The 273,605-nt window shown below is 43.4% G+C and overlaps 8 protein-coding genes and 2 long non-coding RNA genes across 13 annotated transcripts; 5 read left to right on the forward strand and 5 right to left on the reverse strand.

Annotated features, from left to right (window-relative positions):
- Nucleotides 1-4,742: 4,742 nt before the first annotated feature.
- LOC139547604 (myeloid leukemia factor 1-like) lies at nt 4,743-49,495 on the forward strand. Of its 4 annotated transcripts, none has more exons than XM_071356552.1 (8): nt 4,770-4,901; nt 19,974-20,136; nt 34,101-34,145; nt 35,295-35,381; nt 40,363-40,503; nt 41,756-41,915; nt 42,517-42,664; nt 42,867-49,495. In XM_071356552.1, exons 2-8 carry the CDS (start codon nt 20,011-20,013, stop codon nt 42,949-42,951), a joined length of 792 nt encoding a protein of 263 aa, XP_071212653.1. In that variant the 5' UTR covers nt 4,770-4,901; nt 19,974-20,010; the 3' UTR covers nt 42,952-49,495. The 4 variants fall into 4 exon arrangements, with proteins under 4 accessions (XP_071212654.1, XP_071212653.1, XP_071212652.1 ...); XM_071356550.1 differs by lacking the exon at nt 4,770-4,901 and adding an exon at nt 13,293-13,470; XM_071356553.1 differs by lacking the exon at nt 34,101-34,145 and having other exon boundaries at nt 4,743-4,901.
- A 14,101-nt stretch (nt 49,496-63,596) lies between these two features.
- Nucleotides 63,597-66,240, reverse strand: LOC139547606 (mediator of RNA polymerase II transcription subunit 29-like). Its single transcript, XM_071356554.1, has 4 exons — nt 66,016-66,240; nt 64,302-64,360; nt 64,117-64,201; nt 63,597-63,921 (listed from the first exon to the last, which is right to left on the reverse strand). The coding sequence occupies exons 1-4, from the start codon at nt 66,220-66,222 to the stop codon at nt 63,694-63,696; spliced, it is 579 nt and encodes a 192-aa protein (XP_071212655.1). The 5' UTR covers nt 66,223-66,240; the 3' UTR covers nt 63,597-63,693.
- A 5,083-nt stretch (nt 66,241-71,323) lies between these two features.
- On the forward strand, nt 71,324-92,162 carry ppp2r1bb (protein phosphatase 2, regulatory subunit A, beta b). Its single transcript, XM_071356555.1, has 15 exons — nt 71,324-71,463; nt 72,390-72,480; nt 72,729-72,829; nt 73,008-73,240; nt 73,519-73,666; nt 73,957-74,112; nt 75,093-75,207; nt 75,334-75,404; nt 77,668-77,802; nt 80,432-80,605; nt 80,980-81,040; nt 88,597-88,751; nt 89,823-89,965; nt 90,296-90,387; nt 90,655-92,162. The coding sequence occupies exons 1-15, from the start codon at nt 71,368-71,370 to the stop codon at nt 90,669-90,671; spliced, it is 1,788 nt and encodes a 595-aa protein (XP_071212656.1). The 5' UTR covers nt 71,324-71,367; the 3' UTR covers nt 90,672-92,162.
- Nucleotides 92,163-102,719: 10,557 nt separating this feature from the next.
- LOC139547641 (uncharacterized) lies at nt 102,720-115,584 on the forward strand. The gene is made up of 2 exons (XR_011669569.1): nt 102,720-103,306; nt 114,614-115,584. It is a non-coding gene; the product is annotated as an uncharacterized lncRNA (long non-coding RNA).
- sik2b (salt-inducible kinase 2b) lies at nt 112,299-171,184 on the reverse strand. Its single transcript, XM_071356608.1, has 15 exons — nt 170,999-171,184; nt 159,146-159,262; nt 157,359-157,422; nt 141,002-141,163; nt 132,992-133,116; nt 132,024-132,147; nt 126,530-126,744; nt 124,977-125,129; nt 124,246-124,416; nt 120,734-120,965; nt 119,369-119,668; nt 118,173-118,339; nt 115,612-115,722; nt 115,277-115,371; nt 112,299-115,189 (listed from the first exon to the last, which is right to left on the reverse strand). The coding sequence occupies exons 1-15, from the start codon at nt 171,134-171,136 to the stop codon at nt 114,625-114,627; spliced, it is 2,739 nt and encodes a 912-aa protein (XP_071212709.1). The 5' UTR covers nt 171,137-171,184; the 3' UTR covers nt 112,299-114,624.
- A 634-nt stretch (nt 171,185-171,818) lies between these two features.
- laynb (layilin b) lies at nt 171,819-178,990 on the reverse strand. Its single transcript, XM_071356609.1, has 7 exons — nt 178,600-178,990; nt 177,459-177,756; nt 176,465-176,622; nt 175,865-175,909; nt 175,217-175,303; nt 174,514-174,628; nt 171,819-174,188 (listed from the first exon to the last, which is right to left on the reverse strand). Exons 1-7 carry the CDS (start codon nt 178,673-178,675, stop codon nt 173,858-173,860), a joined length of 1,110 nt encoding a protein of 369 aa, XP_071212710.1. The 5' UTR covers nt 178,676-178,990; the 3' UTR covers nt 171,819-173,857.
- Nucleotides 178,991-186,255: 7,265 nt separating this feature from the next.
- On the forward strand, nt 186,256-197,095 carry LOC139547608 (zona pellucida-like domain-containing protein 1). The gene is made up of 11 exons (XM_071356556.1): nt 186,256-186,351; nt 192,934-193,041; nt 193,460-193,686; nt 194,141-194,331; nt 194,536-194,608; nt 194,874-194,971; nt 195,190-195,273; nt 195,404-195,575; nt 195,829-195,928; nt 196,116-196,142; nt 196,264-197,095. The coding sequence occupies exons 2-11, from the start codon at nt 192,942-192,944 to the stop codon at nt 196,422-196,424; spliced, it is 1,233 nt and encodes a 410-aa protein (XP_071212657.1). The 5' UTR covers nt 186,256-186,351; nt 192,934-192,941; the 3' UTR covers nt 196,425-197,095.
- A 74-nt stretch (nt 197,096-197,169) lies between these two features.
- Nucleotides 197,170-198,923, reverse strand: LOC139547609 (apolipoprotein A-IV). The gene is made up of 3 exons (XM_071356557.1): nt 198,720-198,923; nt 198,459-198,558; nt 197,170-198,229 (listed from the first exon to the last, which is right to left on the reverse strand). The coding sequence occupies exons 1-3, from the start codon at nt 198,766-198,768 to the stop codon at nt 197,416-197,418; spliced, it is 963 nt and encodes a 320-aa protein (XP_071212658.1). The 5' UTR covers nt 198,769-198,923; the 3' UTR covers nt 197,170-197,415.
- Nucleotides 198,924-210,661: 11,738 nt separating this feature from the next.
- On the forward strand, nt 210,662-270,734 carry LOC139547481 (uncharacterized). Its single transcript, XM_071356365.1, has 31 exons — nt 210,662-210,691; nt 211,395-211,574; nt 212,282-212,402; nt 212,513-212,602; nt 213,671-213,848; nt 214,122-214,284; nt 214,488-214,676; nt 216,029-216,203; nt 222,039-222,178; nt 223,486-223,596; nt 223,879-224,084; nt 227,327-227,484; nt 228,001-228,228; nt 228,458-228,793; nt 242,256-242,654; nt 243,396-243,566; nt 243,690-243,847; nt 244,078-244,218; nt 248,044-248,191; nt 248,449-248,600; nt 248,889-249,014; nt 250,721-250,910; nt 251,007-251,081; nt 251,307-251,468; nt 251,576-251,635; nt 252,071-252,187; nt 254,815-254,966; nt 255,156-255,242; nt 255,510-255,656; nt 269,187-269,348; nt 269,601-270,734. Exons 1-31 carry the CDS (start codon nt 210,662-210,664, stop codon nt 269,688-269,690), a joined length of 4,842 nt encoding a protein of 1,613 aa, XP_071212466.1. The 3' UTR covers nt 269,691-270,734.
- Nucleotides 238,439-241,490, reverse strand: LOC139547642 (uncharacterized). The gene is made up of 2 exons (XR_011669570.1): nt 240,975-241,490; nt 238,439-239,002 (listed from the first exon to the last, which is right to left on the reverse strand). It is a non-coding gene; the product is annotated as an uncharacterized lncRNA (long non-coding RNA).
- Nucleotides 270,735-273,605: the final 2,871 nt, after the last annotated feature.

Consider the following 273,605-nt stretch of genomic DNA (forward strand, 5'->3'; position numbering starts at 1 on the left):
CTGAATAGCCACCACTAGTCAACTACCTGCTCCCCCCCCTCCCCCCAGGTTGCTGAATAGCCACCACTAGTCAACTACCTGCTCCCCCCAGGTTGCTGAATAGCCACCACTAGTCAACTACCTGCTCCCCCCAGGTTGCTGAATAGCCACCACTAGTCAACTACCTGCTCCCCCCAGGTTGCTGAATAGCCACCACTAGTCAACTACCTGCTCCCCCCTCCCCCCAGGTTGCTGAATAGCCACCACTAGTCAGCTACCTGCTCCCCCCTCCCCCCAGGTTGCTGAATAGCCACCACTAGTCAGCTACCTGCTCCCCCCTCCCCCCCCAGGTTGCTGAATAGCCACCACTAGTCAGCTACATGCTCCCCCCTCCCCCCAGGTTGCTGAATAGCCACCACTAGTCAGCTACCTGCTCCCCCCTCCCCCCCCAGGTTGCTGAATAGCCACCACTAGTCAACTACATGCTCCCCCCTCCCCCCAGGTTGCTGAATAGCCACCACTAGTCAGCTACCTGCTCCCCCCAGGTTGCTGAATAGCCACCACTAGTCAACTACCTGCTCCCCCCAGGTTGCTGAATAGCCACCACTAGTCAACTACCTGCTCCCCCCAGGTTGCTGAATAGCCACCACTAGTCAACTACCTGCTCCCCCCTCCCCCCAGGTTGCTGAATAGCCACCACTAGTCAGCTACCTGCTCCCCCCTCCCCCCAGGTTGCTGAATAGCCACCACTAGTCAGCTACCTGCTCCCCCCTCCCCCCCCAGGTTGCTGAATAGCCACCACTAGTCAGCTACATGCTCCCCCCTCCCCCCAGGTTGCTGAATAGCCACCACTAGTCAGCTACATGCTCCCCCCTCCCCCCAGCTACTCCCCCTATGGACATTTCCCCTCTGCTACTCCCCCTATGGACTTTCCCCCCCCCACACCCTCTCAACAGTCACTTACCTACACATGCTGCTCCCCCTATGGACATCCCCACCCCCCCAACTGACTTTTACTCTGACTCCACCTCAACGACATTCATCACTGTTGCAGTTGTTAATATGTATATTATAGATTTTTTTAAATAATAATTTGTATTGTTTTTATTTCACTTGTTCCCCACTCCCCCTCAATGGTCATGCTGCTCCCTTTATGGTCATTCCCCCACACCCCCTAAACAGTCTTTACCTCCACCCCAATGGACATTTATTTATTCATCACTGCTACAGTTATAATATATAGTGCTATTTCTATTTTATTTCACTGTACCCTGCAATCACACCTGCAACCCTGTACATGTGACTAAACTCTGAAATCTGAATCTCGGATACCACATTCTGCTTACTTTTTTATATGTTTATAAATTATAGTTTTGTAATTGACTAAAACAAGCAGACAACAAGAAAATTGGGTTTAAAAAAGGTGAAGTTTTTGCTGTGACCTAAGTAACAACAGGTTGTTTTCCCCACAGGCAGTTAGGGTTGCGACCAATGACCTATATAAAGCCTGGATTGCTAATGCTATGTATTGAGAGCCTTTGAAGCCACCGGTTGGCGATACTGGCACTCCCTAGGAAAATTACATAACAATAACGAAGCTATATACAGGGGGTACCGGTACAATGTGCGGGGGTAGAGGTTAGTCGAGGTAATTTGTAAAGTGACTGTACATGGATAATAAACAGCGAGTAGCAGAAGTGTAAAAACAAATGGGGGGTCAATGTAAATAGTCCGGGTGGATTAATTCTTCAGCAGTCTTATGACTTGGGGGTAGAAGCTGTTAAGGAGCCTTTTGGTCCTAGACTTGACTCTCCGGTACCGCTTTCCGTGCGGTAGCAGAGAGAACAGTCTATGACTTGGGTGACTGGAGTGTCTGGTCTTTGATAATTTTTTGGCCTTCCTCTGACACTGCCTGTATATAGGTCCTGGATGTCAGGAAGCTTGGCCCCAGTGATGTACTGGGCCGTACGCACTACCCTCTGTAGCGTCTTACGGTCAGATGCTGAGCAGTTGCCATACCAGGCGGTGATGCAACCGGGCAGGATGCTCTCGATGGTGCAGCTGTAGAACATTAGTGAGGATCTGGGGACCCATGACAAATCTTTTCAGTCTCCTGAGGAGGAAAATGTGTTGTTTTGGTGTGTTTGGACCATGATAGTTTGTTGGTAATGTGGACACCAAGGAACTTGAAACCCTCGACCCGCTCGACTTCAGCCCCGTCAATATTAATGGGGGCCTGTTCAGCCCTCCTTTTTGTAGTCCACGATCAGCACTTTTGTCTTGCTCACATTGAGGGAGAGGTTGTTGTCCTGGCACCACACGGCCAGGTCTCTGACCTCCTCCCTATAGGCTGTCTCATCGTTGTAGGTGATCAGGCCTACCAATGTTGTGTCGTCAGCCATCTTAATGATGGTGTTGGAGTTGTGCTTGGCCACGCAGTCGTGGGTGAACAGGGAGTACAGGAAGGTACTAAGCATGCATTCCTGAGGGGCCCCAGTGTTGAGGATCAGCGTGGCAGATGTGTTGTTGCCTACCCTTACCACCTGGGCGGCCCGTCAGGAAGTCCAGAATCCAGTTGTAGAGGAAGGTGTTTAGTCCCAGGGTCATTAACTTAGTGATGAGCTTTATGGGCATTATGGTGTTGAACGTTGAGCTGTAGTCAATGAACAGCATTCTCACATAGGTGTTCCTTTTGTCCAGGTGGGAAAGGACAGTGTGGAGTGAGATTGAGATTGCGTCATCTGTGAATCTGTTGGCGCGGTATGCGAATTGGAGTGGGTCTAGGGTTTCCGGCATGATGGTGTTAATATAAGCCATGACCAGCCTTTCAAAGCACTTCATGCCTACAGACGTGAGTGCTACGAGGAGGTAATCATTTAGGCAGGTTACCTTCGCTTTCTTGGGCACAGGGACTATGGTAGTCTGTTTGAAACATGTATGTATTACAGACTCAGTCAGGGAGAGGTTGAAAATGTCAGTGAAGACACTTGCCAGTTGGTCCGCACATACTTTGAGTACAAGTCCTGGTAATTGGTCTGGCCCAGCAGCTTTGTGAATGCTGACCTGTTTAAAGGTCTTGCTCACATCGGCTATGGAGAGCATGATCACACAGTCTTAGTCCTGTATTGACGCTTTGCCTGTTTGATGGTTCATCTAAGGGCATAGCGGGATTTCTTATAAGCATCCGGATTAGTGTCCCGCTCCTTGAAAGCGGCAGCTCTAGCCTTTAGCTCGGTGCGGATGTTGCTTGTAATCCATGGCTTCTGGTTGGGAAATGTACATACAGTCACTGTGGGAACGACGTCGTCGATGCACTTGTTGATGAAGCCGGTGACTGAGGTGGTATACTCCTCAATGCCATTGGATGAATCCCAGAACATATTCCAGTCTGTGCTAGCAAAACAGTCCTGTAGCGTAGCATCTGCATCATCTGACCACTTCCGTATTGAGCAAGTCACTGGTACTTCCTGCTTTAGTTTTTGCTTGTAAGCAGGAATCAGGTAGAATTATGGTCATATTTGTGAAATGGAGGGCGAGGGAGGGCTTTGTATGTGTCTCTGTGTGTGGAGTAAAGCTGGTCTAGAGTTTTTTTTTCTCCTTTGGTTGCACATGTGACATACTGGTAGAAATTATGTTAAATGGATATAAATTTGCCTGCAATAAAATCCCTGGCCACTAGGAGCGCCGCTTCTGGATGAGCATTTTCTTGTTTGCTTATGGCCTTATACAGCTCGTTGAGTGCAGTCTAAGTGCCAGCATCGGTTTGTGGTGGTAAATAGACGGATACGAATAATATAGATAACTCTCTTGGTAGATAGTGTGGTCTATATAGTATTCTACCTCAGGCAAGCAATACCTTGAGACTTCTTTAATATTAGACATTGCGCACCAGCAGTTATTGACAAATAGGCACACACCCCCGCCCTCGTCTTACCAGACGTAGCTTCTCTGTCCTGCCGATGCTTGGAAAATCCCACCAGCTCTATATGATCCGTGTCGTCGTTCAGCCACGTCTCAGTGAAACATAAGATATTATTGTTTTTAAGGTCCTGTTGGTAGGATAGTCTTAATCGTAGATCGTCCAGTTTGTTTTCCAATGATTGCACGTTGTCCAATAGTACAGAGGGAAGTGGTGGTTTACCTTCTTGTCTGCGAATTCTTACTAGGCACCCTGCCCTCCTCCCCCTTTTCTGATGACGGGGATTTGGGCCTTGTCTTGACAAAGCAGTCAACCATGCAGGGTTTATACACATCATTGGTTACGACATTCTATTTAATACCGACTGGATCTATTAGAAACATTCTAACGTTGGGCATTCTGATGTAATACATTTCATTGTAAACATAAACATTGAGCGCGAGGAGAACAGAGGATTCACGTTTATTGCATTTTTACCACCAGCCAATGTGATCCCGTCACACCAGAGAAGCTCTCGCCATTCAAACTTCCACACAAGTAAATTGTGAACACTGTAGTCTATTTTATATTTATCAAGCAAGAGCAAGATAGGGCCTTCCCTATATATCGTAGCGGTTTCAGGGGTTATGTGGTGGAGAGACGGTATGTGCCTGCGAGGTTTCTTTCTTTTCTGGCTGCCAAGACCACAGACAGCAATGAGAAGTATTCCCCAGAGGCAGGACCATGGACAGCTCAGGGGAAACCTAGACCGCAGCAGAACAGCCACACCTGTCTCCAGTTGTAATCAGAGCCAAACTGCAGACAGGTGAAACCAATCAGGGCCTCTACTTAACTGCGCCCTGGGTTTTCTTTTTTTGTATTTGCTTTGACCCCGGCAGGTGACGGAGTAGGAGGTTTTTGGGGAGACCGAATGTACGGTGGAGGATGTGGTTTACCGGAATAAGGGAACTGATGATTTCAACAAGGATTGAACCAAAGACCAAGATTGGAGGACCTTCCACAGGTGATGAAGTGTTTACTCTGTTTGTTTTGAGTTTTGTGAAACCTGATAATAAACAGGTTTAACCCTTCACTTGGACTGGTGGTGTGTTTGTATGTGTAAATCCTGCTTTACAACGATCTTTGCGCCGAAACCGCCAGAATATTTATTTTTGTTGCTCAAAATAAGTTTGGTAACTATTTTTGCTACTTCTAGGACACACGTTGGGCTAGGCTACTGGTTCAAGAGCAATAAGTGGAATACAGAGAAGATTTAAGAGAGTGGAGATGCCAGCTGAGATGCATCAAGCATGAATTGCACAAGAAGATAACATTGAAGACAGATGTGTAAATTAGAAGTTAATTCATAGGCTGGGCTATTAATCCACCATTCCTATGCTAGCCTATATATTAGGCATAGCCACAGGAAGTAGGGTTGCTGAGGGTTCTGTAGTACCCCTTGATAAATCGAAATAAAAACCACAATAATACAAATACAAAAATTGGGGATTTGTTTTTCTTACAATTAATGGCCAAAATATAGAGGTTTGCAGCAGGGCAACAAAAAAAGGTAGTTGTATAATTAAGAACAGTGTCGTGCAGGATTCAATAGTTGGAATTTTTAGAGTAATGTCCCTGTCCCTTTCTCTATGATTGTCATTCTAATAGAATCCAGAAAGAACAAAACCCGTCCTCAAACATTTACAACAAAAGGTGCAAAGTCATGGGCAAAGACACAAAACATCCACATCAAATTAAATATTTTTCTTGAACAAATAACATGGAAAACAGACACTTTTTGTGCAATATGAATGTACCATCCTTACAAGCCACTTAATGTAAATGTACATTACTGTATTGTACATAGGCTGGTCATCTAGGTTTGTACCTGTAGACTTTCCATCACTATGAAGAAAAACAATGCACAATACAGTAACTTGGTACATTGAGACATCAAGTGGTTTGTGATGATGTTGCTCAGTTGGTAGAGCATGGCACTTGTTGGTTTGATTCCCACGGGGTACCAGTACAAAAAGTATAAAAACGTATGCACTCACTAGTGTAAATTTCTCTGGATAAGAGCGTCTACTAAAATGGAAAAGGAATGAATAAACCATTTCAGTTTTCAAATAGAAATAAGTTGCATTTGCGAAGTATTTCAAGAAACTGGAAAATATATCAAGCAAGTATTTTTATACTCCACAAGCATTATTAGAATAACTATTTTGTACATTGAAAATTGAATTGATATGTTTAAATTAATGATTAGAATATTCCACCCTGAAACCATATAATTGTATGAAATTGATTAGCATCATAAATGTATTATTAATGATGTGTGTAGTTTTAGTCAGAATTAGGGTAAAACAATATATCTGTACAATATGTCTTTATAGAATCTTAAACACAGACTGTCTGAGCAAAATTCGGTGCTGACCTGGCTAGGGGCCTCTGAGAGATTTGGGAGAGGGCAGGGAGTACTTCTCACGGTCCCCCTAATCTTTGTCGGCTGGGTAGTGATACAGTATGTGCGTAGGATACCTGCTGTTTGTGTGTGAAGGTATGTGCTTCAGGAGCCAGTATAAAATGGATGGTTTTGTACAACGGAATGGGACGTCCTCGTGAATATTTTAGCTATTGTAGCTGGCACTCTGTCTGTTTCATTCAACCATAATCTTACAAATTCTGGGTTGCAGACTGAGCAGTTTAATTGAAGTTCAGTTTATGAACATTGATAACATAATTCACGTAACATACATATAATTATCAGAATCAAGCTACACATGCTGGTAAACACTCAAATACATTTAGTTTAAAACAAATGCACAATATTAGTGTACTGAGCCTTTACTAGTAGTAGCTGACCGATAAAGAAGTCTTCAGCTCGGGCCAAAAAAATCGCGGCCCCCTGACAAAAAAAGTTTTGTCTTACGCTTGTTTTGTGCCAATGAATTGAAATTGAACATCGCTAAATGCGTCAGCTTAATTAAATGTGCAATAAAAAAAAGTACAGTGCCTAGGCATATTTAATGAAATCCTGGCTGTTGACGTAGGCAACAGATCAGATCGCAAAGCAGGGAATCCCCATTACCCACTGAGTTCATTTTTGGAAATGGCAAGTTCCCTATCTCATCCATAAACGCATATCAAGTGCAAGTGTGCTGTCCAGCAGCTCACATCAGCAGGATGCTGGCCCTTTTAATTAGGAGGGACGTAACGTGGATTACTAAAATAGTGATTATGATCACATTTCCTCAATTTAAATATTAGACCTATAGGGGCACCTATATCTTCATGCCTAGAATAAAACCACCAGGTTTCCGTCATGGACTCAATTGAATGAAGAAAAAAAATAATGACAGTGGGCAGTTTGGAAAAACGATTCCAGTGCAAACCTTAAGGCACATGCTGGGATATAGCTGTCTCACCCCATTCAAACTTTCCTTATCAATTAATCTGATAGGCAATATTATTTTAGCATTAGGCAATGCTAGAATGTAGCCTATGCCTACTTTCTGATGGACTATAGCCAATATTTGAAGGTGAGGAAAATTCATTCTGGCTCTCTAGAGCACTCTCTGCAGAATACCTGATGAATTTACAAGTGAGCAACACCCTTTGAATATGACAGGTGTTAGTAAATGTCGGCATTTGAAATTGTTGCCAGCAGCACAATTGCAGTCACCAACGCTCTAGATAACATGAAAACACCCTAACCAGCTCTGCTAGGGCGAGTAAAATGGGCAGAGTGATGTATTCTCTAATTTGTCTGGAAGTAGCTAGCAAGCTAGCCAACTTTAGCCAATTAGCTTGGTTGCTTGAGTACGTTGTGAGGTCAGAAGGCTTGGATCAACTCTACTCCTTTGTCAGAGCGTCCAGTGTGCAGTCTGAATGCTAGAGCGAAATGATCTGTGTTTACCAATGGGCAATCTAACAACTCTCTGAATTTACAAATGCTCAGAGCGCATTTTGGCACTCCAGAGTGAATTTACGAGCACACCTTTACGAGCACACTGGAGTGGCGCAGTGGTCTAAGGCACTGCATTGCAGTGCTAGCTGTGCCACTAGAGATTCTGGGTTCGATTCCATGTAGCAGCCGGCCGCGACTGGGAGACCAATGGGGCGGTGCACAATTGGCCCAGCGTCCTCCGGGTTAGGGGAGGGATGTCCTTGTCTCATCGTGTACTAGAAACTCCTGTTTCGGGACGGGCGCAGTGCACGCTGACATGGTCGCCAGGTGTACGGAAAGGTGTTTCCTCTGACACATTGGTGCGGCTGGCTTCCGGGTTAATTGGGCCTTGTGTCAAGAAGCAGTGCGGCTTGTTTGGGTTGGGTTGTGTATTGGAGGACGCACGGCTCTCGACCTTCGCCTCTCCCAAGTCCGTACGGGAGTTACAGTGATGAGACAAGACTGTAACTACCAATTGGATAGCATGAAATTGGGGAGAAAAATAGGTAATAAAATAAAAATTAAGAGAGGAGGGACAAATAACATGACTGCATAAAAAATTGCAAAAATGTAAGCAAGTCATGATGATCAGCATATGTGCAAGTAATGAGACAGGTGCCAGTTTTGCGTTTCTTTCCTCTCATTAATGAGATGCAACTTAAGGAATGTAGCTCGATTGAATCTTGTAGGCTAATATTTTCCGTATGATGGATTCGACTTCCGCTTTACTTCCCTACTGCATGGCAAACTTGCCAGAGAAAATTATTTGAAAGAGACACTTTATAGAGTATAAAAGTCAAGTGTAAGGGTATACGTGTAATTGTATATGTATTTCATTCAAGTTCGCTAACGTTAGATAGACTTACTAGTAGGCTAGTTCTGTTGCGATAATAATGTTGTGTTGTGTCGGAGCCATCCACCCAGCCGATTACTATAATGATAAATTATAGGCTACATAACTATAACACGTTGGTGAGCATCCACACTAGAGGGAAGTGTATCGTTCTATAGTCCTGTCAATCAACAAATTACGCATCCTACTGCACATTGCCTATTAATAAGATGGTAGCATAAGTGGAGGTCTTTTCTGAAAGCATTGTAAATAATGCTCTCCCTCCCAGTTTGACTCAAGGTCTGATTACATTAATCCCTAAGCCCAAGAAATACTTGCTTCTACTCGATAATTGGCGTCCAATCTGTCTGCTCAATAATGACTACAAAATATTAGCCTCTATATTTGCAAAAGAATGAAGGCAGTATTGGACTCAATTATAGAAGAGACCCAATCTGGCTTCAGGGGGAATAGACATACAGTGGGGAGAACAAGTATTTGATACACTGCCGATTTTGCAGGTTTTCCTACTTACAAAGCATGTAGAGGTCTGTAATTTTTATCATAGGTACACTTCAACTATGAGAGACGGAATCTAAAACAAAAATCCAGAAAATCACATTGTATGATTTTTAAGTAATTAATTTGCATTTTATTGCATGACATAAGTATTTGATACATCAGAAAAGCAGAACTTAATATTTGGTACAGAAACCTTTGTTTGCAATTACAGAGATCATACGTTTCCTGTAGTTCTTGACTAGGTTTGCACACACTGCAGCAGGGATTTTGGCCCACTCCTCCCTACAGATCTTCTCCAGATCCTTCAGGTTTCGGGGCTGTCGCTGGGCAATACGGACTTTCAGCTCCCTCCAAAGATTTTCTATTGGGTTCAGGTCTGGAGACTGGCTAGGCCACTCCAGGACCTTGAGATGCTTCTTACGGAGCCACTCCTTAGTTGCCATGGCTGTGTGCTTCGTGTCGTTGTCATGCTGGAAGACCCAGCCACGACCCATCTTCAATGCTCTTACTGAGGGAAGGAGGTTGTTGGCCAAGATCTCGCGATACATGGCCCCATCCATCCTCCCCTCAATACGGTGCAGTCGTCCTGTCCCCTTTGCAGAAAAGCATCCCCAAAGAATGATGTTTCCACCTCCATGCTTCACGGTTGGGATGGTGTTCTTGGGGTTGTACTCATACTTCTTCTTCCTCCAAACACGGCGAGTGGAGTTAGACCAAAAGGCTCTATTTTTGTCTCATCAGACCACATGACCTTCTCCCATTCCTCCTCTGGATCATCCAGATGGTCATTGGCAAACTTCAGACGGGCCTGGACATGCACTGGCTTAAGCAGGGGGACCTTGCGTGCGCTGCAGGATTTTAATCCATGACGGCGTAGTGTGTTACTAATGGTTTTCTTTGAGACTGTGGTCCCAGCTCTCTTCAGGTCATTGACCAGGTCCTGCCGTGTAGTTCTGGGCTGATCCCTCACCTTCCTCATGATCATTGATGCCCCACGAGGTGAAATCTTGCATGGAGCCCCAGACCGAGGGTGATTGACCGTCATCTTGAACTTCTTCCATTTTCTAATAATTGCGCCAACAGTTGTTTCCTTCTCACCAAGCTGCTTGCCTATTGTCCTGTAGCCCATCCCAGCCTTGTGCAGGTCTACAATTTTATCCCTGATGTCCTTACACAGCTCTCTGGTCTTGGCCATTGTGGAGAGGTTGGAATCTGTTTGATTGAGTGTGTGGACAGGTGTCTTTTATACAGGTAACGAGTTCAAACAGGTGCAGTTAATACAGGTAATGAGTGGAGAACAGGAGGGCTTCTTAAAGAAAAACTAACAGGTCTGTGAGAGCCGGAATTCTTACTGGTTGGTAGGTGATCAAATACTTATGTCATGCAATAAAATGCAAATTAATTATTTAAAAATCATACAATGTGATTTTCTGGATTTTTGTTTTAGATTCCGTCTCTCATAGTTGAAGTGTACCTATGATAAAAATGACAGACCTCTACATGCTTTGTAAGTAGGAAAACCTGCAAAATCGGCAGTGTATCAAATACTTGTTCTCCCCACTGTATATCTAATAATATCCGACTGGTGTTAGACCTTATTGACCAATACTGATTTAATCTTCGAAGATAGTTTTATTGTCTTCTTAGACTTTTATAAAGCCTTCGATACAGTGGAACATGAGTTTCTATTTCTCTCCCTTGAGAAATTTGGTTTTGGGAAATTATTTTGTAGTACTATTAAAACTCTTTATATGAATGGGAACAGTTCAATTAAATGAAAGCATGGCACGTCTCCTAGATTTGGTTTGAAAAGAGGATTTAGGCAAGGTTGCCCAATTTCGCCTTACCTCTTCCTGCTTGCAACCCAACTTCTTACAAGTTTTGTTAAATCCAGTGATATAAAAGGGATCTCAATTGCGGACCGAGATGTTATCATAAGTCAACTTGCAGATGACACAACCCTCTTTTTGAAAGATGCTGACCAGATTCCTAGAGCAGTCGATGTGATAAATATATTTTCCAAAGCATCTGGTCATTGCCTAAACCTTAATAAGTGTGAATTGTTTGCTGTTAAAGACTGTGTGATACCCTCAATATGCAATATTCCAGTCAAGGAAAAATTAACATACCTTGGGATTACCATATCTAAGGATCAACAGGAAAGATGCTCATTAAATTTTATACCTATTATTGAAAAAAACAAAAAGTTGAACCATTGGTTGCAGAGGGATTTATCCTTGAAAGGTCGAGTATTGCTTTCTAAAGCTGAAGGTATCTCCAGAATTACTTATGCAGCCCAGTCCCTATATCTTGACAACTAAATAGGTAAAGCGGTTGACCAGGTGCTTTTCAAATTAATCTGGAAAAATCGTACACATTATATTAGGAAATCTGTCATTATGAACTCATATGAATATGGTGGACTCAATTTTTTAGATTTTCCTACTTTGAATAATACTTTTAAGATAAATTGGGCTAAACATTTTTTAAAGAATCCTACTTCAATTTGGAATTTCATCCCTCTCCCGTTTTGGTGGCCTCAATTTTATGTTACTTTGTAACTATAACATTGATAAGATTCCTGCAAAATTATCTGCTTTTCACAGACAAGTATTCTTAGCGTGGTCGTTAATATATAAACATAATTTTTCCCCGCATAGGTATTGCATTTGGAACAATAAGAACATTTTGTATAGAAACAAGTCTTTATTTTTTAAGAACTGGTTCAATAATCATATCCTACTGGTGAGTCAACTTTTTAATGTAGAATGATTGTTACTCAATTATGAGGAATTTTTATCTCGTTACAATATCCCTGTAACACCTAGAGAGTTCGCCATAGTCTTTGATGCTAGTCCATCTGGAACTCTCATGTTATTTAGAGGTGTAGCCAGACCTCACTTTCTTGACCTACCCTCACTTAATCCAGTTGACTCTCCAACAGAGAAAATATGTTTCTCCTAGCTCCCTCAGAACAATAGGTCTATACATGCTTTATTTCAACGGGATATTGTATCCATTCCTTATGTCACAAGTTACTGGAATACATTGGTCACTAATATCTGTTGGAAAAAAGTCTGGTCATTACCACACAAATACTTGCTTGTTAACAAGGTCAAAGAGGTCTCTTTCAGAATGATCCATAAGTATTACCCTGCGAATCATTACCTGAAGAAACTTAAAAAAGACATTAACATTGATTGTACTTTTTGTGTTGGGCATCCAGAAACAGTTTCACATTTATTTTGGCATTGTCTACATGTAAAACAATTATGGAAAGATATTCACAGTTTTATAATTGTTAATATTCTTGATGATTTTTGTTTTTTTATGGGAGAATGTGCTGCTCGGTTTCCTTAACCATAATAAAGATAAAGAAAAACGATTTTACCTTATAAATCTAATTGTGCTAATGGCAAAATGTCATATTCATAAATGTAAATTCACTAATAAAAAAACACTCTTCTGTGTTTTCTATAAGGAATTCGAGCAGTTCATTAAGACCATTATACATTCTTCTAATAAGAAAGCTGTTAAAACAATCAACATGTGTGCATCTTTTAAGGTCTTTGTACAATCTGTCATTTGTTGTACCCCCTAGCATATGTTATCATTGTCTGTTTGTATACTTCTTATATGTATACTGATTTTTCTCCAATAAATTAAAAAAATAAAAATAAAAAAAAGATGGTAGCATAAGACCATTCATGAGGTCGCTAACGCACAGATACTGGTTCAGACCATTCAGTGCTTTCAGGGTGTGTTCATTGTCATAGTGACAACTGCAAATAAAACTATGTACAGTACATGTAGGCCCAATGAAAAGTAATATAGTACATCGTATTTAAATGGATAAATTCAACAATAAACGCTATTTAGCCTACACATCTTTTACAGCATTGCCTCGTTGCTTAAGTGGCACACGCTTGTAAAATATGGCAAAACATCGAATATCTTTCTCTGGAGCGAGCTGCGTTGTCATGACAGCTTCTGACAACATAACGTTCTTCTGATAGATCCTGCTCGAGCTGTGAATAGCCAGCCAATCAGATGGCTCGATGGAGGTCATGTGGCTCCTGGTTCATAAAGCCCAACGTTCTGAAGTGTAGCAAGGTTCCATAGTAACTTCATTGACACCGTGCGCGCTTGGCTGTCGTACACTGGGGTAGGAGACGCCGCTTCATAGCGCGAAACAGAAAATAGATATTTCATACTTCACTTTTCCTCTCCAACACCCGTGGAAATGTTTAACAGTCTTCTCAGGGAATTTGACGAGGACCCTTTCTTCTCGTAAGTAGTATCAATATTGTATTCAGCCTCTCATTAATTCGACAGGATGAAGATTTTTCTCGAAAAATTATGTTTATTTTAAATACCAGTCAACACCACTTTCAACGACACGTTGTTTCAGATAATGGACAATAACGACTGTATGCTACCCACCCCTTGTCTACAACGACAGTCTGTAGGCTATTGTCATATTTTAAGAGCCACATTCACAATTAATAGTTTGCAGATATTATTGTGGGGCAATTGTGTTCCCAATTTCAATGCTTTGTTATCAGCATAGCCTATTCCCTTATATTATATCAGCTGTTCCAGATTTAAAAACAGCTTCTATCTCCAGGCCATCAGACTGTTGAACAGCCATCACTTGCTGGCTACCTGCACGGTACTCTGCCCTGCACCTTGAGACTTATGCCCCATGTATATATAGTCACCTCATATTCTGTTAATATACTGTTGTTTACTCCCTGTGTATGTATATACTGTATTCTAGAAATAGCTCATCCTAATATACCTAGCTACTACTGAACATACAATTTTCCTTCCAAATTATATACTGTCAGTGTCTATATTTATATTCTGGATTTTTAATATGTCTACCCCTGGATTGTTAATTGGACTCGTTCTGTCATTTCTTGATTTGTTGTTTACATTTTTTAGTATTTGTGTATTTGTGTTGAATTTGCTAGACATTCTACTGCACTGTTGGAGCTAGTAACATAAGCATTTCGCTGCACCTGTTTAAACACATGCACAACTTTGATTTGAGATATTACTACATTTAAATGACAACTAACGCACACTGAAATCCATGTTTGATGTGTGTTAATAGCTACTGGTTGACATGTAGGCTACAGTAATAGCATGGTACTTACTACTCAAGGAATAGAGTTACTGGTGTCAGCAAAATATTGGTTAATGTTTTTCATTAGTGAATATATGCTTTGAGTAAGTGTAGCCATTCCCCAGGAAAACTTTGAGAATGTAATATATATTAATCACCTGGCTTAGACCCTTGTCATACACTATATGGCTAAAAGTATGTGGACACCTGCTCATCGAACATCTCATTCCAAAATCATGGTCATTAATATGGAGTTGGTCCCACCTTTGCTGCTATAACAGCCTCCACTCTTCTTGGAAGGCTTTCCACTAAATGTTGGAATATTGCTGCGGGGACTTGCTTCCATTCAGCCACAAGAGCATTAGTGAGGTCAATGTTGGGTGATTAGACCTGGCTCGTAGTCTGCGTTCCAATTCATCCCAAAACTGTTCGGTAGGGTTGAGGTCAGGGCTCTCTGCAGGCCAGTCAAGTTCTTCCACACCGATCTCGACAAACCATTTCTGTATGGACCTCGCTTTGTGCATGGGGGCATTGTCATGCAGAAACAGGAAAGGACCTTCCCCAAACTGTTGCCACAAAGTTGGATGCACATAATCGTCGAGAATGTCATTGTATGTTGTAGCGTTAAGATTTCCCTTCACTGGAACTAAGGGGCCTAGCCCGAACCATGAAAAACAGCCCTAAACCATTATTCTTATTCCACCAAATTTTACAGTTGGCACTACGTATTGGGGCAGGTAGCATTCTCCTGGCATCCGCTAAATCCCGATTTGTTTGTGGTGACGAGTGATTCATCACTCCAGAGAACGCATTTCCACTGAGAACGCATTTCCACTGCTCCAGAGTCCAAAGGTGGCGTGCTTTCCACCACTCCAGCCGACGCTTGATATTGGGCATGGTGATCTTAGGCTTATGTGCGGCTCCTTGGCTATGGAAACACATTTCATGAAGCTCCCGACAAACAGTTATTGTGCCGACGTTGCTTCCAGAGGGAGTTTGGAACTCAGTAGTGAGTTTTGCAACCGAGGACAGACTATTTTTACGCCCTACGTGCTTCAGCACTCAGCGGTCCCATTCTGTTAGCTTGTGTGACCTACCATTTTTTTTAAATGTATTTTATTTCATCTTTATTTAACCAGGTAGGCCAGTTGAGAACAAGTTCTCATTTACAACTGCGACCTGAGCAAGATAAAGCAAAGCGACAAAAACAAAAACATAGAGTTACACATGGGATAAACAAACGTACAGTCAATAACACAATAGAAAAATCTATATACAATGTGTGCATATGTAGTAAGATTAGGGATGTAAGGCAATAAATAGGCCATAGAGGCGAAATAATTACAATTTAGCATTAACACTGGAGTGATAGATGTGCAGATGATGATGTGCTAGTAGATATACTGGGGTGCAAAAGAGCAAAACAATAAATAACAATATGGGGATGAGGTAGTTGGGTGTGCTATTTACAGATGGGCTGTGTACAGGTACAGTGATCGGTAAGCTGCTCTGACAGCTGATGCTTAAAGTTAGAGCGAGAGATATTAGTTTCCAGCTTCAGTGATGTTTGCAGTTCGTTCCAGTCATTGACAGCAGAGAACTGGAAGGAAAGGCGGCCAAAGGAAGTTTTGGCTTTGGGGGTGACCAGTGAAATATACCTGCTAGAGCGCGTGCTACGGGTAGGTGTTGCTATGGTGACCAGTGAGCTGAGATAAGGCTGGGTTTTACCTAGCAAAGACTTATAGATGACCTGGAGCCAGTGGGTTTGGCGACAAATATGAAGCGAGGGCCAGCCAACGAGAGAATACAGGTCACAGTGGTGAGTAGTATATGGGGCTTTGGTGACAAAACAGATGGCACTGTGATAGACTGCATCTAATTTGCTGAGTAGAGTGTTGGAGGCTATTTTGTAAATGACATCGCCGAAGTCAAGGATCGGTAGGATAGTAAGTTTTATGAGGGTATGTTTGGCAGCATGAGTGAAGGATGCTTTGTTGCGAAATGGGAAGCCGATTCTAGATTTAATTTTGGATTGGAGATGCTTAATGTGAGTCTGGAAGGATAGTTTACAGTCTATCCAGACACCTAGGTATTTGTAGTTGTCCACATATTCTAAGTCAGAACCGTCCAGAGTAGTGATGCTAGTCGGGTGGCCGGGTGCGGGCAGCAATCGGTTGAAGAGCATGCATTTAGTTTTACTAGCATTTAAAAGCAGTTGGAGGCCACGGAAGAAGTGTTGTATGGCATTGAAGCTAATTTGAAGGTTTGTTAACACAGTGTCCAAAGAAGGGCCAGATGTATACAGAAGGTTGTCGTCTGTGTAGAGGTGGTGTCAGGATTTGGCCAGGATTGTTCAGGTTTTTGGTCACTAGATGCCCCCATTGCGCCTTTTTTGAACCTTTTGTTTTTTCCCTTGTTCTAATTATTATTTGCACCTGTGTGTCATTTCCTTGTAGGTATTTAATCCCTTTGTGTTCCTCAGTTCTTTGCGCTGTGTTTGTATGTTAGCACCCAGCCCCAGCCATGCTGTGAACATATATTTCTCTTGTTGGATTTTCCAGAGGTTCTCTGGTTTTGTTCTTGTTCATTTTTTATTCGTCTTTTAAGGTTTGTTTTTTTCCCTGCTGTTCTTACCACTTTGTGGATTTTCTTTGTATTTTGGAGGATATTTTTAGGTCACCTAACAGTACGAACTCTGAAGATAGATGGGGGGCAATCAATTCACATATGGTGTCCAGGGCACAGCTGGGGGCTAAGGGGGATCTATATCAAGCGGCAACGGTGAGAGACTTATTTCTGGAAAGGTGGATTTTTAACTTCTACCGCCTCAGAAACCCGGATCCGGGAGCACCCCCCACCCCCCCATCAGTAAAAAAGCTGAATAGCATAGCTAGCATAGCGTCACAAGTAAATACTAGCATCTAAATATCATTCAATCACAAGTCCAAGACACCAGATGAAAGATCCACTTCTTGTGAATCCAGCAATCATTTCTGATTTGTAAAATGTTTTACAGGGAAGACACAATATGTAAATCTATTAGCTAACCACGTTAGCAAAAGACACCATTTTTCTTTGTCCACCATTTTTTCTCTCCACCAGTAGCTATCACCAATTCGGCCAAATAAAGATATTGATAGCCACTAACCAAGAAAAAACCTCATCAGATGACAGTCTGATAACATATTTATTGTATAGGATAGGTTTTGTTAGAAAAATGTGCATATTTCAGGTAGAAATCATAGTTTACAATTGCACCCACCATCACAACTCGACTAGAATAAATACAGAGAGCAACGTGTATTACCAATTTACTCATCATAAAACACTTCTTAAAAATATACAGCGCACAGCAATGGAAAGACACAGATCTTGTGAATTCAGACAATATTTCAGATTTTCTAAGTGTTTTACAGCGAAAACACAATAAATCGTTATATTAGCATACCACATGTGCAAACGTTACCCGAGCATTGATTGAAGGCAAAAAGAGCGTTAGCGTTATCATCACCAAAATATATTAATTTTTTCACTAACCTTCTCAGAATTCTTCCGATGACACTCCTGTAACATCATATTACACAATCCATATAGAGTTTGATCGAACATGTGCATATTTAGCGGCACAAATCGTGCTTACACAATGGAAATAGTGTCCAACTACTCAAGCAATCTGCCCGGCGCCATGTTGGAAAGACACCTATTTTTATCAAAAGCTATTCATAAACTTGACTAAAAAAATAAAAGTTGGATATCAATTGAAAGACAAATTAGTTCTTAATGCAATCGCTGAATTACATTTTTTAAATTATCCTTACTGTGCAATACCGGGTGCGCCAAAGCGAAGCTACCCCAAAGAAAATGGCGGAATATGCGTTTAACATTTTTCTACAGAACAACGATTTATCATCATAAATAGTTCTTACTATGAGCTGATCTTCCATCAGAATCTTGGGCAATGTATCCTTTCTCCGGTCTAATCGTCTTTTGGTCGAAAGATGTCCTCTTGTCCCGTCGAAATGGCCACTAACGTTCGGCATGTACTAGAAAAGTACCCAGCTCTTGGAAGTGCATCACAAAGAAATGCCAGAATATCGCACTAAACGGATATAAATTGCTATAAAACGGTTTAAATTAACTACCTTATGATGTTTTTAACACCTATAACGAGTAAAAACATGACCGGCGATATATTACTGGCTAAACCAAAGCTTGGAAAGAGGCCAGTCCGACGTCCATCGTGCGTCAAGCGCAGGGGACAAAAGAAAGATACTTCCGGTCTTTGGCGTTTTATACAGGCCCTGATTGCGCAATCGACTCCATTCAAATTGTCACCACTTACTGACATCTGTTAAAACAGATCTCTTCAACAAGTTCTCTGCTGTCTCTGCTGTCAACTGTTGACCTCTACACCACCAGAGGAACAGAGGAGGAGTAGGATAAGGGTACAGCTAAAGGCTATAAGAACTGGTTGTCTAGTGCGTTGGGGACAGAGAATAAAAGGAGCAGATTTCTTGGCGTGGTAGAATAGATTTAGGGCATAATGTACAGACAAGGGTATGGTAGGATGTGAGTACAGTGGAGGTAAACCTAGGTATTGAGTGACGATGAGAGCGGTTGTGTCTCTGGAGGCACCAGTTAAGCCAGGTGAGGTCTCCGCATGTTTGGAGGGTGCGACAAAAGAGATATCTAAGGCATTTAGGGCGGGGCTGGGGGCTCTACAGTGAAATAAAACAATAATAACTAACCTGAACAGCAGTAGGCATATTGACATTAGGGAGAGGCATGTGTAGCGGAGTGATCATAGGGTCCAATGAGCAGCAATGGGTGAGTCAGGGAGCCGTTCGGTATTCGCTATTACGCTAGGCAAGCTGGAGCTAGCAGGCCGTGGCCAGCAGATGGGTCTTCGGCGACGTCGTAACGGAAAAGCCTGTTGAAACGACCTCGGACGATTATGTCGGCAGACCAGTCGTGATGGATCGGCGGAGCTCCGTGTCGGCAATAAAGGGTCCAGGCCAATTGGCAAAAGAGGTATTGTAGCGCTATGTAGCGCTATGATGAAACTGTCTCTCATGAGGACCGCCACAGAAAAGGAAGACCCAGAGTTACCTCTGCTGCAGAAGATAATTTCATTAGAGTTACTAGCCTCAGATTGCAGTCCAAATAAATGTTTCACAGATTTCAAGTAACAGACACATCTCAACATCAACTGTTCAGAGGAGGCTGCGTTCATCAAGGCAAAGGGTGGCAACTTTGAAGAATCTCAAATATAAAAAATATATACACTTTTTTGGTTACTACATGATTCCATATGTGTTATTTCATAGTTTTGTTGTCTTCATTATTATTCTACAATGTAGAAAATAGTAGAAATAAAGAAAAACCATTGAATGACTGGTACTGTATATTCCAGTCAAAATATATATTTATTTATTTTAGATTTTAAAACATACATTGTACACCGAAGTGAAGCCGCTCCAAACACCCCATACCCTCCTGTTGTCCCCGGAGCTCCACCCATCCACCCTACATTTAGCTATGACTATTTTGACTATTTACTCATCAGCACAGTCATAAATTCTGCAAAGAATTCAGTGTCTCTGGGAACATTGAGGCTGATTCAATCTCTTCTTCCTCTTCCTCCTCTTCCTCTTCTCCACAGGGATCCATTCCAGGCACACAACACACATGTACAACAGATGATGCGGAGTTTATCAGAGCCCTTCGGTCGGGACTTCATGCCCAGTCTGACAGGCGGGTGTGACAGGGGCCGCGTAGCCGGGGGCCAACCCAACACTAGCATGGCGCTACAGGAGGACCACAGGGTGAGGACCGATGCTCTGACTGTGACTCACTGACTGGGGTAGGGTGACTAGGGCTAATGTGTTGTTATGGTGACCCAGGTTTGGTCCCACACAATAATATTTAATTTGTAAAGCGCATTTCCCACGCTCAATTAGCATGACTCAAGTAGCCTTGGAGTATTGATATCGGCTAAACACATACAGATCCTGACCAGGATATGTCAGGTCAGGAGAGGGTTGTTGGTTTGAATCTCAAACAGGTGACTGCCTCAGTGCCTCTAGTTCATACCCTATCCTTAAGATGGTCTTCTCACTTGGAGAGCATTTCCCTTTGGATTTTTTCTCCTTAGACTGCTACCAGACATGCTTGTTCTATCATGTCAATCCAAACATTTGTCTGCACAAACAGATCTGGGACCAGGCTATGTTCTCTTGGCTTGAGAAACAGAAACTGGCAACCATACCTCCCCAGTGCATTGTAGATTGTCCCAATTCACTCGTACTCTCTTGGTGAATGTAACGATGTACACTGAGAGTCGAGAAGCAAGTTCAGGGAGGGAATAAATTTGATAAATAATCGAACATAAACAAAACAAGAAACACGAACAGCGCCCCGACATGAAACCGAAACAATAACGCCTGGGGAAGAAACCAAAGGGAGTGACATGAATAAAAGCAGGTAATCGAGGAAGTGATGGAGTCCAGGTGAGTGTCAACAAGCGCTGGTGCGCGTGATGATGGTGACAGGTGTGCGTAATAATCAGCAGTCTGGTGACCTAGAGGCCAGAGAGGGAGTATACGGTGTGGAATCATATCCCTGTCCCAGGGGTTGGTCAGTTCCTTGTACTGACCTACACACTGTCCTCTTCATCTGTGTCAGTGAGTGAAAGAACATAAACACCTGCACCACAACTCACCCCCTCCACCCACCCCTGTCATTTCAGCGGCCAGCATTCAAACAAACAAGAACGCTGGCCAGCCGAAAGAGAGAAAAAAAGGAAAGGGCTTAGGTTTACTGGGGTCGTGATGGAAAATGGCCATGGACGTGTAACCGGATCCCCCCTGCTGCCGGGTCAGGCCAGCGATGCTGTACTGCTTATTGAACCTCTGCTGCTGCTCTGCTGGGGCACTGGAGAGTGTGTTGGGTTGTAGAAGAACAACCCCCTCACCTTTCTGGACAGCTATCTTTGGCCTGAGGAGGGTATATTTAGAGCATTGTTCCACTGACACACTGCTTTCTCACTCAAACACACCAATGCCCCGAGCTGTTGAAAAGACAAAACAGACATGTTTGGTTTCATAGCTGTTTGGCCCGTGGTCAAATGAAGCAAATCTGAAAGGACAAACTTCACGTTTCTCATGACATTGGTTATGAGTTTATCACAATATAGTTATGTTTTCACGTAGGCTTGAATCCTGACTTGATATCCTCGTACATAACGTTTTCGTGCAATTCATGCATTGACAAAGTTAGGATTCAGTGTCTTGTGTGTAGTTCATTTTCTCTGTAATTAAGAACAGTCCTGTTCCACTCCTGAATGACAGTTTCATGACAGTTAAACACTAGTCTATTTGCTCAGCTTTGCAATGCAGTTAGATACATTTTCTAGACAATGTAGGCTAATGGGAAGGCACACCCCCAAAATGTTTTATACCCCTACCCTAGGTAGAAGAAAATACAACCATGTTTAAAAAAAATCCCTAATGTCTCCCATTTATGAAATGGATGGTTGGTGTAAAAATATTTTTCTGCAAAAGTGGTTAGAAATGTTCATACACCCCCTAGCTTGGCTGGAGGGGGGTGGGCCACAGGCTCATGTAACCCAATATTGCAGGCTCTGATATTGCAAAATGTGGAATACAAGTAGTCAGTTGTCTGCCCTACGTACACAAACAAACAGCATTAGGATATCATAATGCATCTTGGAAATATAGACCTGTAAACACAGAGATACAATAGGCAGAAATGTAAACTATAAATATTTATGATGAATGTAAGCTTGACTTTTTGCTAGCTGATTCAATTATAATTTTCCATGTCAAATGTACTCTCATTCAGTTCTGTATCATTCTGCCGGACACAAATACATACAGTTACACATGTTTTTTGATGTTATGGCTAGTGTAATCTGCTCTAAGGAAAGCAAGTGGGCTCCGACATCGGAATTAGATTTTTTTCATAATTGTGTACAACCCTCATGCACTATGCATTGGGGCAGGTAGCGTTCTCCTGGCATCTGCCAAACAGATTCGTCCGTCGGACTGACAGATGGTCAAGAGTGATTCTACACACCAGAAAACGTGTTTCCACTGCTCCAGAGTCCAATGGCGGTGAGCTTTACATCATTCCAGCCTAAGCTTGTCATTGCACATGGTGATCTTAGGCTTGTTTGCGGCTGCTCGGCCATGGAAACCTATTTCATGAAGCTACCAACGAACAGGAGAACACTACCTGCCCCAATGGATAGTGCCAATTGTAAAGGTTGGTGGAGGAGGAATATTGGTCTGGGGCTGTTTTTCATTGTTTGGACTTGGCCCCTTAGTTCCAGTGAATGGACATCTTAATGCAACAGCATACTATGACATTCTAGATGATTCTGTTCTTCCAACTTTGTGACAACAGTTTGGGGAAGGCCCTTTCCTGTTTCAGCATGACAATGCCCCTATGCACAAAGCCAGGTCCATACAGAAATGGTTTGAGGAGATTGGTGTGGAAGGCCTGCACAGAGCCCTGACCTCAACCCCATCGAACACCTTTGGGATGAATTGGAACGCCGACTACGAGCCAGGCCTAAGTGCCCGAGCTCACTAATGCTGTTGTGGCTGAATGGAAGCAAGCCCCGCAGCAATGTTCCAACATCTAGTGGAAAGCCTGTCCAGGCTGTTATAGCAGAAAAGGGGGGACCAACTCCATATTAATGCCCATGATTTTGGAATGAGATGTTCGCCGAGCAGGTGTCCACATACCTTTGGTCATGTAGTGTATTGATGGCATTGCACGCCAGCTCTTTTCAGGTGGCATTTTGGCTGTTGAATGGCCTACTGACATGTGGCAGTCCAATTCCATGGTGTCTCTGTCTGTAGTAACTGCCAGAGGGGGGACTGATGGTGGAGTGGAGCTATCGTGGACAGTTCTGGGAGATTCAGGATGGCATTGACATTGAAGAGGTGCAAATCCTATCATATGTGAAAGCCCAGTAAGTTGATGGCATTTTTTGTCAGTGAGTGTCAGGTTGTGTTGGTTCAATGTGGTGAACACCTGCCTTATGAGCTTGTCATCATATGTGGTTACATCCTCCCCATACCCCATAATGTCACCATGGAAACTCCAGGGCAGACTGGGCATTTCAAGCAAGTTGATGCCCCCCCCCCCCCCCCCCCAAAAAAAAAAACATAGTACAACCTGTGTTGTGATAATTGTGTTGTTTGCTCTATACCCTGTTAATTCATATGCCTTGCGACTGTAATATATAGGCCTAAAGGCCGAGACAATAAGAAGACACAGTGGCAGAATAAATTCAGCCATTCCTTTGTTTTATCACAAAACCGGATAGCAACCTCTGTCCAGTGAAGTTCACAAAGCATATTGCATATACATTAACAGACAGTTACATGACCTACAGCATGGTCAAGCAAGTTAATGTTTCCGACATTTTCGGACGACTAAACAACAATTGATTTGGAACCACAGAGAGTTACCACAAGTCGCAAAGAATACAGGAGCTGCCTCCACTAGCACCATTTCAACTTAAACATTTTCAAATCACCTCTGCTTAGTCTAATACAGTGACAACTAAAAGATACCAAAAACAATTTAGTCCAACTTAAGCTAATTATGATGTGGTTGTGCATGGTTCTGATTTCTGTGTGCATGCGCGTGTGTGTGCGTGCGTATTCGTGCAAGTAGAAAAACATGTTGACTCACCCTGTTTGTAGAGAAACGCCAATGCCATTCTCCTCTCTTTCATGTTGACGAAACGGCCTATCACTCTGTTATCCAGTACACTTTTATTTTTTGTTGTCCTAGGCTACCTGGCTAAAATGCTTGCTCGCTAGCCTAACTTCCATTCATGGTCAATGTTAGCTAGTTAAAATTTGCCTTCTACATCTAGCTACATATTGAACTTCCATACTCTTAGGCCAGGGGCACCACAATGTATGAATTAATGGGTGGATCAGAATTGCCGTTATAATCATTGGCCAGTACGAAGAATTAAGTAAAACCACAAGTCCAAATCCCTATCTCCATCCATGACTAATTTAGGAAAGGGACCATTTTAGCTAGCTAGCTAGCCTCTGGAAGACAACAACACATCGAGATGCAACAATTCAAGTTTGTCTGTTAATGACGTATGCTCTCAATGGGATTTGATAGTAGTTACGCCAAATCCAAGCTGGCTTCCCTCGACTCTTTTTTTTGGTGCGCCAGGACCATTCACAGTTGAGCTCGCTTAGTTTAGCTCACTGATTGGCACATTTTTTATACTTTTTTTTATCAAGGGAGGCCAAATGCTCTCTGGCTTCCTTTGCCTTCAATGCTACGGGCAGCTAACAATGTCATACTCGTTTGGACAAGACAGCATCAGATAGATGGCCTACACGTAAAGAGACAGAGGAGTGCTGTTTTGGTCGCTCGGATGCTTTCACTTGTGAGTTACATTCAGCCTCTTGCGAATTGAAGGACAATGATGAAACACAGAGAGATGAAAGATAGATTATTTTATATTTTTGTATATTTTCTTGGTCAATTTTTGGGGGAAGCCTGTATCCATGAATACATGCCACTGCTGGATTGTACAATATTTCACCATTATTATGCTCTGTTAACCTCTCTGGGGTACGTGAGACGGTAGCGTCCCACCTCTTCAACAGCCAATGAAACTGCAGGGCGCCAAATTCAAAACAACAGAAATCCCATATGAGGGCCATATGAGTTCTGTTATACTCACAGACATCATTCAAACAGTTTTAGAAACTTCAGAGTGTTTTCTATCCAAATCTACTAATAATATGCATATTCGAGCTTTTATGGCTTTGTAGCAGGCCGTTTACTCTGGGCATGCTTTTCATCCGGACGTGAAAATACTGCCCCCTACCCCAAAGAGGTTAAATTGGTTGTTGATCATTGGTAGATAACCATTTTCAAGTCATGCCATAGATTTCTAAGCAGATTTAAGTCAAAACTGTAACTCGGCCACTTAGGAACATTCACTGTCTTCTTGGTAAGCAACTCCAGTGTAGATTTGGCCTTGTGTTTTAGGTTATTGTCCTGCTGAAAGGTGAATTCATCTCCCAGTGTCTGGTGGAAAGCAGACTGAACCAGGTTTTCCTCTAGGATTTTCCCTGTCCTTAGCTCCATTCCGTTTTGTTTTTATCCTGAAAAACCAGTCCTTAACGATTACAAGCATACTCATAACATGATGCAGCCACCACCATGCTTGAAAATATGGAGAGTGGTACTCAGTAATGAGTTGTATTGGATTTGCCCCAAACTTAACACTTTCTATTCAGGACAAAAAGTGAATTGCTTTGCCACATTGTTTGCAGTATTACTTTAGTGCCTTGTTGCAAACAATGCATGTTTTGGAAAAACAGTTTTCTCCTATCACAGCCATTCAACCATGTAACTGTTTTAAAGTCATTGGCCTCATGGTAAAATCTCTGAGCGGTTTCCTTCCTCTCTGGCAACTGAGTTAGGAAGGACGCATGTGTCTTTGTAGTGACTGGGTGTCTTGATACACCATCCAAAGTGTAATTAATAACTTCGCCATACTCAAAGGGATATTCAATGTCGACTTTTTTTTTAACCGAAAATTGTCTAATAGAACTCCTGTTTTAGTTGCAAAACGGATCAATCAATCAATTGTATTTATAAAACTCTTTTTACATCAGCAGTTGTCACAAAGTGCTTATACAGAAACCCAGCCTAAACCCCCAGAGAGCAAGCAATGCAGATGTAGAAGCACATGGTGGCTAGGAAAAACTCCCTAGAAAGGCTGGAATCTAGGAAGAAACTTAGAGAGGAACCAGGCTCTGAGGGGTGGCCAGTCCTCTTCTAGCTGTGCCGGGTGAAGATTATAAGAGTACATGGTCATTAAGGCCAGATCGTTCTTCAAGATGTTCAAACATTCATAGATGACCAGCCGTGTCAAATAATAATCACAGTGGTTATAAAGAGTGCAACAGGTCAGTACCTCAGGAGGTGCAACTGTTTGGACTAATGATTACACACCCCAGATCAGCTAGATGGAGGCAAGAGTGTGTAAGGAGGTATTGAATGTGTCTGTCACCTTGATTTACTTAAATTTGTCTCTCGGCCTGTGCACCTACGTTATAAACTTACATTTTTAGGCTAGGTTGTAGCAACCTCATGATGGGTGTAGGGCAAATTCGAGTATCATGTAGTGGGCTACTAGCCTAAACCTATCGATGTTACATTGAGTTGGGTGAATGGAATATGAATGACAGTCATCCATGATGCATCCATGATGCTGAAAAATGTGTCCTCCCTAATCTTAAACGGCACTAGGGTTGCAAAGCTACCCATAGTTTACCAAAGTTACCGGAATCTTCAGTAATTTTGGTCTATGGCAATCTATCATAACTTTGGTAATTTAGACTTGAATAACTTGAATACTATATATGAATATATAATTTTTTATGTTTTATATCTGTGCCATATTGTCCATGAGTTTCTAGTAGATAGACCATATGGTACAAGAGAAAATAGCCTATTTAATGATAAAAGCATCTCATCAACAATGGCATTATTTTCAATTAACTCTGCAACTCTTCCAATATTGACTTTTTTCACACATTGACAACAAAATGAATGCATGCTGACGTAGTAAAATAAAATAAACTGTGTAAAACAAATACAAAGGATATTTTACTGAAACCCTCATGAAACACCAATGGTATTCACTAAGTTGATAGTTCATATTAAGGATAATGTTAACAGCTTTGTGATTCCCTTTCTTATTTGAAAATCATCTATGTTTTACATGTGATAAAACCAGAGAGAGGGCCAGAGATAATTACAGACACCTGTTAAAATCTGAAGTACCCAAAAGGGCCACTAGATGTCTTGTGATATATTACATAAAATCCTTGAACGATACCAAAATTATGGTAGTTTATTGGTAGACTTAGAAAGTTTCCAGTAATATAACCTCCCTTTGCAACCTCAAACGGCACCGACCGCCACTGCTCAAAATCTCAAGCCCTTTTTGAGGATTGGCCACTACTAGTCTAATGGTCATATTCATTAGGACATGAAACTGTTTTAAAATGTTTTGCAACAGATTCCAAAAATGAGTCCAAGTTGTCTTTCCCTTTTTCAATCCCTTTTCTTCCGTTTTGTGCCTAATGGACATGACCCAGATCGGTCTAACGGGCCTTTGCTCCAATTTCCCCCTGAAGACACCTTCTCTCTCCCAGTATGAAGGTCTCATGATGACCGGGCAGCTGCCCTGCTCTAGAAGACCTGAGGTGCTAAACTTAGTCCCCGTGTCCCTAGCTAATCCTGCACCCCTCCCCGTGTGCCCAGTATATTTATCCCTGGTAATTACTTTCAACGGATGCCAGCCTCAGCTCTGTCTCGCTGCTCGCGATCCTGTTCCTTAATATTGTTTCTCTCCTCTCTCCTCACAGAGGCAAGCACGCCAAGTGGCCTCTCGTTGAGTGTGCTCCCAAATGGCACGCTATTCCCTAAAGTAGTGCACTACATAGGTCATAAGCACTAGATTAGGATAGGGTGCTATTTGGGACGCAGCCACTGTTTTAGAGAGCTTTAAAGAGCGCTACTGTAGCTAGCTAGCTCACAGTCAAAGCTGTCATTAGTAAGATAGTGTGTGTGTGTGTGGTGCACTGTGCACAGCGGTGGTTAGTTCTGTAGCAGTGGGCTGTCGTAGTGATCTTTGAAAAGCTACTGGTAGATGCAGTGCCGGATTAGGATTAGTTTTTTTTCTTCTATTGATTCTACAGACAGATTAGTCTTGTCTTTTCAGCAGTAGGCATTTGCTTTCTAAACTGTACGTTTTTCCCCCGATTGTATTTCAAAATCTGCAAAAGGCAAAGCGACAGCCGCAACCAACCATAGAATAATAATCCATAAATGGCAATTCCCATTAAAATACGACTGGCATCCATTGCTAGTGTACCGATGAGTTTAACAGTCAAATTGCCAGGGTAAGAGGTTACAAAATCTTTTTATGGATGATATGTCTATAGCCACAACATAACAAGCTGTATATTTGGCGCGCATGCTGCCCAAACTGTGGTCTTCCCGACTGTTGGCATACATGTAACTGCCAAAATAAAGGAAACACTTGAGTAAATGAGGGTGCGGGGTGCATTTTCCTGGCACGTTTTAGGTCCACTTACAGAATCTATGCCAAGGCGCATTGGAGCTGTTCTGGCAGCTCGTTGTGGCCCAACACCCTTTTAAGACACTTTATGTTGGTGTTTCCTTTATTTTGGCAGATACCTGTATGCGCTTGTGATAAAACTTAATCCATAGTTATTTGTTTATAAACTATTGATCCTCTGTGGCTAAATTATGCTCTCTGGTGTGAGAGCGGGCTACTGTGGTTTGATAAAAATTATTATAATTCTTTTTTTTTTTTTTATGTTATTTATTTTTTGTAATTTATTTTTACTCTTGGTCCAGCCCCTGACTCACACAATCGATCAGTCACATTTATTTAATATGCTGTTTATTTTTATTAATCATTAACCAAATCAAGGCAGGGCCCCCCAGTTACCTACGTGGGCCCCCTACCTCCTCTACTCCCCCCATCTGATGATGAGCAGAGCGGCAGCAGCAGGCTGTCTACACTCATTGAGAGCGGGCTCCGAAGTCCTCCTGTGGTTGGCAGTTGCAGTAAAAATATATATATACAGTATCAGTCAAAAGTTTGGACACAGCTACTCATTCAAGGGTTTTTATTTATATTACAATTTTCTACATTGTAGAATAATAGTGAAGACATCAAACTATGAAATAACACATATGGAATCATGTAGTAACCAAAAAAGTGTTAAACAAAGAGATTTGAAGAGATTCTTCAAAGTAGTCACCCTTTGCCTTGATGACAGCTTTGCACACTCTTGGCATTCTCTCAACCAGCTTCACCTGAAATGCTTTTCCAACAGTCTTGAAGGAGTTCCCACATATGCTGAGCACTTGTTGGCTACTTTTCCAGGTCGGGTGATTGGTGAGGCCAGGTCATCTGATGCAGCACTCCATCACTCTCCTTCTTGGTCAAATAGCCCTTACACAGCCTGGAGGTGTGTTGGGTCATTGTCCTGTTGAAAAACAAATTATAGTATTGCTGCAGAATGCTGTGGTAGCCATGCTGGTTAAGTGTGCCTTGAATTCTAAATAAATCACAGACAGTGTCACCAGCAAAGCTCCCCACACCATAACACCACCTCCTCCATGCTTAACGGTGGGAAATACACATGAGGAGATCATCCGTTCACACACACCGCGTCTCACAGACACGGCGGTTGGAACCAGAAATCTCAAATTTGGACTCATCAAATCAAAGGAGAGATTTCCACTGGTCTGATGTCCATTGCTCGTGTTTCTTGGCCCAAGCAAGTCTCTTCTTCTTATTGGTGTCCTTTAGTAGTGGTTTCTTTGCAACAATTCAACCATGAATGCCTGATTCATGCAGTCTCCTCTGAACAGTTAATGTTGAGATGTGTCTGTTACCTGAACGCTGTGAAGCATTAATTTGGGCTGCAATCTGAAGCTGGTAACTCTAATGAAAGTATCCTCTGCAGCAGAGGTAACTCTGGGCCTTCCTTTCCTGTGGGGGTCCTCATGAGAGCCAGTTTCATCATAGCGCTTGATGGTTTTTGCGACTGCACTTGAAGAAACGTTCAAAGTTCTTGAAATTGTCTGGATTGACTGACCTTCATGTCTCAAAGTAATGATGGACTGTTGTTTCTCTTTGCTTATTTGAGCTGTTCTTGCCATAATATGGATTTAGTATTTTACCAAATAGGGCTATCTTCTGTATACCACCCCTACCTCAAACGCATTAAGAAGGAAAGAAATTCCACAAATTAACTTTTAACAAGGCACACTTGTTAATTGAAATGCATTCCAGATGACTACCTCATGAAGCTGTTTGAGAGAATGCCAAGAGTGTGCAAAGCTGTCATCATGGCAAAGGGTGGCTACTTTGAAGAATCACAAATATAAAATCTATTTTGATTTGTTTAACACGTTTTTGGTTCCTACATGATTCCATATGTGTTATTTCATAGTGTTGATGTCTTCACTATTATTCTACAATGTAGAAAATAGTAAAAATAAAGAAAAAACATTGAATGAGAAGGTGTGTCCAATCCTTTGACTGGTACTGTGTATATATACATATATATATATTACATATATAATATACACTACCGTTCAAATTTTTGGGGTAACTTAGAAAATGTCCTTGTTTTTGAAAGAAAAGCAAAAAAAATTGTCCATTAAAATAACATCAAATTGATCAGAAACACAGTTTATTTATGCCTTCTGAAACCTGGCTCAAAAAAAATCTATTACAGAAAAAAATATTGGCATAAATGGTTACAATGTTTTTCATACAGATCGTAAATCTAAGGGTGGTGGTGTTGCTGTATACGTAAAAGACAAGTTCTCGGCGGTTGTTCTGACTTCCGTTACTAAACCTCAGCAATTTAAATATCTGTCTTTGAATCTAAACCTTGGCTCATTTTAAATATTGTTGTATCTTGTTGTTATAGACCTCCATCTGCTACTGCTGGCTCCCTGGATTGTATTTTCAAATTGTTATCACAGCATGTCATTTCTGAGTTTGTCCTGATGGGTGATCTGAATCAGGACTGGCTAACATCTAGCTCTGATCAACTCTAAATTCTATGCAATACCTATAATCTCACTCAGATTGTCAACAGTGTAACTAGGTTGAATATAAAATATCCTCTGAAATCCTCTTTGATATATTTGATCTTATCCAATACTCATCGTTTTAATGTTTCTGGTATTTTTGCAAATGACGTAAGTGATCACTGTGCTATTGCCTGTGTGAGAGATGGTTAAATTCCTAAGCAATTTTGATATTCAAGGTTTTTTACATTATGTATCTAGCATTGAATGAAATAGAATGGAATTAATCCCTGATGTTGAACTAGTCTTTTCTTACTTCCACAACGCATTCCAGGATCACAAGTCCTCAACTGGCAGCTTCATTAAATAGTACCCGCAAAACACCAGTCTCAACGTCAACAGTGAAGAGGCGACTCCGGGATGCTGGCCTTCTAGGCAGAGTTGCAAAGAAAAAGCCATATCTCAGACTGGCCAATAAAAATAAAAGGTTAAGATGGGCAAAAGAACACACACTGGACAGAGGAACTCTGCCTAGAAGGCCAGCATCCCGGAGTCGCCTCTTCACTGTTGACGTTGAGACTGGTGTTTTGCGGGTACTATTTAATGAAGCTGCCAGTTGAGGACTTGTGAGATGTCTGTTTCTCAAACTAGACACTCTAATGTTCTTGTCCTCTTGCTCAGTTGTGCACCGGTGCCTCCCACTCCTCTTTCTATTCTGGTTAGAGCCAGTTTGCGCTGTTCTGTGAAGGAAGTAATACACAGCGTTGTACGAGATCTTCAGTTTCTTGGAAATTTCTCACATGGAGGAATAGCCTTAATTTCTCAGAACAAGAATAGACTGACGAGTTTCAGAAGAAAGTTATTTGTTTCTGACCATTTTGAGCCTGTAATCGAACCCACAAATGCTGATGCTCCAGATAGTCAACTAGTCTAAAGGCCCGTTGTATTGCTTCTTTAATCAGAACAACAGTTTTCAGCTGTGCTAACATGATTGCAAAAGGGTTTTCTAATGACCAATTAACCTTTTTAAATGATAAACTTGGATTAGCTAACACAACGTGCCATTGGAACACAGGAGTGATGGTTGCTGATAATGGGCCTCTGTACGCCTATGTAGATATTCTATTAAAAATCACCCGTTTCCAGCTACAATAGTAATTTACAATATGAACAATGTCTACACTTTATTTCTGTTATTTTAATGGACAAAAATGTTGCTTTTCTTTCAAAAACAAGGACATTTCTAAGTGACCCCAAGCTTTTGACCGGTAGTGTATATAATCTTTTTTTGAAAAAACATTATTCTTGGGCCCCCATGGGCCTGGGCCCAGGGGCTTCAGCCCCGGTAATACCCTGCCTTAATCCGGCCCTGGGTGGATATGGTTGTGAGTGCTGTGTTTTGTGTAGTTACTTTTGCGCTTCCATCTGCTTGGCAAGTGTGCTCTGGCACCCACTGCAGAAGGCTTATCAGCTATGACAGATATTATGGCTCTCCTACCGATCTCAAGTATCACGCATGCTTTAGAGAATCCGCCCCCTGTATCAGATACACGAACACACACACACACACACACACACACACACATACACATACACATACACATACACATACACATACACATACACATACACATACACACACACACAGAGACATCAGCACACGCAGGGATGCATTCACGCACGCAAACACACACACAAGCAACACACAAGCAACACACACACACATGACCACACACACATTCACGGCATCGTTGAAGGAAAGCTGCTGCTTCTCTTGGCGGTTTGCTGAGCATTCGATCCCCCCAGCCTGTGAATATGTGCTGTCTTCCCTCTCAAAGGCTGTTTGGGTCATCACATTTCCTTCCCTTCCATCATACTCAACTATTTGCTTACTTAATATCACCTTTCATAAAATACATTGAATTCAAAGGAGTTTGTTTCATCTAAATTCACTTTATTTTTGTGTTTTGATTATAAAAGGAAATGGCCACATTGTCACTAAAGTTAGACCTGCTCTCTGTATCATTAATCTGCTGACCAGTTTACATTTTTTGGGGGTGGCATCTTTAGCCTCCCCAGTGGTCACTAACAGTTCCTAGAACCCATGCCTTCCCAGCTCGCTTATCCCTCCCATCCCTGAGAGCTGAAATAAAAGCCCTATGCCCTGGCCTCAGTGTGACTCATAGCTTCCCTTTGAACAGCGAGAGGGGGGAATAGTGTAAGATGCGATGCCATGACAGGCAGGGAGGGGGAAAAAGGGACCATAAGCTCAAATAATCGAGCAGTAGCACAGCCGTCCCCAAAATAATGTGTTAAAGCCCCTCCGAGTCCATGACTTACATTTTGCACTCTCAACCTCTGCGGCCTTCTAAAAATATGCCCGCCACGGGAGTGTAACGGATATTTATTTGTTCATAGATGCCATTCAGAGATATAATTGGCCGTCGTGCTACGTACACGCCTGTCAGGGGCAGCGATGAGCGTTTTACATCACCGTGACCTTTGGAAAAGAGCTGAGCGAGCAGCCGAGATAGACCCAGACTCTTCTTCCCCCGCCCGCCCATTGGGTCCTTGCAGGGTTTCTCAGAACGAGGATCTGTTTTCAGTGTTAAACCCCCTGTAATCCATGGCAACAGGTCCCAATTACACAGAGAGCAGAGCTCTCTCAACACTCTCCAGGCTGAGCTCCAGCCTTTAGCCCAACCTCTCCCCCTCTCTCTGGTGTCTGTGTCCACATACGGTGCCCCTTGCCTGGGTTGGGGTGTTTGGGATGCCTGCCCAGGCCTCCAGGCATCCAGGGGTTATAAACACCCTGGGGTAGAGAGTCAAGGGAGCAGCGGCTAGGACTGAAAGAGTCTTTCTCCTAATTTGTACATTCAGCAGGTTCAAGGCCCTGTGGAAATGTGGGAAGGGCCCAGGTTCAGATTCACAGTGTAATATAACAAGAGAAGAAAGCTAAAGAGACCATAGACTACATACTGAGAACAAACTGAATACATTTGTAAGGACGGACACTATTTTGTGTTCATGAGCCTGCCTGCCTCAGTGGTGCTTTGTGCTTTCTCAGGCTTCTTTGTGTGCTTGTGTGTTCATTCTGTATTGTACCGCTTTTCAGGGGATGAGCCAGTCGCTTTCGCCTTTCGGCAGTATTGATAGCACGGTTAGTAGGGCAGACTGCTCAAATGCTATGATGCAGCACGATTTCTTGTTTCATTCCCAAACTAACCATTGGCACGTACTAACCCCCCTCACTTACACTATGTCTTTATAGACACACACACACAGCCAGTTTGAAACTAGCTGAATTTATCGTAATACCATAATATCTGTTTGATTGTGAATCTGAACAAAGGCCACATTCACAGTGCCATGTCAAATTGGTTAGATGTGAGAGTATGCATGTGTTCACCCCATACCAGGTGTATTTGTAGGCTTACTAGGCTACATGTGTGTATGTTTGCATGCGATCAGTATCAGTGGCCTGGTTGTTTTACGAGCTGGTTGACCCCTCCCGTCGAGGGTGTTGGGTCGAATATTACCCCAGCCAGCTGGCACCCACAGCGGGCCAGATCAACTCTGCTGGCTGGCTGGTACCCATGGTGGCTCAGCCTAGCACTCTAGCTCACTCTAGCCGTCCTAGGAGACCTGTGGTTAGTTACTGGAACTTACACTCCACTACAAGAGAGACTAGGATCATGTGGTTCGGTCGAGTCTTGTAAACAGTCAAAGAGCTCCATTTAGACATTGACATGCACAGGATGTTGATTTAAAGCCCTATTGGGCCTGGTAAAATGTTCTGCACTATAAAGGGAATAGGGTGCCCTTAAGGACGCAGCCTAAAGCTATGTTAACGTATCAGTGTGATTTTTGCTGTTGTGATGTTTTTTTCCACATCACAAAGGTTGCAAATGCCCAACTAATGCATGTTACTTAAACATATCTGTCCACTGAAGTGACAACATGTCAATGGGAAGTAAACAGGGAGAATTTTGAGTTTAGTGTATCTCTGCAGAATGGACTTTTAAAGATTTCCAATACAGTTAGCCTACATTTCATCTAGATTATGATATGATTGATATGCTAGTGCAGCATGGGGTGAATCCTTACTTTAGCTTAAGTCAAGCTTTCACCCAGTCATGCGTTGATGTCAATGGGAAAATATGTGAAAATTCAACTTAAATGGAAGTTTTGCCCCTATGATGGTACAGTGTGGATGGAGGTTTCGTATAGTATATGGATGTCTGTTGTAATGATGGTATGGACCATAAAGTTAGTTCTGAATGGCCAATTGTTCTTGTTCTTTCTGCAGGACATGGAGTCGAGGAGCCCTTTCGGTATGTTGGACAGTATGATGTTCGGCGTGAGGAACAGGATGGGGAACATGCACAGAAACTTTGTGAGTCACGTTGTGTCTCTTCTAATACCCCACACAGCCCATACAAATATAATTACTAGAAGGGGCATAGTATTAATTAATAATATTTCTATGACCGACTTTGTTCATCATTGTTTTAGCATGTGTGTTCTACATGTGTTACGTTTCCAATGGTGAATGAAGGAGTCAGGCGCAGAGAGCAGGGTAGCTTCGAGCAAGTGGATATACTTTAATATTCCAAAATAGAATATAAACGAGACGGCTACGCCACATAACAAAAGGGCGCGTCAACATCCAGTCCACAAATAAACAAGGACAAAATCCACACGAATACAAACACCACAAACAGAATAACAAGCCCGCACAAAAGCCAGCGGGCCTACTGCCCTTAAATAGCCTACCCACAAAACTAAACTCAAAACAGGTGCACCCAATCATTCCAAACTAACAGAAACAAAAGGAAGAGAATCGATGGCAGCTAGTAGGCCGGTGACGACGACCGCCGAGCACCGCCCGCAGAGGAAGAGGCACCATCTTCGGCGGGATTCGTGATAGTACCCCCCCTCTGACGCGCGGCTCCCGCAGCGCGCCGCCCCCGGCCTCGAGGACGACCCGGAGGGCGAGGCGCAGGGCAATCCGGGTGGCGGCGGTGGAAATCAACCAAGAGGGAAGGATCTAAAATGTCCCCTCTCGGTACCCAGCACCTCTCCTCCGGACCGTACCCCTCCCAGTCAACGAGGTACTGCAGGCCCCTCACCCGGCGTCTCGAGTCCAGAATAGCTTGTACTGTGTACGCCGGGGACCCCTCGATGTCCAGAGGGGGCGGAGGGACCTCCGGTACCTCACCTTCCTGAAGGGGACCAGCTACCACCGGCCTGAGGAGAGACACATGAAACGAGGGGTTAATACGATAGTACGAAGGGAGTTGCAATCTATAACACACCTCGTTTATCCTCCTCAGGACTTTAAATGGCCCCACACACTGCGGCCCCAGCTTCCGGCAGGGCAGGCGGAGGGGCAGGTTTCGGGTCGAGAGCCAGACCCTGTCCCCTGGTGCGAACACAGGGGCCTCACTGCGGTGGCGGTCAGCGCTCTTCTTCTGCCGTTCACTGGCCTGCCTGAGAGAGTCCTGGACTGTCCGCCAGGTCTCTCTAGAGCGCTGTACCCACTCCTCCACCGCAGGAGCCTCGGTCTGGCTCTGATGCCACGGAGCCAGGACCGGCTGGTACCCCAGTACGCATTCAAATGGCGACATGTTAGTTGAGGAGTGGCGGAGTGAGTTCTGGGCCAACTCTGCCCACGGGACGTACCTCGCCCATTCTCCTGGCCGGTCCTGGCAATACGACCTCAGAAACCTACCCACTTCCTGGTTCACTCTTTCCACCTGCCCATTACTTTCGGGGTGATACCCAGAGGTAAGGCTGACCGAGACCCCCAGACGCTCCATAAACGCATACCGAGCAGGAGGAGACATAGAGTCTCACGTCCTTAGCCAAGGTGGGCCACCAGTATTTCCCCCTAAGACCACGCACTGTCCTCTCAATCCCCGGATGACCCGAAGAAGGTAGTGTGTGAGCCCACCGAATCAATCGATCACGGACACCAAGCGGTACGTACCTAAGGCCAGTCGGACACTGGGAAGGCGCAGGTTCTACCCTCAACGCCCGCTCGATGTCCGCGTCCACCTCCCATACCACCGGGGCCACCAGACAAGAGGCTGGAAGGATGGGAGTCGGATCGATGGGCCGGTCATCCGTGTCATAGAGACGGGACAGCGCGTCGGCCCTAGTGTTGAGGGAACCTGGACGATAAGAGATCGTGAATCTAAAGCGGGTAAAGAACATGGCCCACCTAGCTTGACGCGGATTCAGTCTCTTCGCCGCTCGGATATACTCCAGATTGCGGTGGTCAGTCCAGATGAGGAAAGGGTATTTAGCCCCCTCAAGCCAGTGTCTCCACACCTTCAGGGCTTTTACCATAGCTAGTAACTCCCGGTCCCCCACATCATAGTTCCGCTCCGCCGGACCCAGCTTCTTAGAAAAGAAAGCACAGGGACGGAGCTTCGGTGGCGTGCCCGAGCGCTGTGATAGCACGGCTCCAACACCAGCCTCGGACGCATCCACCTCCACTATGAACGCTAACGAAGGGTCCGGATGCGCCAACACGGGAGCCTCAGTAAACCTTGCCTTCAACTGGTTGAAGGCTCCATCTGCCTCGGCCGACCACCATAGACGCACCGGCCCCCCCTTCAGCAGTGAGGTAATGGGCGCCGCCACTTGACCAAAGCCCCGGATAAACCTCCGGTAGTAATTGGCAAACCCTAAAAACCGCTGCACCTCCTTTACCGTGGTCGGAGTCGGCCAATTACGCACGGCGTTAACGCGGTCACACTCCATCACCACCCCCGAGGTGGAAATGCGATAACCCAGGAAGGAAACGGCTGGTTTGGAGAACACACATTTCTCAGCCTTGACGTATAGGTCATGCTCCAGCAGTCGCCCAAGCACCCTGCGCACCAGGGAGACATGCGCGGCGCGTGTGGCAGAATAGATCAAGATGTCATCAATATATACTACCACACCCTGCCCCTGCATGTCCCTGAGAATCTCATCTACAAAGGATTGGAAGACGGCTGGAGCATTCTTCAACCCATACGGCATGACGAGGTACTCATAGTGGCCTGATGTGGTACTAAACGCTGTTTTCCACTCGTCTCCTCCCCGAATACGCACCAGATTATACGCGCTCCTGAGGTCCAGTTTTGTGAAAAAACGCGCTCCGTGAAATGATTCCATCGCCGTAGCGATGAGAGGTAGCGGATAACTAAATCCCACTGTGATTGAATTTAGACCTCGATAATCAATGCACGGACGCAGTCCTCCCTCCTTTTTTCTCACAAAAAAGAAACTCGAGGAGGCGGGTGACATGGAGGGCCGAATGAACCCTTGTCTCAGAGCTTCCGTGACATATGTCTCCATAGCCAACGTCTCCTCCTGGGACAATGGGTACACGTGACTCCTGGGAAGTGCAGCGTTCTCTTGGAGGTTTATCACGCAATCCCACCGTCGATGAGGTGGTAATTTGGTCGCTTTTTTCTTACTAAAAGCGATAGCCAAATCGGCATATTCTGGGGGAATGCGCACAGTGGAAACCTGGTCTGGACTCTCCACCGACGTGGCACCGATGGAAACTCCCACACACCTACCTGAACACTCATCTGACCACCCCTGAAGAGCTCCCTGTCTCCAGGAAATGAGAGGATTGTGAATGGCTAGCCAGGGAACCCCCAATACCACTGGAAACCCAGGTGAATCAATAAGGTAAAAACTGATCTGTTCCCTATGATCCCCCTGTGTTACCATGTCCAGCGGAATCGTGGCCTCCCTGACCAGCCCTGACCCTAACGGTCGGCTATCTAAGGAGTGCACGGGGAAAGGTAGGTCTATCTGCACTAGCGGAATACCCAACTTACGGGCGAGTCCGCGATCCATAAAACTCCCAGCTGCGCCTGAGTCGACTAGCGCCTTATGCTGAAGAGAGGGGAAAAACGCAGGGAAAAAAATAACCAAAAACATGTGACCAACAGGGAGCTCTGGGTGAGTCTTGTGCCTACTCACCTGGGGTGGCCGAGGAGTATTCCGCCTGCCATCTCGACTCCCAGATGGACTCCTCCAGCACCGGTCCGAAGTGTGTCCTCTCCGGCCACAGTAGGTGCAAGAGGAGCCACCTCCTCTGGCCCCCCTAGATGCAGCTCCTCCCAACTCCATCGGAGTTGGAGCGGGAGGGCTGGGAGGTGGAATTAACAGGGCCCCCTCTGAACGCCCGCGGGCAGCTAGCAGGTTATCTAGTCGGATCGACATGTCGATCAGTTCATCGAGGGAGAGTGTGGTGTCCCTACAAGCTAGCTCCCGACGGACGTCCTCTCTGAGGCTGCAACGGTAATGGTCTATTAAAGCCCTGTCATTCCACCCCGCACCAGCAGCCAAGGTCCGGAACTCCAACGCGAAGTCTTGCGCCCTCCTCGTCCCTGTCTGAGGTGGAACAGTCGCTCACCCACCGCACGGCCCTCCTGAGGGTGGTCGAATACGGCCCGAAAGCGGCGGGTGAACTCTGGGTAGTGGTCCCGAACCGAGTCTGGGCCGTTCCAGACCGCGTTGGCCCATTCCAGGGCTCTACCCGTCAGACAGGAGATGAGGAGGCTAACACTCTCCTCTCCCGAGGGAGTCGGATGAACGGTAGCCAAGTAGAGCTCCAACTGGAGCAAAAAACCCTGGCACCCAGCCACCGCGCCGTCGTACTCCCTCGGGAGCGCGAGACGCAACGCGCCGGAACCCGACGCTGACGTGGATGGAGTAGGTTGTGACATCTGTGAAGGAGCTGGGGTAGACGTCGGGAAACCACTCCTCTCCCATCGCTCCATCCTCTCCATCATCATGTCCATCGCCGAACCAATCCTATGGAGAACGGCGGTGTGATGGAGGACACGCTCCTCCATCGATGGAAGAGGGGTGGTCGCTGCTTCTGCTGACTCCATGGTTGGTGCGGGCTTCTGTTACGTTTCCAATGGTGAATGAAGGAGTCAGGCGCAGAGAGCAGGGTAGCTTCGAGCAAGTGGATATACTTTAATATTCCAAAATAGAATATAAACGAGACGGCTACGCCACATAACAAAAGGGCGCGTCAACATCCAGTCCACAAATAAACAAGGACAAAATCCACACGAATACAAACACCACAAACAGAATAACAAGCCCGCACAAAAGCCAGCGGGCCTACTGCCCTTAAATAGCCTACCCACAAAACTAAACTCAAAACAGGTGCACCCAATCAGCCCAAACTAACAGAAACAAAAGGAAGAGAATCGATGGCAGCTAGTAGGCCGGTGACGACGACCGCCGAGCACCGCCCGCCGAGGAAGAGGCACCATCTTCGGCGGGATTCGTGACAACATGGCTTTATACTCAACGTCAATCTGTATGTGTGTGTGTGTGTTGTTTTCCAGGAGAACCTGTCCACAGACTTGAACGCCAACACCACCGCCCACTCATTCAGCTCCTCCTCAGTGATGACCTACTCCAAGGTTGGAGACGAACCCCCCAAAGTGTTCCAGGCCTCCTCCCAGACACGGCGCGCTCCCGGCGGGGTACGTACACTCAAGTATGGCCAGAGATAATGCTGAGAGGCTGGGGGAGGTCTCTTCAAGCTGATACTGCACTGAACACTAAGGGAGAGGTCGTTTACGAGAACTGCAAGAGCTCAGAGCAATATAGAGCTTATATGAAGAGTTTTATTCCAAAACACTGTACACTGTATCCATTTTCAGAAATGTTGGTAAATTAGCTTATATTGTTTAAAAGAAATTGTGTGTTTTTTCACTATCTAATCATGGCATGGGGTTGTTCAATAACAGACATGTATTTGTTTAAAATCTAGCACTTGATGGTTTCATTTCAGAGAATTTGCTAAATATTTTTCTCAGTGAAATAAGTAGTACTGCTAGGCTTTACACAGTCAAATGTAACAAATGTGTTTTCTTTATAAAGAACTGTACACCTTTGAAATTTGTGACGTACATATTTTTACAAACTATTAAATATAGTAATATGAGATCTTTATGTAAAACATTTACATTTTAGTCATTTAACAGATGCGGTTATCCAGAGCAACTTAAAAGTAAGTGCATTCATCTTAAGATAGTTAGGTGAGACAACCACATATCACAGTCATATATACAGGATATGAGCATTCCGTTCCAGCTGAGTGTACAAAACCATTAAGAACCTCTTCCTAATATGTAATACTGTTGAGCGTGAAAAACCCAGCAGCTTTGCAGTTCTTGACACACTCAAACTGTTGCGCCTGGCACCTACTACCATACCCCATTCAAAGGCACTTAAATCCTTTGTCTTGCCCATTCACCCTCTGAATGGCACACATAGACAATCCATGTCTCAATTGTCTCAAGGCTTGAGTCATTCTTGAAAGTCATTCTTCTTGTCTCCTCCCCTTCATCTACAATGATTGAAGTGGATTTAACACGTGACATCAATAAGGGATCATAGCTTTCACCTGGTCAGTCTATGTCATGGAAAGTGCAGGTGTCATAATGTCATTGAGATCTAAAATCTATTAATTAAAAATCTGTATAATATTGTACATACACATTGTACGCACACATTGTACGCACACATAAGCAATCATTTCTGATGTGTTTTGGAAATAAACTGTTCATATAGAGTTAGGCCTTTTGGTTTCAGTTTTCTTTAAGCATTTACACTAAAATAACATCTGGCCAACTGTCTGACACAGCAAGAGTTTCCGACGCTTGCATTCTCAGTTCTTATTGGCCGTTGCCTCTTTGGTAACTTATTCTGATTGTCTGTCCCCGTGTCTAGATTAAGGAGACTCGGCAGTCCCTGAAGGACTCAGAGAGCGGCCTGGAGAAGATGTCCATTGGACACCATATCCAGGACCGGGGACACGTGCTGGAGAAAAAACACAACAAGAAGACAGGGGAACGGGAGCTCAACCAGGACTTCCAGAATCTGGATGAATGTAAGTCAGTTGTAGTGTAAGGGAGCCAGCATCCCCCCCCCAACAAAACTAAAGGGTAACACTTTACTTTAACCCTGCAGATAATATGCATTATGATGTGGTTATAATGAATTGTAAGAATGTATTACCCCCTTATGTCTTATTATCATCTCATAATGATCCTTACTTCAGTTGAAAATAAAGAGACATAACATATTATAAGCATTATAATAAAACATTACAAAGGCGCATAAATGCTAATATCAAGTAATAACACATTATTATACTTGCAGTCTTTAAGTAAAGTGTTTACCAAAAATGTATTAAGTGTTTTTTATGATGCTTTGATCATTCTTTTAAGGCATGTAGGCTATAATCCGTGTTCGATGAATAGTCATAAACAAAGACATAGAATTTACTATCAGAGGACTCTCCTCTCCCAGCTCTGTTTGGGGTTTGAAGCCTGAGACATTCCATAGACCACAGTTATGTCCCTATCTCAGAAAAAATAAGGTATTCAGGTTCTAAGAAACTGCTCCTCGCCAGGTTCATCACAAAGTGACTGTTCCTAACCCCTAATCCCTAATCCCTAATCCCTGACCTCTGCCCTTTACCCTCATAGCCGAGGCGCAGTCCTTTGACAAAGAGTGGCAGCAAGAGGTGTCTAAATTCCGACCATTTGTCCCCATGTCCCGTCTGGAGGCCTCCAAGCCCAGGGCAGTGCACCGGGCAGCCCTCACCGCCGCCACCGGCCCCGACCAGGGACGAAGGTCAGTCATGTGGTCATATAATGATAGTTCCGCTCAAGGAGGAGTGGCCGTAAACCAAAACTAACCATTTCTCGATTCTACATCACTTTGAATTTAGGTTATGATTGGAATGTCAAGTATTATACTATGGTTGATCAAAAGTTTATTGACTTTAGGTTGATGGATGAATGATTTATGTCTGCTTTGTAATTTTCCCCCTCAGGGACAAACGAAACCCAAAACCTGAAGGAAGGAAAATACACATCGACGATCTCAACGTCAAAGGCTCAGGCATGACGAAGCAGTAGAAATGTCTAGCGAATAAAGCTATGTCAGGCAACGACTCTTTGATGCTTTAACCTTTCTCCAAGATAAGCTTGGTTTCCAGGTATTTTGTCTCACAGAAAATCAGAATGACCCAGTTGTTGATATGCTTTTTACCCATTAATTTTCACACTACCAAGTAAAGAACACTTGTTAATGAAGTCAGGCACTTATTTTGTCAGAGTAGATCCACACAAGTTTCTTCCAAAAAGCTCAGGACTCCTGTGGAAGTAGCATTAAGACAGGGACACCATAAGCTACTAGCAAGTGATATATGATACACAATTAGATAAAACAGTATATAGGTCTATCATTGGGCATCAGATCAATGTCGTCTCAGAAATACTGTCCTGCTTTTGGAAATGTCATATTCACATTGTATAGATTGCATCAAAAGGAAACAAACATATATATTTATGCAGTTTGAAGTCCATAAGTGCACTTAGATATCAAAATGGTGTACTTTTTTGTGTAATGGCCACCTGCTGTAATCTTTGTAAAAAATGATAATACCCTTTTTATATTGTTATTTGATGTGGGTTTCTCTTGTTTTTCACCATGCTATTAATTTATCCCATAAAACACAGAATTTATGGTTGGGATGAAAGTGTCCGGTTAATTCTGAAATATTCTTATCATGGGATTCTTGTCGATTGACCTCATAAGATCCTCAATTTGAAAATAAATATTTCATATCAGAAGCGAATGGTAGCATAGACTATTCTTAAACTGAGTGTGTATTTTGAAGGTTCCAAAATGTCCTTTTTTTGAAGGTACCAAAATGTATTTGACTCGTCATCAAGCAATGTGTTAATCACTGTTCAGAGTGTCTGATACTGTATGGGAGAGCTGCTGGCTGTGGCTGTGGCAAATACATCTAGCAGGGTATTTTTGGAACAGACCTGTCAGTGACTCAGAGATGTCTGAGCGGTCGCACACAGCTGTTATGAAAACAGCGCTCTCTCGCGTCATGTGCCCCATCATGTGCTGCTGATTTAGTTGAACTTGTATTTATTTATGTCTCGTCGCATTTATATCAAGTGTGAAATATACAGTTGAAGTTGGAAGTTTGCATACACCTTAGTCAAATACATTTAAACTCAGTTTTTCACAATTCCTGACATTTAATCCTAGTAAAAAATCCCTGTATTAGGTCAGTTAGGATCACCACTTTATTTTAAGAATGTGAAATGTCAGAATAATAGTAGAGAGAATGATTTATTTCAGCTTTTATTTATTTTATCACATTCCCAGTGGGTAACAAGTTTACATTCACTCAATTAGTATTTGGTAGCATTGCCTTTAGCTTCTTATTGGCAGGTGGGACGGTAGCGTCCCACCTGGCCAACATCCAGTGAAATTGCAGAGCGCGAAATTCAAACTACAGAATTATAAATATTTCACTTTCATAAAATCACAAGTGTAATACATCAAAATAAAGCTTAACTTGTTAATCCTGCCGCTGTGTTAGATTTCAAAAAGGCTTTACGGCGAAAGCACACCATACGATTATCTGAGGACAGCGCCCCGCATACAAAACCATGAAAACCATATTTCAACCAGGCAGGTGCGACACGAAATTCGAAATAGCGATATAATAAATGCCTTACCTTTGATGATCTTCTGTTGCCACTCCAAAAGGTCCCAGTTACATCACAAATGGTCCTTTTGTTCGATAATGTCCTTCTTTATATCCATAAAAACTCAGTTTAGCTGGCGCACTTCAGTCAATAATCCACCCAGTTTCCCTCCATCAAAATGCATACAACAATAATCCCAAACGTTACTAATAAACTTTTCCAAACAAGTCAAACAACGTTTATAATCAAACCTTAGGTACCCTAATATGTAAATAAACAATAAAATTTAAGACAGAGAATCGTAATTGTCTTTACCGGAGAAAAATACCAAAGAACGCGCTCTCATTCGCGCGCTTGGAAACACTACAGCCAAAATGGGAGCCACCTTTTTTTCCAAAAACCAGGCTGGAACTCTTTCTAAAGACTGTTGACATCTAGTGGAAGCCTTAGGAACTGCAATCTTTTTTTTTTATATATATATTTTTTTTTACCCCCTTTTCTCCCTAATTTTCGTGGTATCCAATCGCTAGTAATTACTATATTGTCTCATCGCTACAACTCCCGTACGGGCTCGGGAGAGACGAAGGTCGAAAGTCATGCGTCCTCCGAAGCACAACCCAACCAAGCCGCACTGCTTCTTAACACAGCGCGCCTCCAACTCGGAAGCCAGCCGCACCAATGTGTCGGAGGAAACACCGTGCACCCGCCCCCCTTGGTTAGCGCGCACCGAGCCCGGCCCGCCACAGGAGTCGCTGGAGCGCGATGAGACAAGGATATCCCTACCGGCCAAACCCTCCCTAACCCGGACGACGCTAGGCCAATTGTGCGTCGCCCCACGGACCCCCCGGTCGCGGCCGGCTGCGACAGAGCCTGGGCGCGAACCCAGAGACTCTGGTGGCACAGCTAGCGCTGCGATGCAGTGCCCTAGACCACTGCGCCACCCGGGAGGCCCAGGAACTGCAATCTTGGAGGACTTTGCCTTATAATAAAAGTGACAGCCATTGAAAATAGTGGTAGGCTGAATTTTTTTTGGGGGGGGATGGTTTGTCCTCGGGGTTTCGCCTGCCATATCAGTTCTGTTATACTCACAGACATTATTTTAACAGTTTTAGAAACTTTAGAGTGTTAGAGTGTGTCCTATCCAAATCTACCAATTATATGCATATCCTAGCTTCTGGGCCTGAGTAACAGGCAGTTTACTTTGGGCACGCTTTTCATCCGGACGTGAAAATACTGCCCCCTACCCAAGAGAGGTTAAACATTTCGGGTAGCCTTCCATAAGCTTCCCACAATAAGTTGGGTGAATTTTGGCCCATTCCTCCTGAAAGAGTTGGTGTAACTGAGTCAGGTTTGTAGGCCTCCTTGCTCACACACGCTTTTTCAGTTCTGCCCACAAATTTTCTATAGGATTGAGGTCAGAGCTTTGTGATGGCCACTCCAATCCCTTATCTTTGTTGTCCTTAAGCCATTTTGCCACAACTTTGGAAGTATGCTTGGGGTCATTGTCCATTTGGAAGACCCAATTGCAACCAAGCTTTAACTTCCTGACTGATGTCTTGAGATGTTGCTTCAATATATCCAAATAATGTTCCTTTCTCATGATACCATCTATTTTGTGAAGTGCACCAGTCCCTCCTGCAGCAAAGCACCCCCACAACATGATGCTGCCACCCCCGTACTTCACGGTTGGGATGGTGTTCTTCGGATTGCAAGCCTCCCCCTTTTTCCTCCAAACATAACGATGATCATTATGGCCAAACAGTTCTATTTTTGTTTCATCAGACGTGAGGACATTTCTCCAAAAAGTATGATCTTTGTCCCCATACGCAGTTGAAAACCGTAGTCTGGATTTTTTTATGGCAGTTTTGGAGCAGTGGCTTCTTCCTTGCTTAAGGCGTTTGGAAATTGCTCCCAAGGATGAACCAGACTTGTGGAGATCTACAATTTATTTTCTTAGGTCTTGGCTGATTTCTTTAGATTTTCCCATGATGTCAAGCAAAGAGGCACTTGGTTTGAAGGTAGTCCAATTGACTCAAATGATGTCAATTAGACTAGCAGAAGCTTCTAAAGCCATGACATCATTTTCTGGAATTTTCCAAGCTGTTTAAAGGCACAGTCAACTTAGCATATGTAAACTTCTGACCCACTGGAATTGTGATACAGTGAATTATAAGTGAAATAATCTGTCTGTAAACAATTGTTGGAAAAATTACTTGTGTCATGCACAAAGTAGATGTCCTAACCGACTTGCCAAAACTATAGTTTTTTAACAAGAAATTTGTGGAGTGGTTGAAAAACGAGTTTTTAATGACTCCAATCTAAGTGTATGTAAACTTCTGACTTCAACTCTATTAAGGAATCACCTATAATGTTAAATCAACAAATATTCATATATGCAGGCTTCTCAATTAGAAGTTAAGAGGCAGGGGAGGATGGGAGCGGTTGGGTCTCAGGTTTCACAGGACAAAGTGGCATGACTCTTCAGTGTGTTTATGTAACAAGGTAAATGGCCCATCTAGCTTAAGAGGGATGCATAAATTAGCCAAGTCAGTAATAACATCTGGGTGTTATGATTCAGAGGGAATGTGTGAAGTGGCTTCCGCTCCTCGATCTGACTGTGACAATACATGATGGTTAAGAGACTCAAATGATGGCTAATGGATGAATACCAGGAATTTGATTTCCCCTGACCAGTTCCATCACATCAGGGCAGATGAAGGAAAGGAGACACCTGGGTTTCGCTGGGCCATCCTTTCATATCTCATCGAAACCTGGGTGTCTGAGGCTACCTTACCTCAAACATCTTCATTTGTTCTTCTGTGACCCCTTCAATTTTTCCCACATTTTGTTAGGTTACAGCCTTATTCTAAAATGTATTCAATTGTTTTTTCCCCTCATCAATCTACACACAAAACTGCATAATGACAAAGCAAAAACAGGTTTAGAAATGTTTGCAAATGTATAAAAAAGAAAAAACGGAAATATGACATTTACATAAGTACTCCGACCCTTTACTCAGTACTTTGTTGAAGCACTTTTGGCGATTAGAGCCTTGAATCTTCTTGAGTATGACGCTACAAGCTTGGTACACCTGTATTTGGGGAGTTTCTCCCATTCTTCTCTGAAGATCCTCTCAAGCTCTGTCAGGTTGGATGGGGAGCCACAGCTATTTTCAGGTCTCTCCCGAGATGTTCGATCGGGTTCAAGTCCGGGCTCTGGCTGGGCCACTCAAGAACATTCAGAGACTTGTCCCGAAGCCACTCCTGCGTTGTCTTGGCGGTGTGCTTAGGGTTGTTGTCATGTTGGAAGGTGAACCTTCGCCACAGTCTGAGGTCCTGGGTGCTCTAGAACAGGTTTTCATCAAGGATCTCTCTGTACTTTGCTCCATTCATCTTTGCCTCTCCTGACTAGTCTCCCAGTCCCTGCTGCTGAAAAACATCCCCACAACATGATACTGCCACCACCATGCTTCATGGTAGGGATGGTGCCAGGTTTCCTCCAGACGTGACGCTTGGCATTCAGGCCAAAGAGTTCAATCTTGGTTTCATCAGACCAGAGAATATTGTTTCTCATGGTCTGATAGTCTTTAGGTGTCTTTTGGCAAACTGTCATATGCCTTTTACCGAGGAGTGGCTTCCGTCTGGTCACTCTGTCATAAAGGCCTGATTGGTGGAGTGCTGCAGAAATGGTTGTCTTTCTGGAAGGTTCCCTCATTTCCACAGAGGAACTTAAGAGCTCTCTCAGAGTGACCATCGGGTTCTTGGTCACCTCCCTGACCAATTACCTTCTCCCCCGATTGCTCAGTTTAGCCAGGCGGCCAGCTCTAGGAAGAGTCTTGGTGGTTCCAAACTTCTTCCATCGTAGCTGTAATCGCTGGCAAAGATGCTTCAACAAATTGATGAGTAAAGGGTCTGAATACTTATGTAAATGTGATTTCATTTTTTTAAAATATAAATTAGCAGAAATGTCTAATACCAGTTTTTTACTTTGTCATTGTGGGGTATTGTGTGTAGATTAATGGGCGGGGGAAAACTATTTAATACATTTTAGAAAAAGGCTGTAACGTAACAAAATGTGGAAAATATAAAGGGATCTGAACACTTTTCGAAGGGACAGTATATACTGTACCAGTCAAAGGATTGGACACACCTACTCATTCAAGGGTTTTTCATAATTTTTTTCTATTTTCTACATTGTAAAATAATAGTGAAGACATCAAAACTATGAAATAACACATATGGAATCATGCACTAACCAAAAAAGTGTTAAACAAATCAAAATATATTTTATATTTGAGATTCTTCAAAGTAGCCACCCTTTGCCTTGATGACAGCTTTGCACACGCTTGGCATTCTCTCAACCAGCTTCATGAGGAAGTCACCTGGAATGCATTTCATTGAACAGGTGTGCCTTGTTAAAAGTTAATTTGTGGAATTTCTTTCCTTTTTAACATGTTTTAGCCAATCAGTTGTGTTGTAACAAAGTAGTGGTGGTATACAGAAGATAGCCCTATTTGTTAAAAGACTGTGATGGAAAATGTTATATTGGTGCTTTTCTATTTTATACATTTCTGTGTTTTATGTTTGTGCTTTTCTAATAACTGCTTTCTGTGTTCATGCAAGTGACTGATTGAATGAACCCTCACTATCAGTATTTGCAGTTTGCCCAGACCCTTGTTTTGATATCTGTTTCAAGGTCTCAGCTTAGAGAAGAAATGTTGTAAGGTATGGGTCTGTCACAATCATGACCTAGTATTGGTCGGTCACATGAAGGAAGCAAACTTTAATGATGAATTAATTATAAGCTAAAACATGCAAATATGACTTGTCTGCAGTATATAAGAGAACTAACAAGACTGCCCCATTAGAGCTTCTGACAGATGTTCCCTATGGTGCATTAAGTTTGTTGGAACCTCCAGCTCGCTGAAAATAAACAATGATTCATTTAAGATTGACTTTGAGTGTCCCTCTGTAAGAATTTACACAACAATTTGGCATCAACGAACAGGATGATTGATTCTGCCTGCAGAGCTTTCCAGTGGGGGTCAGCGAGGAAAACAGGTGGCTTATTTTATGAAGCGTGAGGGAAATTCCTGTCTGACCAAAAGACAATGAGACTCGCCCAGACCAGACCCTTACTGTGAGCTGCCCAAGAGGAAATACGCATAAAAAGCAGAGGTGGAAAAAGTACTAAATTCTGATGCTTGAGTAGAAGTAAAGATTCCTTAATATAAAAGGACTCAAGTAACAGTGAATGTCACCCAGTAAAATACTACTTGAGTGAAAAAGTATTTGGTTTAAAATATAGTTAAGTATCAAAAGTAAATGTAGTTGCTTAAATATACTTAACTATTAAAAGTAAAAGTATGAATCATTTAAAATTCCTTATATTAAGCAAACCAGATGGCACAATTTTCTTTATTTATTTATGGATAGCCAGGGTCACACTCCAACACTCAGACATCATTTAAAAACAAAGCATTTGTGTTTAGTGACTCCGCCCGATCAGAGGCAGTAGGGATGACCAGGGATATTCTCTTGTTAAGTGTGCGAATTGGACCCTTTTCTGTCTTGCTAAGCATTCAAAATCTAACAAGTACTTTTGGGTGTCAGGAAAAATGTATGGAGTAAAAAGTAAATCATTTTCTTTTGGAATGTAGGGAAGTAAAAGTTGTCAAAAATTGTAAAGTACAGATACCCCAAAAAACTACTTAAGTAGTACTTTAAAGTATTTTTACTTAAGTACTTTACACCACTGATAAAAAAGGTACCCATAGTCTTACAGAGAAGACTATTCACTAGTTTTATGAGAAGACTAGAGAGAGGGCGTAATGGTACAATGAAAAGCCCTGCTGACAGCTGTCTGTAGGCATTTACAAGAAACGTCTACGTGGTCTGCAGCCACTATAAAACAACACAAGGTAGTTTTGAATATGGGGTGTTATTTATATGTATAGCAAGTAGCGGCAAGAGAACCGTTGAAGATACATATGGTGCATAGCAAGTAACAACAAGGGGATCGTTGAAGATGCACATGGGGTAATGAGGAAGATTACCAAGTGTGTTTGGGAATAGTACTGAGTGAATGTGGATGTGAGAAATGACATATTAAGCTGATTGAAATTTGGAATGATTGAAATGTGGATAATAAATGGATTGAAATGATTACTATTAAGATTGGAATTTGGATAATCAGATTGAATTTTGGATATTAAGCTGATTGAAATTTGGATAACAAGATTGAGATTCAAATGTACCTATAAATAATTGGGTGAATGAGAGCTGTCAGGAGACTTGCTCACGTATGATTGCTGATTGAAGTTCAGCTATAAATTACAGAGTGAATGAGAGCTGTCTGGCGACTAGCACACCTGTGAAAGAGGTGAATGAATGCCCCAACCAGTTCTGTGGGTTGAGTTTTTCAATCTGTGACATTATCTAGGGTTCTGTCCACCACCGCCGTTGGATCGAGAGGTAGAGGATGTCTCAGAAATGTCTACGAAATCTCCTACGTAACATGTCTCAGAGGATAACATGTCTTGTTAGTGACGAGGATAACATGATAACATGTCTCATTAGTAACGAGGATAACATGTCTCTAAGGTTAACATGACTTTCGATTACATGAGGATAACGTGAATCATCAGTGGAGTTTGATGGTATAACGTTATTATGTAAGTGGAGATATGAAAGGAGTAAGTACAATTCCCGAATATGCTGATAAACAGAACACTAGAGGGAATATTCAAATCCCTGTATGAATAGAACACTGGGGTTGAGGAGGAATTTGTGATGTAACACAAGTGTATAATGGGTTACTAGAGATAAAGTAACATAATATTGAGAATAATGGGTTACTGGAGATCTGATGAAGTAACAATATGAAGAATTATAATATTATACAACTTGCACACCCACACGTAGACGTACGTAAGTGGTGTAAATAGTATTCTGAGAAATGTTCAGAGTGGTCCCTTTATGGATAATGTGAGGTATGATAAGGTGAAAACATTGTACGGGACTTGACTTTCCCCTAACCAATAGGATTTTTATTTTTGTATTGCTTGTAACTGTTTCAGATGCAAGTTCTTGTGCTGTTAGGGGAATAACCTATGTGTAAATGTAATCTGCTGCTGTATTTTTTTTCTGTTATCGGTGATCATTTTGTTTGTCTTGTGTAGTTTCTTAATCAGTGTACCTAAACTGTATGTGCAAACATGTATACGCAGAGCCCAGCTGTAAAAGAGACCTTGGTCTCAGTCTGTGTTTCTTGTTGAAATAAAGGTATAACAATAATAAAACGATAAATAGTACCAATGAACGTTGAACATGATTTTCTGTTAACTAAACTTAAGGCTACAATTTATTGTACTCCCAATGGAGTTTTCATTGATATCCCAAACAATGAGATATTAAAACAATGAGTAAGCAGGCAAATTGAACCACTCGTCTGACACTGCCTCCCAGTCTGTTTTGTCTCAGGTGCCAGAAACCTTATGGATAGAACATTCCAATGAAAGTGGACTGATAGGCAGGGCTAGCCCAGTTATATGTCACGGCCGATGCTGGAAGAAGCGGACAAAGGTGCAGCGTGGTAAGCGTATATTACTTTTATTTTGGAATGACGCCAACAAAAACAATAAACAATACAAAAACGACCATGAAGCTTAAGGGCTATAGTGCCACAAACAAAGACAACTACCCACAACGAAAGGAGGGAAAAAATAGTTACCTAAGTATGGTTCCCAATCAGAGACAACGATAGACAGCTGTCCCTGATTGAGAACCATACCCGGCCAAAACATAGAAACACAAAATCATAGAAAACAAAACATAGAATGCCCACCCCAAATCACACCCTGACCAAACCAAATAGAGACATAAAAAGGCTCTCTAAGGTCAGGGCGTGACATTATAATAACTGTTTATCTCTCCCCTTCGGCACTAAATATGAATCTTAAAATAATATACATTTAATTAGTGCGAAGCAGAAAGTGAATAATTCCATAGAAACTTGAAATAAATATTAAGAGTAACATTGTTAGGGTAGACTAAAATGAAAACAAGACCTTACAATATGGAGGATGTTTGTTTTGTTTTAAACATTGCAATAGGGGGAAAAGCAGAATGTTGTTTGAGAGTGATCTGTATGTATTAGTAGTAGTAGATTGAGATGGTCTTCCGATTGGGAAGAAGGGAGGCCTAGTTGAAGGAAATTGATATGGAGACTAGTGAACGTAACAAAGTGAATAGTAATTGGCTTTCAGATAGCATTCTAATAATGCAATATTTGAGTAATTTGAAGAAGATTGAGCTTTGGGACTGATATTAAATTAGAGGCAACTCACTCTTACAGGCCTGGTCCACTGCTTTCATGTTTAAAGTCATCTGTTGTTTGGGTTGGAGATAACCTTCTTGTGAAACAATAGATAGCCGCCAGTAAACACTGAACTCAAACAGGCTCTAAGAGAGACAGTGGGGAAATTAGGTACAGTTTGTACAGAATTGTATGTCAATGCAACAGATCAAAATGACAATGATTACAAGAGAGGGGCTCTGGGATTGTTTACTTTAGAAGGTGCCTATTCAATGTGTCTGAAGTATAATTCCCTATACAACTGATGGAATGTCCGCTACCAAGTTTTTTAAAATGTTTATCAATGAATCTGTATCTCTCCCTTTGAAAGGCTTCCTACGGCAAGTGCCTTGGGAAAGCAGTTAAAGGCACTCAGATCCAGCTGGTAAGGGAGCTCCCAAATTAAGTAAGGCCTGGCCATTTTATTTGTTTTTACCCTACAATATTTACTATATACACGCCAGCACCCACACACAACCCACCTTTTAATGACAATGTGTTAGTGGTTTATACTCTGTTTGATTTCTTGTGTGGGGTCTTTTTATTTTGGTTTTAGGATGCTGTACAAAAATGAAATTTTCTGAAGTTTCTATTGGCAGAGTTCTCTTGATTAGAAGAAATATAGTGGAAAAACCCAATGTAAACCTGATACACAAAATGTTTGAAATATCTTTAAATAATCTTTGAGGGACATGAAAACAAACACTCACTTAATAGGGCTGACTGACCTCTGACCTCTGTTCTGACTTCCTAGTGAGGTCTGACCACCCTCACTAGAAAGACTGGCGATATTGGGTGAGATTTAAATGGGCTATGTAAACACTAATAATTAGAAGAAGTTTATAATTTATCAATAGTCCCATGTGTGATTCGGCCCACGAGAAGACAGAGAGAGAGAGCTGCCCCTGAATGAGGGACACCTGTCTTTAGTCTATTTTACCATTACCATTACCTTGTAGGATACAAGGATACAATTATTTCCTTATGGAGTTATCAAGAGTGCAATTCTAATTTCATTTGTTATTCCAATTGGTTTATTTTCGATTTAACAGGCAGTGTTGTTATTGTTATTGTGGACGCAATCATGATGTAAAAGGAAAAAAATATGTTGGTAATGATTGACAGCTACTCCAAATGAATTGAAGTTTTCCCCACCTCGAGTGACATATGTTTATTGCTGTTGTTTTCTTTTCTTTGTTTTTGTCCTGCTTCAATAACAAATCTCACCAGATTGGGTGTGCTGGATGGTCGGGATATGTCAGAGTCGTGTGTATAGGTGGCAGGAAAGTCAGGCGCAGGAGAGTCAAATGGAGTGTAATGGAGTCACTTTAATAGCAGTCCACTAAACATACTCCAAACACTAAATGTACATCAAATACAAAAGTGGGTACGAGGACCCGTCGCACACCTATACAGACATATATACAACACTGACATAAAAACAATCTGTGACAAAGACATGAGGAGAAACAGAGGGTTAAATACACAACAGGTAATGAATGGGATTGAAACCAGGTGTGTAGGAAGACAAGACAAAACGGAAGATGAAAAATAGATCAATGATGGCTAGAAGACCGGTGACATCAACCGCCGAACACCGCCCGAACAAGGAGAGGCAACAACTTCGGCAGAAGTCGTGACAGGATATCTCCCTAAGAATTAGCCCTCTAACTCCCTGAACTGTAACTCTGTTTTAGAAATCTGTATTAAGAATATTGGTAGTAGTAATAATTTGTCAATCAGTAAATCATTTGTCTGGATTTCCTGAATCAGAAATGCCCTAAACTAAACTATTGTTCTGATCTGTCCTCTCTCGAGGTTATGGTGAAGGTGACCACAGATGTGTCTAGATGCATGGAAGGGATAATTTGACCATGAACAGTGTGAACCTCAACACCCCTAACTGGCTGAAGCAATGGCTAAAATGTCATTCAGTATGGTCCTTTACCACTTCTACCGTGAGATCTGAGTCAGAGCCAGCAACCTGTACCCAGAATCCAGTCGAAGCTATCAACTACATTTTCTCTCATGCCTTTTCTCTCAGGAGTGTGAGCTGAGTCCACGTGGAGTGAGCATGGCGAGAGATCCCATCCAAACATCTCTCATACTGCTGGTGTGAAAATGGACACGGACAGTGTTGGCTCAGGTGAGACATTATCAAGGGCCATCCACTTTGAACGTGCCATTGGGAGGACGAACTGAAACACTATATGAAGAAGAACATGAAGAAACGCCAGCAGGATGAGTGCCGTAAGGGAGGGGGGGTGGTCAACCGTGCCCATAATTGATTTATGCTTATCCAAAATTGTTTATTTGGGGTATCAAGTTGATTTTGGAGGTCTGCACACTGAAATGTATAGGTCATTTAGACTAAGAATGCTTTGAGATACCAATCTGTCATTACCAAGAGAATAGTTAACGTTAGAAATATAAGATGAATGTATTGTATGTCAATGGAAATGTACATTCTGACAATAAATGGTGTGTGCTAAGTTGAGGGTCTTAAATTAAAGTTATAGAACCAATGTGAAGCACTAAAGACTGTCATTCTACATTTGGGTTGGATAATTTAAATCAACAGTTATAATTATGATTTGGAAAAGCGAGGCTTCTAGAGACAGAGCTATGCACCTAAAGTGTGAGGAGAGCCACTAGATTGTAAATTGGTCTAACCTTGCCCCAATCAAGGTTGGCGTCAAATTGTTATAATACGTGCTCTCTCTCTCTTCCCTGTGAAAGTCAATATGCATGTGCCCTAGACCAAATTTAGGAGATCTCTAGAGACGTAGAGAAAATAGGAAATGCTAAAAGAATTACGTAAATTGTCTCTGCAGGTCAAGGGGGCACTTGTGCAATCATTGGCGATGAATGTTGTACTTTTGTCCCAGATCACTCTTCTAATGTGACGGATCTTGCCACTGTTTAAAAAAATGTTTTTAATTTAACATTTTTTTTAACTAGGCAAGTCAGTTAAGAACAAATTCTTATTTACAATGACGGCCTAGGAACAGTGGGTTCCTAATATGTTGTTCTGCCTTGTTCAGGGGCAGAACAACATATTTTTACCTTGTCAGCTTGGGGATTCGATCCACCAACCTTTCGGTTACTGACCCAACGCTCTAACCACTAGGCCCCTGTTTCTAAGAGTCCTTCCCCAAAAAAACAGAGTGGGCGCTTGCAACTTAGTTGGAATCCTTGTTTGGAAGTTGGAGATCCCAAATTGGGATGGGCTGCAGCATGTGTTTTTTGTTTAGTTTGCTTAATTGTGTAATTAACATGCTGTAAGGCAATCTGTGCCTCCATGGCTGGTAAGATTTCAGCAGCTATCATGTTTTCTGCTCCTCCAGACGATGATGAAACTAAAATGAGCTGCTAACTCTGGATGAGCTCCCATGTCTCCCTGTAGATTACAGATGATGAGTAATGATTGAAGGTTGTTTTCGTTGAACAAGTTGAGGGTAAGGTAATCTAAACCCTTAACCTGTTTCCATTATGTGGAACACTGAGCTGAAGAGCCAGCACCAACTTTTTGAAGTTCTTAGCAGAATTGTTAAACAAGGTTTTTTATTTTGACGTCCCAGTTGATGTCGCACTTAGTGAAAAACATAGGTCAATGCAACCCTATTGTGGTAAGATATAGAAACAATGGTTGAGATTTATTCACCTCTGAATTTACAGATCCCTTATGTGTGTGTATTTTTGATACTCACTCCCGCTGATTATAACCTTTTGATTGTAGATTATAATATTATAATGATGTAGTTACTAGAAGTATAACCTTTATGTTTTATTATAATGATGTACTTTGATAGAACCTCCTTTTGATAGAAGCTCAAATCTAATGCTTTCTTCACCTGCTGCACTGCACCCCGGCTGCCTGGATCTGTCTCTCCCAGTCTGGTACAGGTGCCCTCGCCACTCTCTCTCCCCCCGCAGCTTTGCTTGCCTACATCGCTGACTTTTTATTAATCTGCTGTTGGACTATTTGAATAGTGATTCTTAGGGCAATAAACAAACATGTTGCTGTTGTTCATTTTGCTGTTGTCTACCCTTGGCTTCGACAATTTTGGTGATACTTTTAGAGCCCGTTGCTCTGTGAATGAAGATATATGACTGTTTCTCCCTCGAGTTTTGTGAGAAACCACACGCTTGCTTTGTAAATACATGTGAGAACTATGCACATTTCTCCCAAACAACATGGGAGAAATCGGACTCTTGCGCTTACATGTCAGGGCTGTCTCTCTGGACTTTACACATCTCCTCAAATATGTGGCATTAAAGACTCTGGTGACTATGGATTGTCGTTCAAGTGCTGTCTGTAAATCCAAATGTTGTAACCCCCGATCTAGACTTGCCATTATCTTGCTGCTTCTACTGTCTGGAAATGTGCAATCTAATCCAGGTCCTGACATTCTTACCCCTGCTGAATTAAGTAGTCAGAGTGGCCTGAAGTTTCTGCATATGAATGTAAGAAGACTTCTTCCGAAGCTTGATTTTGTGAATGTATGGATAAAAACTGCTAACCATTTATGCTTTCTGAAACCTGGCTCAAAAAAATCTATTACAAACAAAAATATTGGCATAAATGGTTACAATGTTTTTCATACAGATCGTAAATCTAAGGGTGGTGGTGTTGCTGTATACGTAAAAGACAAGTTCTCGGTGGTCGTTCTGACTTCTGTTACTAAACCTCAGCAATTTTAATATCTGTCTTTTAGCAATTTAGCAGTACGCCCAGACCCCTGTTTTAATATATATCCGTTTCAAGGTCTCAGCTTAGAGAAGAAGCCTCATGAGGTATTGGTCTGTCACATGCATGACCCAGTACTGGTTAGTCACATGAATGAAGCAAATGTTAATGATGAATAAGAAAAAAACATGCAAATATGACTTGTCTGCAGTATATAAAGAGAACAAACGGGACTGCCCCATTAGAGCTTCTGACAGACTATGGTGCATTAAGTTTGTTGGAACCTCTCCAGCGCGCTGACAATAAACAATGATTCATTTAAGATTGACTTTGAGTGTCCCTCTGTACGAATTTCCACAACAAGACCAAGTCTATATTATGGCAAGAACAGCTCAATAAGCAAAGCGAAATGACAGTTCATCATTACTTTAAGACATGAAGGTCAGTTAATCCGGAGAATTTCAAGAACTTTCTTCAAGCGCAGTCGCAAAACCATCTAAGCGCTATGATGAAACTGGCTCTCATGAGGACCGCCACAGGAAAGGAAGACCCAGAGTTACCTCTGCTGCAGAGGATCATTTCATTAGTTAACTGCACCACAGATTGCAGCCGAAATAAATGCATCAGAGTTCAAGTAACAGACATCAACATTAACTGTTCAGAGGATACTGCGTGAATCAGGCATTCATGGTCGAATTGCTGCAAAGAAACAAGTACTAAAGGAAACCAATAAGAAGAAGAGACCTGCTTGGGCCAAGAAACACAAGCAAGGGACATCAGAGCGGTGGAATCTGTCCTTTGGTCTGATGAGTCCAAATTTTTGATTTTTGGTTCCAACCGCTGTGTCTTTGTGAGACGCAGAGTACGTGAACGGATGATGATCTCTGCATGTCTGGTTCCGTGAAGCATGGAGGAGGTGTGATGGTGTTTTGTTGGTGACACTGTCAGTGATTAATTTAGAATTCAAGGCACACTTACCCAGCATGGCTACCACAGCATTCTGCAGCGACACGCCATCCCATCTGGTTTGTGCTTAGTGTGACAATAATTGGTTTTTCAACAGGACAATGACCCAACACACCTCCAGGCTGTGTAAGGGCATTTTGACCAAGAAGGAGAGTGATGGAGTGCTGCATCAGATGACCTGGCCTCCACAATCACCCGACCTGTCACGATCTGTCACAAGGATGACGCTGGAGAGACGAAGCAGGTACGGGGAGTAACATTTAATAAATAACGGACATGGAACGAGACATAAACAGCTTAGCAAACAGAAAAACAATCAATGCAGAAGCGGGGAACAGAGCTGGGGAACTGACACATATAGGGGAGGAAATGAACAGGTGATAAGAGAGTCCAGGTGAGTCCAATAACGCTGATGCGCGTGACGAGGAAAGGCAGGTGTACGTGATGGATGGCAGGAGTGAGTGATGCAAGGCATTCTGGCACCCTCAAGCGCCAGGGGGAGGGGAAGAGCGGGAGCAGACGTGACAGTACCCCCCCACTAGGGGCGCCACCCGGCGTCCCACCTGGGCAAACCGGCCGAGACATGGGCGCTGGGCAAGCCGGTTGAGGCGTGGAAGCCCGACGAACCGGCTGGAGCGTGAGAGCCTGGCGAGCCGGCTGAGGCATGGGACCCTGACGATCCGGCTGAGTCCAGACGCCTGTCGATCCCGCTGAGGAAACCCGATGATCCGGTGGATTGTGACGTGGGATGGGAAGCCACCGAGCCAACCGAGGCAATGAAACCTCTCGAGCCAGCCAGGGCATGAAAGCTCGACGGGCTGGCTTAGGCACCCCCGGTTCCATCGGCGGCAGAATCCACCCCCGACGTCACCGACAAAACAAAAAACAAACAAACAAAAAACTCCTGGACAGGCTGGGCAGACAAGAACTGACGATCCAGCTGAGGCCCGACGTGGGATGGGCGCCCTCCGAACCAACCGGGGCAAGGAAACCTCTCGAGCATGCTAGGGCGTGGAAGCCCGACGAGCAGGCTAGGCACCCCCGGTTCCATCGGTGTTGACCCAGAGCCGATGCCACTATACCAACCAGAACGCCAGTACTCCCCGATGCTTCGTGTGATGGCTTCTGCATTCTGTCACGATCTGTCACAAGGATGACGCTGGAGAGACGAAGCAGGTACGGGGAGTAACATTTAATAAATAACGGACATGGAACGAGACATAAACAGCTTAGCAAACAGAAAAACAATCAATGCAGAAGCGGGGAACAGAGCTGGGGAACTGACACATATAGGGGAGGAAATGAACAGGTGATAAGAGAGTCCAGGTGAGTCCAATAACGCTGATGCGCGTGACGAGGAAAGGCAGGTGTACGTGATGGATGGCAGGAGTGAGTGATGCAAGGCATTCTGGCGCCCTCAAGCGCCAGGGGGAGGGGAAGAGCGGGAGCAGACGTGACACGACCTCAACTCAACTGAGATGGTTTGGGATGAGTTGGAAAGCAGAGTGAAGGAAAAGCAGCCAACATGTGCTCAGCATATGTGGGAACTCCTTCAAGAGTGTTGGAAAAGCATTCCAGGTGAAGCTGGTTGAGAGAATGCCAAGTGTGTGCAAAGCTGTCGTCAAGGCAAAGGGTGGCTACTTTGAAGAATCTCAAATATATTTTGATTTGTTTAAAGCTTTTTGGGGTACTACATGATTCCATGTGTGTTATTTCATAGTTTTGATGTCTTCACTATTATTCAACAATGTAGAGAATAGTAAAAATAAAAACCCGAAATATACACATACATATATACATACAGTGCACTCAGAAAGTATTCGAACCCTTTCACAATTTTCACATTTTGTTTCGTTACAGTCTTATTCTAAAATTGATTAAATACTTTCCCCCCAGAAATCCACAAACCATACCCTATAATGACAAAGCGAAAACAGGTTTAGACATTTTTGAAAATGTATTAAAAAGACAGAAATACCTTTACATAAGTATTCAGACCCTTTGCTATGAGACTCGAAGTTGAGCTCAGCTGCATCTTGTTTCCATCGATCATCCTTGAGATGTTTCAACAACTTAATTGGAGTCCACCTGTGTTAAATTAAATTGATTGGACAGGATTTGGAAAGGTACACACCTGTCAATATAAAGGTCCCACAGTTGACAGTGCATGTCAGAGCAAAAACCAAGCCATGACGTTGAAGGAATTGTCCGTTGAGCACCGAGACAGGATTGTGTCGAGGCACAGATCTGGGAAAGGGCACCAAAAAAATATATATCTGCAGAATTGAATGTACCCACGATCACAGTGGCCTCCATCATTCTTAAATGGAAGAAGTTTGTGACCACCAGGACTCTTCCTAGAGCTGGCCGCCCAGCCAAACTGAGCATTCGGGGGAGAAGGGCCTTATTCAGGGAGGTGACCAAGAACCCAATGGTCACTCTGACAGAGCTCCAGAGTTCCTCTGTGGAGATGGGAGAACCTTCCAGAAGGACAACCATCTCTGCAGCACTCTACCAAATCAGGTCTTTATGGTAGAGTGGCCAGACGGAAGCCACTCCTCAGTAAAAAGGCACATGACAGCCCGCTTGTAGTTCGCCAAATGGCAACTAAAGGTCTCTCAGACCATGAGAAACAAGACTCTCTGGTCTGATGAAACCAAGATTGAACTCTTTGGCCTGAATGCCAAGTGTCTTGTTTGGAGGAAACCTGGCACCATCCCTACAGTGAAACATGGTGGTGGCAGCATCATGCTGGGGGGGATATTTTTCAGCGGCAGGGACTGGGAGACCTGTCAGGATCAAGGGAAAGATGAACAGAGTAAAGTAGAGAGATGAAAACCTGCTCCAGAGTGCTCAGGACCTCAGACTGTGGCAAAGGTTCACCTAACAGGACAACGACCCTAAGCACACAGCGAAGACAACGCAGGAGTGGCTTCGGGACAGTCTCTGAATGTCCTTGAGTGGCCCAGTGCCCGGACTTGAACAAATAGAACACCTCTGGAGAGACCTGAAAAAAGCTATGCAGCGACGCTCCCATCCAACCTGACAAAGCTTGAAAGGATTTGCAGAGAAGAATGGGAAAAACTCTCCAAATACTGGTGTGCCAAGCTTGTTGCTTTCATACCCAAGAAAACTCTAGGCTGTAATCGCTGCCAAATATGCTTCAACAAGGATCTCAATACTTGTTTATTTTTTAAAATAAATTTGCAAAAATTAGTAAACCTGTTGTCATAGGATATTCTATGTAGATTGACTGAAAAAAAACACTATTTAATCAATTCTAGAAAAAGGCTGTAACGTAACAAAATGTGGAAAAAGTGAATGGGTCTGAATACTTTCCAAATGGACTGTGTGTGTGTGTGTGTGTGTATATAGAAAATGTATGTAAAAGTAAGAGAAATTAAAGTGAGTAAAAAAGGTTTATTATAATTAAGACAAAGCTACTCTGCCACACAGAGGTTTTGCAGTTTGGTTGAATAGTAGCTGGTTTTGGACAGCTTTGGTACAGAATTCCCAACACATGACTCGGTCACTTCTCTGGTGGTCATATTAGGTAATGTGACAAAACAAATATTTACACCTTGGGGCATACAAACTTGATTAAAGCTGAACTCACAGCAGCGGTAGTCAAAATGATCAGACTTGTTCATTTCTCTCTTGAATTCGGAACAGTGCTGTGCCAGAATGTGGACCACCAGAGCCCGGCACAGTATATGGCCAAAAAGATCATCAAGGCCATCAACCACCCGAGCCACTGCCTGTTCACACCGCTACCATCCAGAAGGCGAGGTCAGTACAGGTGCATCAAAGCTAGGACCGAGAAACTGAAAAACAGCTTCTATCACTAACTCAGAGAGGCTGCTGCCTACATTGAGACCCAATCACTGGCCACTTTAATAAATGGGTCACTTTATAACATGCACTCTAAATAATGCCACTTTAATAATGTTTACATATCTTACTCATATCACGTATATACTGCATTTTATACTATCTATTGCACCTTGCCTATGTCGCTCATCCATATACTTCCATGTACATATTCTCATTCACTGCTTTACATTTGTGTGTATTAGGTAGTTGTTGGCAAATTGTTAGATATTACTGCACTGTCGGAACTAGAAGCGCAAGCATTTCGCTACACTCGCATTAACATCTGCTAACCATGTGAATGTGACAAATAAAATTGCCAAAAAATTGCTTGGAAAACGTACTTCAAGCCAGAGATGAAATTTTTCGCTGTACTCCTAATCATCCCGAAATGATGAATCGAAAAGATCGAAATACTGAGTTTTTAATTAAACAGCCCTTTGTCAGCATGCTAGGTTAGCTAATGATACAGCAACCCATTCGATTCAACAACACTTTTGTTGTGTTGTTGAATTCCCCCCAACGCTAACAGTTATTTTTTCATGGAATCCAATGGGCTCCTATAGCATTGGCTAGCCTAGCATGCTGACAAACGGTCCACATTCTGGCAAAGCACCATTCTGAATCAAGACAGAGAAATTAACGAGAATTTGATCATTTTGGTTACAGTAGCGGGAAACGGTGCCACAGATGTCCCACCTCTTATTTAATTTTGTGGCCGAGCTCAGGAGCGTGGAGCAGCATGGTTAAAAACAATGGCAGTATTAATTATGTGCTTTTCTGTCACGCATGCAATGATGTCGAGGGGAAGAAAACGTCTGTCAGTAACTTCGTTGTCGTAATATCGCAAACGAACATCACTGTTTCACCACTGGGCATTGCAGCTTTAAGTGTTTAACAGATTTTATTTTTGTGAAGCGAGCGAGCGAAATAAAAAAAGGGCATTGGCTTGTAAAAATACTATAGCAACCTTAGTGACGTCGTCAAGACCCCATTGGTGTCAAAAGTGGGATAGCGTTGTTGAAATTATGACTGGCTGGATCTGAGGCACAGTTGGTTTTCCATAATCTGAGGAAGTTGTAAATCTCATTACGTGATGCTCGAGGACATTATTTTTGCTACTTTTCAGATTTTTTGGGGGAAGAAAAGTGAAGAGGGGCATCCGTTAAACAGTTAAATCAACTTTGTATGTCTTTATCAATCATTACAACAACAAAAAATACAAATAACTGTAGAAAAATAATAATATAATGAAATGCCCATTTCTACAGGACTCCTGGTGGCTGGCCCTTTCCTGCGATTTTCTTGGAGCACTCCAATAGAGCGTTATGAATGTCTTTGGCGCAGGAGATCTGCGACTTGATCATGCTGAGGTACTGTGAGTAGGACAGGGACTCTGTCTGTACGGTGTCAGGCTTGGTGGCTGTTGGGACCAGGTTAGGAGAGTGCTTGGCACTGTCAATGCTCTGGGATAAGCACTCGTAGGCAAGCCGCTATGGGGGGAAACAGAGGAGTAATAGTGAGAGGATGACCAGGCTGCCAGCTTTATCGATTCATAAACTATATGTTATGGTGAATGATGCTTGGCAGTCTAAAAGCCAAATAGAAAGACATTTGTGTAGTAACAGGAGGTGGTGAACTATTTCACTGGAGCATGGAAATACAAGCAGGTTGTGTGTGTGACTCACTAAGCAGAGTTCCAGCTGATCACATAGGGCATAAAACTCTTCCAGACTCTTGTCAAACCGCTGTACACTGGCATCACTGCTCTTTCTGAAACACAAAGGAAAGTTGTGCATCTCCAGGTCCAGAAAATACACACTTTTAGGCTGTGTATGTACCATTGAGAGTTAGGGGGGAAAAGGGTACTTACATGCCATTGTCAATTGATGTATTATGTCCCAAATTTAAAGAGGCAATCTTCATGACATTCTAGACAGAAAATAATGCTTAGTTATCCTATATTTGGTGTAGCTACATTTTGCAACCCTGTACATAGGCAAATACAATATTTTGTTACTATGCATACATATTATATTGCATTAAAAAGCATTATCACCATACTCACTTTCTCTGACCACTATTTGCAGTTCAACTAAAAAGGGTAAGCATTAAAAATATTGCCTAGTCTGACCATTACTACTGTTCCAGCAGGCTGATGGGCGTTATTATTTAGGTAGTGTAAAGCGTAGCACAGAGAATTTTCAAACAACTTGTCTATACGTCCTCAATTCCCAACATGGAAGACAACGCATTGGCTAGTTGCAGATGGTTCATTTTAACTTAGAAAATTCTCTGTTATTAAATTAAATCAATTTTTTTGCTCCATTAGGTAATCCGACAATGTGTACGCTGCCATCTCGTCTACTTCAAATCTTCTTGAGACAGGTGGGTGTTATGCATGTCATGAGTGCGACTCAGAAATCTTGAATGGGTTGAATTGGGCTGAGTCCCAAACCCTTCCACTATGATCCAAATTAGAGCCAGGTGTGGCACCGGCACCGGCACCTTTGGTAATGCTAATTTTGAATGATATAATGGAAAATTGTCCACATTTAATATTTCCTCAGTCAACAACAGTAGACAACCCCATAGTAGAATAGTTTACCTATCCAAGCTTGTCGCATTCTATGGGAGAAAATACTCCTCCTCTGGGCGCTTTCAAATTGCGAGTGGCACAGGGGGGAAAACATGCATGCCCAGTCATTACACAGGTGAACTACTAGCCCTTCTCATTACACCAATTGATGCATTTGGAGTCATTTAATTTCCGTTATGATTAGCTAAGGGGCAATGCAACGACCGCTGACGGAGCGCCGAAACTCTCTAAACTCACATAGGCCTATAGGGCCCGGCCTACACCTCACATGCGATAGAGATTTGGAAATATTTGGAATTTAACTTTCATATAAGCAATAAATAATTGTAAAAATACAACAGATACTTACTGTACGTAGTTTAGCAAAGTTGCTTTCTGTTTACACCCGGCAATTTTATTTTCAACACCGACTACACTTCCTCCTCTCATCACCGGGAGTTTAACTGGGGAGGATGTTTCTTACCTTTGTTCACCCAGTGTTGTCACATTCTGCCGGGCACAACTTTGCTAAACTGCCTACAGTAAGTTTACCTTATGTATTTGCAAGATTTTTTTCTCACTAATGTGAATGTTAAAGTTCCAAAAGGTTTCCAAACCCGTATCACAAGCAGTAACGTTACAACAGTGCGTCAGTATTGTAGTTCATTGATCCAGCTGTTATATGCCGGATTGATTGAGAACTCTAACGCTGGTTAAGGCTAGAGTTCTAGAGCTAGTCAGCTGGCTACAACCTTGGCTGAGTGCCCCCGAACTAAAAGACGCCCCCCACCTCACCTCCCAATTTAACTACTGGTTGAATGACACTCACCCGTCTCAATCAATGAGAATATTTGAAATAGACAGATGGCAGCGTACACATTGTTGGATTACTGGAAGGAACGCCAAGTAAAGGTTGGTCGAAAATTCGCCTTTTCCCCTCTGTGTGGCAGTGAAGAGACCAGACTGACCAGCCATTGTTACCAGCTCATGTAAACAAAACGTGGAGTACCTGGAGGCTCTCTTTTAATTGTGGAATAAGCATTTTGAATCGATGAACAGGGTCGAAATCTTGCTGTTGACTCAACTGCTGTTGTTGAAGTGTAGCAGCTTGCTGCATTCCAACTTGGGGAATCGGTCCACCGGGTTGTTGCTGTGCAGCCATTTTTTTGTGAACTTCTTCTTCGGGGAAGTTTTGCAGGGGACTACATTCTTTCATGGTTTGTTGCCACCACCTACTGGGTGGGGTGAAAAATGAATGGCGTTTTTGTAGGGTTTTGGGATAAACGTCGAAAATAAGGTCTGTGGTAAACACGGCTTGGGATATGTTATACGTTTTGCTCTATGATATTATCATCAGCTAACTTTACATTGTGAATTTAGAAGAATTTGTGTAATAATAAAACACAAATTGCAAAGGCTTCATAATTCACAAAGGTCATATTATCTCATAGAACAAAGCGTATAAGATCTCCTAAACCTGTGTTAACCTCAAACCTTATTTTCAGTGTTTATTCCAAAACCATATTCTTTCGCCATTCATTTTTCACATATGGTTGGCTGAACAAACCAGATAACTTATTTCCTGGTTTTAGGACTAAATATATTTGCTACAGTGAAAAACATATCACAGCTTATGCATTGTAGTGACCAGATACTCAAGTAGCTGCTCTAACAATGAAAATACACGTCTTTAAAAATAGGAGGTAAGAGCAGGTGTCACCAGTGTGTGACCAACTCAGATATAAAGTGTTTTTTTTCTCAAAGTTGCCTGGATGTCAAACTTATGTCAGTACACTCTTACCCTAAGCATTATGTAGCAAATAAGTCATCCCATTTTTTGTTAACCAAATACAGTAACAGTATGAGTCATAATACCCATAAAACCCAGCAGTCAAACTGGGAAATGGTTCTAATTGTTTTTCCACCATTCATTTTTTTCCATATGGGATATTAGAAACACTTAAAATAAGTGCTGTGTTTCGTGATGGTTTACCCTGGCGTGACGTTTTGATAACTGTAAATCTCTATTGGACAAGGTGATTTATCAATATACTTGCCTGTATTTACCCCCAACAAATGAAATGCTAATATGGCTATCATAAAGAACTACAGATGCCATGATAATCTGGATGAGAATGCTGAATCGAGGCAAAGGTAAGAATCTCTGGATTAACTATCTAATGCTAGGTAAATGTAGTAATGAATAAATTGTCTAAATGTACACTACTGTTCAAAAGTTTGGGGTCACTTAGAAATGTTCTTGTTTTTGAACGAAAAGTGATTTTTTGTGTGCATTAAAATAACATCTAATTGATCAGAAATACAGTGTAGACATTGTTAATGTTGTGAATGACTATTGTAGCTGGAAACGGCAGATTTTTATGGAATCTACATAGGCGTACAGAGGCCCATTATCAGAAACCATCACTCCTGTGTTCCAATGGCATGTTGTGTTAGCTAATCCAAGTTTAGCAGGCTAAAAGGCTAATTGACCATTAGAAAACCCTTTTGCAATTATGTTATGACAGCTGTTGTGCTGATTAAAGCAGCAATAAAACTGGCCTTCTTTAGACTAATTGAGTATCTGGAGCATCAGCATTTGTGGGTTCGATTACAGGCTCAAAATGTCCAGAAACAAAGAACTTTCTTCTGTAACTCGTCAGACTATTCTTGTTCTGAGAAATGAAGGCTATTCCATGCAAGAAATTGCCAAGAAACTGAAGAACTCGTACAACGCTGCGTACTACTCCCTTCACAGAACAGCGCAAACTGGCCCTAACCAGAATAGAAAGAGGAGTGGGAGGCCCCGGTGCACAACTGAGCAAGAGGACAAGAATATTAGTGTTGAGTTTGAGAAACAGATGCCTCACAAGTCAACTGGCAGCTTCATTAAATAGTACCCGCAAGACACCACTCTTCACGTTTGACGTTGAGACGCGACTCCAGGATACTGGCCTTCTGTACACCTATGTAGATATTCCAAATCCAATTGTATTTGTCACATACACATGGTAAGTAGATGTTAATGCGAGTGTAGCGAAATGCTTGTGCTTCTAGTTCCAACAGTGCAGTAATATCTAACAAGTAATCTAACAATTCCCCAACAACTACCTAATACACACAAATTTAAAGGGGTGAATGAGAATATGTACATGTAAGTATATGGATGAGCAATGGCAGAGCAGCATAGGCAAGGTGCAATAGATGGTATAAAATACAGTATATACATGTGATATGAGTAATGTAAGATATGTAAACATTATTAAAGTGGCATTATTTAGAGTGCATTGTATGACGTGACCCATTTATTAAAGTGACCAGTGATTGGGTCTCAATGTAGGCAGCAGCCTCTCTGAGTTAGTGATTGCTGTTTAGCAGTCTGATGGCCTTGAGATAGAAGCTGTTTTTCAGTCTCACGGTCCTAGCTTTGATGCACGTGTACTGACCTCGCCTTCTGGATGGTAGCAGTGTGATGGCGATTGCGTTGTCTGTGGACCTATTGGGGCGGTATGCAAACTGAAGTGGGTCTAGGGTGGCTGGTACGGTGGAGGTGACATGATCCTTGACTATCTCTCAAAGCACTTCATGATGACAGAAGTGAGTGCTACGGGGCGGTAGTCATTTAGTTCAATTATCTTTGCCTTCTTGGGTACAGGAACAATGGTAGCCATATTGAAGCATGTGGGGACAACAGACTGGGATAGGGAGCGATTTGAATATGTCCGTAAACACACCAGCCAGCTGGTCTGCACATGCTTTGGGCCAGCAGCCTTGCGAGGGTTAACACGTTTAAATGTTTTACACACGTCAGCCACAGAGAAGGAGGGGGCACAGTCCTTGTTAGCGGGCCGCGACGGTGACACTATTATCCTCAAAGCGGCCAAAGAAGGTGTTTAGTTTGTCTGGAAGCGTGACGTCAGTGTCCGTGACGTGGCTGGTTTTCTTTTTGTAGTCCGTGATTTCCTTTAGACTCTGCCACATATGTCTCATGTCTGAGCCGTTGAATTGCAACTCCACCTTGTCCCTGTACTGGCATTTCGCTTGATGATTGCCTTGCGGAGGAAATAGCTACACTGTGTATATTCTGACATATTCCCAGACCTCTTTCCATGGTTAATTGCGGTGGATCGCGCTTTCAGTTCTGTGCGAATTCCGCTATCCATCCATGGTTTCTGGTTAGGGTAGGTTTTAATAGTCACAGTGGGTACAACATCTCCAATGCACTTCTTTATAAACGCACTCACCGAGTCAGCGTATAGGTCGATGTTGTTCTCTGAGGCTGACCGGAACATATTCCAGTCCGCATGATCAAAACAATCTTGAAGCATGGTCAGTGTTGAATGGTTCTCGTCACTGGTACATCCCGTTTGAGTTTCTGCCTATAAGACGGAAGGAGCAAGATGGCGTCGTGGTCGGATTTGCCAAAGGGAGGGCTTTGTATGCATTGCGGAAGTTAGAGTAGCAGTGGTTGAGGGTTTTGAGCATGGGCGTAGCGCAATCAATATGCTGGAAGAATTTAGGTAGACTTGTTCTCAAATTTGCTTTGTTAATCCCCAGCTACAATAAATGCAGCCTCAGGATATATGGTTTCCAGTTTGCATATAGTCCAGTGAGGTTCCTTGATGGCGGTCTTGGTGTCTGCTTGAGGGGGAATGTACACAGCTATGACTATAACTGATGAGAATTCTCTTGGTAGGTAAAATGGCCGGCACTTGATTGTAAGGAATTCTAGATCGGGTGGGGACTTGAGTTCCTGTATGTTGTTATGACTACACCATGAGTTGTTAATCATAAAGCATACACCCCACCCTTCCTTTTCCCAGAAAGTTGTTTATCTCTGTCGGCGGGATGCATGGAGAAGCCCGTTTGCTGAACCGATTCCGACAATATATCCCGAGAGAGCCATATTCCATAAAGAAATCAGCTGTTTCCAGCTACAATATTAATTTACAACATTAACAGTGCCTACACTGTATTTCTGATAAATTTGATGTTATTTTAATGGACAAAAAAAAGCTTTTCTTTCAAAAGACAAGGACATTTCTAAGTGACCCCAAACTTTATGAACGGTAGTGTATTTAAATTGACAATTCTGTGAACTGTTTGGGCAAGTTTTAAATTGACACAATACCTGTTAGTAAAGGTGTCAGCTAGAGATGACGTGCAGGAGCTTGCAGGGATTTGCAGTCTTGCATGATGTCTACTTTGATGCTAATTAGCATTTTCGAATCTGAGTAAATAGAGCTGAATATATTGATAAGTCACCGTGTCTGAAAGAGATTTAAATGGTTATCAAAACATCATGCCATGGTTAAATCAAATCAAATCTTATTTGTCACATACACATGGTTAGCAGATGTTAATGCGAGTGTATTGAAATGCTTGTGCATCTAGTTCCGACCATGCAGTAATATCTAACAAGTATCTAACCTAACAATTTCACAACAATGAATAAGAATATGTACATAAAAATATATGAATGAGTGATGGCCGAACGGCATAGGCAAGATATCCAATAGTTCCTCCTGACTGTATGTAATAAAACCTAAGATTTCCTGGGGTAACAATGTAAAAAATAACACATAAAAAAACAAAATACTGCAGTTTCCTAGGAACGCGAAGCGAGGCAGCCATCTCTGTCGGCGCCGGAAGTAGCCTACATGAAACACAGTTCTTATTTTAATTGTTTCTAAAATCCCCTATAGGAAAAATGAATGGTGGAAAAAAGATTGGAACCGTTTTCCTGTTTGACCGCTAGGTGTTATGGGTATTATGACACTCCCACCGTAGGGATCTATTAAACGCTCTCTCATTGACCTACAAACAAAAACTCCTGGCTAGGTATTCGGAAAAAACGCCACCTGCTGGAGAATATAGATTTTCGCAATCATCCCAATTGCCTCGCCTCTTGCCTCTTGCTATCTGAATATGCTCATAATACGTAAACTAAGAAACTCAACAAAATGCCCAGTCTTATTCAAATTACTTCTCAGATCCATACACAGGTTCTGGTGCCTTTGTGGTGAACTTGCAAATCCAGCGAGAACATCAACTATCGATATAGTCTCGCGCATTCCAAACCACAGTCAAGATTGTCTATATCATAAAAATTCATGAAAATAAAGTGTTTTTTGTGCTTAATTTAAGTTTAGGGTCAGCCATAAGGTTAACAGTGTGGTTAGGTTTAAAATTTTAAGAAGAGGAATGGTAGAAACTTGCCTAGTAAAATAAAAAAGAAATAGGCGGGGTTTATGAATTTGTAACTGTGGTAACTTGTGACGACGATACAAGTCCGTGGAGAAAGGAGGCCCCTGGTGGTGGTTGTTTATAAGAAACCCCGTAGTGAATCGCTTTTCGCTTAATGCAACATAAATCCAAAATGGCAGGAGCTGATGGAGACGATTCTCTCTACCCCATCGCGGTGCTCATTGACGAGCTTCGTAATGAGGATGTGCAGGTAATCACCGATGCTCTGATCACAAGACGTTTGTTTGGGATATTATATTGGTGGTATTTATTTTACTTAAACATGTCTGATTTCAAAAAGGATCGTTAGCTAACGTTAGGCCTCTTGGCCTGTTCATGAAATCTCAGCCCGGCGCACCCAGTCTGGCTAACGTTAGCTGGCTATAAGCGTGTTACATGGTGTGATAAATATCAAACGGAATAACTGCATGTCGTATTTAGTTACTGTCAAAAATGTATAGCTAGTTAACTAACTAGTTATTTGCGGTGTGTGTAAAAGTAACTGGTGCTAGCTAACGTTAGCTAGTTACTACTGGGTCACTTGTTTAGCTAGCTAGTGTGCCAGGCTATCTATGCTACAGTCAGTAAGTTAACGTTAGTTAACAGCGAACGAACTAATTAACGTTAGCTATCTAGCTCCAATTCGCATGTTAACTTGTAAATTAACCTAGCTACTTGTTTGTTATTGAAGTATTAAAATGCACACAACGTTACTGTATGCCGATTAGCAAGCTCATATATAGCTGCTAACTACATAGCTTCCTTCCTTCATGTACCCAACAGTCATCCAGCTCCACCCTGGTAATGGTAGTGAGATGATCATTATTTTCATGTTGTAACTAACTAATTAACGTTAGTTAGGTAACTACTGACATGTTTGGTTATGTAATATATCTGCATCTTACTTTGGTGTCTGAAAGCATTACAAAACACACACATTATCTATACTCTAGAAAAAAGTTATGTTTGTAGGAAGGCACCTAAAAGGGAATACATTTCTCTTCTCTGAAATGCTCATATCTGAAATAGTCTTCATAGTTGGCCTCACTGAAATGTGAATAATCTTTTTATGGCTAATGGTGGCATCTCTTGTAAGTTTCATGTAATAACATCATCTGGCATTGTTTACTTTCCAAGCTGCGACTGAACAGTATCAAAAAGCTGTCTACCATCGCATTGGCCCTTGGAGTGGAGAGGACCCGCACTGAACTCCTCCCCTTCCTCACAGGTATGTCCTCACCTTAAGTCCCCAGTTACAGCCATCATCATGAGTCAAGACGTGTGAAAGGCCAATAATTCTGAGTCAACACTCTTTAAAGAGATTCACAGGGACATTGCACAACCAGCATTAACATTGGCACTTTGCTGGAAATTGTTCTGAGATAGGATGTAGAATTCATCTATCTAATTGTGTTGTCATGCCAATCCCCCGTGCCCCCACTCTTTCAATTATGTTTAACACCTGACCTCTTGTAGACACCATCTATGATGAGGATGAGGTGCTTCTTGCCTTGGCTGAGCAGCTGGGCAACTTCACCATGCTGGTGGGAGGCCCTGAATATGTTCACTGTCTGCTGGTACGTATCTGTTAATAACAACATTTGTCATTGAGCATATAAGATGCATACAGATATTCAACATATAGACCTTACAACACAATTTTACAGAGTTAACCCATGCATATACACCTATCTCAACATATCCAGTCAGCTATGCTACATACACATTCTTATGTCCCTGTGTCTTTCTCCGCAGCCGCCGCTGGAGAGCCTGGCTACCGTGGAGGAAACGGTTGTGCGAGACAAGGCGGTAGAGTCTCTGCGTAAGATCTCCCAGGAGCACTCTCCTGTGGACCTGGAGGTGCACTTTGAGCCCCTGGTGAAGAGGCTGGCCAGTGGTGACTGGTTCACCTCCCGCACCTCTGCCTGTGGCTTGTTCAGCGTCTGCTACCCCCGCGTGTCCAGCACCGTCAAGGCTGAAATTCGCCAGTGAGTAGCTATATCAGGAGAGCTATAGCTAGGCCTGATTAGCGATTGAAATATGGTCTGTTATGTGTGTCCCCCAATAATCACTAGGAGCATAATATTAGAATTGCGGACATTACTTTGTCTCATATCAGGAGTCCCCATGCCCCCATCTCCTGCAGTCACACATACTAGCCTTCCAGTCCCAAGTCAATCAGATCGGGATGTTTAGCTACTCTTTTTCTGTAGAGGAGATACAATGGAGTTATGGTCTGATGGTGGGTGGCATGTTCTCTCCACAGGCATTTCCGCACTCTGTGCTCAGATGACACTCCCATGGTGCGCCGTGCCGCAGCCTCCAAGCTTGGGGAATTTGCCAAGGTTCTGGAGCTGGACTATGTCAAGAGTGACATCATCTCCCTCTTCACCGCACTGGCCTCTGATGAGCAGGTACATACATGTACTCTACAAGCGCACGGGACGTTCTGTGTCATTGCGGTGGGAAGTGCCTGGAGTTCTACCACACAATTCCTAAAATGACTGGCCAGTAGAAATAACATGGCCATACATATTAGCTGTTTTTGAATGGGGATGGATGAATATTTCAGCGAATTCAGTAGGTAGCCCCACCTGGGACTCAACTGAGTCTAGCTATTGTTAACCCCAACGCCTCCGCAGTTACACCATTTTATTAAATTGGCACAGAATGAGAAATAATCCCATTGTCCCCCTGCCTGTAGGACTCAGTGCGCCTGCTGGCTGTGGAAGCCTGTGTGAGCATCGCCACGCTGCTGCCCCAGGAGGACCTGGAGACGCTGGTGATGCCCACCCTGCGCCAGGCCGCTGAGGACAAGTCCTGGAGGGTCCGCTACATGGTGGCTGACAAGTTTTCTGAGGTGAGCATGTGGAAACATTGATATGCGCCATGTAGCCATAATGCCTCGAAAATATTTGCTGCTTTACCCAACCTGGAACGGAAGCAATGGGGGACGACATTCAATGCTTCACAAGTGTTCACTTTGAAATTGTTATTTTAGTAGTTTTTAGTATGCCCATTTGTAGAAAGAAAAGGTGCGTTTTGAAAGAATTTTCTAATTTGTCAGAAGTATTTGCATTATTTTTGCTGTCATTTTAGTCTAGGCGTTTATATTTTCCGTTGCTTTACTGTATTGAACTTAAGTAATACAATGCTGCAAGTGGAAAGTAGTGTGGACATGGATAGCAGGACAGTTATGGGGGCCTGTAATGTTCTTAGTCCCCCCCCCAGTGTAGAACATTCTTAATGTCCTCATTGCCGCTTAACTTCATTACACTAACACATTGATTGCTAACCCATATGACCTTCTGTTGTCATTTTAGTGTAAAATGGGACATATTGCCACTGTTCAATATTATGTTGTAGAAGTTCAGTCAATGTAAAAGCTTTCAGGATACCTCTCACACATTTTTTGTGCACCACACTTACTGAAAGGTTTTCTACCACTTTCCCCCTCACCACCATGGTCTTTGGTAGCCTGTGTTCCTGACCTGAAATCCCATTAGTTTAGTGTGTTGATCAGCAAATCTCAGAGCAAGGTTTGAAGGTGGGATCATGTCAGAGCTGTAGATGGAGATGTCTGCTGGATGTTAATAGCTATGTCTATAGTCTGTGGTAGGATTAGAAGTTCCCTCATCCAATTTAACAGTTTGCAGGATACTTCCACACAGATTTAGGGCTGGCAATGGCAAATAGTTTTGTGCACTTTCCCCCTTGCCACCATGGACTTTGTAGCCTATGTGTTCCCAACCCGAATCCCATCAGTTGAGTGTGTTGGTCATGGAGTCTCACACAAAGGTTTAGTGGTGGATGTTAATTGCCATGTCACTGATTCCACAGCTCCAGAAAGCGGTGGGCCCAGAGATCACCAAGAACGACCTGGTCCCAGCCTTCCAGAATCTGCTGAAGGACTGCGAGGCTGAGGTCCGAGCCGCCGCTGCCAACAAGGTCAAGGGTGAGTGTATGGACTATATCCGCCAGTCAAAGAAAGCCTCTGTCGAAATTAGAAATAACTGTTTGAATGAGAAGCTTTTAACGTCTAATAGACCACAGTATTTATAAACCCCATTTCTTTCCTCAGAGTTCTGCGAGAACCTTCCAGAAGACAGCAGAGAGACCATTATCATGACTCACATTCTGCCCTGTGTCAAGGTATATAAAAAAAAACAGCCACGGTTCACTTTTTATCCCTCTTTTATTCTGCTAGCTTGTCCTGGTTTCTTTGACCTGTCAATTTCTCACTTGATGGAAGTAACTCCTAGCACCCATGACTTACGAAGGGGCAATTAAAAAAGCATTTATATTTAAAAAAAAATAGGCGAACATGTGTTCTGAAGTCTCGACAATAACACGGAGTTAAGCAAATTATCTTGTTCAGAAGTGCAAATGCGCAGGCAGTGGATATTTTTAGACACCCACAAATCATTTTCTGTGTTAAACTGATTAACCTGTTTTTGACTGTACTTTCTATATGTGAACTGGGAGGATATTATGCGTTGTATGTTGAGGGATTGTGAAGAGATGAGGACTTGAGCTCAGTATAGCCTTTGGACAGCAGGGGGCAATGTTGTATTTCAAATGTCTACCAAATCACCACAAAATTCCTATTCACTGTCTGTGTTGGAACGCACTGGTTGGTTCCTGAGTTTAAATGACATCCCTTTTGTTTAGGAAATATATATTTTTGGGAAATAACAGCTCTTCTAGGAACAACTCCAGCACAAAATACAAAAGTACAATTTTAGCCTATACCATCTTTAGTCAAATCCCAAGTCCTTATTATCTATGTTAATTAAAGCTGGTCCAAATATGACTGAAATACAGTATATGAGCTAGGTGCAGCTATTAACCCATGTCGGATAAATGACAAACTGTTTTCATTAACGCAATTGAGAAAATAAGAACCTGCGGAAAAACACTAAATGACCAAAAGTATATGGACACTGCTCGTCAAATATCTCATTCTAAAATCATGGGCATTAATATGAAGTTGCCCTCTCCCCTTTGCTGCTATAACCGCCTCCACTCTTCTGGGAAGGCTTTCCACTAGGTGTTGGAACACCTGCTGTGGGGACTTGCTTTTATTCAGCTTTTATTCAGCATTAGTGAGGTTGGGCACTGATATTGTGCGATTATGCCTGGCTCGCGGTCGTGGTTACAATTAATCCCAAAGGTGTTTGATGGGGTTGAGGTCAGGGCTCTGTGCTCTGTGCAGGCTAGTCAAGTTCTTCCACACTGATCTAGACAAACCATTTCTGTATGGGCCTGGCCTTGTACACAGGGGCATTGTCATGCTGAAACAGGCAAGGGCCTTCCCCAAACTGTTGCCACAAAGTTGGAGGCACAGAATGCTGTAGCGTTAAGCTTTCCCTTCACTAGAACTAATGTGCCTAGCCCGAACCATGAAACAGCCCTAAACCATTGTTCCTCCTCCACCAAACTTTACAGTTGGCACTGTGCATTTGGGCAGGTAGCGTTCTCTTGGCATCCTCCAAAACCAGACATCGGACTGCCAGATGGTGAAGCTTAATTCATCACTCCAGAGAACGAGTTTCCACTGCTCCAGAGTCCAATAGCGGAGAGCTTTACACCACTCCACGCCGATGCTTGGCTTTGCGTATGGTGGGCTTAGGCTTGTGTGTGGCTGCTCGGCCATGGAAACCCATTTCATGAAGCTCCCGACGAACAGAGGCAGTTTGCAACTCTGTAGTGAGTGTTGCAACCGAGGACAGACCATTTTTATGAGCTTCAGCACTCTGCAGTCCCATTCTGTGAGCTTGTGTGGCCTACCACTTTGGCTGAGCTGTTGTTCCTAGACATTTCCACTTCACAATAACAGCACTTACGGTTGACCGGGCAGCTCAAGTAGGGCAGACATTTGACGAATAGACTGGCTGGAAAGGTGGAATCCTGTGACGGTGCCACGTTGAAAGTCACTGAGCTCTTCAGTCGGGCCATTCTACTGTTAGTGTTTGTCTATGGAGACTGCATGGCTGTGTGGTTGATTTTATACACCTGTCAGCAACGGGTGTGGCTGAAATGGCCAAATCCACTAATTTTGAAGGGGTGTCCACACACAGCAGTTTTGTGTGTGTATACAGTGTAAATGCCTGGTCTGTAGAGCACAGTACGCTTCACAGCGCTGGGTCAGCTTGCGTAAACAGATGATTCATTTCAACACAGAGGCTAGTTTGCACTTACCTTGTCCACAACGGCACCGTATTCTATGGGCAGGATGTTGACTTTATACGCCTCTTGAGGAACATTGTCATAGTGCTTTTCTAACTTTTTCCCCCGATGCCACTTTTCTCCTGAGGGAAATATCAAGGTAGCAGTAATATATTGCCCTATTTGAAAATACTTGATTTGCTGTCCCTGTCCACTGAAATGTCTGACTCTTTCTCTCCCTTGACAGGAACTGGTGTCTGACACCAACCAGCATGTGAAGTCTGCCCTGGCCTCTGTCATCATGGGCCTGTCCACCATCCTGGGCAAAGACAACACAGTGGAGCACCTGCTGCCTCTGTTCCTGGCCCAGCTCAAGGACGAGGTAAACACCAGTCACTACTTCTCCTATTCGTTCTATTCATTAGGCACCAAATGGCAGAAAATAGGCTGGAACTGGTAGGGACTGGTTGGACTTGGAGTCTGATCTGATCACCCTCTTAATATCCCCTAATGCTATTGGCCTTGTTCAGGATCAGATGTACCTGGCTGGCTCCATACCGGAGTATAAACCAAGGGATGATAGGGTTTGAATCTTTTTCCTGGTGACAGTTGTTGTAGTGGTGGTAGGCTGTTTGAGGTTTTCATTCTGTGTGGTTTCATTCTGACATATCCTTCCTAACTGTGGCCTGTATCGCAGCCAAAATCCAGATGACGTAAGACTAGGGAGCTAGCCGACTACATTTACATACAGTTCCTTTGGAAAGTATTCAGACCCCTTGGCCTTTTCCGCAGCTTGTTACGTTGCAGCCTTATTCTAAAATTGATTAAGTTGTTTGTTTTTCTCATCAATCTACACACAATACCCCATAATGACAAAGCAAAAAGTTTTTTAGTAATGTTTCCAAATATATTCAAATTAAAACACTGTTCACATTTACGTAAGTATTCAGACCCTTTATTCACTAGTTTGAAGCACCTTTGGCAGCGATTACAGCCTCAAGTCTTCTTGGGTATGATGCTACTAGCTTGACACACCTGTATTTAGGGAGTTTCTCCCATTCTTCTCTGCAGATCCCCTCAAGCTCTGTCAGGTTGGATGGGGAGCGTCGCTGCACAGCTATTTTCAGGTCTCTTCAGAGATGTTAGATCAGGGTCAAGTCTGGGCTCTGGCTGGGCCATTCAAGGACAATCAGAGACTTGTCCCAAAGTCACTCCTGCTTTGTCTTGGCTGTGTGCTTAGGGTCATTGTCCTCTTGGAAGGTGAACCTTCACCCCGTTTGGAGGTCTTGAGTGCTCTGGTGCAGGTTTTCGTCAAGGATCTCTGTACTTTGCTCCGTTCATCTTTTCCTCGATCCTGACTATTCTCCCAGTCCCTGCTGCCACCACCATGCTTCACCGTAGACATGGTGCCAGGTTTCTTCCAGGCGTGACGCTTGGCATTCAAGCCAAAGAGTTTATTCTTGGTTTCATCAAACCATAGAATCTTGTTTCTCATGGTCTGAGTATTTAGGTGCCTTTTGGCAAACTCCAAGTAGGCTGTCATGTGCCTTTTACTGAAGAGTGGCTTCCGTCTGGCCACTACCATCAAGGTCTGATTTGGTGGAGTGTTGCAGAGATGGTTGTCCTTCTGGAAGGTTGTCCCATCTCCACAGAGTAATGCTAAAGCTCTGTCAGTGACAATCGGGTTCTTGGTCACCTCCCTGACCAAGAACCTTCTCCCCCGATTGCTCAATTTGCCCAGGTGGCCAGCTCTAGGAAGAGTCTTGGTGGTTCCAAACTTCCGTTTAAGAATGGTGGAGGCCACTGTGTTCTTTGGGACCTTCAATGCTGCAGATATTTTTTTCTAAATGTATTGGAGCTCTATGGGGGGAGGCAGTTTCAACCTCATGGCTTGGTTTTTGCTCTGACATGCACTGTCAACTCTGGAACCTTTTATATAGACACGTGTGTGCCTTTCCAAATCATGTTCAATTAATTGAATTTGGCACAGGTGGACTCCAATCAAGGATGATCAATGGAAACTGGATGCATCTGAGCACAATTTCAAGTCTCATAGCAAAGGCAAATTTAATGTCTCATAGCAAAGCATTTACATGAATGCTTATGTAAATAAGGTATTTCTGTTTTTTCTTTTGACATTTTTAAAGATTTCTAGCCTGTTTTCGCTTTGTCGTTATGGGGTATTGTGTGTAGATTGAGGATTTTTATTAATTTAATCCATTTTAGAATACGGCTGTAATGTAACTATGGAAAAAGTCAAGGGGTATATATGTAAGGCACTGTGTTTCTGGTGGCTTATTGATACTGGAGTGGAAAGGTTTGGGCAGATGACGCAAACTGCCCTGCAAAAAAAATAAAGGTGCACAAATACACAGACACGATTGGCTGTCATCTATGGCAGCCTTACTATTAAAAGATGTTCTAGTTTGCCTTGCAGCCAACGCTGAGTTGACAGGGTTTGTGTCATAAAGGATTACAGTCAAAACGGACAACTGAGGTGCAAAACAGCCTGAATGACTCACGGATATAAAAATAATCTGTTTTCTTCAATATTTCTACTCCAAATATTTAGTTATTGGATTTTGTACTGTCCCTCAGCTGGCTGCCAACTCTGTCGTATCCTATTTGGTTCACAAAAAGCTTGATGTGAAATTTGTCTGCACATTCGGAGGCTAAGAATCAAGTGCCTGGGACTGGCAGCATGAGTTGGGAACGAGCGGAATGTCTTTGGCAATTCTTTTAGCCGTTGTTGCTAATGTCATGTTGCGATTGGAGCCAAGAAAGGCGTCATTACAAGCAGACGGGGAAGCATAAGCAATAGCTCAGATTTTCTGTCGCAAAGATTTTTGCCACTTAAGAACACTTGAAATAAAATGGCTTTCATTCTTGAAGGACATATGTCATGTTCCCTAATGTAATTATCCCCAGCGACTTATACAAGAGATCCCTCTCACTGCTCTCTCCCTCTCTTTCTTGCTCTTTTTCCTCCATCCCCCTCTTTCTCCCTGCAGTGCCCCGAGGTGCGCCTCAACATCATCTCCAACCTGGACTGTGTCAACGAGGTGATCGGCATCCGCCAGCTCTCCCAGTCGCTGCTGCCTGCTATCGTGGAGCTGGCCGAGGACGCCAAGTGGAGGGTCCGCCTGGCCATCATCGAGTACATGCCCCTGTTGGCCGGACAGCTGGTGAGTCCTCGCCTGCGTCCCCAAACGGCACCCTATTCCCTACATAGTGCTCTGCTTGTGACCAGAGCCCTTGCACCCTACTCCCTACATAGTGCACTACTTTTGATCAAATTTGCCATGAGTGTGTTCTGTAGGTCATGGTGGGCAAGTGCTGGTCACCAATATCATTTGTAAAAAAAAATATTAAAAAAATGGCTATGCAATGTGTAAGTCATTCAGCTAGCTTTATTAGTGATTTCTATGTAGAAAGTGGCATACCCTCAATTACTATTCAGTAATAGTGTGGCTTCCACTGTAATGTTTGGATGTTATTTGTTTGGATTTTATTAGAAAATTGTTTGGAAATATATTCTCTTCTAATCTCTCTACCCCAGGGAGTGGAGTTCTTCGACGAGAAGCTGAACACCCTCTGCATGGCATGGCTCATTGACCACGGTAAGAACCCCTCCCCCTAATACACACCACTCTCTGTTCAATGCATTTGACGTCGGTGTCCACACCCTGAGATAAGTCAGTGGGAGTAGAAGGACACCAACATTGGACAGAGGTGGATCACGTCCCAGACGGATCATGTCCTATGCTGCTGTCTAAGCTAGCAGTTCTTCTCCAGCTTCCCTCCTCCCCCGCATCCTCTGTGGTTTGGGGGGGAGGAGGAGACGTGTCAGGCTGCAGCTCTCAGCCTCATGGCTGTGCCAATGACAAAGGTCTGATAAGAACCCAGTGACTTGGACTGGGAGAGGCCAGGAAATGCGCTCTCCTTCATTTCTCTCCTGCCCTCTCCTCTCTAGCTGAGCAAGTTCAATTCAATGTTGTGCTACCGCACGGCAAGCGGTACCGGAGCGCCAAGTCTATGTCCAAGAGGATTCTAAAAAGCTTCTACCCCCAAGCCATAAGACTCCTGAACATCTAATCAAATGGCTACCCAGACTATTTGCAGTGCCCCCCCCCCCCCCCCCCCCCTCTACGCTGATGCTACTCTGTTATTATCTATGCATAATCACTTTAATAACTCTACCTACATGTGCATTTTACCCCAATTACCTCGACTAACCGGTGCCCCCTCACATTGACTCTGTACCGGTACCTCCTGTATATAGCCTCGCTATTGTTATTTTACTGCTGCCCTTTAATTATTTGGGGGGTCTGAATACTTTCCCGAGTGCACTTTATCTGTGAGTAACTGGCAAATATGGAGGGGGCGGGGGGTGTTAAACCATGGGGGCTGCTTGAAATGAGTGCCAATTTGATTACAGTAATCCCTCGTTTATCGCGGGGGTTACGTTCCGAAAATGACCCGCGATAAGTGAAATCCGCGAAATAGAAAACTTTTATTTTTTTTACAATTAGCAACTATTACATGTATACAAATACAGTGACTCACGTGTAGGCCGTTTCGTCGACATTATGGGTTTAGGAGATGTTCGAAATTACAAGATAATTTGGCCAACTTAATGTAAATTTGCCAAGCTGTTTTATGTACGTACACATAACTGCACGAGACGACAAAATGATAGCACAATTCGTAGCATGTTTTGATACAAGAAGCGGGAGTGAGTTTTTAGCGAATCAGAATGCAGAGCACAATGCACCAAAAAAAAAAAAAAAATGCATTATGAAAATCCGCGAAATAGCGAATCCGCGATAAGTGAACCGCGAAGTGGCGAGGGATCACTGTATAGGGGATGCACTGAAAAACATCAGTCAAAACAACACACGCTATCAACGAGCCACCTGTGATTCTCCACTTGGCAGCTTCTTGTTATTGTTACAAACTATCTGACCATTCAATCATAACTCACACCTTCCGGCCAAATCGATGCGCTCATCATATTCGTGACATTGTCAGCCAACCAGTCTATAAAGCCTTGAACAGCAAGATTGAATCTGTTTTTGGCCTATCGCTCGAGTGCATCTTTAGTAATCCTGTTTAGAAATAAATGTCTTCTGAGAGCTGTCCTCAGTGTTTAGACTAGGTTCTGTTTGTCCTCAGAAAACCTGCTTTATTTTCTCGCATGGAAGACTTTAGCTCTGGTCAACAGTTTTCCCAAGCTACAGATCTAGGATCAGGATTCCCTTCCCCAATCCTAACTTCCTAAATGCAAAACTGACCCATGGTCAGTGTCAAGAGGCATTTTCTCCGCTATGCATAACGCAATCTACCTTACATCACCACATCCCCCATTTCCCTTCTGGCTTTACGGACAACCATCATGGCTGTAGAATAGAAGAAACAGGATGCAGACGGGTCAATAGTTGAACATTCCCTATACATTTGTCAGACACAGTCCAAATACCTGTACTTGCATTTTAAATAGTAGGCTAAATATACTGAACAAAAATATAAGTGCACCAATTTCAACAATTTTACGGAGTTACAGTTCATATAAGGAAATCAGTCAATTGAAAAATTCATTAGGCCCCAATCTATGGATTTCACATGACTGGGCAGGGACGCAGCCATGTGGTCCTGGGAGAGCATAGGCCAACTCACTTGGGAGCCAGGCCCAGCCAATCAGAATAAGGCCCTCAAAAGGGCCTTATTAGGTGGAGGTCCTGTGCTTGCGTGGTCAGCGTTTGTGAGGCCAGGTGGGCGTACTGCCAAATTCTCTAAAATGACGCTGGAGGCGGCTTATGGTAGAGAAATTAATTATCTGGCAACAGCTCTGGTGGACATCCCTGCAGTTAGCATGCCAATCGCACAACTTCTCTCAACTTGAGACATCTGTGGCATTGTGAGACAACTGCATGTTTTAGTGGCCTTTTATTGTCCCCAGCACAAGCTGCACCTGTGTAATGATCATGCTGTTTAATCAAATTGTAGTCACATGTGCTGAATACAACAGGTGTAGCTACACCTTAGTGAAATGCTTACTTACAAGCCCCTAACCAACAATGCAGTTTAAAACATAAGAATAAGAAATAAAAGTGACAAGTAGTTAAAGAGCAGCAGTAAAATAACAATAGCGAGACTATATACAGGGGGTACCGGACAGAGTCAATGCAGGTAGAGTTTTTAGACTGACTATGCATAGATAAGAGAGTAGCATCAAATAGTCTGTGTAGCTATTTGATTAGATGTTCAGGAGTCTTATGGCTTGGGGGTAGAAGCTGTTTAGAATCCTCTTGGACCTAGACTTGGGGCTCCGGTACCGCTTTCCGTGCAGTAGCAGAGAGAACAGTCTATGACTAGGGTGGCTGGAATCTTTGACCGTTTTTAGGGCCTTCCTCTGACACCGCCTGGTATGGAGGTCCTGGATGGCAGGAAGCTTTGCCCCAGTGATGTACTGGGATGTACGCACTGCCATCTGTAGTGCCTTGCAGTCAGAGGCCGAGCAGTTGCCATACCAGGCGGTGATACAACCGGTCAGGATGCTCTCGATGGTGCAGCTGTAGAACCTTTTGAGGATCTGAGAACCCATGCCAAATCTTTTCAGTCTCCTGAGGGGGAATAGGTTTTGTCTTGCCCTCACAAATGTTTTGGTGTGTTTGGACCAATCTAGTTTGTTGGTGATGTGGACGCCAAGGAACTTGACACTCTCAATCTGCTCCACTACAGCCCCGTCAATGAGAATGGGGCGTACTCTGTCCTCCTTTTCATGTAGTCCACAATCATCTCCTTCGTCTTGATCACGTTGAGGGAGAGGTTGTTGTCCTGGCACCACACGGCCAGGTCTCTGACCCCCTCCCTATAGGCTGTCTTTTTGTTGTCGGTGATCAGGCCTACCACTGTTGTCATTGGCGAACTTAATGATGGCGTTGGAGTCGTGCCAGGCCAGGCAGTCATGAGTGAACAGGGAGTCCAGGAGGGGACTGAGCACGCACCCCTGAGGGGCCTCCGTGTTGAGGATCAGCGTGGCAGATGTGTTGTCACCTACCTTTACCACCTGGGGCGGCCTGTCAGGAAGTGCAGGATCCAGTTGCAGAGGGAGGTGTTTAGTCCCAGGGTCCTTAGCTTATTGATGAGCTTTGAGGGCACTATGGTGTGGAACGCTGAGCTGTTGTCAATGAATAGCATTCTCACATAGGTGTTCCTTTTTGTCCAGGTGAGAGAAGGCAGTGTGGGGTGTAATAGAGATTGCATCGTCTGTGGATCGGTTAGGGTGGTATGCAAATTGGAGTGGTTCTAGGGTTTCTGGGATAATGGTGTTGATGTGAGCCATGACCAGCCTTTTAAGCACTTCATGGTTACAGATGTGAGTGCTACGGGTCGGTAGTCATTTAGGCAGGTTGCCTTAGTGTTCTTGGGCACAGGGAATATGGTGGTCTGCTTTAAACATGTTGGTATTAGACTCAGACGGGGAGAGGTTGAAAATGTCAGTGAAGACAGTTGCCAGTTGGTCAGCACATGCTCGCAGTACACGTCCTGGTAATCTGTCTGGCCCTGCGACCTTGTAAATGTTGAACTGTATAAAGGTCTTACTCACATCGGCTGCGGAGAGCGTGATCAATCATCATGAACAGTTGGTGCTCTCATGCATGTTTCAGTGTTATTTGCCTCAAAGCGAGCATAGAAGTAGTTTAGCTCGTCTGGTATGCTCGTGTCACTGGGCAGCTCTCGGCTGTGCTTCCCTTTGTACTCTGTAATGGCTTGCAAGCCCTGCCACATCCGACGAGCGTCGGAGCCGGGGTAGTACGATTCGGTCTTAGTTCTGTATTGATGGTTTTCCTTGGTTGATGGTTTGTCGGAGGGCATAGTGGGATTTCTTATAAGCTTCCAGGTTAGAGTCCCGCTCCTTGAAAGCGGCAGCTCTGGCCTTTAGTTCAGTGCGGATGTTGCCTGTAATCCATCCCTTCTGGTTGGGGTATGTACGTACAGTCCCTGTGCGGACAACGTCATCAACGCACTTATTGATGTGGCGTACTCCTCAATGCCATCGGAAGAATCCCGGAACATATTCAAGTCTGTGCTAGCAAAGCAGTCCTGTAGTTTAGCATCTGCTTCATCTGACCCCTTTTTTATTAATCGAGTCACTGGTGCTTCCTGCTTTCATTTTTGCTTGTAAGCAGGAATCAGGAGGGTAGAATTGTCACATTTGCCAAATGGAGGGCGAGGATCGCTTTACATGCGTCTGTAAAGGTGGTCTAGAGTTTGTTTTTTAATTAAAAAATAAATAAGTCCCCCCCTCTGGTTGCACATTTAACATGCTGTTAGAAATTTGGTAAAACGCCTTTAAGTTTCCCTGCATTAAAGTCCCCGGCCACTGGGAGCGCCGCCTCTGGATGAGTATTTCCTGTTTGCTTATGACGGAATACAGCTCATTGAGTGCGGTCTTAGTGCCAGCATAGGACTGTGGCGGTATGTAGACTCCTACGAAAAATCCAGATAAACTCTGTAGGTAGATTGTGTGGTCTACAGCTTATTAAGCAATACTCTACCTCAGGTGAGCATAACCTGAACTTCCTTAGACATCATGCACCAGCTGTTTACAAATATGCATAGTCCACCCCCCTGTCTTACGAGACGATGCTGTTCTATCCTGCTGATACAGCGTATAACCAGCCAGCTGTATGTTGATAATGTCGTCGTTCAGCCACGACTCCGTGAAGTATAGGATATTACAGATATTATTGCTTCACCTGCCAGGTGGATGGATTATCTTGGCAATGGAGAAATGCTCACTAACTGGGATGCAAACAAATTTGTGCGCAAAATTGAAGAATAAGCTTTGTGTGTGTTTGGAAAATGTTGGATCTATTTCAGCTCATGAAACATGGGACCAACACTTTACGTGTTGCGTTTTATATTTTTGTTCAGTGAAGGAAGTTTATATGACATCTCAACAATAAAGATGTTGCTTTTAAATGCCAGGATGTCCTCATTTTGGCTTCATCTAGTAGAATTCGCTGCACATTAAGGAAGAGAAGCGTCTTTTCAAACCCACTTGTTTGACAACAGCTGATAAGAGGATGGGCTGTACCAAAATGAAAGAGTTGTGGGAAACGGCGCAATTAAGCATTGGATGACATTCTCAGGATGGGTGTGCCTAGTTTGTGGCTTACTGCATACATTTATACTCAACAGTACGTTCAAAGTTGCATGATTAGTACACGGTACGCAGTTTTAGTAAGAAGTTCCCCAGACAGATTTCTGACATGGCCAGTGTCACGCACAGGTTTTAATATCTCATTGTAGCGCCAAAGCCTTGGGTCCACAGACCAATGGCAATGCTCTTCTAGCCCCAGCTAGGCTCTCTAGCAGTCTCTTTATGGCTGTATTAGGAGCCAAAGGGCCAGGTTTGTCAGTGGGTTAGAAATGTGTTTTACCCAGGCCCACTGGTCTCCCTAGCTCTGTTTATAAGCTAGTATTGAATATCAGGTAATCAGGCTTTTGTGTACCCAGATGTTATGTCACTGTATTCTGGGCACAATTGAGTGTTTAGAGCAGTTCTGCAGTCACTAGCCTCTCTAGCCATGATTACTGATGGACATGTTTTCCATGCAAATGGGAGATTTTCCATGTTATTCATTTGTTATTTGGCAAACAAACTGACAATAGTCCAAAGATGGCTGCCAAATGGCTAGAAAAGCGCTCAAAAGAACCAAGAATCCTAGCAATGTTTTCAAGCGCCGGGTACTCAGGTTTTTCCTGAGTAGTGTACTCAAATCAAATCCAAATCAAATCAAGTTTTATTTGTCACATACACATGGTTAGCAGATGTTAATGCGAGTGTAGCGAAATGCTTGTGCTTCTAGTTCCGACAATGCAGTAATAACCAACGAGTATTCTAACCTAACAATTCCACAACTACTACCTTATACACACAAGTGTAAAGGGATAAAGAATATGTACATAAAGATATATGAATGAGTGATGGTACAGAACGGCATAGGCAAGATGCAGTAGATGGTATAGAGTACAGTATATACATATGAGATGAGTAATGTAGGGTATATAAACATTATATTAAGTGGCATTGTTTAAAGTGGCTAGTGATACATGTATTACATAAAGATGGCAAGATGCAGTAGATGATATAGAGTACAGTATATACATATGAGATGAGTAATGTAGGGTATGTAAACATTATATTAAGTGGCATTGTTTAAAGTGGCTAGTGATACATTTTTACATACATTTACATCAATTCCCATTATTAAAGTGGCTGGAGTTGAGTCAGTATGTTGGTAGCAGCCACTCAATGTTAGTGATGGCTGTTTAACAGTCTGATGGCCTTGAGATAGAAGCTGTTCCGGGTGGTTGTTGTCCTTGATGATCTTTATGGCCTTCCGTTGTGCAGACCTCACTACCGTCTGGAGAGCCTTACGGTTGTGTGCGGAGCAGTTGCCGTACCAGCCGGTGATACAGCCCGACAGGATGCTCTCGATTGTGCATCTGTAGAAGTTTGAGTGCTTTTGGTGACAAGCCGAATTTCTTCAGCCTCCTGAGGTTGATGAGGTGCTGCTCCGCCTTCTTCACAACGCTGTCTGTGTGTGTGGACCAATTCCGTTTGTCCGTGATGTGTACGCCGAGGAACTTAACTTACTACCCTCTCCACTGCTGTCACGTCGATGTGGATAGGGGGGTGCTCCCTCTGCTGTTTCCTGAAGTCCACAATCATCTCCTTTGTTTTGTTGACGTTGAGTGTGAGGTTATTTTCCTGACACCACACTCCAAGGGCCCTCACCTCCTCCCTGTAGGCCGTCTCGTCGTTGTTGGTAATCAAGCCTACCACTGTAGTGTCGTCCGCAAACTTGATGATTGAGTTGGAGGCGTGCATGGCCTCCAACTCGCGTGTAGAGTTTGAATATGTCTATCTCTGTGTCATTGAGTTTTGTACACCATTTTAGATCGCAATTTAATTAGAGTAACGCTAGTCAATAGGTCCACTTAGTTCTATTAATATTCTAGTTTTGTAAAGGAAAACCCTGACTTTATCCTGACCACTTTTTTTATTTTAATTTTTTTTGACACCTACTACTAAAAAGAGTTAGGCCTAGTAGTTTATTTAGTGCTACAGGCCAATGTCTCTAAGCGTGTGTGTTTTCGACAGTTTACGCTATCCGCGAGGCAGCCACCTGTAACCTTATGAAGCTGGTGGAGAAGTTTGGAGCCGAGTGGGCCCAGAACACCATCGTGCCCAAGGTGCTGGGCATGGCCAACGACCCCAACTACCTGCACAGGATGACCACGCTCTTCTGCATCAACGTGAGTCCTCCTGACCTTCACACCACACACAAACCCTCCGACACTAGGCGTATAATACGATGGAAGCTAGATCTACTCAGGTTTTTATATAAAGCTGGTCATATTACCACGGTGGATATTGATCATGTAGCTGCCGCCATCTCAAGCAGGCTCGTAACTTTGCGTGCCTGTCGCACATGGCTAGTTGAACGCCAAACAATTTGAGTTGCTGCTGAACCATCAATCCATGGGAGAGTCAGTGACGAGTTTTGCCGAAATCAACATGAAAGAGAAGCTCGTGCAAATTTCGCAGGCTATGGTATAAAATAGGATATTAGAAGTGCATATTTTATTACATATCGTTAATGCAGACTTTGGGGTGCTTATCAATACAGAAACAGCTGCTTTGCCCCCCCCCCCCCCCCCCCACCCAATCTATAAAATAATGGTATTATGTCATATAAAACCTTTTACTATGCGTGAACTTTCTTATGCTTGCTGTCATTGTTTTTTCTGAATGAAATGTGTTTTAGTCATATAAAAAAAAAACATCTCACTAAACATTTAGTAATCATTCGTCTCCCACAAATTAAGTGAATGATTCCCTCCCATCTTTGCGAAAGGGAGAGAATCTGATTTCATTGGTCCTCACCGCGCAGCTCAGTCATTTCATTCAGGGTAAGTGGAGTTAGTGGTCTGCCTTGGAGCAGGTCAGTTCTGAAGGATCCGTTGCCATAGAAATGTACCTGGCTAAAAGGTGAGCCACTTTCGTATGACCAGTTATCCCGATTTGAACTCTGAATTGATCAAAGTTACCTCGCTTCTAACCTGATTCGTAGTATAGGGCTGATCTCCTTAAACTTCAGATGGATTTAAACCAAGTCATTTTTGGCCAACATTTTACTTCTAAAACAATCATACTTTTTTTTATCAGGTACCTTTCTGTCCCAGTCATATATTCTGGTAATTTATCATTATTTTACATCTGATATTTTAGCCATTTATCAGACGCTCTTATCCAGAGTAACTTAGACACAAGTGACTAACGATCATTTGTTTATGCATTGTTGGTTTTCATGTCATCCACCCCAGGCTCTGTCTGAGGTCTGTGGCCAGGACATCACCACTAAGCAGATGCTGCCTGTGGTCCTCAAGATGTCCAACGACCAGGTGGCCAACGTGCGCTTCAATGTGGCCAAGTCCCTCCAGAAGATCGGCCCCGTCCTTGACAGCAAGTACGTCCTCCTCGTCCACCACAAAGCCCTCGTTCATCTCGTTCAGGCCTACCTGAACAACCATCTCCGATGACTTGACCACAGTCTACATCAGGGTGGTGTTCAGTAGGCACAAAACGGGCGCAAAATTATGAAAACGATGAGGCTCTTGCTTGAACTGGTCCAGTAAGGATGCTCATTTGAGTTATTCTGTGACAGTATGTTTTGCGTCTACTGAACACGACCCAGATCTCCGTGTCCAACCTTAATTCCTTGCAGTCAGCTAATCCATTATGGCACGGGAGTGTGTGGAAAATGTGTGCCCTGTGTGAAACGTTTCATTTTTCTCAGTGCTCTGCAGACAGAGGTGAAACCAGTCCTGGAGAAACTAGACACAGACACAGATATGGATGTTAAGTACTTTGCCCAGGAAGCTATAAGCGGTAAGTATAGTACTCTGTCCATTTCCTTCCTTTATGAAGTCACCTCACTAGGCCCACGTTCAGTTAGGCACATGTTGTGGAACATTGCCAATAGAGATGTCCATGAATAGAGCTGCTGGTAGTCCTTGTGCTACGTCAAAGACGCATGTTTGTTAGAAATAGCCTATATCATGTGTATCTGAGCGTTCTACAATGTGCCCTGCTTGAATGCGTTTCCCAATGTGAACTTTAATCCATCTTGTCTTTCTGATTCATTTCTCCCCTTAGTTCTGGCCTTGGCATAAACCAACCCAGGCTCGGCTATCCAGAGGAAACAACAGCCCACACACGTCTCACAATGTATTTATTGATGTTCAAGAGCAACCGGTGATCTATGGAGAATTAACGGAGCCTATTAACACCTATTTGTCTTTTTTTTCTTTACTCTCAGTGATAATAAAATGTCCGGGGGGAAAAGCACAGGCTTCTAAATTCCCCTCGCTGTAACTCTTTTGCTTCTCCGAGTGTGATGAAACATGCATTTTAAGCATCGCATGCTGACCGCTGTGCATAAGTAGCGTTGCTGGTTTGACCCGCATATTCCTCTCCTACATGCATAGCCACCGACGAACGTTACTATTAGCACGGCCCCATTCGCTGCCACATTTCCCTGTACGATACACCCAGAACACGCGAGCCAGCTCTTGGTTGCATGTCCAAGTGCCAGACAGATGCTATTGCTGCAGCAGATGGCGAAGAAGGCTGTTTTATTTGCTCGTGAAGAACTGCAAGGCTAAGGCGCCCGCAGATTTTGTTTACGTGTGCTGCCCCCCTCTCGGATGTTTCTCGTGTATTCGTAAAATCTGTTTGCGCAAAACCCCATCCTCGCTTTCTGTCCTGTGCAGGTGTTCTGTGTGTGTACAATGAGTTACAGTTGAATTTGTCTGAGAAATGAGTAATACCTGAACTTGTGTGGTGTTCTATCGAAATGTGAAGGGATACTTCTGGATTTTGGCAATTGCCCTTTATCTACTTCCCCAGAGTCAGATGAACTTGGATACCATTTTTATGTCTCGGTGTCCAGTATAAAGGAAGTTAGAGGTAGTTTCGTGAGCATTCGTTAACTAACGCTAGTTAGCGATTACGCCTGTAGTAGTTAGTAACTTCCTTCAAACTGCATGCAGAGCCATAAATATGGTATCCACATGTTCATATGACTGGGGAAATAGATAAAGGACCTCATTGCCCAAGTCATGAAGTATCCCATTAGTAATGGGGACCACCACAAAGTGTTGCCCATCATTTGATTTGTCATTATAGATTCGTTTATGTATTCAGTTCGTCACTGGCGGTATTTCTTTTTCTGAGTCATTTGTTTGACACGGGGGGGAACATTGGGAGTAATTGTTCAATCGCTCTTGCTATATTGCTCTTAATCTTTGTGCCAATTACTGATGAGCAATTTTGTTTTTTTTAGTACGCTTTCGTAAGGTTTAGCTCTTGATTGCCCTAATTTTATGTCGTAATGATGTTTTGTGTTCTCTAAAGACGAGGCATCACTCCTCACGGGTTGTCATTGTCAGTTGAACAAGGCTGACCACTGAAGCTAAAAGGACGGGGAGCACAGAGAATAGCAGGGCTCTGTGTGTGGGTGGTTGTATAATATGGGAAGGGTGTGTGTGTGAATGATTTGGTCAAATACAGTCAAAAGAAACTTGTCTTTCCCCTCATGTCTCCCTCCCCATTTTCTCATCGGTCTCTTAAATAAACAAACCTTGATTGGCCCATAACATTTAGACCCTGCTTTGGTTTTTATTAAATTCTCTCCACGATTGTGACGCTGTACTTGAACTGAGTGAACTTTTGCATTGAGTGTTGTAACTGTTTAGTTGTCTGCACACCCTTAAGTTTGCAGATGTTGTTGCCTTAAAGGTATTCAGCGACATGACTTTGCACAGCAGCACCGCAATGAGCAAGATTAGAATGCTGTCACACACAGTATCTGTACATGTGCACCAGTTCGCTTCAGGCTCTTATGTGAAAGCCACCGGACCAAAACGGCAGGGAAGTTTAGCCTGGCACGCCAAAGCTCCTAATTCTGACCTGAGTTAAGCGTGTGTAAATGGGTGTAATGTAAAAGTCAGTGACAGTTATACACAGAGTATACAAAACATTCACGCCTGCCCTTTCCATGACAGACTAACCAGGTGAAAGCAATGATCGCTTATCGATATCACTTGTTAAATCCACTGTAAATCAGTGTAGATGGAGACAGGTCAAAGAAGGATTTTTAAGCCTTGAGACATGGATTGTCAGAGGGTGTATGGGCAAGACAAAAGATTTAAGTGCTTTTGAACGGGGTATGGTAGTAGGTGCCAAGACCTGCAAAACATCTTGGTTCTTCACACAAGTTTCCTGTGTGTATCAAGAATAGTCCACCACACAAAGGACATCCAGCCAACTTGACACAACTGTGGGAAACATTGGAGTCAACATGGGCCAGCATCCCTGTGGAATGCTTTCGTCCCCTTGAAGAGTCCGTAACCCGACCAATTGAGGCTGTTCTGAGGGCAGAAGTGGAGGGGGACAACTCAATATTAGGAAGGTGTTATATGCACAGTACCAGTCAAGAGTTTGGACACACCTACTCATTCAAGGGTTATTTTTTATTTTGACTATTTTCTACATTGTATCATAATAGTGAAGACATCAAAACTATGAAATAAAACATGGAATCACGTAGTAACCAAAAAAGTGTTAAATCTAAATATATTTTATATTTGGGATTCATCAAAGTATCCACCCTTTGCCTTGATGACAGCTTTGCACACTCTTGGCATTCTATCAACCAGCTTCACCTGGAACACTTTTCCGACAGTCTTGAAGGAGTTCATACATATGCTGAGCACTTGTTGGCTGCTTTTCCTTCAATCCGCGGTCCAACTCATCCCAAACAATCTCAATTGGGTTGAGGTCGGGTGATCTGTTGCAGCACGTCATCTCTCTCCTTCTTGGTCAAATAGCCCTTACACAGCCTGGAAGTGTGTTGGGTCATTGTCCTATTGAAAAACAAACGATAGTCCCACTAAGCGCAAACCAGATGGGATGGCGTACGCTGCAGAATGCTGTGATAGCCATGTTGGTTAAGTGTGCCTTGAATTCTAAATAAATCACAAACAGTGTCACCAGCAAATCCATTTCAGAATAAGGCTGTAACGTAACAAAATGTGGAAAAAGTGATGGGGTGTGAATACTTTCCGAATGCACTTCATTTGCATTCGTCAGGTGTTTCTTTGCGCTTCGTCTCCTTCGCACAGAACTCGTGTCTCTTTCCATGTTACATCTGCAGGGCATATGTTTTAGTATGCATGCAGCCTTTTGTGTGTGGTAGCCATGCTGGGTAAGTGTGTAGTGAATTCTAAATAAATCACTGACAGTGTCACCAGCAAAACACATCACACCTCCTCCATGCTTCACGGAGGGAAAGAGACATGCGGAGATCATCCGTTCACCTGCTCTGATGAGTCCAATAAAGAATAACCCTTGAATGAGTAGGTGTGTCCAAACTTTTGACTGGTACTGTGCATATACACCTGTGCATGAAGACCTTCCTAATACCCCTCCACTTTTGCCCTCAGAACAGCCTCAATTCGTCAGGGCTTGGCCTCTACAAGGAGACGAAAGCATTCCACAGGGATGCTGGCCCATGTTGACTCCAATGTTTCCCACAGTTGTGTCAAGTTGGCTGGATGTCCTTTGTGTGGTGGACTATTCTTGATACACACAGGAAACTGTTGTGTGAAAAACCAAGAAGTTTTGCAGTTCTTGACAAAAACCTGTGTGCTTGGCACCTACTACCATACCCCGTTCAAAGGCACTTAAATATTTTGTCTTGCCCATTCACCCTCTGAATGGCACACATACACAATCCATGTCTCAAGGCTTAAAAATCCTTTAACCTGTCTCCATCTACACTGATTTAAAGTGGATTTAACAAGTGACATCAATAAGCAATCATAGCTTTCACCTGGTTAGTCTGTCATGGAAAGGGCAGGTGTTAATGTTTTGTATACTCTGTGTAGAACTGTCACTGACTTTTGCATCATTTCATTCCATTGTTTGATTAACCTTTATTTCTTCTGTCATGTTGGTGTGGTTGATCCTGAGGATCGCTAGCAATAGTGGATCATGTTAGGCTAACGTGTTACAAGTTGTGCAATAATTTGGGATATATACCCTATTTGAATCATGGAGCGCAGACCATATGTAGCAGTTTAAACCTGGAGCCTAGCGCACGGTTTACGACGACTGGACTGTTGTCGTCACAGTTCCATGATTAGTGAGGATTATTAGGGTCGATTTATAGAACTACTGTTCAACCCCCAATTGTACACTTTTCTCACCTTCCAATATTTCATGTATTGAACAATTGTATATGTCAACTTTCAGGATGAATCAAACCACTTTTTTATTCACCAATATATTTTGTGCTTAAAGGCTCTCCAAAACTGTTTTTGTATTTTTCATAAATACAGTGCATTTGGAAAGTATTCAGACCCCTTCACTTTTTCCGCATTTTGCTACGTTCCAGCCTTATTCTAAAATGGATCAAATACAAATAAATCCTCATCAATCTACACACAATACCCCATAATGACAAAGTGAAAACAGGTATTTAGACATATTTACTAATTCATAAAAAATAAACATACCTTATGTACATAAGTATTCAGACCCTTTGAGACCCCTTTCCATTGATCATCCTTGAGATGTTTCTACAACTTGATTGAAGTCTACCTTTTGTAAATTAAATTGATTGGACATGATTTGGATTGGACATGTCTATATAAGGTCCCATAGTTGACAGTGCATGTCAGAGCAAAAACCAAGCCATGAGGTTGAGCTTCGAGACAGGATTGTGTCGAGGTACAGATCTGGGGAAGGGTACCAAAACATTTCTGCAGCATTGAAGGTCTCCAAGAGCACATTGGCCTCCACCATTCTTAAATGGAAACAGTTTGGAACCACCAAGACTCTTCCTTGAGCTGGCTACCCGGCCAAACTGAGCAATCAGGGGAGAAGGGCCTTGGTCAGGGAGGTGACCAAGAACCCGATGGTCACTCTGACAGAGCTCCAGAATTCCTCTGTGGAGATGGGTGAAACTTCCAGAAGGACAACCATCTCTGCAGCACTCCACCAATCAGGCCTTTATGGTAGAGTGGCAAGATGGAAGCCAAGACCCTAACCCTAAGCACACAGCCAAGACAACGCAGGAGTGGGTTCGGGACAAGTCTCTGAATGTCCTTGATGTCCCAGACAGAGCCTGGAATTGAACCCGATCTAAGATTTCTGGAGAGACCTAAAAATAGCTGTGCAGCGACGCTCACCAACCAACCTGACAGAGCTCGGAAGGATCTGCAGAGAAGAATGGTAGAAACTCCCCAAATACAGGTGTGCCAAGCATGTAGCATCATACCCAAGAAGACTCGAGGCTGTAATCACTGCCAAATGTGCTTTAACAAAGTACTGAGTAAAAGGTCTGAATATTTATGTAAATGTGATTTCAGTTTTACATTTTTATTACATTTGCTAAAATTGTTTTTTGCTTCGTCATTATGGGGTATTGTGTGTAGATTAATGAGGATTTTTTTACCAGACTTTGCAAGCATGGTTCCCTTGCACGTGCTTAATTCATTTAATTCAACCACTGAAAACCCTCTCACTTGCTGCTCAACAGATTTTCTCGTGGAGTTTTCATTCAATAGGGTTTTAAGTAGATTTATTTTACGCCATTATTTTACCATTAATTCGATTTTTTTTCTACAGACAAGAATACTTTGTGAAAATGGGTTCAGAATATAGCGATCAATGAAAGAAACCCATATAAATATATGCATATTCGTCTTCGTCTCATCACCAACTGCCATTTTAGGGTTAGGAAAGTATGTATGAATCATAAAAAAAACTGGTTTGGAGAGTCTTTACGCACAGAATATTTTTAATTAAACATACAGTGGTTTGATTCATCCTGAAAGTTGTCATATTCAAGTTCAACCCATGAAATATTTAAAGGTGGAAAAAAGCGTACAATAAGGCTTGAACAATAGTCCTATACATTTACCTTAATCCTCACTAATCATGGAACTGTATGACAGCGGTCCAGTCGTCGTTAAATGTGCGCCAGGCTCCAGGTTTAACCTGCTACATGTGGTCTGAGTTCCATAAGGATTCAAATAGGCTACATGTCCCAAATTATTGCACAATGTTAGCCTAACAGGATCCACTAATGTTAGTGAACTTCAGGAACAACTACACAGACATGACAGAAGAAAGAATGGTACACGGAATGGAATGATGTGAAATGTAAGGTACAAATTGAAGAAAACTAACACTAAAGTGACAATTATAAATGTATGTGGGAATTACTGATGGTGGTTCCCAATACTGGTTAATATTTAACATGATAAAAATTGTGAAATAAAATTGAGAAAAGCCCGGGTATATAATTAAAACATTCTAAAGTGCATACATGCAAACATTCTTAGATCTCCACCCCGAACAAATAGCGGGTGAATAGAATGCTATCCTCATGCTTAAATTCAAGGTCAGAATACGCATAAAAATTGAATTATGTTCCATTTACGCACTCTTAACTTGGGTAGGAATTGCCCCCCGGTTGAATAAAATGTATTCCGTTGGCGCAAGGGAACCACACCTGCAAAGGCCGCTACGCACCTGCATAAGGTAAGTCTGAGTACCAACTATTGTGAAGTATGTATGATTGGCGTACATTTCCTAAATCGGCCCCTTAGCGCTCTATTCAATCAGATTGCTTTAGCCGACATCCTCAAAAGCGGTTGTTTTGGGGGTGTCATAGATGGAACTGTGTTGAGCTGTCAAATCCTACCAGCTCTCACAGTCTCAAGTCAGAATTAGACGTTCATCCATTTTTCTCAAACGTCAAATTTTGAAGTTGTTCCAAACACCAAATTTCAAAGTGTTTAAGTTTAAGCATTAACTCCAAATTCTTAAGGTTAGGCATTAACTCCGAATGGTTAAGATAAGGGTTAAGGTTTGGGATAGGCTTAAAAAAAATTACTGGACTCGAACTGTCAACCTTTGGAATCTGAGACAGATGGTTATGCCCATATCACGGGTGACCTGGCTGGTCAAATCCACAAGCTCCTGGCATTATACCTAAAGCGGACATTGCCACTGGCTGCACGGAGTGCCATTAAAGGGTAGGAAGCATGAGCTTTTACTCACTAAAGTCACAACACATTGTGGTCAAAGACTTAGTTGTAGTCACGATCTGGTTACCTATAGCTACAAACATAGTTATGTTAACTTATTTACAGATATCTTCAGAACTACCCACAATGCACTATTACTCAACGTCATATAGAGGATCTACTCTGTGCTACCGAGTTGGTATGCTAGCTCGACACCTAGCTCAGGCTGTCTAAGGTTAGCCACACCTCATGAGCTTCACAGATTTGTGGCTGTGTTAACTACTGGGAACTGAGTTGAACAGCATTCTTACATAGGTATTCCTCTTTTCCAGATGGGATAGAGCAGTATGCAGTGCCATGCCCATTCCGTCATCCGTGGATCTATTGGGAAGGTATGCAAATTGTCGTGGGTGTCGGGTAAGGTGAAGGTGATATGATCCTTAACTAGCCTCCCAAAGCACTTCATGATGACAGATGTGGGTGCTATGGGGCGATAGTCATTTAGTTCAGTTACATTCGCTTTCAAGCAAGTGGGGACAACAGACTGGGATAGGGAGAGATTGAATATGTCCATAAACACTCCAGCCAGCTGGTCTGCACGTGCTCTGATGACACGGCTAGAGATGCCGTCTGCGAGGGTTAACACACTTAAATGTCTTATCTCTGCCACGGAGAACAAGAGTTCACAGTCCTCGTGTGTAGCAGTAGCCCGCGACCTCGGCTCTGTGTATTTCTCGAAGCGGGCGAAGAAGGTGTTTAGCTTGTCCGGGAGCGAGGAGTCGATGTCCGAGACGTGGCTGGCTTTCCCTTTATAATCTGTGATTGTCTAGAGTCCCTGCCACATGCATCTCGTGTCTGAGCCATTGAATTGCGACTCCACTTTGTCCTTGTACTGTCGTTTTGCCTCTTTGATTGCGGAGGGCATAGCTGGTCTGTTTGTACACGTCCATGTTCCCAGTCACCTTACCATGGTTAAATGCGGTGGTTCGCGCTTTCAGTTTTGCGTGAATGCTGCCATCTATCCACTGTTTTTGGTTTGGATACATTGTAATCGTCACAGTGGGAACAACATCCTCTATGCACTCCTGATGAACTCAGTCAATGAGTCAGTGTATACGTCGGTACTATTCTTGGAGGCAACCCAGAACATTTCCCAGTCCGCATGATCAAAACAATCTTGAAGCATAGATTCCAATTGGTCAGACCACGAGTGCTTCCTTTTTAAGTTTCTGTCTATATTAGGAGAAGGAGCAAAGTGGAGGCGTGATTTTATTTGCTAAAGGGAGGGCGGGAGGGCCTTGTAGCTGTCCCGGAATGGGGAGTAGCAATGGTCAAGAGTGTTCGATGAGCGAGTAGCACAGGAGATGTGTTGATAGAACTTCGGTAGCGTTTTCCTCAGATTTTCTTTGTTAAAGAGTCAAACTAATGCGGCCTCAGGATATGCTGTTTACAGTTCGCAGATTCCAGTGTAGTTCTTAGCGAACCAAAGAAAATGATCTCGGCAGGTAATGCGGTCGGCATTTGATGGTGGATATTCCAGATCAGTAGGAACAAACAGACTTGAGTTCCTGTACATTACCACAATCACACAATCTCCACATTTTTTCTCCCCCAGAGAGTTCTTTCATCCTGTTTGCGCGATGGACGGAGAACCCTGCTGGCTGAATGGACAGGGACAGTATATTCGGAGAGAGACGTGATTCAGTGAAACAGAGTATGTTACAGTCCCTGATGTCTCTCTGGAAGGAGATTTTCGCCCTGAGCTCATATGCTTTGCTGTCCAGAGACTGAACATTAGCGAGTAATATACTCGGAAGATGTGGATGGTATGCATGCCCCGTGAGTATGACTAGGAGCACACTCCTTATTCTGCTTCTCCTGTGGTGGCGTCATGGAGCAGCCTCCAGGATGAATGGAACTGCTTCGGGGAGTTCAAATAAAGGATCCAATTCAGGGAAATCTCATTTCTGGTCGAAAAGCCGGTAAGTAATCACGATCTAATATCCAGAAGTTCCCCAGGTGGTGAAGATAGGCAACAATCGACAAAACAGCCTACAGGGAGGAGGCGAGGGCCCTGGTGGAGTGGTGCCAGGAAAATAACCTCTTCCTCAGCGTCAACAAAATGTAGGAGCTGATTGTGAACTTCAGGAGACAACCGAGAGAGCATGCCCCCATCCACATCGATGGGGCCGCAGTGGAGAGGGTGAAAAGCTTCAAGTTCCTCGGCGTGAACATCACTGACAACCTGAAATGGTCCATTCACACAGACAGTGTGGTGAAGGCGTTTACCTCAAGAGGCTGAGAAAAATGTGTCTTTGCCCCTAAGACTCTCATAAACTTCTACAGGTGCACCATTGAGAGCATTGGCATGGCACCGCCTGGTATGGCAATTACACCGTCCTCAATCACAGGGCTGTCCAGAGGGGGGTGCGGTTAGTCCAGTAGTTGGGCTCAACCATGCCGACCATATTCATGCTGATTGGCTAGACTGGCTAGGCTAATAGCTAACGTTATTTGGCTAAATAGCTAACATTAGCTGGCTGGCTGCTTTTTAAAATGTGTATTATGATTATTATTATTTAGCTGCCTGGCTGGCTAGGTTGCTGGCTAAGATAACTGCATACAGCTAACATTCTTTGATATTTGGTTAGATGGTGTTATGTATTTTCAAAACGTTGGTTTACAGAAAGTATTCATACCCCTTGACTTATTCCATATTTTGTTGTGTTACAGCCTGAATTCAAAATGGATTCAATGTATTTATTTTGTATCTAAATGTATCTACACACAATAGCCCATAATGACAAAGTCAAAACATGTTTTTAGAGTTTTGTTCACACCGGAGTCAATACTTTGTAGAAGCACCTTTTGCGGCAATTTCAGCTTTGAGTCGTCTTGGGTATGTCCTAATCAGCTTTGCACATCTGGATTTGGGGATTTTGTCAAGCTCTGTTAAGTTAGACGGGGAGCGGCGGGTCATTGTCCTGTTGGAACGTAAATCTTCGCCCCCAGACTAACGGTCATTTGTACTCTGAAGCAGGTTCTCATCAAGGATTTGCCTGTATTTGGCTCCATTCATTGTTCCCTCTATCCTTATCAGTCTCCCACTGAAAAGCATCCCCATAGCATGACGCTGCCACCACCGATGTTCCCTCTAGTTTTTTTAATCACTGAGCAAATTTCAGGTCTGCTGAGCACAAACTTGAACTTTGTGAAAATTCTGTGCAACTTCCGGTGGCCTACCATCAAAAACATTGGAGAAAATGCATCCCATAACATTTTAACATGGAAATAGCTGATCTATCATTCAGCCTCTTTAAGACAAAAAAAGCTATTTACCTGACTCCTTTTCAAAGATGTCTAGAAATTCACAGGTTTGGTGCTCTTGTAGGAAGCAATCACTCCCCCATTGCTGACTACAAATGATCTATAACTTGGCTAATAACTCACTAACTAGCAAACAAGCGGATCTACCCACGCCTGCTGATGTTGTAAAAACAGTCCAGTTCAAAGTGAATGGCACAGATCCATATATGGCAATGGTCTATTTGTATATAGGCCTACTGCAGCTCTGATTGGTTATGGCGAACCGGTCTGTGTAGAGTAGGTGCCTGAGTCGTGCCTGTAAATGCAATAAAAGCCTACTCCGATGCGTTCTGCCTACAATAAAATCTCTTGTATAGTTAGTTTTGCATACTAATAAGTCTTGCATTGAAAGTGTCTAATATTGCGTTGATCCGATCACAATTCCCACAGTAAAAGGTTCACTATAGGGATGGTGTTGGAGGGGTGATGAGCTGTGCCTGGTTTTCTCCATACATAGCGCTTTGCATTCATTCCAAAGAGTAAAATTTTTGTCTCTTCAGACCACATAATCTTTTACCTTATGCGCTCAGTGTCACGCCCTGACCTTAGAGATCCTTTTTATGTCTCTATTTTGGTTTGGTCAGGGCGTGAGTTGAGGTGGGTATTCTATGTTCTATGTTTTGTAGTTCTATGTTTTGGCCGGGTAGTGTTCTCAATCAGGGACAGCTGTCTATCATTGTCTCTGATTGAGAACCATACTTAGGCTGCCCTTTTTCCCACCTGTGTTTGTGGGAAGTTGACTTTGTTTAGGGCACATGCTCTTTAGCTTCACGGTTTGTTTTTGTAGTGTTTATTGTTTTGTTCGGCATCATTTTTATTAATAAAAGAAAATGTACGCTCACCACGCTGCACCTTGGTCCTCTTCTTTTAACAGCCGTGACACTCAGTCTTTCATGCGCCTTTTTGCAAACTCCAGGCGTGCGGTCATGTGTCTTTTTCTCAGGGGTGGCTTCTGTCTGGCCACTCTCGCATAAAGCCCAGATTGGTTAAATGCTGTAGAGACTGTTGTCCTTCTGGCAGGTTCTCCATCTCAGCTAAGGAACTCTATAGTTCTGTCAGAGTGGGTTCTTGGTCACCTCCCTGACCAAGGTCCTTCTTGCCCGGTTGGTTGGGTAGGTCCATATTTTTTTCAATTTTCCAATGATGTACGCTTGGAAAATATCAATACTATAGAAATTGTTTTATACCCTTCCCCAGATTTATGCCTCATCACAATTCTATCTTGGAGATCTACGGACAGTTCCTTGGACTTCATGGCATAGTTTCTGCTCTGACATGCACTGTCAAATGTGGGACCTTACAAAGACAGGTGTGTTTCTTTCTAAATCATGTCCAAACAATTGAATTGGCCACAGGTGGACTCCAATCAAGTTGTACCGTCATCTCAAGGATGATCAAAGGAAATTTGATCCACCTGTACTCAATTTGAAGTGTAATAGCAAAGGTGTGTGAGTACCTCTGTAAATTAGATATTTATGTATTTCATTTTCATTAAATTTGCAAATATTTCAAAAAACTTGTTTTCACTGTCGTTATGGGGAGAAGCCTACTCCAATGCGTTCTGCCTACATTAACATCTCTTATATAGTTAGTTTTGCATACTGTGTAGATTTGTGAGAATATACACTGCCGTTCAAAAGTTTAGGGTCACTTAGACATTTCCTTGTTTTCCATGAAAACATACCTGAAATGAGATGCAAAATGTATAGGAAATATAGTCAAGATGTTGACAAGGTTATAAATAATGATTTTTAATTGAAATAATAATTGTGTCCTTCAAACTTTGCTTTCGTCAAAGAATCCTTCATTTGCAGCAATTACAGCCTTGTAGACCTTTGGCATTCTAGTTGTCAATTTGTTGAGGTAATTTGAAGAGATTTCACCCCATGCTTCCTGAAGCACCTCCCACTAGTTAGATTGGCTTGATGGGCACTTCTTACGTACCAAACGGTCAAGCTGCTAACACAACAGCTCAATAGGGTTGAGATCCGGTGACTGTGCTGGCCATTCCATTATAGACAGAATACCAGCTGACTGCTTCTTCCCTAAATAGTTATTGCATAGTTTGGAGTTGTGCTTTGGGTCATTGTCCTGTTGTAAGAGGAACTTGGCTCCAATTATGCGCCGTCCACAGGGCATGGCATGACGTTGCAAAATGAAGTGAAAGCCTTTCTTCTTCAAGATCCCTTTTACCCTATACAGATCTCCCACTTTACCACCACCAAAGCAACCCCAGATCATCACATTGCCTCCACCATGCTTGACAGATGGCGTCAAGTGGAAAAATGGGCTTTTCTTTCAAAAACAAGGACATTTCTAAGTGATCCCCAAACATTTGAACGGTAGTGTATATATTTATTTTTTACATTTGATCCAATTTGAATTCAAGCTGTAACACAGCAAACTGTTGAATTCATCAAGGGATATTGGTACTTTCTGAGGGCACTGTAGCTGTTAGCTAGGTGTTGATAGCCACTGGCTGACTCATTCAGTGCTAATGTAATGTAAGCAGGCTGGAAGGGATAACGTTAGCAGGCTAGTAGTGCTAACGTTAGCTGGCTATTTGGCTAGCAACCTTGTAAGTTGATTTGTAACAATACATTCATAAAGTATTTGTTTGTAAGTTGGCTGAAAATTTCATTGAAACGAGTAGTCATGAGTGCCAAAGATTTGATTTAATTTGAAGTTATACATTTGAAGTTATTTCTGTTGGAGTTTACATTATAGGGAATAGGCTGGCTTGCAGATTCTCCATATTACACCACACCCCGGAATTCCCCCCCCCCCGACATGACTTTGGCATTCTTCTGAATTCTGATTGGTTTTATGTAATAACACCAAACATAGAAAAGTGAGATGTAAACTTTGCATTGAGACTTTTGATGCGTATATTTATGCAAATCCATATGTTGTATGTGGTTAGGAAGTGTTAACAATATGTGTGTTATTGTCTTGGAATGAATTAGAATATATCATAATGTAAATACATGTCCTGGAGACATACCAATTCTGTAGATTCACCCTATGGGCCCTGGTCAAAAGTGGTACTATAGGGAATAGGGTGCCATTTGGGATGCAGACAGTTGTTGTATAATAGTGGTAATTGCTGCTGACTAATGCAACCAGATAATGTATATTGTATAGAAAATCTAAAAAACAAGTTATAATCTAACATTTGCTAACTAGTAACCAAATCGATAACACGTTTTAATCTAACGTTCAATGCAGAGCTATTCAGTTATGGGCCTCAAGAGCTACTGGTTAATGAATTGATCAATTAATCAAATAATGTAATTGATTGGCCAGATAGCTCACTCAACACCAGATCTGAAACAGTCCCTTATTAGAAGAAAAAATGAAAACCAGCAGGCCAGGAACTGAATCACCCTCTGGCCTAATGGTTAAGATGGATGACCAGATGAGCTGCTGGCCCTCTTAATGGCAGTAAGAGTCAAGCCAGGTGCTTCCCTTCTCTCCACAGAGGTCCATCCATGCCTGGGCCATGTGCAGACCTGGTGTCCTATCTATCTACATGTGTCAGTGCTTATGTTTGCACAGCTCTCTCAGTGATCAACCCAGCTACCTCCAGTCCATCCATGGAGACACATTGCGGTCAATTGTTTTCAGATGTTCCTGTGCTCATGTTTCAGCATTATGGAATGGCAGCTGCTGTGGAGATGAAATATAAATAACCGGCAGGTTGTTTTGGCAACAGGGAATCATGCAGAGAGGAGGAACTGGAGCCTAACTACTAATACCTTGTGACAACTCTGTGATGTGGGCCCTACCCACGGGGCAAAAACTGGTTGCATCAATGTTGTTTCCACCTCAAAAAAATGGATGACGTTGAATCGATGTGGAAAACTGATTGGATTTGCAAAAAGTCCTACATTTAAGGGGATTTTGTATTTTTCACCCAACTTTTTACGTAAATCCAACAACATGGTAATTTTTTGGGGTTGATTTCATATTGAATTCACATTAGTTGACATCTCAACCAAATGTAAATCATAACTAGACGTTGGAATGACATCTGTGTTCAGTGGGTAGGCCCTGTTCACTGAGGTGAATCGTTCAGGGGCTGGTTTCCTGGACACGGATTAAAGGGATAGTTCACCCAAGTTACACAACTACATATTGGTTTAGTCGATGGACTGCTTACAAGGGGCTGGATTCAATCCATATCGCTGAAGTTCAGCACTCTAGCGCGATTGACATTTTTAAGGTCATTTCTGATTGAGCCAACATACGCAGCGTTTACCGTGAATGCAGTCTCTGCTAACGTGGGAACATGGCCTTTAAATTTCTATCGCCCTGTAACGCAGCGCTATTGATTGAATCCATCCCAAGGTAAGGAAACCAGTATGTCATTTTGTAATTTGGTTGAACTATCCCTTTAAGCCTATTGCCAGTGTTGGAAAAAGTACTCAATTGTCATACTTGAGTAAAGATAAAGATACCTTGATATAAAATGGCTCAAGTAAAAGGGAAAGTCATCCAGTAAAATACTACTTGAGTAAAAGTAAAAAAGTATTTGGTTTTAAATATAATGAAGTATCAAAAGAAAAAATCATTTCAAGTTCCTTATATTAAGCAAACTTTTTTTTTTTTATTGACGGATAACCAGGGGCACATTACAACACTCAGACATAATTTACAAATGAACCATTTGTGTTTAGTGAGTCCGTCAGATCAGAGGCAGTAGGGGTAACCAGGGATGTTCTCTTGATAAGTGTGTGAATTGGACCATTTTCCTGTCAAAATGTACCCAAGTACTTTTGGGTGTCAGAGAAAGTGTATGGAGTAAAAAGCACATTATTTTCTTTAGGAATGTAGCGAAGTAAAAGTAGCCAAAATATAAATAGTAAAGTACAGATACCCCCCAAAAACTACTTAAGTAGTACTTTAAAGTATAGTTACTTCAGTACTTTACACCACTGCCTATTGCCCTAAAAATAAATCTTAATAGCAGGTCTCCTTTGAAAGTGCTTTATATACCAAAACTAGCCTTTTAATCTTTGTCTGGGAAACCTGCCCCAGAATGTTGCAGATAGACATATAATACATTAAAGTGACACATTTCCTATTCTACAAGATGACAGAATCATATTAGTTCTGGGTGGGTCATACATCTCTCTCTGAATGTTCTGTGCTGTTGCTGATCCTGAACTGGCCCCAGGTATTCATTAGGAACCAAACAGACGCAAACTGTACAAAACAGGGAGGGATGTAACTGAATTTGCTCAATGACAATCTCTGTTGCAAAACGGTTGTCATCAAGATAATGAAGATCACCTCAAAGTCAATTTAGGGACGAATTGATTGGGACTTATTGCAACTTCGCTTCGACAACGTCAAATAAGAAAAGGTGTATGATAGTGTGATGTGATTCTGGATTTCAATCAATTGCAGATAGAGGATTTCCAAATTTGTACAACAGCATGGTCTGGATGAAAGGAGTGGACAGTGATAATATAGGAGTTGTTAAAATGATTTTTTTTAGTGATGACTATGCTTTTTGAGGCTGTTATAACTTAGTTCACTCACTATGCGGCTGCACTATGTTTCAAGTTGACCTTCATATTCAGCAGTTAGCAGAGGGCGGAATTCATGTTGAAGTAGATAGTTTTTTTTTATTTGCCACTTTCACTTGGTTGTCACACTGAAGGGTTACACAAGGGAAGACCTTGGCAGCACATCCCAAACACCACTTCCGTTGTTATAAAAAGAGCACTCAGGCATTTAAACACTCAACAAAGCCATCGCATGAGAGATCATTAGAATGGGAACGCTTTTTAATCTCTCAAAATCTCCATCAGCATACATAACCCACCCAAGCCACGGCCCACCCCCGATTACAGCTCATCGCTGTTACAGGCCTACTACACGTTATGCAAAGGTTAGTCTTTACGTCACATGGTCGCATAACAGTACTGTACTAGTACATGAGAAGTGTTGGTGGTTTATAATGGCGTGATAGGGAGCCTGGAGCAAAGAGGTCACTGCAGGACGCTGTTCAATTTATGCAATAATCCTCCACACTTGATTGCCGAACATAGACTTATTTGGAGATTTAATGTGCCTGTAGCCTAAATAACAGTTAAATAAGACCTTTTTAAAAGTATGTTTGTTTTGATTCAATATTATTAGCCATAATTCATACAGGAAGCCCAGCGCTACTGAATGGAGGGGTTATGGATTCTGTTATCTCTTGGATACTAGTAATTGAAACCGTCAAACAGTCAGAACAGCTGTAAACTTTGAGAAAATTAAAACAATGTAGCTGGCTCCTCTGAAACTAGATAAAGTAATGATGACAGGATTCAGCAAAGGTACTTCAGCTCAGTGGGGGAGAGACGCCCTCCAGTTGGTTTCTCTCAGTGACAAATGACAAAGGTAGAATTTTTACTAAAGTCACTCTGCCCTCAATCTGTCCTTTCTTTCTCACGCACTGTCTTGAGTAGGTTATCCTGTCTATCTCGCACGCTCGACCATCACAAGCAGAAGTGTCTTGCCTCTGTTTCTGTGGAGGCACTGAAGGACAAATTCAATATCTTACAGTTAATTCTGTGTGAAATAAACCATACAATATTTACTGTATAATATATTTAATTATAAATTGGGTGGTTCAAGCCCTGAATGCTGATTGGCTGACAGCCATGGTATATCAGACCGTATACCACGGGTATGACAAAACATTTATTTTTACTGCTCTAATTACGTTGGTAACCAGTTTATAATAGCAATAAGGCACCAAGGGGGTTTGCGGTATATGGCCAATATACCACGGCTAAGGGCTCCGCGTTGCGTCGTGCATAAGAACAGCCCTTAGCCATGGTATATTGGCCATATACCACACCTCCTCAGGCCTTATAACTTAATCCTACAACTGGATCTAATTAAGGATGCCCTGATCAATAGGCATGATGCTTCTGAAGTGTTTCTTCTTATCGTGTATAGACTACAGTTTTCATACATAAGTCATGGCCAAGACACAGACCTCTTCCATGTACGAAGGATCTTGTGTAACTGATGAGCAGTAGTCAGTGTAGGTCTCCGTCTGTCTTAAGGTGTTGTTCTACTTTATCTGGCCACCAGACGGTCAGAGGCAACCCTAATCCCGGCAGGCACATGACCTAGAATGAACAACCTTGCACGGACATATCAGTAGTAGGTCAGGCTAAAGGGATCTGGGTCATGCTCGACAGGTATTTTTGATCAACTATCTTCTTCTTCTTCGTTTCTTTTTTCATTGTCAGCTATATCCATTTTCCATCGGTGTCGTGTTCATTATGGCATGCGACAGAACATTTTTTCATTTTGCAATGGGAAACTCCAATGTCCAGGTAGTCTTTTGCTGTTTCCGTCTGTTTCCTTTTGACTAGTACCCGTTTCTCAGTGTAGCTTCAACTGACCCCAGAGGGTTAAACCGATGAGTACTTCTGACCTCAGCTGGAGAGCAGAAATATGCTGTGGTCCTTCACCCGTCGTCATGGCAACCATTGATTTCAGTTGTACCAGCATGATCAGAGGGTAGAGTTCTGATTTGGAAGACGTTATACTGAAAAGCGCCCCGTTTATACCTGGTGTTAACATGTGTCCTGTGTCATCTTGTCCCTGTTCTGATTGTGCCCACATTTTTAGACCGGTATAGACGATCAAAATAACTGTGATATCACGACTGTGATAATATTTCGGGTAAGAATTGATTGGTTATGAAAGCTCAATGGGCAGACCTTAGTGACAGTCCAGTGGGTAGAGTTTACAGGTTCGAGTCAAATAAAGAAAAGGCTCGCAGGGAGGTAGGTTGGAGGGGGATGGAGAGCATTAAATGCGGGTTGCGACACACAAGGTCGACCAGTTCGAATGCTGACGCAGCGTTTGCTTTCCAACCTTACCCAACATACTTAACAAATCACATTCTAAACAACTGACTAACTGAACAGCTTTATATAACTGAAAAAAAACTCCCCCCCCCTGCTAGCGCAGTGGACTACGCACTGAGATAGGGACCAGAAGGTCACAGATTCTAATATTTCTGATGGCTTTTTAAAAAAACACACAAAAAAAACATTGTGATGGACTTTGTGTCGTTAGACAGTACCTTTAGAGGGAACCTACTTTTATCTTTTGAGTGTTTAGAATCGTGACAACTTACAGTGTAGCTTACACTTACATCACTGAACGAAGTAGTCTGTTTGGAATGTAATCTATTTGCAGAAGGTAAAATGGGTATATTCATTGAAGTTTCGAGTGTGCTCTCACAGAATAGCATTGGCTTAGGCCCAAATAGCCAATTAGATGTGCTCATCTAGCATGCACATGGATTGTGTCCAGGAATACCTGATGGATCTCAGATTCCTTGAACACATTATGTCGTTCTGTGTGTTCCTACAGGTAACACAGGGTTTCTGTACATCTTAACTACAGGTAACTGCCAAAATAATGGAAACACTTGCATAAATGAGGGATACAAAGTACACTACATGAACAAAAGTATGTGGACACCTGCTTGTCGAACGTCTCATTCCAAAATCATGGGCATGAATATGGAATTGGTTCCCCCTTTGCTGCTATAACAGCCTCCACTCTTCTGTGAAGGCTTTCCACTAGATTGGTTGTTTGATGGGGTTGAAGTCAGTGCTCATTGCTGGCCAGTAAAGTTCTTCCACATCGATCTCGACAAACCGTTTCTGTATGGGCCTCGCTTTGTGCATGGGGGCATTGTCATGCTGAAACAGCAAAGGGCCTTCCCCAAACTGTTGCCACAAAGATGGAAGCACAGAATCGTCTAGAACGTCATTGCATGCTGCAGCGTTAAGATTTCCCTTCACTAGAACTAATGTGCCTAGCCCGAACCATGAAAAACAGCCCCAGACCATTATTCCTCCTCCACCAAACTTTACAGTTGGCACTATGCATTCAGGCTGGTAGCGTTCTCCTGGCATCCGCCAAACCCAGATTAGTCCGTCGGACTGCCAGATGGTGAAGCGTGATTCATCACTCCAGAGAACGCGTTTCCACTGCTCCAGAGTCCAATGGCGGCAAACTTTACATCACTCCAGCCGACGCTTGGCAATCTTAGGCTCGTGTGCAGCTGCTCGGCCATGGAAAACCATTTCATGAAGCTCCCAACGAACAGTTCTTGTGCTGACGTTGCTTCCAGAAGCAGAACTTGGAAGTGAGTGTTGTAACCGAGGACAGGCATTTTTTTTCTTCTGATGGTCCCATTCTGTGAGCTTGTGTGGCCTACCACTTCGCGGTTGAGCCGTTGTTGCTCCTAGATGTTTTCACTTCACAATAAAAACACTTATAGTTGACTAGGGCAGCTCTAGCAGGGCAGAAATGTGACTTTTTGGAAGGGTGGCATCCTACGTGTCACTTTGAAAGTCACTGAGCTCTTCAGTAAGGCCTTTCTACTGCCAAATTTGGTCTATGGAGATTGCATAGACAAAGTGTGCTCGATTTTATACACCTGTCAGCAACGGGTGTGGCCGAAATAGCCGAATCCACTAATTTGAAGGGGTGTCCACATACTTTTGTTTATATAGCGTATATTGAAAGCAGGTGCTTCTGCACAGGTGTGGTTCTTGAGTTAATTAGGCAATTAACATCACATCATGCATAAAAATGCTTACTAGGCCATTATTTGGGCTACCATGGCTATGCCCTCATAGGATGACAATGCCACCATTCACAGGGCACGTGTGGTCACCGAATGGTTTGATGAGCATATGCCACGGCTGTCTCAGTCATCAGATCTCAACCCAACCGAACACTTATTGGAAATCCTGGAGCGGCGCCTGAGACAGCATTTTCAACCATCAGCAACAAAACACCAAATGATGGAATTCCTCGTGGAAAAATTGTCACATCCCTCCAATAGTTCCAGACACTTGTAGCATCTATGCCAAGGCGCATTTTAGCTGTTCGTGATGGCCCAACGCCCTATTAAGACACTATGTTGGTGTTTCCTTTATTTTGGCAGTTACCTGAAGTTGTAACTAGTCTGAATGGGATTACAGGCCTGATTGGATTAACTGTATTCCTGCTCTAGTTTTATGGAGAATCTGTACTGGAGACAAAGAGACAGCTAGGCCAAAAGCCAAGTGATCTCATCATCCACTTATGTGGAGGTCCTCACAACCGGTAACTTTTCAACTGCACTCTAGTCATGGCTCAGCAGGCTCACTCTACTGTTCTGGTATGTATAGGCTACAGTAGAGTTGAGTGGTGCAATAGGAGGGAAATGCAGCAATGGGGGGGTGGGCAGTGCACTAATGGGAGGACATGGCATCTCTGGGTTCACTCAGTTCAGCTGCCGGGATGCATAATTTTCTGATCCATATCCAGATAACAAATAGCAAGGGCATCAGCCGAGTAAGGGGAGCAATGCTTGAACTAATCGAATAATTACCTCTGAAGCTTGTTTGTGTTGACAACAATCCAGTTAGCAACTGAGACAAACACTGATGGGAACGGGAACTGGTTGGTCTAGTTATAAGTCGAACTCCTGTCAGGGATTCTAGACAAGAGAACCAAGAGGAATGTAGACTACAGTCATGTAGAAAGTGGAACAGTTCACCCAGTCCAAGTATCTATTCACACCCATCCCTGGGCCACGTTCATAAAGCATCTCCGAGGAAGAGTGCTGATCCAGGATCAGTTTGGCCTTTTAGATCATATAAATGTTATAAAATCGACAAGTGGACCTGATCCTAGATCAGCAGCTTTATGAATACAGGCCCTGATTTACTCCACACCTAGCGATGACAAATGTACCGTTCTTGTGAGGGAGGACATTTCACTCCACAAGTTTAGACCATTAACTCTGGTCCAATTATGTCATTAATTACTCTCATAACTGAGTCAACGGTGTTAAAGAACCCTTAACATATGTATCAACACCCTAATGACGCCACATACCCATCGGTAAGAGTGTTTTTACAAAACCCATGCCACATTACCGATCAATTTGGACGTTGAACCGAGTTTGGGTAATAAAGTGCTAATAATAACAACGGAGACCTTGGATATTTTAGCTGAAACTATTTCAGGCTCATGTACTGTGTGACTCAACTGTTTATTATAAAAGGGCTATGTGTGATTCACCCATCCAGTTCATTACGCCTACACAGGTTATACTGGTACAATAGAAGATCTGCTGATGTCCCTATTTGGGCAGTTGTAATGGAGCTGTGTTTTGGTGAATGACAGTGCCTATAATTCAACCATGGACATAAATATATTCATCATTGAATTCAACACAAGAGTACGTAGTCAGATTATTTGGAAAGAAAGTAGATCAAGAAATACTCACACACACACACGTTGTTCGATAAACCTTTTTTAATCTCAACAGCAAGTTAGCTTATGTGTGGTCAACATCAATGAAGGTAAATATAAAATTGGATTTTCTAAAGACAGGCGTTTGTCAGCAGGAAGTGAAATTATGATACTGAAACACATCCAACTCCTAATCTTCATTATTTTCTTTACATCTTCAACTATTACTCAGAAATATTGCTATAATACTTTTTAAATGGCATATACTGATGGACCAAAAAAGCACTGTCAAGAAGCTAAAACAAAGAAGTTCCTAACTCCACGTGGTGTGGTTGGACAGGGAAACTTCTGAGGGGACTTTGGTTTCGTACCTTTGTAAAAACCTGGGTCTACTTATTTCCGGAAAGGATACCCCAAAATAAAAACAGAACGGAATTAAAACCAGAAATAAACGCTAAAATATTCTAATTTGAAACAAAACAAGTAAAAAAGGCACACTGAACACTATTCACACTCAACACAATATTTGTTGCATCTTGAGAGCACTCAAGTCTCTAAACCCCTAATTTTTACAAAGCACAATGAACAACCAATAGTGTTATTCTCTGGTCTTTCTTCGAAAGAACCAAATGTTTTGTGTCCATTTATTGGGATAACAGAGAGTGAATGGTTCCCTCGTCTCCATGGGAAGCAGCAGACTAGGCTAAACACCATTCTGACTACCATCACCACCTCGCTCTCGCTATATTTCCTTTTTACCTCGTAAAAGTGCTCCAGTAATCCAGCTTCCACAGACAATCCTGTAGTCTAGTCTATGGCAGTGTCCCAAATGGCACCCATTTACCTATATAGTGCACTACTTTGACCAGAGCCCACAAAAGTAGTGTACTATGTAGGGAATAGGCTGCCATTTGCCTCTGACCTCGACCACTTCTGTTTTTCAACCTATTTAATGAAAAGTAGAGGTCTAGGTCTTCATCAGAGATCTGTATGCTTCAAGTAGATTCAAAAGTGAAGTGTTCATTCTAAGCTTGCTGTGAGAGAGCCATTGTGAAACGTGACACAATTAATCCAGTGTCGTGTGACTAACGTTCTGTTCTTACATTTGTCTTTTTCTTCATCTTATTATTATTATATATTTTTTTTTACAGCAACCTTAAGTTAGAGAAACACATTCCTTCAGAAACCCAGTAGGTATTTGGGTCTATTCCACCACAGAATCACGATTAGACCTTTTCTACATCAACACTGTTAGGCCCACATCAGCTGCATATCACAGAAGGTATAAAGAACACAATCTGGAGATAGAACCCTCAGCTAACACTAGTGCAGCAAACCGATTTGATTGGACTTAACTTATTCCTTTTAGCGCCTAGTGAAGGGCATCAAACTGATTTGTGTAGTCCGTTGGAAATAACTACCCAATTTATAAGGAACATCAACATAAATCGTGTTTCTCTTCATTAAATATAGATTGGAGTACTGTTTTTGTGTTTTTTCCTTCCCTTTTATCTGCTTCGATGGGATTGGTGTTGGGATTATCTCACGATTACGTCGTCGCTGTCTACGCGGTGATGAGCTGTCACTGTGGATATGTTGGCTGTGAGTCATCATACTGGAATTCTCCCGAAAAACGTCACATTAAAGTACGACTTTCTGGTGAGGAAGTCGCCCGTGCGGCTCCCTAGTCCCAGATGGATATATTGCTTCAATATTGCCACGATAAAATATTGACGAACACTGCACTTATCAAGCGCGCATTAACTCATTACTTTGTCTCTTGTTCGTTTTTTGTTTTACTATGTCAAACACGCAATGTGTTTTTGAGAGTTCTTGTCCTATTTCAATACAAAATAGCATGGTTGTCGTTTGGATTTTGCTTTCGGTAAGCCAAGTTCCGTTGTGCACATCTTCCAAAAACGACCAAACTGTGCTAAGTCTTTTTGCACCGTCCAGCTCTTCTTGACGAGGCTGCTGCGGCAGCAGTCAGCTTTGAGGCAATTGTGTTCCTGTGGAGCGATATCACTTCACACGTGACACCCCCCGTCATGGCAACATCCATCCATCGACATATACCCAGCCAGCCAGCCATGCTGGCACACCCTTATCGCCCAGGCAGCCACCAGGCCTGGGTCCTAGCATAGGGCTGATGGGAACAGAGGAGTGGGAAGAAGGGAGATGGGGATGATTTTGGTAGAAAGGTTCTGAGGTTGGTTCACCACAACAACAAAAATAGTATTCATTGATACAAAAAAACAAAAACACTTTCCCATGTACCTTGACCCCCATCTCCACTCCATCATATCTACGACATAACGCTGTGTAGGTTTTCAACTGTCGGTAATACTGCTTTCTCCCCACAGTTCCACCGGCTTCAGTTCACCAGTACAAAGCCGTGCTGTGAGTCTACAGTCTCCATCATCTCGCTGTCCAGAAAGGAGTCCTGGAGTTCGGCGGGGAGTGCCAGCCCCTCGTACCCGGCCACAGGGACCTCTCCTGGGCCATGCGGGTGGGGCTGCCCGGGGTCCAGGGGGAACTCGTATTGTTCTGGATAAAGTGCCTCTTGGGGGGAGTGAAACTGTCCCTGCTGGTCACACAGCTGGTAGCTGTAGCCCAGGGCCTCGGGGGGGTGATTCTGCAGCTGGCCGGCTAGGCCGGGGGGCATGAGTACTGGGCTGAGGTGGGAGTGAGGGTAGTGGTGGGCCAGGTAGGTGTCGTAGACCAGGTTGGCGCTGGGCTCCATGAGGGGACTGAGGGCCTGGGTGTAGGGAGGGGAGGCCTGGGAGCTGCCCTGCTGCTGGCGGGACCCAGCCATGGCCCCCTGCTGCTGTGGAGGGGCCCCTGGGTCCCCTGGATAGGAACCCTCCACTATCTGCATCTGGTTGAAGTAGGTTTGGAGGTGAGTCTGCTTCTGGAGGTACATCCTCTTCTGGTGCAACCTGAAGATAAAGCGATATAGGTTATAGAGTCAACCAGGAAAACAAGATGATCTGTATGATAAGTGTGAATAGATAATAATAATGTACCTATGCTCCTGCAGCTGTTGCTCTAGACTCCGAGGATTCTCCTTACAGAAGAGCTGGCAGCTAGCAGGACTCACATTAGCCATGACACTAGCTTTCTGTAAGGGAGCGAGAGGGAAATATGAGGGATTCAATAACTAGATCTCACCAGTCTCAAAATGTGCCATCCATAATCACTGATAGGTATAAAATGACATTGAAATTGAGAAAATCGTACAGTAATGCAGACAAACAAACAACATTTTGTTAGTCATTGTTTTATTGTAATTGATTACTCCTTTAATAAATATTTAGATACATACAGTATAAGACAGATTGAGTGGTGCATTAGTTAGTACCTGTAGTCTGTGTGTGAGATATTGTGTCTCGAGACTCTGTCTTCGGGACAGTAGAGGTTGGGCGCCACCCTGGTTTAAAGCCAAGTTATCCTCGTGCTTGGATGCCTCTCCCTGAAATGCATAATACACACAGAAGAGTTCAGAGAAGGTTACACTCACAATCTCACTGGGTTACAGACAAAAAGCAGATCAAATTGTTGGCGACCAAATTTACCTGGAGAAAAAAAACAATCCCGTTGTAAAATAATGCTTTTTATTCAGTCAATGGAAATACATTTGACCGTCATGCTTATCGGTCTTTAGGGTAATTTGCTAAATTTAGGGGAATTAAATTGGGTGTGTGCATTTTCGTTCGTCGTAATTTATCACACGAGCACAGCATACTATTTTGAGCAGAATATCACTTGTCAGACAGCACTAGACCTGCTGCTGCGGTTCCTCAAGCACGTTGCTGCTGGAGTGAAACATGCTTTTATAAGCCCAGTCATTGCACAATAATTCTATATGCAATCGCATGTTAAAAACAGTTTTGATCGCCATGATTAAAAAGAGCTACTATTTTTATTTCTCAACTGGTAATTGAAGCGCGCCTTCCAATTCGCCATTCAAGTGCATAGGCAGGCTATCAGCACATCACCCACCACTTTGCAATGTGAGCTGGAGGAAGTATGCATTTTGAAAACATATACTTCATTGTTTGAAACCTGAATGTTTTACGTCATATTATGAGGCATGTCTTACTTTGCTTCAAAGTAGCCTAGGCAAAATCTGACCATTGAAACCAGCATTTCTCACTGCTCTAGTTGTTTTCATCTTCATTTTATTTCGTTCTCCAGAGGCCTCCTTGTCATATTAGCCATACATCCTAGTTGCTGCATCTTTAGAAGTTTCTAACTGAGATTTTCATCACCGTCACATATGCACTGTTTAGAATGGTGTTTCACCACAGGAGTTGCATGTTCTGTCAAGATGAATTATCATGGGCCTCCCGGGTGGCGCAGTGGTCTAGAGCACTGCATCGCAGTGCTATGCTGCGCCACCAGAGTCTGGGTTCGCGCCCAGGCTCTGTCGCAGCCGGCCGCGACCGGGAGGTCCGTGGGGCGACGCACAATTGGCTTAGCGTCGTCCGGGCTAGGGAGGGTTTGGCCGGTAGGGATATCCTTGTCTCATCGCGCTCCAGCGACTCCTGTGGCGGGCCGGGCGCAGTGCGTGCTAACCGAGGGGGGCGGGTGCACGGTGTTTCCTCCGACACATTGGTGCGGCTGGCTTCCGGGTTGGAGGCGCGCTGTGTTAAGAAGCAGTGCGGCTTGGTTGGGTTGTGCTTCGGAGGACGCATGACTTTCGACCTTCGTCTCTCCCGAGCCCGTACGGGAGTTGTAGCGATGAGACAAGATAGTAATTACTAGCGATTGGATACCACGAAAATTGGGGAGAAAAGGGGATAAAAAATTTAAAAAAAATATGAATTATCATAAGATAAACGTGATTTCTGTCATTCTGAGCACCGTTGGTGAACGCCCGAACGGGTTACACACCCAATGCATATGGGTCCGGTACATTTTCTCAAATGGCCGGTAAATCCAAATCTTCCCGGTCACGTTGTTCGGAAACCCTGGCGCGGACGCGAAAACACACTCACACAGCTCCACTGAGTATTGAAGTCATTGCCACTCTTGTATACAGGGCCAGTGTGTTGCTGTTGCTGTTTTATTGTTGTTGCTGACTGTGTATAGTGATTGTGTGGTAAGCAACTATAGGGACCTTGTGGACAGACAGGCATGCTGCCAATAAGCCCTTTCGACCACCAGGGCTTTGTCCCAAATAGCACCTATTCCCAATCCCTAATTAGTGCACTATTTTCACCCAGAGCCCTGGTCAAAAGCAGAGCACTAAATAAGTGCTAGGGTGCCATTTGAGTCGCAGACTAACCTAACCCTCTGTGTATGTACCACCACAACCAACCAACCAACCACACAGGCCTTATGTTGACCCGCAGCAACCACAGGACGCACTGTTCTAGGGAAAGGGAGATGGATGCACTGATTCACAGATGGATTGTGCTCTCTCTGTCTCTCTGTCTTTGCGGCCATTGAATTGACTCCTTGTTGTTGCCCGTTTACAAGAGGCAGCCGGTACATTCTACTTCCCAGATTTGGCGATTCAGTTCAGTCAGTCACACAGTTACTTCTAAGATAACTCGATTGCCTCTCTCTCTCACAGGCACGACACTTTCCCTCTAACCTCACTCTCCCCTCTTTCACACACTCTTTCTCTCTCTCCCTATTTTTCTGTCCCTGAGCGAGTGAAGGCCCAGTGGGCACCAGTCATCGCTATGGGCAGCAGTATTACCTCAACAATGGCTGTATTCACTCTGTGCAACTCCAGGGGCTGACTGACAGTCAACAAGGAGACAATTGGCTGCCTCTTCGTCCGGACGGATCATTATATAACCAGCCTCGTCTGTGATTCACCGGCTGGCTGGCTAACTAATCACTGGTGAGGTCAGGAGGGGTGCTGCTGGGTGGGGTCTCACTCTCGGTCACTGTGGAGCCAGTACTGACCTGCAGCTTGGGGTCCAGCAGGTTCGGCAGGTTTGCATGGGGCCCCAGGGTCCTCATGGAGGATGGGTCCTCCCCAGAGCCCATCTGCTCATACATCTGTTTGTTCAGCTCCAGGATGCCTTTGGTCCGCGCCAGGTTCTGGAGATGCTGCCGGAACGCAACCAGACCTAACAACATAGAGTTGGGAGTCAGGGGAGTATAGCATCCAAACTATTTGTTATAACCCGGTTCCCTTGCATCTCCGACTGAAATGACATAGCCATCACTTCTAGCCTACCTTCACCGCCTGCAGGGAGAGAGTATGTACGTCATGAGTGTGTGTGTGTGTGTGTGGGTGGTAACAGTGTGTGTGTGATGGTGATTGTAATAAAAATCCATCTCCGGCTCCTAGAAGGCTGGGTGACTGTTCATGATGGCGTGAACCGTGGGACCTGACTCATCCTAATAATAAGGCTATATAAAGATTTGAGAAGCTTCTCCACATCTCCTCCTTGCAGCGGCACGCAGAACCCAGCCGCTTCAAACAGCCACTAGAAAGAAGTGGGGCTCTGGTGACTCGTAGCTCCTGCTGTGTGTGTGCGCAGACTGAAGAGGCAGCTGGACACACACACACACACACCTCCTGTATATACATTTTAAGCGCTATTAATTAAGTTCCTTTACCGGGTGCTTTTGCTGCTGCTACGGGATTAAACATTAAAACAGAGCTATGTGGGCCAAACCTTCAAAGCACAGTCTGATTCACAAAATGAATCATCAGAGAGAGAAAGACAGAGTGGGTGGGTGAAAGAGAAGAAAATAAAGAGAATGAGAGCCAATTTCAGCTTGAAAATGTGTGCGTGCAGGGGTGTGAATGAGCTGCGGTTCACAGGGGTGTCGTGTCGTCTGCGCAATGATTAGAGACCGAGACCTTGATGATGGCGTCTCTCGGGGTCCTAATGTTCAGGGGTTGAGGGAGGAGAAAATGCGCAGGTGGAGACCTGAAGTCAATTGTATTTTTCATTTAGCAAACGACACCCTATTCCCAGGTGTATATAGTGCTCTACTTTGGAGCAAAGTCACACCGGGTGTCTTATGAGACGGAGGCTGACGACAGAGAGAAAGATGGAGAAATGTAGAGGGAAAGACGGAGTGAAAGAAACAGGAAGACGGAGAAGGAGATGAGTAAAGATCGAGAGACAACCAGTGGATCTCACCTTGTGTGAGGGAGGTGTCGGAAGCGCGGCGGCCCTCCCTGAAGCTGATGGGCGAGCGGTTGTGGGCCTCCCTCCTTTGGGAGCTCAGGCCCTGCATGGTGGGGTTGGGGGGCCGCTGGCTCATGAAGGGGCCCTGGGTCATGTGGGGCCCCGAGCTGTGGGTGTTGGCCAGGACCACCTCGCTGAGAGAGGGGGCGTCCTCCAGCAGACCCAGGTCACTGTGCAAGGAGCCCATGTCGTAGCCCATGTCAGAGTCCACGCTGCCCAGGGATGGGTTGTGCCCCATGGTGAACAGTTTACCTGTTGGTTCACAGCAATACAGGAAAGCAAGGGTTCATTGACAGTACTACTGGTGTATTGGATATTGCTCTAATTAGGGTCACAGGTTTTTCCAGGTAGGTCTTGCACAATTATCATATAAACGTGTAACCGACACTATGGACAATAACCATGAACAAAAAAAACTTTGTTGTTGTCATAATCGTTTAAGAGGGGATTCAACTTTTACATTCAAGTAGATATAGTTTACCCAATAGGATTTACATGTTTTTTTAAAGTTTTTTTTTTTAACATGAAGTGGGTAAAGTTAGCAATCATTTTACGAGCAGAACGGCATGGTTGGGTGGAGACCCTTGATTTCCAAAAGCTCAAAGCTGTCAAAACCAATAGTTAGAGGGTGTCACTGAAGCTGTCTTGTATTCATTAGGTATGTGATAGCTACATTTTCAAATATGTATTAAGATGCATTACAAGCTAAAAAAAAACAATTATGAATATAACAGTGACCATTTGCATGACAATTAAACATTACCCCAAATTCCATAATCGTCACAGCCTGTTTCCCGGGTAAGGTAATTGGAAAGATTCCTGAGGGGTATGCTACAAAGCAAGACCAATGACTTAGCCAGTTAACTTCCCACAATATTCTGAAATAACAATTTATTTTTTAAGAAGATAAGCATGAAATGGGCATGGTCTAATTGCCTCAAAAACCAAAAAACACTAAGTATAGCTTTCTTAAATTAACCAGAAAATCAACAGTTATTTCAGTTTAAAATAAAATAAAAGTTAGCTGGCTAACTCATTGATCCTGCTTTGTAGTGTACCCCTCTGGCCTCAGCTAGATACAATAAATAAAACCAGTTCATTCACTCATTCATTCATCCATCCATCCACCTATGAATAAATGTGGTGCCTTTAAAATAACAATTTGCACTGGAAGCGCACATTTTCCCCATTCACAAACGCAATACTTCCTGGCTTAGCAGATCAACAACCCATCGTATGAACACAGCCCTACGTCCACGATCTAGCCAATGACCTATATGATTATTTAATGTCCCAGAACCTTGGTTCAGTTCTGACCTTGGTTGATGACGGGGCCCAGCTGGTTAGTGACCTCGGACAGGGTGTGTCGGCGCTGGCCGAAGCGAGCCATCTGGAAGGCGGAGAAGAGGTGGGCGGGGTCGTCCTCGGCGTCGGGCTCCTCCGTCTCTATGCCCTCGTCGATGGACGTCTCCATCATGTTACTGGGTGAGGACGCGCTGGACTTGCGCAGGACTGTGGGGGGCAGGGGGTCCAGCATGCAGCCATTCACCTAAAGGCAAAGACAGGGAGAGGCACGGTGAGTTGTTTGCTGGAGCAATCCATTTATGAAATGTATTTCACAGGGACAGTGGACATAAATCATTAATTCCCTTTCCACATCAATGCTCAAGTGCCAGGTGTTCGCAAAAGAGCTAACTTTCATCTATAGCCCTTGGGAACTCGCTATAGAGTTCAAACTGGGTTACCAACACAGATTCTCAGCGCATTCTCTCTGGAGAGCTAACACGAGTTTCCAGCACCCAGGCAAGGTTACTCATCATGAGAGAGGGTCTCACCTAAACACCTCCATTACTCACCCATTTATCTTCATTCCTACGGGGCAGCATGAGACTCTATGGACGTGAATGGGACCTCCTTCTCTGTCTCACACACACACACCCTAAGCGGGAAATGGCTCCTCTATCGGTTAATTCATGACCAGGTAGCTTTCCCCTAATGTACAAATCCAGAGGGTCCTCTCCACTTGTGTTATTGGAGTGGACAGCTCTGCACCTACAATACTGCAAGGCTTGGGGACTGGATGAGTAAACAAAATGTGTCTGCCATTTCCCCCCCCCCCCCCCGTTGGTCAGACATTAAGAGGGAGAGGGGAGGAAGTCTGGTATGCATGCACAGGAAGTGTGCTTTGGCCGAAAGTGCAGCGAGAGACTCTTCCACAGACACAATCAGGCTCGCTCATCACACACACCTCTCGCTCACAGTCTCTCTCTCGCACACAAATCTCTCACGCACTCGCATGCACACACTCTGTCTGCCTCTCTGACACACCCCTCGCTGACACGGATCATCTGGATGAGTTGCCGGGGTAACCAGAACCCTGGGCTCCTCCAGTCAGGGCCGCTTTGTACAATTCCTGAACCCAGTCCCCTGAAGCGTGCTAGGCCAGGAATGCTGCCTGTTACTCAACACACTGGGGAGGGAGAGGGGCTGGCTGCACGAACCCAGGCCACACCAGCCTATTACTGCACTAGTGCCTAATGTGCATCCAAAAGGGGCGGCAGGGTAGCCTAGTGGTTAGAGCGTTGGACTAGTAACCGAAAGGTTGCAAGATCGAACCCCCGAGTTGACAAAGTAAAAATCTGTCATTCTGCCCCTGAACAAGGCAGTTAACACACTGCTCCTAGGCCGTCATTGAAAATAACAATTTGTTCTTAACTGACTTGCCTAGTTAAATAAAGGCGAGAAAAAAAGGGGCACACTATACCCTTTTTAGTGCACTAGTTTGACCAAAAGTAGTGCACTAAAATAGTTAACAGGGTGCCATTTGGGATTCATTCCTAGTCCCTACAGTGCCTAGAGCCAGCAGGGGCTCATCAAGAGTGAGGGAGGGCAGAGGGAACAGCCTCAACAGGCAGCATCCTGGTCATGTGTTCTGCTGGTGCTCCCTCCTGCTGCTGAGATCATGCTAGTTCCTTGTTTTTGAGGGGCCACGCCGTGTTCCCTCACCAAGATAACACTTGAGCGTTATTTTGATTTAATCTCTCGCAAGTCTGCTGGTTACACAATTTTTTTATGAGGGTTAATATATCTTTTTTTAAGTATAGTTCGTCAGTTAAGACAAAAATTGGTTGTAAAAGTGATAAATAAAAGTGATAAATAATAATAAATAATGGTCAAAATAAAACGAGTATAGGGTCTGTGCGTATAAGGCAGCTGTTCAACACACAGCAGAAAGCAGGGGAATGGTAGATTGCTCAACGTAGAGTGCTGACGTCAGGAGCGAAGTCGAACGCTTAAAGCCTGGCCAGGCTGGAAGAAAAGGTCACAGTCTGGCACAGATAAAGACAGACACTTAGCAGAGGAGGAGGAGGGGAGTAAGGGAGAGTCTGGATCCAGACGTGCAGGGACAAGAGTACAGCAGATGTCACATGGTCCAACACTAAGTGTGCGTGTGCTCCTAGTGTGTGTGTGTGTGAGAGAGGGAGAGAGGTCTCTGATTGTGCCCGAGCTGTAGAGAACTGGCAGCTGTCATATCAGATGTGTGGCCCCAGCCAGTGACAGACAGACAGAGACAGACAGAGAGGGGACGGATGGGGCTGAGTGTAGCTGCTTACGTAAACTAGCGAGGGGCAGCTGGCCGTGCGGTTACTGTTAGACCCAGCCAGCCCAGTGCCTAAGCCTTAAGGGCTCTGGGGACCTGCTCACAGGGCAAGACACATCCCTCCATTCCCCCTCTGATAACCAGGCTGTGGCTAGGGCAGGGTGCACAGACAGTGTGTTTCCCAAATAGCACCCTGTTCCCTATATAGTGCACTACTTTTGACCATGGCCCATAGGGACCTGATCAAATGTAGTGCACTATATAGGGAATAGAGTGCCATTTGGGATGCAACAGAGAGAACGGGGGCCAGCCAAGTAGCATTAGCAGCAGGTCCAGGTCAAGAGGGGTCAGAATAGGACAGGGGATTTGAGCGAGGTTAACACACAGACACACCGTCACGGTCCCAGCTTATGTACTCTACTGTGGAGCCCCGACCTCAGCGAAATGTGAGTCAGAGCTCTTTCATAACATAACTGTGACGCAGTTACCGCCATCCATCACTCAGGCAGCATCCCATATGGTACCATATTCCCTTTATAGTGCGCCACTTCTGACCAGGGCCCAGGCCAAAAGTAGTGCACAACTAAATAGGGACTCGGGTGCCATTTAGGATGCAGACTCAGGTGGAACTAACTAAGAAGTTCCCACACGATGTATAAAAGGGGGTAAGAGGGGACTGGGGCTGGACTGTGTCAGTCCTCAGCTGATTTTGTGTTGTTGTTCTATTGAGTGCCAAACTGGCAACGCTCTGTTCTCTCGCTGCCTGGCTGTGGGGAGTTGGGGACAGCCTTGAACAAAGAGCCCCCTGGGGAGGAAAGGAGGGAGAAAGGAGAAGGCAGCATGAGTGGGCTAAACTCAATTAAATACAGACAAGACTCCCCTCTTGGATAACTCAACTGCAGTGGCCAGTCGGGGTTGGGGTGGCCTGGGGGGAGGATCGGTCCTCTGTATCGTCACCACTGTCCAGTTGCAATAAGTGCTCCACGGGGTCGTGTTCAGTTGGAGAAAACCTTTTGAAACGTTTTCAAACAGGGGAGGTTCTCCCTGAGTTTGTCCAATATGAACATCAATTTTTGTAATTTGTTTTGCTTAATTCCACTAACTCAACAGTGTTATCCAGCTGGAAAACTGGATAACACTCCACATAGTGGATGTCCACAGGCCGGGGTGCTTCGGTTCAGAATAGCTCGTAACCTTAGATTACATGTTGTTTGGCGTCGTGACTTACTTTAGGAGTGGCCACGTCCTCGACCATGAAGCTGTGCTCAGGCAGAAGAGGCGACTGCGGGAAGTTGAAGGCATCGGCCGAGGATTGGGGCAGGGCCGGGGAGCGTAGGAGACCCCGCACCCCCTGGGGCAAGAGACCCACCTGGGGGGAGCCACCGCTCGGCTCACTCGGCTGTAGGGGAGATAGATGGAGGGGTACAGAGAGAGCGAGAGAGAATGGGGGAGGAAGATCCGGAGAAAGAGATGAGGGTGAAAGGAATGGATAGAGAGCGAATCAAAGAAAGAGGGTGAAAGGAATGGATAGAGAGCGAATCAAAGAAAGAGGGTGAAAGGAATGGATAGAGAGCGAATCAAAGAAAGAGGGTGAAAGGAATGGATAGAGAGCGAATCAAAGAAAGAGGGTGAAAGGAATGGATAGAGCGAATCAAAGAAAGAGAGGAAGAGGGTGAAAGGAATGGATAGAGAGCGAATCAAAGAAAGAGGAAGAGGGTGAAAGGTAACAGAAAGATAAAAAAAGGAAGTTGAATGGATAGAGGGGGAAAAAAGATGGCAGCGAAAGGAAGAGAAAAGACGCTTCATTAATTAATGAATGAATACATGTTCTTTGAAAAGCCAGGTGTGTGAATGGAAATGTCCTTGATCATTAGGACCGCAGACAACTATACTAATGCACCACACAGACAGATCTGCTTTGTGGCGCTGAAAAACGGCGACGAAGATAGCGGGGGTTACCTTGACGACAGTCTGCTCGGCGATGGTGCTGGGCCGGCGCTGGTGTACGTCAAGCCGCTGCTCCACAGGGAAACTGCAGCGGTGGGACTTGAGACGCTCCACCAGCAGGTAGTAGATAGCAGCAAAGTGGTTGTAACTCTTGTTCTGGAGCGACTGGACACAGGCAGGGACAAACCATGTTAAAGCTGCAATATGTAACTTTTTGGGAGACCTGACCGACCAAATTCACATAGAAATCTGAGTTATAGATCTGTCACTCTCATTGAAAGCAAGTCTAAGAAGCAGTAGATTTGTTCTATGTGCACCACTTCTATGCCTCCCGTACTTAAGTTTAATTTTATGTCTTTTACTTTTTTCGGTAAAAAATATATTTCACAGCGTTTTAGATCAGTGGTTCCCAACCAGGGGTACTTGGCCTATCCACAGGGGGTACTTGAGAAGACTCAGGAGATCATAGGCCTGCTGGTAAAATGCACGAGGGGGGGTACTTCAGGGGTACACTGGACAGAGCAAAATTCAGTTGGTGGTACAGTAACCAAAAAAGGTTGGGAACCACTGGTTTAGATGGTACAGTGAGTCTCTACACGACATTTGCTTGTTTTGTCACAAACTGAAATAAGGCGAACAATTAGAATTTTAGCAATGAGGAAATGGCTGAGACATTTCTGCATAGTGCATCTTTAAAGGGATAGTTCAGTATTTTATAACTTGATGTTAGATTGTTCCGCACCCTGAACGTAATATATGGTTTGGTTTTCTTGAAACAGCCACTACACGTAGGGCAGCAGGTAGCCTAGCCGTTGGGCCAGTAAGCGAAAGGTCGCTAGTTCGAATCCCACTATCCCGGCATTGCAAGAGCCATGTTCTACCAGCTGAGCTAACATCAATACTCATAATAGGGTGTCATTAGAGATACAGCCAATATCCACTCTGGCACACTACTCTGAATCCTTGCACAACACCAGTATTTCTACTTGCACATCATCATCTGCTCATCTATCACTCCAGTGTTAATTTGCTAAATTGTAATTACTTCGCTACTATGGCCTATTTATTGCCTTACCTCCTCACGCCACTTGCACACACTGTATATAGACTTTCCTTTTCTCTATTGTGTTATTGATGGTTTATTCCATGTGTAACTGTGTTGTTGTTTGTGTCGCACTGCTTTGCTTTATCTTGGCCAGGTCGCACTTGTAAACGAGAACTTGTTCTCAACTAGTTTACCTGGTTAAATAAAGGTGAAATAAAATAAAAAATAAATAAAATAACACATTGCGTCATTCTCTTTAGTATGCTAGTGTAGGGCCGGTTCCAGACATAAGCGACTAAAAAAGGAACTCAGTCTGGGTCTCAAAACAGTGTTGTTTTGCCACGAGGTGGGTGCCGCCCAACCAAATCTTGCTTAGGGCCACCAAAAGGCTAAAGCCGGCTCTGCTAGCGTAGATATTTTCTGCGTTCTAAATGGCACCCCTATTCCCTTTACAGTGCACTGCTTTTGACCAGGGCCCTATATAAGAAACAAGGCGCCATCTCTCTCGGTCAACTTTCACCTCGATTGTCTTGTGTTGGTCGATGCCCAGGCTGTGCATGAGCCGCAGAACCTGCTCGCTGTACTCGCCCACGCCCAGGTCGCTCTCCTGCTGGTACAGCATGGGCCTCTGCACCGGCACGTCCAGTGCCATCCACTTGTGCTCCTTGATCTGGGCTACCGACAGACGCTTGGACGGGTCCAGCACCAGCATCCTCCGGATCAGGTGCTCGCAGTCTGGGAGAGGGAGGACAAGAGAGGGGGAAGGGGAGAGAAAGACAAATAAAGACGGAGACAGAGAGAGAAAGGGGAAGAAAATGTATGTACAATCCCTGGTACAAAGAACCATTACAGAGACATTGTCTGATGACAGAGAGGAGAGTGTTCTCTTGTCACGTCTGACTTTACACATTTGCCCCTGACACATCAGACCATACACAACAACACGCAGCCCGGGACAGCGATACTGAGTGTACTGTGTGTACCATGTACCGAGAATAGAGAGGGAAGAAAACCCCCATTTGAGTGAAGCGAGAGCTCCCGCTGAAACGTTACATTGGGGAAACAAAGCGGTTCTATTGAAGCAGGGCAGGCCACAGGGAAGGAGTGAAGGAGCACCTCCACTACTCACGCTAAGAAAAACAAATGATCTCAGGCAGGAATGCACAGTGGGCTCGTCCCCGCTTTCTCTAGCCCCCCCTGTTGTCCTCTTTCTATCCCCCTCTCATTCTTACTCTCTCTGCCTTCTTAACGCCATCCCTCTCCATCTCTCCTTCTCTTTCTCCCTCGTCTCTCAGAGGAGGATGGAGAGGACTCTTAACCTTCAGTTAGCGGCTAAATGAGCTTGACGTCACTAACCGCAGGGTCTTAATAGGATTACCGCCCACTGGGCTGAGGCTGTGCGTGTGTTTGCATCTGTGTGTTTCTGTGCGCGAACCCAGTCTGCGTCTCGCCTCTTCTCAACTCTTCAGCCTGAGCTACCTACTCATCCTCATCCTTCGATCTATGGTCTTATTTATGATGACTGCTCTGCTGCCAAATGAACACTTCTCTGGGAGAGAAAGCCAGCAAGAGTGAGGGATGAGCGAGAGAAAGAGTGAGAGAGAGAGAAACTATGTAATCCACATTGACACTCTTCTTTTCTCTTTTGTACATTATGACACTACCATGGAAATATTCAGGGCCGGGACGGTTAACACTTCCTTTCTTTTGTCCCCCCCCCTGCTTTCTTTATCTCGGATTTCTGTTACACCCAATAGCCCAGGGCAACTTCAATACTGACTTCAAAGAATGTACAGTACTGGAGGTAAAACAAAGCAGTGTACTAACAGTACAGCGCTGCCTGATTTGTTATAGAGAGCCTCTGTACCGTACAGTATGTGTGTGTAGCAGAGAGTGAGAACATGTAGGGAGGAAATGGAGGAGGAAACGGCACTCTGTTCTTCTCGTCTGAAGCAAAAGGAGAGAACAGGACCGGAGCGGGCTGCATGCAGGCAGGCGAGGGGGCTTAAGTAACACTCCTACATTCTCAACAAGGACTAAATAGTTCCCTGAACAAAGCCTGTTGACCCCCACAACAATAATATTAAGGGGTTAGAACGCCAGGGCTTAAAAACAAAGGTGTCATTGTATGCTAATGATTCATGTTCTTTTAAATCCACAATTTGGATCCCTCCACAGCATCTATATACTTTTTCTAACCTCTCTGGATTAAAAGCAAATTATGATTGGTGTACTTTATTACGTACACAAAGAAAATGCAACTTTTACATTACCGTGTAGTTTACCAATAAAATGGTCTGACGGGGATGTGGCCATACTCGGTATACATATCCCGAAAGAAAGAAATGATCTCACTCCAATACATTTTTATAGAAAGTTAGCAAAAATAGATAAGATCTTGCTACCATGGAAAGGAAAATACCTGTCTATTTGTGGGAGAAAAAATATCACCCTGATTAACTCGTCATATCCCAGTTTACCTACAAACAATAGTGCGCAAGTATAAACACCATTGGACCACACAGCCATCATTACCATTCTGTCTCCTAGAGATGAACATTCTTTGGTGCAAAAAGTGCAAATCAATCCCGGAACAACAGCAAAGGACCTTGTGAAGATGCTGGAGGAAGCAGGTACAAAAGTATCTATATCCACAGTAAAACAAGTACAATATCAACATAACCTGAAAGGCCGCTCAGCAAGGAAGAAGCCACTGCTCCAAAACCGCCATAAAAACTCCAGACTATAGTTTGCAACTGCACATGGGGACAAAGATGGTACTTTTTGGAGAAATGTCCTCTGGTCTGATGAAACAAAAATAGAACTGTTTGGCCATAATGACCATCATTATGTTGGGAGGTAAAAGGGGGATGATTGCAAGCCGAAGAAAACCATCCCAACCGTGAAGCTCGGGGGGCAGGATCATGTTGTGGGGGTTCTTTGCTGCTGGTGATTCACCTCTACGCAGACACCATTTTGTATACTTCTGGCCCTTCTTTGGACACTGTTAACTAACCTCCAGACGAGCATCAATGCCAGACAACTCTCCTTCCGTGGCCTCCAACTGCTCTTAAATGCAAGTAAAACTAAATGCATGCTCTTCAACCGATCGCTGCCCGCACCTGCCCGCCCGTCCAACATCACTACTCTGGACGGTTCTGACTTAGAATATGTGGACAACTACAAATACCTAGGTGTCTGGTTAGACTGTAAACTCTCCTTCCAGACTCACATTAAGCATCTCCAATCCAAAATTAAATCTAGAATCAGCTTCCTATTTCACAACAAAGCATCCTTCACTCATGCTGCCAAACATACCCTCGTAAAACTGACCATCCTACTGATCCTCAATTTCGGCGATGTCATTTACAAAATAGCCTCCAACACTCTACTCAACAAACTGGATGCAGTCTATCACAGTGCCATCCGTTTTGTCACCAAAGCCCCATATATTACCCACCACTGCGACCTGTACGCTCTCGTTGGCTGGCCCTCGCTTCATACTCGTCCTCAAACCCACTGGCTCCAGGTCATCTACAAGTCTTTGCTAGGTAAAGCCCCGCCTTATCTCAGCTTACTGGTCACCATAGCAGCACCCACCCGTAGCACGCGCTCCAGCAGGTATATTTCACTGGTCACCCCCAAAGCAAATTTCTCCTTTGGCCACCTTTCCTTCCAGTTCTCTGCTGCCAATCACTGGAACTAACTGCAAAAATCACTGAAGCTGGAGACTCATATCTCCCTCACTAACTTTAAGCACCAGCTGTCAGAGCAGCTCACAGATCACTGCACATCTGTAAATAGCCCATCCAGCTACCTCATCCCCATACTGTATTTATTTATCTTGCCCCTTTGCACCCCAGTATCTCTACTTGCACATTCATCTTCTGCACATCTATCACTCCAGTGTTTAATTGCTATATTGTAATTACTTCGCCACCATGGCCTATTTATTGCCTTACCTCCCTTATCTTACCTCATTTGCACACACTGTATATACACTTTTTCTACTGTATTATTGACTGTCTGGTGCACTTCAAACTAGATGGTATCATGAGAAAGGAAAATTATGTGGATATATTGAAGCAGCATCTCAAGACATCAGTCAGGAAGTTAAAGCTTGGTCGCAAATGGGTCTTCCAAATGGACAATGATCCCAAGCATACTTCCAAAAGTTGTGGCAAAAGTGTTGATCCTAACTGATCTAAGACAGGGAATTTCTACTAGAATTAAATGTTAGGAATGTGATAAACTGAGTTTAAATATATTTAGCTAAGGTGTATTTCATCACATTCCCAGTGGGTCAGAAGTTTACACAATTAGTATTCGGTAGCATTGCCTTTAAATTGTTTAACTTTTGTCAAACGTGCTTCACGGTTGGGATGGTGTTCTTCGGATTACAAGCCTCCCCCTTTTTCCTCCAAACATAACGATGGTCATTATGGCCAAACTGTTCTATTTTTGTTTCATCAGACCAGAGGACATTTCTCCAAAAGGTACGATCTTTGTCCCCATGTACAGTTGCAAACCGTAGTCTGGCTTTTTTATGGCGGTTTTGGAGCAGTGGCTTCTTCCTTGCTGAGCGGCCTTTCAGGTTATGTCGATATAGGACTCGTTTTACTGTGGATATAGATACTTTTGTACCTGTTTCCTCCAGCATCTTCACAAGGTCCTTTGCTGTTGTTCTAGGATTGATTTGCACTTTTTGCACCAAAGAATGTTCATCTCTAGGAGACAGAACGCGTCTCCTTCCTGAGCGGTATGACGGCAGCGTGGTCCCACTGTGTTATTACTTGCGTACTATTGTTTGTACAGATGAACGTTGTACCTTCAGGCATTTGGAAATTGCTCCCAAGGATGAACCAGACTTTTTTCTGAGGTCTTGGCTGATTTTTTTGATTTTCCCATGATGTCAAGCAAAGAGGCACTTGGTTTGAAGGTAGTCCTTGAAATAGATCCACAAGTACACATCCACAAGTACACCTCCAATTGACTCAAATGATGTCAATTAACGTATCAGAAGCTTCTAAAGCCATGACATAATTTTCTGGAATTTCCCAAGCTGTTTAAAGGCACAGTCAACTTAGTGTACGTAAACTTCTGACCCACCGGAATTGTGATATAGTGAATTATAAGTGAAATAATCTGTCTGTAAAGAATTGTTGGGGAAATGATTTGTGTCATGCACAAAGTAGATGTCCTAACCGACTTGCCAAAACTATAGTTTGTTAACAAGACATTTGTGGAGTGGTTGAAAAACAAGTTTTAATGACTCCAACCTAAGTGTATGTAAACTTCCGACTTCAACTGTATATATTTACAAAAATAATATATGGGGGATTGGAAATGATGCAGACAATTACATTGATGGAAGCTACAACCTATCTGCAATAATAAAGCTGATCTACCCCCTAAAAAAATTTATATAATAATACAAATATATATATATATATATATATATACACATATAAATATACACACACACACACACACATATATATACATATCTATATATATCGTATCGTGATGTCCCTGGCAATTCCCTGCCCTAGTAGTAGATGGGTTCCATTTTGAACAGGTATTTATGCAATGCAGTTGAGCCTCATGTCAAAAGCGGTCAATGTTTTCCTTGCATGCTAGACCCCTGTGCACTGGTGAGACACAACAGAGAGGATTCTGAAGAGCTCCAAGCAGCCAGTTAAAGGGGTAATCCGGGATTGGTATATACATTTTGGGGACTATTAAATTAACTATGTCGCCATTGATTCGAGGAGATAAACATTTCTACAGCCCCATCCCTCAGCAGTTTACCAAAACAAGCGGTGGAGTGACCATTTTGTTGTTTTTCATATCCCGTATTGCCCCTTTAATGTCCTCTACTGGTATTCACCAGTGAACAAAAACCTTTCCAACAACACAGACTGCTGTTTGGCTTCGGATGGTGTTTTTCCATAGGAGCAATGGTGTTACTTCAGGCTTTTTTGGGGTGTAAGCACTATGTTATTGAGTCTCACCTTCTGTCATGAAGTAGGGGATGCGGAAGCGACCCTCCAAGACACGCTGTCGGAGCACGGGTAGGGTGGGGCCATCGAAGGGCAGGGCACCACACACCAGCACGTACAGCACCACCCCCATACTCTACATTGAGACACCCAACCACGCACGCAGACAGAGACACACACACTAGGTCAGGGGCTGCAGTGGGAAAAATCTTTACACTCACATAACTAGATCAATCATGTACAAAAGGCACCTAGATGTATGCGAGGGCGAGTTCAATATGCCGTAAAAAAACAGGGAGGGCTATAAAAAAAAAAAAAAGAGGTTGGGAAATCTTATGCTCGGACATGATGTTTTCAGGGCACCTTTGAAAAAGAGAGTAGGTAGGGCTATTTGGTTTATGGCAAGACGTAATTATCATACACTTATCACTGCAAGGCTTAGGGGGAAAGCAAACAATTGATCAGCAGACTAGGGTTGATGATTCACAATCAGAACCCCCAATGCAATCATGTCCAGTATCTTTTAAAAAAAACACCAAAAAAACACACCTCTCAGTTGAGCACCATGCCTGCATCCCAAATGGCAACTTAATCCCTATACAGTGCACTGCTTTTGATAGGGCTCTGGTCAAAAGTAGTGCACTATGTGGGGAGTAGGGTACCATTTGGGACGCAAACCGTTGCCCCAGTTTTCTCTTTGTTTAATCTGATCTGAAGCACATTGGTGGGCCTCACTATTGCTTCTAATGCCCATGATTAGAGGGGGTCCAGTTTCAAAGACAATGTACAGTCAGTTCTGGGACACTCCGTGTGTAACACCGAGGTACTAGTAGCAGTATTTGTGACTCATCGCAGAGCAGGTGTGTCCCCAAAATGTCAGCCCATTCCTTATATAGTGCACTACTTGGGACCAAGGCCAATAGGGCACTATTGAGGGAATAGGGATGCCATTTAGGACACTAACAAGAGCATTGTCTTACCCAGATGTCCAGCTGGGGCCCCTCGTACTGTTGTCCCTCGAACACCTCCGGAGCAGCGTAGGGGGGGCTGCCGCACCACGTGGCCAGGGGCTCCCCGGGCTGGAAGAAGTTCCCGAAGCCAAAATCTAAGAAAAGGGGAGAATGACACGGTTAACTTCATATTATTACACACCTTCACCTTGAGTCCTTCTGCCCATAGATAGTATGGAGGGTTCTGCCTGTGCACATTTGGCTGGCTGGCTGGCTGAGTGAGTGAGCAACGGGTGGTAAGAGGTGAGGGAAGGATGGAAGGGAACGGCTCGGAACAGGGGGAGATGCAGACAGAACAGTGACTACTCAGGGAGAAAGAGAGCAAGGTAGAGGGAGAAACAGCAGAAGGTGGCTGATTCACTGACTACCTGTAGCACAGGGGTAGCTTTAAAGCTAGCTCCAGATTAGAACAAACAAATGTGTGTGTGCATGCGGTCAAAAGATAGTGTTCACTACTCTGGTCAAAAGTAGTGCACACTATTTAGAGAATAGGGTGTTATTTAGGACGCACAGTAGAACAACCTGCAGGTTCACATTTTGCCAATGTGATATGTAATGCACATATTTGTGTGTTGAGGCCATTGATGGGCTAGCTGGGCCTTCATGAGGTCATATCCCAGGAGACTGACTTGAGCTCATAGAATGACTGTTCTGATTGTTCCAAGGAAGGAAGAGAGAGCGAGAAACAAACTTACAACTCGATCTTAATCATTTTCTGCCTTTCATTAAAATTCAACTTCCAACAATGTGTTGCCAAATCTTTTACCAGTATGAAGCTGCTCGCTTTTACTTTTGCAAGTTGCCCCCCCCCCCCCCCTTATTCTCTATCCGTCTCACTCCTTTGCGTGTCTGTCCCTTATGTTTAAGATTCTATTTGAATACATTTCAGTGTGAGAATGGAGAGACTGTTATCTGTGGAGCCCGACGGTGTTAAGGGACCCTGTTGTAACAACTAACATTTATCAGATGAATAACTATTTTTAGTATTTGTTTTTAATCATCACAGTTATATAAAGCCGAGGGAAGAAGATGCGTTGCGACAAATACAAATACTAATATTCCGGCTTACGTAATGGGGGCAGGTAGCGTTGGACTGCGTGGCACAAAGCAGTGTTCAACAGCTTTTCAAATTGATTTAGTCTCTTCAGTGCTCCGGCCAAATGATGCGCTCACCCCTCCCTGAGTGATTGTCGACCCCGTGAGATGCAATGTCCAAGATCAACCCGTATCAAGCTGCAGCAGTGTCCCTGTCTGCATCCTAAACGCCAATCTATTCCCTTTCTAGGGCACTACTTTTGACCAGGGCCCATTGGGAAGAACATAGGCAGTACTCCAGACTAACATTTGACTAATTCGAACAGGAAGTACCAGTGACACGATCAATATGGAAGGGTTCCGATGAAGTGGATGCTAAGCTACAGGACTGTTTCGCTAGTACAGACTGGAATACGTTCCCGGGATTCATACGCAGGCTTTGACGCTTGTTGGATGTGGCAGGACTTGCAAACTATTACGGATTACAAAGAGAAACTCAGCCGCGAGCTGTCCAGTGATGTGAGCATACCAGACAAACTAAATTCCTTCTATATTCACTTTGAGGCAAGCAACACTGAACCATGCATGAGAGCATCAGCTGTTCCGGACGAGTGTGTGACATTGTTCTCCGTAGCCGATGTGAGCTAAACCTTTAAACAGGTTAACATTCACAAGACTGCAGGGTCAGAAGAATTACCAGAACACATACTCAGAGCATGCGCTGACCAGCTGGCAAGTGTCTTCACTGACCTTTTCAACCTCTCCCTGACCCAGTCTAACACCTACATGTTTCAAGCAAACCACCATAGTCCCTGTGCCCAAGAACGTTAAGGTAACCTGTCTAAATGACTGTCGCCCCGTAGCACTCACATCTGTAGCCATGAAATGCTTTGAAAGGTTGGTCACAAGTTACATCAAAACCATCATCCCAGACACCCTGGGCCCACTCCAATTTGCATACCGTCCCACAGATGACACACTCTCTATTGCGCTCCACACTGCCCTCTCCCACCTGGACAAGAGGAACACTTACATAAGAACGCTGTTCATTGACTACAAATAAAAATCAAATTTTATTGGTCACACACACATGGTTAGCAGATGTTAATGCGAGTGTAGCGAAATGCTTGTGCTTCTAGTTCCGACAGTTCAGTAATATCTAACAAGTAATCTAATAATCCCCAACAACTACCTAATACAAACAAATTTAAAGGGATAGAATAAGAATATGCACACAAATATATGGATGAGCGATGGCTGAGTGGCATAGGCAAGATACAATAGATGGTATAAAATACAGTATATATATATATGAGATGAGTAATGTAAGATATGTAAACATTATTAACGTGGCATTGTTTAAAGTGACTAGTGCATTTATGTAGGCAGCAGCCTCTGAGTTAGTGATAGCTGTTTATCAGTCTGATGGCTCTGAGATTGCTGTTTTTCAGTCTCTCGGTCCCAGCTTTGATGCACCTGTACTGACCTCGCCTTCTGGATGGTAGCGGGGTGAACAGGCAGTGGCTCGGGTGGTTGTTGTTCTTGATTCTCTTTTTGGCCTTCCTGTGACATCGGGTGCTGTAGGTGTCCTGGAGGGCAGGTAGTTTGCTCCTGGTGATGCGTTGTGCAGACTGCACCACCCTCTGGAGAGCCTTGCGGTTGAGGGCGGTGCAGTTGCCGTATCAGGCGGTGATACAGCCCGACAGGATGCTCTCGATTGTGCGTCAGCCAAATTTCTTCAGCCTCCTGAGATTGAAGAGGCGCTGTTGTGCCTTCTTCGCCACACTGTCTGTGTGGGTGGACCATTTCAGTTCAGTTATCTACAGACATTTTGCTTGGTTGATTGCCTTACGGATGGAATAACTACACTGTTTATATTCGGCCATATTCCCAGTCCTCTGTCCATGGTTAAATACGGTGGTTCGCGCTTTCAGTTTTGCGCGAATGCCGCCATCCAAAGGTTTTTGGTTAGGGTAGGTTTTAATGGTCACATCTCCAATGCACTTCCTTATAAACTCACCTCACAGAGTCAGCGTATAGATCAATGTTATTCTCTGAGGCTGCCCGGAAGATTTCCCAGTCCGTGTGATCAAAACAATCTTGAAGCGTGGATTCCGATTGGTCAGACCAGCGTTGAATGGTTCTAGTCACGGGTACATCCTATTTGAGGACGGTAGGAGCAAGATTGAGTTGTGGTCAGATTTGCCGAAGGGAGGGCTCCCTATAGCTCAGCATTCAACACGATAGTGTCCTACAAGCTCATCACTAAGCTCAGGATCCTGGAATTTAACATCTCCCACTGCAACTGGATCCTGGACTTCTTGACAGGCCGCCCCCAAGTGGTGAGGGTACACAACAACACATCCGCCATGTTGACTCTCAACACGGGCCCCTCAGGGGCGCGTGCTTAGTCTCCTCCTGTACTCATTTGAGATTTTAGTCACTTAGCAGACAGTTATCCAGAGCGGCTTAGTGCATTCATCTTAAGATGAACACCCCCCGTTTCTCTGTCCTGATAATGTTTTAGGGAGCCTGAGCACGCATAGTTGTACCTGGCCTGCTGCTCGGAAATGTAGGAAAGTGTTTTTTTAACATCCATTGCGAATGACAATATATTAAAACTATAATTCCTCACAGGTAGCTATTTAAAAAACACATTATTATTGAAATGGAACAGTTCCATGAAAATGCACATATAAAATAATAACTAGCACACAGAACAGTAGAATAAATTGTAATCTAACCCAAACTTGAAACTCATGCACCGCCTATGAAGTCTTTATAAAACAATTGCCTTCAAGTCCATGGCCGTATTTTGCCTATAGGCTACTTTCAAACAAGGTAAGACATGCCTCATAACATGAAATAAAACGTTCAGGTGTCAAACAATTACATATCATTCCAAAGTGCACACTGCCTCCAGCTCACATTGTAAAGTGGTGGGTGACACGCTGATATGATAGCCTGTTGCCTGCACTTGAATGGGAGGTGTGCTTCAATAAACAGTTGAGAAATAAAACTTTTACATTTTAATTGTGCACCAAAACTGTTAACATGCGGTTGCCTTTAGAATTGTTGCGCAATGAATAGGCTTATAAAAGCACATGTTTTACTCCGGCAGCAATCAACTGGGAGCTGCAGCAGAAATCCCACTCAAAATTGGCTCTGTATGCTTGTGCGCGTCTGATAGTTGTGCTGGATAAATAAGATAGGCCTACATTATGACTAACGAAAATACACAGGCCAATTTAATTCCTCTAAATTACGCAAATTACCCTATAGACCGAAAAGCACAACGGTCAAATGTATTTATATCAACTGGTATTTCCATAAATGAAAAAAAAACAGAATTTTTCTCCCAGTCATTTTGGCCGGCAACAGATTTATTTAAATGGCCTTTTCATAATTATTTTTGGGGGGGCAAAAGCGGGCAATTGCCAGCAAAAGGAAACACTGTGTGATGTATAACAGACTGCAGAGCACACACTTAACAGCAGCAGGGCAGCATTGCCATTGACTAGCCTAGCTAAAAACACAAGGTTTCTTAACCGTCATCTAAAATGTACACGAATCCATCCCATGCACGTCTGGATTATATTCTAGTAATACTGTGAATCTGGGTTTACTGAATGATAGTAATCTGAAACATGTTTTCCCCCCCTTTTTTTTTTATACCTCACATGAAAAAGGTCAAAATGTGAAAATGAGAGGTGAAGGCACGGTATACGTACGTCTAGATTTAGCCTTGGCTTTGGCCTACATTTGAACTAGAGACAAAAGAAGCGGTCAATCCTACACCTCAAGCCTATAAGTATGTTGTAGATTAAGCTGTAGATTTTGAGGCGGCAGGTAGCCTAGTGGTTAGAGCGTTGGACCAGTAGCCGAAAGGTTGCTAGATCTAATCCCCGAGTTGACAAGGTAAAAACCTGTCGTTCTGCCCCTGAACAAGGCAGTTAACACACTGCTCCTAGGCCGTCATTGAAAATAACAATTTGTTCTTAACTGACTTGCCTATTACATAAAGGTTAAATAAATTAAAAAATAGAATAGGCGAGATAATGATATGACGGTGAGAGTCACGGCAAGGCATGTTAAGGCAGAGTAAGGAAGGAGTGAGGGCTTACCAGCGGAGCTGACCCACTTTGCGGGCTGCATTTTGAGCAGCGCGGCTGGCTGACGTCAATGTTCCCAACAGGCCAGGGCTCGCTATGTGTGGACGGTGGGCTGTGCAACGCCGCGCCCAGCCCCAATCACTCTGTGTCCCAAATGGATCCCCTTTCCCTATTAAGTGCACTACTTTTGAGCAGGGCTCTGGTCAAAAGTAGTGCACTACATTAAGAATAAAGTGTAATTTGGGATGTAGACACTATCTAGACTACTTCCTGTTCCAAATATTAGCCTAACGCGTCTACTCACACGGGGGGGGGTCAACGCTAGCTAGTAGCCAACAGTGCTTGTGTTTTTATAATGAGGGATAATGCGATGTGTCCTTGCGCAAATTTATACAAGTGCATAGAGAGCTCAGCTTACTATGGAGATTTATACAGCTGGGGGAATGTGTGTGTGGTGGAGTATCATCCTGTCTGAGGTACAAAAGCATGCATGTTGGCCATATCAAATGACTTTCACCACTGGGGAGGATGAATGAGGGGTTGGCTGAATGATGATAACACCTGCACCTTTAACATGTTATTCTGTGTAGCGGGTGGCCTTTCAGCTTGGTCCATGAACAATAAAACAAGACATAGTATGGGTGAAGAGGGGGGGGGGCGCGAGCAGTGTACCCCTGTGATCAAATATTGTTTGCAGCAGCAGAACCAATCCATTTAAGAGGCTTACTGATAATCTCGCGCGCTCTCTCGCTCTCGCTCTCGCTCTCGCTCTCGCTCTCGCTCTCTCTCTCGCTCTCTCGCTCTCTCTCTCTCTCTCTCTCTCTCTCTCTCTCTCTCTCTCTCTCTCTCTCTCTCTCTCTCTCTCTCTCTCTCTCTCTCTCTCTCTCTCTCTCTCTCTCTCTCTCTCTCTCTCTCTCTCTCTCTCTCTCTCTCTCTCTCTCTCTCGCTCTCTCTCTCGCTCTCTCTCGCTCTCTCTCGCTCTCTCTCTCTCTCTCTCGCTCTCTCTCTCGCTCTCTCTCTCGCTCTCTCTCTCTCTCTCTCTCTCTCTCTCTCTCTCTCTCTCTCTCTCTCTCTCTCTCTCTCTCTCTCTCTCTCTCTCTCTCTCTCTCTCTCTCTCTCTCTCGCTCTCTCTCTCTCTCTCTCTCTCTCGCTCTCTCGCTCTCTCGCTCTCTCTCTCGCTCTCTCTCTCGCTCTCTCTCTCGCTCTCTCTCTCGCTCTCTCTCTCGCTCTCTCTCTCGCTCTCTCTCTCGCTCTCTCTCTCTCTCTCTCTCGCGCTCTCTCTCTCTCTCTCGCGCTCTCGCGCTCTCTCTCTCTCGCGCTCTCTCTCTCGCTCTCGCTCTCGCTCTCGCTCTCGCTCGCTCTCTCTCACTCTCTCTCTCTCTCTCTCTCTCGCTCTCTCTCTCTCTCTCTCTCTCTCTCTCTCTCTCTCTCTCTCTCTCTCGCTCTCTCTCTCGCTCTCTCTCTCTCTCGCTCTCTCTCTCGCTCTCTCTCTCGCTCTCTCTCTCTGAAGTGGAAACAAAGGCAACACCCCCCGCTGCCTGGCACTTTGGTGACCTTTCCTTGACTGACCATCAACCACCACAGCGCTTCTGAGAAACTGACCACCAGGGCAGTTCTGGGTATACAAAAGGAGACCTTTAAAACGGGGGACTAGTGTGGCAGTAAATCCTCTTATTTGAGGATGAAACATGAACCACACAATGTCCTTTGGTGAGGTAAAACAGGGGTTAAATATCACTGGGGGAATATTTATCTGTTTCTCTGTGCAGTGAGTCTCTTTTTAATCCAGAGAGACTCGAACAAAACAACAAACTTCCTCATCTAAGCCAAGCAAAGCACAGGATGTACCAATGTTCTTGTGTGCCTGCCTGATGTATTTGTAATCCTGGGTTAATGTAGTTTCATTGGTCAGTTTCTCAAAATAAGTGTACCTTCCCCAAAAATTGGATCTGAGTTATTGTGGTGGCGATATTGCCTTTGGTAATAACAACAACCACCCGCCACCACTCACAACAACTGATCATCTTCTCTTACATCCAGAGAGACAAACTGGTTTGTGTTCATTAGACATCAAACAGAACTGACTAAAACCGAGGAGGGACTACAGGGACTCATTTTCATTTTCAGCTGAAAAATGTTTAGAAACGTTTTCCATTCCTGCCCTAATTAACACGGCCAAGGAAGGGAAAACAGGCTTCTTAGGAAGCCCCGGCCACGTCTCTCTCTCCATCAGTCACTGTCCGGACTAGCCTAGATCTAACACCCCTGGAGCAGGAACACAGGGACTCTGTGGGCATGCGCACATCGTATCACCGTGTCTGAAACTCGGAACACTCCTTCTCGCCCGGCACTCTCCCAGATGCTCGATGACATTTTTCACTGGCCCGCTCAAAATGCCATCGTCCTGATAACGCAACAGCAGCCCAGGGCTCTGTGCAGTACGGCCTAGCTTCAGCTCCTGCTTCCCTCATCTAGCTAGGGGATTTTGGTTACCTCTCAACACAGTGCAAATGGCCTGCTCTGGTCGTTAGACATTTCAGAACTGAACCGTCGCTGAGGTCATTGCTCCTGGCCATGTAATCCAACAGCAATGTTCTGATCAAAACAAGTTGTGAAGTTGTCTCACTGCAATATAAAAGACTTGGTTTACATTTTCTAGGCATATGTCGATTTACAGGTTCTTCATGACTTCTCACACAGTACATCCCACTGGCAATTCCAAAATTATTCTTAGGTTACCCTGAAACACTAAGAGTAGGGTTGCAAAATGCAGGTAACTCCACAGGTAATTGGATCAGGGAAAAAAACGGGCTTTAATGCACCGACCGCCTACCTGCTATCTTGATGTTCATGTGTACGTCCAGCAGCAGGTTCTCAGCCTTCAGGTCTCGGTGGACTATGTTGCGGTTGTGGCAGTACTCCACCGCTGACAGGATCTGCCAGAACTTGCGCCGCGCTTCCAGCTCGCTCAGTCTCCCGTGTTTGGCCAGGTAGTCTAGAGAGGGGGAGAGGGTTAGAGTCATAAGTTCAGCTGGCTTAAATTCAAAATCAGGGGTGGCTAGGATGCAAAGGCCTCAAACATGTAGACCTATATGTTCTCAAAGTCTTCTTCCTAGCTAAGGCTTGCTAGACTACATATTAGACCAAATCCATCAGTGTAACTAATAGAATAACCACTCTGCTCATGCCTGAACAGTAATAGGCTAGTACAATTCCATTTGGGTTTGTTTTGCCATATCCATGTTTGTAGAGTACAATCCATGTTTGTAGAGTACAATCACAGAGGCATGGAATACCTCAGCTCGCTCAACTACTCTTACAGTAACCACCCTTCTCCCAGCCAGACAGCCAGCCGACAGAGGACAGGACAGTGATGAGACACAATAAGGAGCCTGGCCTGTGATCGGGTCGATGCAGCAGAGTAAACATCCCCCCGCATGGACATAATCATGCGGTCAGTCACCACATCCAGGAGTGCTGGGTCAGCCCCCTGGCCCTCGGCCAGCCAAGCCCACAGACCCAGCACTAACAGGCCCAACTAACGCAGACACTGCTCCGCTGGGTAGTAACAAACACATTATAGCCTATGCCTACTTTAACACAAAGAAAACAGAACACATTCAAAATGAAGGAATTTACCAATTTATTTCCTCATCAACTAACTCAAGGAGGAACTAGGAGGGAGGTTACTCAGAACTGGCCTGTTTGTGCGTGAGGAAATAAATGGCTCCTGAGTGGTGCAGCGGTCTAAAGCACTGAATCTCAGTGCTAGAGGCGTCACTACAGAACCTGGTTCGATCCCGGGTTGTATCACAACCGGCCGTGATCGGGAGTCCCATTGGGAGGCGCACAACTGGCCCAGTGTCATCCGGGTTAGGGGAGGGTTTGGCCGGGGTAGGCCGTCATTGTAAAATAAGAATTTGTTATTAACTGACTTGCCTAGTTAAATAAAAGGTTAGAAAAAAATAAAAATAAATATATACATACATACATACATACATACATACATACATACATACATACATACACACATTTAATCCTAGTAAAAATTCCCTGTCTTAGATCAGTTAGGATCACCATTTTACTATTATTCTGACATTTCACATTCTTAAAATAGAGAATGATTTATTTCAGCTTTTATTTCTTTCATCACATTCCCAGTGGGTCAGAAGTTTACATACACTCAATTAGTATTTGGTAGCATTGCCTTTACATTTTATAACTTGGGTCAAACGTTTCGGGTAGCCTTCCACAAGCTTCACACAATAAGTTGGGTGAATTTTGGCCCATCCCTCCTGACAGAGCTGGTGTAACTGAGTCAGGTTTGTAGGCCTCCTTGCTCGCAATCGCTTTTTCAGTTCTGCCCACACATTTTCTATAGGATTGAGGTCAGGGCTTTGTGATGGCCACTCCAATACCTTGACTTTGTTGTCCTTAAGCCATTTTGCCACAACTTTGGAAGTATGCTTGGGGTCATTGTCCATTTGGAAGACCCATTTGCGACCAAGCTTTAACTTCCTGACTGATGTCTTGAGATGTTGCTTCAATATATCCACATAATTTCCCTTCCTCATGATGCCATCTATTTTGTGAAGTGCACCAAGCCCTCCTGCAGCAAAGCACCCCCACAACATGATGCAGCCACCCTTGTGCTTCACGGTTGGGATAGTGTTCTTCGGCTTGCAAGCCTCCCCCTTTTTCCTCCAAACATAACGATGGTCATTATGGCAAACAGTTATATTTTTGTTTCATCAGACCAGAGGACATTTCTCCAAAAAGTACGATGTTTGTCCCCATCTGCAGTTGCAAACTGTAGTCTGGCTTTTTTTAAATGGCGGTTTTGGAGCAGTGGCTTCTTCCTTGCTGAGCGGCCTTTCAGGTTATGTCGATATAGGACTCGTTTTACTGTGGATATAGATACTTTTGTACCCGTTTCCTCCAGCATTTTCACAAGGTCCTTTGCTGTTGTTCTGGGATTGATTTGCACTTTTCGCACCAAAGTACATTCATCTGTAGGAGACAGAAAACATCTCCTTCCTGAGCGGTATGACGGCTGCGTGGTCCCATGGTGTTTATACTTGCGTACTATTGTTTGTACAGATGAACGTGGTACCTTCAGGAAATTGCTCCTAAGGATGAACCAGACTTGTGGAGGTCTACAATTTTCTTTCTGAGATCTTGGCTGATTTCTTTTGATTTTCCCATGATGTCAAGCAGTTTGAAGGTAGGCCTTGAAATACATCCACAAGTACACATCCAATTGACTCAAATTATGTCAATTAGCCTATCAGAAGCTTCAAAAGCCATGATGTCATTTTCTGGAATTTTCCAAGCTGTTTAAAGGCACAGTCAACTTAGTGTATGTTAACTTCTGACCCACTGGAATTGTGATACAGTGAATTATAAGTGAAATAAATCAGTCTGTTGGACAGAATTGTTGGGAAAATTACTTGTGACATGCAAAGTAGATGTCCTAAGCGACTTGCCAAAACTATAGTTTGTTAACAAGAAATTTGTGGAGTGGTTGAAAAATGAGTTAATGACTCCAATTTAAGTTTATGTAAACTTCCGACTTCAACTGTGTGTGTGTGTGTATATATATATATATTTTGCACATAAGAGGGGGAGGGAGGGAAGAAGCGAGTCAGAGCCAAGATTACCTAACTCCAAAGTCCCTGGCTGCTGCAATGTTGCGCAAAGGGCTGTATCACACTCTTCTGTCCTGACGCTTACGCTGCCTCTCTGAGGGACAAACAGGAGGAAACAATTTGGGCCACGCACCCTTTTCCTGAGACAAATGCAAACATTTGGCATCTATTTATTTGCAATAAAATGCAAATTAATTACTTAAAAATCATACAATGTGATTTTCTGGATTTTTGTTTTAGATTCCGTCTCTCACAGTTGAAGTGTACCTATGATAAAAATTACAGACCTTTACATGCTTTCTAAGTAGGAAAACCTGCAAAATCGGCAGTGTATCAAATACTTGTTCTCCCCACTGTATATATATAAAAAAACTCCCCCCATCCATCTCTAACAATCATGGAGCCATCGTGGCTCGATTCTGTTTATATTTATTTAATCAGTATTCAAATGATGCTAATAGTCTATGTGAGCGCACACACACACACACACAGCAACTCCAAAAATTATTGTCGCTGCATAATCCACACGGAATTCCCTATCCAAGCGGTAACGAAGCACCAAGTCTGGGACCAAAAGGCTTCTTAACAGCGTCTACCCCCAAGCCATAAGACTGCTGAACAGTTAATCAAATGGTGCAAATAAGCATTTCACGGTAAGATCTACACCTGTTGTATTCAGTGCATGTGGCATTTAAAAATAATAATTTGTAACCATCCGCAAATGTCAAAATCTAATTCGTTACGACTTCCTCCCGCCAATTACAACCTTCAAATCCTGAACAGATATACAATGGGGGAGAGAATTAATAATTCCTAATTCATCGTTTCCCATCCAGCCTCATCAACAGCCTCTGGGGAACATGTTTCATGGCGGCCTCTTCACACCTCCAACCAGCAGGCAGCCATGCATGCAGCTCTGTACTTCACGCCCTCACATAGCATGGAGGGAAGGAGACGGAGATGTATGAGCACCCATATCCCTCTACAGTAGGGCAAAACTACGTTGAAGAAATTAACGACACAGAACACTTCAGGTGCCCTACCAGAGTTCGGGTTTTTAGAGTCCGAGTAATTTAAAGTAATTTAGGTGGGGGTCGATGTTCCTCACAAATAACACTGTTGACCATCCTGTGCTTAAACAAGAGGGCTGGATAAAAATTACAGATGGAGCAAGGGCAATAGCAAGTATTAAGCTGAATTATAATTCACTCATATACATAGAGTTCATCACGCAGATGGGAATGCATACGGCTACAGTTCCAGGAAACTGTGACATTATAGACAGACACTGCATCTGATAAATGGTTAACTATAGAGGATACGAGAAAAACATTACACTGATTAGAGGGTGCCATATTCCATATCGTTACCCCTCTTGACCGAGGCTTCTCTTTGTGGCGTGTCGCTAACAAACAAGAAAAACGCACTTGGCATGGGAATGTGGCGAGGTGCTCTGAATATAGAGACTGGGTGGGCTAGGGCTGCTGCAGCTACACAACACAGCTATGCGATAACCCTCGCTGTATACACTGAGTAAGTAGGCCTACAGCGGCCTCTTGCCCTATCGTACCTTACCAATCCCTCGCTAGAGAAAGTCTGGACTTTGGATCCTGGATATCTGTCTGGCTGGAATTAGCTGACACCATGACATTGGACAATAGAAGTGTTGTTCACTGTGCTACATACTATTTCTATTGCATTGAAATAGACATTACGAGAAACACAACACAGAGGTTGACATGGTTTTTGAAAGTTAATAATTATGCTGTGGCTGATGTACTAAACCACCCAGACACAAAATATACAGTCGTCCTTCTGAACTGAGCTGCAGGACAGGAAGGAAACTGCTTAGGTGTCACCATGAGGCCATTGGTGATTTTAAAACAGCTATAGAGTTCAGCTATAGAGTTCAATGGCTGTGATGGGAGAAAACTGAGGATGGATCAACGACATTGTAGTGACTACACATGAACCTAAATGACAGAGTGAAAAGAAGGAAGCCTATACAGAAAATACACATACAGAATACAAATATTCCAAAACATGCATGGCACAAGTCACTAAAGTAATACTGAAAAAAAAAGAAGAGGAAATTAATCAACTTTTTGGCCTAAATGCAAAGCCTTATGTTTGGGGCAAATCCAAAACAACACTCAGCCCCCTTATTTTCAAACATGGTGGAGGCTGCAGCATGGTATGTGTATGCCTGACATTGACAAAGACTGGGGAATTATTCAGGATGAAAAGAAATAGGATGGAGCTAAGCACAGGCAAAATCCTAGAGAAAAACCTGCTTCAGTCTGCTTTACACCAGACACTGGGAGAGGAATTCACCTTTCAGCAGGATAATAACCTACAACACAAATCCAAATCTACACTGGAGTGATTTCCAAGAAGACAGTGAATGTTCCTAAGTGGCCAAGTTACAGTTTTGACTTGAATCTTCTTGAAAATCTATGGCATGACTTGATCCCCAACACCTTGACATAGTTTGAAGAATTTAACATAATAACAGGCAAATATTGCACAATACAGGTCTGCAAAGCTCTTATGAGACTTACCCAAGAAGGTGTTTCTAACATGTATTGGGGATATACTTGTTCAATCAAGGTATTTGCGTGATTTTTTCTATTAATCTTTATAAAATGTTAGAATTCTTCCACTTTGACAGGGTATTTTGTGTAGATTGTTGACAAAAAAAAGTACATTTTAATGCCTATTTGTAACGCAACAAAAAGTGAAAAACAGTTCAAGTGGGCGTAGACTTTCTATAGGCACTGTACTAGCTAGAAGGTAAACCAGCCCTGGCAAACCAGACCTTCAGCTTCACTGTTAGCCTAATCTGTTACTTTCACACACCAGCAACAGCGTTTGGTGCGCTCCAGAGTGCTTCCGCTAAGGGCTAATGACACAAAAAAAGCATGCTCATCACACCAGTGGATGTATGAGTAATGCACTGCTTGAACGTCAGAAGGGGCGAGGAGGACTGACAACATGGCAGCATAGTCAGGTGTACTCAGTCAAAGAAGTGTTGCATTTTTGGGAGAAATGGGGGGGGGGGGGGGGGGGGGGAATGATGAATCACAGATCTAGGACAGGGTGTTAAAAACAATGAGGAAAAAGCTCAGAAGAGCACAGAGTTCCAGGTCTGTTGGGGAGATATGTAATCTCTTAACAGCTGCTCAGGTTTTGAAGAGATTGGAGAGCCGAGCTAGAGCAGGACCCGGCGTCCGTAAATTTCTGTGCTGGCCAGCATCCAGACAGCAAAGCAGAGCCTGCCCACCGAACAAGTGCAATAACGACTCTCTCCTGCCTTCAACGTCTCAGCTCCAAATGTATTTTCCTGAAACTTAGTGCTGAAGTAAAGACGTAACCATAGGCTACACAATCCAAGACTTACCGAGCATGCCCTAGGTCAAATCAGCCAGCAAAGAGATGATACAGCTAGGTGAGTCAACAGTGTAGCCAAGCCTTTTCAGCTCAGAAAATAAAAAAAAACACAGATACCTACTGAGTAACAGAAGAAAAAACATTATAGACCCAACTATTGCAGCAGACAAAAGAAGTTGACAGGCAAAATTAATCTCGCCGGGGCACTCTATCAAGAAGACAGATGTGTTCAGGCCTAGTCAATAAAACCCACCCACCCACCCACGCTCTTGCAGTTTTCATTTTAATATGCATGGCCTACATTTTTTCACCCCCTTTCCAAATTCAAATGGTCATCCCCTTTCTCTCTCTCCCCTCTCCTCTGCCTGGAGGTTCTGTTCTGCCACTCCTCATTATTTGTGGTTGACCCAATTTCTCCAGGTTTGATCCACTCCTACAGCGCTGGGTGGGTGGGTGAGGCTCACTAGCCAGCAGACAGGTTGGAATGGCTGCTTTCACTGTGTCCTGCACCCATTACCCTGCCAGACTCAAACTCCATAGGGCTGGGATGGATGGATCTTAGAAATAGACCTATTGAAACGGTTTAAGTCATTGACTTAGTAATTCTATGGGATGGACAGACTAGATCTGCTCCCAGAAAACTAGCTAGTTGACACTCAGAGTCCAGGACAAAGCTGGATGGACACGGACCGAGAGCAGTAGGCTTATAAAAAGGACTTCTAAACAGTGATTTTTTTTAAATGTATTTTTTTATTTCACTTTTATTTAACCAGGTAGGTCAGTTGAGAACAAGTTCTCATTTACAACTGCGACCTGGCAAAGATAAAGCAAAGCAGTGCGACACAAACAACACAGAGTTACACATGGAATAAACAAACATACAGTCAATAACACAATAGAAAAGTCTATATAGAGTGTGTGCAAATTAGGTAAGATAAGGGAGGTAACGCAATAAATAGGTCATAGTGGTGAAATAATTACAATTTAGCAATTAAACACTGGAGTGATAGATGTGCAGAAGATGAAAGTGCAAGTAGAGATACTCTGGTGCAAAAGAGCAAATAAATAAATAACAGTATGGGGATGAGGTTGTTGGATGGGCTATTTACAGATGGGCTATGCACAGGTGCAGTGATATGTGAGCTGCTCTGACAGCTGGTGCTTAAAGTTAGAGAGGGAGATATGAGTCTCTAACTTAAGTGAATTTTGCAATTTGTTCCAGTCATTGATAAGAAAACTGGAAGGAAAGGCAGCCAAAGGAGGAATTGGCTTTGGTGGTGACCAGTGAAATATACCTGCTGGAGCGCATGCACAGGTGGGTGCTGCTATGGTGACCAGTGAGCTGAGATAAGGTGGGGCTTTACCTAGCAGGGTCTTGTAGATGACCTGGAGCCAGTGGGTTTGGAATATGAAGCGAGGGCCAGCCAACAAGAGTGTACAAGGTTGCAGTGGTGGGTAGTATATGGGGCTTTGGTGACAAAACGGATGCAACTGTGATAAACTGCATCCAATTTGCTGAGTAGAGTGTTTTTGTAAATGACATTGCCGAAGGATCGGTAGGATAGTCAGTTTTACGAGGGTATGTTTGGCAGCATGAGTGAAGGATGCTTTGTTGCAAAATAGGATGCGGATTCTAGAATTCATTTTGGATTGGAGATCCTTAATGTGAGTCTAGACTGTAAACTCTCCTTCCAACCAGACACCTAGGTATTTGTCCACATATTCTAAGTCAGAACTGTCCAGAGTAGTGATGCTGGACGTGCGGGCAGGTGCAGGCAGTGATCGGTTGAAGTGCATGCATTTGGTTTTACTTGCATTTAAGAGCAGTTGGAGGCCACGGAAGGAGAGTTGTCTGGCATTGAAGCTCGTCTGGAGGTTAGTTAACAGTGTCCAAAGAAGGGCCAGAAGTATACAGAAGGGTGTCTTCTGCATAGAGGTGGATCAGAGAATCACCAGCAGCAAGAGCGACATCATTGATGTATACAGAGAAAAGAGTCAGCCCGAGAATTGAACCCTGTAGCACCCCCATAGAGACTGCCAGAGGTCCGGAGAACAGTCCCTCCGATTTGACACACTGAACTCTGTCTGAGAAGTAGTTGATGAACCAGGCGAGGCAGTCATTTGAGAAACCAAGGCTGTTGAGTCTGCCGATAAGAATGTGGTGATTGACAGAGTCGAAGGCCTTGGCCAGGTCGATGAATACAGCTGCACAGTATTGTCTCTTATCGATGGCGGTTATGATATCGTTTAGGACCTTGAGCGTGGCTGAGGTGCACCGATGACCAGCTCGGAAACCAGACTGCATAGCGGAGAAGGTACGGTGGGATTCGAAATGGTCGGTGATCTGTTTGTTAACTTGGCTTTTGAAGACCTTAGAAAGGCAGGGTAGGATAGATATAGGTCTGTAACAGTTTGGGTCTAGAGTGTCTCCCCCTTTGAAGAGCTTTCCAATCTTTGGGGATCTCAGACGATACGAAAGAGAGGTTGAACAGGCTAGTAATAGGGGTTACAACAATTGCGGCGGATAATTTTCGAAAGAGAGGGTCCAGATTGTCTAGCCCGGCTGATTTGTAGGGGGTCCAATTTTTGCAGCTCTTTCAGAACATCGGCTATCTGGATTTGGGTGAAGGAGAAATGGGGGAGGCTTGGGCAAGTTGCTGTGGGGGGGGGGGGGGGGGGTGCAGGGCTGTTGACAGGGGTAGATGGGTGAAGTGCTTTCTGGTGATTGGGTAAAGAACTGTGGCTTTAAACGACGCTACTTGACAGCCAGCTACTCAGTCAAGTTGTACAAATGTAGCTTGGTGGATCTTAGATTGATGTTGAGTGGAAGGGATGTCTGTTTATAGTGGAAGAAAACAGAACATTATAATCCTGTTTACTTACGTCAGCTATTGTGCTGCTTGCTGGGTGTCTGTCAATCTCAGTGAGGATGTTGATGGAGACAGCAAATAAATGCATTACCTAACCATATTACATTGCGCAATCAGGACTTACAGCACAATAAGTGGGGACAAAATGGTTCTGTAATACCTAGACATGATCTGCGAAGCAATCTAAGGATTCTCTGAAATGAGGTTACCCAATGTACTGAGCGCACAATCAACTCCAGTCTATTTCTATCATAATGGGCTGATTGCAAGACAAGTCTTCCAAGCGCCACAGAAGCCAATACAGCCCCGGAAAGAGTCCCAAATTGCACCCTATTTCCCTATGTAGTGCTCACATTAAGGGCCCTGATCAAAAGAAGCGCACTAAAAAGGGAATAGGGTGTCATTTGGGATGCGGCCCCGGTATCAATGCAGTCGTCTTTGTCCCATTCACTCGCCCCTACTCTGTACCCTTCATTATCAGGCATAGTGAAAACAAGATGGCTGTTGTTAGAATCAACACCAGTGTCAGCTCTGAGCTTGGCCCTGGCATAACCCAGGCACGGGGAGACAGTGTCAAACACACAGTTTGTTTATTTAGTGCAGTATCGCTGCTTTGTGCACACACGCGTGATGACCATCCAAAAGGCATCAACCGCTTGATGTGAATCCTTGCTACATTTCCCTCCTCCTGAACCTCTGTAAACATGCATTACTCTGACTAGGCAAAAATCACACACCCTAAGACGTGAGAATGTGTGTAAGAACAACAAAAAAATGGAACACGAAACACATACAGTGCCTTCAGAAAGTATTCACACTACTGGATTTATTCCACATTTTGTTGAGTTACAGCCTGAATTTAAAAGGTATTATTTTGAGATGTTGGGTCACTGGCCTACACTACAAAGATACAGGCGTCTTTTCTAACTCAATTGCCAGAGAGGAAGGAAACTGCATAGATATTTCACAATGAGGCCAATGTTTGAAACAGAGTTTAATGGCTGTGACAGGAGAAAACTGAGGATGGCTAAACAACATTGTAGTTACTCCACAACAATAACCTAAATGAGTGAAAAGAAGGAAGCCTGTAAGGAATAAAAATATTCCAAAACATGCATCCTGTTTCCAATAAGGCACTAAAGCAAAAATGCAAAAAAATGTGGCAAAGAAGTTAGCTTTATGTCTGGAATACAAAGAGTTACGTTTGGGGCAAATCCAACACGGTGTCACTGAGTACCACTTTTAATATTATCAAGCAGGGTGCCGGCTGCATCATGTTATGGGTATGCTCGTCATTGGCAAGGACTAGGGAGTTTTGTAGGATACAAATAATACAGCTAAGCACAGGAAGAATCCTTGAGGAAAACCTGGTTCGGTCTGTTTTCCAACAGACACTGGGAGACAAATTCACCTTTCAGCAGGACAAACCTAAAACACAAGGCCAAATATACACTGGAGTTGCTTACCAAGACCACATTGAATGTTCCTGAGTGGCCTAGCTACAGTTTGGACATACATTTTCTTGCAAATCTATGGCAAGACTTGAAAATGGCTGTCTAGTAATGATCAACAACCAACTTGACAGAGCTTGAATAATTTTCAAAAGAATAATGTGCAAATATTGTATAATCCAGGTGTGCAAAGCTCTTAGAGACTTAGCCAGAAAGACTCACAGCTGTAATCACTGCCAAAGGTGATTCTAACATGTATTGACTCAGGGGGTTGAATACTTATGTAATCAAGATATACAGAGCCTACGGAAAGTATTCAGACCTCTTTTTTCACTTTGTTACGTTACAGCCTTATTCTAAAATGGATGAAATAAATACACCTCAGCAATTTACACACAATACCCCACGATGACAAAGTGAAAAAAGGTTTTAGTATTTTTGCAAATTTATAAAAATAAATACCTTATTCACATAAGCATTCAGACCCTTTGCTATGAGACTCGAAATTGAGCTCAGGTGCATCCTGTTTCCATTGATCATCCTTGAGATGTTTCTACAACTTGATTGGAGTCCACCTGTGGTAAATTCAATTGATTGGACATGATTTGGAAAGGCACACACACACACACCTGTCTATATAAGGTGTGCCAAGGTTGTAGCGTCATACCCAAGAAGACTCGAGTCTGTAATTGCTGGCGGAGGTGCTTCAACAAAGTCTGAACACTTATGTAAATGTGATACTTCAGTAATTTTTTTATAAATTTGCAAACATTTAATACAAGTTTTTGCTTTGTCATTGTGGGGTTGTGTGTTGATTGATGAGGAAAAAACAATCTAAATCTATTTTAGAATAAGGCTGTAACGTAATAAAATCTGGGAAAAGTAAAGGGGTCTGAATACTTCCAAATGCACTGTATTAGTGTTAAATTTTGTATACATTTAAAAATATATATTTTACTAAAAAGTTAGACATTTTCTTCAACGTTGACTTGCGTATTTTGTTTAGGTCCTTGACAATTAAATCAATTTTAATCCCACCATGTAACACAACAAATGATGAAAAAGTGGATGAGTGTGAATACTTTCTGAAGGCACTGTACTTAATATCTGCCTGCACTCATGTTTCCAGCTCCATCATGGATAAGCAAAAAAAACTCAACCGCACTCTGTGCATCGTCAATGGGCATGGATAAGGTAGACAACTTTGCGGCGGGCCTCGTCTCTTCACTTTGTTCACAGGTAAAGAAATGTCATCATTCACGTGTCAAGCAAGCACTCCCTTTGCTCCCTCTATACAAAAAAATACAGTTGAAGTTGGAAGATTACATACACTTAGGTTTGAGTCATTAAAACTCGTTTTCAACCACTCCACAAATGTCTTGTTAACAAACTATAGGTTTGGCATGTCGGCTAGTGCATGACACAAGTCATTTTTCCAACAATTTCCAACAGACAGATTATTTCACTGTATCACATTTCCAGTGGGCCAGAAGTTTACATACACTAAATTGACTGTGCCTATAAACAGCTTGGAAAACTCCAGAAAATGATGACCTGAAAGGCCGCTCAGCAAGGAAGAAGCAACTGCTCCAAAACCGCCATAAAAAAGCCAGACTATAGTTTGCAACTGCACATGGGGACAAAGATCGTACTTTTTGGAGAAATGTCCTCTGGTCTGATGAAACAAAAATATAACTGTTTGGCCATAACGACCCATAGTTATGTTTGGAGGAAAAAGGGGGAGGCTTGCAAGCCGAAGAACACCATCCCCACCGTGAAGCACGGGGCTGGCAGTATCATGTTGTGTGGATGCTTTGCTGCAGAAGGGACTGGTGCACTTCACAAAAAAGATGGCTTCATGAGGCAGGAAAATTATGTGGATATATTTATGTGGATATATTGAAGCAACATCTCAAGACATCAGTCAGGAAGTTAAAGCTTGGTCGCAAATGGGTCTTCCAAATAGACAATGACCCCAAGCATACTTCCAAAGCTGTGGCAACATGGCTTAAGGACAACAAAGTCAAGGTATTGGAGTGGCCATCACAAAGCCCTGACCTCAATCCTATAGAAAACTGAAAAAGCGTGTGCGAGCAAGGAGGCCTACAAACCTGACTCAGTTACACCAGCTCTGTCAGGAGGGATGGGCCAAAATTCACCCAACTTATTGTGTGAAGCTTGTGGAAGGCTACCCATAATGTTTGACCCAAGTTAAACAATTAAAAAGGCAATGCTACCAAATACTAATTGAGTGTATGTAAACTTCTGACACACTGGGAATGTGATGAAAGAAATAAAAGCTGAAATATATCATTCTCTACTATTATTCTGACATTGCACATTCTTAAAATAAAGTGGTGATCCTAACTGACCTTAGTCAAGGAATTTTTACTAGGATTAAATGTCAGGAATTGTAAAAACAAAAAAAAACTTTGTTTAAATGTATTTGGCTAAGGTGTATGTAAACCTCCGACTTCAACTGTATATAAAATGCGAGAACCAGAAAATGCTGCTTACCTAACCAAGATGGCTGGTGGCACCAGTGCTGGTTCATATTGGAGCAGACCAGCGAGCCTGGCGCGTCTGTTGGTAATAGAACATGCGCCTCCTATCGCAATGGTACATCAAGATAGGCCTTATAGAACCGAATTAGGTTATTTCTTCTGGTTTTGCCCTTCTTTCATGACCACTTTCTTATTCATTCTTCACAGCTAGTATCCCTCTCGCTTTTTCATATCAATAACTGCTGCAGTCCAGTAGTAAAATCCCAAATGTTTGTCTCCCACTTTTTAACGGGGCAAAAAGGTTAACCAACCCATTCACCTTGTGCATACCCTCAGTCACACAGAACAAGAGGATCACTGTACACAGCTCTGCACTGCCTACAGTACAATGTGTCAAACATCATGCAAAACAACTCAAATCACTTTACATAACCATTGGGAAATGGTTTGCGTTGGGAAGAAGGCCTGTCTGTGACATCCATGTACTGTACAAAAGCTAACTTTGCTAACGTGCTTTTCACATTTCACATCTTGACCTACATCATACGATATATTCTTAGGTTTAGATTCCATCTTATATGGTGGGCATATAGAACGGACAGGTAAGCCTGTATCAACTCTATACAGATACAGACGGCTATTGAAGAAAGCCTGTTTTGACTGACTTCTAAACTGAATATGGAGGTCAGACAAGCGCTACTAACCCGTGCCGCCTCCTTGCCCTCTCCCTGCTCCGGTGGGTGCCATCCAAGTGGCACGACAACGTAAACAACGGTCTTAGGACAAACTACCAGACTTGTTAAGTCAAAACATAGTGAATTTAGATATGATTTCCTAGACTATCTACTCGACTCACAATCATAGAATTCTAATTATATGGGTTTAACGCAATGGTTCTCACCCATGACAATCAATATTCACTGAAAGTAAGCTTTGGGGCAAGATATGCAAATGTGGGGGGAACTCAAGGGAACATTTAATCAAATCATCTCACAACAGGTGGAGGCATTCCTTTTCCCTACTGCCTGTCCTTCAACAGACAAAAGAAGCATTCCTTTCTGATTACGTAAAAGCCAATCAGTAACATATAATGCATTTGGAAAGTATTCAGACCCATTTACCTTTCCCACATTTTGTTATGTTACAGCATTATTCTAAAATATCCCATAATGACAAAGCAAAAACAGGTTTTTCGAAAATTAAGGAAATATCACATTTACATAAGTATTCAGACCCTTTACTCAGTACTTTGTTGAAGCACCTTTGGCAGTGATTACAGCCTTGAGTCTTCTTGGGTATGGCACTACAAGCTTGGCACACCTGTATTTGAGGAGTTTCTCCAATTCTTCTCTACAGATCTTCTCAAGCTCTTTCAGGTTGGATGGGGAGCGTCGCTGCACAGCTATTTCAGGTCTCTCCAGAGATGTTCAATCGGGTTCAAGTCCGGTCCACTCAAAGACATTCAGAGACTTGTCCCGAAGCCACTCCTGCATTGTCTTGGCTGTGTGCTTAGGGTCGTTCTCCTGTTGGAAGGTAAACCTTCGCCCCCAGTCAGAGGTCCGTAGCAGGTTTTCATCAAGGATCTCGCAGCACTTTGCTCCGTTCATCTGTCCCTCGATCCTGACTAGTCTCCCAGTCTCTGCCGCTGAAAAACATCCCCACAGCATGATGCTGTCACTACCATGCTTCCCGTAGGGATGGTTTCCTCCAGACATGACACTTGGCATTCAGGCCAAAGAGTTCAATCTTGGTTTCATCAGACCAGATAATCTTCGTTTCACATGGTCCGAGTGTCCTTTTAGGTGCCTTTTGGCAAACTCTAAGTGGGCTGTCATGTGCCGTTTACTGTGGAGTAGATCTGTCCGGCCACTCTACCATAAAGGCCTGATTTGTGGAGTGCTGCAGAACTGGTTGTCCTTCTGGAAGGTTCTCCCATCGCCACAGAGGAACTCTGGAGCTCTAGCAGAGTGACCATCGGGTTCTTGGTCACCACCCTGACCAAGGCCTTTCCCCCCGAATGCTCAGTGTGGCTGGGTGGCCAGCTCTAGGAAGAGTCTTGGTGGTGGATGATGGAGGCCACTGTGTTCTTGAGGACCTTCAATGCCCTCAGAACAGCCTCAATTCGTCGGGGCATGGACTCTACAAAGTGTCGAAAGTGTTCCACAGGGACGCTTGCCCATGTTAACTCCAATACTTCCCACAGTTGTGTCAAGTTGGTTGGACGTCCTTTGGGTAATGGACCATTCTTGATACACATGGGAAACTATTGAGTGTGAAAAACGCATCAGCATTGCAGTTCTTGACACAAACCGGTGCACCTGGCACCCATTACCACAGGGTTCCCAAACCTTTTCACTCAGGCCACCCTTCCAGCATTGGGGAACATTTTGCGCCACCCCTGTGTGCGTGCCACATTTATTTATATGTGCACAAGCACGGTCCATGACACAAAACTATTCACACCCCTCTGGTTGGCGGAGAGAAAATGTTGTCGGTTTAAAGCCTATTTCAAGCAATTCTACACATTTTTGTCATGGGCTGCAGAGAACATTCTGCAGTTTTAGGTAATTCTATACATTTTGCCATGTATAATGTGTATTCATGTGATATTTGAGTGACTAAAACATTACAAATAAAATGTATGGGCTAAAAAACATTAGCTGACATGGGCTAGTTGATCCGGACATTAGTTATAAAAGCTATAACTTATAAAAGCTTATAAAAGTTATAAAAGCTCTCGAACGTATGCAATGACTGACATGACAAGAGGAACTGATGATGCACTACCAAATGTTGAAATGGCACCTTGTGCATTCTACTATTACAACTTTCAAGAGTATCTTGGAAGCCGGGCTGAGTTGCAAAAAAGAAATCAAATGTAAAAAGATCCCCACGCCCCGCCAACACAGTTTGGGAACCACTGCACTACCAAGCCCCTGGTTCAAAGGCACTTAAATCTTTTGTCTTGCCAATTCACCCTCAATGGCACAAATACACACAAACCATGTCTCAACTCTCTCAAGGCTTAAAATCCTTCTTTAACCTGTCTCCTCCCCTTCATCTACACTGATTGAAATATATTTAACAAGTTGCATGAATAAGGGATCGTAGCTTTCACCTGGATTCACCTGGTCAGTCTATGTCATGGAAAGGGCAGGTGTTGTTAATGTTTTGTACACAGCGTATAGGCTACGGCATGCAAGTACACAATATAACTAACAGGAGAGGAGAGGTGACGACATATGACAAAAGAAATCTTTCAGATAAAATTGTTTGACATCGTTTCCAGTCCGGTACAAATTCACTTGGTACGTCTGCTACACTTACCGAAAATCTCCCCGTTTTTGGCATACTCTGTCACCAAGTAGAGCATGTTCTTGGTCTCCATTACCTGTGAAAAAGGGAAGGAAACAATGAGTAAGCAATAAGCACACAGCAAAACAGATTAACACCAACCTCAGCAATGACCTTGGTGCCGTTAAGATGTAAATTCATCTGATAATCCTCGTGCATAGATTCCTGGAACAGTATTAGGCTGGCTGACGTGGGTGTACTGAGAACAGCAGAACAGTCTTAAACGAAAGGATCATAAAATAACAAAGGAATTAATACAAACTTGCGTTGATCAGCAGAGTAAATGTTGCAAATGGCACACCGTAAAGGCTCGTATTTGCTGCTCACAGCAAAAAAAGAATGCTTTATTTTTTGGAATGACAAAAATGACAAATATGGAACACGAGAGAATGGGAACGATGTTCTGGTTAAACGGCTCTGCTATTCCCAGTAGAGAGACGGTACTGATAGTGCCAGCCAGCGGTGTGTGTGGGAAGACACCAGGGCAGCATCCCAAATGGCACACTATTCCCTATGTGCACTTCTTTTTGAGCCCTATGGGAAGTAGTGCATCACATTGGGAATAGGATGCCATTTGGGACGTGTCCTAGAATTAGCCAAAGAAAACAAAAGGATGAATAGAGATAAAAAATAAATAAACACATTAATGAATCAGATACATTCACATGGAAATCCCACAAAGTGGTTATTTCATGTAAATTTCCATCTGGGCTAACTTACCCTTTACTCGGCACCATTTCTGACCAATATGCCCCTGTCTCCATGATTTGACCAAAAACCCTGTAGTGATAATCAATGTCACTTTTCCCAGTGCTTTCCATAACATGCCGATCACATGGCACTTACTATCCAAATTCTGTCACAGTACTTGGTCAATGATGCAAATGGGGAAATTACATGGATTGTTATCCCATGCAAATGTCAACATTATAGCCTACAACTTCTCTGTGTTGTTGAGAACGCTTGATGGAGACAAATAGGCCATATATTGATGAAGGTGGAGATGATGAGTTCATTGGAAACAGTGAAGAGCTGTGTGTGTGTGTGTGTGTATGTGACTGTGGGAAACTTGGGCCTCTGAGTCCGCTGAGGGGGCATCCTGTGAAGCAAAGACCCCAAGACAAACTGAACGGGGGGGGGGTTGGTTGTTTGGAGATGAGAGAGCCGATGCCAAGCCTGCTGCCCTCTGTTTATGAGGCCTGAAAGGAAATGACTAATTGACCCATGCCGTTTGTATGGAAGAGCTGTTGGAAATAATGATACACCGTGATTACACAGCAAAGCCTGGACCAGAGCCATTTGGTTGTGTAATAATAATTAACTGCTATTCACATTCCCAACGACCAACGGGACCTAAAGTCTTATGTAAGAAAAGTGAAGTCTGGGGTGGGATTTTCGGGTTGACTAGTAGAGGACCTCCTCTGATTGTGGAGCTTGACAGCTGAACATTGCTTTTCCTCCCACTGCTTTTAACACGAGAGGCTGAACCCTACAGTACAGTTTGGGTGACATTTTGTTAAGCACCTTGACACGTTGCTTGGAGAGGGTTGGTTGGTTAGTTATTAACTCAGTCAGACGTCAGTTCTGATATCTATGAAGGTCTAGGACTGTGAAGGCCAGGTAGATTGGAGATGTTTGCTCACCCATTAGAAAAATGTCCTGAATGACCATAGGCATTGCACATTTATACAAAAACCCAGAGGAACAAATAAAAATGGATTATATTTTGTATACTTGTGTTTTAAAAAGGAGAGGTTTACCTGGTACAACTTGATGATGTGCGGGTGGTCCAACATTTTCATGATCTGTACCTCCCGGTAGATCTTCTCCAGGTTCACAGCATCTAGTTGGCTCTTGTCTATGATTTTAATGGCAACCTGTGGAACACAGAATACAGTGATGAGTCCCTGGACAAAACATTCAAAAGGATTCCCTTGAGGTCTTTTTTGTGTAAAGGAATATACAGTGGGGAGAACAAGTATTTGAAACACTTCCGATTTTGCAGGTTTTCCTACTTACAAAGCATGTAGAGGTCTGTAATTTTTATCATAGGTACACTTCAACTGTGAGAGACGGAATCTAAAACAAAAATCCAGAAAATCACATTGTATGATTTTTAAGTAATTATTTTGCATTTTATTGCATGACATAAGTATTTGATCACCTACCAACCAGTAAGAATTCAGTCTCTCACAGACCTGTTCGTTTTTCTTTAAGAAGCCCTCCTGTTCTCCACTCATTACCTGTATTAACTGCACCTGTTTGAACTCGTTACCTGTATAAAAGACACCTGTCCACACACTCAATCAAACAGACTCCAACCTCTCCACAATGGCCAAGACCAGAGAGCTGTGTAAGGACATCAGGGATAAAATTGTAGACCTGCACAAGGCTGGGATGGGCTACAGGACAATAGGCAAGCAGCTTGGTGAGAAGGCAACAACTGTTGGCGCAATTATTCGAAAATGGAAGAAGTTGAAGATGACGGTCAATCACCCTCGGTCTGGGGCTCCATGCAAGATCTCACCTCGTGGGGCATCAATGATCATGAGGAAGGTGAGGGATCAGCCCAGAACTACACGGCAGGACCTGGTCAATGACCTGAAGAGAGCTGGGACCACAGTCTCAAAGAAAACCATTAGTAACACACTACGCCGTCATGGATTAAAATCCTGCAGCGCACGCAAGGTCCCCCTGCTCAAGCGAGCGCATGTCCAGGCCGGGCTGAAGTTTGCCAATGACCATCTGGATGATCCAGAGGAGGAATGGGAGAAGTGGTCGGATGAGACAAAAATAGAGCTTTTTGGTCTAAACTCCACTCGCCGTGTTTGGAGGAAGAAGAAGGATGAGTACCACCCCAAGAACACCATCCCAACCGTGAAGCATGGAGGTGGAAACATCATTCTTTGGGGATGCTTTTCTGCAAAGGGGACAGGACGACTGCACCGTATTGAGGGGAGGATGGATGGGGCCATGTATCGCGAGATCTTGGCCAACAACCTCCTTCCCTCAGTAAGAGCATTGAAGATGGCTGGGTCTTCCAGCATGACAACGACCCGAAACACACAGCCAGGGCAACTAAGGAGTGGCTCCGTAAGAAGCATCTCAAGTTCCTGGAGTGGCCTAGCCAGTCTCCAGACCTGAACCAAATAGAAAAACTTTGGATGGAGCTGAAAGTCCGTATTGCCCAGCAACAGCCCCGAAACCTGAAGGATCTGGAGAAGGTCTGTATGGAGGAGTGGGCCAAAATCCCTGCTGCAGTATGTGCAAACCTGGTCAAGAACTACAGGAAACGTATGATCTCTGTAATTGCAAACAAAGGTTTCTGTACCAAATATTAAGTTCTGCTTTTCTGATGTATCAAATACTTATGTCATGCAATAAAATGCAAATTAATTACTTAAAAATCATACAATGCGATTTTCGGGATTTTTTAGATTCCGTCTCTCACAGTTGAAGTGTACCGATGATAAAAATTACAGACCTCTACATGCTTCGTAAGTAGGAAAAGCTGCAAAATCGGCAGTGTATCAAATACTTGTTCTCCCCACTGTATATTATATATATTTTAAATGTTTAGGCATACATTTTAAAGTGTTGACTTAGACTGAGGCAGATAATTCTAAGAAAGGCAGGCAAAAGTGGTAAGCAGTAGGCCTAGCTCTCCCTAATATAATTCCACAGCACTCTTAAGTTCTTGCAAGGCGAGCACAGACAATAAACCTCAAATGCTATCCTTTGCACAAAAAAAACTGTTTGCTAGGGGAAATCATAAACAGCTTTTATATTCTGTCATCCACACTGGGTGAGAGGTAAGGGAGGCAGACACTAGCAGAAGCTGCTGGAAAACAGGCAATTTCTTCATCCTTGCAAGAGTTGATTAACAGTGTCCATGTCATGATAACATGCAATATCCCAAGTCTCGCTCTCTCATAAACAGCATTTCATCACCACCAGGACTTGAAGAGATCCAAGTGTCTGTGAGCCAAGCTCTGGAGTAAACAAAAACGAGGGGAGGCCTTTAATCATTCTACCCAATACAATGCTTGATTACATCCATATCACTGCACTAATGCTCCCCTCCCTCTTCGTTATGAACAGAAGACATTTACACCTTGATCACACCTACAAAATCATTGCGCAAAATGGTACGCAGCATCATCTGGATGTGTGTGCAACAAAAGTTCAACATTCACCTCCTGCTACCATTTCTGTCAAGCCATCTACGCATATTGTTTGATGCATACGTTCAATATTTCCAATTTATGCATCACACAGAACGCACTGCAACTGCCTCTGCAAGGCAAACGCAGTGTTCCATTGGAAATGAATGTACTTCTGGTGTACCAAAACACAAAGACGCTTTCGGTGTGATGAGGCGTTAGGCCTACTGCCAGCCACTACAAGGAGGTCAAGTAAGGTCGGGGGCATTCTTGAACTGAGGACCTACTGATTACTAAGACGATATGAGTAACGAGAGAGATTTTAAATCTTGCAATGTCAAGAATCCAGGAAAGTGGGCTGCTGCTAATACCATATCCAAGAGGTAAACACTAAACAGGGGCTGACGGATTTGCTTTGCAATTACTAGTTATGTACAGAGTAGCCCCATAATGGACTAAAGGAGCCTAACGATACTCATTATAATCCAAGGACCTTAAAATGTTCTAGTTAAAGGCGAAATGGCTTTGGAAGCCAAAACAGACAAATACTCCATCTAAATGTGAATCGATTCTCAAATGCGGTATGGTTATAGAAACATAAATCCCCCTACTTTCAAATCACATCAAAATAATTCCACAAATGCAAAAAGCACAAATACACTCTACACAGTTTTAACACAGTTGCAGCCAACTGTATTTTTCATTGACAACACGTTTGTGGCGTCGGTCTTCTGTTTACATATAGGTGTGGAGACGCATATACAGCACCAGTCAAAAGTTTGGACACCTACTCATTCAAGGGTTTTTCTTTATTTTTAATATTCTCTACATTGTAGAATAATAGTGAAAACACCAAAAATATGAAACACATATGGAATCATGTAGTAGCAAAAAAAAAAGTGTTAAACAAATCAAAATATATTTGTAAGCTATGTAACCTATTATTAAATAATGGCAATAAAGATACTTTTAGATTTGTATCATTTAGATAGAATATTGATTAACCACGACATTGATTTTAAGATATGAAGACTTATTATAAATTAAATGAAACTGTTCCACGAAAATGTGCATCTGAGAAATCACAACTGGCACGCAGATCAGCAGAAATGGTACGATTCTCCAAATGGAAAAGGTTGCCGACCGCTGGTGAAGCCTATTACCAGCAACTTCAGGAGTGTAAGGGGCAGAATCTGCGAAGTGTGTGTGTGTGGGGGGGGGGGGGGTCTGGTCAAGAAGAGTTATTTTTCTTCTGGTTAGGCTATAGTGATCTCTGGCTCCGTTTTTTGTAATTTGTATGGTCTTTTTAAATCGCAGTGCCTAAAGCGTCAGACAAGCTCAGTAGCCTATGCATAGTTGATTTTATTCAAATATAGGGTGTGTGTCTATATATGGAAACATTTGTCACCATCTGGATGTCACCTTGACATGCCAATTAGCTAGCGTAACGAGGTTGTATCGAGGTTCTTCCCACTGTTTTGCTTCACCGGGCAGATGTTGCTGGCAGCAGCTAACGTAGCCAATTTGTTCCATCCCACTTGATTATATTTGGAGTAGGATAGCAGCCTACACAAAAAATAACTTGTAGTTGGTAGTCACCGTGATACAGTCTACTGCTCATTGAGAGAGTTTGCAGTGCAAGCAGGCAACACAACATCACAGGGCACAGTGTGTCCTTAGTTCCTGCTTGCCGGCTAATGCCGAGCACTGCTGTCCTGCAGTAAGGAGAGGGAAGTAGGTAGATTGAGTGGCCAATATCATGCCAGAATGACAGCTAAAGCACATTTATTGTAGTGATTTTCACTGAAAATGTACAACTACGGCATTAATATCTACATAAAAATAAACAATTACCCAGATAGAAATGGAATGACTCTCTCAAGTCCCAACTTTGGCAGACAAGTTTCTAAATCTCGTTGAACTCACAAGAATAAATTAGCTAGCTGGTGAGGGCTCATTAGCACAACTGACTGAACCGAATCCGTTCGTCCCTACTCAACTCTTCCTGCATGACATGCGTCATACATTTTGGGCACCTGGCGTCTCCGTATAGCCCCTCCCAGTGGACTACCTGTGCTAATTAGCTAGCTACAGTACCAGTTAAATGTTCGGACACAGCTACTAATTCAAGTTTTTTTTTATTTTTATTTTTTAAAACTATTTTCTACATTGTAGAATAATAGTGAAGACATCAACACTATGAAATAACACATATGGAATCATGTAGTAACCAAAAATGTCAAATCAAATTTATTGGTCACATACATGTGTTTAGCAGATGTTATTGCAGGTGTAGAAATGCTTGTGTGAAACAAATCTAAATATATTTTATATTCTTCAAAGTAGCCACCATTTGCCTTGATGACAGCTTTGCACACTTTAGGCATTCTATCAACCAGCTTCACCTGGAATGCTTTTCCAACAGTCTTGGAGGAGTTCCCACATATGCTGAGCACTTGTTGGCCGCTTACTTACTTCTATGAATAATCAAGTGCGTGTCCTTCCTCAAGATTGACAGGAGAGCTCCAAACAAAAAGACAATGAATAAATTGACAACTCGTAAATGGAATGAAATCATAATTTTAATCACAAGTGTAGTCTACTGTAGGTTGTGCGCTCTAAAAACAACGTGTCCACACCTACAATAACAATGGTAAGACTAGAATAATAATATATTGAATGCATTAACAGAAATTGCCCTAACCAAACAAACGTTATAGATTAGCAATTATGGTAATTAACAGTACATGTACTGTTGGCGATACTGGTGTGCCATCCTGCGGCCTCCGCAATGGTCGACCAGCAGCCTATCGACCAAACAATCGACCAGTCGACTAAATGGGCTCAGCCCTAAATACAACACAGCTTTGCTGACACCCCTGTCTCCAAAACGAATGGTGTTGACCACTTGGAACTTTTGGAAATTATGATTCTCCTCCCGAATGTGCCATTCTGCTCGTAAAATTATTAATAGCTTTACCCACTTCCTTTTAAAGTGTTCTTGGGTAAACTATATCTACTAAATATAACATTGAATCCACCCATAAGAAGTAGTAGTAAGACGATTATTACAACAACAAAAAATGTGTTCACGGTTAATGTCCTTAATTGTCGGTTACACGATTCTACGATAATTGTGCCAGCCCTAACAACAAGTTATTTCTCCCTCGCCCATCGAAACAAACATTACTTTCTTTTACAAGTTTTAACTAGCACCATGCTGCTCTTTTTGCAAGCTAGCAAGCATAAACTAAGAAGCTGGGAAGGGCGCATCAGGAGGACTGATTGAACCGAATCCAATAAGCTCCACCCGACTCGCAACTGCGCAACATGTCATCAATTTGGGAACTAGGTGTGTCCGTATAGCCTCTCCCTAATCCACCCGTCTTCCGTCTGTTTCCGTAAACAAGCAATGTAACATGGAAATACGGCCGTGTATGAACTCTAACCCTATAAAAAGGTTAGTAACTTAACCTTTTGTTTTTTGAAAATTATTTATTGCCGATATGAAAGATAAGTTCCTTATGTTTCCAGAACTGTACCGCAAGGACACGTGTTAACGTTTAGAGCAAGCATCGGGGCTCAACAAAAAACTCCCCCGTTCATTAGATTCTACCGTCAAAAGGCGCTAAAGCAGTTAGCGTCTTAGCTCTCGAAAACTCTAGGCGGCATTCTGCCTTCTCCCTATAGTTTTCAGCCATGCATACGTTTTGCACAGATCAATAAAGCTATGGGTGACTCCATCCGATGAAATGTCACTTCTGCTACACTTCCTGAGTTACACACAAGTGTTCGGAGTATACTAGATACCGTAGCTAATTAGCACAGGTGGTCGCCTCGTCTTCCATAAACAAATAACATTTTATTTGTCACATGCGCCGACTACAATACGTGTAGACCTTAGTGAAATGCTTACTTAACTGCATTGTTGGTTAATGTTTTGTAAGAAAAATAAGTCAAAAATAAAACATTAAAGTAACAAATAATTAAAGAGCAGCAGTAAATTAACAATAGCGAGGCTATTTACAGAGGGTACCAGTACAGAGTAAATGGGTGGGCCTGGTCTGGGTAGCCATTTGATTAGCTGTTCAGGAGTCTTATGGCTTGTGGGGGTAGAATAACATGCACTGTAACATGGAGATATGGCGTGTAGAATGGCGCTGGAGGGGATGGCTGACGTTTTACGTGCTCCTAAAAAATGTTGCTATTTTGTTAGTTTTTCCGAATTGTTTGTAACTTATTTTGTACATAATGTTGCTGCTACCATCTCTTATGACCAACAATAACTTCTGGACATCAGAACAGCAATTACTCACCTCGAACTGGAAGAATAACTTTTCTCTAATGAGTCCGACGCGAAGGATATACTGCTTTCTCAGGAACGGGCCCAAATCCCCGTCATTTGCGTGAAGAAAAGACGGAGAAAAAGAGGGCGGAGGTCGGGCTGCCTTCTGAGAATTTGTAGGCGAGTGAGTATACTCCCACTGCTATCCGTTCTATTGGCCAACGTGCAATCATTGGAAAATAAAATGGATAACCTACAATCAAGATTATACTACCAACGGGACATTAAAAACTGTAATATCTTATGTTTCACCAAGTCGTGGCTGAACGACGACAGATAATATAGAGCTGGTGGGATATTCCATGCACCGGCAGGACAGAGAAGCTATGTCTGATAAGTCAAGGTGCGGGGGTGTGTGTCTATTTGTCAATAACAGCTGGTGCGAGATGTCTAATATTAAAGACGTCTCAATGTATTGCTCGCCTGAAGTATTGCTCGCCTGAGGTAGAGTACCTTATAAAAAACTGTAGACCAAACTATCTACCAAGAGAGTTCTCATCTATATTATTCGTAGCCGTCTATTTACCACCACAAACCGATGCTCCTGATTCCTGCTAAAGCAGGAATTACCAGTGACTCGTTCAATACGGAAGTGGTCAGATGACACGGATGCTACAGGACTGTTTTACTAGCACAGACTGGAATATGTTCCGGGATTCATCAAATGGCATTCAGGAGTATACCAGTCATCGGCTGCATCAATAAGTGCATTGAGGTTGTCGTCCCCACAGTGACCGCAAGTACATATCCCAACCAGAAGCCAAGGATTAGAGGAAACATCTGCATCGAGGTAAAGGCTAGAGCTGCCGCTTCAAGGAGTGGGACACTAATCCGAACGCTTATAAGAAATCCCACTATGCCCTCAGACAAACAAAGCATCAATAGAGGATTAAGATTGAATCCTACTACACCGGCTCTGACGCTCGTCGGATGTGGCAGGGCTTGAAAACTATTACGGACTGCAAAGAAAAACCCAGCCGCAAGATGCCCAGTGACGTGAGCCTACCAGACGAGCTAAATGCCTTTTGTGCTCGCTTCGAGGCAAGCAACACTGAAGCATGCATGAGAGCACCAACTGTTCAGGACGACAGTGTGATAACGCTCTCGGTAGCCGATGTGAGCAAGACCTTTAAACAGGTCAACATTCACAAAGCCGCGGGGCCAGACGGATTACCAGGACCTGTAGTCAAAACATGTGCGGACCAACTGGCAAGTGTCTTCCCTGACATTTTCAACCTCTCACTGACTGAGTCTGTAATACCTACATGTTTCAAGCAGAACACCATAGTAATGTGCCCAAGGAAGCAAAGGTAACCTGCCTAAATGATTACTGCCCGTATCACTCACGTCAGTAGCCATGAAGTGCTTGGAAAGGCTGGTCATGGCTTACATCAACAGTATCCTCCAGGATACCCTAGACCCACTCCAATTCACATACCAACCCAACAGATCCACAGTTGACGCAATCTCAATCGTACTCCACACTGCCCTTTCCCAACTGGACAAAAGGAACACCTAAGTGAGAATGCTGTTCATTGACTACAGCTCAGTGTTCAACACCATAGTGCCCACAAAGCTCATCACTAAGTTATGGACCCTGGGAATAAAACACCTCCCTCTGCAACTGGATCCTGGACTTCCTGACAGGCCACCCCCCAAGTGGTAAGGGTAGGCAATATCACATCTGCTATGCTGATCCTCAACATTGGGGACCCTTAGAGGTGTGTGCTTAGTCCCCTCCTGGTCTCCCTGTTCACCTACGACTGCGTGGCCAAACACAACTCCAACACCATCATTAAGTTTGCTGATGACACAACAGTGGTAGGCCTGATCACCGACAACAATGAGACAGCCTATAGAGAGGAGGTCAGAGACCTGGCAGTGTGGTTGAAGGACAACAACCTCTCCCTCAATGTGAGCAAGACAAAAGGAGCTGATCTTGGACTACAGGAAAAGGCGGGCCGAACAGGCCCCCATTAACATCGACGGGCTGTAGTAGCGCGGGGTCGAGAGTTTCAAGTTCCTTGGTTTCCACATCACCAACAAACTATCATGCTCCAAACACACCAAGACAGTCGTAAAGAGGGCACGACAACACCTTTTCCCTCTCAGGAGACTGAAAATTTGGCATGAGTCCCCAGATCCTCAAAGTTCTAAGGCTGCACCATCGAGAGCATCCTGACCGGTTGCATCACTGCCTGGTATGGCAACTGCTCGACCTCCGACCGCAAGGCACTACAGAGGGTAGTGCTTACGGCCCAGTACATCACTGGGGCCAAGCTTCCTGCATTCCAGGACCTAAACTCTGCAAAAAAAAGACACGTCCCTTTTTCAGGACCCTGTCTTTCAAAGATAATTTGTAAAAATCAAAATAACTTCACAGATCTTCATTGTAAAGGATTTAAACACTGTTTCCCATGCTTGTTCAATGAACATGCACGTGTGGAACGGTCGTTAAGACATTAACAGCTTACAGACGGTAGGTAATTAACGTCACAGTTATGAAAACTTAGGACACTAAAGAGGCCTTTCTATGGACTCTGAAAACCACCAAAAGAAAGATGCCCAGGGTCTCTGCCCATCTGCGTGAACGTGCCTCAGGCATGCTGCAAGGAGGCATGAGGACAGCAGATGTGGCCAGGGCAATAAATTGCAATGTCTGTACTGTGAGACGCCTAAGACAGCACTACAGGGAGACAGGACGGACAGCTGATCGTCCTTGCAGTGGCAGACCATGTGTAACACCTGCACAGGATCGGTACATCTGAACATCACACCTGCGGGACAGGAACAGGATGGCAACAACACCTGCCCGAGTTACACCAGGAATGCACAATCCCTCCATCAGTGCTCAGACTGTCTTCAATAGGCTGAGAGAGGCTGGACTGAGCGCTTGTAAGCCTGTCGTAAGGCAGGTCCTCACAAGACATCACCGGTAACAACGTCGCCTATGGGCACAAACCCACCGTCGCTGGACCAGACAGGATTGGCAAAAAGTGCTCTTCACTGACTAGTCGCGGTTTTGTCTCACCAGGGGTGATGGTCGGATTCGCGTTTATCATCGAAGGACTTGGAGGTAGAGGGTCCGTCATTGTCTGGGGCGGTGTGTCACAGCATTATCGGACTGAGCTTGTTGTCATTGCAGGCAATCTCAACGCTGTGCGTTACAGGGAAGACATCCTCCTCCCTCATGTGGTACCCTTCCTGCAGGCTCATCCTGACATGACCCTCCAGCATGACAATGCCACCAGCCATACTGCTCGTTCTGTGCGTGATTTCCTGCAAGACAGGAATGTCAGTGTTCTGCCATGGCCAGAGAAGAGCCCGGATCTCAATCCCATTTAGCACTTCTGGGACCTGTTGGATTGTAGGGTGAGGGCCAGGGCCATTCCCCCCAGAAATGTCAGGGAACTTGCAGGTGCCTAGGTGGAAGAGCGGGGTAACATCTCACAGCAAGATCTGGCAAATCTGGTGCAGTCCATGAGGAGGAGATGCACTGCAGTACTTAATGCAGCTGGTGGCCACACCAGATACTGACTGTTACTTTTGATTTTGACCCCCCTTTGTTCAGGGACACATTATTCAATTTCTGTTAGACACATGTCTATGGAACTTGTTAAGTTTATGTCTCAGTTGTTGAATCTTGTTATGTTCATACAAATATTTACACATGTTAAGTTTGCTGAAAATAAACACAGTTGACAGTGAGAGGAAGTTGATTTTTTTGCTGAGTTCATATACTAGGCGGTGTCAGGGGAAAGCCCCAAAAATTGTCAAAAACTCCAGTCACCAAAGTCATAGACTGTACTCTCTGCTACCGCACGGCAAGCAGTACCGGAGCGCCAAGTCCAGGACCAAAAAGCTCCTTAAAAGCTTCTACCCCCAAGCCATAAGACTGCTGAACAAATAATGAAAAGCCCACTGGATTATTTACATTGACACCCCTCCTCCATTTGTTTTCTACACTGCTGCTACTCATCGTTTATTATCTATGCATAGTCACTTCACCCCTACCTACATGTACAAATTACCTCAACTAATCTGTAACCCCACACATTGACTCTGTACTGGTACCTCCTGTATATAGCCTCGTTATTGTATTGTGTTACTTTAGTTTATTTGGTAAACTCTTTCTTGAACTGCACTGTTGGTTAAGGTCTACACATGTCGTATTCGGTGCATGTGACAAATAAAGTTTGATTTGATCAATTTAACCTTTTGGAAATCGCTGATATGAATGATACGGTCCTTACGCTTGTTAATGTTCAGATTGAGTGTCAGCGCATTTAACAAAACTCCCCTGCACAGAAGTCGCCTTCGTCAAATGACTTATGTGTAATGTAATGGAAATGAGAGTCATGATCAAGGACTATTAGCGTCTGTGAATAGTGTACACAACGGCTGCACACTTGGTTTTTGCCCTAACACTACACAGCGGATTCAGATAATCAAAGCTTGATGATGAGTTGGTTATTTGAATCAGCTGTGTAGTGCTGGGGGGGGCGCGCGGCAAGGACTATGGATGGAGTGGCTTGTTGACCACATTATACATAACATTATACAAACTGCACACAATTGTTAGTGAGAGTAATGAAGCAAGGTATTGATCCATGGTTAAAGAAAGGCAGTGTATTGCACAACATTGAGGTTACAAAGTGATGGGATCATGTGAATCTCATGAACACACATGAATGAATCAGCTTCATAGTTAGGCTAACGTTGCCTAAATGTAAAACTGGGTGACACCCAATTTTGCTTATCATAGACAGTTTTGATTATCAAGTTACATAATAGTTTGTAAGTTACTAGTCTATAACTTTCTTCATGTACGGGTCAAAATCTTTGCAAAAAAAAGACTGTTTGCAACATAGTAAACTAAGTAGGTGTGAAGTGGTCTAAACATGTCAATGTCAAATGTGAACAGAATGAAACTACAGAATAAATGTGCAAATATAACTTTAGATAACTAGCTAACTTACAACTGCAATGCAGGGGGCAAGTAACTACTAGCGTGTTAGTTAAAAGACAAGGTTAGTGCCCTTTGCACGAGAATCACACGCTTAGCTCACCGTTAACTAGCATGCTAGCTAATTCTCAGCACTCACCTCGGTCTTGGTAATGCGATGTCTTGCCAGCTTCACAACGGCGAAATTTCCCTTTCCTAGAGTACGTTCGATATCGTAGAAGCCCACTCGGACAGGACCCCGGACCATCTGTTTTTGGTGATTGTCAGCCATGACCATTCTTTATTAAATAGGGTTTGGGGTGAGGACCTAGGGGCTCGCGACTTGAGCCTACAGATGTTGAAGGGGAAACAAACCGCCCGCTAAAATGTTGTCTATTAAAAATAGACGAAGTACATTTCTCGGTCGCCCTGCCAGTTTGAACGTTAAGGACCCGTCAGACCAAGGAGACGACAGAAGACATTTACGGCTGTCACGCCACGTTCTCCAATACAATAGAGCTATAATATTTCAGCTAGCTACCTATATTAGCTAAAGTACATGAGTTGAGTTGCAGGAGGCATCATATTCTCTCGTTGACGTACATTGACGTCAGAGCCATGGGGGTATTTGTACAGGGGGCGGGCCTCTGAAGCGGTTCCACGCTTCAGTGCCAATTCGTTTCCAAGCCAACCGGACCCACCTCTTACGTCAACCGGTAACATTGCTATTCTGATATCTGTTTGCTCGCCGCCCTGAGTGGAGGGTTGACTTTGAAGTTTGACCTGCAGGTGCACAGAAAAAGCTTTTGTTACTCTGAGTCAAAGTGCAGGGATTGGACTGGTGAATTATTTATGTACATTTATACTAGCACATTAATCCATGCATGCATGTTGTTTTGATGTGTGAAGGTGTGTGTTCAGCTGGGCTCTGACTATGTAACGTGTACATGCTTATGCACAAAGCAAATGATGCATGCAAGTGATGCAACCACTAATACATTTTATTATAACTTTTGTTGGTTGCAATTGCCCTTTACGGCTGTGGTAAAATACGGCAAACATTCATTTGGATTATGCTGGATGGTGTGTGTTCTGCAAGGTTTGTACACTGAACAAAAATATACACAAAACATGTTAAGTGTTTCATGAGCTGAAATAAAAGATCCCAGAATTGTTCCATATGCACAAAAAGTGTATTTTCTTTGTAAATTTTGTGCACAAATTTGTTTACATCACTGTTAGTGAGCATTTCTCCTTTGCCAAGATAATCCAACCACCTGACAGGTGTGGCATATCAAGAAGCTGATTAAACAGCATGATCATTAAACAGGTGCACCTTGTCCTGGGGACAATAAAAGACCACTCTAAAATGTGCAGTTTTGTCACACAACACAATGCCACAGATGTCTCAAGTTTTGAGGGAGCATGCAATTGGCATGCTGACTGCAGGAATGTCCACCAGAGCTGTTGCCAGAAAACTGAATCTTAATTTCTCTACCATAAGCCACCTCCATCGTTACCATAGGTAACCATGCCAGCCCAGGACCTCCACATCCTGCTTCTTCACCTGTGGGATCGTCTGAGACCAGCCACCCAGACAGCTGATGTCTGTAATATAGCCCTTTTGTGGGAAAATGACTGCGCCGCTGCCCAGTCATGTGAAATCCATAGATTAGAGCCTAATACATTTATTTCAATTGACTGATTTCTTTATACTGTATGAACTGTAACTCAGTAAAATTGTTGAAATTGAAGTTGTTGCATGTTGCATTTATATTTTTGTTCAGTATATTTTTGTGCAGTATACATTTTAGATAGAGGTTATTAAGCCAAATCAATTGGTTTGAGAATAATACAATAATATGACAGAATATTAGCACATTATTATCCTTTTTTTAACATACCCATTGCACATCTTGCGATCAACATAGAATTTTAGTGAAACTGCTGGAGTTCGAGACCAATGGAAAGACAGTTAAAATATTACATGAAACAGCACCATCTGCTGGTCAAACAAACAATATGGAAGCCATAAGTAGGTACTGTTTGCAATAGTACAGTAAAGTAAGCTATATCTTACCAAAGGTTTTACGGCTTATAAATTGTCTATTTTTCTTTCTTCTTGTACACAAAAACACAATAAAGGCACATTATTATAAAAAAACTAAAAACAAAACATTTATTTGTAACCAGAGCGGTGCGCGATATTTGAAATATTACCAATATAGGCATACAGGTCCAGCAAGTACATGTTTTGTTAATTAACCTATCGTGACAGCCTTACATGGAAAACTGTTGAGCGCAGCACCCCAAAAGCATCTGCTGTCACTGCTAGATTTCCTGTATGTGCAAGTTCCAGATGTGCTTTTGGTATTTCCTGTCCAACATCCTCCAAGAACACTCAGCTTCAGCTCGTTAGACTACTTTTTCACAACACTCTAGTCAGGCCCACTTGAATCTACCATGAAGGCAAAACATGTATTTTCTTGATTTTCTTCACAACATTGTGATAAATACAAGATTATAAGACAAAGACAAAGGAATAGGCAAATAAACAAATGCTACACTCTGTTATTCAACCAGGACTTTTGTGTAGCCATGAAAAGGCACATTATGACTTTATCCAGCCAGCTCACACTGGTGTCATAGCAGTGGAGGCTTTGGTAAACATCACTGGGAGGATCATCTCTCGCAGGTGGCCATGGCTCAGAGGTATCGTGGGGTCAGACTTCTGTTATCCGAATTTACGAAGATATTGTCCTGTTCCCTGACATCAACTTCCACACAGGAGACCTCAAATGGGGGTGACACCATAGGCCTCTTTGTACGGTTAGTGGGCGTACCCTAAAGCGAACACTTTATAATACCACCCAGGATCTGTCCGTCCTGTCTCGCATCACATGATGCCATACAACCCACCAGCAGGAGATATGAAAGATGAATGGAGACAAAAAGAGTCAGATGCCCAGATGGCCCAGTGGACATGTGGTAAAGAGAGAGGCACTGCAGGGCTGCAACATTACTCATAGATCTCATTCTCCACCCATCCAGTCTCGTTGAGATAGTGCCGACCGTGGTTCTGGCAGGCCTCATAGATATCATTGGTCACAAAGCCACTCTCTGTCACTGTCTCCTTGTTTGAAACATTCTCGTAATCATCACAATGGGAATCAAAAGAGGAGGCACAGAAGGACATCTTCTTGATTGATTCAGGTGCCATGCTCTCCAGATCGGCTGGTTGAAGCTTGGTGATGTCCCGGTAGGCATAGGGTCCTTGGATGTTGCAAGCCGCAGTGGACATTGTACCCCATTGCTCTTGCTTAGGGTAGCGGTCCGTTTGAGACTTTCTCCTGCATAAAGACAGTTACACTATCAGTTACAGAGGCATGTTGCGAGCCACAAACACCTCCATCATTGCTTATTTCAAGTACGGCATTTAAACCTGAAAACGAAACATCTCTGAAGGCTATCTTATGCTCTGTGATGTCTGATGTTGATTATGTTTCACAAGCCCTCTTGCAAGCGTCCTCTGTTTTGCCCCTCTTATCTGTGTCATTTTTAACTTATAGATTATTTTTTACATACTTTTAAATAATGTTAGGTGACCTTGACAGGTGCCTAACATACAAAATGTATTATTACCTGTTATTATTAAATGAGGCGAACAAGTATTACCTTTTGGCAGCCCGTTTATAGCAGAAGACTCCTGTAGCCACAAGCAGCAGCAGTAGAATAGGGATAGTAGCAAATAGAATGTAGGAGACATACAGGGCATTATCTGAAAGAGATACTGCAGGGAGAAAAAAAACCACCAGAGGTAAGACAATGGCATTATAGCCTGGTTCCAGATCTGTTTGCGCTATCATGTCAACTCCTTGTCACTCATTGTCAATGAAAAGGAGCTGACGTGATAGCACAAACACACAGATCTGGGACCAGGCTAATGACAGTAAGTTGGCACCTCACTATGAATACTTTTGGAAAGAAACTTTGGAAAATAAATGAGGAGATCATTTATTGTATTTGGGACACAATTAAGCAATAAGGCATGAAGGGGTGTGGTATATGGCCAATATACCACGGCTAAGGTGTGTTCTTACCCAAAACGCAATGCGGAGTGCCTGGACACAGCCCTTAGCCGTGGTATATTGGCCATATATCACAAACCCCAGAGGTGCCTTACTGCTATTATGAACTGGTTACCAACGTAATTAGAGCACTAAAAACAAATGTTTTGTCATACCCATGGTATACGGTCTGATATACCATGGCTGTCAGCCAAATCAGCATTCAGGGCTCGAACCACCCAGTTTATAATGTACAATATTTCATAACCAAGGATCAAACTCGATAGACATGAAGAGTGCAGATTTTTTACCTGATGATTCAGACAGTCCTAGTTTTGTCTTCTCATCACTCACTTTAGCTGATGGGAGGATTGGTATTAAATATATAATTGGGGCAACTGGAAAATAGATAATGAGCAAAACTTGTAAATAGACAGACACTGTAAGTAAATTGGATTGATATACAAAAACGTCATATTGCCCAAATAAATGTGCAGACCAAAAATAAGCAAACATTTGTCTTCGCCAGAGAAGAAAGATTGAGCATGTGTGATGCAGCAATGTGTAAACAAGCACAGTATGACTAATACGCAAATAAACTCTCTAGGAATAAACTCAATCAGAGCAACAATTTCAAGCAGCTTCACTGGTAATATGTAACTGTACTATAGCCTACTGTATTTGTCATGCATAGCCTCTATTATCTGGTAAGAGGATTGATTCAATGACACTGATGAAGTTTTTATGTTCTATTACATTCTCTCCTATTATATCATATTGTGATTCATAAATCTTTACCACTAGATGTCATCCTATACATAGACACTTCGGAGATTGAGAATGGTAATGTCATAACAATGTTCAAGCTGTTGATCTCAGTATCAACAAATCACCCATCTCAAGGATTCCCATATTTGACCTTAAAAAAATCTGAATGTTAGTTGCAGGGGTGGGTTTACCTGTGTATAATGAATTCCACACCACAGTAAACACTGGTAACTTTTCTGTAAGAGAGAGAAAGAGACAATCGTCAGCTGCAAAAGAAAATGGACTATATTGACTGTGAATTATATTTTCTATGGTTCCTTGTTGATAAACTGGTATTCAATCAAAATCATACCATACAATATGATCTCCTTCAGCGGAAATAAACTACAGGATTGAGATAGGATAAATGTAATGTAACATTGCCGAATTCATTAGTGCACACTGTTGCAATCCGTAACAAAAAAAAAATTGTCAACAAAAACGAGAGATTCTAATTGGACAAATTCAGGTAGTCCCTCCCTGTTTAGGTCCCTTTCTTTACATTTGCTGTCCTTTGAATACAACCCTTTTAATCTGTTCATGTCTAAATATGGACACTATCAAGGACACCGGGGCCATGTTCAGCAGGGCACAATGTTGTGGAACGTTCAGATAGAACAACATGATGTGAAACAAACAGAACTCTCTGACATGTAGAATAACAAATCATGTCAACTCTATTCATAACAATTCTATCTGCAATGTTCCACAACGCGTTTGTCTACTCAGAACGTGTCCAGGGTACAGTTCACCTTCGGAGTACTTGCAGACAAAATTGTTCCTGGTGTTGCAGTTGTCATCGTTCCACTGGAACATTAAGCGCCCCCCTTCGTCGGGGGGGGCAGAAGGCTGGTGGTACAGCACCACACACATCTCGTTGCCACACGATGGCTCGTCCCAATGCCAGTTTCTGCAACAAGCGTGTTTTCCATAGGTCAACAACTTTATCAGAGATCCTCTGATAGTCAACAGCATGCCTCTGAAAATGGACTCTCATCCTACTGATACCCAGTGTTGGGGAGTAGTGAACTATGTAGTTCAACTAGTAATTAAACTACATTTTGCAGTAGCTTGGTGGTAGTTGAACTAAATTCAAATCAAGGTAGTGTTTTCAGTAGTTAATCACTTTTGCCATGTAGTGGTGTAGCAAACTACTGGAACTACACACTACTCTTTTTGCAATCCTTTTTTCGGCCTCAGACCTGCCTAATTCTCACTGGAAGCATTTTATTTTGTGATTAATAGGGTAAATGACACATTCTGTTAACATCTGACAACGGTGATCTGTTCTTGCAACTTGTCGTCTATGACATTTCAGATTTACATGTGACAATTTGTCATGAAGTAGTTTGGATGAAGTGAACTACTTTTTCAAAGTAACTTTAGTTAAGTCAACTATATTTTTTGAGGGTACCTTTAGTGTAGATTAACTTATTTCCGTGTGAAGTAATTGGTAGCTTGGTCAACTATATTTCAGAGTAGCTTTCCCAACACTGCCAATACCACAACATTTATGATAATACAAATTGTACCGATAAAATAGCAATGACCCTCAAAGCATGTAGACACCAACATATGTTAATCCCTGATGCTCTTGGATGACTCTCAGATTACTGTGAGTCATGTGAGGTATCTCTATGGCCCTGTATTTTCCTGTGGTGTGCATGCCAACAGCTGCAGGGATCTCCAAGACTTTTTGCTACAGGGATCTCCTAGACTTGAAACCAAAGTAAAACACAAGAACACCTGAATCTGGCCTTGCTGCCATCCAGCCAGTAGTACTGCGAAGGGCATCCTATGGTAGTCACCCAGTGGCGTGGGCTTCTGTGTAGCCCAATCCAGAAGTCCCCATCAGTGGCCTGCAACTGCTGGATGAACCTCTCGACCAGACGCTGCTCATTGTCAGTCTCGATACTGAGGAGCTCTGCCCCATCCGTCCTGCAGGCTTTCCTGGCATCATCGAAGGTCATCCTCCGCCGTGGGTCCTGGAAGTAGTTGATCCTGTAGCAGGGTCGCTCTGTGCCACGCCGGCAGATCCTCTGGCCTACAGTGCATCGCATTGGAAAACAAGAAATTGCAAATGAAGAATGCAAAATCAAATTGCAAATTCAATTGGAAAATTGCAAATCTAAACATGGGGGTAATAAATAACGTCAAATCAGAATGGTAATTCAGTGGAATTAACATTGCACGTTGTTATGTAAACTGTGAGGACATAAGGCACATGTATTAGCCTACATGGATTACATGATAATAGGCCTATGTGCAAGATCTCTTGATTTTATGTAGACCTATTGCCATAAGCTTAAGAAACGTTGTATTGTTTTTCATAAGTGCTTGCATGTAACACTATGAATAGGCTGTATGTTATTATTTATGTATTATTACTGTCTTATTTTCTTTATTAGGGCCTTTATCACTAATGTTGCAAACCACAGTGAATAAGCTGTAAAGTAATATGGCCCACCTTGATTTTTGCACCACCTTTAGGCCATAACATACCACATTGGTCTTCTAAATCTGGAGCCTACTTCTGAGCATAATGGCCCATCTCAAAACGAATCATAGGTTCCCAACACACAAACCAAAACAAAAAGTCTGCTCTTGGGCAATGTCTAGGCCTATTGAAGAGAAATATTGCAGTGACTGTTTTTGCCATCTAGCTTACAAAAGCACTCGATTTTGGGTGACATTTGAAGTTTCTATTTAAACATTTTAACGATCCAAAATCTTTCTTCTTTCGTTGGGTAATACATAATAAGATTTTTTCGCACGATCAAAAAAAGCGCAATATTGCAATGCATTAGATAACCTTTGGTTAATCATACAGTTACCTTTTGACAACGGGCTTTGACAAGTTTGACATTGTTTCCCTGTCAACACTCACCATTGTGTTCAAATTGAGTGAATCCTAGGTGGCAGAAAACGGCGAGAACAGTCCCGAGCAGTTTAACAAAATCCATTTCTTCATCTTCAGTAAACTTTCGTGTAAATTCGAGAAAATTCGTAACCGCCCGTCAAAGCCAGAGAGAGGGGAAACGTCGTATATGGTCCAATCAGAATTAGGTCGAAGTATTTTTGCAGGATCCGGTAAAGCGTTTTTAAACCCCTCTCACTGCGAATGGCTCATTATTTTGAGTAAATCCATCGAAGATAAAAGTTTAAAGGAGGAATGCTTGTCATACCTTGCTATGTTTTTTCCCACTCATAGGCATAATGAAATTAGGCTACTCCATGCTGCACCCACACAATAATCTAATCAAAGTCACATTTATTTGATAAGAATGGAAGAGAGACTGAATAGATGTCTTTGAGTGATATGCTATACTGAGCACGAGAAATGTACATGGGATTGTACAACGGTTTAGCAAAAGTCTATTTCATACACGCACGCGCACCGGCATGCGCGCGCACACACACACACACACACACACACTACTTTCATTGAATATCAAACATTCATATACAAATGTTCCTACTATTATAGCCTAGATCTACTGTGTGCCGGGGGAAAGATTTGACAACCAGGGCGGGAAATAAGAAATAAAACAGTTGAGAGAAAAATTGGGAATTAATTATGTGAAGGTCAAGCATTAGCCTGAGGAGAAGATTGTGTTCTTTCACTTGAGGAAATTAGGAAATTCTAGGGCCGGGTGGTAGGTGTTAATTTAGCCAGTAATGAGGCTACAACATAGAAAACTTAGGTGAGACTGTGTTCCAGGCAGCAAACTCCAGACAATACAAGATGTTTTTTTGTGAGGTTGTTTTGTGATTACCGACTGCAAGATGGCGCTGACAGAGATGGTCGCCTCGCTTTGAGTCCTTTGAAAACTATGCAGTATTTTGTTTTTTTTAAAGTATTATTTCTTACATTGTTAGCCCAGAAAACAATGTCAAGTTTCCTACATTACGACCTGAAATACGACTTTCCTGAAGCGGATCCTTTGTGCGGATCCTTTGTTCGGATCCCCACCCGGGAGATCCCCACCCCGCCGAGCCAAAACAACGTCGCCACAGAAGAGGCAGACGGAGCGGCCTCCTGGTCAGGCTCCGTAGGCGTGCACACCACCCATCGCTTCCGAGTATACTACTCGCCAATGTCCAGTCTCTTGACAACAAGGGTAGACGAAATGGGTTGACTTCCAGAGAGACATCAGAGATTGTAACATTCTCTGTTTCACAGAAACATGGCTCTCTCGGGATATGTTGTCGGAATTGTTTCAGCAATCGGGCTTCTTCAAGCGTCGTGCCGACAGAGATAAACACCTCTCTGGAAGAAGAAGGGCGGGGGTGTATGCTTCATGATTAACGACTCATGGGGCAATCATATTCAACATACAGGAATTCAAGTCCTTCTGCTCATCCGACCTAGAATTCCTTACAATCAAATGCAGGCCATATTATCCCCCAAGACAATTCTCGTCAGTTATCATCACAGCTGTGTATATAACCCCTCAAGCAGACACCACGACGGCCCTCAACAACTTCATTGGATTCCATGTAAACTGGAAACCATATATCCTGAGGCTGCATTTATTGTAGCTGGGGATTTTAACAAAGCAAATTTGAGAACAAGGCTAACTAAATTCTATCAGCATATTGATTGCAGCACTCGCGCGGGCAATACACTCGATCACTGCTACTCTAACTTCCGCTATGCAACAAGGCCCTCCCTCGCCCTCCTTTCAGCAAATCCGACCACGACTCTATCTTTCCATTACCGTTCTATAGGCAGAAACTCAAACAGGATATACCCGTGACTAGAACCATTCGACGATGGTCTGACCAATCGGAATCCACACTTCAAGATTGTTTTGATCAAGCGGACTGGGAAATGTTCCGGGCAGCCTCAGAGAATAACATCGATCTATACGCTGACTCTGTGAGTGAGTTTATAAGGAAGTGCATTGGAGATGTTGTACCCACTGTGACTATTAAAACCTACCCTAACCAGAAACCGTGGATGGATGGCGGAATTCACGCAAAACTGAAAGCGCGAACCACCGCATTTAACCATGGAAAGAGGACTGGGAATATGGCCGAATAAAAACAGTGTAGTTATTCCCTCCGCAAGGCAATCAACCAAGCAAAATGTCGGTATAGGGACAAAGTGGAGTCGCAATTCAATGGCTCAGACACATATGTGGCAGGGTCTACAGGAAATCACGAACTACAAAAAGAAAACCAGCCACATTACGGACACCGACGTCTCTCTTCCAGACAAACTAAACACCTTCTTTGCCCGCTTTAAGGATAATACAGTGTCACCGTCGCGGCCCGCTAACAAGGACTGCAACCCCCCCCTCCTTCTCCGTGGCCGACGTGAGTAAGACAGTTAAACGTGTTAACCCTTGCAAGGTTGCTGGCCCAGAAGGTATCCTTATCCGCATCCTCAGAGCACGTGCAACAACGACGAGACGGCCTACAGGGAGGAGGTGAGGGCCCTCGGAGTGTGGTGTCAGGAAAACAACCTCACACTCAACTTCAACAACACAAACAAAGGAGATGATCGTGGACTTCAGGAAACAGCAGAGGGAGCACCCCCCTATCCACATCGACGGGACAGTAGTGGAGAAGGTGGAAAGTTTTAAGTTCCTCTGCGTACACATAACGGACAAACTGAAACTGAAATGGTCCACCCACACAGACAGAGTGGTGAAGAAGGCGCAACAGCGCCTCTTCAACCTCAGGAGGCTGAAGAAATTTGTCTTGTCACCAAAAACACTCACAAACCTTTACATATGCACAATCGAGAGCATCCTGTCGGGCTGTATCACCGCCTGGTACAGCAACTGCTCCGCCCACAACCGCAAGGCTTTCCAGAGGGTAGTGAGGTCTGCACAACGCATCACCGGGGGAAACCTACCTGCCCTCCAAGACACTTACACCAGCCGATGTCACAGGAAGGACAAAAAGATCATCAAGGACAACAACCACCCGAGCCACTCCCTGTTCACCCCGCTATCATCCAGAAGGCGAGGTCAGTACAGGTGCATCAAAGCTGGGACCGAGAGACTGAAAAACAACTTCTATCTCAAGAACATCAGACTGTTAAACAGCCATCACTAACATTGAGTGGCTGCTGCCAACATACTGACTCAAATCTCTAGCCACTTTATTAATACAAAATTGGATGTAATAAATGTATCACTAGTCACTTTAAACAATGCCACTTTATATAATGTTTACATAACCTACATTACTCATCTCATATGTATATACTGTACTCTATACCATCTATTTCATCTTGCCTATGCCGTTCGGCCATCGCTTCCATATATTTATATGTACATATTCTTATTCATTCCTTTACACTTGTGTGTGTAACGGATGTGAAATGGCTAGCTAGTTAGCGGTGGTGTGCGCTAGCAGCCTTTCAGTCGGTTACGTCACTTGCTCTGAAACCTAGAAGTAATGGTTCCCCTTGCTCTGCAAGGGCCGCGGCTTTTGTGGAGCGATGGGTAATGACGCTTCGTGGGTGACTGTTGTTGATGTGTGCAGAGCGTCCCTGGTTCGCGCCCGTGTCGGGGCGAGGGGACGGTCTAAAGTTATACTGTTACATGTACAGTGGGGAGAACAAGTATTTGATACACTGCCGATTTTGCAGGTTTTCCTACTTACAAAGCATGTAGAGGTCTGTAATTTTTATCATAGGTACACTTCAACTGTGAGAGACGGAATCTAAAACAAAAATCCAGAAAATCACATTGTATGATTTTTAAGTAATTAATTTGCATTTTATTGCATGACATAAGTATTTGATCACCTACCAACCAGTAAGAATTCCGGCTCTCACAGACCTGTTAGTTTTTCTTTAAGAAGCCCTCCTGTTCTCCACTCATTACCTGTATTAACTGCACCTGTTTGAACTCGTTACCTGTATAAAAGACACCTGTCCACACACTCAATCAAACAGACTCCAACCTCTCCACAATGGCCAAGACCAGAGAGCTGTATAAGGACATCAGGGATAAAATTGTAGACATGCAAAAGGCTGGGATGGGCTACAGGACAATAGGCAAGCAGCTTGGTGAGAAGGCAACAACTGTTGGCGCAATTATTAGAAAATGGAAGAAGTTCAAGATGACAGTCAATCACCCTCGGTCTGGGGCTCCATGCAAGATCTCACCTCGTGGGGCATCAATGATCATGAGGAAGGTGAGGGATCAGCCCAGAACTACACGGCAGGACCTGGTCAATGACCTGAAGAGAGCTGGGACCACAGTCTCAAAGAAAACCATTAGTAACACACTACGCCGTCATGGATTAAAATCCTGCAGCGCACGCAAGGTCCCCCTGCTCAAGCCAGCGCATGTCCAGGCCCGTCTGAAGTTTGCCAATGACCATCTGGATGATCCAGAGGAGGAATGGGAGAAGGTCATGTGGTCTGATGAGACAAAAATAGAGCTTTTTGGTCTAAACTCCACTCGCCGTGTTTGGAGGAAGAAGAAGGATGAGGACAACCAAGAACACCATCCCAACCGTGAAGCATGGAGGTGGAAACATCATTCTTTGGGGATGCTTTTCTGCAAAGGGGACAGGGCGACTTCACCGTATTGAGGGGAGGATGGATGGGGCCATGTATCGCGAGATCTTGGCCAACAACCTCCTTCCCTCAGTAAGAGCATTGAAGATGGGTCGTGGCTGGGTCTTCCAGCATGACAACAACCCGAAACACACAGCCAGGGCAACTAAGGAGTGGCTCCGTAAGAAGCATCTCAAGGTCCTGGAGTGGCCTAGCCAGTCTCCAGACCTGAACCCAATAGAAAATCTTTGGAGGGAGCTGAAAGTCCGTATTGCCCAGCGACAGCCCCGAAACCTGAAGGATCTGGAGAAGGTCTGTATGGAGGAGTGGGCCAAAATCCCTGCTGCAGTGTGTGCAAACCTGGTCAAGAACTACAGGAAACGTATGATCTCTGTAATTGCAAACAAAGGTTTCTGTACCAAATATTAAGGTCTGCTTTTCTGATGTATCAAATACTTATGTCATGCAATAAAATGCAAATTAATTACTTAAAAATCATACAATGTGATTTTCTGGATTTTTGTTTTAGATTCCGTCTCTCACAGTTGAAGTGTACCTATGATAAAAATTACAGACCTCTACATGCTTTGTAAGTAGGAAAACCTGCAAAATCGGCAGTGTATCAAATACTTGTTCTCCCCACTGTATGTACTTATCAATAAATGGAGGGGAATTTATGCCAAATATTTACATCTAAATAGAAAATACTATCCTATTTGGCCCAGCACACACAGAAGTCAGCCACAAGTCAGCCATAAGACCGAGACTCATCGCCTCTCTTCGTGCTGTCTCAATAAGTCATCAGCAGATGGTAAACCCTGCAACACATGTTTTCTGGGAGCAAATGAAGAGCTCAGACAAGCCGGGATGTGTACCACAACACAGTCATTTTATGTGAGGCACTTTTGTGCTGTCTGGCTGGCTCTGGGCCAGAGTTTCACTACTCGTCTTCCTGGAATGTAACGCTCGATCATGTCCCTTTATTAGTGACACGAGTTTTGGCCCCATGAGAGGGTCGTAACCTGAGTGAGGCCAGGGTAGTGTTACTCAAGACACGCAAAGGCATGCACTGTCTCTCTGTGAGTGGGTCCACCTCTGGTGTAACTCAGGAATGGAATAGTACTTTTTTACTTCAAGGCATCAGTTGATTTTTTGACAGGGAAACAATGTATGTTATATAATGTTAAATATGGTCTTTCTAAAAGCTGATACAAGTCTGTGATTTGGGACTGCATTTTGGTAATTTTAAATCATCATATTTGAATTTGCAGGTATTTCCAAATAATAAGAGGAACAGCTGTGTCAAGTTAGGTGTTCAACTTTCCTAAGTTCTCTCACGTCACCCCGCTCCTCCGCTCTCTCCACTGGCTTCCAGTTGAAGCTCGCATCCGCTACAAGACCATGGTGCTTGCCTACGGAGCTGTGAGGGGAACGGCACCTCCGTACCTTCAGGCTCTGATCAGGCCCTACACCCAAACAAGGGCACTGCGTTCATCCACCTCTGGCCTGCTCGCCTCCCTACCTCTGAGGAAGTACAGTTCCCGCTCAGCCCAGTCAAAACTGTTCGCTGCTCTGGCACCCCAATGGTGGAACAAACTCCCTCACGACGCCAGGTCAGCGGAGTCAATCACCACCTTCCGGAGACACCTGAAACCCCACCTCTTTAAGGAATACCTAGGATAGGATAAAGTAATCCTTCTAACCCCCCCCCCCTTAAAAGAGTTAGATGCACTATTGTAAAGTGGTTGTTCCACTGGATATCATAAGGTGAATGCACCAATTTGTAAGTCGCTCTGGATAAGAGCGTCTGCTAAATGACTTAAATGTAATGTAAATGTAAGTTGGCTGGATGTCCTTTGGGCGGTGGACCATTCTTGACACACAAGGGAAACTGTTGAGTGTGAATAGCCCAGCAGCGTTGCAGTTCTTGTCACACTCAAACCGGTGCGCCTGGCAGCTACTGACATACCCCGTTCAAAAGCACTTCAATATTTTGTTTTGCCCATTCACCCTCTGAATGGCACACATACACAATCCATGTCTCAATTGTCTCAAGGCTTTAAAAAAACGTCTTTAACCTGTCTCCTCCCCCTTCATCTACACTGACTGAAGTGAATTTAACAAGTGACATCAGTAAGGGGTCATAGCCTTCACCTGGATTCACCTGGTCAGTCTATGTCATGGAAAGAGCAGGTGTTCTGAATGTTTTGTATACTTTGGTCCACGAGCACTGATAACAACCCCAACTTGGCCAGCAGATGGGAGCAAAAGTCTACTACTCTTACAACAATCTTTTTTTACTCATCACCGTGTCTTGACCATCATTGCATTGTCTTATTCAAGCAATGACAGTGACCAATAATCCTGCTATTTCTACTTTCACACTAGTTCTTCTCCAACATCTCCAACACACAAGAGTCTTCTCAAGGACACACCATGTACCATAACATTTAGATAATGGCCCTTGCATGGCCATAGAGCCCCACAGTGGAGGTGTCATAGTACCCATAAAACCTAGTGGTCAAACAGGGAAATGGTTCCAACAGTTTTTCCACCATTTTAGACACACTTAAAATAAGGGCTGTGTTTCGTGTAGGCTCACCCTGGCGTGACGTTTTGATAACCAAGTTAATCTCTGTGACTTTTATCAATGGTGGAATGGTGGAAATACGATTGGAACCATTACCACGTTTGACCTCTAGGTTGTATGGGTATTATGACTCATACTATGGTACTCTATAATAGGTCAACCTTGCGAGCTGGTATGATGAGAAAGGAGAGATAAACTAGTGTGACGCAGGGGATGTCAACTCTGATAGACAGGTACTATAATGAATCCTTGATCTCTCCACTATACCCTTTGTGAGAGTTCAGTGAACAGCCGTAGGAAGACGACACGACAGCACCCTCCTCAGGGGATAGGTACTCAGTGTAAAGCCAATTAGTACACACCTGTGCCCACTAATTGGCTTCGTGTCTCCCTCTATATAGGTGTAACAGGAGAGGAGCTCGGGGTGGATTGGGAGCAGACACGGGGACCTGTGAGGACGTCAGACTTTCCTACTGCAGAGAAAGCGGCTTCATCTGACGCACCTTGGCTCTATGTTAAACAAGGCAGGTTATAGATGGAGGGAAGCATTCCCCCTGTAAATATTATGTGTAAACGATAGTCTAAAGACAAGGGGAGCCATTTGTTGTTTTGCGTTCCCTTTTTGGCCACAGCCTTTTGGTCAGCTGCTTAGTTTGTTTATTCTTTTCAATCAAATCAAATTGTATTTGTCACCTGCGCTGAATAAAGTGAAATGCTTACAAGCCCTTAGCCATCAATGTAGTGTTGAGAAAATACAACAAAAATGTAAGAGACAAGAATAACAAATAATTAAAGAGCAGCAGTAAATAACAATAGCGGGGCTGTATACAGGGGGTACCGGTACAGAGTCAATGCCAATGTGCGGGAGCACCAGTGTCGAGGTAATTGAGGCAATATGTACATGTAGGAAGAGATATTAAAGAAGTGACTATGCATAGATAATAACCGAGAGTATCAGCAGCGTTCCGGAGGGAGGGAGGGAGGGGCAATGCAAATGGTCTGGGTAGCCAATTGATTAGCTGTTCAGGAGTCTTATTGCTTGGGGGTAGAACCTATTTAGGAGCCTCTTGGACCTAGACTTGGCGGTCCGGTACCGCTTGCTGTGTGGTAGCAGAGAGAACAGACTATGACTAGGCTGGCTGGAGTCTTTGACAATATTTAGGGCCTCCTCTGACACCGCCAGGTATAGAGGTCCTGGCTGGCAGGAAGCTTGGCCCCGGCGATGTACTGGGCCATACGCACTACCCTCTGTATTGCCTTGTGGTCGGAGGCCGAGCAGTTGCCATACCATGCAGTGATGCAACCCGTCAGGACGCTCTCGATGGTGCAGCTGTAAAACCTTTTGAGGATCTGAGGACCCATGCTAAATCTTTCAGTCTCCTGAGGGGGAATAGGTTTTGTCGTGCCCTCTTCACAACTGTTTTGGTGTGCTTGGACCATAATAGTTTGTTGGAGATGTGGACGCAAAGGAACTTGAAGCTCTCAACCTGCTCATCTACAGCTCCGTCGATGAGAATGGGGGCGTGTTCTGTCCTCCTTTTCCTGTAGTCCACAATCATCTCCTTTGTCTTGATCACGTTGCGGGAGAGGTTGTTGTCCTTGCACCACACGGTCAGGTCTCTGACCTCCTTCCTATAGGCTGTCTCACCGTTGTCAGTGATCAGGCCTACCACTGTTGTGTCATCAGCAAACTTAATGATGGTGTTGGAGTTGTGCCTGGCCGTGCAGTCATGAGTGAACAGGGAGTACAGGAGGGGGCTGAGCATGCACCCCTGAGGGTCCCCCGGTGTTGAGGATCAGCGTCGCGGATGTGTTGTTACCTACCCTTACCACCTGGGGGCAGTCCGTCAGAAAGTCCAGGATCCAGTTGCATAGGGAGGTGTTCAGTCCCAGGGTCCTTAGCTTTAAGAATGAGCTTTGAGGACACTATGCTGTTGAACGCTGCACTGTAGTCAATGAACAGCATTCTCACATAGGTGTTCCTTTTGTCCAGGTGTGAAAGGGTAGATTGGAATGCAATAGAGATTGCATCATCTGTGGATCTGTTGGTGCGGTATGTGGCCTTGTGAATGTTGATCTCTTTGAAGGTCTTACTCACATCGGCTGCGGAGAGCGTGATCACAGTCGTCCGGAACAGCTGACTCTCTCATGCATGTTTCAGTATTACTTGCCTCGAGGCGAGCATGAAGTTATTTAGCTTGTCTGGTAGGCTCGTGTCACTAGGCAGCTCTCGGCTGTGCTTCCCTGCCACGTCCGACAAGCGTTGGAGCCGGTGTAAGATTCGATCATAATCCTGTATTGACGCTTTGCCTGTTTGATGGTTCATCGGAGGGCATAACGGGATTTCTTATAATCTTCCGGGTTAGAGTCCAGCTCCTTGAAAGCGTCAGCTCTACCATTTAGCTCAGTGTGAATGTTGCCTGTAATCCATGGCTTCTGGTTGGAGTATGTACGTACAGTTACTGTGCGGACGACGTCCTCGATGTACTTATTGATAAAGCCATTGACTGATGTGGTGTAATCCTCAATGCCATCGGAAGAATCCCGGAACATATTCTAGTCTGTGCTAGCAAAGCAGTCCTATAGTTTAGCATTTGATTCATCTGACCACTTTCTTATAGACCGAGCTTGTAAGCAGGAATCAGGAGGATAGAATTGTGGTCAGATTTGTCAAATGGAGGGCGAGAGAGCTTTTCACACTGTTTCAGCGTTGGATGCTACCTTGTACAGGAACTATTTTGTCGGGCGAAAGCACCCGTTTAGTGACAATACGAAAGCTAAGGAACCACAACCACTGCCTCCGGTCTGTTCATTTCATGCCTCCCACCTGTGTTAGGGGGTTTTGGACTAGCTGATCTGTCACACCTTCTAAAGTCTACAGTATTATTCCCTTACCTATTCCCAGCATATTTTCTTTCCCAACTCAAATCAGCATCTTAAACAACCCTAATTGCCCTTGGTTATTGCTGTGACTGAGATCAAATTTCCGCCACCTTTGTTGAGCCCTGAGAATGGATATTGTAAAGAAGCACAATGGTGATTACTGTGTTGGAGTATGTTGTCACTACAGTATAATCCTGGCTGACATGTCTTGATGTTTTTTTACACTGGTGGTGTCTGGCTGGGACTTTTTCTAGCTCGTTTTCAGTGGTGACGGTTACAGTTGCAATGTTTAACTTTGTGAAATGTCAGGTTTCCTGTATTGGTGATTGGATGGATGAATACCTGTATTAGAAAAACTGAATAGAGAAAGATTCCACGTTTAACAGCTACACTGAACAAATATAGAAATGCAACATGCAACAATTTCAAAGACTTTACGGACTTCCTGATCATGTAAGGAAACCAGCCAATAGAAATAAATGCATTAGGCCCTAATCTATGGATTTGCATGACTGGACAGGGGTGCAGCCATGGGTGGGCCTGGGAGGGCATAGGTCTACACACTTGGTAGCCAGGTCCACCCACTGGGGAGCCATAGCCCAGCCAATCAGAATTAGTTATTTTTGCCACAAAAGGGCTTTATTACAGACAGAAAACTCAACACCTCCTCCCCCCTCAGACCATCCTGCAGGTGAATTCTCTAAAATTACATTGGAGGCGACTTATGGTAGAGATATTAACATTCAATTCTCTAGCAATAGGTCTGGTGGACATTCCTCCAGTCAGCATGCCAATTGTACGCTCCCTCAAACATCTGTGGCATTGTGTTGTGTGACAGAACTGCACATTTTAGAGTGGCCTTTTATTGTCCCCCAGCACAAGGTGCACCTGTGTAATGATTATGGCTGTTTAATCAGCTTCTTGATATGCCACACCTGTCAGGTGGATGGATTATATTGGCAATGGAGAAATGCCCACTAACAGGGATGTAAAATACATTTGTGCATATGGAACATTTCTGGGATCTTTTATTTCAGCTCATGGAACATGGGATGTTGTGTTTGAATTTACATGTTGGGTTTATATATATTTTTCAGTATATTATTAACCCCTTCATTTTACATTTGAGTTAATTGTTCTGAATTCCTTTGTCATATCTGTGTTCCCTCTCTCAAACCACAAATGATAAAACACATGCTAAACAGTTTCCTTTTAACTATCTTATTAATTTCTTTCTTCGCATCATATAACATGTAAGGCAAGCAACATGCATTTTATTACTATGGTATTTCCACATGTACAATACTGTTCTTCTATTCATTTTCAGAATCAATAAACCTTGATTATCCATTGATTTCAATAATAGTGAACAGCTTAGCTTGAAACTACAAGGGTCCAGAGTTTTGCATAACCTGGAATTGTCCCATTGAATGACCCCAGCAGCCATTAGGATGATTGGAATCTGATAATATGTTTAGACCACATAAAAATACATCCCGTGTTGAACACTAAACAATAGTCATTGGAGAAATCTTGGGCAGAGACAAAAAGTGAAGGGACTGTCATCAAGTGATGCATCCGTATAGTGTAACAAATCTCTTCTCTCGCCAAGGGGCTTTTGGCAGAAACATATCTGTCCGTTTTGATTCTATATTTCACGCTGAACAATAGGCATCCACAGTAGCAGTTGTAGCCTATAGCGAAGGCTACTTTCAAAGTAGCTCTTGGAACAAAATAGAATAGAGGGATGACATGCAAGTGAAATTAACAATGCCTATTTTTGGTTCTGTGTGTTTCCTACCTTGTGGCTTCCGTTATCACATTTCCAGCATTCATAGTGTTTCATTCTCAAGACATGAATCCACTCTTCTACATAGGACATCCCAAAGACCGCTTTGTCTCTCGTATAGACTTAACTTCTCACTTTTCGATGGAAGTTTGATAAGAAATTGCAAAGGAACCCCAGGGATTGTATGGCATTTTGATGAATAGGTTTTGTGTGGTGATTAATGTTTATAAAATGTGAACTGACGCACCCCTTTTCCAAACAAGGTTTTGTAATGAAATGCCTGACACTCTAAGGGCCTGTTTCCTAGACAGCGGTTAAGGCTGGTCCTGGGCTAAAAACTATGCTCGAAGGAGAATTTCGTATAGATTTTCTGGATCATCTCATTGGCTCAGAATTCATATTATTGCATATTCTACACACTATCTCAAATAAAAGTATAGTTCCAGTCAAAAGTTTGGACACACCTACTCAATCAAGGGTTTTTCTTATTTTTTAAAACTATTTTCTACATTGTAGAATATTTATGAAAACATCAAAACTATGAAATAACACATATGGAATAAGTAAGCATTTCACGGTAAGGTCTACACTTATTGTATTCGGCACATGTGACAAATACAGTTTAATTTGATTTGAATCATGTAGTCACCAAAAAAGTGTTAAACAAATGAAAATATATTTTATATTTGAGATTCTTTAAAGTAGCCACCCTTTGCCTTGATGGCAGGTTTGCACACTCTTGGCATTCTCTCAACCAGCTTCATGAGCTGGTCACCCGGAATGCATTTCAATTAACAGGTGTGCCTTGTTAAAAGTGAATTAATGCGTTTGAGCCAATCAGTTGTGTTGTGACAAGGTAGAGGTGGTATACAGAAGATAGCCCTATTTGGTAAAAGACCAAGTCCATATTATGGCAAGAACAGCTCAAATAAGCAAAGAGAAACGACAGTCCATCACTACTTTGAGACATGAAGGTCAGTCAATCCGGACAACTTCAAGAACTTCGCAAAAACCATCAAGAGCTATGATGAAACTGGTTCTCATGAGGACCGCCACAGGAAAGGAAGACCCAGAGTTACCTCTGCTGCAGAGGATAAGTTCATTAGAGTGACCAGCCTCAGAAATTGCATCCCAAATAAATTATTCACCGAGTTCAAGTAACAGAAACAACATAAATTGTTCAGAGGAGACTGTGTGAATCAGGCCTTCATGATCGAATTGCTCCAAAGAAACCACTACTAAAGGACACCAAGAAGAAGAGATTTGCTTGGGCCAAGAAATACGAGCAATGGGACATTAGACTGGTGCAAATCTGTCCTTTCGTCTGATGAGTCCACAATCACCCAACCTCAACCCAATTGAGATGGTTTGGGATGAGTTGGACAGCATATGTGGGAACTCCTACATATTGAAAAGCATTCAAGGTGAAGCTGGTTGAGAGAATGCCAAGAGTGTGCAAAGCTGTCATCAAGGCAAAGGGTGGCTACTTTGAAAAATCTAAAATATATTTGGATTTGTTTAATACTTTTTTGGTTACTACATGATTCCATATGTGTTATTTAATAGTTTTGTTGTCTTCACTATTATTATACAATGTAGAAAATAGTTAAAATAAAGAAAAAGCCTTGAATGAGTAGGTGTGTCCAAACTTTTGACTGGTACTGCATATTAAAAAGTGACATATAGTTAGTTATAACTAATTGTTTCCAAAATTAGCAAATCACCGAAGAATATTGCATTCAAGTGGGTTCATTTATCATGTAAAAAAAATCCTGATGCTGAATGGATTGAATCTAATATGATATTTAAAACAGATATGAATACAGTGTACAATATGTCCCTGAAAAGCAAAAAATGCTCAATCGTTCATAAGATATCCCCTATTTGTTTCCAAGAAATATGAAATATCCTGTGCGGGTTAACCTTTGAGAATTATGTCAAACCCCACTGACACAGTCCTCTTAGTGGTTGTTTGATGGCTTTCACTTTTTTTTTAAACCTTGGTGTGTGTGTGTGTGTTTGTTGATGGGATGGATGTGTGTTTCACTCCCATGTGATATTAGATGTCAGGGAGGTCTAACACCTCCAGTATATGAGACACATCCCACCACCACCTGCTCACACAAACACCTCCTCAGGAACCTCACAGGTAGGATGGGATGACTTGAGACTCAGCTCTCCTGCTTTAGTTTTGAAAGGTCAAACCAAACTTATTTAGAATAGGGAATCCTTTTTTGGGGAAGTTTATCCTTTTAGAAATGTAACAGATTTTCTTTAGTGGTACATTTGACATGTTTATTTATTATATGGGACAGCAAATCTCACAACCATCTCTGCATTATCATCGGCTTTGCACTCTGGTCATGGATGCCGACTGTGGTTCTTTCTGTTCTGTGAATGTCCTCTGAGTGTCTCTCTCATCCTCTCTCCACAGTAGTTAAGATGCTCTCCCTGTGCTGTGTCTCTGCTGTGATGGCTATTTTCCTCCAGCCTGCCTTCTCCATTACCTACAACTGTTCTGCTCTGTACAAGAGGGTCCCAGGTAAGTCCTGAGGGTTGAACCTTGTGGCTATTCAGGGGTGGAATTGTGAAAATGTGTGAAAATCTCAGTGGGAACATTTTGACCTGAACAATAATTGAGACATGGTGATCAGACAGTGGTGAGCTCACTGATTGATTCCCCCCAGTAACTTGCCTGGCTGGGCTGAGGGGACCATGGATTGCGCAGTCAAGTGGAACAGAGTAAATAGGCATTTTAACGTCATAGATTTAGCCGGTGGTAACTGGTGGAATAGACACCGGCTGGAATGCACTTTTAACCAATCAGCATTCAGGATTAGACCCACCCGTTGAATAAACAGTGGTAAGATCACTGAGTGATTCCCCCAGCAGCTACTGTAGTCTAGTAATTATTCTGTATATGTTTTAACCTCCACTCCCTCTCTTCTGTGGCCCGTCAGACAACAACGACTTGACGGTGGACTGCGGGGCCACTATGATCAACCTGAAGGTGAACCTGTGTACGGCTCAGTGGGCAGGCTTCGACCCCGCCGGTCTGGCTCTGAATGGAGAGCACAACAAGAGCCAGTGCCAGGGCTTGGTTGACACCAGCGTGGATCCGCCTGTCATCCGCTACCAGCTGCCTGTCAATCACAGCCAGGCGAACCCCTGTCGACAGTCAATGCAGGTGAGAGGGTTACTTGACATTCACTGTGACAGAGTGCCTTAGGTAAGGTGTACATTTTAGAAAATCTGCATATTACAGTTTATGCACAATGAGAGAGTGCCTTAGTTAGGGTGTAAATTAGGACATCATTAGGATTTGGGCTTTTTTACTGTATGTAATGTGAACTGTGTCCAAGACTAGCTCTCTGGTGGTTATTTGGGAAATAGCTAATGGAAATAGGAAAATTGTGCTTAGCCAACTGTGAACTGTTTAATTGTGTAAAATGATACTACCTTACCTTATTATAGAATCGAATGTAAAACAAACCTAATACTGATGGGTTGTGTTTGTGTACCAGCTAAATGTCTAATAACAACGTGTCGATCCTATATCAATCCAATCAATCATGACTAGATTAACCCTTTCCCTTTCAATCATCAATTCCTTAATCCATCATTGTGTCGATTGAGCCTAGATCTTGGACGAGGCCCCCGATGCCTTTGGTCCTTTCAACTTTTTCTCCAGCATCCAGTCGGTCATCATCACAGGCTACCTCAACACCCCCAAGTCCTCTGTGGGGATCATTAGTTACTCCACTGACCTCTACTATCACTTCTCCTGTCGCTACCCACTGGAGTATCTTCTCAACAACACACAGATTGTGGCGTGAGTCTCAGTCCTCCAACTGTTTATCAGTGAAAATGTACTTTATTGATCCCCAGAGGTTGAATTGGGTTATATAGCTAGCGAGGCACCTACGTAGATGTAGATAGATAGGGGGGGGTTTAGTTACAAATTCTGGTATCTTAAATTAACTGACACTTTTCCTTCTTCTCTAACGCCAGCTCTCTCCCACTCTTTCTATCGTAGGTCGTCAGTCTCAGTGGCCACCAGTGACAACAATGGCACGTTCATCAACACCTTGAGTATGAGTGTTTTTAATGTGAGTGCAGGATTCAATTCCTTAAGTATAAAAAAAAGCATCCTTGAATGGTCAGGGCTGTCTGAGAAGTATGTAATATCTCAAGTACACCGTACCTGCCTACAGAATGTTATTATAATGTAACTGTATCTTAGCGAAATATTATGAAGAGTGTTAATTCACTCTTACTCTAATTTTACTCTACTGTTAGTCTTTTGATTAGGATATTTACAGAATCTCCCCCGTGATCTTCCTCACAACTCCTTCTCTACTGTTTGTTGTGTAGGGCACTGATTATGGTTACCCATTGGTGGTTCCACCGACAGGACTTGAATTGCGTTCCAAGGTTTATGTGGAGGTCAAGGCCACCAACCTCACCGGGAAGTAAGTCAACCTTTTGTCTCTTAACGTATCTACTGGGTCAAATGTCAAGGAGTCCACACTCATTTCATGTACAGTGTTTTGTATTGTAGTTTGCCATATCCATTATATTCATATTTATTTTGTATATTCTATATTTTCATTAGTGTGAAAATACTATTTTTCTAACAAATTGACATGACGACTCTCTCTCTCTCTCTCTCTCTCCCTCCCTAAAACAGTTTTAATCTTTTACTTGACCACTGCTTTGCAACCCCATCAGCATACAACATGTCAAACAATGAGCAGCACGACTTCTTCACAGGGTTTGATTAAAAAACCATCCTCTCATCAATTTCAAATATAGAGATATGTGAATGATAAATTACAGGCCAAAATATTGATCATAAGTATGTGCAAAATGACAAAGCGTATTCTTATAATCATTTTTCACAGATGCACTGTTGATTCACGCTCGTCAGTCACACAGAATGGGATTTCCAAGAATTCCCGATTCTCCTTTGAGGCATTTCGCTTTGTGACACACAATAACCTGGAAAAGTCCAGTATCTTCCTGCACTGCATCCTTCGACTGTGTGAGCCCAGCAAGTGTCAGAAACTGGTTGATGTAAGCGGAGTTCACATACCTACACCATTCTCACATATCTTGTTCTCTACAATTAGCACCATCGATAAAACAGTGTTGACCTTGACCCATCACAGTAACCGTGTTAACAGATCAGATCTCTTGGTATAGTGGCTAACTTGTTGGGTTGACAGTCACTGGACCCGGGTTCCAAGTTCCGGTCGGCGCTATCCCATGAATTCGCTGCAATACCATAAATGGTTCATATAAGCATAAGAACGTGTCTTTGTTACAGGCTTGCAATAGCAGGAGAAAGAGATCACTGGAGCCTTTCGGATCCGAGTCAGCGGAATCAGCCACTGTTTCTGTGGGACCACTCTATACTAGCAGAGATGGTGAGACCTGGAGTCATCCATGAATGATTTTGTCCAACATTATGTCTGAGATTCTGATATTCAGTAATAATGATCACAGGTAGCAAGTAATTCACTGGAGTTTATAGAGATGATTGCTATTAGTACCACTGCTACTCAAATTCCATTTCAATTAATAATATGTTTTCTCTCCCTGTTTATCCTACAGAGGAAAGACCTGCTGCGTTGGCATATAGTGAGTTCAATGTTTTTGCTAAATTAAAGTGTCAAATAGTGAATATGTCTAGGTGGGAGGATAAACGTGACATTTAAAGCACGCCCCAAACTATGCTCTACTTTTCCTCTGTGTGATCCAGGCAGCGGAGGGGTACAGTCAGGAGGTGACAGGGTTAACCTCCCAGGGCTGGTGGTAGGGATCCTTTTTGGCACTGCAGCCATAGCCCTGGTTGTTCTAGGCAGCTGGTTTGTCCTCAAGAAGTTCTACTGGGCTGGCGGTCTGTCCCACTCCTTTGACTGAAAGGTCTCTTGGCCAATGACCATCTACCAACCAACCTGTCCACCTCCGAGCTGCCCAATCTGCTTCGCGTAATAGGGTGTGCTTTAGATTTCTCATGATGTCATTAATTTTGTAGCCAAAAACTACTAGAAGACCTTGAGTGAGTCCTAAGAAAATAAGTGGACACTAGTGTCTAATTCTCTTTTTGTTTATAGATAAAGTTAATCAATATCAGTTACCGGTTGGTTACGAAGGAAAATGTGTAAACGTCTGAACCATCGCAATACTTCATCTTTTGTACTAATATATAAGAATTTCTGAAAGTATGTTAAACGCTTGAGCAATAGTGTAGTAGATGAGGCAACATAAATACTTTGAACTCTGAATTTTAATCATTATTCTGGAATGTGGGAACTGATATATTACCTATGGCATTTATCTGACTACTATTAATAGCGTTGCCTACGACTCCATAGATATATGCACGGAGTCTTCCGCAGTGCTATAATATGATATGGGTTTTGGTGATTTTGTCTTGATATATACTGTACTCAATACAGTTGACTTGTAACCTAAGTGGGCTGGGTTTAGCAACCCAGTTTTCGTGTCAATCACGCTCCAATTTCAGACCTGCTACTACTGCTCTGTACATTATTGGGAGAAATACTAAATAAAGTTTAACATGAATTCAATGTTGTGTAATGGTGTCTTTTTTGTATGAGAATACAATACATGTACTGCATATGAACTAGCCGTTTACACTGTAAACTTCACACAAGCTTTATTTACAGTTGACAATATAAAATGCCTTACAACAATCATCCACATGAAATAAACAACAGTAAAAACATAAATATACATATATACTTACTGTACTGTATATACAATGGTAGAGGAGTCGATATATATAAGCACAAGGAGCAGAAACAACGATATAGTTGAAATGCACCCTATAATGGGACACCATGTTCTTTCTCTCTCATTTTGCTATGAGGAAAGTTCTGTTCTGCTTTTACTGGACAGTGTGCAGAATGTCCTGGAGGAGAGCGCTTAGTTTCGCAGAGAAGTCCTCCTCCAATAAGCCCAGAGGTGGAGAGGGCGGCTCACTGGGGCTCTGAGCCTGTGACTCCTGCCCCAGAAGGTGCTTCTCTATTCGGGCATGGAACAACTGGTCCTGTAAGGCGGTGCTCTGGCAGAACTGATCCATACTGGTGGACACCTCTGCCCTGAGGGGGTGTGGAGCCAGCAGGAGACGGACCAGCTTTGCTTTCAGCACCCCCACCCTGCCCTGGACCTCCAGACTCAACGCCTGCACCTCCTGTCCCAGCCGTACGTTCACCTCCTGCCAGAAGTCCCCCTGGAAGGTACCATTGAGCTCCCTGATCACGCTGGACGTCTTGGTTTTGAAGTCCTGGATGATGGAGGTCATTTCGGCACTGCTGTCGTCCAAGGTCTGGCTAATCCACTGCACGGCCTCTAGGTATAGGGTGGGTCCGGCCGCCGCCTGGCTTTCCGCGGCCTCCAATCCCTGAAAGTAGAGCCTGAGGTGGCTACACAGCTCCTGGCTGTTGCTGTTCACAGCGCTCTGGAGCTGCTTGGTCAGGGGGTCCAGGCGACTTCTCACACTGGCCAGGGTGGACTCGCTGGACTGGGGGTGGGCAGGGTACGGGGCGAGCCTCTCCCTCAACTTCGTGAGCTCCTGGCGAAGGCGGGCGCGCAGCCTCTCGGACTCCAGGGTAAGCTTGTGCCTGATCTCGCTCACCATGGGGTTGTGGCTGTCCTGGGTGTAAAGGTTGCTGTTCTCCAAATGGCTCTTCCACATCCCACTGTTAACATACAGGATCAGTTAAAACATTGTTATAAAGGCTGTTATGAGGCTGTTAAAATACTGTTATAATACCATTACAAAGCTGTTAAAAGACTGTTATAAGCCTGTTATGGAACTGTTATAAGGCTTTACCGGACTGTTAGAAGGCTGTTAAAAGGGCCATCTGTATACATGCATTTCTGATTCATGATTCAATTATTTATGTTATATATTGTATGAGGACATACTTGACATCCTTGTTGAGGTCTGTCTTCTCATGAGCCTGATTGATCATTATGTCCTGTAGGGCCTGTGATGCTTCTCTGCTGGTACGGTGGAGTGGGTATGCTACAGTAGAAGATAGAAGTTAACACCATTGATACATTAACTCATTTTAAATCCTATTATTCACTTTGATACATCATTGCATCTGCTCTGTATTATAAGCACTGTTCGATAGCAGATGCAATGACGTTTTTAACGGAACGGAAAGGAAAGAAAGTACAAACCTGTGATTGTCAAAAACGACAAGGCGAAGATCACTACTTTGAGATGCATGTTTTTTGTTGTTTTTTTACACTGAGGAGAAATGGGGAAATGAATTCGGATTTTTAACAGGAATCTTCAGACTAAATAGACCAAAAAAACTGAAGTAGCGCAAGATCAATCAGTGAGAGAGTGGCCTGTCCTTACCTATGTACTAGGTTTGGCAGAATGACTCTTCATCAAGACCGTGCTTATAAAGGGATGGGTCCTTCTTATCATTGGTTGTCCTTAACTCTGCCTGTGTCAACAGACAACACGTGGAGGGTCATGTTGATAACGATTAGCACCCAACACAACGCACAAAAACACTCACTGTCACAGGCTGCACAGGCGCCAACATTCCTTGCGACATCGGTTTAAAGAATTTCAAATGATGTCATCCTGTAATAAGGGTAAGATTGTAAAAGCGTTGTGGTCATGAAAGGAGTCATGTGGGGCGACGGGGTCAATATCAGGAAGAGTTTGTTGTTTGAGTCAATAGAGGACATAAATATTATCTCAATTCAACTACCACGGAGACAAATGATCAACAGAAAAACAACACTTTGAATTATATTTAAATGCCCTATTAAATTCATCCCCTTAGGTACACTACATGGCCAAAAGTACACTATATATCCACACAAAAGTATGTGGACACCCCTTCAAATTAGTGGATTAGGCTATTTCAGCCACACCGTTGCTGACAGGTGTATAAAATCGAGCACACCGCCATGCAATCTCCATAGACAAACATTGGCAGGAGAATGGCCTTACTGAAGAGCTCAGTGACAAGTCAGTTGGTCAAATTTCTGCCCTGCTAGAGCTGTCCTGGTCAACTCTAAGTGCTGTTATTGTGAAGTGGAAATGTCTAGGAGAACACATCCTGTCCCAATGCATAGTGCCAGCTGTAAAGTTTGTGTAGGAGGAATAATGGTCTGGGGCTGTTTTTCATGGTTCGGGCTAGGCCCCTTAGTTTCAGTGAAGGGAAATCTTAACGTTACAGCATACAAATGACATTCTAGACGATGCTTCTGCTTCTTTGTGGCAAAACTTTGAGGAAGGCCCTTTCCTGTTTCAGCATGACAATGCCCCTGTGCACAAAGCGAGGTCCATACAGAATTGGTTTGTCGAGATCGGTGTGGAAGAACTTGACTGGCCTGCACAGAGCCCTGACCCCAACAAACACATTTGGGATGAATTGGAACGCTAACTGCGAGCCAGGCCTAAACGCCCAACATCAGTGCCCGAATCAACTCTATATTAATAGCTATGATTTTGGAATGAGATGTTTGACGAGCAGGTGTTCACATACTTTTAGTGTATGTCAACTTTCAGGTTTCTGAGATCCCAGGCCACCACACAGACAAGGCTATATAGTTTACATTTTTTTATTTTATTTCAAAAGTATCAGGGGGCTTCACACTATTCACACACAGTCCCAAGATACTCTCTACACTGCTGGAGGTCCTCAAGATGGCCTTCGCCATCACCGTCAGTCATCCAGCATTTGTCTGTCGGTCGTTGGTTGCCAGTCATTCCTCTTTGTCCGTTGTCAACAAGTGTCTGTGGCACCAAGCCCATGGTACGTTCCATGCTGGCGACAGAGGAAGACATGCATGAGCCCTTCTGAACAGAAGTTTTTGACCACACTCGCATGTTTAGGGGTCGACCATCCCTTATCTGCAGGATAGAGCGTTGTCGGCTCAGGTCGCTCTGGCTGCATGTGACGTGGTGACTAATGCTGGTAGTGGTCGTAGCAACGGTTTCGCCAGATCTTTATTTGTAAATTGAGAGGTGCTGGAACAAAAAGTGAGCAGAGAGGGGGGTGATCTGGGGGCCTATGAGGTATGCATGAAAAAAATGTCACCTTTATAGTACAGCATTGCATGCATTATCATCGTTTTGTGTGCTGACATAGAGCATTTCATGCAATTCTACATCATCTTAGATTATTTGAGACTTTAGCAGAATCGTTTTTAATACCTCACAAATTATCGAAATGACAGGCTACTTTCACTGACAACCCGAGATCAATAAAAACGTCCTCGTCTTGAATCCGTTAATAGCCCAGGTGTGTGGAGATCCCGTACAACATGAGGAAATTATAGTCTTAAAACAGCTTTCCAGTTTCACCCAATGACGCGCTCTGCCAAAAGCCTCGGTTTTACTTTGTGCAAACAATGCTGTTCGCTCAATAGGCCTATTTGGAAGTTGATAACATATTTAGTAGCCTAGAGACAGATTAGTCTTCTCTGTTCACTGAGATATTTCCCACACGTTCCCAACTGCATGCCATGTGATGTGATTGGGCTACACACAATCCACAAAAAATACAGGCCTACTTCTGGTGTATTATTCTGAATTATTGTCATTTATCAGGGGTGCCACATGATGAAGTGCAACGCCGGAGAGCAATGACCACACCTGGTTCATAGGCTACAATGTTGCACAAACCATAAACTTGGACTGACCCAACATGAATCCATTCTTAGAATATTAGGCACGTTTCACATTACGTTTTTTTTTTTAGGGGGCAGGAGAATTAGAGGCATCAAGTTGAATGAATTTGATTAGAATTGCAAACAGTAGAAATATTTTTTTCATGCCACAAGATGTACTGGATCCTGGCAAATGGGTTACGGAACAAAACTGTCCAAATTTAGAGGTGCCGGATCAAATTAAGCACATTATTGTGCATTACCACTACCTACTGTACGAGTGTGGGCCAGAGAAACTAAAGCCTACCTGCCAGCCCAGTTTATCTTAAATTATATATATTTCAGACAGTATCTAATCATGTTCTACTTAGTAAGCTCTTTAAACTAGTTTCCTGTATCCCCTTCTCCCTCACACTGGATCTCAGACTCTTTCGCTCTCATACTGCCCACACTGTATTAGTACATGCTCCAGTATCTATATTTCCTGGCAATAATCACACTTTCCTGTTGGATGCTTTCCTATCACATTTAAAGTCTTATTTAACCCTTAATCTTGTAAAAATAGCTTCCTCTCTTCCTGCCATCCTCCCCGACTTTCCTCTGTACTTGGAATAGATACCTGCCCTTAGTCTGTTCCATTGCTCCCATAAGCTTGACACCTGTAACATATTCGGGACATACGCCCGTACAGGATACTTATATAGCCTAACATCACTTTGCAAAAACTCAACTTCAAAACTCAAAAGAAGAGACAATGACTCTTCGGTTTCCCAACTCTTGCCACCCTGTTTGTGTCGCCTCGAACGACGAGCATCACATACAGCGGAAATCTTTCCCCTCAGCTGGTCAACTTTTATATTTACTGCTACCCCAGTTACCACTCCTTTCATTGAGAGCGAAACAACTCACTTTTCTTGCCCCCATTTGTTTTACTCCGAGTGCCTTCTCCCTCAGACCAACAGAAATAATTATCACGAGACCACTTCCGGTTACCCTCACCGATTCCACATTACCCAACTCTTTTTTCACCCATCGTGAAACCACAAATGGATCAGCCAAAAGGCAAGAGTCCACTATTTTCATAAACCTCAATCCTACTGTCACAGACTCATCTTTTTCCTGACCCTCGGTGCATACCTCGGTCTTCGATGACTTCACCACATCTACCACCTCCGATATGTCACCCTCATTCACTTCCATTTCTCCTCCTGTCTTCAGCTCCCTCTGCGTACACTTTATACCATTCTTTAACAACCCATCTCCCTTTTTCCCACAATTTTTACCCAACTCAAGCTCACCCTATTCTTCCCTCTCTCTCTTAGACCTCCTCTCCCTCTCCCTAAGTATACATCTCGTTACGATAATACTGCACTACTCCTGACAACCATTTTGTTCTTGCTTTCTCTAGGGACTCCATTTCCACTTAATCTCCAAACTGGAGCTGCAAGCTCCCTTTTCAGTAGTGTGGTAGCTCGTTATTTCAATCATGCCCAGGTGTGGCAGACCTGGGCCAACTCAGTATCCAAGGAGACCAGCCAAGGGGGAGGAGTCTACAATAAATCAATCAGAAAATAAAAAAGGAGGGAGAGGCACAGCAAACCATTGAAAATAATGTAACATAGAGTAAAGTACACAAATGATGCTAAAGGTCACTGCAAGCTCTAAATAAATATAAAATATACACAAAAAGAGCTGGTTTCCAATTGGGGGAAAAGCAAGGGAGGGCAACATGTGACAGGCACTTAACGGCACTATCAGATATAGAATAACGAAGCCAACTAGGCTAAAGCTCAATGGTTGCTTCCCGCCAGTCCCTGTCATGAGGCTCAAATCAACAACTGAGTGAGCCTGGAAAAACTCTATACTGAAGTTCATTCAGTTCAATCTATAAACTATTATATAAGATTCTTGATTTTGGCTTGAATGCCCTCAGTCTGGGGTACACGAAGAGTACACAGACATGGAAAATAGACTTCTCTCAAAGACCTCACACTATCTGCTCCTCCTCTGAAAACAATGGTAGTATATATTATCAAGATCCGGCTGAACTTGGTTGAATGTTTCCATCTGACTAGAGTTCTCTAATCAGTTCTGGATTACTTAATGGAACACTCAGGATCATGGTGGGTGGAGGCAGTAGGCTACATTCACAGACTAGTCTTATTGTCTGTGAATGTAGCCTTATTGAGACATAATCATGCTGTTAAAACTCAAACCACATCCGCACAAGTACATAAAAAATGCCTTTTGAGGCTAAGGCCGGCTCTTCTTGTTCTTGATACCATGTCTTGTTTTGATGTCTCACGTCTGTGCTAATATGGCTAAAATTAGCTAGCTATGTAACCAACAACTGTAACAATGTATTTGAGAGACAACAAGTGCTTATTGGGCATAAGTCTATATTTTTTCAATAAACATTTGCAGACTAAATATAGTTTACATGTTGTCAGTATCACAGGAGTTTGATGGCACCTTGGGGAGAATGGGCTCGTGGTAATGGGTGGAGCGGAATAGGTGGAATGGTATCAAATACATCAAACATGAGCTGTGTTCGAATACCTATACTAACATACTGTATACTACATACTTAATGAGTATATACTATATACTATTAGTTTATTTTAGTATACTGTAAACGAACGGTATCCTTTCAGTTGAGCGTATTAGAGCTTCGCCTGTCTACCGGAAGTTGATGCTGTTGCTATTGTAACAGTATAACTTTAGTACGTCCCCTCGCCCCGAACTCGGGCGCGAACCAGGGACCCTCTGCACACATCAACAACTGACACCCACGAAGCGTCGTTACCCATCGCTCCACAAAAGCCGCGGCTCTTGCAGAGCAAGGGGCAACACTACTTCTAGGTTTCAGAGCAAGTGACGTAACTGATTGAAACGCTACTAGCGCGTACCCGCTAACTAGCTAGCCATTTCACATCCGTTACACTCACCCCCCTTTCAACCTCCTCCTTTTCCGCAGCAACCAGTGATCCGGGTCAACAGCATCAATGTAACAGTTTAACTTTACGGCGTCCCCTCGCCCCGACCTCGGGCGCGAACCAGGGACCCTCTGCACACATCAACAACTGACACCCACGAAGCATCGTTACCCATCGCTCCACAAAAGCCGCGGCTCTTGCAGAGCAAGGGGCAACACTACTTCTAGGTTTCAGAGCAAGTGACGTAACTGATTGAAACGCTACTAGCGCGTACCCGCTAACTAGCTAGCCATTTCACATCCGTTACACTATGCAACCTCTTGCTAGCTTGTTAGCCTAACAAATGACTAGCTAGACATTTTACGACTTCAGGTGTATTATTCAATTCAATCTGGAGTGCCAAAGTGTGCTCAGAGTGCGCTCTGGGCGTTCGTAAATTCAGAGCATTGTCAGATTGTCTGTTTGTAAATTCAGAGCGTTTCGCTCTCGAAGCGTTCAGAGCACACAACGACAGTCAAGCACCCAAGCTAACTTGCTAGCTACTTCCAGACACAAATGAGAGAACACCTCACTCTGATGATTTTACTCGCCCTAGCAGAGCTGGTTAGGCTGTTTCATGTTGTCCAGAGCCTTGGTGATTGTAACTGTGCTGCTGGCAACAATTTAATTACGCTTTTTTGCCGACGTTTACTGACACCGGCCATATTCAGCCAACATAACGTGTAAGTTAACTTATTTGAAAAGTCATTACTTTATTACATTGCTCAACATTTTCTGAACACTTGTCATAATTAGTTAAAGCAATTCATTGGTATCCGCTCTCGTTGGACTTCAGCTGCATATTTTTTGGCCATTTTCTCCAAATCTTAAAACGTTGTGAAGCCGCGCCCCTTTCTTAAAGAATTGCATTATGGGCCCTGAAAGGACTGAAATAGTGTCCACTGCTTGTATACTTTGTATTTTGGCGAATGTAGTACGACATCCGGGAACTTTTGGCATACTAACTATATCCATACTGTGACCATTAAGCATACTATATACTCAAACTACGTCACAACTACTACGGTTAGTGCAGTCAGTATGAGTATTCAAACACAGCTATGGATTCCATGTGTTTGATGCCATTCCATTTGCTCCGTTCCAGTCATTATTATGAGCCGTCCTCCTCCACAGCAGCCTCCACTGGTCAGTATTCCTTTGATTGTAAGCCAGGCCTGTCTGTTTTGCCTTAACGTTGTGCATATATTGGTTTTATTGGTTAACAACCCACCGATCTATATTACTCTCACCTCGTTTGAGCTCATCTGTTGCAATATCTCTATACGAGTCATATATGAATGAGTATAACCAGTCATAATGTCCATGATCTGCAGCCATCATGTCAACACAGACGGTTTAACCATTGACTGCAGCCAGGGCACATCCTTCACTCATCTCATCCTGCTTGTATGTGTGTAAAAGGTCACCACCAACTCTCTTAGGCAACTAGCTAGTTGTCATTGACAGGGCATTGTCATTGACAGGGCATAGTCCAGAGTTTCTGTGGTGAATTATGTAGGTTATTCCATGTAGCCAAAGTCCATTCTTCTATAAAAAATAAAGTGGAAAAATATATTATGTGAAATGTCCTCGAGAGTGGATAACAGTGTATTGCAAGGTCTGAACAAGGGGGGAAACAGCTAACTTCCTCTAATTCTACACACTTCGCCATGGGGCAAAGAGAAAATGCTCCTTTTTTAAAGGAAATGTCCTGCAATTCTACACATATTGCCATTGGACAATATGCCAATATTGACATTTTGCAATGAGGCAGAGAGGATTTAGCATTTTTAAAGCTAATTTCCTGTAATTCAACTTTTTTTGCCATCACTTCATATGCTATCTAGGGAGGGGGAACCACCAGCGGTGGATTAAGGCCACCTGCTTATGCTTGTGCAGAAGGTTGACTTCTGAACATACTGCAGGTTATTACATAAAGAAAATGAGAAGTAAAAACAGGTTTAGCCCCTGGTTCGACCGTGATCTGGCAGAGTTCCTCAAGAATTGCATTTGGCGAAAGGCTCGGCACACGTATACTCAGGCTGACTGGCTCTCGTTCAGGCAAATGAGAAATGAGTGCATCAGGCTATCCGGAAGGCCAAAGTTAGTTACTTTAAGAAGCAGTTCTCTCCCTGTGGGTCTAATGCAACTAGCCCCGATGCTCCTCCCTCTTTTTCCCCTGCCCTGCTACAAAGTTTCTCCCTGCAGGCGTTCACTAAGTCCGAGGTGTTAAAGGAGCTCCTTAAACTTGACCCCCCAAACACATCTGTGTCAGATGGTTTAGACCCTTTCTTCTTTAAGGTTGCTGCCCCTATAATCGCCACGCCTATCTCTGACCTTTTTATCCTGTCTCTCCTCTCTGGGGAGGTTCCCTTTGCTTGGAAGACAGCCACAGTCCATCCTTTATTTAAAGGGGGAGATCAAGCTGATCCTAACTGTTATAGGCCTAATTCTATTTTGCCCTGTTTATCCAAAGTGTTGGAAAAACTTGTCAATAATCAACTGACTGGCTTTCTTGATGTCTATAGTATTCTCTCTGGTATGCAATCTGGTTTCCGCTCAGGTTATAGATGTATCACCGCAACCTTAAAGGTCCTCAATGATGTCACCATTGCCCTTGATTCTAAGCAATGTTGTACTGCTATTTTTATTGACTTGGCCAAAGCTTTTGATACAGTAGACCATTCCATTCTCAGGAGTATTGGTGTCTGAGGGGTCTTTGGCCTGGTTTCTCAAAGAGTGCAGTGTATGAAGTCAGAACATCTGCTGTCTCAGCCACTGCCTGTCACCAAGGGTGTACCCCAAGGCTCGATCCTAGGTCCCACGCTCTTCTCAATTTACATCAACAACATAGCTCAGGCAGTAGGAAGCTCTCTCATCTATTTATATGCAGATGATACAGTCTTATACTCAGCTGTCCCCTCCCGGGATTTTGTGTTAAATGCTATACAACAAAGCTTTCTTAGTGTCCAACAAGCTTTCTCTGCCATTAACCTTGTTCCGAACACCTCCAAAACAAAGGTAATGTGGTTTGGTAAGAAGAATGCCTCTCTCTCCACAGGTGTGATTACTACCTCTGAGGGTTTAGAGCTTGAGGTAGTCACCTCATAGAAGTACTTGGGAGTATGGCTAGACGGTACACTGTCCTTCTCTCAGCACATATCAAAGCTGCAGGCTAAGGTTAAATCTAGACTTGGTTTCCTCTATCGTAATAGTTCCTCTTTCACCCAAGCTATCAAACTAACCCTGATTCAGATGACCATCCTACCCATGCTAGATTATGGTGATGTAATTTATAGATCGGCAGGTAAGGGTGCTTTCAAGTAGCTAGATGTTCTCTGCCATTCGGCCATCAGATTTTCCACCAATGCTCCTTATATAACGTTTCAGGTAAAACCCAAGTGCAGACTGTGCTGAAGTAATAATGTTTATTACAGCAACAGGGAAACGACAGGCAGGGGTCGATAATCCAGAGTAGTGGGTCAAAGGTACAGGACGGCAGGCTCAGGTCAGGCAGAGGTCGGTAATCCAGAGTAGGGGCAGGGTCAGGCAGAGTGGTCAGGCAGGCGGGCTCAGAGTCCGGACAGGGAAGGGTCAAATCCAGGAGGGCGAGAAAAGGAGCGACTGGGGGGAAAAGCAGGAGCTGAGAGAACCGCTGGTTGATTTAACAAACAAGACGAACTGGCAACACACAAACAGAGAACACAGGTATAAATATACAGGGCACAATGGGGAAGATGGGCAACACCTGGAGGGGGGTGGAGACAATCACAAGGACAGGTGAAACAGATCAGGGCGTGACACCTTATAGGACACATCACTGCACTCCATACTCTTCTGTAAACTGGTCATCTCTGTATACCAGTTGCAAGACCCACTGGTTGATGCTTATTTATAAAACCCTCTTAGGCTTCACTCCCCCCTATCTGAGATATCTCCTGCAGCCCTCATCCTCCACATACAACACCCATTCTGCCAGTCACATTTTGTTAAAGGTCCCCAAAGCACACACATTTATGGGTCGCTCCTCTTTTCAGTTCGCTGCAGCTAGCGACTGGAACAAGCTGCAACAAACACTCAAACTGGACAGTTTTACCTCAATCTATTCATTCAAAGACTCAATCATGGACACTCTAACTGACAGTTGTGGCTGCTTTGCGTGATGTATTGTTGTCTATACCTTCTTGCCCTTTGTGCTGTTGTCTGTGCCCAATAATTGTTGTATCCTGTTTTGTGCTGCTACCATGTTGTGCTGCTGCCATGTTCTGTTGCTACCATGTTGTTGTCATGTTGTGTTGCTGCCATGCTATATTGTTGTCTTAGGTCTCTCTTTATTTTTATTTTTAATCCCAGCCCCCATCCCCGTCGGAGGCCTTTTGCCCTTTGGTAGGCCGTCATTGTAAGTAAGAATTTGTTCTTAACTGACTCGCCTAGTTAAATAAAGGTTAAATAAATGAAATAAAATATTACACATCCCAGGCACACACTCACGTGTATTCACACTCAAGCATGCACACACACACACACACACACACACACACACACACACACACACACACACACACACACACACACACACACACACACACACACACACACACACACACACACACACACACACACACACACACACACACACACACACACACACACACACACACACGCGCATGCACATTCCTAGTGTACACACACACACACACACACACACACACACACACACACACACACACACACACACACACACACACACACACACACACACACACACACACACACACACACACACACACACACACACACACACACACACACACACAGAGCTTTGCATTATACACTTTAGTTTTGTATTGTGGTTTCTAGGCAGTTGACCTATATTCAAACTGCTACTTTTTTTCATTGATATTTATTTGGTAGGTGGTATTGATTTAGTACATGTGTATGCGTATGTGTACCACTTGATAAAAGCCAGGACAGGCCCGTTATCATGAGGAAGCAAAGGGTGAAGATGTTACCTTGGATTTTTAACACAATCTGGCAGCCTTTCAGTACACAGGACAAAGTTTTACTGGATAAGCAGCAAAACAAAAGTATTCATTTCTCACGACCACTCTTTGACCTAGGCAAAACGGCAAACAGACACCATCTGAAAAACAATTAGCTAATTCTAAACATTCAAATAAATAGTAAATTCCTAGAATTCTGGGAGAATTGCAATGAACCGTAAAGCAAAGTTGTGATGATGTGACGAGAGCCAAATCACTATCAATTCAATATCAGTTCCGTGGTAGGATTGATATGAACAAAGCCTGTAATCTGACCTGGATGCATAGGGTTGCCATTTTCAACCCACCAGCCTCCCATGTTACCCTACCTCTCAGGCCCCATCAATTATTCAGTAGGCCAGGGAAAGTGCTGGTCTCCAGTCCCCCACTGAGTCTGGGACAGCAGTAGCAGGATCGTCCAGGACCGGGATGATGCTAAGGAAGTTAGGGCCAGGAGTCTGCAGGTGGCCAACCCTGCTGCTTTGGTGCCTGTATGTCTTCGTGGAGGAGCACACTGTCTATGGCCACAACAGAACTGTGGAAACCAGGGAGATGGAGAGGCCATTTTGTGAACAAGGTAGACACACTGTATGTCTCTGCATGCTTATATAGACCTGAGAATAATTATGATCCTATTGTGAGGCTATTGTGTTTTATCTGTGTGTGGCATGAGAGACAAAACCTGACTTTGCCACCTTGGAACAGCGCATGAAAACCCTTAGTGGTACACTACCACTACCATTTTGTGGTAAAACTCTATTTATTCAAACAGGATACTATTGTCCAGTGGGAAGTCCCACACCAGTGCCTTGTCCGAAGGGTACGTTTGGGCCGACGGTTGGTGCTAGATCCATGGACAGCTGTCTCAGCTGCCCAACCAACCACTATTGTCCGCGACCTGCTCTGACCTCCGGCATACCCTGTGGAGCCTGGGCACAGCAGCCCCTACCTGGCCAGGACAGATGTGTGTGTCTTGGAGAAGGGCAAACCTTCCAGGTGTGTGTCTGTGTGTTTGTGTGTGTGTGTGTGTGTTTACGTATGTTCTTGTGTGCGTGTGTGGGCGTGCATGTGTGTGTGCGTGTGTGTGTGTGTGTGTGTGTGTGTGTGTGTGTGTGTGTGTGTGTGTGTGTGTGTGTGTGTGTGTGTGTGTGTGTGTGTGTGTGTGGGGGCGTGCGTGCGTGTGTGTGGGCGTGCGTGTGTGTGGGTGCAAAGCCCTTCCTTTTTGTTTTGTATTGTGTATCAATGACTCTGTCCTGTCAGTCCTCCGTAGTATCAGGCACACAGGTTGCATGCAAGAACAGTTAACAGAATATACAGTATATCCACTTGGTTCATGGGTTCAATCTGTAGCCCGCGGCTCAGAATGTTTCATATCAAGTTTCAACATAGCCGGAGTCTAATTTCCATCCGTGTCAGTCACCCAGTGACTGTTGAGCCTTCCACTCAGCAGCTCATGTTCAAAGGGGAAATGACTCTAGGTACTCTGAATGACTTCCAGGTATTGGGTGTTGATCTAAGCGTTTGAATGTCAAATCAAATCAAAATCCAATTGCATTTGTCACATGCTTCGTAAACAAGTGCGTGGGGAGAGTCCAGTGTGTGTGCTTTGAGTCAAACGAGTTTTGCAAAAGGTCTAATGTCCATTTGTGTGTGTTTGTGTGTTGGTATGTGTTTGTGTGTGTGTTGGTGTGATGTGTGTGTGTGGGTGTGTGTGCATGTGCCAATTTAGGCCAGTGATGGGCAGTGCCCCTGTGCCCTAGGGTACCGCCTCATGGGCCAAGGGGACACTTGTTTGCACAGTGTGTATGATATTTGTAGAGATGGAAGAGCAAGGACACAACATGGAACCTGTCTGGACAGGCAGCAGTGGGCACAGCACTGTACCCAGCAGGTTAGGAGAAGTTAACTCACCCATGCATGCACACACACACACCCTGCACACACACACAGAAACTCTACATTCTGTGTCAATGGTTAATTGAACAACGTACTGTAGTTCATTGAACAAAGTACTGTGTGCAGTTTATTCTATTATTCTATCATTGGCCCATATATAGCAACATCAATCCAGGGTTTATATACATAATTGAGTCCAACTTAATGCGTCACTTTTTTCCCTTCACTGGCTACCGCTCAGTCCCAGCCTTTTCCTTTAGTCTGTAGGTCAACAGATCCCAAGTGTTCCTCTCTTCCTCTCCCAGGTGTGTCTCTCTCCAGGGGACTACCAGGGCTTTGATGGAGCTCTGGGCCTGTGTCTGTGCAGGGAACCCCCAGAGAGAGCTGTGTGTGGGGGCTGGTGTAGGAGCAGGCCAAAGCTGGCAATGCATTTAGTGTGTGCTGCTGTAGACTTGCAGCTGGTATTTAGCAACTCTGAAGGCCAGGTAAGCCATGATGTCTTGAGCATGTGTAGGAAAGAGTTGCATGGCAGACCCATTATGCGCACATACTCACACACACACACACACACACACACACACACACACACACACACACACACACACACACACACACACACACACACACACACACACACACACACACACACACACACACACACACACACACACACACACACACACACACACACACACACACACACACACACACACACACACACTGTATGCGACCAATAAAAATGTGGATTTGATACACACACACACGTACGATTATTTGTCTCTCTGAAATTAAACCATCAAGCGATGTCTGTCATTGAACAACCCCATGCCATGATTAGATAATGAAAAAACACACTGATCTCTTTCATAATTTCTTTAAACAATAAAAGCTAATTTACCAACATTTCTGAACATGGATATATAGCATTTTGGGATGAAACTCTTCAATTACAAACACTTGATCCTGTCCCCTTAACTCCAACCAACATCCATAGGACCATTTTATTGAAAAAGTGATAGGTATACAGTACACTAGCTTGACTTAAAACGTAGCTTGTACAATCACAGAAGATGCACTGAATAAACTTGGAAATCACATACTTGGATATCATATGCTTGGACATCATAGACAGCCACATAGAGTAACAACCTGACATAGTTATCAGAAAACGGCCCTGTGTGTTCTCTAACAGGTGAGTGTCTCCGGGAGTGTGCTGCTGGAGACCGTGTTCAAACGCTGGGACTCCCAGGGGACCTTGCAGTGTGACGGTCGCCACAATGTCTCCCTTCCTGTGTACACAGTGCAGACAAATGGTGAGCTCCTCAGATACAGCGTGCGACCAGTTACAATAGGCCCTTAATACATGGTAGGACCAATAATAACAATGACTGTCTTTGTGTGTGTGTCTGCTTTTTTAAAAAAGATGCAGGGTTCCTTGGTCTCCTCAATGACATCCCAGCGGCGATTCAGAAGTTATTTCCAGAGAAAAGCGCGGGAACGCACATCTCTACAGGTTACCTATCATCAAAGAATGATTCAAAACCTACAGTGCTGTGAAAAAGTATTTTCCCTACTTTTGCGTATTTTTTATAATGAATGTTGTCAGATCTTCAACCAAAACCTAATATTAGATAAAGGGAACCTGAATGAACAAATAACACAACAATGACATACTTATTTAATTTATTTCATAAACAAAGTTATGTGACACCCAATGCCCCGGTTTGAAAAAGTATTTGCCCCCTTACACTAAATAATTGGTTGTCACCTTTAGCTGCAGTGACTCCAACCAAACGCTTCCTGTAGTTGTTGATCAGTCTCTCACATCGCTGTGGAGGAATTTTGGCCCACTTCTCCAGGCAGAACTGCTTTAACTCGGTGACATTTGTGGGTTTTCAAGCATGAACTGCTCGTTTCAAGTCACAACATCTCAATTGGGATTAAGTCTGGACTTTGACTAGGTCATTCCAAAACTTCAAATTTGCTGCTTTTTAGCCATTTTCATGTAGACTTGATTGTGCGTTTTGGGATCATTGTCTTGCTGCATGACCCAGCTACATTTCAGCTTCAGCTCACAGATGGATGGCCCGACATTCTCCTGTAGATTTCTCTGGTGCAGAATTCATGGTTCCTTCTATTAAGGCAAGTCGTGCAGGTCCTGAGGCAGCAAAGCATCTCCAAACCATCACACTACCACCACCATGCTTGACCGTTGGTATAAGGTTCTTACTGTGGAATGCAGTGTTTGGTTTTTGCCAGGCATCGTTTTTGTTATTTGTAAAGTCAGGTTCCCTTTATCTAATATTAGGTTTTGGTTGAAGATCTGATAACATTCAGTATAAAAAAATATGCAAAATAAGAGAAAATAATAAAGGGGGCAAATACTTTTTCATGGCACTGTAAATGTTATCCTAATTTTACTGTCCCAACACACTTACTGATAAAATATTCTCTCTGTGATTAATTCGTTAATCCATCCATCCATCTATCCATTCCTCCGTTTGTTTCTTTGTTCTTTTGTTAATTTGTTCATTCATTAATTCAACCATCCATCCATCCCTCCATGACTATTTTCAACCAGGTGACTCTGGTGTCAGAGAGGAAGGAGGGGCTGGGTCTGATTGGTCCAGCAGATCGACCATCTGGGGAGGAACCATAAACTCCAGCTCTGTGGGGATTCTGAACCCCACTACATGTCTACACCTAGGGGACACACTGCTCTTCACTGTCACCAGACAACACTACCCTCAGTATGATGTGTAAGTCAATCAAACTGCTCCTGATAGTGGATTTTCTACACTTCGCTCTCAGAAATGTGTTTTTTATTTGCATAGGACTTGAAGATTAAAAAAAATAAAATGTCAAACCTCTTCATCTGAGACAGGGTGCTGTTGCAAATCCAACGCACTTCTGAAAGTGCAGTATGGAAAAGCCACCATCTGCAACAATTATTTTGGCCTTTGCGTGGGTATCTTTCTATGAGCAGTATTTTCTTTATCCTTTTTTTTACTGCTTCCTGTCTTGTTGTCCAGAGAGAACCTGTACAATACCAACCGTGACTTTGACTGGGGTCCTCTGAGGCTGCTGGCTGAGGACCTGACACTGGCCAGGACTCCACCGACACTCTTCTCCTTGGTCTTCACTCAACCTGGGGTGTACGCCTTCAAACTCAGTGACCATCAATACAAACACATGGTATTACCCTGTTTGCTCGTACAGAGCCTTAGAGGTTCATACCTAATGAACAAAATGGGTGAAAGATGCAATAGTTGTATAGTAATGCCCTGCTCCTCTTCATTTTTTAAAGTGTGTTATGCAGTAACTTTAAACGGATAAAAGTGAAATCCATAAGCCTTCCCAATATCTAAAGCCAATATGCTCACGTGCTCCTCTTACAGTATGTGAGGGTAATGCCAGCAGGTGGACAGTGCTATGAGGCTGGACCGTTCTTCCCCACTGTCCCCCATCATCTGACAAGGATGGGCATCGCCAAGAGACGACACCTGCTTCTACGCCCTGACTGGTTGGTGACAGGAGGACTGCTGCTTGGTGCTGTGGTCATCCTCAGCCTGTGTGTGACACTGCTGGTGAGAGCACTTCTTGGCGTTGACAGGCACACACATATGCGTCCTCACAGGCATGCCTTGATTGCAAGCTCACACACACGTCAATAAACATTATTGGCAAGTATAATGGGGAAATTTCAGTTTAGAATATGCATATGTATAACAGTTAAGAACGTAGTGGAGATTGGGGTCAGTCGAGCCAAAGGGTTAGTTGAGTCACCCCTTCTTTCTAGGAAACTATACATAAAATGAATCATGTGACCAAATATTTAGGAATAAAAAAAGAAAGAAAAGTGGTAAGCAAGGTAGGTTCAAAAAACAGATTTTCACAAAGTCAGATTAATGTATTGTGTTATAGCTTTCATGATGCTTGTATCTAAGCCCAAACTGATCATTTTAATACTGTTCTATACATCAATTAGAGACTCTATAAGCTTATACAGTATATGCAGTCCTAAACCAAGCATGAAAGTGCATCTGTGTAGCTGTGTGGGCTAATATAGTCAAAATGGTTGCTGTGGGGCAGTGGTGGAAAGTACTTAAAGTAAAAATACTTTAAAGTACTACTTAAGTCGTTTTTTGGGGGTATGTGTACTTTTATATTTTTGACAACTTTTACTTTTCTACATTCCTAATGAAAATAATGTACTTTTTACTCCATACATTTTCCCTGACACCCAAAAGTATTCAATACATTTTGACTGTTTAGTAGGACAGGAAAATGGCCAAATTCACACACTTATCAAGAGAACATCCTTAGTCATCCCTACTGCCTCTGATCTGGTGAACTCACTAAACACAAATGCTTTGTTTGTAAATTATGTCTGCGTGTTGTAGTGTGCCCCTGGCTATCCATAAAATAAAATAAGAACAAGAAACTTGTGCCGTCTGGTTTGCTTAATATAAGCAATTTGAAGTATTCTTTTAATGGATGACTTTCACTTTAACTTGAGTATTTTTCTATTAAGGTATCTTTTACTTTTACTCAGGTATGACATTTGGGAACCTTTTCCACCAGTGTATTTTTCCTTTCTGTATTGCACATGATTTTCAGTGTTCTATTTGTGACACTCAAGGTGCGGGTTGATGGTCACTAGACCTTGATACTGAATGTTATGGATTATTATTATTGGGATCTGTTGATTGCAGCCAGAATGGAGGTACAAGGACACTGAGTATTCACTGTTCTATTGTATTGATGACATTCTGTAGCAGGTGACAAATTCACTTGCTTTTTTTGTCTCGACTTCCTACAAGCCTCTCGGGCTGCTGTTGACTACCTTTTCGATTCTAGTGGAGCAAAGGTCACGCACATTGTACACACAATTCTGTTTTTACACACAAGTCAGACAGATTTGTATTCCCATGTGTAGATCTTGTTTCGGGAGTATGGCTGGCCAGAGAAAATGGCCACCAGAGCCCAGTACCGTACACTCCAGCTCCAGTACCCCATGGAAGACTACTCCTCAAAGGGTTCCAGGGTGACGACATTAAAGAAGTACCACAGAAACCTCCAGGCCAGGATGACAGAGGCCTCTGTACAGCCCGGTACAGTATAATATATCCTCCTCATTCCCACTCACTCTTCACCCACCATAGCCCATGGGCAAGCAAGCTACCCAACCACCTTATTATACAACATTCCCAGGAACCGGACCATAGTATAACAGCTCACACCTGTACCCTTTACTACCTTACACAACCCTGTTTACACAATAGGGAGACTGACCCTTAGACACCCAAAAGCCACAACCAATCACACTGGTGTGGTGCTTGCAAAATACCACCATTCACGTGAATGCTCACGCAATATATCAACAGCCACACATACTACAACTGAAACAATCTTGATCAAGTTGGACAATCAGCCCAAATACGCTTAGATTTGTTATATTTATATTTTGGCAATTTATATTTTTTCAATTTACATTGCAACGAAATCACTGCAGTGGTGTAAGAACAAGACCAGTATACAGAAAAATATGCCCAGTAGCTGATTCAGCATAATATAGAATGGGAAACTTGTTTTATGTGAACCAATGATATCATAGACAGGACAATCAGTGCAAGACAGTACAATAGGGACACAATGTTACAGCAATATCAGTAGTGTGGGTAAAATCACTGGGGAAGACAAGCCAGAAAAAAGCCACATTACAACCTATGTGTTGTGATAATCGCATTGTTTGCTGTATAACCTGTTCGTTCAATCAACCAACCAATCAATCCAATGTATTTATAAAGCCCTTCTTACATCAGCTGATGTCACAAAGTGCTGTACAGAAACCCAGCCTAAAACCCCAAACAGCAAGCAATGCAGGTGTAGAAGCACGGTGGCTAGGAAAAACTCCCTAGAAAGGCCAGAACCTAGGAAGAAACCTAGAGAGGAACCAGGCTATGAGGGGTGGCCAGTCCTCTTCTGGCTGTGCCGGGTGGAGATTATAACAGAACATGGCCAAGATGTTCAAATGTTCATAGATGACGAGCAGGGTCAAATAATAATAATCACAGTGGTTGTAGAGGGTGCAACAGGTCAGCACCTCAGGAGTAAATGTCAGTTGGCTTTTCATAGCCGATCATTCAGAGTATCTCTACCACTCCTGCTGTCTCTAGAGAGTTGAAAACAGCAGGTCTGGGACAGGTAGCACGTCCGGTGAACAGGTCAGAGTTCCATAGCCACAGAACAGTTGAAACTGGAGCAGCAGCACAACCAGGTGGACTGGTGACCGCAAGGAGTCATCAGGCCAGGTAGTCCTCAGGCATGGTCCTAGGTCTCAGGTCCTCCGAGAGAGAGAGAATTAGAGAGAGCATAATTAAATTCACACAGGACACCGGATAAGACAGGAGAAATACTCCAGATATAACAGACTGACCCTAGCACCCCGACACATAAACTATAGCAGCATAAATACTGGAGGTTGAGGCAGGAGGGGTCGGGAGACACTCTGGCCCCGTCCAACGACACCCCCGGACAGGGCCAAACAGGCAGGATATAACCCCACCCACTTTGCCAAAGCACAGCCCCCACACTACTAGAGGGATATCTTCAACCACCAACTTACCATCCTGAGACAAGGCCTAGTATAGCCCACGAAGATCTCCCCCACGGCACAACCCAAGGGGGGCGCCAACCTGGACAAGGGTTTGAGGCAGAGAATCCCAGTGGAGAGAGGGGAACCGGCCAGGTAGAGACAGCAAGGGCAGTTCATTGCTCCAGTGCCTTTCCGTTCACCTTCACACTCCTGGGCCAGACTTAACTCAATCATAGGACCTACTGAAGAGATGAGTCTTCAATAAAGACTTAAAAGTTGGGACCGAGTCTGCGTCTCTCACATGGGTAGGCAGACCATTCCATAAAAATGGAGCTCTATAGGAGAAACCCTGGCTCTTGCTTAGAAATTCTAGGGACAATAAGGAGGCCTGCGTCTTGTGACCGTAGCGTACATGTAGGTATGTACGGTAGGACTAAATTGGAAAGATAGGTAGGTAGTTCTTATGCCTTGCTACCGTGATATATAGGCCTAAGGTCGAGACAATAAGAAGACACAGTGGCAGAATAAATTCAACCACAACTTTGCTTCATCACAAAACCAGAGAGAAACCTCTGTCCACAAAGCAAATTACATGTAACAAACAGTTACATTACCCACAGCATAGTCAGGCAAGGTAATGTTTCCGACATTTTCGGACTACTAAACAACTATTAATTTAGAACCACAGAGAGTTACCGTAAGTCGCAAGGAAACAGGAGCTGCCTCCACTATTCCAGGACCATTTCAACTTCATTATTTCAACATCATCAAATCACCTATGCTTAGTCTAATACAGTGACAACTAGAAGATACCAAAAACAATTTAGTCCAATCAACAAAAGCTAAATATGATTTGGCTGTCCATGGTTCTGATTTCTCTGTGTACGCGTGCAAGTAGAAAAAAACATGTTGACTCACCCAGTTTGTAGAAACGCCAATGCCATCCCCCTCTCTTCCATGAGACGAAACAGTCTATAACTCGGTCATACAATACGCTTTTAGTTTTTGTTATCCTAGGCTACCTGGCTAAAATGCTTGCTCGCTAGACTAACTTCCTTTCATGGGCAACGTTAGCTTGTTAACATTAGCCTACTACAACTAGCTACATATTGAACTTCTATCCTCTCAGGCCAGGGGCACAAAGGATGACTTTATGGTTGGATCAGAATCACCAATAAAATCATTGGCCAGTACGGAGAATTAAGTAAAACCCACAAGTCCAAATCCCTAAGTTATGAAAGGGACAGTTTTAGCTAGTTAGCTAGCCTCCAGAGGACAACAACACAATGAGATGCAACAATTCTAGTTTTTTCTGTATTTTGATGTTTTGCTCTCGATGTGATGTGAATTGTGTGAAGCCAAATCCAAACTGGCTTCCCTTGACCCTTTTTTTGGTGTGCCAGGACCGTTCACAGTTGAGGTCAGTCAGATTAGCTTTTATTTTTTACTTTATTTTATCAAGGGAGGCCAAATGCTCGCTGGCTTCCCTTGAGTTCAATGGCTTCCCTAGCATTCAATACTATGGGCAGAAACGTCATACCAGACAGCATCAAATAGGCCTAGATTTGTGGAAGGTACTACACAGTGCAAAGACCCCTTTGCGCACTCAACGTCTGTCGAGATATGTTGAGTTTCCTTGTAGCCTATTGCCTGAATGCAAAACAATGTTCTGTCTGTTTGCTAATTTTCATGGCCTAAAATAAATGTGTTCATATGGGCAGAATATTATCTATCGGCTATAGTAGAATATTATCTATAGGCTATAGTAGAACACATTTTTATCAGTTATGAAAATAGAACATTCCATGTGAAAACAATGTATCTGTAAAAGGCCGACATTTGGACGTTTCAATTAAAAAATACTGTCGCATGACTATAGAAACTGAAACATTGTGATTTTAGAGACAGAAAGTAAAAATAGGCTATGATTAAAGAGTTAGGCTATACACTCTTAGAAAAAAGGGTTCCAAAATGGTTCTGACGCAGAACCCTTTTTGGTTCCAGGTAGAACTATTTTGGGTTTCATGTAGAACCCTCTGGAAACGGTTCTACATGGAACCCAAAAGGGTTCTACCTGGAACCAAAATGGGTTCTTCAAAGGGTTTTCCTATGGGGACAGCCTGAAGAATCCTTCTTGGTTCTACAGATGGCACCTTTTTTTCCTAAGAGTGTACTGGGCTCTCACCATCGTCCTCATTATCATTGTTCACATCATTCAAATTGAATCAAGTCACAATTAACAGCTTTGGTATCGACATCAGTGAGCAGGCTTTCCGAGTGAGGAGAGACACATGGGTAAGCCTACCAAAGGAAAACGTCTGAAAACAAAAAGTATGAAATTCAAGCCACAGAAATACAATGTTTATGTAAAATGTCTATATGTCCCCCTAAATTTGAAGTCTAATATGTCCATTTAATATAAGTAAACATAACCAAATCCATTTGGCTACTGTTGTTTCATTTAGTCTCATTATGATATGGAAAATGTAGTCTATTAAAAAAAAAATACAGAATACCAGATTTTGAGTTGACTCCACAGGCTATTATTCTATCAAGATCTACCCGAGGTTCAACTTGAAGGCAAGGTCATCTTAAAACTATTTTGATACTCACCTCAAGTCTTGATAATATGAATGAGAATGTAGTCCATTTTGTTTTGAAATCAGTATTTAAAGTGTTGGTCCCATGCTTCATGAGCTGAAAGAAAAGATCCCAGAAATGTTCCATATGCACAAAAAGCTTATTTCTCTCAAATTTGTGCACACATTTGTTTACATCCCTGTTAATGAGCATTTCTCCTTTGCCAAGATAATCCATCCACCTGACAGGTGTGGCATATCAAGAAGCTGATTAAACAGCATGATCATTACACAGGTGCGCCTTGTGCTGGGGACAATAAAAGTCCATTTAAAATGTGCAGTTTTGTCACACAACAGTGCCACAGATGTCTCAGGTTTTGAGGGAGGGTGCAATTGGCATGCTGACTGCAGGAATGTCCACCAGAGCTGTTGCCAGAGAATTGAATGTTAATTTCTCTACCATAAGCCGCCTTCAACATAATTCATAATTTTAGAGAATTTGGCAGCACATCCAAACGGCCTCAAAACCGCAGACCACGTGTAACCACGCCAGCCCAGGATTTCCACATCTGGCTTCTTTCCCTGCTGGATTGTCTGAGAAGGGGGGGGGGGGGGGGGGGGGGCTGAGGAGTATTTCTGTCTGTAATAAAGCCCTTTTGTGGGGAAAAACTCATTCCAATTGGCTGGGTCTGGCTCCCCAGTGGGTGAGCCTGGTTCCCAAGTGGGTGGGCCTATGCTCTCACAGGTACACCCATTGGCTGCGCCCCAGCCCAGTCATGTGAAATCCATAGATTAGGGCCTAATTTATTTATTTCAATTGACAGATTTTCTTCTATGAACTGTAACTCAGTAAAAAAAAAAAATTGTTGCATTTATATATTTTTCAGTATATACAACATTCTGCCCATATGAACTAATGTATATAGGCCTAGGCTACAATGTGCCCATATAAAGGAATGTATATATAATATTTGTAGCCATACGTGATTAAATGAAAAGCAGCAAACATATGCATTTAATAAAAGACTCATGAACACAATCTTGCAATAGTCTACAGCTGGCTTCACACTCACAGCTTCCGCAGCGCTTCACAGCTTCCCGGGTAATCTCGACATATTGTAGCCTCACGGGAATGAATGAGGAGTGGAGGAAGAAGTTCAGTTCAGCTGCCGTGTTCCAGGTAAAATATGACGCACTGTAGCGGTGCTTCAGGTGAGCTTCATTCATCCTCTTGCGAATTGAATGAAAAGTATGATACACTAAAGCCTGGCTTCCTTTGACACTCATGAACACATGCCTCTGAATACAGATATCAGTTAGTCACAGTGGGCCAAAACCTAACTGGAGAGCTGTGCACGTAACTCCGACTTTCATGTATATCATTCATGGACATCAGTTTGAGACTAAATTTGAGTTAAGAGCATGGATCTCAAGTTAGGATTCGGCTTATTAGTAGTAATAAGCTAATAAAACAAAATACCTATTCAGGATAACCTCCCTTGTTGAATATTTATCTTTGTAGCCCTCATATATATATATACAGTATATGCCATCCCATTGGGCACACACTGGTTGAATCAACACTGTTTCCACATTAAACCAACGTGGAATAGACGTTGACTTGACGTTTGTTCCCAGTGGGATTTAGCAAATGCTTTTATCCAAAGCGACTTACATATGGGTGGCGCCAGCGGGAATCGAATCCACAGCCCTTGGTTTGCAAGTGCATACTTCATGTTATACATTCTGTGTTCTATGTAATTCTGTGGTAGCCCTGGGCTTGGAGGCAGATGAGTTCTGGGACTATGAGCATCAGGTGGACCTGGAGGCCTTCAGCACGAACACCTTCTACAGCATCCTACTAAAACACAGTGTGTCTGTCACCGCTAGACTGAGCCAGCTCAGAGGAGAGGTATAACCTTGCAGAAATGGAATAACAATAGTATTATAATGTAACTCTATAGGATTAGATTTTTTTTTATAGATTGAGCAACATGATCTCACAAACTCACAGCTATTTGACATTATATACAGTATGTACATGTATTTCTATAGGTAAGCCAAACCTCTCACTCTCACCTTCCCAAGCCTCAAATATCCCGAACGTAAAGTCCAAGTAAATCGAGACAATGTCATATTGTATAGTCTTCTCATATTGTATGACATATTGGAATGCTTGTGTTTTTTGGGTTACACCTGTTTTTTTTTACCATATTCAGGGCCGGTCCTAGCCTTTTTGGGGCCCTAAGCACCTCATGGGCAAAACATTTTAGTGGCCCCACTTTTAAAAACGGAGAGAAGAAAATTACGTTTTAAAATAAGTTTGCTGCAATTCTACAGATTTTGTCATGGGTTGGAGAGAAGATTTAGCAATTTATGCAATTCTACTCATTTTGTTATGGGGCAGAGAGAAAAATCTGCAGTTTTATCGCTCATTTCCATCAATTCTACACATTTTGCCATAGAGAGGAGATACATTTTTGTAGTTTGAAAGAATTTTCTGCAATTCTACAAATTTTCCCACGAGTTATGCCATGTCCTTTATTCCTCGGAGAGTGGGGTTACAGCCAAGGTGTGCCATTATCAACGGCAACCCTGGAGCAATTACATTTACATTTAAGTCATTTAGCAGACGCTCTTATCCAGAGCGACTTACAATTAGGGTTAAGTGCCTTGCCCAAGTGCACATTTTTCACCTTGTTGTCTCGGGTATTTGAACTAGCAACCTTTGGAGGTCAGGGCCCCTGCGCAAGTGCCCTGCATGCCTGGTTGGTCATTTGACCATGATTAGTACAAGTTTAGATAGCTGGCTAAACTAATTTACCAATCTAGAAATGTTTTGCTGACATGGCTCAATTGAGTGACTGACATAACAAGAGAAACACGGATGTATGCTTATGCACAACCAAATTGCACCTTGGTGTATTCTGCTTTTATAACTCAACAGTAAGTTGAACATTTATTTTGGGGTCTGGGGCCCCTTAGTGCCACGGTGCCCTAAGTGGTCACTTATCTTGCTTATGCCTGGGGCCGGCCCTGACCGTATTGGTCTTTCCTGTTTGTGGTTAGAGTATCGGAGAGTGGTTAGGATTATTACACTGCTCCGGGGAGCTGGGCCGATAACGATGTACAGTAATATGAGCACGTCTTTGTGAACCCAGTTTCGGAGACAGAAACTTGCTATGCTCTACAGTGTTTGTTTGTGTGTGTGTCTTGCAGGTGAAGGACCTGTATCAGGGGGTGATGGGCAAGCTGAAGGGGCTCCAGCTGCAGCCGGGTTGGTCTGCAGTTGGGAAGACCAGGGAGGGCTATGAGAGGCTGCGGAGGCAGGTGTGTGTTGCCCTGACCTGAATCAAATACATGATACTTGCGCTGTACAAATACCAACGGAGCTAATGAAATAGTCCCAGAAGTGCAAACATCAAGCTAAATCAAGTGCACCTTGTATTTGACCCAGGTCTCATTGTTTCACATGCATTGCATTCTATACTAACATTGTGGTAAGTAAAGTACTGCAATACCAGATGCTATCCCCCTGTTGCCATAAGAGGGCATTGTCATGTGCCACTGTGATCCACTGTTGCCTCCATCTCTCCCACTAAACACCACCAGGTGGAGCAGGAGGTGATCCGACGCAGGTCCCTGGCCCAGCAGCTCAGACATCTCTTGGACAGTCAGCTCGGGGTCTTGAGGACGGAGCTGATGGCCCAGCAGACGGTGCACAGGACCTTCGGGGCCCATCTCAGGGAGTGTGTGAGGCTACTGGGCCAAGCAGTGGACAACACTGACCACCCTCTCTGGGATGAACACCCACAACAGTAATGTCTGAATCTGTGTCCCTTGTCTCTTCCTGTCATGCTTGTGTGTTCTAGAAAGAGCTTTGAACTACAGCTGTTGAACTACAACTTGTACAATCCTGTACAAGCATGTCTTGGACCAATGTTATCATTTTACAAAACACAGAACTCGGTGGCCTTTTGCAAAACTCAAAACATAAATACATTCAACAAAACTATATTATACTGTCAACATTTCTAAATGAATAAATTAATCAAAAGACCATGACTGCCTGCAAAAAGATTAACGCAACCATGCTTATCTCTCGAGTCCAAGCAGACAAAAGAGAAAGTGAGTCTGTCTCTTTAAAAATTCCAGTAGATTAACACATTTTCTTTGTAGTCACTAAATCATATTAGTCAAAATTGGAAGAACAACTATCCAAAGGTGCATAATTATGGGTAATTACTCTCCTTTTATGCATATTTCAAACAATTTTATACACATAAAATAAAAAATAACAAGCACATTGTGTGCAGGATTCATTCATTGGTATCATCACTATCCAAATCCATGTATTCAATACATAGCCTGGTTAGTGCATAGTTTTGTAGATTTTCCATTGGCGCACAGAAACACAATCCACAATAGAAATAAGGAAAGGTCAATGCATTGCAGGAATACAACTTCTATGAATGTACAGGCCTCAATCCACACCAAAGCAAAGCTGTAAAATGGCAGGTCACAATGTTGGAGATGATGACTTAGAAGTAACCCAACTTCATTCTATACATGTCTGCAATATTGTAAAAAAAAAATACATGTGTCCCTATTGTCTAGATATTTCCCTATGTGTTAATATTCGGTCAACAAAACACTTAGATGACATTTGTATTTAAAGTTCAGCAAAAGTTGGTCTAAGATATGCAAGTCGGGTCCAAAGGCAAGAAAATAAGACATTCTGTAAATGTATTTTAAGAATTTGATCATTGCTGTTCTGTTATTGATACGTTTCAATACAGACGCAAAAATTGCTTGTACATGATAAAAAAAACGAACTCACCTCTCATTGGTCTGTTAAGATCAGGGGTGTCAAGCTTGACTCCTGGAGGGCAGCACAACAAATCAAAATGTATTATCACATGTGTCAAATATAACTGATGTAGACTTTACAGTGAAATGCTTGCTTACGAACCTTCCCAATGATGCAGAGTTTAAAAATAATATTACAAAATAAAAGAGTAACCAACAAAAATTAAATACACAAGAATGGAGCGACAGTACCAGTCAAAAGTTTGGACACCTACTCATTCAAGGGTTTTTCTTCATTTTTAAAACTATTTTCTACATTGTAGAATAATAGTGAAGACATCAAAACTATGAAATAACACAGAGAATCATGTAGTAACCAAAAAAGTGTTAAACAAATCTGGAGTGGAGTGATGGAGTGCTGCATGTGACGGAGAGCTGACCTGGCCACCACAATCACCCGACCTCAACCCAATTGAAATGTTTGGGATGAGTTGGACCGCAGAGTGAAGGAAAAGCAACCAACAAGTGCTCAGCATATGTGGGAACTCCTTCAAGACTGTTGGAAAAGCATTCCAAGTGAAGATGGTTGAGAGAATGCCAAGAGTGTGCAAAGCTGTCATCAAGGCAAGGGGTGGCTACTTTGTTGAATCTCTAAAATATATTTTGATTTGTTCAACACTTTTTTGGTTACTACATGATTCCATATGTGTTATTTCCTAGTTTTGATGTCTTCACTATTATTCTACAATGTTGAAAATAGTAAAAATATAAAGAAAAACCCTTGAATGAGTAGGTGTGTCCAAACTTTTGACTGGTACTGTATATACACGGAGTACCAGTACCAGATCAATGAGCAGCAGTACGAGGTATTTGAGGTAGATATGTACATGAAGGCAGGGTAAAGTGACTAGGCATCCGAATGGATAATACTTGTAAAATAAAGAACAGAGTAGCAACAGCAAATGATTATTGTGAAAGTGTGTGAATATGCGTGTGTGTGCTGTGTCGGTATGCATATGTGTTATGTGTGCGTATGTAGTGTTTGTGAATGTGTCAGGGTTTTGTGTGGGAGTGACAGTGTTGTGTATGTGAGTGAGTTTGTATGTGTATATCATGTCTAGTGAGTGTGAGTAGGGTCAGTGCAGATAGTTTGTGTACCATTAATTGACGATTTAGCAGTCTGGCTTTTAAGAAGTCTTATGGCTTGTTTGTCGGATTGTAGCAGAGTGAACAGTGTAAGGCTTGGGTGGCATTTTTTCAGGCCTTCCTCTGAAACTGCCTAATATAGAGGTCCTGGATGGCAGGGAGCTCAGCCCCAGTGATGTACTGAGCTGTCCGCACCACCCTTTGTAGCACTTTGCTGTCAAGAGTGGTGAAATTGCCATACCAAGCGGTGATGCAGCCAGTCAAGATGCTCTCGATGGTGCAGCTGTAGACATTTGAGGATCTGAGGGCCCATGCCAAATCTTTTCAGCCTTCTGGGGGGGGGGGAGAGGAGCTGCCGTGTCCTCTTCACGACTGTGTGGGTGTGTGTGGTCCATGTTAAGTCCTTAATGATGTGGACGCCAAGGAACTTGAAGCTCTTGATTTGCTCAACAACAACCCTGTCGATGTGGATACGCACGCTCTCCCCTCTTTCTCCTATAGTCCACAATCAGCTCCTTGGTCTTACTGACATTGAGGGAGAGGTTGTTGTCCTGGCACCACACTGCTAAGTCTCTGACCTCCTCCCTGTAGGCTGACTCATCGCCGTCGGTGATCAGGCCTACCACCGCTGTGTCGTCAGAAAACTTGATGACGGTGTTTGAGTCATGCGAAGTCATGGAGTCGTGGGAGAACAGGGATTACAGGAGGGGACTAAGCACACACCCGAGGGGCCCTCGTGTTGAGGGTCAGCGTGGAGGAGGTGTTGTTGCCTACCCATACCACCAGGGGCCGGCCCGCCAGGAAGTACAGGATCCAGTTGCAGAGGGAGGGTTCAGTCCCAGGGTCTATAGCTCGGTGATGACCTTGTTTATCCTTGCCTTCAACAGCAGTTATATTATGACCAATTAACAATAATGGAGAAATGAAAACCATCAGGAATACAGCAGCCCTTGAGAACAGGAGCTATACAGCCAAGTTAGATAGACCTTGCTATGCTTTGTGATGAGAGCGTTGTGGTACACAGTTAGAACCTTGAGTTTTCCCAATGCCTGACAATGTGACCTGACCAGAAAAAAAACTCTGGGCCCTATGATTTTTAATACAGTGTTGTTCAGAGGGTGGCGTCACTGGCATCTGAGATGGCAGAGCAGGTGTCGGGGGAGTGCCAGCGGCAGGGGGCATGGGCGACCCTGGGAGAGGGCACAGGGGCGAAGCTTCTGTGTCCCGACACTGGCGCAGTCCTTAGCAAGGAGGACATCATAGGTGAGACCTCTTACCATACTGCACCAGGCTTGAAACCGATGGCGTAATCATTAAATAAAGGTTACAGTATCTTACAGTACAGGCACACAACTGCAATAAACAGTCGTTCTAGAATCTATTATCTGTCCCTAGACAGATAGGTTATACTCTAGGCTCTATTATCTGTCCCTGCTAAATTTGAGAAGTTCAGAGAAATACATATTTTATATGAATGAAGATAAATACATAGTAGTTACACACAGGAGTCACCCTGATTTGTGTTGCGTTCACTCCAAAGCTGTAGCGAGTGAAATGACACCACCTTGTGGTAGAAAGATGTTATGTATTTGTCAATGGGACAAAAGGGAAAATATATAATGTAAATCAGCCTACGTTCCAGTCAGATTAATTTTACTTCATAGGCACATTGGCTGTGGTAAGAGACTTAAGTCAGATTTACTGAAATATTGTTATAACGTTTGACATATTGCTTCCTATGAGGTGGATCAAATCCTTCTCCAACTTCATTTCTTCCAGCCCCTGACGGGTCGGTGCGTGCCTGTGGAGCGGTCCATACAGACTCTATCACAGGTCTCATACTACCGAAACCCCACACCCACATGCTCCTGGCCAGCGGGCACAGTATGCCAGTGCTCCCTGACTTCTTCCTCCACCCTCAGACTGGCAGACTGCTGCCCGTAGCTGGCAACGTGGGCTATGACCCAGCCAGCTCTACCCTAGTCTTCACAACAGACTCATGTACAGGTGAGTCAAGAGCGCTGTGTGGTAACCACAACTAGAGATCGATAGTACATGCATGACGACTTCATAATGCACTTTAACTTTGTAAGTTTACGTACAATAAGTTCACATACAAACAATTCACACTCTTTCACTTTTTGAAGGAATAGTAATGATTTAGATTCACTCAAATCCAAATGTATGATTTAGATAAGGTTGTAGATACTTAAAATGTCCTGCTCCTTGTTATCAGGGGATATGAGAAAGTGGGAGTTTCCCCTTCTGCCGTTTGTGCCATACCCCCTCTCCCGCCATTCAGCCCAGCCCGTGACCACCCAACTGAGGGGCCTCCGCCCTGGACAAAGACTGCTGCTAGGGAGACCCATGTGTGACCCTGACACAGGCGTCCTGGTGCCCATTTTAGCTGTGACCATCCACCCTCAGACTGGGCTGGTGTACCCCCTGGGAGGTGTGCATGTGTGCCCCCTCACCCGACTGCCCCAGCCCATCCAGGTGGGCTCTCCCATGTTGGACCCCATGACAGGAAATGTGGTGCTGACTGCCGGAGTCAGTCTAGATCCAATAACAGGTCAGTACTGCCTGGGTGAACAAATAACCCCCATAAATGCTGTAGTATTACTATATTTATATAGTATTCACTGTAGTGTTTTACAGGCTTTACTAAAAAGTGTTTTTGTGGTCACCTTATAGGCCTACTGTCATTAGCGTATAGCCTGTCATTAGCATATGGATTTGTTGCGCATTGGTGTCTAGTTGTAGGTTAGTTTTCTAGTGAAATTGTTGACTGGAGCAAATCGAGTCTGATTCAAGACCAAGAGACCAGAGGTGGGACAAGGGGTCTGAGAGTCAAGACAGCGACCAGAAAAATACGAGTCCAATTCAAGACCATGATTGTAATTTTGTCAAATCACCACCCTAATAAGAGTTCAAAATGTCCAGTATGGATTTATAAAATAATGATTATAATAATATAAAAAATAATTATAATTTATATTGTTATTCTCAATGATTTTCATTTTCATTTTTTTCTTTTTTAAATCAGGATTTTTCTTTGCTGGTTTAGCTAGCTATAAATCTAGCTAGCTAAGTCAGCCATTGGCTAGGCCATCAGAAGCTAGATAAAGGCATCTACCATTCAACTTTACAAAAACTTATGGAAACTTCTGCCTAACCAATAGTTTTCCTATGGTCCAGCTAGCTAGCTTTTGTTGCCGGACAGTTTGCAGAGGCTGCAGCAGGTGTTATCAAAGTGGATGTTGTTGCTAATTTGTTAGCTTCTCCTTTTTCAAGAATAACTTTCAAAAAGAAGTTCATTTTCAAATTATCCTCATCTGATGAGTGGGACTGTGTTTTTTATTGCAGCGTGCTTGCTGTTGTTAGCCATCTTTTTGAAAATAACTTGTGTATGAAACATCGTTGCATTTAACGTGGAACTGACAGCATTTTAGCAACATGAAAATGTATTAAAATCTGTTCATATACACCCCCAGGAAGAATATGATACTGAAAAAATTTATAATAATCTGACAAGCGACCAATTTGGTCATTTTCACGTTTTCATAAATTCTTAGAATGTTTGGGAATTACGTATACTAAGGCATTTGTGAAAATGTTACAGCAATCAATATAGAGTGAGAAAGCGGCCGTGGGTTTGGACAATTAATAGACACTGCAGTGGATAGCGATTTACATTTGTGGAAAGTGATTTACGTTTGTGGATTGGTGATTTACATTTGTGGATTGGGGATTTACATTTGTGGATTGGTGATTTACATTTGTGGAAAGTGATTTATATTGGTGGATTGGGGATTTATATTTGTGAATACATTTGGTATGATGTTGATCCCATACACCTCACTCTGACCATTTTACTCACCGGAGCAGAGCTGGTTAGGCTGTTTACATTTTATCTACAGCGTTCTTGACTAGCTCTAACTTTTCTTGCCTAATGTTTACTGACACTGGTCATATTCAGCAGTTGTTGCACGTTTGTAAATTCATCAGTTGTTCTGCGCTCTGGCACAGTCAGACGAGAGTGCTCTGAAATCGGAGTAGATAGCCAGAGTGAATTTGCGAACGCAAGAGATATGCTAACTGTATAACAGTTGTTCAAGTTATTGCTAGCTAACCAAATGACACCTGCATCTCTAGCTGTGTATAGCCACCGAAAAATAATATGATATGAGGGGAAAAAGTCAGTCAGTCACGCCCCCACTCATCCAATGGCAGGACATGACATCCTTCTAGCACAGGCCTGGGCAATTATTTTCCATGGAGGGCCACATTAGAATATATTTTTTGCCATTGCGGCCCAAAATCTTATTATAAAATTTTATTGGTCAAATACATATGGTTAGCAGATGTTAATGCGAGTGTAGCAAAATGCTTGTGCTTCTAGTTCCGATCATGCAGTAATATCTAACAAGTAATCTAACAATTTCACAACAACTACCTTTTACACACAAGTGTAAAGGAATGAATAAGAATATGTATATTTAAATATATGGATGAGCGATGGCCGAACGGCATAGGCAAGATGCAGTAGATGGTATAGAGTACAGTATAAACATATGAGATAAGTAATGTAGCGTATATTAAACATTATATAAAGTGGCATTGTTTAAAGTGACTAGTAATACATTTATTACATCCAATTTTTAAATATTAAATTGGCTAGAGATTTGAGTATGTTGGCAGCAGCCACTCAATGTTAGTGATGGCTGTTTAACAGTCTGATGGCCTTGAGATAGAAGCTGTTTTTCAGTCTCTCGGTCCCAGCTTTGATGCACCTGTACTGACCTCGCCTTCTGGATGATAGCGGGGTGAACAGGCATTGGCTCGGGTGGTTGTTGTCCTTGATGATCTTTTTGGCCTTCCTGTGACATCAGGTGGTGTAGGTGTCTTGGAGGGCAGGTAGTTTGCCCCCAGTGATGCGTTGTGCAGACCTCACTACCCTCTGGAGAGCCTTGCGGTTGTGGGCGGAGCAGTTGCCGTACCAGGCGGTGATACAGCCCGACAGGATGCCCTCGATTGTGCATCTGTAAAAGTTTGTGAGTGTTTTTGGTGACAAGCCGAATTTCTTCAGCCTCCTGAGGTTGAAGAGGCGCTGTTGCACCTTCTTTACCACTCTGTCTGTGTGGGTGGACCATTTCAGTTTGTCCGTGATGTGTACGCCGAGGAACTTAAAACTTTCCACCTTCTCCACTACTGTCCCGTCGATGTGGATAGGGGGGTGCTCCATCTAAGTTTCCTGAAGTCCACGATCATCTCCTTTGTTTTGTTGACGTTTTTCCTGACACCACACTCCGAGGGCCCTCACCTCCTCCCTGTAGCCCGTCTCGTCGTTGTTGGTAATCAAGCCTACCACTGTAGTGTCGTCTGCAAACTTGATGATTGAGTTGGAGGCATGCATGGCCACGCAGTCATGGGGGAACAGGGAGTACAGGAGAGGGCTGAGAACGCACCCTTGTGGGGCCTCAGTGTTGAGGATCAGCAGGGTGGAGATGTTGTTTCCTACCCTCACCACATTCCTACCCTCACCATCAGAAAGTCCAGGACCCAGTTGCACATGGCGGGGTCGAGACCCAGGTTCTGACGAGTTTGACGAGTTTGGAGGGTACTATGGTGTTAAATGCTGAGCTGTAGTCGATGAACAGCATTCTTACATAGGTATTCCTCTTGTCCAGATGAGTTAGGGCAGTGTGCAGTGTGATTGCGATTGCGATTGCGTCGTCTGTGGACCTATTGGGGCGGTAAGCAAATTGGAGTGGGTCTAGGGTGTCAGGTAGGGTGGAGGTGATATGATCCTTGACTAGTCTCTCAAAGCACTTCATGATGACGGAAGTGAGTGCTACAGGGCGATAGTAATTTAGCTCAGTTACCTTACAGCAGACTGGGATAGGGATTGATTGAATATGTCCGTAAACACACCAACCAGCTGGTCTGCGCATGCTCTGAGGACGCGGCTAGGGATGCCATCTGGGCCGGCAGCCTTGCGAGGGTTAACACGCTTAAATGTTTTACTCACGTTGGCTGCGGTGAAGGAGAGCCGCAGGATTTTGGTAGCGGGCCATGTCGGTGGCACTGTATTGTCCTCAAAGCGAGCAAAGAAGTTGTTTTGTTTGCCTGGGACATCGGGGTCCGCGACGGGGCTGGTTTTATTTTTGTTGTCCGTGATTTACTGTAGACCCTGCCACATACCTCTCATGTCTGAGCCGTTGAATTGCGACTCTACTTTGTCTCTATACATACGCTTAGCTTGTTTGATTGCCTTGCGGAGGGAATAGCTACACTGTTTGTATTCGGTCATGTTTCCGGTCGCCTTGCCCTAATTTAAAAGCAGTGGTTCGTGCTTTCAGTTTTGTGCGAATGCTGCCATCAATCTATGGTTTCTGGTTGGGGAAGGTTTTAATAGTCACCGTACAACATCACCGATGCACTTGCTAATAAACTCGCTCACCCAATCAGCGTATACGTCAATGTTGTTGTTCGACGCTATCCAGAACATATCCCAGTCCACGTGATCGAAGCAATCTTGAAGCGTGGAATCAGATTGGTCAGACCAGCGTTGAACAGACCTGAGCACGGGCGTTTCCTGTTTTAGTTTCTGTCTATAGGCTGGGAGCAACAAAATGGAGTCGTGGTCAGATTTCCCGAAAGGAGGGCGAGGGAGGGCTTTGTATGCATCGCGGAAGTTAGAGTAACAATGATCCAGAATTTTGCCAGCCCAGGTCGCACATTCGGTATGCTGATAAAATTTAGGGAGCCTTGTTTTCAGATTAGCCTTGTTAAAATCCCCAGCTACAATAAATGCAGCCTCAGGATATGTGGTTTCCAGTTTACATAGAATCCAATGAAGTTCTTTCAGGGCTGTCGAGGTGTCTGCTTGGGGTGGGGGATATACACGACTGTGATTATAATCAAAGAGAATTCTCTTGGTAGATAATGCGGTCGGCATTTGATTGTAAGAAATTCTAGGTCAGGTGAACAAAATGACTTGAGTTCCTATATGCTGTTATGATCACACCTCGACTAGTTAACCATAAGATCAGTTTATGTTGCATAGCTAGCTCTCACAATTCCGTTGTTTGCTGAATGCAGTTTTGTGAAAGTCCTTGCTGCTTTTGCAACTGAGAAAGCAACTCTTTCGATGTACTTGCCCTCTGCTCAGAAGACATATTTCCCTGCATGCTTTGTCTGGAAGTGTCGGGACAAGTTGTAGTCTTTTAAGACAGCGATGGTCTCTTTGCACACTAAGCACACAGCTTTCCCTGATACCTCAACAAAGAAACATTTCGAAATCCACTTTTGCTGGAACACCCTACATTCATTGTCTACTTTCCGTTTCTTTGAAATCTTTGAAAAACATTTTTTTTGTGCAATTTCTAGATAGCTACTATTTGTAACTGTGATGTGTGTCAGCCTGTCAGTCACTGTCTATCCTCGTGCAGTTGTTATTTATACGTGCCTTCAAAATTAATGTCCCACAAGAGGTGGGAGTTAAATCATTACACAAAGGCGAGTATTCATTGGGCTTTTAATTTGTCCTAATGAAGCTAGCTAACTTATGGCTAACTTGACATTAGCTACTTTTGGTATCGTCAGCTCAGTTAACTTGCTATCTGTTGTTGGGTTGGTTGAGAAAACAAAGCTGGATAGCGGAGTTATCATTGTTTTTCTAACTTAAAGAAGATGGACATACAGAATTTCTTCTTGAGTGATGCAGCTCAGCAAACACAGAGACGGTTGTTGAAGTGAATAGATTGTAACACAATTATTTACTTGTAGCATTTCATATATGGGTTTGCTGACAACGTCACGAAAACGATTCTCGCGCTTCCGTGGGGCAGAAGTCAGACTGTTGTGATTCTATATGGCCAGATTGCTAGCAAGAATGACAAGACACTGCCATGTGGGGGATTGTAAGTGGCTCATTTCAGCATGTTTCATCTTGTTATTGATACAGAGTCTTGTTTTATGGTGTTTTAACTGATTTCATGTAAATGCAAATATGGCAAAAATTCGCTAGCTAGCTACTAGTAACCAACAACTGTAATGATGTATGAAACAGCAAGTGGTCATTGTGCACATTTATTTGCTTTCAATAAACAATGGAGACAAAATATAGTTTACATGTTAACAATCTAAGCCAAACTCGTCTGTTTGTTCCATGGCTGCACGTGTGTGTTGATAATTGGATATGGAGAAGGGTGAGCCGGTCAAGGATCGATTCAGACAAGGTGGTAAATTGTATGACAAGCGACAGTTTTATTTAAGAGTAAAGATATCTGGTACAAGCGTGCACGGACTCGTTCTGTCTGGCTCATAGAGAACCGTTGGAAAGAGCCCAGATAACAGAGTGCATAGACATTTTATACAGCACAGAAAGTAGGTTGAGTCTGGAAGTTCTGGTCCTCTGGTTGGTCCTGATGAGTTGGGCGAGGTCCCCTTCAGGCTAGTATCACTGTCCCATTGGCTCTGAGTAGAGTTCTTTGTCTTCAGAAATGTTCAGCTAAAACAGGAGTTTAGGTGTGTGCGTAGATGTTCCTGTCATATCTGTGTGTCTCTGTAAAATGTTCAGCCTAAAGAGGAGATTTTGTGTGTGCGTAGATGTTCCTATTTTAATCAGTGTTTATGAAAGGTTTACGTCAGCCCTCTGTCCTTGGGTATGTGTGTGTCTCAGTATCTCGTGAAATGCAGAACCAAGCACCCTTTTCTTATCAGTGTTTATGAAAGGTCTGTGCCAGCCATCTGTCTCTGGGTGTGTGTGGGTCTCAGTATCTGCTTATGAGTTTGTGAGAAACCCTGTTTTGAAAGAAGTTAGTTATAACAACGTAATAGCAATATGCTTGTGTTATATTAAATGGTATTTATTACATGTGTCAATTTTGTTGTTAAAGTGACAGAGAACACAGGTATTGTGGTTAGTGATAGGTTAAGACAGTTGAATGTTAATCAGGCTTTAGATTGAATGAATTACTAATATCAATATGGAGCATTAGTGATCCCATATTTAACCTAGCTAAATTCAGGTAAATATGATTTGCCTGTTGTCCATATTGCTTCTGTGTTTTTCTGTTCAGAATAATCCATATTGTTACGGCACTGATACTATTCTGTCTCTGTAATAATAGGAGATCCATCTTCAGAAATCAAGGAAGAGAGAGAACAGAGAGAGGGGAGGCCCACAGAAGAGAAACGTATAATATTCCTCTCAAGCCAGAGGGAGTAGTACTTGCTAAACATTACCTCTCAAAAAAAAGAAAGACGCCACTTCTGACATGTCCTGTGTGTATAAACTGTTAGATCCTGATGCTCTATACAGTGCCTTCAGAAAGTATTTAAACCCCTAGTATGACAATGGCGTCAGAGGAGATGGCTGCCGTTTTACGGTCTCCTAACCAATTGTGTTATTGTGTATGTTTTCACGCGTTATTTGTTACTTATTTTTGTACATCATATTTCTGCCACCGTCTCTTATGACCGAAAAGAGCTTCTAGATATCAGGACAGCAATTACTCACCTCGTACTGGAAGATTTTTTCTTTAACAAGTCGGACGCAACGGATTTACTTCAGACACCAGACAAGGCCCTCATCCCCATCATTCGCAGGAGAAAGACAGAGATATTGGGGATGTAGGTCGGGGTGCCTTGGAAGGATCTGATGGCGAGTGGGTAATCTGCCTTTACCATTAGTCCTATTCGCCAACGTATATAAAATAGATGAACTACGATCACGTATATCCTACCAACGCCTGAGGTAGAGTATCTCATGAAAAGCTGTAGACCACACTATTTACCAAGAGCGTTTTCATCTATATCTATATGGTCATCTGACCATAATTCTATCCTCCTGATTCCTGCTTACAAGCAAATAGTGAAGCAGGAAGCACCAGTGACTAGGTCAATAAAGAAGTGGTCAGATGACGCAGATGCTAAGCTACAGGACTGTTTTGCTAGTACAGACTGGAATATGTTCCGGGATTCTTCCGATGGCATTCAGGAGTACACCACATCAGTCACTGGCTTCATCAATAAGTGTATCAATGACGTCGACCCCACAGTGACTGTACGTACATACCCCAACCAGAAGCCATGCATTACAGGCAATATCTGCACTGAGCTAAAGGGTAGAGCTGCCGCTTTCAAGGAGTGGGACTCTAACCCGGAAGATTATAAGAAATCCCACGATGCCCTCCGACGAACCATCAAACAGGCAAAGCATCAATACAGGACAATCAATTAATCGTACTACACCGACTCAGACGCTTGTCCAATTTGTAAGTCGCTCTGGATAAGAGCGTCTGCTAAATGACCTAAATGTAAATGTAGTTTGTGCGCTAGGCAGGCAACTGCCTGGGAAGGTCTCCCACTCAGAAGTACGAGATGGGGAAGGGGGCGGGGGTAGGTTGACCTCAGGTCTCCCCACTGGAAGCCCGAAGGTAGGGGGAGCGGGGGAATCTATCAAATAGCGCACCTCTAACTTTGTACAGTACTAATGGAATTAGTAAAATCAGTCACACTACAAAATGCTATCAAATAAACCACAATTCCTTCATAATACTGTGAATATATAGTTTCACAGACATATTGTTGCATTTTTTTCTGGTTTGTGCAAAATAGTTCAGAATAATAGTGTTGGGGGATGGGTAGTGTATTGACGCTCGAGTGCCAAATCAACACAAAGTTGTTTCTATTTGTCTTTTTTACTTGTTGATATTCATGAGTTTTATTTTTATATACATTTTTCATTAACGTTATGTTGATTAATTTATTCATACTATTTCATCCTTCCACAAGATATACTCCTGACACAAATCTATTGCTACCCGAGCGGGCTGGTCGTTCGGTTGCCAGAGACGCGACCCAGTCGTTCAGCCTTCTTGTTCTGTATCTATGGATGTGACCCAGTCGTTCGTTCTAAATGTTCCATTGCCATACTGGCTGGCAACGTTCTTGTCCGTTGCTTGCTAGCTAGCCAACTACGGCTAACTTAGTCATGTCAAACAGGGCAGCCAGAATAACAGCAAAGTTGCTGCATTTGTGTTTGTTTAAACTGTTTTCTAGTGACATTTGTATGGGTACATCCATATCAATAAGCTAATGATGCGCGATTTCGCCTGGCGTAGAAAATGTGCTCTCTCATTAAGACACTTTTTCAGAGGAGCTAGCCAACAAGACAGCTAACACAATCACTTCAAACTGAAGTTGGAAAGACTGCAAACTACCTGCACTTCGTTTAATTTGACCTGTTTTCTATTGATAGTTCTTTGTATATAATTATCCATAAAAATTATGCTGATTCATGATTTCGACAGGCTGAGAAAAGGTGTCTGCTTGTCTGTCTCATCCCAACTCCTGACACGTTCATTACTATGCGACATCTGGAGATCGAATTTGAATATTTAAACAATGTTGCAAATGTCGGAGAGACAGACAGCAAGGTTTATACAAATCTCCCTGTTAACTAAATGTTAGTCTAAAAGAAATGTGAGATAATGACTAGAGGCTTTTTATAGTGGATATCGAGTTTATAAAGTGCCTGGCTGGGTTGATGAGACAGTGGATTGAGCAGTCAAATGGAAAAGAGTAAATAGGCATTTTAACATCAAATTTAGCCGGTGGAATAGACACCGGCTGGAATGTTTTAGCCAATCAGCATTCAGGATTAGACCCACCCGTTGTACAAAATCGAGCACACAGCCATGCAATCTCCATAGACAAACATCGGCAGTAGAATGGCCATACTGAAGAGATCAGTGACTTTCAACGTGGCACTGTCATAGGATGCCTTTCCAGTTAAGTCAAATTTCTGCCCTGCTTGGGCTGCCCCGGTCAACTATAAGTGCTGTTATTGTGACGTGGAAACGTCTAGAAGCAAAAACGGCACAGCCGCAAAGTGGTAGGCCACACAAGGTCACAGAACACGAATGCAGAGTGTAAAACTCGTCTGTCCTCGATTGCAACACTCACTACCAGGTTCCAAACTGCCTCTGAAAGCAACATCAGCACAAGAACTGTTCGTCGGGAGCTTCATGAAATGGGTTTCCATGGCCGAGCAGCTTCACACAAGCCTATGATCACCATGAGCAATACCAAGTGTCGGATGGAGTGGTGTAAATATCGCCGCTATTGGAATCTGGAGCAGTTGAAAAGTGTTGATGATACATTTACTAGAAGAGTGAGACCAAGTTGAGATGCTGGACCAGGTGGATAAGGTATGATATAAGGCAGTTTATTAAAGTGTAAAGATATCTGAAATAGCGTGCACGGACCCTTTCATCAAGCTCAAATGGAACTCTCTGAAAGAAGCCCAGATAACAGAGTGCATAGACATTTTATACAAAGATAGAAAGTAGGTTGAGTCTGGAAGTTCTTGTCCTCTGGTTGGTCCTGATGAGTTGGGCGAGGTCCCCTTCAGGCTAGTATCACTGTCTCATTGGCTCTGAGTAGATTTCTTTGTCTTCAGAAATGTTCAGCTAAAACAGGAGATTAGGTGTGTGCGTAGATGTTCCTATTTTGACATTTCTGTGTGTCTCTGTAAAATGTTCAGACTGAAGAGGAGTTTTTGTGTGTGCGTAGATGTTCCTGTCTTATCTGTGTTTATGAAAGGTTTGCGTCAGCCCTCTGTCCTTGGGTATGTGTGTGTCTCAGTTTCTCGTGATATGCAGTACCAGGCACCCCTTTTCTTATCAGTCTTTATGAAAAGGCCTGTGTCAGCCATCTGTCTCTGGGTGTGTGTGGGTCTCCGTATCTGCTTTTGAGTTTGTGAGAAACCCTGTTTGGAAAGAAGTTAGTTATAACAATGTAATAGCAAATATGCTTGTGTTATAATTGTGTATAATTAATCTTCTCCTTTCCCCCCTCTGATAACCAGGTGGTGAATCGCATCTCTGCATGTCTGGCAGACATATCAGTGTGGATGACGGATCACCACCTCAAGCTGAACCTCGGCAAGACGGAGCTGCTCTTCCTCCCGGGGAAGGACTGCCCGTTCCATGATCTCGCCATCACGGTTGACAACTCCATTGTGTCCTCCTCCCAGAGTGCTAAGAACCTTGGCGTGATCCTGGACAACACCCTGTCGTTCTCAACTAACATCAAGGCGGTGACCCGTTCCTGTAGGTTCATGCTCTACAACATTCGCAGAGTACGACCCTGCCTCACGCAGGAAGCGGCGCAGGTCCTAATCCAGGCACTTGTCATCTCCCGTCTGGATTACTGCAACTCGCTGTTGGCTGGGCTCCCTGCCTGTGCCATTAAACCCCTACAACTCATCCAGAACGCCGCAGCCCGTCTGGTGTTCAACTTTCCCAAGTTCTCTCACGTCACCCCGCTCCTCCGCTCTCTCCACTGGCTTCCAGTTGAAGCTCGCATCCGCTACAAGACCATGGTGCTTGCCTACGGAGCTGTGAGGGGAACGGCACCTCCGTACCTTCAGGCTCTGATCAGGCCCTACACCCAAACAAGGGCACTGCGTTCATCCACCTCTGGCCTGCTCGCCTCCCTACCTCTGAGGAAGTACAGTTCCCGCTCAGCCCAGTCAAAACTGTTCGCTGCTCTGGCACCCCAATGGTGGAACAAACTCCCTCACGACGCCAGGTCAGCGGAGTCAATCACCACCTTCCGGAGACACCTGAAACCCCACCTCTTTAAGGAATACCTAGGATAGGATAAAGTAATCCTTCTAGCCCCCCCCCCCCTTAAAAGAGTTAGATGCACTATTGTAAAGTGGTTGTTCCACTGGATATCATAAGGTGAATGCACCAATTTGTAAGTCGCTCTGGATAAGAGCGTCTGCTAAATGACTTAAATGTAAATGTAAATGTTATAATAAATGATATTTATTACAAATGCGTTCTCTGGAGTATGGAATCTCGCTTCACCATCTGGCAGTCTGACATATGAACCTGGGTTTGGCGGATGCCCCAATGCATAGTGCCCACGATTTTGGAATGAGATGTTCGACGAGCACGTGTCCACATACTGGTCATGTGTATGTTCCCATCACTGAAGGCAATCATACAGGCCGCGCTGACCATTCCAGTTAGCAGCTGTGAGAGCTCTTTCAGTTTATTAAGATGTCTACATACCTGCTTAGGAGCCCAATGACCCAAGATAGAATGCATCATGATAATTGACGTAGATATACATACTAACACGCTTGGAAAATCTGACAAATAGGCAATATAGCTTGATGCTACCCTCAACAGGACAGTCGTTTTCAGCTGACAAATAGGCAATATATTGTTTTTTTTGTTCAATTAAATAGGTAGAAATATTGTCCTGTAGCCAATTGACCTTGGAATCTGATTTATTACGACAAATATTATAAAATCACGATTTTCAAGTATTTGCTGCATGAGTTTGTACATATTATCTGCAAACGTTTTCTGTGTCCCCCCAGCTCTACAGTTATAATACAAGCCTACTGCTAATGTGAGTTTACGCAGTTGCAACCTAATCCAAAGGATGGCATAACCATGTTGGAACTGCACAGTGCGCAAAGCATGACAATCTCACATTAGTTGTGACCAACATCATGATGTAATGAAACAGTGGGGAGCAGGTCTCGAACCCTCGACCTCCTAGCCCGATGTCCGGCGCGCTATCGACTGTGCCGCAAAAGCATGCTCAAGCGGCAGAGTCGATTTCTGCGCTTATAAACCCAGGGTCGTTACAATGAGTTGTTTTTTCAATCAAATATTGGACATTGTTTATGAAAACATTGCAACAAAAATAATACATACCTTTTCCAACAAGTTGTCTACATGGAAAATTACGATATATTTATGCACTTGTAATTTGTACTATTAACAATATATTCCATGGGTTTACTGACCACAATCCATTTAACTAATATTAGGACGTTTTGGTTATTTGGCGTCAGGAGAGCACAGCGCATGGAAGAAAGCAGTGAGATATGCGACATGGCGTTGTTTCTGCAAAATGTTCACTGCTAGCGTGGGAGGCCAAGAGTACTGGGCGCTTCATTTCGGTCGCGCAGAGACCCCCACTCCGAGTCAGGTCTTCCGGTCTGAGCCCCGGATGTTCTGAATGTCAAGTGACTTCCCTGTTGCTGTCCTTTCAGAATCACGAACCTGTCACACACTGAAAGCCGATAGGTTCTCCACTGCGCAAACTTGTCTATAATAGATTTAAAGGCTGTTAAGATACCGTATTAATGTTTCAAGAAAGGAGTGTATATATTTGGCCTGGTGAAGCGGTTTTATGTGCTGACTGAATGGAAGCTGATGATTATGAGATTTTTTTACTCCGCTGGTCTCTGGAAGAAATGAATTAAGAGTCCTCACTGTCCGAGACCGAGTCAAGACCGAGTACAAATGTTCCCGACACCGAGACAAGACCAAGACACTCAATATGTGGTCTTGAGACCTGACTCGAGACCGGTCTGGAGTACTACAACACCAGTAAGCACTACATGATCAAGGGATACTACAGTGTGTAGTATAGTATTCTCCAGTATACAACAAAATTCTATAGTAAACACCCCTCAATGATCGAGGGGATATTACAGTGTGTAGTATAGTATTCTCCAGTATACTACACAATTCTAAAGTAAGTATTACACATGGCCAAGGGATAGTACAGTGTGTAGTATAGTATTCTACAGAATACTACAGTTTACTACATAATTCTATAGAATTCTATAGTAAATATTATAGTATTCTATAGTAATCTTTAGTATATTTTTATGTGGGTACGACCCAACTTCCATGCACGTTTGATGCAGTCCCAATACGGGCACCGTACTGGTGTTTTGAAATACTAACCAATGTTATACCAATTATTTTGGGTTTTAAGATCTAGCTGAAGCAAAGTTAAAAGTAGCTCTGCAAAAAGGACAATAGCCGATCTACTGGTGACTTAACCATAATTAGAACCAGGAGTTTTCCCTGACCACTTGACCTGAACCAGGAAAAACTGTAACTAGGACACTAAGTTTCTCTTGGTCAAATGGTAAGGACAAACTCCTGGCCCTACACATAATGTCATGTCCCTCTCTCTAGGAGCGGTGCTTCCAGTAGGCGGCCTCCTCCTGGGTGAGTCCTTCATCGAGCCCCTGAGCAGCATGGTGGTCCGGGTGGGCGGCGGTAGCATCCGGGCTGGGAAGCTGGTGCCTCATGCCGGGGGGTTCCAGGCTCTACTGAACAGCCAGACTCTGGTTGCCCGTATTCGCCTGGTGGAGCTTCTGCGTGGGCTCAGAGAGGACTGGGGCTCTGGGGAGATGGGTTTGCGGGGTCTGCAGGCCCGGAGGAAGGAGACTGAGCTGGGACGGATCCAGGCTGCAGCCAAGGAGTTGGAGCAGGCCTGGGGGAAAGGGCTACACTGTCACCTGCAGCTGCTGAGCCGGCTGGAGACCCTGCTGGAATGGGCCTGGGGCGTTGCCCAAGATGGTGGCGTCCAAGGTAGGTTGTGTTCACATCCGCTTGTGTACTTTGACAGTTATTTTTTGTCCAGGATTCAATCAGATCAGCCTTAACCCGCGGTAACCAACAAATGCATAGCTTATCATTGCTTTTGTTTAGGTGTGTCGGAGGTGTAAATGCATTGAAACGATCAACTCCATAAGGCGGCATCCAGCATTATAGCTATTGTGGACATTGCCATCACATTAGTAGAAATCCCATGCAGTTTGAACTCTGGGATTTGTGATGTAATCTACACCTCATTTAGGCTGATATAAATCCTTATCATTTTGTTTAATGATTTTCAATTTAAGTGTCATTATTTTCTGTATAGCCTACACTTTCTTGTTTTGAACTTCTCACGCGGGTGGGATATAAGGAGTCGGGATGGTTATGGTTTTGCGACAATGACCGCAAAGGTTAGCCGCTGACGGATTTGTCCGCTCCAACACAGTCTTAACAAGAGCAATAATAAGCTATGCGTTTGTCGGCTACAGCGGGTTAACGATGATCTGATTGAATCCTTACTCCCAATCCAGACGTTTAGAAAGAGAGAGAATGGAAGGCCAAGTTTAAGGCGGGTAGACAGTGGTGGATGAAAACAACTGAAAAAAATACATCAATCCGTTTTGTCCGTCCAAAAGTGCCACTGTCTTCCTGGCCGCCACTTATTCCCACTGCTTTTGGGGTAAAAAGGGTTAAGAGTTATGGTAACCTGACATCTGTATCCTACTACATTAGGAGAAATCCATCTCCCTGGTGCTGATCTGTCCCTGCCGGCACTGCCTGGGTTGGAGTATCCTGATCCACAGGGCTCTGGCCTAACGGTCCCCATCCTGGGTGCTCAAATGGACCCTGTGTCAGGACTCACTGTCCCCCTGGCTGGAACCATGGAGGACCCAGATGGCAAAGGTGATTGGATGATGGATGGACTGACTGATTGCCTGATACAGAAGTACATTTCATATATTTGATTGCCATACATTTATGGTGTATCATATCAGTATTTCTGTGCTACTGTATGTTATTCGACAGGACTAGTTGCGATTCGTTTTGGGGCCCTGACAGTGGACCCTGTAACAGGAGTGCTGGCTCCTGTTGTGGGGGTTCGCCTGGATGTGTCCAGACAGACTGTTGTGCCTGTAACTGCTTCATACTGCCTGGCTCTGGGAGATAATACTGACAGTGTGCTGGTAAGAAAGATAAATTACACTGGTTGCTTTTCTTTTCAACACGTTCAACTTGGCCATTGTCAATATACATGTTCCCAGAATGACAGGTTAAGCACGCAAGGTGGCTCCATCATGTTGCGTTTGAATGCTTTTCAGTCCCTTGTTCAAACAACTAACATAATCAACACATAGTGATTGAGTTCCGTAGGATAAATCACACGTATCTCTTTTTGACCTGTTGCGCTTGCCAGGTGGAGGCCCTGCGGAAGGAGTGGTGTCTGAGGAACGGGTACTGGAAAGAGGAGAAACAGAAGGAGGAGGAGCTGCTAGGGGATCTGGATGCGGCTCTGCAGCACTGTGTCCTTGTGGCCACTCAGGAGGACTCTGAGCAGGTAAGCTGAACTAGGCTGGGCAGGAAGATGGATGGGGCTGCTCAGTCCTCAGCAAACAGGAAAGGATTTGTCTCATGCTGAATTGTTTGAATGCATATATGTCATTTTGATTTATGTTCATCTCCCTAGTGGCATTACTGTATAATGGAGATCCTTATCCATGTGTGTGTGTGTGTGTGTGTGTGTGTGTGTGTGTGTGTGTGTGTGTGTGTGTGTGTGTGTGTGTGTGTGTGTGTGTGTGTGTGTGTGTGTGTGTGTGTGTGTGTGTGTGTGTGTGTGTGTGTGTGTGAATGCCTGCGTGTATGTGCGTACTTCCGGCGCCGGAAAGAGATGGCCGCCTCGCTTCGCGTTCCTTGGAAAATATGCAGTATTTTGTTTTTTTATGTGTTATTTCTTACATCGGTACCCCAGGTAATCTTAGGTTTCATTACATACAGTCGGGAGGAACTACTGAATATACGATTAACGTCAACTCATCATCGTTCCTACCAGGAATATGACTTTCCCGAAACGGATCCAGTGTTTTGCCTTCCACCCAATACAATGGATCTGATCCCAGCCGGCGACCCTGTGCGACGCCGTAAAAGGGGCAAACGAGGCGGTCTCGTGGTCAGGCTTCGGAGACGGGCACATCGCGCTCCACTCCCTAGCATACTACTCGCCAATGTCCAGTCTCTTGACAATAAGGTTGATGAAATCCGAGCACGGGTAGCATCCCAGAGAGACATCAGGGATTGCAACGTGCTCTGCTTCACGGAAACATGGCTAACTCAAGAGACGCTAACGGAGTCGGTGCAGCCAGCTGGTTTCTTCATGCATCGCGCCGACAGAAACAAACATCTTTCTGGTAAGAAGAGGGGCGGGGGGGTATGCCTTATGATTAACGAGACGTGGTGTGATCATCATAACAACACACAGGAACTCAAGTCATTCTGTTCACCTGATCTAGAACTCCTCACAATCAAATGTCGACCGCATTATCTACCAAGGGAATTCTCTTCAATCATAATCACAGCCGTATATTTTCCCCCCCAAGCAGACACATCGATGGCCCTGAACGAACTTTATCTGACTCTTTGTAAACTGGAAACCACACACCCTGAGGCTGCATTCATCGTAGCTGGGGATTTTAACAAGGCTAATCTAAAAACAAAACTCCCTAAATTCTATCAGCATATCGATTGTGCTACCAGGGCTGGAAAAACCCTAGATCATTGTTATACTAATTTCCGCGACGCATATAAGGCCCTCCCCCGCCCCCCTTTCGGAAAAGCTGACCACGACTCCATTTTGTTGATTCCAGCCTACAAACAGAAACTAAAACAACAAGCTCCCGCGCTCAGGTCTGTTCAACGCTGGTCCGACCAATCTGAATCCACGCTTCAAGACTGCTTCGATCACGCGGATTGGAATATGTTCCGCATTGCGTCCAACAACAATATTGACGAATATGCTGATTCGGTGAGCGAGTTCATTAGGAAGTGCATTGACGATGTCGTACCCACAGCAACGATTAAAACATTCCCAAACCAGAAACCGTGGATTGACGGCAGCATTCGCGTGAAACTGAAAGCGCGAACCACTGCTTTTAACCAGGGCAAGGTGACCGGAAGCATGACCGAATACAAACAGTGTAGCTATTCTCTCCGCAAGGCAATCAAACAGGCTAAGTCCCAGTACAGAGACAAAATCGAGTCGCAATTCAACAGCTCAGACACAAGAGGTATGTGGCAGGGTCTACAGTCAATCACGGATTACAAAAAGAAAACCAGCCCCGTCGCGGACCAGGATGTCTTGCTCCCAGACAGGCTAAACAACTTTTTTGCCCGCTTTGAGGACAATACAGTGCCACTGACACGGCCCCCTACCAAAACCTGCGGGCTCTCCTTCACTGCAGCCGAGGTGAGTAAAACATTTAAACGTGTTAACCCTCGCAAGGCTGCAGGCCCAGACGGCATTCCCAGCCGCGTCCTCAGAGCATGCGCAGACCAGCTGGCTGGTGTGTTTACGGACATATTCAATCAATCCTTATCCCAGTCTGCTGTTCCCACATGCTTCAAGAGGGCCACCATTGTTCCTGTTCCCAAGAAAGCTAAGGTAACTGAGCTAAACGACTACCGCCCCGTAGCACTCACTTCCGTCATCATGAAGTGCTTTGAGAGACTAGTCAAGGACCATATCACCTCCACCCTACCGGACACCCTAGACCCACTCCAATTTGCTTACCGACCCAATAGGTCCACAGACGACGCAATCCCAACCACACTGCACACTGCCCTAACCCATCTGGACAAGAGGAATACCCATGTGAGAATGCTGTTCATCGATTACAGCTCAGCATTTAACACCATAGTACCCTCCAAACTCGTCATCAAGCTCGAGACCCTGGGTCTCGACCCCGCCCTGTGCAACTGGGTCCTGGACTTCCTGACGGGCCGCCCCCAGGTGGTGAGGGTAGGTAACAACATCTCCACCCCGCTGATCCTCAACACTGGGGCCCCACAAGGGTGCGTTCTGAGCCCTCTCCTGTACTCCCTGTTCACCCACGACTGCGTGGCCATGCACGCCTCCAACTCAATCATCAAGTTTGCGGATGACACTACAGTGGTAGGCTTGATTACCAACAACGACGAGACGGCCTACAGGGAGGAGGTGAGGGCCCTCGGAGTGTGGTGTCAGGAAAATAACCTCACACTCAACGTCAACAAAACAAAGGAGATGATTGTGGACTTCAGGAAACAGCAGAGGGAGCACCCCCCTATCCACATCGACGGGTCAGTAGTGGAGAAGGTGGAAAGTTTTAAGTTCCTCGGTGTACACATCACGGACAAACTGAATTGGTCCACCCACACAGACAGCGTTGTGAAGAAGGCGCAGCAGCGCCTCTTCAACCTCAGGAGGCTGAAGAAATTCGGCTTGTCACCAAAAGCACTCACAAACTTCTACAGATGCACAATCGAGAGCATCCTGTCGGGCTGTATCACCGCCTGGTACGGCAACTGCTCCGCCCACAACCGTAAGGCTCTCCAGAGGGTAGTGAGGTCTGCAGAACGCATCACCGGGGGCAAACTACCTGCCCTCCAGGACACCTACACCACCCGATGTCACAGGAAGGCCATAAAGATCATCAAGGACAACAACCACCCAAGCCACTGCCTGTTCACCCCGCTATCATCCAGAAGGCGAGGTCAGTACAGGTGCATCAAAGCAGGGACCGAGAGACTGAAAAATAGCTTCTATCTCAAGGCCATCAGACTGTTAAACAGCCACCACTAACATTTAGCGGCCGCTGCCAACATACTGACTCAACTCCAGCCACTTTAAAAATGGGAATTGATGGAAATTATGTAAAAATGTACCACTAGCCACTTTAAACAATGCCACTTAATATAATGTTTACATACCCTACATTACCCATCTCATATGTATATACTGTACTCTATATCATCTACTGCATCTTGCCATCTTTATGTAATACATGTACCACTAGCCACTTTAAACTATGCCACTTTATGTTTACATACCCTACAGTACTCATCTCATATGTATATACCGTACTCTATACCATCTACTGCATCTTGCCATGCCGTTCTGTACCACCACTCATTCATATATCTTTATGTACATATTCTTCATCCCTTTACACTTGTGTGTGTGTATAAGGTAGTAGTTGTGGAATTGTTAGGTTAGATTACTTGTTGGTTATTACTGCATTGTCGGAACTAGAAGCACAAGCATTTCGCTACACTCGCATTAACATCTGCTAACCATGTGTATGTGACTAATAAAATTTGATTTGATTTTGAGTGTGTGTGTGCACTGTAGGCCCACTGGGCGGACACCGAGAGGCAGCTGAGGGAGGCTGCAGCGGAGCTTCATGAGGCTGGCCAGTCAGAAGCCCAGAGGAGAGCATCCCAGCTCTCAGACCTGTCTCTGCTCCTGCCTCCTCACGTTCTGCTCATCCTCACTCAAGGTATTGCAAGTCCGGCGTGACTTCAGTTAATCGTCAGAGAGTGGATGTGGATAGGCTTATCCACAGCTCAAAGCTATATTGTAATATACTTTTGATTGCATATTAGGCTACCTTGTGATGTGTGTGTATATTTTATGGATTTTAACTTTATTTAGAATAAGGAATTCGGAGGAGGAGAGTAACAGTGGAAAAAGTGGTGGCTGGGCTGTGGCATATACTGTGTTACCACAACTCAGCACGTGTCTTACTGTGTTTAGGTGATGATAAGGAGTGGGAGCAGCAGTGCTGCTGGCAGACAGAGCTGGTGGCTGGGCTGGACAGGGTGAACGTGTGCGTGGAGAAACTGCAGCAGGACCAGGAAAGATGGACAGCACAGAGAGGAGAGCAGACGCCATCAATCCATGTCATGGTCAGATCTAGCATAGTTCAATCCGATTACGCAAACATATAGATCAAGTAAACACAAGGGGCCGGTTTCCCGGACAAAGATTAAGCTTAGTCCTAGTCCTAGACTAAAAAGCTTGCTCACTAGAAAAACAAAATCCTTTTACGGTGAAGATGAATTGAGTAATTTATTAAGGGGAGATGGATCGTAATCTGCAGATGAATGCATGTTAATGTACAAGAAATGAATGTGTCACAATGACTCACAAATATGGAAATGTGTTGTTTTGAGTCTCTCTTGTATCTCTCCCAGGATGGGAAACTGAGACAGAGAGAAATATGGGAGCAGCTAAACTCCAGGCAGGCAGAACTAGACGCTGCTCTTATAGCGCTGCGCTGTGTTCGAGAACTCTGCCAGCTCCGTGCAGATACAGCGCAGGTAAGCACAGGCAGAAAACAATACAATCACGGTCAGTTGTGATACAGCCTGGATTCGAACCAGTAGTGATGCAGTTCCTTAGACCACTGCGCCACTCGGGAGCCCAATTGGGAAAGTGACAAATGTTTTGTAGTTTTGGTCTGTACTCCAGAACTTTGGATTGGATACAATGACTATGAGGTTAAAGTGCAGACTGTCAGCTTTATTTTCATCCATATCGGGTAAACCGTTTAGAAATTACAGTACCTCCCCCCACCCCCCCATTTTAGGGGACCAAAAGTATTGGGTATTAAAGTAGTAAAAGTGAAGTATTTGGTCCCATATTCACAGCATGCAATGACGACAAGCTTGTGACTACAAATTGTTTGGATGGATTTGCTGTTTGTCTTGGTTGTGTTTCAGATGATTTTGTGCCCAATAGAAATGAATGGTAAATAATGTGATGTGTCAATTTGGAGTCACTTTTATTGTAATTAAGAATAGAATATGTTTCTGAACACATCTACATTAATATGGATGCTACCATGATTACGGATAATGATGAGTGAGAAAGTTACAGAGGCACAAATATCATCCCCCCCAAAAAAAATTATCCTCCCTTTTTATTGTAATAAATAGGTTAGAATGTCTTGGGGGCATGATATTTGTACGTCAAACTTTCTCACTCATCATTATTCACGATTCATTCAGGATTATCTGTGATCATGGTAGCATCCACATTAATGTAGAAGTGTTTAGAAACAAATTATATTCTCATTTACAATAAAAGTGACTCCAAAATGACACAATAATGCATTATTTACCATTCATTTCTATTGGGTACAGAAGCAATTGAAACACAACCAAAACAAACAGCAAATCCATCCAAACAATTTGAAGAGACACAACCTTGATGTAGTCATTGCGTGCTATGCATATTGGACCAAATACTTCACTTTTTACTGCTTTAAACCTTACAGTACAAGTCAAACGTTTGGACACACCTACTCATTCAAGGGTTTTTCTTAATTTTTTACTATTTCCTACATTGTAGAATAATAGTGAAGACATCAACACTAGGAAATAACACATATGGAATCATGTAGTAACCAAAAGTGTTAAACAAATCAAAATATATTTTCGATTTTTCAAAGTAGCTACCCTTTGCCTTGATGACAGCTTTGCACACTCTTGGCATTCTCTCAACCAGCTTCACCTGGAATGCTTTTCCAACAGTCTTGAAGGAGTTCCCACATATGCTGAGCACTTGTTGGCTGCTTTTCCTTCACTCTGCGGCCCGACTCATCCCAAACCATCTCAATTGGGTTGAGGTCGGGTGATTGTGTAGGCCAGCTCATCTGATGCAGCACTCCATCACTCTCCTTCATGGTCAAATAATAAATAAATAAATCACAGACAGACAGAAAAACCCTTAAATGAGTTGGTTTTCTAAAACTTTTGACCAGTAGTGTATACTGTAAGTGAATTTCTAGCAATGTCTTTGGTCCCCTAAAATGGGGGGACTATGTACAAAATGTGCTGTAATTTCTATACGGTTCACTTGACATGGATGAACTTTAACTTTGACGTAATAGTCATTGTATAATTTCACAACCAATTGTTCAGGTTCCCAATACTTTTGGAGCTCACTGTATATTTGTTATTGAATGAACTATCCCTTTAATATAGTCGACTAGTTTTGCCATTGAGCGTATCTTTCTATCCAGTCTGTGTTATCAGGTTCCTTCTGGTACAAGGAGTTTGGGCTGGCCAGGCTGATGGTCCCCAGTAACCCTCTGAAGGTGGTGTCGTTGACCCAGCAGAAAGCTGTGCCTCTCCTGGAGCGACTCATTCAGCTACTGGAGGAGAACAAACAGCCAAGTCTCTCCCCGAGCACCTACCACCAGCGCATCTCTGGTACCTCAGCAAGCATTATGTTGCATTTTTCAGTCTTGTTTTTTTCCTGATAAGGATGTTGTTTTCATAGCTTTTTTGTCAAATGTGTGTTTGTAGGTGTGTCAACAAAACAGACGTTTGGATTGGAGACATGTTCTCGTGCATGGACAGAGTCCGTGCCTGTGGTTAAAGGTAGGCGCAATAGACAGTGGTCCTAGTGGTTCAGATGGCTCGGTTGGTTGGAGCATGGTACTGGCAACACTAGTGTTGTGGGTTGTCACAGATAGACTTAGTCTCTGCTAAAGGATCACACTGTTCTATGTGATAGAACCATTCTACTGCGGTTGCTCGTTGTTCATAACACTGCCTTATCTAGTAAAAATGGATCTATTTTTGATGAGTTACTGTTGTTAACAGTGAGAGATGTCTATCAAGGAATCTCCACCCAGTCTCTGAGAGAACCAATGAAGGCTCAGCCTCAGGACCAGGATTCTAAGGGCCCCAGTGTCCCCCAGCCCAGTCCTACTCACTCACAGACAGCTCACAGAAAAACTGCAATCTCTGACATACACTCACAAGGTAAGATTCATTGATTCATGATTTAATAAATGAATTACCTTTACTTCACCATAGGCTCTGCTGATCATATTTATGAAGAGTCCTAATGATGTCCCATTCCTTCACAGAGGGCCAGCCTATGAAAGAATCTGTTCAGCAGTCACATGTCTGTGTCCCCACACTGTCAGGTAAAGAACAACATTGAAGTGTACTGTGTATTACGAAAGAAAGATTTAACATGACTATTCTTTTGTTTTGACTATAACTGTGTGCAGAGAAATTGTCATCTCACCTCGTTTCAATTCTACTCAAGAGCCTTGACTATGTCTCCACCTTGTGGGCAACACATTGACTACATATAGTGTTTGGACGAATTACAGAAGTTCTCAAACATGATCACAAGGATGACTTGTTGTGAAAGTAGCCCTGAGATAAGTTATGAGTGTCTCATAATGGCATGTAAATGTTTGGATGTGACCTGCTATATGTGTATATAACATTTTGCCAAAAAAAAGAAACTGCTTTTAAATTGTACTTAGCTTTGTTTTTATGTAGACCCAGGGTTGTTGTTTAATTTAGTACTGTGTGTACAGTATACGTCTGTGATGATGTTTCCCATACAGAGGGGGAGTGGGATAAACTGCTGGAGCTCTCCCCACTCTTCCAGCTTCTAAAGGGTGTGGAGAGGAAGCTGAGGGGCCCAGCGCGAGATGCAGGGCTTCTGAGGGGGGAGCTCGACGGTGAGTTACACAATAACCTGTAGAGTAAAACGCAGATTACAAACGTCCTGTGATGTGTTTGGGCCAAGAATTGTAGAGATTCAAGAGGACCCTCACACACACGATTGCTCCACCACATACCACAATATATAATAACCGAACAATACACAATAACAAAGAAAACAATGTTTCGTTTTATATGTACTTCTCTTGCTGCAAACCTTTAGTCAGCAAATAGTTTGTACCAAAAGCAATAACCAAACCCCCCAAAGAGGAAGTAAAGGATGACACTGGCATGGAGAAAGATCTGACTAAGAACATACTGTACCACCTCTTTGAACAAACGGCTTTGTGACGGACACTTTCAGCCAGTCCTTGTTCAACACAAATGTAATTTGACACGGTAGTAGTTCATATTTGAGACCAACTCTGGCGTTCAATAAGGAATCAATAAGAAGACTATTTCAGAAACGGTGAAAGTCTGAACAGAGAAACGGGACAGGAAGGAAGACAGTTGGGAAGCTTCATCATGGGATTGATGGCGGGATGGGCGAGATGCTTTATTAGTCAAGTTGAGGTGAGATTAGATATCATTTCTGTGTGGAGCACTTTGAAACAAACTGTCATGGTATGCACTATACAAATAACGTAATTCTTAGATAAGGATTACCATCCACAGTGTTGGGAAGTAGTGAACTACATGTATTTCAACTAGTAATTTAACTACATTTTGCAGTAACTTGGTGGTATTTGAACAAATTTCAACTTAGTTAATTACTTTTTTCCCATGTAGCGGTGTAGCTAACTACTGGAACTATGTAATAATTTTCTTTCTTTTTCACCATCAGGCCTGCTAATTCTCACTTGAATCATTGTTTTTGTGATTAGTAAGCTAAATTACACATTACAGTATGTTACCATATGACCCCAAAGTGACCTGTTCTTGGAATTTGTAGTCAGATGATTTACATAAGATCATTTTTCACTAAGTACTGTAGTTTAGATGAAGTTAACTACTTTTTCAAAAGTAACTTTAGTTAAGTAAAGTATACTTTTGTTAAGGGTAGCTTTAGGGTAGCTTAACTTCTTCCAGTGTGAAGTAATTGGTAGCTTCGTAAACTATATATTCAGAGTAGCTTCCCCAACACTGACCATCCATCATAATCAAATCACCCCACCATCACGGGGAAAAAGCAGCTAAGGTGTCTGACATAGCAACATAGGTGTCTGACATAGCAACATAGGTGTCTGACATAGCAACATAGGTGTCTGACATAGCAACATAGGTGTCTGACATGGCAACATAGGTGTCTGACATAGCAACATAGGTGTCTGACATGGCAACATAGGTGTCTGACATGGCAACATAGGTGTCTGACATGGCAACATAGGTGTCTGACGTAGCAACATAGGTGTCTGACGTAGCAACATAGGTGTCTGACGTAGCAACATAGGTGTCTGACATAGCAACATAGGTGTCTGACATAGCAACATAGGTGTCTGACATAGCAACATAGGTGTCTGACATAGCAACATAGGTGTCTGACATAGCAACATAGGTGTCCGACATAGCAACATAGGTGTCCGACATAGCAACATAGGTGTCCGACATAGCAACATAGGTGTCCGACATAGCAACATAGGTGTCCGACATAGCAACATAAGTGTCCGACATAGCAACATAGGTGTCCGACATAGCAACATAGGTGTCCGACATAGCAACATAGGTGTCCGACATAGCAACATAGGTGTCCGACATAGCAACATAGGTGTCCGACATAGCAACATAGGTGTCCGACATAGCAACATAGGTGTCCGACATAGCAACATAGGTGTCCGACATATCAACATAGGTGTCCGATATAGCAACATAGGTGTCCGATATAGCAACATAGGTGTCTGACATAGCAACATAGGTGTCTGACATAGCAACATAGGTGTCTGACATAGCAACATAGGTGTCTGACATAGCAACATAGGTGTCTGACATAGCAACATAGGTGTCTGACATGGCAACATAGGTGTCTGACGTAGCAACATAACACCACAGCTGCTTCTTATCCTTCGAGGTTTCGCAACACCGGGAGTCATTATTCCTCTCCCTTTGGCGGTCGTTGTTGACATTTACATTTGAGTCATTTAGCAGACTCTCTTATCCAGAGCGACTTACAGTTGGTGCATTCATCTTAAGGTAGCTAGCTGAGACAAGGTGAGAAAACCATAGAAAATACATAGAATCCATAATAATATGATTTGTTTCAGTCGGACTATGAAATTAGTTACAAAATTACACAACAAAAATGCAACCAAAAGGCCAAACCGGACCACTTGTTCAGGGAAAATCTCAACCAGCTGTGGTTGTGAAAGAACTAGAAAAAGATCTGTATCAAAGTGAAAACAAGCAAAAGACAAAATAGCCATTGCCAAAAAGACAATCCCCTGTTAACAACTGCTTTGGTGCTTTGATAATTATTACCACATGTCCCACCCACAACACAACTTTACTTGACCTAAAATGTATGCTTTCAATTGTGATAATACACAGCCTTTTGAGAGTTCCTAGACTACTTGTGCTACGTGAAGTGTGAATTGATAACCCAGCAAGCAGAAATGGGCAACTGGGTTTATGGATTCTTTCTGTATTTCAGGCAGAGCGAGCTCTTTTATTGACTATCTGGATGCACAGTGGGAGTGTGAAGGAGAGCTGCTCCTTCTTGACCCAGATCGTCTTAATCCCAGAGAGTTCCTGGTCTACCACCATGGACTATTCCTACTGCAAACACTACATACTCTCGAACTGGTTAGTCACTCACTTTCTCTCCCACATACTGAGAAAGGTTAGTGAAGGGTCATAGTTCAAAGCATTGTTTAACTCATTTTTCCTATCAAAAGGAGATTCGTTAATCGTTACTGTCTGTCTAAATGTATTTTTCTTTGTCAGTGTGAATGTTCTTAGCACCAATTGTTAACAATACTATTACTCCCATAGACTCCAGCAGTGTCACTCCAGATAGCAACTAGGCTTCCATCCAATAACTACAAATACAATGCCTTCCGAAATTCCTTCTTTTATCAGGTGATGTCCCAATTTCCGCTGTGTGTGTGTGTGTGTGTGTGTGTGTGTGTGTGTGTGTGTGTGTGTGTGTGTGTGTGTGTGTGTGTGTGTGTGTGTGTGTGTGTGTGTGTGTGTGTGAGAGAGAGTTTCTATTTTGGAATGAAATATGCATTGGGGAACAGTGTGCATGTTGAACAGCTCTGAATCGTGCAGTTTAGCATCAGACGTTTGTGATGTTAACATCTGTGCCACATCTGTTTGCTACTAACTGATGTCGTGTGTTGGTAGGAGGCTGAGGAGACATTGTTTGTGCGTCGCCAGAGACTGCAGTCAGTGGGAGGATTCTCTCTGCTCCTCTTGCACTGTCTGTCACATGTCGCTGTTGGGGACATGAGCGTCGACTCCAGTCCTACCTTCCAACGGGCTTTCTTCAAGGTGCTGCCAAACTCTGTCTGCGTCCCAGAAAGCAACCTATTTCCAACATAGTGCACTACTTATGAGCCCTGGTTACATTGGATTACAGTTACATTCTTTAAAAAACAACTGAATATATTTTGCATGACTTCTGATGTCAAGATGTGTGCTGCAAGTGTTTGCCTCAAACATAACGGAAATGGCAGATAGTTGAAAGCTGTGCCGAGCCACACTGCTCAGAAGTGACCTTTCAGTGTGAATGGAAGCTGTTCCTGTCTCTTTTAATCTTATCTATTTTGAAGTCTCAAAAAACTGCTTAGTTGCTTTCCACAGAATTGTTTTCTCTCCTAAAAAAGTCCGCCCACCACGTACTGAGAACTGAATCCTCGCAGAATTTATGTGAATCTTTGTGTCAAAAGGATCTCTAGTTTCAGTGGAAACACTACAACTTTATTGTCCATTAGTATGTGGACACCCCTTCAAAATAGTGGATTCGGCTATTTCAGCCACATCTGTTGCTGACAGGTGTATCAAATTGAGCACACAGCCATGCAATCTCCATAGACAAACATTGGCAGTAGAATGGCCATACTGAAGAGCTCAGTGACTTTCAAATTTCCTCCCTGCTTGGGCTGCCCCGGTCAACTATAAGTGCTGTTATTGTGACGTGGAAACGTCTAGAAGCAACAACGGCACAGCCGCAAAGTGGTAGGCCACACAAGCTCACAGAACACGAATGCAGAGTGTAAAAATCGTCTGTCCTCGATTGCAACACTCACTACCAAGTTCCAAACTGTCTCTGAAAGCAACATCAGCACAAGAACTGTTCGTCGGGAGCTTCATGAAATGGGTTTCCATGGCCGAGCAGCTTCACACAAGCCTATGATCACCATGAGCAATACCAAGTGTCGGATGGAGTGGTGTAAATCTTGCCGCTATTGGACTCTGGAGCAGTTGAAAAGCGTTCTCTGGAGTATGGAATCACACTTCACCATCTGGCAGTCTGACAGATGAACCTGGGTTTGGCGGATGCCCCAATGCATAGCGCCAACTGTAAAGTTTGGTGGAGGAGGAATAATGGTCTGGAGCTGTTTTTCATGGTTTGGGCTAGGTCCCTTAGTTCCAGAGAAGGGCAATCTTAATGCTACGGCGTACAATGACATTCTAGACGATTCTGTGCTTCCCAACTTTGTGGCAACAGTTTGGGGAAGGCCCTTTGCTGTTTCAGCATGACAATTCCCCCGTGCACATTCAAGGTCCATACAGAAATGGTTTGTCGAGATCGATGTGGAAGAACTTGACTGGCCTGCACAGAGCCTTGACCTCAACCCCACCTGTAGGATGAATTGGCAAGCCGAATGTAAGCCAGGCCTTATCGTCCAACATCAGTGCCCGACCTCACTAATGCTCTGGCTGAATGGAAGCAAATCCCCGCAGCAATGTTTCAACATGTACGGGAAAGCCTTCCCAGAAGAGTGGTGGCTGTTATAGTAGCAAAGGGGGATCAACTCCCTATTAATGCCCATGATTTGGGATTTTTGTCATATAGTCTACCTTTGTGCGATTGTAGTCTGTCACCGTCTCCGGTTTCTTCTTCTGGTCAATGCCAATGGCAACAGTGGGATGCATGGTGCTGAGGACCATGCAGCTCACCTCTCTGTTTGTTCACTGTTCCGAACAGGTCTACTTTACAATCAACTTGGCTGCCAGGGAAATTGATGTAAAGAAGTTGTCCATAGACACATGTCTGCCTTTGTCCTGATCTTGTCCATATTCTGATTGTGCCCACATATAAACCGTTGCATCTACACATGGTATTAAAATGTCTCTCACCCATCCACCGTGTCCACACTGTGACCGGATTTCCCTGCATGCAAATCATTTGACAGATATTGTTTTTCAAAATAATATTCAAATAAAATGTTATTGGTCACATACACAGGGTTAGCAGATGTTAATGCGCGTGTTGCGAAATGCTTGTGCTTCTAGTTCCGACTATGCAGTCAAATCGAACAAGTAATCTAACAAATTCACAACAACTACCTTACACACACAAATACACACACATGTGAAGGGATGAATATGAATATGTACATATAAATATATGGATGAGCGATGGTATGCAGCATAGGCAAGATGCAGTCGATTGTGTAGAATACAGTATATACATATGAGAAGAGTAATGTAGGATATGTAAACATTATTAAAGTGGCGTTATTTAAAGTGACTAGTGATACCTTTATTAAGGCCATTTATTAAAGTGGCCAGCGATTTGAGACTATTTGTTGGCAGCAGCCTCTCTGTTAGTGATGGCTGTTTAACAGTCTGATGGCATTGAGATAGAAGCTGTTTTTCAGTCTCTCGGTCCCTGCTTTGATGCACCTGTACTGACCTCGCCTTCTGGATGATAGCGGGGTGAACAGGCAGTGGCTCGGGTGGTTGTTGTCATTGATGATCGTTTTGGCCTTCCTGTGACATCGGGTGCTGTAGGCAGGTCGTTTGCCCCGGTGATGCGTTGTGCAGACCGCACTATCCTCTGGAGAGCCTTGCAGTTGAGGGCGGTGCAATTGCTGTAACAGGCGGTGATACAGCCTGACAGGATGCTCTTGATTGTGCATCTGTAAATGTATGTGAGTGTTTTAGATGACAAGCCAAATTTCGAAGGCACTGTTGCGCCTTCTTCACCACACTGTCTGTGTGGGTGGACCATTTCAGCTTGTCCTTGATGTGTACGCCGAGGAACTTAAAAATGTACACCTTCTCCACTACTGTCCCGTCGATGTGGAAGGGGGGGTGGGGGTGGGGCTGCTCCATCTATGTTTCCTGAAGTCCACGATCATCTCCTTTGTTTTGTTGACGTTGATTGAGAGGATCAGCGGGGTGGAGATGTTGTTTCCTACTTTCACCACCTGGGGGCGGCCTGTCAGAAAGTCCAGGACCCAGTTGCACAGGGCGGGGTCAAGACCCAGGGTCTCGAGCTTAGTGACGAGCCTGGAGGGTACTATGGTGTTAAATGCTGAGCTGTAGTCAATAAACAGAATTCTTACATAGATATTCCTCTTGTCCAGATGGGATAGAGCAGTGTGCAGTGTGATGGCGATTGCATCGTCAGTGGACCTATTGGAGCGGTAAGCAAATTGGAGTGGGTCTAGGGTGTCAGGTAAGGGGGAGGTGATATGGTCCTTGACTAGTCTCTCAAAGCACTTCATGATGCCAGAAGTGAGTGCAATGGGGCGATAGTCATTTAGTTCAGTTACCTTAGCTTTCTTGGGGACAGGAATAATGGTGGCCATCTTGAAGCATGTGGGGACAACAGACTGGGATAGGGATTGGTTGAATATGTCCGTCAACACACCAGCCAGCTGGTCTGCGCGAGGGATAACATGTTTAAATGTTTTACTCACGTTGGCCACGGATAACGAGAGCCCACAGGCTTTGGTAGCGGGCCGTGTCAGTGGCACTGTATGTGAGCAAAGAAGTTGTTTAATTTGTCTGGGAGCAAGACGTCAATGTCCGCGACGGGCTGGTTTTCTTTTTGTAATCTGGAATTGATTGTAGACCCTGCAACATACGTCTCGTGTTTGAGCCGTTGTATTGCGACTGTACTTTGTCTCTATATTGACGCTTTGCTTGTTTGATTGCCTTGCGGAGGGAATAGCTGCAGTGCTTGTATTCGGTCATGTTTTTGGTCACCTGCCATAATTAAAAGCGGTGGTTCACGCTTTCAGTTTTGTGCAAATGCTGCCATCAATCCACGGTTTCTGGTTAGGAAAGGTTTTAATAGTCACAGAGGGTACAACATCTCCGATGCATTTACTAATAAACTCGCTCACCGAGTCAGCGTATTCCTCAATGTTGTTGTCTGAGGCTATTCGGAACATATCCCAGTCCACGTGATCGAAGCAATCTTGAAGCGTGGAATCCGATAGGTCAGACCAGCGTTGTATTGACCTGAGGATGGGTGTTTCTTGTTTTAGTTTCTGTCTATAGGCTGGGAGCAACAAAATGGAGTCATGGTCAGACTTGTCGAAGGCAGGGCAGGGGAGGGCTTTGTATGCGTCGCGGAAGTTCGAGTGGCAATGATCCAGAATACTACCAGCTCGTGTCGCGCATTCGATATGCTGATAGAATTTAGGAAGTATTGTTCTTAGGTTAGCTTTGTTAAAATCCCCATTTACAATAAATGCAGCCTCAGGATGGGGGGGATATACACGGCTGTGACTATAATCTAAGAGAATTCTCTTGGAAGATAATGTGGTCGGCATTTGATTGTAAGGAATTCTAGGTCAGGTGAACAAAAGGACTTGAGTTCCTGTATGTTGTTGTGATTACACCATGAGTCGTTAATCATAAGGCATACACCCTGCCCTTCTACCAGAGAGATGTTTGTTTCTGTCGGCGCGATGCGTGAAGAAACCGGGTGGCTGAAACCGACTCTAACAATATATCCCAAGTGAGCCATGTTTCCGTGAAACAGAGAATGTTACAATCTCTGATGTCTCCCTGGAAGGAAACTTGTGCCCTAATTTCGTCCACCTTGTTATCTAGAGAACAGGACATTGGCGAGTAATATGCTCGGAAGTGGTGGATGGTGTGTTCGCCTTCTGAGTCTGACCAGTAGGCCGCTCCATCTGCGGCGACTGCGTTTTTTTGGGTCGACCTCTGGGTTAAGATTGCATGTCCAGGGGGAAGGTATGAACAAAGGTTCTGCTTCGGGAAAGACGTATTCCTGGTCGTAATGATGGTAATTTGACATTGCTTTTATATCCAATAGTTCTTGCCGGCTGTATGTAATAACACTTGAGATTTTCTGGGCTAACAATGTTAGAAATAATACATAAAAAACTAATAACTGCATAGTTTTCGAGGGACCTGAAGCGAGGTGACCATCTCTGTCGGCGCCATTTTCCATGGGATGCATATTCATAAACGTATTTTAAGACAAATATTGATGCCATAAGTCAATGGTGCCACCTGTGATTTCATTTGGAGGGGAGGATAATTATGATTTACATGGTTTCACTGTCCAGATCCATCTACACTTGTGAGATATACAGACACAATGCATCCCTGACAATGTCTTTAATCTACACCTGTCCAAAATTCTGGGCATAATGCATCCCTGACTACCTCTGTAGGTGGTCAGTAAGATCTGATCACAATCAGATCACAATGTGTCTTTTAATCATCTATACCTGCCCAAAATTCTGGGCACAATCAGAATGTGGACAAGATCAGGACAAAGGAAGCAGGTTAGGACCAGGTATAAACAGGGTTTCTGAAGTGGTTGCACACCTATCAGACCAAAATTACTCCACATCACTGCTCTTTCCGCCGTATGCCCCGCAGATATACAAGAGTGCAATAAAGGCATGTCCCACCCACATACTGTTTACTTTCCTGTGCGCATGAGTGACATTGCAATCTCTGATGTGCTACATCTGAATGTCACATAAGCAAAGAAAACTGTGGAATGCACTGGCAGTTTGTCTCTTTGCGTGAGGTGTAGAACCTGCTCTCTCTGTGAGAATATTCTGGAAAAGCCGCCTTCCTGTTGCGTTCTCGTCACTCTTTCTACCCAAACCATGCCATCCCTCCCAGACTTCTGTTTCACCGTGGCAGTTGGGATTACCGTCTCAGTTGGCAAAACTCAGGTACCGGAGGCGGAGGCTTGAAGTCAACATCAGAATCAGGTGAAGACTCATCAGCAATGCTGCTTTCAAGCTCAATATCCGATCCTCCGTCCGTCTCCAGCTCATCTAAATTCTTTGTCCAATTGTTTGTTTGGGATTGCCATTGTGAACTACACACGTTGTATGTTTTATTCAACGTTGGGGGCGACGTGAGAGTTAAGCTACTATTCAAAGAGGTAGGGTTTCAGACATCTTCGAAAGATGGGCTGGGACTCTGCTGTCCTGACTTTAGGGGGAAGCTTGTTTCACCATTGGGGTGCCAGGACACAGAAAATTGGCATACACAAATTGGCCTGAAACTAATCCAAGGCCACAATGACAATCACAATTACTGAGCAATCAGACCGTTCAAACAGCAATGATTAATTAGGCTACTAGGGAAAAGACAGCACTTAATCTCAATGGCCCTAACAACACCAACTGCTACTTATTGAATCCAAAAATATACTTGCTGCTCTTGTAAGAGTTCATCATCTTTCAAACTATAGATGACGCACTAAGACTGGGGCCAAGTAAGGCTCCTTAAATAGTCAGGGAAGACAGGCAAGGCCACTCTCTCTTAAAGCAATTCCACAAATAGTCCACAACGACAGTTACATTTCGAACAAACTTAGTTCTCTGTCTGTTGTAAAAGTAGGCTATTGCAAACATAAGCACAACATAAAGAGGTGGTCGAGCAATTTTATGTAATTTTTTCAGGAGGGGAGTTACATGCAGGAATTTACATGCAGCTACAGTATGTAGCCTGCACAGCATATCAAACAAGCAAGACACAGACAGGCAATCAAGAACAATGCAATGTTATGTTTTCTTCATAATTGCAAACATTGGCTAAACAGGAGGCTATATCGCACCACAATCATCACACAAAACACAAATTGTTTTGCCCCAATGCAATGTGTAGACTGCGTCTTGCTTGTGCCTACGGCATTATCCGTTAGCCACAGACATAGTCGTAGCCTTCATATATATTTTTGGAATGTTCATTCAAATCGCAGCTGTTCAGAAATGCGAGATAGGCTACATCATCATATTGATCAAATTGGTTGAGGATTCAGAAGAGGGTGAGTAAAGAGAGACATTTGAATGTGTGTGTAAAATAACATATGCGCAGAACGTGATTTGGATCCTTAGATTTTAGAAAGAAGTTTCCAGGCTGGGCGGATTCTAGTGTTAATGCTGTGGGACATGATGTGTGCCAACTAAGGTTTTTTTGGCATAGAAGTTGTACAGCCACCTAAGAGAGGAGGTGATCGAGAGAAATTGCTGTTGCAGAGAGGCATATTATATCAGTGCACTACAAACAGAGCCCTAGAGGCCTGAATTAAATATTTCTGTTGGGTTACTTCCTGTGAGCAAATGGTGTGCATTTCTTTTTTTGTAAAATAAAACCCCCAAGTAAAACAATATATAAAACAGTATATCAATTATTTGTGTAAATAAGGATTGTGAAAAAGAAAGAAGCAGTGCTACATTGTGACGTCATCTACGGTGCCTTCAGAAAGTATTCATACCCCTTCACTTATTCCACATTTTATTGTGTTACAGCCTGAATTCAAAATGGATTCAATAAAAAAAAATCTCACCCATCAACAGACCCCATTATGACGAAGTGAAAACGTGTTTAAACATTTTTGAAAATGTATCGAAAATGAAACACAGAAATATCTAATTGACATACAGTGGGGAGAACAAGTATTTGATACACTGCCGATTTTGCAGGTTTTCCTACTTACAAAGCATGTAGAGGTCTGTCATTTTTATCATAGGTACACTTCAACTGTAAGAGACGGAATCTAAAATCCAAAAATCCAGAAAATCACATTGTATGATTTTTAAGTTATTTTTGTCCGGTATTGGAAACAGTTTATTCCGTCATAAATTTTATCGATTATTTACATTTTAGAGTACCTGAGGTTGGATTAGAAGCATTGTTTGAAATGTTTGGACCAAGTTTACAGGTAACTTATTAGATAATTTGTAGTCATGTTGGGCGAGTTGGAACCAGTGTATTTCTGAATCAAACGCGCCAAATAAATTGACATTTTGGGGATATAAAGAAGGGATTTATCGAACAAAACAACCATTCATTGTGTCACTGAGACATTTGGGATTGCAAAAAGATGAAGATATTCAAAGGTAAGGCATTTATTATATCGCTATTTCTGACTTTTTCGTGTTGCACCTGCCTGGTTGAAAAATGTTTTTCATGTTTTTGTATGCGGGGCGCTGTCCTCAGATAATCGCATGGTGTGCTTTCGCCGTAAAGCCTTTTTGAAATCTGACACAGCGGCTGGATTAACAAGAAGTTAAGCTTAATTTTGATGTATTACACTTGTATTTATATGAATGTTAAATATTTATATTTCTGTAGTTTGAATTTGGCGCTCTGCAATTTCACCGGATGTTGTCAAATCTATCCCGCTAACGGGATTTGAGCGTTGAGGGATCCCTATGAGGTTTTAAGCAAATTGTTACTCCTGAATTTATTTAGGCTTGTGTCTTTACTATCATTAATGCGATGATTATTTTATCAAATCAATTAACTATGTGTAATTATTACAATGATTAAATTAATCCTGTAACAATGAACTCATTAGCAATCTTGGGGCATCACGGAAAAAGTTTAACGAGTTACCGTTTTCCGAATTAACTCTTGAAGATCTCTTACATTTCAGTCATCAAACAGTCATTCATGAATTGTTACCTTCTATCAGTCTCATTCTGAATGTCGCAAAACTCTTGGATATCTGCGCGAACAGTAGCATAAATTATGAATCAGCGATATACAAATTGGCTTAATTATTTATTTACTAACTAACAAAATAATCACACAGAATTACATAAACACACAAACAGGATAGCTTACACATTGATTACTACACAATGTAATAAAAAGTCCCTAGTGGACTAACCCGATATGATGGCTTGGTAGACAATGGAAAGGGGTGTGGACAGATAAAGAGCGGGAAAGACAGAGTGGGAGAGACAGAGAGTGGGCTTATTGTACATACATGTGAAAATACGCCCAGCGTAAATATGGATATTTAGCTCCCTAACAACTGCTCATTCGGATTTTGAAATGCAACACATATTTACGCTTGTATGTCTTTGTTGTCTTTCTGTTGAAATCGGCGGTCTGTCTGGGGAGTAATTCGACAGAAGTCTCAAAGTCGTTCGTAGTTTGTTCAGCGGGCTCTGTTCGTCAGAATAGAGTGGTGAGAGCAAATTGTTCTTTGTCTCTCGTTTTCGTTCGAGTTTACTAGACTATTTTACATGCACAGCTGCAGACTATGAATGTGTAGTTTTGTAGTTTTTTTTTAACCATTTCAACGTGTACAGCTGGCGCTGCACGTAACTGGTATGTATTTAAATTGCCAACCATTTCAAGATGTAGCCACAGCTCCATACTTTCTGGTCTAATGTGAATTTGGTCACGAGGGGGGGTTATGCATTCTGGAAAAAGGGGCGTTCCATGACGCTGACATAATGTCTGTGCTCACAAGGGTGTGGTCACTGACTGACTGGTTAAGACCTCAAATGAAAAACAATTCTCTCATTTAGAAGGCTAACATCACATTACATCTCACAAATAGTTTCATATTTAATCATATAAGTTCATGAACATTTAGATGTAAACCTGACAACTGGGAAATATACACATTCAGAGATACAGTTACATTGTTATACCGTCCTTAATGAGATCCCAAAACAACAACTGATCTGACATAATTGTTCTTTAAGTACCCACGGACTGTTCCAACTGTTTGGATTACAGAAATATTGTTTAATTATCCATAATTAACCTGGATGTCACAGTACTACAAAATCTCTCTCTGTTGTAACAAAGCGATTTTAAACTTTCCTTTTCATTGGGTGGCAGAGAGCGAGTTCCTGCTGCTATTTACGACCGTCATAAAACGGCCAACCTTCACCCCCTCTGCGGGAGAGAGAGGGTGCTGAAGAGCAGACCCACTGTAACCTGATCCTTCAGATCTTCACAGGAGAGTCATGACACTTGCCCGAAACAAAGGGGTTGAATACTTAATGACTCAAGACATTTCAGCTTTACATTTTTCTTTTTAATTTGTAAACATTTCAAGAAACATAATTAATCTTTGACATTATGGAGTGTAGGCTATTGACCCAAAATCTCAAATGAATCAATTTTAAATTCAGGCTGTAACACAACAAAATGTGGAAAAAGTCAAGGGGTGTGAATACTTTCGGAAGGCTGTGGGTAAATGCCTATTATTCTCCAAACGCTGATGATGGCTGTCGCCAAAACATGTCCGTTTGCTCTGACCTCTGCTGCTTAAAAACACATTTAAACTTGAAGAATGTTTCAGTGATTGTGGGTTTTCCCTTTCCGCAGTATATGCCTTTTGATCCTGGCACTCAAATACTCTTTGTTACTATAAACTCTTGAGTTAAGCACGCCAGTGGAGGCTCTAAAGTTATCCTTTTTAGATAAAATATATTCACGTCACTAAATAATTGATTAAAACACACTGTTTTGCAATGAAGGTCTACAGTAGCCTCAACAGCACTGTAGTGCACAATGGTGTAGCTGGATACAATTACTTTCCGTCCTCCTCTGGGTGGGTACATTGACTTCAATACAAAACCTTAGAGGCTTGTGGTTCTCACTCCCTTCCATAGACTCACACAGTAATTATGACAACTTCCGGAGGACGTCCTCCAACCTATCAGAGCTCTTGCAACATGAACTGACATGTTGTCCACCAAATCAAAGGATCAGAGAATGAATCTAGTACTGAAAGCATAAGCTACAGCTAGCTAGCACTGCAGTGCATAAAATGTGGTGAGTAGCTGACTCAAAGAGAGAGAAAGACAATAGTTGAACAGTTTAATTAATTAAAGAAGCAAGAGAGAGCGAGAGATTTTTTTTCACTTTCACTTACTTGGCTAGCGAATACAGCTAACTAGTTTAGCCAACTCAAACACCTGGCTCAAACAGAAAGGGATGCTATGTTAGCTAGCTGGTTATGGCTATTCAACAGTGGAACTCTTCCAAGCCAAGGTAAGCTTTTGGTTTTATTTGTTATTTTATTTGGATCCCCATTAGCTGTTGCAAAAGCAGCAGCTACTTTTCCTGGGATCCACACAAAACATGAAACATAATACAGAATGACATAATACAGAACATCAATAGATAAGAACAGCTCAAAGACAGAACTACATACATAAAAAAAAAAAAAGGCACACTGTTGTGGAAATTCAGTACTGCGAGAGACTTGATCATTTCTTATTTAATCTTATTTAATATTGATTAATTATTGCAATAATGAGGCTGGTCGACCCCCCCACTCTTGAGTGTTGGACCGAGTAACCTAACCTTTACACAAATGCAGAGTACTATATATACAGTGGCTTGTGAGAGTATTCACCCCCCTTGGCATTTTTCCTATTTTGTTGCCTTTACAACCTTGAATTAAAATCGATTTTTGGGCGGTTTGTATCATTTGATTTGCACAACATGCCTACCACTTTGAAGATGCAAAATATTTTTTATTGTGAAACAAACAAGAAATAAGACTGAAAAAAAAACTGAAAACTTGAGCATGCATAACTATTCACCCCCCCCCCCCCCCAAAGTCAATACTTTGTAGAGCAACCTTTTGCAGCAATTACAGCTGCAAGTCTCTTGGTGTATGTCTCTATAAGCTTGGCACATCTAGCCACTGGGATTTTTCCCATTCTTCAAGGCAAAACCGCTCCAGCTCCTTCAAGTTGGATGGGTTCCGCTGGTGTACAGGCATCTTTAAGTCGTACCACAGATTCTCAATTGGATTGAGGTCTGGACATTGACTCGGCCATTCCAAGACATTTAAATGTTTCCCCTTAAACCACTCGAGTGTTGCTTTAGCAGTATGCTCAGGGTCATTGTCCTGCTGGAAGGTGAACCTCCATCCCTGTCTCAAATCTCTGGAAGACTGAAACAGGTTTCCCCCAAGAATTTCCCTGTATTTAGCGTCATCTATCATTCCTTCAATTCTGACCAGTTACCCAGTCCCTGCCGATGAAAAACATACCCACAGCATGATCCTGCCACCAGCATGCTTCACTGTGGGGATGGTGTTCTCGGGGTGATGAGAGGTGTTGGGTTTGCGCCAGATATAGCATTTTCCTTGATGGCCAAAAAGCTCAATTTTAGTCTCATCTAACCAGAGTACCTTCTTCCATATGTTTGGGGAGTCTCCCTCATGCCATATTCTTTCCATTTTTAATAATGGATTTAATGGTTCTCCGTGTGATGTTCAAAGTTTCTGATAATTTTTTATAACCCAACCGTGATCTGTACTTCTCCACAACTTTGTCCCTGACCTGTTTGGAGAGCTGTTTGATTTTGAGATAATGAAGGATTGTTCTAGTCCAAAGCTATCTCTAGTAAAACACATTCTTGTCTATGTAATGCAGTCTTTAACTCATATGTCAGCTCAAGCCATCTCCAGTGACCGACCATATGCCCTGATTAGCTGCAGGGATCTAGAGTGGAGCCCATGAAAACACAGAATTAAACAGAACAGATATGTCCTGTTTGTTAAGTATTAATTGCTAACTATTAATTTAAACAAACCAGGTAAATAAGATTTTTTTCTATCACAACACATAGCCTACTTATCAATGCATACACACAAACTATCTAGGTCAAATAGGGGAGAGGCGTTGTGCTGCGAGGTGTTGCTTTATCTGTTTTTTGAAACCAGGTATGCTGTTTATTTGAGCAATATAAGATGATTATTAATTTACCTTGGCCCACCGGTGTAACTGCTAAACTGCTGACTGTACACTGTACTGCATGATTGCAACAGGTTTACTAATGCATTAGTTCTAGTAGCTAGCTATGTTGACAATGATGTTAATATGGTGACAATGATGTGGGATGTGTGTAGCGGTTAGCGATTATGATATGAAGGTTTGGCTTCGAAAGTTTTTTTTCGCTTGGTCACAGAAAGCTGATGTGTTGTGCACTGAAGTTCACAAGCGAAGGGGAAAAGGTGAAAGGAGGGGAGCATGTAGATGCGAGAAGGAATACAAACAGCATGATCCCTTTATTGTTGTATGTGGCTGCTATGAAAGTGAACTGTGTTTGCATGTGATTAAAGGTGTATTCATTCCACCGATTCTGTTGAAAAACGTTTCTTAAACGGAAGCAAACGGGAAAAAAACAGGGATAGAAAAATACCTACATTTGTCCAATAGAAACTCTTGTTTGCAACTGTTGGACTAATAATAGATAGATCCCCTACTGTAGATGGAGGCAAGAGTGGGCAATGCGGTATTGAATGTGTCAATGTCTGTCACCTTGATTACTCAAATTTATCTCGATCTCATTGTAAACTTTAATTTATAGGCTAGGTTGTAAGCAACCTCATGATGGGTATAGGGAACATTTGAGTATCATGTAGTAGCCTAAACTTATTGATGTTACATTGAGCTGGGTGAATGGAATATGAATGACAGTCATCCAATATGCTGTAATAGAAATAAGGCCATGCTCATAAAAAAAAAGAATCGTCCTCCCTCATCTTAAACGACACCGACCGCCACAGGAGCACGCCAATTCCTCATTCTATTATAACAAGGCTTATGATATGTTATGATCATTATAAGGTTATTATAAGACATCATAGACACTCAAGACAATTAGATTTATCATAGTTTCATAATGCTCTATGTCTGCATCTATAAGGTCCTACAGTATGAATATGTTTACAAGGATATCTAAGTCTTCATGAGAAGGTTACGTTATAATACTTTTTTAAAGACTAATTTGTGCGTATAAGAAGTTATAAAGCATTATATGTAATATGCTACTGTTTTTCTTTCTTAGCTGCTGCAAGCGTGTCTGGGTGAGCTATTCGAGGCCCGACTAGGGAGTTCCTCAATGGGTATGGAATGTACTGCTCCACAGAGCTCCATGCCATGGGACTCCCACCCCACCTCCCTGCTGGAGGGGCTTCAGAGGCCCAGTCGAGGGCTCCTTTCACAGGAAGTATGTTCTTCCTCTCCGGGGAATCGACATTAGCACAATGTCTTGCTGGCATTTTACCTCAACGATTATGATAGCTAGAAACAATAAATAAACCATCTATTTGGGTCTTTCCATATAAAGTGATACCGAGTTTTATTTCTAAAGCATTCCACACGTGATGGAAAACAACTGTCTAGCGCGTGTCAGCCTCAGTCAGTGAATCTTTGGCAATTATCATGTTCCATTCCTGTTTCCTGTCTTTTTCTTGAGCAGGAGGTGGAGGGACTCCTGCAGAAGCACAGGGAGGATTTGGTGTTCCTCCATGTTGAAAGGCTGTTGAGAAAGAAGAGCTTGGGGCTCTGAACCATGGAAGTGCGTTACAAAGCCCAAGAGGAAAATACTGATCAAGCTCAGTGATTCTCAACCAGGGGGGCTTATGACATGATTTAGGGGTCCCTGGATTTTGGGAAAGCATTTTAGTAAGCGTCGGAATGGAAAATGCTGAGAGCCCCTCACATACAGTGCTGAGTACAATTCATGATGGGTGATCTGCTTGGGAAAAACACAGTTGTGTATGGACTGGCAACTGATGAAAGACCAACACTTTCTCCTTGGAAGTGTGACAGGGAGGTTCTTCATGCACACACACACCAATCCTTTTACAATCTGTATACAACCTGACCGTGACGTCACAAAAGACATCAGACTGACATCACTGCAACCAGGTTTGCCCACTGGAACTAGAATGCTGGGAGGGTGGTGCAGGAGGTGTCCCTCAACCCTATGTGTGTTGAGATTAATTTTTTAGGATCATCAGTTGCTGTTGTCAGTTACAGGCACAATCTGTGATATTTCCTGCTGTTCAATGGTCATATCAATGAGTACCAATTGGTTCTTGAGGAATATAACTTATAAATAAATGCCTTATGAACTTCGTGTAACTGCATTATTCTATCATAATCCAAAATATAGGTTGCAATGCTCTATGTTTTTGAATTTTCCATGAATTTAAAGAAATGTGTATGTTTAAAACTTTTATATCAATCTTTTTGATAACCCTTGTATCCATAGCTGAGTGTATGAATTTGACAGTGGTTGCATTTCTTCAGTTCCACCTCCCTGCTTAAATGGCGGCGGCTGCTGCTGTTGGGCTGAAACATTGTGGTGTTAAAATCTAGATTGTAGAAGAGGTTTTGAGTTTTAGGAAATTGGTATACACAGTATTGACACGGGACACTGTAGGAGGACAGATACGTCTTAAAACCTTTTCAAAAATCTAAGACTGATTTATAAACTTTTTGCCATGATCAGTCTGTACTTTTGATGTAAACCGTTATGCCTGTATTGCTTGTATCAACATTTCTATGTCTCAAATGTGCTTGGAAATAAACAAACAAAGACCATGAATTATGGCGGATTCATGTGTTTATTATTACATTTGACAGTCAGGAAGCTTTGTGTATTTTCTCAAACCAGCAACTGCAACATCCACAGTCAAGTTCTACCTACTTGTCTCTGAGTATGGAGCGCAAGAGCTGGTCAGTTAATGGCTTTCAGGGCGTTTGTTTACACTGGGACTCGGTTAGAGCACAGCTTGTCCTCATCAGGGTAGGTCTGGGCTGGTGTGTTGTATGAAGTCGTAAAAAGGAATGCAAAGGGCAAAAGATGGTGCAAAAACATATCCTCCTTTTTCACTCCCGACTAGTGAGTTTCAGTGCAACAATAATGATGAGCAACACAATCCCAACAACAAATCCAACGATGTTGAGTATCTTGGCCATCCTGGAGGCCTCTGCAGCTGCGGTTGCCTCTCCAACTGCGTTTGCATTATCCGCCTTCAAACAGACAATGAGGGATAATCAATGCATTATCCCACTTTCACTTAGATAACCATAGAATCCACCTTAAAAAATCACACAAGCTATTCAATAGTTAATCAGCAGATGTGTTTGTAAATACCTTTATAATTGTTGAATAATTGATTGAGTCTGAATTTTGGATATCTTACCCTGCATGAGCAAACTATTGCCGCAATTCCAATTGGGAGACAGCAGCATAAAGTGTTGAAAATGGACCATCCCAGGTAGGATGGCACTGTGGTGCGGGCTTGGGCTCCTTCCATTGTCTCTGTTTTTATGTAGTTGGACGTACTATAGTGAACCAAGTCGGAGCTGGTCAGTGCCTGTCCCAAAAAAGTGATGGGGGTTGGGGAGTAACATACCTTTATTGAGGGGGTGTGGACTGTGGGATGTGGACTAAGAAAGAGGTGTGTCATTTTGGGGAACGTGAAAAACAAAGGGCAAAGTAATGATGCTAATTTCCTTTGCAGTAGGGAAGGACCAAGGGACTAGTGCGGAGATATGAGAGAGGAGGAGGAGAGACTAGCAGGAAGTGGCAGCCTCCAGTTATAAGATCCTAGCTAGTGAAAGTGGTTTCCAAGTAACATTTGAGATACTTCTTATGCTAGGCATACCACTTATTTTTTATGATTGGTACTACAATAAAATAGCAATCAATCCATAAAGAAAGGTTATTATTAATAACATTAATTTAATTTCTAGTGTTGGTTTGATAACAATGTTTGAGGTCTTCTTATAAACTGCTTATAATCATTACTAAAAAATAAAGAAATTAATTTGATAACACTTCCTGTGAATATTATTTTCATAATGCATAATACATCCCGAGTAGTCCATTCAAAATATTTCTCATCACCGGATTTCCAATAAAAATGACTTGATCTGAAATCAACCCTCTATAACAGGAGGTGTTAACCAACAATAGGAGCAACACTACATGACCAAAGGTATGTGGACGGACACCTGCTCATCGAACACCACATTCTAAAATTATGGGCATTAATATGGAGTTGGTCCCCCCCTTTGCTGCTATAACAGCCTCCGCTCTTCTGGGAAGGCTTTCCACTAGATGTTGTAACATTGCTGCAGGGACTTGCTTCCATTCAGCCACAAGAGCATTAGTGAGGTTTGGCACTGATATTGGGCGATTATGCCTGGGTTGCAGTCGGTGTTCCAATTCATCCCAAAGGTGTTCGATGGAGTTGAGGTCAGGGCTCTGTGCAGGGCAGTTCTTCCACACCGATCTAGACAAACCATTTCTGTATGGACCTCGCTTTGTGCACGGGGACATTGTCATTGTGAAACAGAAAAGGACCTTCCCTAAACTGTTGCCACAAAGTTAAAAGCACAGAATCGTCTAGAATGTAATTATATGTTGTAGCGTTAAGATCTCCCTTCACTGGAACTAAGGGGCCTAGCCCGAACCATGAAAAACAGCCCCAGACCATTATTCCTCTTCCACCAAACTTTACAGTTGGCTCTATGCATTCAGGCAGGTAGCGTTCCCCTGGCATCCGCCAAAACCAGAATCGGCCATGGAAACCCATTTCACGAAGCTCCCAACGTACAGTTCTTGTGCTAATGTTGCTTCCAGAGGCAGTTTGGAACTCGGTAGTGAGTGTTGCAACCGTGGACAGAAGATTTTACACGTTACACGCTTTAGCACTCTGCGGTCCCATTCTGTGAGCTTGTGTGGCCTACCACTTCGCGGCTGAGCCATTGTTGCTCCTAGACGTTTCCACTTTATAATAAAAGCACTTACATTTGACCGGGGCAGCTCTAGCAGGGCAGAACTTTGACGAAATGACTTGTTGGAAAGGTAGCATCCTATGATGGTGCCACGTTGAAAGTCACTGAGCTCTTCGTTAAGACTATTCTACTGTCAATGTTTGTCTATGGAGATTGCATGGCTTTGTGCTTGATTTTATATACCTGTCAGTAACTGGTGTGGCTGAAATAGCCAAATCCAGTCATTTGGAGGGGTGTCCACATACTTTTGTATATATAGTATAAGTGTTTAAATTGTGCAGTATTTAGCAATCATAATAAGTGTATGGTAGCAGCAGCTGTTATGTGTGTATAACATGAATGGATATGTGTGTTTGTGGATGTGTGTGGATGTCTGTGTGGATATGTGCGTGAGTGCATGTGGGTCTTTCTATAAATAATGTGGCCAATCTGTGACATTGGGATCAACATTTCAAAATGGTTTGAAACAACAGCAAAAAAAAATATTTTCATGCAGTTCCACATGTCTATTTAGAGGATTATATGCAAATTGGCCCATAACTCCACCTATACAACAACATAGTCCTAGGACTATGTTCAAGTCAGCCTATTCCAGTAATTGAATTTCTATTTTTTTATATATATTTTCTATCTATTTTATTTTTCTCCTTTTTCTCCACAATTTCTTGGT

This window comes from Salvelinus alpinus, chromosome 21 (assembly GCF_045679555.1).
Source record: "Salvelinus alpinus chromosome 21, SLU_Salpinus.1, whole genome shotgun sequence".
Classification (NCBI taxonomy): Eukaryota; Metazoa; Chordata; class Actinopteri; order Salmoniformes; family Salmonidae; genus Salvelinus; species Salvelinus alpinus.

Coding starts and splice junctions, on each gene's coding strand:
- laynb (XM_071356609.1), bottom strand. CDS start 178,675: ATGGATTTTGTTAAACTGCTCGGGACTGTTCTCGCCGTTTTCTGCCAC. Junction 174,629..175,216: donor AGGACTGTCTGAATCATCAG/GTAAAAAATCTG, acceptor TTCTCCCTGCAG/TATCTCTTTCAGATAATGCC. Junction 174,189..174,513: donor TATAAACGGGCTGCCAAAAG/GTAATACTTGTT, acceptor GTCTTTATGCAG/GAGAAAGTCTCAAACGGACC.
- LOC139547481 (XM_071356365.1), top strand. CDS start 210,662: ATGACTCTAGGTACTCTGAATGACTTCCAG. Junction 252,188..254,814: donor TCTGAGGGGGGAGCTCGACG/GTGAGTTACACA, acceptor TCTGTATTTCAG/GCAGAGCGAGCTCTTTTATT. Junction 255,243..255,509: donor GAAATTCCTTCTTTTATCAG/GTGATGTCCCAA, acceptor GTGTGTTGGTAG/GAGGCTGAGGAGACATTGTT.
- LOC139547608 (XM_071356556.1), top strand. CDS start 192,942: ATGCTCTCCCTGTGCTGTGTCTCTGCTGTGATGGCTATTTTCCTCCAG. Junction 193,042..193,459: donor TCTGTACAAGAGGGTCCCAG/GTAAGTCCTGAG, acceptor GTGGCCCGTCAG/ACAACAACGACTTGACGGTG. Junction 195,576..195,828: donor AGTGTCAGAAACTGGTTGAT/GTAAGCGGAGTT, acceptor TCTTTGTTACAG/GCTTGCAATAGCAGGAGAAA.
- sik2b (XM_071356608.1), bottom strand. CDS start 171,136: ATGGTCATGGCTGACAATCACCAAAAACAGATGGTCCGGGGTCCTGTC. Junction 159,263..170,998: donor ATCGCATTACCAAGACCGAG/GTGAGTGCTGAG, acceptor TGTGTTCCACAG/GTTGCCATTAAAATCATAGA. Junction 120,966..124,245: donor AGGACGTGGCCACTCCTAAA/GTAAGTCACGAC, acceptor CTTTGCCTTTAG/GTGAATGGCTGCATGCTGGA.
- LOC139547604 (XM_071356550.1), top strand. CDS start 13,424: ATGTTTAACAGTCTTCTCAGGGAATTTGACGAGGACCCTTTCTTCTC. Junction 34,146..35,294: donor TCGGCAGTATTGATAGCACG/GTTAGTAGGGCA, acceptor TTCTTTCTGCAG/GACATGGAGTCGAGGAGCCC. Junction 42,665..42,866: donor GGCCCCGACCAGGGACGAAG/GTCAGTCATGTG, acceptor TTTCCCCCTCAG/GGACAAACGAAACCCAAAAC.
- LOC139547609 (XM_071356557.1), bottom strand. CDS start 198,768: ATGCATCTCAAAGTAGTGATCTTCGCCTTGTCGTTTTTGACAATCACA. Junction 198,559..198,719: donor GTCGTTTTTGACAATCACAG/GTTTGTACTTTC, acceptor CTTCTACTGTAG/CATACCCACTCCACCGTACC. Junction 198,230..198,458: donor GACCTCAACAAGGATGTCAA/GTATGTCCTCAT, acceptor GTATGTTAACAG/TGGGATGTGGAAGAGCCATT.
- ppp2r1bb (XM_071356555.1), top strand. CDS start 71,368: ATGCAACATAAATCCAAAATGGCAGGAGCTGATGGAGACGATTCTCTC. Junction 72,830..73,007: donor AATATGTTCACTGTCTGCTG/GTACGTATCTGT, acceptor CTTTCTCCGCAG/CCGCCGCTGGAGAGCCTGGC. Junction 73,667..73,956: donor CACTGGCCTCTGATGAGCAG/GTACATACATGT, acceptor CCCTGCCTGTAG/GACTCAGTGCGCCTGCTGGC.
- LOC139547606 (XM_071356554.1), bottom strand. CDS start 66,222: ATGAAAGAATGTAGTCCCCTGCAAAACTTCCCCGAAGAAGAAGTTCAC. Junction 64,361..66,015: donor AATTAAAAGAGAGCCTCCAG/GTACTCCACGTT, acceptor TTTTCTGTCTAG/AATGTCATGAAGATTGCCTC. Junction 64,202..64,301: donor ACATCAATTGACAATGGCAT/GTAAGTACCCTT, acceptor TTTGTGTTTCAG/AAAGAGCAGTGATGCCAGTG.